The following is a 211,731-nucleotide window of genomic DNA, read 5'->3' as shown; positions in this document are numbered from 1 at the left end:
CTAGTTTTGGGGTGTCACTCAGGGCGGTTGTGTCCCTTTTGGCACGCTAAATTTACAGCAAATCATGGCTTGTTTAGTGTAAGTGTGTGAAGTGAAAGCAGATACTATTAGACACAGTGTGTGATATTAAACAGAGGTCTGTCTCTTGTCTGTCCTAGCAGCTATCAGGGGGAATGAAAAAATGTTCATGGCACGGTTTGAAAAGGGATGAGATGAATTCCAGCACATTGCACTGCTTGGCTCAGTGACATTCTGCCTCTAGCCATGGAACGAGCACACAGTGGCCACCACTTTAGTCAGCTCCTGTTTTTATACAGTCAGTCATTCATTATTGTAAAACTACAGATGTCTAAAAAGAGCAGGTTTTTTCCTCCGGCAATCTTTAGAAGTAGATGCTCTTTCAACAAGTACATACTGGTTTTAATAATTTTGAGATTTAAAGTTTTGGTAAGGCAAGAGAAATTTTTGTAATGGCAAACATGATTTCTAAACTTCATGCCCCTGCCCATAAGCAAAAGCTGTGAATAATTTCTAATAGGGAGCGAAGTATATGTGTGGGGTATTAAAGCACAGATGGGAAGTAACTAATGGCCTGCAAGCCTCCTGCTCAAGGAAATATTTTCCCCAAAAAACAATTGCACTGTAGCTATTTGAAAAGTGACAGACATTTATCAGCAAAACAAGCTGCTAAACAAGCAATGGCAATTTTCCCATTTCTTATCCCATTACTCTATGGAGCTATTGATACGCTTGGTCTGCAGCCAGGGCAGGACTACGTCATAGCAGATGTTTCACAAGGGCAGCTCTGCGTGCTAAAAATCATCTGCCTTTCTGGAATCTCCTTTCTCAGAAATTATTTTTCTTTATGGGTTCACTTTTTTTTCCCTGACTGTTAATTTTCACTGAGGAAAAAGGCACCCGCATTTAGCTTTCCAGAACTGCCAGAGAAGTTATGCAAGAGAAACTTCCTGTTGACAAGACACATATGTCTGTCTACTTAAACTCCTGCTTACTGGGTTGTTCAGTGAGCTTACTAGAAATCGAAAGAAACAAAAAGAAAACAAACCATACCTTTTATAGTATTTAGCATATTAGGTGCTTTATAGAATCCAGACCAGATTCTGGCACTGCCCTCAAAGAGTTTGCAGTTTAAGAGTAGGCAAAAGGTCAGCCAAGACAAACAAAAGGAAGATGGTAGAAAGGGGAGGGGATAAAGTCACAGGATTTTTACCAGAAGACAGTGTGTAGTAGTGGGTGGTTTACCACTTCTCATTTTAGAAAAGAAATTTGTCAAAACTTATGGAAGTCTGCAGTGTGACAGTAAAGGGTTAGTTGGGAAGGGTGAAGGCAGTGGAGAGGCAAAATGGAAGGAAGTGAGGTAGAGACAAAGGGGGGAAGAGTGGCAAGGAGTGGGACAGCATGGAGGAAGAGCAGGCTGAGCCACGGGACAGCGGGTGCACATGCAAGGAGGGTGGGACTGGGGAGGACGTGGGACAGGAAGACAGCCCTGCAAGAAGTGGGAAACAACACTTTGAAACCAAGTGACTCAGCTTTAGGAGAGACTTGGAGTTGACCAAAGGAACTGAATTTAAAATTACCACAAGGTCCCCAATGCATTGATCTAGCCTTGGGCCATAAATAAGGGAAATTTGATTTCCTGAGCAGCTGAGAACCTGCAGGTCCTGGACTGAGCAGGGTTTGCAGGCTTCCAGTCATGCTATCGCTAAGCAACAAGCTCTCAGTTCCCATATGACCCAGCTTCCCATTCACATTCCCTTCACTCCCACACTGGTAGCCACAAACCTTGATGTTTGAATTGCCATCTTCTGCAGCTGTCAGAGACATGGTTAGATACAGTTTTCAACATAAAGGAATGCTTACGGTGACCACAGTTTCCCCTTGTGTGCTGTTTACCTGTCCATTTCGCTGGCATTGCTGCTTCAAACCCCTCTCTGTTTCTTCCCTTTCTTTACTTATCCTTTCCCAGGCTGTAGTGTTCTTTTGAGCCATTGCCCATGTCCATCCCATGGTTCAGTCCTTTCCGTGTCTAGCTGGAATCCTGGGGTGAAATGTGTCCATGCAGGAAGAGGAAGGGTCGGTTTCTTAGGTAGGGTTGTCGCTTGCACCTCCAAATGTGGGAGGGTGCTGTGACTGAGGGGAGAGCTCTGGTGTTCCTGCATTCGGATAAGGCCTGGTGCGTCTGTCCCACGGCAGCCGTGGTGCCGTGTGCCAGGATGGGTGCCTGGGTGGGCATATCTCAGGTTGCTTTTGCAGGTGAGCAAACCTTGGGTATTCTGCGGTTTGCAATCATCACGAGCCAAGGAAAATTGCCTACAAACATGAAAGAAGTTTCTTCTCCAATTCTGAGGAAGGTTGTCTTTGAGGAGTATGATTTCCCACAAATTCTACCTGGTTTTACCTCCCCCATCATCCCTTTGAAAGGCCCATCTGCAGAATGTGGCAGAAGGGACTTGCTGATGACTTCTCCTGGAGCCAGCCGGTGCCTTCCTGAACGCTGGCCAAAAGTGATGTGATGGTTCCTTTCTCAGCTCCTCCCACAGGCCAGGCAGGCTGGCTCTGGTGTCCCTTCAGCCACTGGGGGGGCTGGACTCTGAGCCTCCACTGTTGGATTTTGCAGACCAGTGACATGTGGGCTCATCCTCTCTTTTTTTTCCCTCTGATGTTGTTGTTTTTGTGTCATGCAGATGTTCATTCCTCCTAAAGAAAGACTCTCTTGTGTGTGCTCTACTCCTCCACTGCCACAATAGGTCAGATGACTTCTTGAGCCCATCATAAACTGTTGCTTGGCTACAGGTGCAGTGCAGGTTTTGGGGTGCATCCAGCTTTGGGCACTTGTGCCACAGCCCTGAGCTTTCCTGCAAGTTTGCAAGTCCCTTTTAATCCAGAAAGGTCCTACTAGTTCCATTAAACTCTTCCTTAAAGTCCTCTCCTCAGATGACTCCAGCAAGAGAAGCTGAAAATACTGGTTTGGAAATTGCCCAGGTTTTGGTTAAAATGAGCCTTTTGGTGATCAGGGACAGGCCCCAGGGTGGCGAAGGATGTGCTTGAATGGTCAGTTCTGGGGTTTGGATGTCATGGGAACATTAATTCCTGGGAGTCTCCTTTTAGGAGGGAGGGGGGCTGTTTTTCTCCTTGCAGCAAGGGCAGTTGGTAGGTGTGTTTTACTTTGCACCTCGTACTGGAAATGAAGGTGTCAGGCAGCAGATGCCAGGGCTGTGAGAGAAGGTGAGTAAGATGGAGCTGTGTCAGGCCATACAGTAAATCAGCCAGGAGCCTGCAATAAGCTGTGACTGTTTAACCTCCAGCCCTGCTCCCACCAATGTGAGCCTGAGCTCCTTGTGCTCCTGAGAGCCAGCCAAGGCCAGAAGCTGCACCACCAAAATGCCACAGTCACTTGCATGTGCATGGCTGTGCCCTGCCACATGCCTGCATTTACACATGCCCAGTGAGCAGGGGATGGTGCTGGAAACACTGATGCAGAACCTCCTGCCAGCCTTCAGAGAGTCCTGATGGCTGTTATTTTGCATTTATTAGTTACTGTATTTATGATTTATATATCTTTGCTGGAGGGCACAAAGAGGAGGGCAGGGTGTGGGCAGGATGTGTGCTCACACCTGTTTCCTTTGCCTCCATCCCAAGCCTTTTTTCCTGCTTTTTCAGCATGGCCTCTGCCTGTAATGGCTCCTGGTTGATGGGCTGTTGGAGAAATGTTGCTTTCCAGGAGTGAAAAAAACAACTTTAACAGGGTCTGTGCTCATTTGAACTGATCAGGCAAAGCAGAGCAGCTATAAACCTGCAATTTATTTGAGATACATACTATAACTTCCCTGGGCCTGCCTTCTTACTAGAAGGATGATACTAGAAAGATTTGTCAGTTACTGGAGAACATATAATTTTTCTGCCACCTAGTGTCCAGACTTTGGAGTGCTCAAGCTTTTGGCTGTGAGTTACATGTTTATTCTTTTCTCTTTAAGGGCTTATAAACACAATTTGTGATGTGATGTAAATTTCATTTTTAGACTGAGGTAGGTCTCTGATAGTAATAATTTTTAATCTCTGCATACTGTACTATTTGGAAATCTGGGGAATACCAGAGAATAGAATATTTTTATTTTATATCTCATCATATGTGTATGTTTTGAAGACAGATAAATAATAAACCATGAGAAACTTTGAACAGGTGTGTTCTTGTGAATTATACAAACATTTGTATTTGAACTAGTATTTTGAAGGAGTACCAGTGCTATAAGGATTTATAGACCAGAGTCCTAAATTCCTTAATTTATGTTCTAATCATGCTACCTATACAAGAAAATGCAAGCCTTTTGCAGTCCTGGTATAAAATCAAATTCTTCTACATGTGTGAATGTGCCTGCATGCTTCCCTGCCCTGACTGTTGTCACAAAACCCCTCAGGTGGAAACACAGGAGGCTCCAAACTCACTGCAGGATAAAAGAAGAGGCTGTGCTGTGCTCCCTGAACAGAAGGGGGCTGGGGTTGGTGGTCAAGCCCTGGGACATTGCCCAGTTAATGCCAAAGGTGATTGGGTCCCTTGTGTTGTCCTGGGCCTTTGTCTCTCCCTTGCCCTGTGCAGCTCAGGGGTGTCCCAGGCCAGGAGAGACCTGGCATGCACCACAGCAGAGGGATGATGAAGCATCAGACTTTTAAAGGGGATAACACAGACAATAATCATCACTTGGATTGCCCCAGTGGAAAGGCATTGATAACAATCACTTAAAAAATTGTTTCAATAGACTTAGAAATGGTGGCACTGTCACCTTGGAGATTCTTCTTCTAAAGGTCATTCAAAGGTAATTTTAGGTCCTTCTCCCACAGGGTACCTTTCACAGGATACCCACTCTGGGACTGAAAGCCAGAGAACAGGGTAGATGTCCTGTTGTAACACCCACAGTTCCTGCCTGTCCTGTACCCAGCTCCAGGGTGGAGGCTGGCACACTGGAAAAGATCAGGTGAGGCTGGTGTGTCTGGACACATGGCTGTAGACATCTGTTGCTACCCAGGCATTCTGCAGAACAAAATTAGTCCTGCTTTATGTTATATTGTCACAGTCCTCTCTGAGCACTTTGGCTTTTGTTAGCTTAGCTGGGGGCCAGATACCTCATTAATGTAAACTGCTCTCTGGATTACAGCCACGGGAGGAAGGAGATGCTGGTTTGTTTCAGAGCAGTTCCTTTGCCTGTGGAAGATCACAGGTTTCAGAGGGATTTCCGTCTTTTTCTGACACAGCTCAACAAAGACAGATTTCGTTTGTGAACCTCTGAATGCTCGGGACCCAACATGCACATGTATAAAAGTCAGAGACAGTTTGAGTCCTCTCAGTCTTCATGATAAACTCCAGTGAGATTCCAGGTGATGTCTTCAGTAAAAAGAGTTTGAAATCCCCAGTTTCAGCAGGGAAGTTAGTGCCATCCCTAAGCTGCTGAAACTCTGCAGCTACATCCTGCAGCTTCACCTCAGGTCAGAGCTCACAGCCTGAGCCTTGAGGGAGGTCAAGGAGCTCCCTGAGCTCATCAGGAGCTCTCAGAGCTGAGCCTGATGCTCCCTCTGGGCAGCAGGAAAACTCAGAGATAGGCAGCTATGAAGGTGTCTGAAACTCAGCAGCCCTTCCCTGGCCTGCCTGTGGCCCTGCTTTTCTGATTCTGGTCTCTTTTGCTTTTGGGAGTCACATTTTACTGTAGGATGTTACCATGGATGTTTGCTGATGCATTACCTGAAAATGGGATAACTGATAGCTAAGTATGTACTTGGATTTTTGCCTCATTTCCTGTGCACTTCCCTCCTGCTGCCCTGTGCACACATACAGTGCATACACATAAAGACATGGAAAAGAAAGTGAGCTGTGAGGTGAAGAAGTTTGCTCACAGTGATATATCCACTGTAGTAAAGGCACCAGGTGACAAAAAATGTACAGAAGAGCAATACAGACCTGCAGAGTGACAGGATGGGGAAAGAGACTGAGTGCAGCTAGATGTGAACCAATAGATAGGGAAAAATAATCCCCATGTACCTCCTTCAAAATATTGGGATTTTTTTCCAAGAAAATATGAATTCAATGATTGTCAAAAAGAAAAAAAAAAAAACAACAACAACAAAGCCAAACCCAAATCAGTCTTATGTTAGGAATTTTGATAACTAGGGATAAAAGCAAGGATATGCTGTATAGATGTAACTGTCTGAATCCCTGGGCACCTGCTTTTGAGCGTGACTCTGATCCTTTATCTCAAAAAGGATATAGCAGAACTGGAAAAGGTCCAGAGAACGGCAGAAAGGATGACTGAAGGTAGGGAATGATTTCTCTATGAAAGGAAACTCTGCAAGTTCCAGTGGGCTGGATAAGGGAGGGTTTAATAGAGGCCTACAGAGTTATGTGTGCCATGAGCAACTACTCATAAAAGAATTAGACACCATCAGCTGGAGCTGGCCACAGCCTGACTCAGAGCAAGCCCAGGGGCTGTGCCTTGCACAGTGGATGGAGACCTGGAACTCCTCACTTGTGGATGCTGTGTGGGCTGAAAGCTGAAGTGGGCTGGAAGAGGGGCTGGGCAAAAGCCACTGCTCACTGTTGTTGACTCAGCAAACACCGAGCTGAGGAGCCCCCTGAGACCCCTTGGGGCCCAGGCTCCTTTCAGGTGAGTGTTTGGCTGGAGGGTGGCCCTGCTGAGAGCTTTGCCCCTCCCTTAGCCCTGGGGAAGCTCTGGGTAGCCCCTGCAGGGGCTGAGCACTGCAGCCAAGCCCTGCACAGCCCGGGGGAACAGCCTGTGCCCTGGCCAGCTGCTGCTGCTGGTGCTCTCCTCCTTGTCTCCCAGCAGAAGGGGGTAGGAGGTCTCTGGAGAGGAGACCTGGTCTCCTGCCCAGGCAGCTGCAAACACTGGGAAGGAGCGTGGTGTCCAAAAGGGCTGTGCCTGTACTTACACTCTCATATTTTTCAGCACTGGAGAATAGAGTTTAAACAAGGTTTCTTGTTTAAAGGAGCAAGCCATATTTTAAACCTTTGCCCTCAAGCTTCCCCAGGAAACTGGTTGGGTTTGTCATGCAGGGCTCAGGGCTGGAAGAGGACAGGGTGAGGGCAGCCACAGCTCCTGAGCACAGCAGGGCATGGCTCAGAGGAGCTGTGGGGATCCAGACCATGCACAGGACAGAAGAGACCACCTGGGCACCTCAGCTCAAAGCTGCTGCTGGATGTGCTTCAGGCACAGCTCTGTGCTGCAAAAAGAGCCATGGCAGCATCTCCTTGGCTTGACTGAGCTCCTGCCTCACCACAAAACTTGCACTGCCTGAGCTAATGCAGGTTTTGATGATGATGATGTCCCTAAATTGTTTGTCTCTGTTTGCAACAGGCTTGTATTGATTTAAGTTAATTTGGTTACTCAAAAAAAGGGTTGTGCTGATTGCTCTAAATGGATTAAATAGTGATTTTAGTTAAACTGATGGCAGGCTTGTGTGTAGACAAGGCCTGGAGCTTTGTAAGCTAATGACTTGGCAGTAATGCAATGGGTTTTTTAGACAGCTAAGACCAAGCTCTTGTTTGTAATACAAGGCCATAAGTGTTACTATTCTAGTAAACACTCCCCAAGCATGATAGTTTTCCACTAACTTGGGCTCCTTCTGAATCCTGGCTGATCACTTTGCTAACTCTCTTTCCTGCTAATAATTTGGCAAGTACCTTTATTCCAAATGGACTTTGCATTACATGCAAGTGCGAAACATGGAAAATTTCCAATTTTTGGCAAAAAGTGTCTAATTTCTGTTCACTTTCCCAGGCTAGTTATTTTCCACCTTCTTTTTGTCAATGGAAAAAAAAAGTTTATCCTCTTTATAAAATAAAAATTCAGGTAGAAGAAAAATGCAAAGAAGCCTAGCTCCTGCCAACAGCAGGGACCTTTCTCCACAAGAGAGCCCTTAATGGAAGACAGGTCCAGAAGCAGCCACTGTTCAATTTCTTCACTCAGAAAAATACAAAGGTGAGATCATAATGAAATCATACATAGAGGGGTTTACAAGGGACCTTAGCTCTTGAGCACAACATGTTTTATGTCCATATAATCTCAATGGGAAGAAATCACTGTATCTGCATAAAGTCTTTCCTGCCTGCCTCTGAACCCCCCAGCTGAGCTTCTGCCAAGTGAATCTGCCTTCACAGGTCTTTTCTCCACCAAACTGCATATCTCATTTTGATTCATCTGCTTCCTCTGTTGATTTTTTTTATCTTCAGGTTGGGACTGAATTTAGAAAAGAACATGACTCCAGACAAGTGAGTCACTGAGCCTTGGTTAGCTCTGATCTGTAATGAAGAACTGTAAAGAGTTCTGAGATACTGAATAAGACTTAGCTCAGAAAACAAGATTTCTGTGATCCTTTCCTGTCTTAGGAAGGTATGTGGAAGCAGAAAGTTGATGGCAAGAATGAGAGGAGACTTCATGTCTCAAAGACAGAGCAGCAGTAAGGAAAAGCTAGAGCTACCAACTGACTAGCTGGAGACCACAAATCTGAATTATCCAGAGAAATGAGTACATTGAAACCCAGTCTACACTGAAATATTTTTGCAGACCTTTCTATCCCACTAGTGCACTTTGGATCCAGGACTATTTTCTGCATTCCTGGATTCTGAAAACTGGATCCCAGTAACTTGGAGCACAATAGAGGTGAAGCTGTGGGAGAGAGACATGACATGATTGGGCAAATCAGGGACAAGAGCATTTAGGGAGGAGCTGAGTTACCCAGAAGGGATAGCAGATTTTTTTCCAAGGCATAGGCCAAAGAACTCAAGGGACTCAGCACTGTAAAAGTGAGTGTGTTGTGTGTGTCTCGACTGCAGCATCTTGCTGGGGGCAGTGGTCAGGAAGGGGCAGGGAAGGGCCAGAACACAGCCATGAGGCAGCCCAAGCCATAAACTTGCAGTGTGCTTGTAACCTGTGGTAATAAGCACTGTGGAAGCCATCTTCATCCTCAGTGACCAGCTCACCAGAGCAATCTGCCAGTGGATGGATGTCCTTTGTGTGTGGCTCTACAGCCCCACTGAGCAAGGCTCAGAGGATGATCATTGAGACATCTTATCCAAGTCTAGGGGCTTGGGGGTAGAGGTATTTGTCAAATGGAAATTACAGATCATCTTCCTGCCTTGAACTCCTGAAATGCAGGTGAACAAATCTTACTCAAACTGGTCAAAACATTTGCTCAGAGCTGATGGGGCAGCTAGACTGAGAACAAGGCTATTTATCCCCTCCTCATTTGCCATCTGGTGGTGTCTGAGAATTCCAGAAGACAGCTTCAAAGCTGTTCCACAGCAGAAAAAGCTGCCCATGAGGGATGGATATCTAGCCTTGGAACACAGCCCTCCCCAGGCTATGAGTTTTAAAATAAACTCTCAGATCAGAAAGGCTGGCTTTGCTACAGAAGACTCCAAAGCTCCCAATGAGTAAAAGAATATCCTACAAAATCCTTCTTCAGACTTCCCTGAGCCTCTTCCACGAAACAATTAGTGGATGCTCTTGTTTTGAACTCTGTGACTCACGGCTGTAATTTAGTTGTGGCCTGTGATCGCTCAGTCACTCAGTGCATCACAGGGAAACAGGCAATTGTGGGAATTTCCTCTGTGCCTCCCTCGGCATCTCGCTGCAGCTCTGGGCACATTGTACCACAGCCTGGAAGCTGGCTTCCCAGATGTGCAGGCTGCCCTCAGGAATGCTTCCTCGCAGCACCACGTGGTGATCAGGAAGGTTTCTCAAAGAGAAAATGCATCTCACTGTGTTTTACAGTACTTAATCCAGCTGCAAGGGTGGTCCTCTTATCAGTGGTCTAAATAGTTAAGTTGTGGCTTGGCTTTACCAGAGTTTTATTTGTAATTTGATGTCTTCACAGCAGGTACACATGTGTGCACAATTGTAAAAACTCCATTAAAGATAATAGACTCTATCAAAGCAAATACACTGGCTAATGTCTTCCACATTATTTTGTATTAACCATACTTAACTTTGTCATTCAGCAGTATATTTGCTGTTATGAACCAGTAAGTGACTTTTAATTACTGGATTTGTACAGCATGCAGATCTGTGTAACTTTCCAAGTACATCGTAAGTATGAAAGACATTTAACAATTAAACCAAAAGTGTTTCCAGAGATTTCCAGTACCCACTGAATATATTTGAAGGCTTTTCTGTGCTTATGTTACCTTGGTTGTGCTGAGGTAATTTGGGCAGCAGAGCAAGGAAAAAGCACTGAATAATTTGCCAACTATTTAATGTCTAAAAGAGAATTGAAAACAGAAATCTGAAAAATTCTTCCTGCTGGTACCACATGTCAGAAACCCTGCTATGTGTCTGATGAGCAGTGCTGTATGAGGAAAAGACAGTTCCATTCTCTGGCTGCTGACTACCAAGGGCTAAATTTCTGCTGTTACCAGGAATGGCAGAAGGGCCATCACTCACCAGAGTGACCCTGACAAAGCAAGCTGCAGTGTCCTTCTTGCAGGGCTCCCCCCAGGCCCTGGGAGTGGCTGAGCCAGTGACTCTGGTGGCCTTGGGCAGCTGCTGCTCCTCTGCCAAGGCACAGGGATGAGCTTCTCCACAGGATGCTCAGGCTTGTCACTCTTCTGCTTTTGACTTTCCTCTGCTTGATCTCTCAGATACTACTCTCTCAGAGCCCCATAGTCTCTCCATTATTTCCCTTTTTTGGCAGTTACTTTCTGTCTTAAAGCTCACATTCATTCCTATCTCTTTCTTACTCTTTTTCTCTTTTGCCTTCCCTATTTCTCTTGCTTTTCCCTCTTCCTTTCTGCCAAACCATATGCACCACTCTCTCCTTTTCTGGTTATTTTCCCCAAGGGCTGAATCACAGCAATTCTGTTTGCCCAGAGTCATCTCCCACAGTTTGGGGTGCTAAGCTGAGGAAGGTGACCTTCCTTGGTTCCCTCTGCAATCAGCTGAAAGAGATGGGAACCTCCAGAAGGTAACTCAGGTTTTCAGGCTGTCAAAAGACCTTGTGAAGACTGATGTCCTCCCATGAGCTGCCAATAAGACAGACAAATATCCTAACTTACAGGCTTTGAATTGGGAACCCAAATTTATTTAGTACAAATCCTGCTTTTGCAGAGTTCTGGCATATGTCAGATGGATAAGAAGCACAAATCAGTGGATCTTCCCTCTACAACATTGCCCTCCCAGGTGCCAGACTCCTGCCCAGAGCCTGGCAGTCAGAAGTGGCATCTAGCCACAGCAGCTGACAGAGCCTTGCAACAACCTTTCCCCACCCCAGAGTCCCATCTCTGCTGTAGACAAAGCATTTGGTCCAACTTCAAAAAGCCAAGCAAACACTTTTGCTCCTGTTCCTTTATTTGCTCTAAAATAAGTATCATGTAAGGAATAAGGAAACAAAAGTGAAAGGGGAAACAAAACTTCCATTATCACATAGCCATTTAAAAGCAGGCATCCTCACAGTTTCCATGACTTTCATTTCACTGAGAGAATGTTTCCCAGGGGATAACTTCAGCATTTTGAATGGAGCCATATTTAGCCTTTTCCACAGCAAATCACACAGGAGCCATGAACTGCAAATGCAGCCTTATCTCCATCCAGACATTTGCTCCCAAAGAGATTTTTCCAGTTTTCTGTGATCAAACCAAGAAAATATGGGTGACATTATAACAACCTTCCCAATTGTATTCTGAGGCTGCTGACAATCTGTTAATGGTAAGGGGCAGTTTTCTCTGTAGAAGTCTGGTCCTATGATCTGCCTATTAGATTTTGTCACTGGCTTCCCTTGGATTTCACCTCCAATGCCATTGCAACTTGCTGATCCAAGAATGAATAAAAATTGTAGAAGTGGTTTTTTCCCTCTCCTTCCCTGTGCCCTGCCTTCCCTCATAAACACCTGTGGCACAGGAGGGATGACAGCTTTCTTCATGAACATCCCTTGTCCCAGGGCAGGCTCAGCAGGACACTCTCTCCCACACTTTACCCTTCTCTGCAGATCACTGGGACGGGCAAAACTGGGTCTACATCCAGCTGTTCTTAGGCCCAGATAGCTGTTTGGAGCATTATTTGTTAATTTTATTACTGACAGAATAAAATGAGGTAATGGACAATTCCTTGGCCCTGTGTCTGACCAAGGTGGCTGCTGCAGCTTGCTCCCTGCCCCCAGTGCCACTGTGTGTGCAGCTGACCTGGTGCCTTTGATAATCAAATTTTCATTAGTCTGCTAAGCAAAATGCTGGCATTGAGCCACAGGCAAGTTGTAAAGCTGGCTGAATAATTGGAATAATAACTCACTCATATTGAATGTGGTCCACTTAAAGGTGGTGCTTATTTCCTGAATGGAAATTAATATCTTCTAAGGATTTGGTTTAGATTACTTCACTGCATGGTTTACTTCAGCCTTATAATTTTGCCACTGATATGTAAAGTGAGTTCATGAATAGAGCAGCAGAGCCTTGGCTGTGCTCAAGGATAGTGCTGTGCACTAATGTAAATTATAAATGTAGAGCTAGAAAATGTAACAAGCCCAGCTGGCAAACTTCCCTGTATTATCTCACAATAATTGCTTCCAGCCAGTAGAGATTTTTTATATAGCAGAAGACAGGTTATTTATATTATATATTTAGCCTAAAACTGTAATAACATCCTCTGGCAAAAGTATTATCTGATGGTGTCTGACATGGAATCAGCTTTCCTCTTTTCAGGCATTAATAATTGAAAAACTTGTGTCACCTCATGGCATTTCCTGAATTGGAGAATAAAATGAGGACTACTTTTTAATTCATATAGTTTACTTCTTAAGAAGTAGATCTATTTTTGACAATCAGAATTTCCTAGAATTGTTACATGTGGTTTGTATCACCAGCCAGAGAAATATTTCCTTTTGCAATTCTGATCAGGCAGGGACAACAGTACCACCAGCAGGACTGGCTCCTGGATTAGCAGTCAGGAAAATACCTGTGAACAGGCAAGGCATGTGAAGGTCATGGAAGAGAGTAGGTGTTTTCCTGTTTCCTCAGAAATGCCTGGATGCCTGCTACATTGCCCATCTGCACATTCTCAGGCAAACCCTACAGAAGTGAGGATGTGGGCTTTCAATCCCCAGATGGCAATCCTGCTTTAGTACCTCTTGGATTTCTGGCATGCAAGGAAACACGTTTTACATATTAGAACTTTCAATGCTGTGAATTTCTGTTTAATACATTATTTAAGTGATCCTTCACTCACAAGGTATGTTGGTATGAAAATGGGAGAAAATGGCCTTGCCCTCCATGGGACTCACTCTATCCACACATGAGAATGGATATATACAATGGCCATTCTAAGATGACACATTAAAGAAGCCAAATAATGACAACTTCAAATTCAAATACATGTGTGCTGTGAAAAAAAACTCCCACTATAATAATGGCAGCTCGTTAGAAAGTAATTCCATATCCAGATGTAAAAAAAAAAAAAAATGCAGGAATGTTTGTTTACTTAGTGGCTGTAATATAGTGTTTAAACCCCAGTTTATGACAAGCAGTAGATACTGAACAGTGTAAGAAATAAATTTGAGGAAATTTGGGATTTGGGGATGATTTGGGGATGAGTTCAGTAAAAAGGACAGTTGATGAGAAAAATATGTCTATTCTGCTTTTTAAATCACCAGTGTGCCTGCTTTTCTTTCTCACAGTTTTGTTCTTAGTTGGTCTACTGACATATAATTATGCTGGTTCACACTACTATGAGTAAAATCCATTTTTAAAGCCTGCAGAACAGCAGTATGAATCTTCATCTTGTTTGCTAGTGATCAGGTATCTCTAGGGAAACTTAGTTCTTCTCTTTGACTAATTTAAATTTATGGGAAGCCATTCAGTCTAAATAAACATCGAAAGGCTTAACTTTTTTGAATTGTATTCCAGTGGATTAGGACTTCAAGCATTTAGAGTTATCCACAATATGTGATTATTAATCCCATAAATATTTTGAATTGAGTGATAATGAGCTATCTTGTTTTGAAGCCTACCCTGACACCAGTTGAGTCACTGTCTTTGGAACAGGATCAGAAAATGATGCCAGTAAAGCCAAACAGCTGCTCTGTTACAGCTGTAGATGAAAAATGAAACAGATGATTCTGAAAAGTGAAATGTATTCACCTGTAACAACAATCACAATAAAGTCTCATCTTTTTCTTTCAGATTTACACGAGTTACCTTTCACATTAGGCACCCTGATTTATTTTATTTCTCTATCTATTAGGAAGATTACCTTTATGCTAATCACACCACAAAGCATATTCCAGAGGTATTGTAAATACCCACAGAATTAGCATCTCATGTTGGATAGGATATGATGGTATATCTAACCAAAGTATTGATTAAAGCCATGCAAAGAAATTTTTCTTCAGTTCTGTGGATGACCTAAAAATACATATATTTAAAAGTCCTTTTGCATATTTACCCAAAATATCCTGTCTTTTACTGGTTTTTGATAGAAAATAATCATATGGTGATGAACTTCATCCCTGAAAGTGAAATGAGTTCTGCTGGTTTTGGACAATTGGGTGCTCTGCCTCACTGCACTCTGCCAGCCCATGCTGCTGCTCTGCACTGGCCACTCCCTCCCACCCTCCCACCTCACTGCAGCTGTCCCAGTCCATGCTGCAGCCATCCTTCAAAAGGTGCCATGCAAATCGTTCTTAAAAGGAAGGAGAGAGGATGAGAAGAATAGCTGGAAAAAAAATCTATGTTAGAGCATAAGCATGATGTTTTTACTCTTGTGATCTACCATAGATACCACAGTGCCACATGTGAACCTAGCTCAAAAAGATCAAGATGTCTTGATCCTAAAGAGATAAAATTAAATAAGCCTAACATGTCTGGGACTTCCTCATTTTTATACCAGGCAAAACCTTTTTTTTTTTTTTAATTTGATTTGAATTTGTAAGTAGAGCTGACTTCCCTTCAGGGGAATGTTTTGATGAATACGTTATTTACTACTGAAACAGAAGAGGTTTCTGGTAAAGCAGTGATGGGGCAGAAAGGGAAAAACAAAGATGAATGCACGAAGAAGAAAGGCAGAGTTGGCAGCTGAGCTGTGAGATGAGCCAGAGGTCGCAAGGGACAGAGCCACAGGAAATCTGCTCTTTATGGCAGCAGGTGCAGGGGGAGCTCCCATACACTGGTGTCAATTGGAAGTGAAGGTACCACACAAAGCAGCAGCTATGTGCAGATAATGAGAAGCTGAGAGGCCAAGACAAGCAGTGGAAAACAGGTCAATTTGGAGCTTGCACGAAGGCTCAGGAAGTTGTTTGAGAAGAAAAGGGGCAGCAGCACAGTACAGAGAGGGTTTGTTAAAATTCAGTGTGATTTCTGATGCAGCATGTAATGCTGTAGCTTCACAGTTGCTTTTAAGTGGAGGTAAGTTTTTAGTGGGGAAAAAAAAAAGTTCCTAGTTCATTGTAGAGCCAATGAAACTCTCCTGCACAAAGCAGGCAGTAGCATGGGGAAAGGGAAGGCAGGCACAACTGGAGAAGTAGTGAAGGGAGCAGGCAGGAAAATTTCTTTTGGCAGCTGTGCCTGTATGTGCCATTAAAATGAAAAATGGAAATTAAGAAATAGCAAAATTCTCCAGCTCCCTCCTGACTAATCTAAACTAGAAGACAGTATTATAATATCCACTCTTAGGTATGCTCTTTTGTGTTATTTCTGACACCATCCATCTCGATCTGAACACTTAACTACTGCCCAAAAGTGCATGAGGGAAACTGGAGTGGGGTGGATTTCTCAACATCTCTGGATGTCTCACCATGTTATTTGAATCAGACTTAGGATTATGGTTATATTTAGGTTAGGGCACAATTAAAACAGCATTAAAACCCAAGGATACTATTCTCCCCTACTAGAATTGCTTCAGAAGGATGTCTGCATCTTTTTCTACTGTTATATTTAAAATCTTCGGTAAAAACTATCTGCCTTTTCCTTGCAACTCCTTTCCAGTGGCCTGGCAATGGGATGATCATGCTTGTAGAAAAGCAGTTCCCCTCTGGATAAAGGAACAGAATGTCATGTTCTGTGTACACACTCACACATATTCACTCATATTTCTGATTATCATCTGAGTTAATGAATTACTGCCTGGGGAATATTCTATAGTGGTGGGACTTTTTTGTTAAATGTACACACCTCTGTGAAGTACATATGAGGTAAGGCAAGCTCACCTGAAGCAGAAGTGATGAGGTTTGGGATAAACTTTAACTCTTCTAGTAGATTCAGAACAAACGCAAAGAACTCACTAGCTGGGTTTTTTCCCCAAGTATATCTCATGCCCTGCTTCTTTTAAATGTCTATTTCAAGACTATGTATCTTTTGGTAGCTTTGTATTGACTAGTGCCTCTTGAACCTCTCCTGTTCACCATATAAGCAGCTGAAACAAGTCTGCTGCTGGTGCAGAGTTATTTGAGCTGGCTGCAAAGAACTGCAGAAGGACCTTGTGAGGCTGAATAACTGAGAATCAAACCACAGATGAAATTCGCTGTGTGAATTGAATCAGCACCTACCAGGAAAAAAATCCTAGCTCTCAAAAAAGATGAAAAGTTCTGACATGATCACAGCACTGAGAAGGAAACCATGACATTAGTCACATATCAGAAAACATCAGTTAAGTGTGTGGCTGCACTCAATCAAATGTTACAGACCATTTGCAAAGGAACACAGAACAGAACAGGAAACATGAAGATGCCACTGCAGGAATCCATAGCAAACCTGAACACTTACTTAGTCCCCTCATCCCAGAAAGCAGAAACAGAAAAAATTAGAGAGGGTCTGTGTAAAAGGTCAGTCTGATTAGTTTAGCACAGCACAGTTTGGTAAAGGGACTATGTTATGTGTTAACACAGGAAATCATCAGAGGCAAAGACACATTGGGAAAAATATGTTTTTTAAGCACAAAACCCCAGGAGCTCTCAAAGGCAGGGAGCCATAGCCAGGCTCAGAGCAAGAGCTGGTGCCTTGTGCAGCAGGTGAGACCTGGGCAACCCACCTGTGGATGCTGTGTGGGCCAAAAGCTGAAGGAGGCTCAAGGTGGGGCTGGGCAAGCCCTTGGAGAGTGTGAGAGCCACTGCAGGCTACTGACCCAACAAACCCCACCGAGCTGAGGAGCCCCCTGAGCACACATTGGTGAGAAGCTGGGTGGGACAGTCCAAAGGGGAAGTGCTGTGGGTGCTGCCTTGTTCCTGCTCTGGCTGAGACAGCTGCCCTGGCTTTGAGCTGGAGGCAAGGCTGTGCTAGATGGGCCCTTTGTCTGCACCCATAGAGCTGCCCTTTTACAACCAATTTATTTCTGAATGATGGGAGCCAGCACTGACATCACTTGAATCAGATGCACTGCAGTAAGGCTGAAGGAAGAAGGAAAAGGATGCTTGGCTATTTTTGGCATGTGAAGCACAGCTGCTTGCTGTCTTCTCTCACAAGTCAGGAAGGTCACAGGCTGGAACAGGAGGTCAAAACTCTCTTAGCATGTCCTGTATTTCTTAGTAAATGGACTGAAACCAGAGAAATTCAGTAAGATGACAGTTCTTAGATAAACCTGGACTTTTTTTAGCAACTTTTCTGAATGTTGTGAAAACTTCCTTGTGCACAGGATGGTGTATTTAACTTGCAATTGCATTTCCTGCATCTGAGAAGGGAGAAGCATTCTTGAAGACTAGGATGTATGGAGGAAAACATTGATTTCATGTACGTGATTAATATAGTGGATATGATGATCTATGAGTGAAGCAGGTACTACTTTAGCAAAGTTAATAAAAGCTGTAGTCAGTGGGCACTCATAAGCTTATATAAAGCTCATAATGATGAATAACAATAGAAATAAAACTGTCAGTAGAGAAATACTAGGGATAGCAAAACATGATGTATGGGTTAACTAGGGAGGAGAAGATACACTGGAAATGGTGGAGGATTAAAATTACCTAAAACACAAAACAGGAAAGGAGATTTTAGCAGAAATTCATGTTGTTGCAATGATATGTAAGTTCAAGAGGACAGAATCAGGAAAGGTACAGTGACCTTAGGAAAAGGACTTGAAATTATTTGCTGTATATTAAAGGTTAACTCTGGTAGGCAGCTAATCCCCATGCAGCCACTTGCTGTATGGACCCGCCCTCCCTCAATAGGATGGGAGAGGGAATCAGAAAGGTAAAAGTGAGAAAACTCATGGACTGAGGTATAGACAATTCAGTAGGTAAAGCAAAAGCCACACGTGCAAGCAAAGCAAAGCAAAATGAGGACCTTGCTCACCACTTCCCATGGGCAGGCAGGCATTCAGTCATCCTCAGGAAAGCAGGGCTCCATCATGCATAACAGTGAATTTGGAAGAAAAATGCCATAAATTTGAACATCCTCTCTTCCTCCTTCTTCCCCCAGCTATTACTGCTGGGCATGACATCATGTGGACATATGGTTTGGAATATCCCTTGGGTTGTTTAGGTCAGGCTGTCCCAGCTGTGAACCTTCCCAGTTTCTTATATACTCCAGCCTGCTCACCCTGCTCATCCAAAACAGAGTCCTAAATAAGCTACTGTGAAGAAAATTGCCTTCTATGGAGAAGGATCTGGAGGTTCTGGTGGACAACAAGCTGTCCATGAGCCATGCTCACACCCATGTGGACAAGAAGACTGATGGTATTCTGGGATGCATTAGGAAGAACACTGCCAGGAGGTCAAGGGAGGGTATCCTGTCCCTCTAATAAGCCCTGGTGAGGCACATCTGGAGTGCTGTATCCAGTTCTGGGATCCCCAGTACAAGAGAGACATGGAGCTCCTGAAGCAGGCCAGTGGAGGGATACAGAGGTGATGAGGAGACTAGAACATCTCTCTTATGAGGAAAGGCTGAGGGAGCTGGGCCTGTTCAGCCTCGAGGGAGACAACTGAGAGGGGACATTATACATGTTTTTTAAATATCTGAAGAGAGGGTGTCAAGAGGATGGAGCCAGGCTCTTCTCGGTGGTGTCAAACAATAGGACAAGAGGCAATGGGCAGAAACTGATGCACAGGAAATTCCACCTGAAATGAGGAAGAACTTCTTTGCAGGCACGGGAACAGATTGTGCGAAGACGCTGTGGAGTCTCCCTCACTGGAGATACTCCAGAACCATCTGGACACATCCCTGTGCCAGGTGCTCTGGGATGACCCTGCTTGAGCAGGCAGCTTGGACGGCTGCGGCCCCTTCCAATCCGACCGATTCCGTGATTCCCTGACTCCTCTCTCGCCTAACTTCGCGCTGCAGACCTGCGGGAACGGAGCCGGCACAGCCTGACACCACTGCCCGGGCCGGGGGGCCCCGCTTCCCCGGGGCCGGGCCGCACTCCCTGCGGGGCCGGGGCCGGTCCCGCCCGCCGCCCGCTCCTTCCCCAGGGCGGCGGAGCTGCCTGCGGCCCGCCCCCGGCGGGGAGTGGCCGGGCCAGCGCCGCTTTCCGCCCGCTGCGGGCCGGGGTCGGGACCGGGATCGGGATCGGGACCGGGATGTGGCGGCCGCAGCCCCGGGCGGGCGGCACCGGCAGGCGGCGCGCAGGTGAGCGGGCCGGGCGGGCAGGGAGGCCGGCACCGGCGGGGGTCCGGCCTGTCCGGGAGAGATCCGCAGGAGCCCCTGAAGGTGGGGGGGCCTGGGGCACCCCGGCCGGGACCGGGAGAGGTTCCGGGGCCGGGGCCGGGAGCGCTGCTCCCCGCTGCAGGGGCCCGCCGGCTCGGCTGGGTGCTGCCCCCGGGCTGGCAGCGCCGGCGGCTCTCGGCAGTCGCGTTGACCATCGGGAGAATGTGGTTTGTTTCCTTTTTTCTTTCTTTCTTTTTTTTTTTTTTTTTGGTGAAAAAAAACCCCACCAAAACTTGCATCTTATCATTTCGCGTTCATTTCACAGTCCAAAAGTTTTAGGATTTTTTTAGTATTTTTAAATTTTTTTTATCATTACTTTTTAAGCCGCTAGTGATGTTGGCATTTATTTCGCAGTTAATGAGGTCTGAGAAAGGGTCTTGCAACTTTGTGATAACGTCGCTATCATTTTTAACGCAAAAAATAAAATACTTTGGTTACACTTCAGTCAGCCCATGTGAGTGCAGTTATGGTGGTACAAAGATAACAGTGGTTTATTTGATATGGTTTATTTGTTTATTTTTTTTTTTTAATGACCAACTGCAAAGAGGGAAGTAATGGTGCTCTTGAAAAAGTCTCCCACATTATGCCGCCAGTCCTGGCTTAAGGAAGAAAAAGAAAAGTGCCTTCTCATATATACTCTGTGTATATATGCTTTTATAAATAAAGACCATGACCTCTAATGTTGATGAACTGCTCTCCTTTTCTCTCAGACCAGTAGCAATCAGCTGGTCTGAGCTAGGGCTGCCCTCCTTATCCACAGTGGTGCTGGCAAGAGGCTGGAGCCATGGGGAAATTCTTGGAAAAAAACCACTTCACCTTTCTCAGGACAGCTGGGAAAGAAAGGTGTATTTCTCACTAGGTATATCTGCTGTTGGTTGGGATACGTGGTTCTCCCAGCTCCATGAGTCCACCAAGACTTTCTGCAAACACTTCAGTCATCCTTGCCAACAGTTTAATATAAAACAGCTCAATCCTGTTATGGTAATCCACATTAAACTTTGTGGACAAGTGCTTGAGTAACTTCTTGCTATGCTTTTGGATAGCAATTTAAGAGTTCTGCAATGAAGTGCTTTTATAATAAAGGCTTCCAGAAAATATGCTGCAGAAGGTATAGCAGCAAGTGCTGCTGCTAATTGGAAGTAATGATGATTTTCAGAGAAATGGGTGAAGTCCCCTGGGATGCATTATCTCTTGTTTTGTCCTTTCCTGTTGGTTCATTTACTTGATAATTTGCTATTGGCTTTAGAGTCACTCCTGAAAATGAGAGAACTTCTGCTTATTAAAGCTTTTCTTGGTGTTTAAATACTAAAGTCCCTTTAATTATGTTGTATAGGTATTCCCTCATCTCATTGCTGAAGCTGAAATTTTTATGTTTTGTTCTGGGAAGGCATTGACAGTGGTTTTCCAGTTGAAGCTACAATACATTTTTTACTATTCATAGCGCTTCTGGGGCCTTATGAAACTGCATAGTAGGGGTATTTAAAATAAATATTTGATTTAAAAGAAAAAAATGGTTGCGTTTAGAGATTTGTGGTTACCTAAAATATTGGGAACATTGCAAGCTGAAGAAATGTACAAGAACCACCAAATGTTTTTGTGCAGTGTTTTGTATACTTGAGATGTCTTTTTTTTCTTCTCAGTGCTTGATACTATCAGAGTTATCAGTTTTCTTTATAGCTGTCTTTGAGACTGGGCACTGAAAGTATCACGTTTTCATATGTGACTCTGATAATGGCAGTGCAGCAGCACTCAAAAAAAACAGTCAGAGGCAAGTATTGTATTGCCCCTGGCTTCCTCCCTCTTTTAATATAGATAAATCATCCTTTGTTCTCTTCAGTAAAGTGAAGCCAAAACTTTGGGCCTGAGCTGCTTCTGGTGGAATTGTAGTGGGGCCATGTAAGAAAAGAGGATTTATTAGCACCAGGATAAATTAATTGTGATGAACAAGAGGACAGCAAGCTCTGCAAACAATGTTTTGTACTGACAAAAGCGAGAACCCTAAAGGTTAATTCTGACTTTGTTCACAAATTAGGCACACTTGGTTAGGCTTTTTTTGCTCTCCATGGCTTGGGCCTTTGACAGCTAGTGAACCAGCTGACCTTTCAAGTGCAATTTACTCGAGTGTGTGACGCCTCTCGAGTGCTCCTCGGGAGTTATGATTTTTTTTTTCCCCATTTTAGCCTTATGTTTCTTTGAGCAAACCCCTCTTTCTAATGGGGTGGAGACAGGCTGTGACCTTTTCTGGTTTTGGCCATATTGCATGTTAATGATTCCTGTAGAAAAAAGGTTTTCTTGCCTCCTTTGGAGTATCGGCCTGCAAGGTGAATGAGAAGGGACCTGCAGAGTTGCCATAGTGATTTCCAAGTTCATCCTTAGCATCTTGTGTCTTCTTCCAGAAAGCAGCCCTTTCATGCCGAGTCACTTAGATTAGGATTGAACCCAGGGTGTGTTGTAATACTATTCAATATCCTTGAAGGAAAACTGCTGCAAAACCCTTATGTATTCGGAATGAATGCGCCCTTTGTAAACCAGCAGTCACACAGGGAAAAACTTGGCCCTTTGGCACTGAACAAAAGCTGCTCTTCCTATTTTAAACATGGTAGTATCCTTATTTGAAGGTGTTTCTTAATTCTGTGTAGTGTTAACTATTTAACACACCATGTAATTTTCTTTTTTCTTCTTTAGCATATAGGTGTGGATTCCATTAAGAGCTCACCTGAAAAATGCTTTCAGAGGGAAATATTTCTTTATGAAGCCTGCAAGCTACTGATGCTGTGGAAGCTGAGATCCACTATGGACATACTTTGTTTGCTAAACATGTGTTTTCTGTATGGAAATTGAATGAGCTATTGACATGGAGTTACTTCCCTATTTATTGATGCTGAGAATGTGAAGTGGCTTAATGAGTAATCTGAAGTCTGAAGGCAGAGGGGTGAGATCATGTGCTTGCCTTTCTTTGTTTGGTGTGATTCCTTTGGGACTTGCAGAATTTGGATTCTGCCTCCTCTTTGTATGTACTGTGAAATGCTGCTTGCTGTGTTTCAGACCCTCCTTCATCTCACAGCCAAGCTGCCTTCCAGAACACTTCTTATTATCTCTGTGATATATTTCTAATTGGGACCCAGCTGTCTAATGAGTATGATCAATGGCACTTTCTGATTTTCTCACCCCCTCCTCCCTTCCTCTCTTGCTGCCTTACAAATAGGTGTCTCAGTTGTGTCACCCTGGTGTCAGGGTAAATTGTCTTGTTGCTCTGCTCTTTTTGCCCTCTGTCACTCTGTTTATTCATAACACTGACAAGTGTAAAAAACCCAAACTAAATTAGATTTTACCTTGAATAGTAAATATTTACTGCACAAACAGCTGTGTACTCAGAATAAGGGATGGAAAGTGGAAAATGTTTACTTAGTACTGCTTAGCTCCTTTAAAGTTGTATGCACTACCTGTGCTTATGGATTGGATGAAAGAGCAACCAGGTCAGAGCTACAACTGAACAGAAATTTGTTAAACACACAAGTAAAATAAAATCTCCTTGGGAAAGAGCTGTGTGGGAAAAGTGGCTCCTTAAAATTAAGAGCAGACTGGATGTGGCATATGTGACCTTTCTCTGTTCTCTGCAGTGGCTGAGGAGTTGGTTGTTTGGAGGGGTTTAGTGTGTTCTTGTTGAAAGTTTTCCTTTGCTGGACTGAGAGGTCAGTGGGACAGGAAGCCATTACAGAGGAAAATCTCTTACTAGGGAGGTTTTGGGGCAACCTGTGGAGTGAAAAGTCAAGCGGTTGCTAGTGAGTATTGTAAAACTAAGTAAAATGAAAGGGTTAGTATCTGTGAGAGAGGCAGGAACTGGGAGTTGATAGCATTAGATTTTCTGAACTGTTTTGAAAGCCTCCAGATCTGTGTAAGGTGAGGCATGTGGCATTGGTGTAGCTTTTCAAGACCTTGCTTAATGGTGAAAAATAGTACTAATGGGAAATTAGAATCAGATAATAGTGATGTTTTGAATGTGTCTGTAGATAAAGAAGTTTGTCAATGGCTTCACAACTTTATTGATTAATGGGGTGAGCACTGCGGTCCCTAGCTCAGCTCATCTATCTGACAGCAATTTGAGTTTAAATCACCAGTCTGATGATGGTGAAAATTATCAGACTGGTCTGAAAAATATGCTTTAAGCAATAAAGGAAACCATTTTTAACATCTTTTTGTTTTGTTTTTGGGAAGCCATCAATTCTCCAGAGAGCATGGGGAGGGGAAGAATAGGTTTTTTTCATGGTAGAAAACTGCTTTCTTGCTGTTTTAGTGGGATACTTAAAGTATTTGGTTTCTGTTACAGTGGTAAGCCTTCTTCCCACTGACATACCAGCTTAGTCTTATGGGTTGACATTACTGCAGATGTGCAGGCACTTGGAATGGTGCTGGGGGAGAGTATTTGCAAGGCCAAATGCTTATAGCCACAGGCTGTTCCTTTATGTTATGGCTATCTAATTCTTGTGGTTGGTTGTTCGCCTTCCTCCACCCATAAATGTTCTACTTCAGGGAAGCACCATGAGGTTCAAGAGAAGGAACATCCCTGAGCCTGTTCAGGATGGTAGATTGAGGTAGGTTCAGCTCCAGGAAATATCTGACTTTTTGTTGCAAGAGCTAGCTGATCATATAAACTTAATTTCCCCCTGTTGTTAGAGAGTATGGCTTTGGGGACAAGAGCTTTCCATTCTCTGTTAGGATTTTGGACAAGGATGGTTACTGAGGCAGGAATGATATTGAATTTCATTGTGCTGGTCTGTTTCAGGTGCTTCCTGTTGCTAATGGCCCGTGGAGATCCTGGTGATGGAGGGAAATGGGCAGCACAGCTGTTTGCTGGGGCTTGGCTTTTCCCATTTAATGAGTAGTGCATTAACCCATCAGTATTTGCACTAATAGCTCAGGCTGAGCTGTGGCTGTGCTGCATTCCCAGCCCTGCTCCTCAAGAGCCATAGGCACACCAGCCTCAGGAGGGTGAGACACACAGCTGCTGAGTTTGGTGATGTTTTACATTGCTATTGCTGTAGTAAGATTTCCATGCTGTTAATATTGTTTTGGTTGCTGTGTGGTGGGAGTGATGTGGATAGGGTGCTGATATCTGTGCTTCAGCAGTGATATTGAATCTCAGGGGCATAAGGTGCTCCTGGACCTTGGATGGTCTCGGGCTGTGCTGCCACTGAAGTGGGACAGCGCTGTTTTAGCAGGACACATGCTGAAACTTTGCTCCTGTCCTGCCAGAATCCTTGTTTAGGAGAGCAGGACATTTTAATTTACTCAGAGCAGTGGAAATCTTGAGGAGACTCTCACTGAAATTGTGGAAGAAGGATCTGATTACTGTTGCCTGGGGTGCAGAACCAGAGCAGCTAATCCTCTGTGGTTTTGCTCCCGAAGTAGTTAATAATCAACAGGTATTTTGTTTCCCTTTCCCCTGGGGAGCCTGAACACTCCCCAGGTCATGGTGAGAGAGCTGCTGTAGTGTTCCCACGCTTGTGGTCTTCTGGGGACTTGTACAGACTTGGCTGTGAGAGAAGAGCTGCTGCAGTTAATGGTTTCCTCTGAGCAGTCTGTCAGATTTGGATGTCTGCTTCCTATGAGAATGAATATTGGGGGAAAATACAGTTTTACCAGGGTGTCTCAAGTTGCTCTAAGGTAAGAAAAGATCAGCCACTAGCAATAGGGTATTTGTTCTTTTGGCTGATTGAGAATTTGTCTACTATGATGCCAGCTTTTGCCAATGACAGAATTTTCCATGGGGTCATCTGTTCCAGGATCAAGTTAGGATCCATTTCATGTTAGCCAAGGAGATGCTTTCTGCCCACCTTGAGTGTAGTTACGATGTAGATTTTCAGGAGTAGATTTGTTATTGTCTTTTCCTGTCTGAGGTAGGACTGGCAGGTAAAAACCAGCATTGTTGTTTTGGGAAGAATAATCCATAAGACTTCCAACTGCACTTTGTGGCTTGCCCTGTTGTACTTCAAGGCCTTGGGTATTTTAGAGTGCAATTATTAAGATTTTCCCTCTTTGGTTTAAGTAGGCAATGTATTTTAATGCCATTCACTTTCTGAATTAATTTCACATTATTTTTAAATAATTTCTTTGTTACTAGTAGGGAGCATGGTGTGTAGCAGCTGTTTTGTTGTGTTTCTGCTGAGTTTGGTGTGGCACTGAATTTCTTGGTGAGACTCCAGACCTTTCTCCAGGATCTGCATGCACTTCTTGTGTTACTGTTTTGTGTTCTGCCACGCCCTAGTGAAACTCCCTGTGCTTTGCCTAGGCATAAAGTTGGAAACCTAGGCATTAAGTGTGACCCTGGCAAGTTTATATTGGCTGTGGTTTTAATGCTGAGAGGCCAGTATGAATCTTCAGTGCAACCCATGAGAAGTACATGGGGTTGCTGTCTTTCCTGCAGGTCTCCTAGGAGTAATTGTTCTAGATGTTGGTTGGCTAAAAGTGATCTCTGATGGCTTGGAAGTCATGATATAAAATACAAGAGGAGTTTTTAAAAGGAGGATTACAAGGAAGGGGGCAAATAGGGAATAATACCAGGAGTAATAATAATCAAAATCAAACAGACCAGGTTAAGGCAATGCAGAGGATATAAGGAGTTCTGGGTAGCTGCCTGTGTACATATTTTGAGCACCAACATTGCTAAGTAGTGGAAGAAGAAAGAGACTAGCCCCGAAAATCCCTCAAATTTCCACCAAACCAAGAAATAGAAATAGCTGTGTTTGCTACTTAATTCAGTTGCAGATAACATGTAGATCTCTGGCACAGTTTTGGCTGCCTGATACATCTGTGTGGCAGAGTATTCAGGCATGGCTTTTTACATGGTCATGTCATAATCAGACTTTATGGACTGGATAGGGTAGAGGCAGTATTCCCTGGGCAGAAGTAGTCTTCCTCCTTCCTTTGCTGGGAAATTTGTGAGAGGCAGGTTTTGCTGCAGCTGTTAAAATGTGATGTTAGGTTTTTTTGTGTAATGCCCTTGGCACCATTTAAGGGATTATGTTTTGGAAAGGCAAGTGTCTTCAGAGAGTTGTAGTCTCACAGATGGCTCCATCTTGTCTTCCAGTTGGCAAGCAGCCTAGGAATAGGTATCAAAATAATTTTTAATACAGCGAAGAGAAATGCTTGCCAATGTTTTTACAGCCAATAAAAAGCCTCAGTAATACAGATTTTGTGAAATAACTGCAATAGATCAAAGTGACATTTAAGTGATGCTCATGAGCATCATTTAATTGCCAGCTAACTACTAAAGGCCTGCTGCTGTGGAACAATTGGAGTTCCTGTTTTTATGCTCTACTGTATCTGTCTTGCTTAAGGCCCTGACCATCACTGAAGCTTGTAATTTCTCTCTGTGTCAATGATGGATGCTTAAATGCTGTTTCAGAACTTACTTATTTCTAGCATTGAACTTTATTCTGAATTTTATGTATAGAAAGTGAGCTGGATGTGATGGAACTGTTGTTTGCTAACTTCTAGTGACTCCTTTGTGGAGTTATAAATCAGAGAAGTTGCTTTCTTGTAAAGTTGGATTTCCACGGGTGAAACTCTTTAACTTCTGCTGTGGGTATAGTTAACTAGTGGAATACTGCAAATTCTGAGACATGTATTTAAGTCTTAGAGGTGTGTTAGGATGGTTTGGGTTTGAGGGAACCTCAAACTGGTCCTCTCTGGTCCAGTTCCCAGCTCAAAACAGGCCTGTCTCTGGGTTGTGTCAGGTTGCTCAGAGCTTTTATCTTGTTGGGGTTTGAAAACCTCCAAGGGTATTACAGTCTACTCTGGGTAGGCTGCTTCACTTCTTGGCTGCTCTCAGGGTGAAAAAGTTTCTCTTTGTATCCAGTTGGAAGCTTTCCTGTTTTTAGTTATGCCTGTCTCTTTCTTGTCCTGCCCCTCTGTGCTGCTGTGTATGGATTGCAGTCACTCTCACTGTTATTATGCAGGATCCTCAGAACATTGTTACTAGTAGAGGGTAATTAGAGTAATTTCTAACATCTTTACAAGTCTTTAGCACACTTTAATTCTTAGATTTGCTTTTCTTCCTATAGCATAAAATAGCACTGTACTTAATGAAATTTACTGTTGCTGCAAATATATCTTTATACCCAAAGAGGGCATTCTAACCTTAAAGATGCTCTTAGTTCTGTCTTCCTCTGGTACAGAGTCCTTGTTTATGACTCAGACTTTAAGGTAATATAAGACATTTCATATGTTTTTGTTCAGTGAAGCGCTGTGACACTTTTATTGTTCAGAAATGAAAATCTCAGTCTTCTCAGTATCACTCATGGTTTTGTTACCTCTTTTTTTTTGTTGTAAGGCCAGTCATGCAAGGTGCTCCTACTCACAGAGGGCTGGAGAGAGAGGATGCTTTCTAGGTTTAACAACTATGGCAAGTACCTCCAAAATACTGTGAGTTTTCCTTTCTGCCTAGCCAGGAGAAAATTTTAAAGGTTTCCAGTGTAAAGGTAGCACTGTTTCCCTCAGTAGTTAAAGAAGCCTGTCAATTAACTACCATATCTATAGACAAAGTGGATTTACTTGACACAGATATTTTATAAATCTATTTTACAATCTCAGGTCTCAGACTTGTTTAGATTTGGAGTACAAAAATGTAGGCAGGTGGAAGTTGTTAAAGACAAAGAGTCCTCTAAATATGATGTTTTTATTTCCTTCATGTTTCTGGTGAAAAATGTGAGCTAAACCTGAAGTTTCCAGAAAAAAATTCACCACACAGAATGGCATGATTGTAGGAGCTTCCTCAAGGGGTCCTGTGACTCTAAGGTTTCATAGCTTAGATAATATAAAGATAAAATTTTATCTGAGTGCTGCTTTTAGATCTCCAACCTTTTCCATGAAGACAGGAGTTCTAAAGGTACAAAGCTTTAGGTGTATTCTGATAGTGAAAATACTTAGCTGTCTTTCAGGAGTCCTGTGTTAGTTCTTTGTTCTGTCTTGGGCATGCTTTGTGACTGGGAGAAGTTGTGTAGTTTCTCACATGGTCTGCTTCAACCACAAAGCAAATGCATTAGATTACTGCTGTACCTCAGAACTCATGAGATCAGATGTCTCTGAAATTGCATTGCTTTCCTTGAAAGGAAACAACAGCAGTTCTGACTGCTACTTGTTAATAATAGTACTGTCAGGAGTATTGTCTAAACCTGAAAGAAGCAGAAGAAATCCCTAATTACACAGGGACCTATCCCGTACAACTGAAATACCTTGCACAGTACCCTGCAGATCCAGGATTATGAATTCAGCGTTTTTAAAGCAAATAATATGTTAGAGAACCTCAGTATTGGAAGTAATGAGTTAACAATCTATATTTTTTCTGGGAAACTCTCTGAACGACACTCAAAGTTTTCTTCTGCCAAGCTTTTTGTTACTGAAGCAGATCTGTTCAGGTGTGTGTGTTTAATGCCATATGGTAGATTCTGCACCTTCTTTATTCACTTAAAAATACTAAAATGGATCTGGAATATGTTGACCTAAAAAACTGTTCACTAGCTTATTATTTTAATACAGAGTATATTTTTTGAGAGGTCTGATTTTTGGGTTGACTTTTTTTTTTTTTTACACCACCCAAGAAACAGGCTATGTCATATAGCAGTACAGTTTCTTTGAAGAGTAATACTGGTCTTTCATTTACTTTGGTAATAAAAGCAGATGGGTAAGGTTCAATGAAAGGTGTCAGATACTGTGGGTTTGTACTTAGGTAATAGTAGTTATGTGAATCACAAACAGCATGTGACAGAAATACATTAGAAAAAACTTCTGGTGGAAGTCTGTGCTTTTGTTGAGCAGCACAGGTATGTTAGTAAGAGTAGCCTGTATTATTAGCTAATGTATGTTAGTCCAGGGAGAATGCCAGAGTAAATTTTGACAGGTAATTGTCTTGATTTCCTAGACATGAATAGCAGTGATTTACGCTCACGGGAAAGAAGCTCTCACAAGAGTGTTGTCATTGAGATGATCTCTAAGGGGATGAATGGAGTCAGTGTGCCTTTAGAGTGAGCTTTGGTTTCCATTGTCACACAAACTGTGTGCTGTGAAAGATATAAAAGAAACCCTGAGAACTGTCTGAAGTTCTTGTAGCCAAAAAACCGAGCAACTGGAGGGAAGCAATGAAATCAATGAACGCAGCTGAAGTGGGGTTGGGCTTCTTTTGGATGCACCTGGGGAAGCCTAGAAAATTCTGAGCCCTGCTGATGGGCAGTGTAAGTAGGAAGGCTCTCCACTTAGGAAGGGATGGGGCTAGCTGAGGAGCTGGAGGGCATGGAAGTTCACATGAGGAGGATTTTTGAGGGTAAGCTGAGACATGCTTGTTTGCTGTTGTGAGAGAAATGCTGTTAAGGGGGCTGAGGGAGGCTTGGAAAAGGAAACACTGGAAAGGACCAGAGAAGCAACACTGAGGAAGTTGGTATTGGGAGAGTATCTCTCAACAAACACTGTTTGGGAGCTTTGTGTATGGTTATCATTCTAGACTATGAAGTATGACATGTTCAGAGTTTTTGTCAAAGTTCCAGAGGTGCTATTTGAAAGATTCCGTATCACTTGAAGAGAAATGAGCCCTTGGTGTGGAAGGAGTAACTGGGATGATTGAAGTGCAGTGAAAGTCGGTGTGAAAGAAGGCAGGGTTTGATGGGAACAGTGGAAGGCATGTGCAGTGTTGGGATCAGCAGAGTTAGGATGGAGACAAAAATGAGTGAATGGCAGTCAAAGTACATCTGTTGGTGTTGGTGATGTCCTCCCTCAGTCTAAGGTTTGACTGGGTGCTTGCTTGACTTTGTTCCTTGTCTGCTTCTGGTGGCCGTGGCTTTTGAAGGTGTGTGAACAGGCTTTGGTCCCTCTGAATGTCCAGTCTCCAGTCCTGGTGTGAAGTGTTTGGGGCTTCTCTCAGCTCCTGCCTGAAGCTGAGCAGGCAGTTGCTCAGATCTCCACATTCCTTCTGTGTCTGGTGATGTGGGTTGGAAATAGCAAGCTTGGCCTCTAATGCCCAGGCTCCTGCTTGGGAAGGTATGGAGGGCTAGCTGTCTAGTGCTGGTGGGTGCCTCCTTTGAGTGCTCTCCAGCTGTTTACTGAGGTCTTCTCAACCTTCTTCTGTCAGCTGTTGTCCCTCTGTGCTAACACATCTGCTAAATTCTGTTGCTCAGTGCAATTACATTCTACAGAGAAACTATTCTTTCCTGGAATGTTAATTTTTAAAAGCTTTTTAAAAAAGATATCTGACTGGCTCTGGGCAGAGTGACTTCTGTGTTTAGAAGGAGCTGTGATTTCTGCTAGAAGTGTTCTTGCCTGTGGTTAGTATTCTGCTGCTGCTTCAGCAATCTCTGCTACAGTATTTCTTCCATGGCCCATTCATGGATAATCTCAGAATTTCATCTGAACAACCTCCTTTTCTCCTCTGTGCTAGAGGAAAGGGATATAGCTGACGTCTTCACTTTTGTTCTGGGGCCCAGTAAAACAAACTTCCAGCTTCTGTTTTGTCTGTCTACAGCCTTGGGTTAGGGTTGTAAAGGCCAAGCCATATTCTCAGTGAAGATCTCAAAAGGGATATTGTGTGTCTTTCCCACTTGCAAGTGAAGGTCTCTGAGGGAACCACGCTCTGCTTGCTGGAGCACAGTTTCACCTCTCTCAGGTTGTAACATCTGCAGACTGATGGTGCTGAGCAATGTGCTGGCATTTGGCAAGGGCTTGTGTTACCTGAAGCTGCTTGTGCAGGTGTTGAGGACAGGAGAGCAGTGCTGCAGGCTGTGCCCCGTGGGCTCACTGCAGGATCTTCATCCCGCCGCCCGGAGCGGTGATTTATTGTCAGCTCACAAAAGTACAGCTCACACGATTGTTCCTGCGAAGAGCAAAGAACACCTGAGTGCAGAAATTCTGCTGGAGCATAAAGAGCTGCAGGGCTTCATGTAAAGCCCTGAGACTTTGTTTTCAGGGGAGCAGGGTGGGGGAGCAGCACCACTTCTTTGCCTTTCTCCTTGCTACAAGTTGGCCTCGTGGTCTGTGCATTGCTGTAACTGCAGTTTGTGTCTGTGCCTGGCTTTTGCAGTAGCTTGTGTTTAATCTCCATCCTGAGGTGCTGTGCTTTCCTGATGTCTGTAGCTCCATTCCATCTCTGTTCTTGCCTAGCATCTGACAGTCTGACTGAGGCTACAAAGTGAACTTAACTTCAGCAGGCAAAGGAGGAGCATTTGTCCTGGGACTTCGATATTAAATTGTAAAGCTGAAAGCCTTCTAACTCCTCACCCTTGGCAATATAGGAACTGCCATGTTGTTTTATTTTCATTATGTGTGATCACTACTGAGCTGTTAAGAGAAAATTACTTTCTATTTCAGTAAACTCAATTCTGGTTTCAGACTGACTGTGCATCAGATGCTTAATTTGGAACCCACTCTCTTGGTGAAATTAAAAATTCAAATCTCCAAGCTGGAGCATTCAAACTGTGCTTGAATTAGAAATTGACTGCTGTCAATGTGCTCTCACACTTCACTTTTTAAAAAATTCCTTCCTCCCCTCCCCCCTGATGTGTTTTATATTAGAGTCTTGCTGTAGATGATCTGACTGAGCAGAAGTAGTGGGAATCCATGCTGTCATTCTGTAGACAGAGTGATGAAAGAGAAGTGTGGTGTGTTAAATAGACCATTTTTGAAAAGGACTTCTGTGTACTGGTTTCATAGTTTCATGACTGTTTGGTAAAATGATTTTATGGGATATGACTGCAAACCCATTAAGTGTTGTTTGCAAATTAATTTATGACCTAAGAAAACTTCACAGTTTCTATGCAGCATCCTTGCTCCCCTATTTCTGTGTGACATTTAAAGCTGTTGTCAGATCTTGACTGAAAGAATCAGAGTGTTCTCTGCTCTTAAGACATTTGCATGGTCTATGTCTACAGACTTTTGTATTGAAACTAGGAACAAAAGAATTTTTCCCCAGGAAGAAGGACAACAAAACTTACACACACCCACACCCCACCTCCTGAAATAAGCATTGGTTCTCTGTTGTAAATATTTTCTGTAGGCTTGCAGCTTGTGTGTCCACCTGTCTCTTTGGAAAGTGGGCAAATAATTCTCAATAACTTAACTGTAAGTTAAAAAGAAATTTGTCCATGGTTTTGGAAAAAATTGGTCTGGATATTTTTTGGGTCTTCTGTAATTCACTATGCTGAAGGTACCCTGGTCTTGTTTTTCTAGACCTGCTTGTGTTTGTCCTTGGGATGTTTTGTTGTTCATCAGGTGGGTTGACAGGATGGATCACTGAGCTGGGTGTAGGGTTAGTGATGACTGGAGAGCCTGAGAACTGTTCTTTTAAGCAGCTGGTGATATGAGTTTGGCAGTTCTAGCTGGCCAAGGCAGCAATCAGTGTGTTGGGTGAAATACATCAGTGAGTTGTGTAAGGAGATTTGGAGAGTGAATGCATTGAGGCTGATCAACCAGAGATGAATTTGGAAAGTGAGATGTAGGAACAAATATGTAATTAAGGAAAGTGTTATTTCTCCTATTCACCTGACTAAATAGGTGATTGTTAATGACATGGGAAGTGTTTGTTATTTACCAGCTTTCTTTTTGGTGGGCTAGACCAGGTTTAAATTGTTTTTGTTTTTTTTTATTTCTTGAGGTGTGGAAAATTTGATGGGCATTCTAATATCAGCTGATGTGATTCTAATTCTTGAGAGAGGTGCTGTTGTTTCACCAAATGGCTTAAAATGAATTGTTGCATTAAGGAGTTAAGTGGCTTGATTGTAACAACTCGATGTCTTGCATTATGGGAGTGTGTCAATAAAAACACAATTATATAAACCCTGGTTAAAGAAGAGTGTTCTGGCTTTTACAATGCACGACTCTTTCAAGTGCTTTTTAATGAAGAATGGAAACTGACATGCGTTTAATGACCTCAGAGAATGTTATTTGTGACATTTTGGAGATTTAGCAGTTGAGGAACTGAACCCAGTCTGTGACCTTAGAAATCACAGCAAGCCTTGGTGAGGAAATAATTTGTATCATTATATCCAGTACAATGTAACTCAGCCATACTTCCCTCCGTAGGTACACTTTGTAAAACTTTAGATAAACACAGTTGCAGTTAACACTCAGTAGGTGAGATGAAAAAGCAAAGTGAGACCTTTTCATTTTAGGAGTTAGGAAAATCTTTATTCGAAAGTGCCTTTCTTTGAAAGCTTATTTGTGCAAAGAGGTGGTACTTGTTTGTTCAGTATGGGTTGTGTTGAGATCAGTGCCATCTTTGCATATTTAGTGGTGTCTTTGAAATTCAGTAGATGGGTCAAACTATAACTATTTAGGAACTTGCAGCGTGGTACATATTTCTGTGATGTAGGAACTGAACAGTAATGGTTATTGGCATGTCACATTAATCTCCAGGAATGGTTCATTTTGTTTCTGATAGGTTAAGCGTTTGTGTGTGTTTTTGTAAATAATAAATATTTGAAACTCACTCACTTTGTTTTTGTATAGTTTGATGTAGGTGTTTAGGGCTTCCTTAAGAGAAGCAACATTACAGAAATTGCTTGGAGCAGTGCTTTGATAGTTGGCTTTGAATATGACCGAATACCTTCTCTTCCACATCACAGTTGCCACCCACAAACGCTCTGAAGATGAATTTGTTATTCTAATAAAAACAATCTGTGTATAATATAGGTGTAGATTGTTGAGCTACCTTTAAAACTGCATCTATAATTTCTCACTTTCAGGGAGAACTTAGATGAACTCAAGCATTCTGCATCAGATGCTTAAAGCAGGCGTGAGAAGGTGATTTCTTCAGTGTTTCTGTACTGATCTATAAAATTCTATTGGAATAATAAAAATGTAAGATATTTACACCTTTTCATCCACATTTGGTCAAAAAAACCTGAACTGCCATTTTTGTGGCTGAAAACTAAGACTGATGATCTAAAATAAATTAGATGACTGTTCTGCTGTCCTTTAGTGTGTGTCTGGTACAAGAGAATGTGCTCTTTCCATCAGTGGGAAATGCTCTTAGGCTTCACCTCTCCCTCTTTCATCTCACTCATGCAACTAAAATGTGAACAACACTGCTGTACAGCAGCAGACTATTGCTTTTTTCCTCTGCTCTGGATCTGAGCAGCTTTTTTTCGTGAAAAGGTGATAATCAGGAAAGATTGCTATGGTGAAAGAGCTATTAAGAATATTTCTGAGCTTTTGTAATGGAAGTAATTTGCACGTATCTGCCATTAAATATATGTTATGTCATCTTCTAAGATTGTAAAATATATATTTTAAAAAGTTTGTTTTTAATATTACAATTGAAAGGCTCTTTTATTTGTGGCTTTTCTCTCTTTCTAAATGTGTGTCTCATACAATGCACGACACGCTGTACTGTAGGGTTTTAAAACTGCCTTTGGTTGTTTTCATTCTGATAATTTTGTAGTTAATTGCCAACAGTTATTTGAAGTTCTTCAAACTAAGGTAAGATGAGGTCTTTCTATTTTAACAAGCCAGCTGAATTGGTTCAGTGTAATTTCTCTGACATGCAGACAAGGCAAGCTATGGCTGGAAGGCTCTGCAAAGAAAGTTTACGTAACTGTAGTTCAGATATGTAATAATAAACAACTGAGATTAGAATAATCTTGAGAACAGGGACATGGCACAAGGGTAAACAGTGCCCAAACAGTACACACAAGGCAATAGTAACTTCCTGGCTGAGTTTTGTGAGGGTTGAGGGCACTGAGAGTGCTCTCTAGCTGGATCTGGAGATCAGGCTTCCCCTTATCCTTAGGGCAAGGTGTGAGTGTCCATATTCACGTTGGTCCCAGCTCTGTCCACTCTGCCTTGCTTTCAGGGGCAGCCACACTGGGACAAAGGAGCTGCAGCTCTCTCCCTGTGGCATCCTCTGGATGGTTCATGGCTTGGCCTAGCTCTAATCTCAGACAGTGCTCTGTTCTGGTGTCCAGGTGAGCGGTCTGTGCTGCTGGGTGGACTCACCAGGAGAGAGACCTGGAGCCCATAAGGAACTGAACACCAAACCTGTCTAGAGGGCTGCCTGTGAGCTTTGTGAGGAGCGTGGGCTGTGTGTGATCTCATCCAGGACATTGGAATTGTACCCTTTTGGCTCCAATAATTTTTAGAATTGCATCCAGTTCACTTGGTGCAAATATCTAATGCTTTGGCCAATTTAAACCTTATTTACATTAGTTTAGTTTAAGTTTGGTGTTTAAAGAGCTGTAATTATCTGTCTACTTTAGAAATTCATAGTGATTTAGTGAGATCAATTTTAAACTGATTTTAATTAAACCAGAGAACCTTTTGTGTTTTTACAGATGAGGCCTGTGACAGGCCTTTTTAAATGGCCATGGAGTATGAGCAGCCTTAGAATGGCTCTTTTATGCATGACTGATTTCTTCTGCTGAAGTCAAATTTGGGCTATTGTTTTGTATATATGCTAAAATAATTACATTTTAAAGAACATTCTGTTCAGTTTTTGTTCCCTTGCTCTGAGAGTGATTCCTGTTTGTTAAGACTTCTATTATATTACTCCCAGTACAGCTCAGCATTTCACTGTCTTTTTATAGTAGACAGGCTCCATGACCTTTTTTACTTCTGATTTCTGTGATGATTTTTTTCCTCAGACAAAAGAGAATGTAAGAGACTGCTGGAATATTCTAATTTATGGTGATAGGAAACAGAATACAGAACCTTAGCTGCAGTCCCATGGTGAGATGTGCCACTATTCTAGTGTATGGAAAATGTATAAATTGCTTTTGTTGAAGGTTATTTGGGGAGAATGTAATGAATGTTGGGAAAATTCTCCTGGGAAGTTTCAGTTCTAATGCTTAAATTCTTTTATAGGATGTCATTACTGTGATGTGTGTATGAGGCCTGTGTTAGGGGCTGCTGAGGAATTTAGATTATGTGCATATCTATCAATGTAAAAACTGATAAAGGGTTGTGATTAGAGAGGAATGTTAAATGTAAAGATAAAAAATAAGAAACTTCTATATTTGTAAGAGCTCTGTGTGGGTGATGTGAATATTTCTAGCACCCAATTGATTCTGTTTCTGTGAGTAGAGGGCAGCTAATAGAGGGCATAATTCAGCTAGGCATCAGATCCCCTTGAAGGGTGATTCTGGCAAATAGTTCCAGTCAATATCTTTTTGTGTTACAAAATGGATGATAGTGCAAAGCTTGTATTCCCATTGATTCCCATTGTGCAGGACAGACAAATGGAATACCTTTTAACTAGCAGTAAATCATGAGAGAATGAAAGTAGCCATCATGTAATCTTCTACCAATAATACATATATAAAAATATACAGAAAACACAGACATTATATTCTGATCTCCCACTTTAATGTTTAATGTGGTATTTTTATCTTGTTTGGGTGGGGTTTTTTGTTTGTTTTCCTATTCTTTGCAAACAGCAAATTTATCTTTTCATCTGTGTAAGGAAATCAAGTTACTGAGCAGAAGCTGCTTTTTAATGATATTAATACTTCAATAATGCTACAAATTAATAGTTTTCTAGGATTGGTGGTTCTTCATGCAAAGCTTTTCCTTTGACTTTACATTTTGGACAGTAGGTAGCATCATAAATCTATATGACAGCTTGTACAATATCTCATTAGACCAACATCTGCAACCACAGGGTGTTACAGTTGTATCTGTTATGACAGTAGAGTCCAAACCACTTGCTACTCATAGTGTTAAAACATGGATATGAACACAGGAAACTGAACTCAGCAACAACAAAATTTCTTTGTCATGATGGTTCTCATATATTGGATGCAGATTCAGTCCTACCCTAGATGTGCTTTTAAGTCTGAAATAATTTTGGGTCAGAGAAACTTGAACCAGGTTTCTGCCTCAACATGGTATTAAGCAAGTTGAGAATGGAAAAGCAGAATGTTATTGTGAATAGGGAAGATGATGTGATACATTATACCCAGTTTTGTGTCCTGGTGGAGCAGCTTGTTAGTGAGTCCTTTTAAAAACAGGTGCAAACTCTTTAGAAGGTGAATGAATACACACAGTGTTCTCTATCTGCAGTTTGGTCAGTGTCTGTGTTTTGTTGAAATGGAAAACGATATGCTGCTTGAAATTTCAGAAACAACTATTTTCAGATGCCACAGTATGTTAAGGCTGGAAATCTGCAGAAGCACTTACTGACTTTTTCTCCCCTCCCAGATGACCACCAGCAGTTAATGCCGGCGGGCTCTCTTCGGAAAAAGAAGCTGGCAAAAAGACCTGGATACATGAGGCCAGAAGCTCAGCGACAGATGGAGTTTCAGTCCCTGGGTGTCTGCACAGGGTTCAGCCCAGCAGAGCTCCAGCATGGCAGGCAGCACTGTGGAGGCTCTGAGAGCTGTGCTCTGCACACACAGTGCCAAAATGACCTGGAGTTCCTGCCCTGTGGTGCAGAGGGCAGTGCTGTAGTTCCTGCTAATGGGGTAACAACCTTGGCCGCTGCTGGGAACGCTCCAGGACGCTGCGAAAATCTTTCATGGTGCAATAGTCCACAGTCAGAGAGCACAGGGATGGGGGTCTGCCCTGCTGCCACAACAGGCAGAGGAGATACTTCTGCTGTGTGCTGTACATGGCAGAACAACTGCAGCACCAAAGTGAGCAAGCCTTCAAACATGTATGCTTTGGATCAGACAGAAGTGAATAACAACTGTGAATATCAAAACAGAGATGGCATTTCTCATTCTGCTGGTGCACACAATAGCTTTAGTTCAAGTTTCAGCTTCATACAGCTCTCCCTGAACTTGGCCTCTGGCGTAAATGATGTTGAAGGCAAATCTATTGAAGAGACTGAGATTATTCTGCACCCCAAAACCACAGGCAATCTGCAGAAGCCAGAGGAGATGGCACAAACTCACGAACACTTGGGAGATTTGTGTTGCTTCTCCAGGTCCGGTGAAGATTTGCAGCATGAACACGAGAGCCCAGTAAATGATAAATTACAGGATGGTGAGACTGTCTCTCTCTCGGATATAGATGCAACATTTTCCTATTCTACAGATTCCTCGGATGCAGCATCTGCTGGCTCTTCTGTCACCTCAGGCTATGAAAGTGGCTTTACTGTCAGTGACCATAACTGGGATACTTTGATGAAAAAATATGAGCCAGTGCTACAGGATTGCTTGCTTGGCAACCGCAGTACGTTAAAGGTCAGTAATCTCACTTTGTTTGTGATACCTTTTTCTCAAAACATTTTTATTTATAGTGCCTAAATCAAAGTTTATGTAGGAGCTCAGATACTATTGGCTTTTGTGGCCTTTGTTTAGAATTTCACAGTAGGGCTCTGTATGATAAAAATGAGTTAACAGGTTTTGTTTGGTTCTTTAAAAGTAGGTGATATTGTTGTAGTACCCTATTCTATGTTCTACTGGAACTTTAATCCTTTAATTTCTAACATCACACATCTATTTCTGACTTCAATATGTACCATTTCTTTTCACATGTGGCTATTGTGTCTGCAGTTTGGGCTATATGTTCCATAAAATTAGGGGATGGTAAGAACTCTTTTATTGAAGTATCACTATTTAACAACACTAAACTTTTTAATTGCAAATGTTTAAGTTAAGCCAAAGTTTTCTGAGAATTAGGCAACTTTGTGAAAGTAGTGTGTAATATAATAGGTACTCTCCCCTTGTGAAGACAAATGGGAGTCAAGTCCCTCTCTGTCTCCAGTTGGGAACTGAACCTTTTGTTTTTTACCCCTTTCACCCCAGAGCAGTAGTGGGCTGGTGAGTCAGGAGTCTTTTTGCATATATGTGTATTTCCACATTTATACCTACAACATACACAGGTGGTGTCATTCATTGTACTCTTTATAGGAGAGGGGTGGGGAAACTTTAAGAAGGATCAGCTGTGTTGTATTTTTATGATGGTAGGGTAGGCATTCTGAGCTTACCTGATCAAAGGAGCCAAGTATTGGCTTTATTGTGCACACAGGGAACAGAAATCCAGAGATTAATATGGACACAGTAAATTCTTCAAGGTGTACTGAGTGGGTAGTGGTGTTAGGTGGTTTTTTTTGTTTTTTGTTTTTTTTTTTGTTTTTTTTTTGAAGGGGAGTTGCTTTAGTTTTATTGGGGGTTTTGTGTATTTTTTTTTAAATGTTTTATTTTATTTTAGTTGTCTCATTACTGCCTGAGTTTCTTGGTTACCTTTCAGAAACTCAGATCTGTGTAACTTCTCAGCTCAGATACATACCTGGTGAGATGTGCTGTATTGTCTTTAGGCCTAATGAAACAGCTTGCTCTGGGGAGACTTTGCACAAACCTACTGTCTGGGTAAGACAGAAGGCTGAGACACATTTATTCTTTCTTTGCTTACCACGACATCTGACCTGGGCTTACAATGCTCTGTAATACTTTCTTTTCATAAATATTGTGTGTAGAACTCAAACTAGGTTCTCTTATTTACTGACTTCACACACACTGACACGGAGCAGTTTCTTTGGTTTCATGTCTGGAATTGCAATGTGCTCATAATCTGAGGTGGTTTGGGAAATTAATTCGCTGCAAATTTGGGAACTTATAATGCAGTCAAAATAGGAAATTATTTTTCTTTCTTTTCAGTATTGCTTATTTGAAAGGCACAAAAGAAACATTGCTATCTTTAATTTCTGTATTCATTAATTCATTGAATGGAGAACTGGGGATTTGTGCCCTCAGATGTCTTTGCCCTTGGTTAGCCAGTCGTGTATGTTTAATTTCAAGCACCTTCCTATTGTAATGATAATGAGTAAGTCTCAAAGTTTTCAGAAAGGAACAAAGGCAACGGTAGTCAAGAACAGGAGACAATACCGAAGTTGTTAAAAGTATGGTTTCTCTGTACTTAAAAAGTTGTCTTCATCTGGTACACATCTAGGACGTGCCAGGCTGAAGCAGAAGCAGGTCTTTGATTAGCTGAGCTCCAAATGTCTCCCCAGCCTGCAAAGAGAAAGCACTTCACAGTGGCAGCATCAGTCAGTTTGCCGTGGGCGTGCCTGGGCTGTGGTACCCGAGCAGACTTTAAATGACCTGCCACTGTAGTGCATGATGGAATAAACACTGCCAGCAGCAGCAAAGCTGTACTCTCAGAATAGATGGTTGTTGTACATCATGTGTATGAAAAAAGTGTCACTTGAATCATTCCTATGGCAGGCTTCTTCAAAACTCTATACAAAGTCAGGCATAAAACACAGAAAATAATTTATGGTAAGGATTCAGAGCTCCTCCCTTCAGTACCATTCACATTCCTCACGAGCCTCAGAGAAAAAAGATTGGAGTTTCAGGAAGTGAAAAGCAAAATAAAGCACAGAAGAAATGGGAATGTATACAATGTTTTTTGTTTGTTTTTTCTTCTGGAGCATCCTATTGCCTATTATTAATCAAACATATTTGGATACTTTCCTGGCTTTATTTTTATAGTTCTTTTCTTACTAGTCCACTTTCACATACTATATTTAGAGAGAAATCCTGAATTTAAAGGTTTGTGTGTTGACTGTCTAGTTTGTGTGTTGATGTGTAGTCTTGATAACTGAGTGCTTCTATTAAGTTGTTAACTGGCTGTACCTATTTTTCTGTGTGCAGCTTAGAGTTTAAATATGAGGATTAAATATGAAAGTGCTTCAGGGAGAAGGGAAATCTTTTTTAAGTGCAGAATATCTAAAGTGTGGATTTTAGTGCTCTCTCAAGCTCTTTCAGGCTTTGGACCTTGAGAATATACACTGCTCCTTTGTCCAGGGTCACCTTTTTCAGGGCTGGTAGTGGCTTGTTTGGTACAGGTCATGCATAAATTTAAAGAGAAACACATTCCAGTCTTGTAACTACAGCTGTGTTAGGCTGTGGCTGTCATGGCAGTGAGGAGAAGACTAAACCTACCTTCTAACCAATTTCTTTTAACAGCAGAAAACTTGTAAAGACCTTACAGATTTTTAGTAAGTTTAGAACTTTGATCCAGGCTCTTGATGTTAACAAAGAGAAGCATTAACGTTTGAAATAAGACTTTATTATGGTAAGTTTCTTTTGGAATGTGAGAGAGTACTCTGTATGTGGTTTAGGTATTCTTGGTGTTCTGCTTTTTTTCCTTATCTAGCATTTGCATTGTAAAAATGCAAATATCAACATTATGTAGATAAGCCTAAATTGTATTTTAATGAAAATTTTTGGCTGCGTATTAACATTCTTTTTTTACCCATAACATGAGTATACCTGTTCCAAAATACTCATACTACATATCTGTTTACAGACTAAAATATGGTTTGCATATGGAAATTTTATATTTGCTCAAAACTCAGGTAAAAAATTGTCAGAATGAGCTTGGGAACGCACTGTTGAGTACAATGTGATCAGTAGATCTCATGCTGTCAGAATCTTCTAATAATCATACTTTCATTTATTTCAAGGATGAACAATATCCTACGATTGCACCATCTCCTTTGCTTTTCAAGAAATATCATTTGTTATTCTCTGTGTGTGTTTGGACTAAAGCCATGCTTGGCTCAAGTAGCTGCAGTTCAGCTGACTTCCAAATAGGTCTGTCTACTTAATAAATACTGGGCTTAACTATCAAAATTTGGCCACTATAGTGATGTAGTAATCCATTAAAATTATATTGCATAGAAGTTAATAGTCTGTATATTTTTAAATGCAGCTTCTTCATAACTAACTTTTTTTCTTTGCATAGTTAAACTCCTTGATCTTACGGCTTCAGAGGCTTCAGGAAAAAGCAGTAGAGGAAGATGACTATGATAGAGGTGAGAATTGTTCCTCCCTTCTCCCCACTGGATCATGCTGCTTTTTTTTTTTCTTTCCTTCTTCCTCTATTAGTTTTATTTTATATTTCCTACATAGCAGTGAGTAGGTGTGGAAAACTAGTTCAATGAACTGTATTGTTTATTCTGTTGTTTGGCAGGAAAAAAATTAAAGGAGGTCAGCAGCAGGTAGCAACAGCTTTTATTTTCTTGAGCCACATCACCATGTGGGAAGGTCGAAATCCAAATACCCACCATCTGGATCAGCTGTTTTGAAGCAGCATGACTGAAAAAAATGCAGCAATGAGTGGTAGCTTCAAAAGGAGAAAGGACAGGCACTGGCTGCTGACAGAGAGAGATTTGCTGCTTGCCACATTTAGTCAGGACACAACGATAATGCTCATAGAAATAAGGTCAATAGCTATTACAGAAGTGAATGATACTGTCCTGTGGGATTAAGTTGATGTCCTCCGAGTTCAATCAAAATCAGCTAGAGAATATGGTGGTGATACAGCTGCTGGCAAATATCTGTCTGTTAATAATGCTTTTTATTTCAAATGCCTTGGCACTTCTGATAAGTTTTGTAAGTCTGCACATTACTAATTAGACCATCTATGAATACACGCTGGGTTTCTTATTGTTTCATGTTGTAGACTGTGTTCAGGTACTCATATTTTGATCATCTTGAGGTTCTAAGGTAAATTCTTCCTGCTAGGTCTATCTTCAATTGGAAGAGTCTGCAAACATTTCACTAAAATATGCATGGTTACTTCAGAGAATAAGTCTGGAAAAAGACAGCTCCTTTCCCCTGACTTTTACACTCTTGGCTTTTAGGAATTGGGCAGTGGTCAGACTTGTGGTTTGCCTCTCCCAATTAATGTGTGATGCTTTGCATTTGTACCATGACTCTGTTTCCCCTGTTTATTTATGAAAATGAATGTTTCTCTGTTTATTTATGAAAATATAGTGTCTAGGGGGTAGGTGTGTAGCACTTTTGCAAGAGTGGTTCTGCCTATGTATAGGAGAAGAGTCTGCTACTGTCACAAGTCATTCTTTTAGTGTGGCATCTCCTAATGGGGATCAACTTCAGGTGTGTTAAAGTGTGAGGATATAGTAGATATTTATGGGTTTAATCTCTGTCAAGTAGACATTATTAATGTGTGTGCTTTACATGTCTAGCACTCATAACTCTTCTTTTTTAAGTGCCTGTGGGTTGAGCTCACAGTTGGAGACTTCCCAACAGCTGTGTACTCGGTGTGCATGGTTACCACAGATTCCAGCTGGGATTCTCTAGGCAGTCAGCCAGTCTGAGAACAGTATTTCAGTGTATCAGGTGTGACAGCTCCATGTGATGCCATATAGTCATTGACCACAGAGAAAAATGATGACTTGTGTTGAATCTCACACAGAAAGCTCTTTTGTCATTTTCCAGGGCACTGGTCTAGTATCCTTAAAACAGGACCAGTCATCTGTTGGCCATCACTTCCTCCTTTTACCCTTTTCAGTTCCACCCTAGTTATCAAGCAGGGTTAGCACACCTGGTTAGCACAGAGGGTGGTTTGCTGAATCTTGCATTAATTCCCCTCAGATAAGTGGTCTGGCTGAAATGTTGGTTCACCAGGTGGTGTGGGCACAGAGAGAAAAAGTGGTGAGGAGAATCCACAGGTGGGATTGCTGTTTTTTGTGCCAAGTCTGACATACACTGGCAGAAAACATTTGTCCTGTTATGGGACTGGATGCTGAGGTGCTTGAGTGACTTGAGTTCTTCCATCCTTTTCAAAACTAGAAGTGCACATTGACACTGTTGTTCTCAGAACAACTTGACACACTTCATGCATGCAATCAGGTATCCTGAATTTTATAATTTTCCGGCTTTTGAGTCCTTGACCTGTTTTCTGTCACACTGGTCTTTCTTCTGCTTCAATTATTGACTAGGGTTTTTTGTGGCTGCTTTTCATTATTTTCATGGAGGCTGAACTGGCTCCCTTAGTTTTCCTTTTGTGAAAAACACAGGTACTGTATCTTCAAGATAAGACTTGCATGGAGAAGGTGCAGTGGTGCAAGGAGAATCAGAGCTGTGACCTTTTTCCTCATCTTGCAGTGGCAAAGCTTTCCACCTTTGTCACTGCTCCTGGTGGAGAACAGAGTCTTCCCTGGCATGGAGTTGTTAAAGAGCTTCCAGATCAGCTGAGTATGAATTTCTGTTCAGGTGAAATCCGTAATTAGCTTTTTTTTAAAGGGGCCTTATTGCCAAATATTGCTATCAGGGAATGGAATTGCTGAATGTGCAGACTTGTGATGTGGGGCATAAATGGTGGTGTATTATCAGGGAGTGGGAGAAATGAACATGGTGCATGGGGAGGGCTGGGGACATTTTAACTGTAATGCTAGAGGGAAAATTGCTGATCCTGTAGTTTGGGGAATGACTCTGAGTATAGAGTGAGTCCTGTGTTAAGAGCAGAACTGTTTTGAATCAGAGATGATGGTAGTGCTGTGTCTTGCTCATTTGGAAGTGCTGCAGGGGAAGGGATAGACCTTGTGTGATGAGAATAGCTGTGAAATGCCCTGGACATGGGAGGAGGGGGAGAGCAGGTGAAGGAGGGGTATGTGCGGCTAGACTCCCAAGGAGAAAATTAAATTGCCAATAAATACATTATTGTGTGTAACTACTGCTTTGGTGGTAGAGTGTCCTCTCCAGCTTCAACCATAGTCAAGAAACTTAAGAGATTTTCTGACTCCAGCTCTTTAAGAGTCATCTAGTCTTCAGGGAAGGCCTCTTGGTGGGAGGGAGATGCTAGCACTTAAAACTCCTCTAAGTGTGCAGAGCTGTTTTCTGCTGTCTGACACTGCAAACTTCACACCTTAAGGAAAGATAAGCATCGGAAGTTTAACATGGCTGCTTTCCTGCTCTACAGAGCTTTTTGAATGCTCCTGTAGTTTAAAGTAGTCATTGACACTGAATTTTAAGTAAAGTAGTGCCCCTACAGGGAGGGACAAAGGATCCACCATGTTTCAAGTTGTGGCAACAAGACTTGGAAATGACACAGAAATAAAGGCAAGCTTATCCCCCTACAAAGCCATGGACAAATTCCTTGTTGCCAACAGCTCAGGAATAAGGATATATTTGTTTTTCCACCTTTCAGAAACACAGGACAAATGCATGCTGCTTGAGCTGTTAGAGAATGCTGTGTCTTCCAGGTTAACTTTAATGAATCAGCATTTATTTCCTGAATGAGGGAAGATTTTTGCAAAGGCAGCCACAACCCTCCATTGTTTAAGAGACAAGGGAATGCCTGTTTAAGTCTTCAGCTTGTGTCTTCCTAGTTTTTCCTTTCTTTAGGTGGATCTGTTTGCTTTATCTTCCTCCTCCCCTTGAGCATGGGAGGTGCACAGCAGAAAGTACTCTTGCTATTGCTTGCTTACCTGTGCTGTGCCTCTGAAAGACCTGCCTTGGCATGGTTAGGGTGTTGGTGTAGAGGAGCTTCAATCAGGCATTCAGATAACAACTACATTTTTTCCTACACTTCCTGGCAGTGCTGTGTGTGTGGGGTGGGGGATGTGTTTGTTCTGAGAGCGTTGGGGGCTGCTTGGGGTGGAGGCCACCCCCATGTCCCTCATTGGTGCACATTTTCTAGAGGTCACAGTGCTGTGAAACCTGCAGGGTGTTCTCTCTTCATGCTGTAGCTGTCATGGGTTGTTTCAAATGCAATATTCCTCAGCTGTGAAGTGCTTGTGTGAAATGCATATTCAGTGACACAAATATCCTCAGTCCCAGTATAATTTTAAAGATGAGCCCTTGGGATGTAATGTGTTTTATTGCTCTTGCTGTTTTTAGGTGCTGAAATATCAGGAAATAAATTTCTTTTTTTTCTGTATTTACTTGTGGTCTCCTCTTGATGGCCACATTACTGTATATTTTCAATGCAGGTACTGTACCATGGGAATATAAGCATTTTGCCTTGCATAGCATATAGGAAAAATTGGTCTGTTCTCCAAGGATCACTTGGAGTGTTGTCATGGCTCATTATTCATGATGGAGCTTGACAGCTCCAAGGTTAAACATACTGCTGAATATAGGAGGAAAATAAAAAGACTGTGTATTTTGTGTCTATGGGAGCTATGCTTGCAATAGGAGCAAATGCATTTTGGTCAGTACAAATCTATTGCCCAAACATTTGGAAACCTGTTTCCTGCTCTTTGCTGCTTGAGCTCCTCCACCTTGCCTGGTGCAAGAGGCAAGTGGATTGGTAACTGTCAGGACCAATTCCTGCTGCTGAACTCCACTACTGGCTCACATGCTGTCTTGTTACTGAGCCAAAAGTTTCTGCAGAGCTAGTGATTCTTTTAAATTATTATAATTATTTTTTAGAGAAAATTTTTCTTTGCCAGGTGTATTGCTTGCAGCTGGTCGGGAATGCTAATTCCCCCATGCAATTCAGAGTTAGGGCTCTCCAGTGAAGGTCATTGAGCAGATCAGAGCAACTCCTCATCATTTCAACATGACAGAAAGAACACAGAAACAGTTATGCCTGTGGTGGCAAAATCTATCCTATCTCAGCAATAAGTATTCAGGCTGTAGATACATTTAACATCATATAAGCCTTCTGTTGCTCTCAAAGGATGAGCTGTGTGAATTCTTGAGCAGTCATGGACTTCTGCACTGTGCGCTCTACAGAAAAATAGTGTTTGCATGCTTTTTCTTTTTTGCTCTTTGCTTGTGTTCTTTAAGGTCTCTTAATACCAATTGTCCTTTCTATACCTCAGGATCTGCAGGGCATCAAGGAGAGAACCCTACGGTGTGTGTAGGAGTCTCATTTTGCACATTTTCCCTTAGTCACAAGAATAGGAAGGGAAAGGAAAGATTTTGTAGCTGTTAGTCTCCTGTAGGCTTACACTATGAGAGATGCTGTTGCTCACTTGAGCCAGCTATTTGTTTTAAGGCAACTGCAGAGAGAGAAAATGAGGGAGAATCATATTCAGTAATGCTTGGGTTGAAAATGTTAAGTGGCTCTCAGAGGAAGGTCTTTGCCACTTCTTACTTGCAAATACTGAATTTTGCAAAAACTCTGAACACCTGGCCAGATATTTGGTTTGGTCTTTACAAGTTTCTTTTTGCAGTTTAAACTGAAGCAGTATTTTCCCCAGTTTGAAGTACTCTTTCTAGTCATAGCTTTTAAACATTTAAACTAATTTGATATTCTAGCAGGTGGGTGGTGTGTTGTTCTTTTTGTTGTCTTTTTTGTTTGTTTTTTTAATTTCTTTTTTTTTTTCTTGGAAGAGCTGTTTATAGATGAGGGTTGGATAGAATCCCTGCTTTACTGTGCTTCTATTATTTTGAACTAAACTGCTTGCTTGACAGATGGCTGCTATAACAGGACACAGAAACGAAGGCAACTTGGCTTCCTTCTGGGGAAGGACAGGGAATTTGAGAGAAGCTGTATCTGGAAATAACTCTCCAAGAACATGTTACTTTGGATTGTGCTTGTTTCAGGGTGGCATGTACCTTTGGAAGTTCAATTTTCAAACCCAGCTGTATGTTTAGTGAAGCTCTCTATCTGAGGCTGCTGACTAAATAAAAAGTGGTGAATGCTGGAGGAGACTTACTGCAAGCTTGTAACTTGCAGTTACAGGCCACTGACTTATCAATGGGTTTGGGGGGGATGGAACAAATAGAGCTTTCTGTTCTGCCAGGCTGTCAGAGCTTTGTTTCATCACAATCTTGTAGAAGCTTCCTGAAATCTGTGGGTAAGTCTTCTGGGTTTAATTTTTCATTTTTGTAACTTTCCTGTAAAACTGTAAAGAGCATGGTGGGGGAAAAAGAGCTTGTATAAATTCTCAAAATTCAAGTCTTTGTTACATGGATCATGTTTATCTTGTCTTACTCTGGTAAATTTGAATAACCTCCCCAAAAGAGTTTGGAAGCTTAAGGATAGTAAATTTAGATTTAATTTACCATGCAACAAACCAGAGGCAGTACAAGCCTTGCACCTCTACCATCTTGTCTGTGTTCCTCTAAAATAGTGGACTGAAATGAAAAGTAGAAGTCTTTTTGCACATATCCATTTTTTGTTTGGTGCTAGTTGAAACTGTGGACCAAAACGCTGTTGTTCAAATGCTTCATCTTGGCTTCTGTCCACAAGCAGCAGTAACAACACTCTGTTTATTTTTATGCACTCTGTGTTAGGCCTATCCAGTTGCTATTGTGTTTGGTTTTGTTTTATTTAACTGCAAAACTGAGCAGGAGTCACAATTTAAAGGTTTGAATTTCTTTATCTCGCTGTCAGGTAGACAACTGGGAAGACTGTGTTTTTAATACTGAAATAGTATTAAAATAGTAGTGCTTATGAGAGTGAGGTCTGGTATGCATTTCTGGGCACTTTAACTTCTTGTTTTTAGTGATTACATGAGAAACACATACATCTTCAGCAGGTTCTTGAAGTGCTTTTGGTGTGAATCCTTATTTTAGGCGAGCTGTTCTGTTTCACATCAATGAATGTCTTTGAGGTAGAACCAGCTCTTGCTGTTGGTCTAGTTATGCTCCACATTGAAAATGCAATTGTGTTTTCCATCTCTCTAATTCCTTAGTCAATATTGTGGCAGAAAATGCTGTAGTCATCCAGTATCTCGCTTAAACCATGCAGCCTAAATATTTTTAGGAGGTGGTAGTATTTTATGGGATTCTGTGTGCTCTTGTATTTTAATCTTGGCCACAGTGAAGAGGTTCAGCTAAGTCTTGTGTTTCTGGAAGCTGCTTGACAAGAGGAAAATTGCTGAAGTTTTGGCATACAGAGTGCTTGGAAGCTTTCTCTGCTCCTGGCCATCTGCTGTCTAAAACTGACACTGCCGGCCACCCTCCTCGGGTAGTCGGGCTCTGTTTCTCAGTCCATGATGCAGCCAAGCTGTTCCCAGACAGCCTGGCTAGTCTTTTACAAACAAACAGGCAATGACAAAAATACTAACAAAATAAGCAATTATGGGTAATTTAAGATCTTACTTGCTGAATTGCTGTTTGGAGCATTGGATTCTGATGGGTGTAGCTAGGGAGAAGTGTTGATGTGCTATCTGGACAGTACCCACTGAGTGAATGACATGGCTCTCCTGATACCCAGCCAGCCCATCTGCTTGCTTTGCACTTGAAAACAAATTTTATATTCAGGACAGACTTATCTTTCCCTAGCTCTTTAGAAATATTAGCTCCAGATTAGAAAACCGTGTTTCATTTGCAATATGACCACTGGAGACAGCATGGCTATTAATTCAACCAACAACTAGAAATTGATTTTGCTGCCCTTGTCTTACACTTAGAATATAAAAATTCTAAGGGAAGGGAGACACCTACTCTTTTAAATTATTATCTGCTTAATAAATGACTGGACATGGGCAGAAGCTTCTAGATGTCATGATAATGTAATTTCTGTATGAATTTGGATTAAAAAGATGCTGAATGAATGTGACTACCATTTGAAAGCAAACATAAAAACCTTTCAGTGTGAGTCTTCTGTGGGGAAACTGATGCTTTTTGCTGATTTTTTTTGAATGGTGTCTGGTTAAATTCCTTAATAGGATGTTTTTATTGAAGATCACTCCAGCCCTTCCATTGCTTTCCAAACTCCCCTGCAAAGTGGAATTGCCTCAAGTCCATTAACTTCCGCATTCTCCTCAGATTTCCCTCCTCTCCTCTGTGTCCACCTGTCCAGACCAAAGTGCCCATTCTGGGGTGTGTTCATAGTTCTGCAGATGTGTCTGCACCAGTGTCAGGGAATGTGTTATACATTGAAGTATTTGGGATAATGGTCTCAAGAGTAAGACCTGCTTAGAAATGAGTGGGGTTTTATCTGATTTTTTTCATTATGTACTCTACCTAAAATGTTTCTATGTTGTCCTAATATCCAACCCTAAACTTGGAATAGGTTGTTCTAAGATCAGGAATTGCAATATCTAAAATTCAGACATTTCAGTTTCTCTTGCCTGAAGAAACTTTCAAAGGGCATGATGAAAAGAGGTACTAGATGTGTTCTGAAAAGCTGGTGTACTGGAGTTATGCTGAGTGAGAAAACACAGAAGGCATCTTGAGTTTGACAGGAGCAACAATATCTCATCACTATTTAAGATGCACTCTTGAACAAATGTGTTTTGTAAGATTTTTATCTAACTCTAGGATTTCAGTTGTGCAAAATATGTGGGAAATTTTTGTTTTCTTCCTTTTGTTTTGTGAGGCAAATGAGATTAGTCGCTAACTATGGGTACAGGATGTTGACCTTCTGAAGTTAAATATACTCATTGTCAGTGTGGGATTTTGCAGGGCCATGAATTCCAGGCAATGTTTGTCACAGGGAAATATCTTTAGGAGTCTGACCATAATCAGATAAGCTTTTAGATACACATGTGTGGAAGAGTTTTCATGACTGAAAATTTGTATTACTGTTCTAACTTAGCTAGTTGCCCAGGCTGACTAGGTAGCCTGTTTTGTGGTGCTGTGATAAATGTTTTGTAGGCAGTAGTGTGGTGGTGTGTTGTGCTTGAGGGGAAAAGACAGTTCTAGCTTTGCTACAAAACAGTAGACTCCATGCTTGTCTTTGAAACTTGACAGTGAGAATGTATTTGCTTCTCTAAAACCGTCAATTTGGTGTTTGTAGTAGTTGGTTATTGATAATGTCAAGTACATTACTGGTTTTACCAGCTTCATTAAATCTGAACAACCAAGAGAACATATAGATAACTAAAATCACTATCTAGGAAGGATTTCTTTTTATGAGAAAGAAATACTGATCCCTTATTAAAAAATCAGAAATTCAAAAAGCAAGTAGTTGGGAATTTCCCACTGTGAATACCAATAGCAGTAAAACAAATATTGCTGGAATAGAAAGTATTTTTAGAGACTTCTGGAGAAACTTTGCTAATAAAAGGTCTTCTGAAAGCACAGGTGGAAAAACTGGTGTCATTAAATGGTGTGATTTAATTTTTTTTCCCCATCTTTAGATTGCCTTAGGTGAAGATCAGGCATGCAGTCACACCAGTGATCTGTTGTTCTAGAGTTGCACATAATTTGAAATGAATAATGGCATCTTAAAAAAAGGCATATGAATATGGTTGTGAATATCAGCCCAATTCTGGTACTTAATTCTACTTTATCTGTTTTTGAAGCAAATTATTTTTAGTCCTAAGAGTTTTATAGTTTTAAAGTGAAATGTATGTTTAAAACTCCCTCAAGCAATACAACCTGTTAGTGAATTTTTCTTGTGTTATCAAATGAGTAGGAAATGCCCTCATGTATTTTTCATTTTTTGTAAGTAAAGCATATGATGTAATGGGATGACTTTTGGCTGTACCTCTGCACTGGGCTGAAGCTAGGCTCTTTTGCTGTCACTCAGGATTCAGACTGAAGAACTTTCTCAGTGAGAGTCATTTGAAATTAAATGGCTCTCTTAATTATGAGCACATAGGAATGCAGAGAGAAAGAGTTACTGCTGTACCCCATAACACAGTGCAAAGCCTACTAGTAGGGTTATTGCTGAAAAGTCCTTATCTATCAAATACTACTCAAGTGGAACTGATTTCTCAATCCTTTACTGAGCAAGACTCAAACTAGTGAACTGGAAACAGAAAGCTCAATAGCCCATTAGTAGTTCTGCTGAGGTCTTGTGTTTACAGGTTAGAGAAGGTAGCTCTGGTGACTTAAGGAAGCTACGCTGACTCTGACCTCCCCCAAATGTGTACAAGCAGTATCTGCTGCTCTGTATTCACTGAGCAAATGCCATGCTTTGTTGCCCATGTTCATAGAGAATCTGCTGTCCTGGCCTTTCTAAGAACAAATGAAAGGAACAAAACAAAAAGCTCTTTTAAGTGCACAGCTGTAATTAAAATGAAACTCAAATTCATATTGAAGTGCAGGGGTGTTGGTTTGAAATATTTTAATTACTACCTTTATGTGGTGGAGAAAACAACATTTTGGAACAAGAGCTGAAATAGCCCCATTCACAGGTAGGCTTTAACAGCTGGTTATCCTGGTGCTGTCTAATAATAATAATAATGAAAATAGTGATTTGTTCTGAACAAAGAGGTTCTGGTCAGGCTGGTCACTTCCCTTGTGGAACCGAGGGTAGGAAGACTCAATGTGTATGTGTGAAAAACCCAGAGCAATTCATAATATTATGTAAAATGACAAGATCTTTCAGGGAAAGAAATGCTGAAGATATTGAGGGGGACAAAAACAAGAATTATTTGGGGAAAAAGAATCCAAAGTAGAATTACTTCAGAATTAAAATATAATTCTGTTTCAGAGCAATGTGCCTGCAGAAGCATTGCTATTGGATTGGTTTTCTTATATAATTATTCTGCCATCAAAAATCTGTTTATGTCTGCGTGTAGAGGAGTCTGAGTTTTGTGCAGTTTCATATTTCCTGTCTCAGGTGCTTATTTCCCTACCTGTAACTCCCACAACTTAGTATGAGGAGTACATAGGATGCTGTTATTTCATTTAAATAGTGGTGTTTTTTTTTTTTTTAAACATTTTTGAAAACAATTACAAAGTTTTAAATAAGAAGGAGAAATCAGGCAGAGAAACAAACAATCTTTACTCCCCATGTCAGGCATGCTTGCCACTTTGCTTGTTGAGTGAACTTGCCTTTACTTTATGCCAGAGGTGTTTCTCTCTGCCCTGCTCCTGTTTTCAAAATATTTAGGCTCTTCCTTCCTGTAGGTGTTGTACTGACTGACCCACTCAGCCTGAATATACAAGGGCACCATTACATGCTAAAATTATTCCATTGCTATTGCTTCTCTCAGAGGGGAAGAAAAAAAAAAAAAAAGACAAGAATCCTTTCCTTTTCAATCAAGAAAGAAGGTGAGGCTGCCTTGTCTTTGAATGGTGAATGCCTCACCAGTGCAAACAGATGGGAGTTACTTGGGAGCAGTGTGGGCAGCAAAGCAGCTGAGCTGTATTTGACTTACTTTCTTTACTTGTGACACACTTGTTTGTTGAATGTAGGGAAAAAAAGATCATTATGTCAAAAAAAGTGAAATGAAGCTTTTTTGGCTGGTTAAAGTGTTCCAAAAAGTATTGCTTTTGCTCAGATGAGGGAAAAACAATGAATTCAGTTCCTGTTCAAGCCAGTGGTCAGTTCTGTGCTGAATGCACAGGTGTAGGTCATGGAAGGGCTGGAATCCTTTAGAGGGATAATGTAGCTGGTTCTGCTGGGCAAGCATCTTCTGGGCTGTAGCTTGAAGGAAGCAAACTTCAGGTTTGACTTAAACAGGCCTGTTCTAAGAGGTTTCTTGTACCTCCATGTATACTCCTATAGGGACTGTGCCATTAATGATGTCTGCCACATTCCCTGGCCTCCCTTGGGTGCAAGCAAACAGCATCATTTCTCCTGTCTCTCTGAAGTCAGGGGGTTTGCCTTGCGTGCTGGGCCTGCTTTTAATTTGTCTAGAAGCCCTTTTTTCCCTGCTTTTATTTTATAATGTATGATTCCTTAATAGAAACCTCCTTGCCAATACCTCTTAATTGTTCAGAGTGAATGCTGGTAAGAGCAGCTAATAGCAAACATGAATGTTTGCTTACAAAATCAGTTTTGATTTCTGAAATTAGGAGAGATGGGAAATTATTTCTTCAGGGAAGCTTACCCCCCTTGATTCTAAACACTCGTGGCTCTCCCTAAGAGGCAACCTTTCCTCCATTTCCTTTAGAAAAGTGAACTTCTGTGTTCCCACTTCCCTGCTCTGGAGTCCAGGGTGCTGCCTGGCCTTCTCTACACTTCCCCAAATCCATTTTTTCTGTACCAGAAGTTGGCAGGTCACTTCAGGAGCAGGATCCTAGGAGCTGTTGTGCTCTTGGCCAAGAGCGATGAGGGTTTTTTGAATTTCTTTCATGTAAGGCAGGTAGATACTTTCAGGGTTGACATTTCTTTGTCTGTAGGAAGATCTGAAGAGTTGTTTGGATGGCTGGTTGTTTAGGTATGTGTAGTTCATGCCTATTAGACCTAGGGAGTGTCGTCTTTCTCATGCTTTTTTTTTTTTTTACACAATCTTATTTTTTTCCCCTACCCATTACAAAATTACATTTCGTATCTGCCCAGAATTACCAAAGTCCATTTTTAATATCCAAGATTTATCTGTCTTGTAATGCAACAGCACACAGTATTCCTAATATCTCTTACCTAAAAATTGCTGAACGTTACCTGGGGTGCAAAACTTTTTAAGCACTCTTGGGAAAGCAAAGAAAGCATTTTTACAGCTCTGTTAGGCGACCAGAAAAGCACCCTTTACCAAAGTAGACTGGATAACCTTTGTAAAAATCAAGAAGACAATGTGAATTTTTTTTTTTTCTCAGTTCTCATCTGCAGGCCAATTGACTCTTGACAGTTGGAGGTATTTTTTGAAGCTATGTGTAGCACACAAACCTATCATCTTGGCTTCGAAGCAAGTAGACAAATGATACTGGGGTTAAAAGTCACAAAAAATACCAGTCATCCTTTCTATGGAAAGGGGTTTAAAGTAACAACCCAAACCAACTTGCAATAGAGAGATAGACTTCCTTGATGTTAATATTCTGCTCAGCCAAGATTAACTGCTGCAGACTTCTTTTGAAGGTTTGGATGAAGCTGGTGCTATGCTTATTTCCAGTCAAAGAATGTTCTTGGGAACTCGGGGTAAGGTCAAAACCTTGCATGAATATTTCATCATTGCCAGCTTTCATGAAGTTCATGACTGGCCTGCTTTGCAACTTTTTTCCATTTTACTCAGGACTTGTGAGGTCACACCTGCAATACTGAGTTCAGTTTTGGTCCCTGCCACACAAAAAGAAGATGTGGACTGGCTGGAGACAGTCCAGAGAAGAACCATAAAGATGACCAGGGGACTGGAACCCTTCAATGTGAGGAAAGGCTGAGGGAACTGGCTTTGTTCAGCCTTTAGAAAACAGGGCTTAGAGGCACACCTTGTCACCATGTTCCCATGTTTTAAAGGTGGCTACAAAGAAGATGAACAGTTCCTTTTTGCAAGGAATCACATAGAAAGACAAGGAGTAATTGGCACTAATTACTCCTAGAGAGATACTGGTTGGACACAAGGAAAATTTTTCCCAATGAGTCCAATCAGTCATTGTAATAATCTCCTTAGGGAAATGGTGCCTTTCCCAATGCTGGATACCTTTAAGGTTCAGCTGGGAAGGGTTCTGGGCTATCTTGTCCAGACTGTGCATCTCTTGGAGAGGTTGGATCAGGTGATCCCTGAGGTACCTTCCAGGCTGGTATTTATCATTGATTCTGCTTCCTTCTATTGGTCAGGAGCCCAGTTTGGCCTCGCCTGTTTGAGAAATAACCTGTAGATTTGGGGTGTGTTTAGCAGTGTTATGATGTGTTCAGTGCTGAACTGCCTGTGCATAGTCTTTGTGCAGGTGGTGCTCTTGCCATGCTTATTTTTTTTGATCAGTATTTAAATGGCCTCTTCCTTTATTGCTCAGCTTCTTCCAAGCATAAGCAACTGCTTACTGAAATCTGTGGGGATGACCATAGCAGACAAGGAAGTGCTAATTACCAGGGTGACACCAGTGGGAAATACAGATCTGTCAGCACTGCTGTCTCTGGGTGGATTTTGTCCTCTGGTGTTTTGTACTTGTTCATTCAGAAATACTGTGCTTGAGGTCCCTTCCTGGCAAAAGGGCTGTCCAACAGCTATTTGCTTACTGCCTTAACCTTGGCCATGAGGAGTTGCTAGGGCTCCTACTGTGCAAATTCAGCCCCAGCAGATGCTGCTTTAGAAATGAAGCCAAACTAGGAAAGGAGAAGCCACAGAGCTAGAGCATATCTTAATATCTGAGTATCATAAGTATCAATTTAAAGAGTCATGTTAAATACAAGAACAAATAATGGTTTGTTTAGATTCCAATGGAAAATTTCTGAAACTGGATGGAGTAACCAGGAATGCCTGAACTGAACAAGAGATATTTTTGCTGCTTGTAACAGAATTTATTTCTCATTTTTTGAACTTTTATGATAATTATCTTGTTTAACAGCAGTGAAAGAAGAAGGTGAATGTGATGACAGTGCAAATGATGTGGCATCAGGGAGAATTTCCATAGAACTTTTTAGAAACAAAGGCTTTTGATCATTGGTGAAGCTCAGTAACTGGGATATAATGTAGGAGGGAAGGCAGTTGTACAGAGGGAAGTATTCAACAGGAGTTTTTATTTAAGAATAACATTAGAATTTTACTTTCTTTGAAACTTTATGCAAATACTTTGTTGCATTTTTTATTATGCTTTTTCATGTGTTTGACACATTGCCTATTGAACCTGATTTTACCTGCTGCCTAAATGTGTTTTAAAAAGTTTTTTCTGGAAAGTTTTTTTTAAAACTTGGCATGAAGGGATTTTGTCTGAGAGTTTATTTCTAAGTGCTCATCATAGCATAACTGCATTAAATGTAAGACATAGCAGCCTCTTAATTCCTGGATCTTGCTCAAAGAGTTCTGTAGGATTTCCCAGCACCAGAGGTAGGTGCAGTATTGCAGAGACTGGCAGGCTGCCCTGTAGCTTTTCTCTCCATTCTGTGAAGGTTGAAACATCCAGTTGTCACTGCTGCAGGCAGCATCCTGGGCTGGATGGACCCTGGTCTGATCTAGTCTGGCAATTCTTGTCACTTCAAGAGTGTTTTAAGTTTCTTCTGCTGGTGTAATATGCCCATGTTTTGTTGTATGTGCTTGTTGTGCTGGCAAAGATATAAGGCAGCATCTGTAAACTATTCTTTTTAGCCCTTTATAGAGCAAAATATTTTTTCCTGCTACTTGGGCTCATGTAACCAGCCTGTGCATCCAAGAATCCCACTGGCTTCATTGAATATCACATTCCTTCTATTTAGGTTCTGGATCCATAAGCTTTCACCTCTTCAGATAGGAGACAGCTGGCCAAGGGCAAATTTTATTTACAGAGTATGCATCTATTTGATGAAGCTTCCAAGTAAACAAATCACTTCTTCCAGAATGGGTGTGGTGGGTGGTATTCTCCAGAATATTGTTTTGTGTCAATGCAGTTTCAGATAAAGCTTCTACACATTGAGGAAGATTCATCAAACAGTGCTTCATTAGCCTAAAAAACATAAAAATTGTATTTTCTGTCTCTTAAAGAGAAGCTGTTTTCTTTTAGGTTTTCTTTTCTGCAGCTGCTTGCAGCCTAACATTCTAATGCTGCCATCATTCATTGTGCTTGTCACTGAAGAAACCATTGTGGCTTTCTAAGGTCTTGATAGTGTTGTTATTGAGTATATTTGAATAACTACTTGAATTTGACACAGTTAGGAAACCTGCCAGAGAGTAAAACAAACATCACTCCCATTCTTGCATGTGGCAGCTGAAGTGGCATTGAAGAGGTCTGAAGAATGCCACCCTGTCCCTTTGCCAGCTTCCAGCCTTCCTTCCCTGTGGAAGTGAAAGCCTATGAAAGGAGATACATATTACTGTGCTACACCAGGTTTTTTCTTTTTAATGCAGAGATAATGCTTTGAACAAGGGGTATGTGGCCTCAGATACCTGTTGCTGTATCCCTCAGAGTACTTTCTGGCCTTATTCTGTTCTTATTGATGAGTTAATTTCCTTTAGTTCATTCTGGAAACATTCAGGTAGTTAATGTTTATTCTGTCTCTGTTTAACTTTGTTTCTTTAACAAGTTGGTTTATTTTTTTTTGGTTTTTTTTCTTTTTTTTTTTTTGGTTTGGTTGGGGTTTTTTTTGTTGGTTGGTTGGTTGTTTTTTTTATCTAAAGCTTGCTTAAGATGCCAGGAATTTTTAGTTCTATTCAACTAGTATCTGGAAAGTCTAAAAAGACCTAACTTGCTTTGCAGTAAATCTGGAAACCCAGTGCTTACATACATTGCATGATTATTTTATTTTTGCTTGTTTTAGAGTTTACTCTAAAAAATTTCTACCACTCTTCCCAGTAACTGCCGAATTTCTTCCAAACTTGTCTTGATGATACAGGATCTGAATGTTAAGAAATAGTGTTGCATTTTTCATCTTTTGTTAGTAATGGAAGCTGACAATAAACTGAGTTGTGTATGAATTGAGTGGTGGGGGACATGTAGAGAGATGAGGAGAACCTGAACATCTTCCTTTCCTTATTCTTCCATCATTGCACAATGCAACTCCAGGCTTCTCTGGGTTACAAGGGCCATGTATCTGTGTAGGTTGGGTTTTTGATCACTTAGCCTTTGGAGTTCAGCTCCAGAATTCAAGTGGCTTGATGCTGATTTCTGTGTTTGTATATGTTAATTTTATATTTCACAACATATGATGTTACTCATGATTAAATGCTACCTTTTGAAGAAGAAAAAAAGGATTTTGATAAAAGAGGAACAGGGATCTAAAAGAGAAAAAACCCAAACCCACAACAGATTTCCTTTTTTGTTTTGTTGTAGTCTACATAATTGTATTTGCTTTTTGCTATTTTGACTTTAGGCAAGCTATTTCAATCTGCTTCAGCTGAGCCATCCATAAAATGAGTGTATCATCACTTGCCATACTGCAGCCCTTTGAGTTCTAATTAAATACTCCAAAGCCCACTGAACTCCAGGCATGAAGTGACAGTAATGTTAGTTTGTCATGTCTTGGGAAAAAGCGATGTACTTGAACTCTTCTTTTTTTTTTTCCACTCTATGATGTAGATTACAACAAAGCTATTTTCTGTAGTAGCAGTTATTGGATGGAGTGACCTTTACCAATCTAGACAATGATGTAGTGGAAGGGACATTTTTCCACTTGACCTTTATGCAATGTGTCAGCTTGTCCTGTAGTGCCAAATGAGTTGCAATTGACAGATTTGATGGAACACTAACTTGACGGGAGCTTATTGTTTGGAAGCAGTTATGTGTGGAAATGTGGAGCTTTTAGTAAATAAATAATAAAAAGTTCGTTGCTTGTCTTTTATCACTAGGGAACAACTTGCTTGGAAATGACCACTGCCTAAATTGCAGTTTGAATGCTGGTTAACTGAGATTCCAGTAAACCTTATCAAACAGTGATATTTCAGAGTCAAATCTGTTGGCTTATCTTTTTATTTCTGAATTGCTTTGTAACCAATTAACAATGTTTTTCTGTATTTTTAACCTTGCTAGTTGTTTTATAGAAAGAAAAGAGGAATAAAAGATGAACTGTTTTCAGCATATTTCAAGGAAGCCATGTCTTTCAAGAGGATGGCCACACGTGTGTGGATGTGTGTATAATAGTTTCCTTGGGTATTTACTAATGTATTAGAGAAAAAATGGCCAGATGTAATTTGGGAAGAGAGAAGTTTGGTTGTGGGGAATAGTGGGGAGCTGTAAGCACACTCTAGAGTGAGAGTGGTGGATAGCATAAAGAGAACCAGACTCTCCTGCCCCACTGCTCCAGCTAGGAAGTGAAGATATCAGCTGCTCCTCACATCTGTTAAAATAAAGTAGGGAGAGGATTGTGCTTGTTGAGGAGAAATTTAAAAGCAAATACTGAAATACTCAGTTATTTCAGGTGTCTTGTTCTAGTCCAGTATCTCTTTCTGTTCTGGTGGAAGGCTCTGATACTTCCTGTAAATAAAATAATTCTACCTCCAAAATGGATAAGAGAGAGTTTTAGTGGAGCTCAGGATCTACCTGAGACTACCTATGTAATTATTGTGGCTTTTTAAAACCACTGAGCAGCAGGACTGAGAAAAGAGCAGCAAATGCCATCTGTCTGTTCTACATATTTTACCACAGTTCTTCTTAAGCTGTCCGTTGAGGTAAAGTAAAAGGGAGCTGAATGGGTGTGGGAGGGGAAAGCAGCTCAGCTCTCTTCTGTTGGATTTGTAGGAGATATTTGGAAGGAGAAAATAATGAGGTGTTTATGGAGGTTGGTGTTAACAACAGACACATTTATTTGTTACTTCAAAGACAATCTGTTCAAACAATTTCAATAGCAGAGGATGCTGCTGGACAGAGTCAAAGTGGAAGACTGGAGAGAAATGTTTATTTTGCTGTGGCAAAACAGGTTGTGTGGGTGTACTGGCATAGAGTGAAATTCACACCAAGATTCACTAGTGTAGCAATGTTAATTTATTGTAACTCACAAAGAAAGTAGAGATTAGTTATTGTGAAACTATGTGATTACAAAAACTGTTTTCTTGCGGAGTTTTCTTTTGTAGCTAACACATGCCACAAAAAGTAGCAGGCTCTAATGCTCTAATGTGTTTACTTTACGTGGCTTGCAGGAGATGTGCTGCAGGGGCTGGAAGCAGAACCTGCATCTGAACTGCAGGGAGCTGCAGTTCTGGGGTCTACAACAGGAACACATGTGAAATATGTTCTCTTTTGTATGTGAGTTCCTATAAAAATGACAGATCTCTCAACCTTTCTGGAGCACCTGCTTTTCTGAACCCCTTCTGGAGAACATGGTGATATCCAAATCACTTTCCCCAAGCTCTGTTTCTAGCTGTGCATCCATCAGAGTCCCACTTTGCTCCTCTCTCCCTTCCCCACCTGGCTCTATCAGCACAGACACTGGTCTGGCAGCTTTCATTTCCAGCCTCTGGAGGCTCTGCTGAGCAGGGGGAGATGCTGCTGGAGCAGTGACACTCCATGGGCTCAGGCTGTGTAAGGCAATGAGCCTGTATGTAAAATTTTCAAGTCTTGTAGCTCGAAGTGTGAGGACCAGTGAAGGTGCCTTGGCACTGCTGCATTCACTCATGTTGGACATTTAAGAGGCTCTTCTGTGGACCTGCATGCTGGAGGGGGTTGGACTTCTTGCAGTGGCTGTCACTGGGTGGTCACTGCTGTTCCTCTGTGAACACAATCCAGCCAGGCCTCTGATTGCATTTGGTGGTTGATGGCGTGTTGACTCATTCATAACTGCTTTGCTGAAGGGCACCAAAGTAGAGTTAGAGAGGTGTGGAACTTCCTTAGAGAGCCTGAGTTCTTCCCCTTACTGACCTCTGCTGACCTCCTCCTGCACAGCTCTACCCACTGTCCAGTGTGCTTGAGGAGTAGTTTTTACACCCAAAACACTCCAGGAGATCAGAGCCAGGCTAAAAGGAGTATTGTAAATGGAAAAAGTTAAAATGTATATGAGAAAGGAAGGTGGATGGGGAATAATGATTAAAAAAAAAAAAAAAAGAAGATTTCAGGATCCTGTTTATTAAAACAGGAAAGATGATGGGCTTCATCTGCTTTTGAAATGAGATGATTAAGAGGTGACTCCAGTGGGTGAGAGTCTTTTATATGGAACAGTCTGCAAAGCTCAAATTATGAAAGGGTTAATACAAGGTCTCTTATGCAAACACCAGTTCAGATTGTGTAATTACACCTATCCTTTTATCTGAAGATCTCACACAGGTGTTAATTAAGCCTAATGAGATCCCTATGGAGCAATTGTTGCTATCTGTGTTTTTACAGAGAGGACCTAGAAGCTGAAAGAAATAAGATTATTGGTAATGCAGCACCTAGAATTGGTGTTCATGGGAGAATACCCAATGTGACTTGAAACCACCTGGTACAGTCATGTCAGAATCAACCCATTCCATTAAACTGTGCCAATGGCATATCCCAATGTTTTCTCTTTGCCTTAAAATGTAGGTATGTGCAGATGCATAAAAAGAAAGTGTGGACTAAGGAAAAATTATTGTTTCTAGATGGGTAATCTCCATTATGCCTATAACTACTCCTGGGTGTTTTTTTTTTTTTTTGTTATTTTTTTTTTGTATTCTGTGCTTGTGATTTGCATGTTCCTGTGATATTTGGCTTATGGGAACCAGCAATAAGGAAAATATACCTATGTTGCTGAGGTTTTGTATGCTAATTCCATTCATGTGTTCATGTAAATCTTTTCAATGCAGAGCAGACATTGTGTTTTGTCAGCTTCCCGTAGGGAAATCAAACAACTTTTAATTGTTGTTTTGCTTCCTGTAATGCTCCTGAACTGTTGATAATTCTACAAAAGAATTCTGAAAAAGTACTGGTGGATTGATGAGAATGTGTAAACAGAGAATTTTGAGGTATTCTTACACTGCTTTGTTTGTACAACATTGGATTTCTCAAGCCTTTCCGTCATCTTCTGACCCTACCTCACATAGTGTGGGGTGGTTGCCTGCCTTGTATTTAGTTGTTCTTTTTCCCTGGTGGTGCAATTTGGGCAGCTCCAAGACTAAGCTTGTTAAAATTGCTCCCTTTGTTGTTGTTTCTGGAAGCCTCTGTAACAGGTTGAATGTGGTGGTGGCATTGACTGTCCCAATGCCATGAAGTGTTGGTAGAGATCTCTGTCAGGGAGGTCATGTCTCTGAGTCATCAGCTCAACAAAACACAAGTAATTTTTACAATAAGAACCTGCTTAAGCTAATGAGAAGCTGCCAACATGAAGTACAGCTTGATAGCAGAGGAAATGCCCCCTCTGAGATTCTTGTGGTGAGATGTGTATTTGATCCAGCTCAGCCTGAGACTCTTCACTTCACTTCACTGCTCTGAGACCCACAGACTTTCTGTTTTTTTTAACAGAATTTGGTGATACTTTGGGAATGTCAGGAATGCAGGATGTTTTGAAATTCAGGATCAATAGGACAAAGTGTGCTTGAGATTAATTTCCAGATGGAAAAAAAAAAAATAGAAGAAAATAGAAAAGAGTATGCAACTACAGTTCCACCAGCCAAAATTATTAAAATAGTTTTATGTTTATGCTTTAGTACCAAAACCAGACTTGGAAAAGCAATGTTGAAGATGGTATGTAGGAAATGGACAAGAGCTTAGTACTTGTATAAATAAGCTAAATAAACTGTAGGTGCAAGTCAGCTAAAAAATTGTATTTTTTCCCTTTTTGGAAGAGAAAGTAGACTAGAGAAGCAGATTCTAATGGGAAGAGGATCAAGGGGCAGAAACAATGAGGAGAGAAACTGGGGTGTAAACGTACTCATGAATTGCTGAAAGGAATTGATTAATAAGGGCAGGAAACCAGTCACCAAATATTAACAGTCAGCACCTATTCTGTGCTTAAATGGTTTTCTTTGCCATTGCATTTTGATTCCTGGAGCAATAATTTCCTGGTGGAAATTACTGGATCTGACTGGATATGAGGCAGAAATTTTTTACAATGACTGATCAACCTGATCCAGTTGAAGGGATCCTTGATTATTGCAGTTGAGTTGATGACCTTAAGGGTCCGTTCCAACTCAAACTGTTGTATGATTCTATGGCATTCTAACATTCGTGAATCCATTTTTTGTTTTGACAGTCAGAATAGTCTGAGAATGAATGACAAATGTTGTAAACCATTCTCTCTTATTACTTGATTTCTTAGGATATGCCCTTTACTTTGTGAAGCAGAACAGTGTAACTTCTGCATGCTAGAACAGTGATGGATGGTTGAAATTGGAGAAGTGGCTAGGCTGAACTAAGTTATCATCTTTTATTTGCTATTTTTTAATTTGCCTTTATTTTTAAAAATAGTTTTAAAACTATTTTGATTTTGCATCTACTGGTGCAGAGTGCTTGGGGAAGGCTATCAGCTTAATTTGATGGTAAAGTTTTAGTTCTTGAAGAGCACTGGGAATAAGGAAGAAACAAAGAAATTAGTTTTATATACTTGGGATTACATAGACGATTAAATGCAAGAGCGGGAACGTGTAATATGAGCAAACATCGAGCAGTATTGTGGGAGCTTGAGGAGGAGAATGCAGGGAGCAAAAGAGACAGAAAAGAGATTGCTTTGACCAGAAGTAAAATTCTGGCACCCAGGTACTCATCCATAATAAATGGATGTACTGTTTTCAGCTCTGTTACCACTAAGACTTACTTTATGTTCTCTCTCCCTTTTTGTTTCTAGAAACTTCAAGTTTCCTTGTAGAGTTCCCCACTGCAGTTTTCAAAGCAATTGCTTTGGGGCTGCATGCTCGCATTTATATTCTCTTTATAGTTCTCTGTGTGTAATATTCAATCAATAAGAAATAGTATTTTATACATTTTCATCAGCATGCCTTGCCACAGAAGGGAGATAATGTTGCCTAATTGCATTTTGTTTTGATGGTGTTGATCTGTAGCTTGTGGCTTAAGCAAAACAGCAAGCTGATTTCTTCCCGTTGTAGTCCTTGGGAAACATTAATATACACTACACTTCAGAATCTGTGCTGTTTTCTTTCAAACTTCAACTTAAAGTAACTCTACATCTACTTGTTGCTGTTCCTTAGCTTTTGTGCTGCTTTGTTCTGCATTTTTTGTAACATGGCTTTTAAAAGTATGAAGATAAACCTTTGTGGAATAGTGCTTACATTATCTATATTACTTTGTGGCTTTTCTGAAAAAAAATAAAATCTTTCAAACAGTATGTTTAGGAGGGGTGTTCTCAATATATTCAGGTTAGGCAATAATAAAGGATCCTTTTCTTTGTTTGACAGCTGGAACAAAGCACTTCAGATTCACAATATGTTCTTAAATGGAGCCTGGTACGAAAAAGTCCCATAACATAATCTGACTGTCTCTAGTTACAAAATCCTTGATATAAAAGCCCAGATACAGACCATGCAATTTAAAAATTTCTTTCTGGAGTATTTAACTTTGTAAGATACCTGTCATTTTTATAATGTAATGCAATTAGTTGTAGGACACTGTATGGTTTACTGTTAATTGGCTCACCTGTTTTCTAATCAATCCATGGCATTTATTTAGAGGCAGTGAAATAGATGGATGTTGGCTTACAGATTCTTGGAGCAAGGAAAGGGACATGGTGAACTGGGATTGAGTCGCCTGCATTTGACATTAATATACAGCTGACAGTTCTTGTATACAAACTGCACTGATTGGAAGCATCCACCAAACCTTTTCTCCTACCATCTCCAATAAAAGAAGGAGCTGTATTGCAAGCCGAGGGGCTTTGCACTGATTTCTGTGAGCTTCCTTGTCTTGTGAGATCTTTCAGAGAAGAATTTTATTCACAATAGTTGTCTGGGCCATTGTGCTGCATAGCCTGCCATTTTTAAGGACACAGATTTGACCTGGAATCAGCGGTACGTGTTTTTCTTAATTTCTCTAAAATCTCCTATGTAGTGACAGTACTGTCAGCACTGCTTGCAGAATAATTTGCTATCAAATAAAGTGCACAAGCAATCAGCTCTTTCTTCCCTTTCAATGTATCTTTTGATGTTACTGTAAATTATTTTTATTGTGAAGTCATATTGCAAATGTAAAGGTCTTGGTTTCATTGGAACCTTTGTGTAAGACTATGAAAAGAAAACAATCAGTGGGGCACTTAAATTTATTTTGAGAACTGGCTAAAGGAGAAATCATGTCTCCAATGTTCTCATGCCTATCTGTGAACTCTTGTGGCGTTTGAAGGAATTCACAAATGCAGCAAATCTGAAGAGAAGGAATGTAGGGGATAGAAACTGTATGGAATTGTATTTTCGTGCAGTTAGAAAGATGAATTGCAAAGGTTGTCACATGCAGGAAACTGTCCACTATTTCACTAACTATTATGCTCGTCAGGCACATTAAAAAATGTGATTACTCCTGCATTTAGAAAATTATAGAAGTAGTTATTTTATACTCTAATGTGAAATATTTATGAGGGTCCTAATATTAAAAATGTTGCTATTAAACATACTATAAAACCTCAATGTTTTTCAGAAATGTCAGATTAAGGGCAATGGAGACTAAGCTACTTCTAGTATGCTGAAATTATTGCATCTAATTTTCACCCAGAGTGTGGGTCTGATGCACTGTTCTCTCCATTTGCCCCTTTGGCTGTCATTTATTTTGTGGATTGTAAATTTATTGGGGTAGGGTTTCTTTCTTCACCATTGTCTGAACCTATTACATTTGGAACCTCCATTGGAGACTCCTTTGTGAGATGCTAGTGGTAAATAATAACTACTTTTTTTTCAGGGCAGTCATGTTACAGGAAATTGTAGGTTTATCCAAATAGTCCTGATGTCCTTAAACTCAGCCCAGAAATAACAGCTGTGAGGGTAGTTTACTCTACATCATTGCCAGGTGAGGAGAAAGTAAGATGAGAAAGCAAAATTTTTCTAATGTTGGCCAAGTAACTAGAGAGATTAATTATCCAAGTCAGGACTCGGATATTTTCCTACTAGGCTCTCAACCCCCATATTTCCCAAAGGTGTGCTGGACAAAGCCCTGCTGGCTTTGTGGCTTCTTGCTTATGTTCCTGCTGATGTTGAAAGCAACTGTACCTACACTCTCAAACCCCATGGAGTTCTATGGCTTGTGCCCATAAATCCTGTTAACTGTTGTCATTGAGAGCCAAAGAACACATTACAGCTCTGAGTGACAGTCTGTCAGTCATGCTGCTGCTCTGAATGTTCTATGAATAGGAGCACTGGCCAAAATTTATGATAAAAGTCTGCCCCAAGCTTTGCAGTAGTGACTTTCTGGGGACATAGATTTTTCCAATGTTAACTGGAGATGTAAACTGTAGGTGGAAATCTTGGTGGTGTGCTTTGGAGGAAGCATCTGTTAAAATGTCTAAGAATGTAGCTTTTTGTTCAATGCTAAATAAATGCTCTTAAATTCAATATAAATTAGAGGAGGGAAATTAAATTTCTGCCAATGTGTCAAGCTTCCTTTTGTAATAACAGTTAAAAAGTGTCTGTTCTTGTATATTTTAAAGCTTTCAGACTTCCCGACTCTGCTGCAACACAGATGTTCAGTGCACTGAATTCTGAAATGTTATATACTTTAAGGAGGCAGCAATTTCCTGGGTTGTAATTAGTATGAACTGATGGGTGGAAAATGCAGAGCTTGCAGGGAGGCAGAGAGCATGCTTGAGCTGTCCTTCATCTTAAGAAATCTTTAACAGTGTATTTCCATTGCTTCTCTTGAAGGAACTGGTCTGAGTACCAGGTTTCCTTCCCTTTCCTCCCCCACCTGATTTATGTGTAGTGGTGTCTCATTGCTAGGAAAGGAGGAGGAATCTGAGGATAGGCAGCTGATGCTGACTGCAGCAGGAGGAGCTCGTGTCATCAAATGCTGCATCAGGTCATTGTTGGGTTCTTTGGTTACTTTGGTACCTTGAATCTATTGGGGAATGCAGGAGACTTTTTCTCTTGTACTCTTCTGCTTGCTAGGTTTTTAACTTTAAACAGCACCAGAATTGGAGGCAACCATCATTTGAGCATCTCGGCAGGAATTAGAAGGATTTCTCATCTGTACTGAGTGAGAAATAACTGAGGAATCCACACAAACCAAGGATTTACAGAGTTGTAGCTCCTTCAGATTTTAGCCCTCCTGCTTTAGGGTGAATTTTGTGACATTAGCTTCTGACTCCAAAAGATGTTGAGCAACCAGGAGTTTTTGTTCTGCTGTTCCTCAAAGTAGTCTTGATCGTTTGGGAGCAGAGCTGGAGTGTGAAATTGCACTAAGTTGCCTTCTTGACTGGAATGGAAAAACTTAAGTGGTGGGTGGGTGGGATAATTACACTTGTGTTCTGCTCTACCTTTTTATGAGCTGAACATGAATGTTTGGCTGTGGTACCCAGGGGGTTATAGCCTTGTCTGGAAAGCTTTAGGCTCTGCTCACTGGCCTTCCCAGGAACTGCTTTTTCCACTGACATATATTTAATGGACCCTGGCCCAAATATAATTTTAGTTCAGATTAGGTGCATGAGCCTTTGGAAGGAATCTCCCAACTGTCCCATTTACTATGCTTTGCTTTGCACTGTAGAGCAGTCTTATAGTACAATGGGTTGGTTTTCTTTCAGATGAGACAAAGTCTGAAGATGTGCTGTAGAGCTACCAGAGGGGTTCAACTATCAGTCCACTAAACCTAGTTTAAAGTAGGAGTGCAGATTCTGAAATGCAGGTGTTGGGGGCCTCAATGCTGAACTGTTTTGCTCTGCAGATGTTCTGCAGATGTTTCTGCATGTGGTTTTTGGATACAGGCTGCTAGAGGGATCTTTGATTCTGAACCTGGGACTTCTTTGGTTGTTCCAAAATACGTCTGTCTTTGGTGCTGAGCATACAAGACACTTCACTCATCTTGGACCCTTAAAGTTTTAAAGAAAGTGAATGGTGGGGAGATTGTCTTTCTCAAAGTATCTAGCAGGCAAGAAAAAATATTTTAGAGCTGCAGTGTGTGAGTTATGGTTATAAATCCTACACAAATCTTGTTTTAGAGCCTGCAGATATAGGGGGAATGCAAAGGCAAAAGGGAAGAGGTTGTTTGCTGAATTGTGGAGCAAGATCAAATGACGTTCCCTAGTTGAACTAGCTGAAGAGACACGTTTTTAATGTCCAGCAATTTGTGGAATAGCATGATTGATTATCTTCCCACTTATTAGCACAGACATAAACATGAATATAGGCAGTACATAGCAAATTAAGTTCTGCCCTTACTGAGATGGTTTTCTTCAATGTATTTTAGATTATGATAAATAGTTCTGTTAAGGTGAACCTTTTCTTTGGAGAAATAAAACCAATGTTAGAGTATGCTAGAAGTAGAGAGGTAGCCAGATGTTCTCACATGGTCAATTAGAAGTTATGAAAATTGCTTCCTTTACTCAAAGCTATTACAAAGCATGATCTTTGGAGACACTACTGTTTTCTGACTGCTGGTTGTTTAATTGAGAACAGCAGTTAGTCAGCATCTTCCAGGCCTGTACTGTGGGCTGGCTTTAAAGTGAGTGGTACACAGGCAGCAGTGGATTGCACAGTAATGGGTAGTAGTGCAGGGTAATTGAAGAGTTAACTTTTACTCTTTGGTCTGAAGTAGGAGCTTTGTCTAGGGTATCTGTAGGACCCTTCAAGGCAGCAAGCTGGCACCAGAATGTAGTGAAATAAAAGGCTGATAAAGATAATTAAACCTCATTTTAAATGCTTCTGTAAAACAGTATGTATTGAGTACCTGAAAGTTTGTTCATTTAAGGACTTCATCAAGGGGAGGGATTGCTTTTGGCATGTAATCTGTGGATTAAGTAACTTATTTTGAAGTGAAGAATGGGATAGAGAAAGTATTAAGCCTTTCTTTGCGATGGAGATACCTGAGTGCTTGTGGGTTTTTTTTTGGTGTGAGCGAGTTCTTGGATTCTGTGGAGGGCTTTTCTCTGTTGGAATAACTTGTTAAAACACTAAAATGAAAGTAAAAGTTATGTCTGTGAATCTGATGAGTTAGCAATAGCAAAGGCCTTCTGTATCTGCTTCTTGGCTGAAAAATCCTAGAAAATATGGTGGAAGAGATCACACAGAATCACACAGAATATTTTGAGCTGGAATAAGGATCATCAAAGTCCAACTCCTGGCCCTGCACAGGACAACCCAGCATGTGCCTGAAAGCATTGCCCAAACACTTCTTGAATTCTGTCAGACTTGGTGCCATGACAGCTTCCCTGGGGAGCCTGTTCCAGTGCCCAAACACCCTCTGGGTGAAAACCTTTTCCTGTTATCCAGCCTAAACCTCCCCTGACACAGCTTCAAGTCATTCCCTTGGGTCCTGTCACTGTCACCACAGAGCAGAGATCAGTGCCTGCCCTTCCACTTCCCCTCAGGAGGAAGTTGTAACTGCAGTGAGGGCTCCCCTCCAGGCTGAACAGACCAAGTGACCTCAGCTGCTCCTCAAGGCCCTTCACCATCTTCCTTGCCCTCCTTTGGACACTCTCTAACAGTTCAATGTCTTTGTTATGTTGTGGTGCCCAAAACTGCCCCCAGCACTTGAGGCCAGGCTGCCCCAGCTCAGAGCAGAGCAGGACAATCCCCTCCCTTGCCTGGCTGTGATGCTGTGCCTGATGTCCCCCAGGACAGGGCTGTCCCTCCTGGCTGCCAGAGCACTGCTGGCTCATGTTCAACTTGCCACTGACCAGGACTCCAGGTCCCTTTCCATGGCACTGCTCTCCAGCACCTCATTCCCCAGTCTGTCTGTTCATCCAGGGTTGCCCCATCCCAGGTGCAGAATTTGGCACTCTCCTTTGTTCAAACAGGAGAGTGCATTTCATTTTTCTGGTCTCAGCCTTAAAATTCTGCCAGAGCTATTCCTGAGGGATGTTTGTCTGAGCTGAAAACCAATACTGTCTAACCCTGGCAGTTAGATTTAGTGCTTCACTATATCTAACTTTTTTTAATGTATCATTTGCTGCAACTCACGTTTGTTACTGAGGACTCAAATTCGAAGGGAACATTGCATTACTGCTTTCTTTGCTGCTTGCTGGCTTGTAGTATGCTGGAAGTTACCTCAGTCTTTATCTCTGATAGTCTGAGGAACCCTGCTGATTTTCCTCTTTCACATCCTGTTGGCTAGACTTCTGATCATTTCCATTATTTGTGCTTGGTCCAGGTTTCTCTTGAGCTGCAGCACTAAAAGCTGGATTGAGATGAGCCTTATTTGCATGATTCCCTGCTCTGCAGCTGGCACTGAGGCACTTGGGTCTCTCTGTGCACTGAAGATACCAGCCAGGTCAAATGGCAGGGATCTCCTTTCCAGGAGAGGATTCTAAAAGCTGAGTGCTGCAGTGTTCAGCTCAGTGGTGCTGGAGTCTCTTAAGTGTGATGCTGAAAAGCTATAAGGATAAAAAATCATTTAGTGCAGAGTGATAAGTGGATATGAGCAGCCATATTACTTACAGGATGCCAGTGGAACAAATTATTTAGAAACGTCTGTTAGTAAAAACTAATTGAATACTGTGTAGATTGGAATATATGAAGCAGGATGCAGCCAAGACTTAATGAGAGAGAGAGGAGGAATTGGCATGTGGATTCCCTCATCTGTTTTCCTTCCCAAAATAGCATTTTTCTTGGGCCAAGAGGGGTAGGAGCAGAATGATGAAACAACTGGACACACAAACACAGTTAAGTGTGATTATGTAGAAGAACAATGACGATGTTGTTTAATAGCTATAGAGGGTTGCCACAACTCCCAGGAAGCCCAGTGGTGAATGGTGTGAGTAAAAGGAAGTGTTTCCATGTGGTTTGGCATTCAGTGGTCACTGGTCACTAGCCAACCCTTTCAGCCCTTACTATTCTGTTTGTAACAGTGGTATTTTCGATGGCTGAGTTGGAAATGCCAAGTGGCATATTAGCATGCAAGTGCTGATATGTTTTTCTGGTCAAAATATGGGGTTGGGAGTCTCAGCTCAAATTTCAGTTGCAGTGTGGTGATAGGGATAGGTTGAATCTACTTAGCTGTGGTCCCTGAGAACCACAAGTGTGGTTCACCTCCCTGCTTTGCAGGAATAGTATGCACATGGATACATGTGGGGTAGGGAGATCATTTCAGCAAGGGCCTTCTGACATTTTGCATGCCAATGACAACATGAAAGTGAGCTCACCTTGGAACAGAGTGCTGGGACAGGGAAAAGATATAATCTTATCAGTAAGGTCTCTGTCTTTATTCTACCCTGTTGGTGCAGAAGCAGGAGATCATTACAAGTGATAGATTATTGTAAAAATGCATGATTTTGCTAAACCAGCAAATGTAAGCAACTTCTTATGTTAAATCCTCTCAGAGGATAAGGAAAGAAAATAAGCAATAAAAAGCATGCACAGATGGATGCTATTCTAAAAGTAACATATTGTATTGAAAATGTTAAAAAGATTGCTAATCACACTAAATTGCATGCAGTGTGGTCATGAGGAGAGTACTGAACTGTGAAGGTTTTCCATTTGTGGGTTAGCTCAAAACTCTCTAATTTGATTAATGTACCATCAAAGGTGTTCTTTCTTGGATGGCAGGCTTGTTAACTGTCATGTATGTGATTTTGTTGGTACAGTGGCACAATAGCAGATACATGTACTGCATTAATAATTAGTAGTTAGAATGATGTTCCCTTGTTTTCTACACAGGGACTTAAAACAAGTAACTTGCATAGAGAAGTGGTTACTCTAAGAAACGTGTAGGGATATGGTAGAATCAAAACAGTCTCTTGGGGACTATTGTTATTTTTATTTAAAGTTGACGGTAAATATTTTTTTGTTTTGGATGATAAACAGCATAATTCAGGGGAGCCTGAGATGTGATAATTGTTTAATTGTTATATTTGCATTTTCTGCTGAAGTGTACTGCTATGTTGCATGTGATTCTTCAGTTCTTGACCTAGTAACAATATAATTTTTTTATAAGGTCAAAATTTAAATGTGTAACTGCTATCTAACTTTTAAGACAAATAGAAGCAGTGAAGAGTAACACTTTTCCTAGAATTTAATTCTCAGTTGTTACTCTAGAAAGAACATGGATGATAACTTTGAGCCAGTTTTTTGAAGCCCTGTGAAATTAAAAAAGTGCTGGGAGGCTTGCAGTTTTGTCCTTGTCATAGAAAAAAGTAGCTTGGCATCTTGGTTATTTGATATTTTACATTGTAGTCTTGTTAACTTGTTCTTGAGCAGAACAGACTGACATATGTTATGAGGAGGAAGAAGAAGAACTATCAGAGAGGTGGATTTTACTTTTTGTTGAGAGACTATTTTTCCCCCCCCAGGTAAAACAGGACCCTTTTGGTAAACAACCCTTTTGTCACTGTTTAATTTTTTATTTTTTATTATTTTTTTTTTTTTTTAATTTCTAGCTGATAAATTTAAACGGAAACTGGAAGAACTGGAGAAGGAGAAAACTTCTTTAAAATTTCAGCTTCCATCAAGGCATCCCTCAGTTAGGAGTTTTTTGGATAGGTTCATGACCCAAGTTCAGGCAACATTGCACTGGGCTGCTGATCAGTGGTAAGTTTGTTGATTCATTATTGTGTAAAATGATGCTTCTCTTTTTCTCAAAATGCAGAATACAACTTATGAATAATTATAATAGAGTTTTAATGACTCTCTAATATATTTGTATGTAGCTTGTTTATGAAAATCCCACCCTGCACCCCCTTTTTTTTTTTTCTTTCTATAAATTCTTTCAGAATTCCCCTGAAAAACATTACTCATGATGAACTGGGAAATTAAGTGGAAGGTTTCTCACTGATGTTGAGTGGGAATGGGGTTGAATCCTTGACACGGCAGCTTGAGCAGACAGCAGCAGCACAGCTTGAGCAAAGCTTCCCTGTGGAGTTAATTCTGATGCTCCCTTTCAGGCAATGAAAGGATATTTAAATATAAAGTAAAAACCAGATTATTTTTTGATATGAATAGATCTTCGGGAGCTTCCTTTTGTGTGCCACTTCTTAGATAGCAATATTGAGCTCAGCACTGTACAAAGTCACAGAAATAAATTCTAAACCTTGTCTTGAAGGGATAGCTTTAAAGATGGAAGGAATGCAAGATGTTTTGGATGTCCCAAGAAGGATAGCTTAGGAAAAAAAAAAAAAAGTCTCTCTTTCTTGGTCTGTCTTCATCCTTACTCCTGGTTACTGTTGTTATAAGAGGATACTTTCTTAGTATTGAAAGCTATTCTCAAATGCAACAGCACAAATGAAAAAAGAGAACCCTTTTGTTTTCTGGCAGCTTGTTAATATAAAGGCTGCAGTGTGCTAGTCAATACCTTCATGTGTAATTTTTGATAGGCATGAAAATTAGATAAAATCAGTACAGATGATGATTTTTTTTTTGTGAAATTGGAGAATTTGAAGGTATTTTTGGCCTCTACTTATAGCATCTAGCACTGAGGGAGGTTTAAAAGAAGCTGCACTCCTTCAGAGCTGTTTTCTTCTACCTTCTGAGGCTCTAAGAGGCTGTTTTACCATTCCTTAAAGATTAGGATACACCATTCTCTATTTTGTCATTAAGATGTGTTTGGTCTATGTATTAATTTGCAATAATGATTTTGCCATTAGAGGTAGTGTTGTCTTGTTTGTCATAGAAATTGAGTCACTAAAGCATCCCTCAGACAAAGTTTATCTTTATCCTGTATAATGTATATATAATGCTTTTATATATAAAATAGATGTTATAATGTATTTATGAAAGTGCTCCTGTTCTTCGGATGGTTAGATCTGTAACTCTTCTTTTTGCACAGGTTTGAGCAGTGCCATTCTTCAGGGTCAGATGAATATCCTCTTCCCTTTTCTGCCCTGTGCACATTCCTTTCTTTGAGCTTAAGTTCAGCTTCGTTGTGACACCCTTTTATTTTCTTGCTTGATTCTTGTAGCCTTTTACACTGCTTTGTCTGTGGTCTGACTCATTGATACAGCAAGAGTACCCTTTGTCTTCTGTACAAGGATTTAAGTTCTTTCTGTTCCAGCAGTTTTTTTAGGTAGTACAGTGGAAAACATAACTGCTTCCTTAAGGAAAATTTATAGGCTTCAGTTTTTGTTTTCATTTTGAATTGGAAGACTTTTTTTTTTTTTTTTTTTTTTTTTACCTGGAAAATTAAAAAGATGACCAGACTAGCCTCAGAGGACCAGATCATTGTAATTTTACTGTAGCTGAGTCAATCTCATCTTTTTGCAAGAAAAGTGTGTATGGCAGCAGATATGAAGTTGAAATGCATGCCCCAGTTTTGTTTTACTTGGTTAAATTATGAGATGAGTTTTTAAATGAATGCATTTGATGTTGACACAGAATACTGGGGCATGTGGTGGGAGCCAGTTGGTTATGTTTAGCTTAGGAACAAAACAGCAAATACTATGATTGTGCAATCAGATTTGGTGAGATCAAAGAGATCTTGTTTATCTTTCAGCAGTACCAAGCAGATAGATACACATGGAATTTCCAAGAAGGTTCTGAAAATAATCTAAATAAACATTATAAATGTTTATAATGGATTTTTTTCTAAGTTTTGATCAGTCACTTGGGAATTTATTACGTACCTCTCTAGGAATGATGTAGCTCCAGCTTGAAGAAGATGGCTTCAGAAGTGCTGGGAAGTGTGGTTGGTTGGAGCCATAGGAACCTGTAATGATTGTAAGGCACAGTGATGGCCTAGCACCTTTTAACAGGGATGTCTCTTTGGTGCATGCTGTTAATACAGAAATGTCACACTGTTACACTGTCATTGTGTCTGTCTTGTTTAATGATACCTATGTTAGTGCTGAAACTTTTTTTGTTTTTTCAGTACATTCTACAATCCACAGAGATGGAGTAAAGCACGTGTGTCTTTTGCTGGTCCTGCAGAATAGATGAAAACCTCTTCTTTTACACACTTGTTAAACACCTGTGCATGGAGATCATAATTGTGTGATTAATCATGCTTAAACCAGACTTACGATGCATGTTTTATATGTGGCATGGATGTATTTGCTTTGCAAGGTTACAGTGGGACATCATGCCTCAAAGCACTTTGAGACACAGTATTTTTTAAAGAAGATACTGAAATGAATCTGTACTATTTATAAGGAGATGCATGAACTCATCTCTAGAGGTGGACACAGAAATGCATTTGCCCTTTGCAAGTGCATATGCCCTTGCAAGGGAATGTGAAAGGCAAAATGGATTTGCATTGCTTGCAGGTGCATTTTGAGAGGCTGGTTGTGAAATTGATGCTTAACATAATGTGCTGATTACCTTGGAGTCCAGTCATGCAAAGATTTACAATTGAAGGTTGTACAGATGACTGGGAGAAAGCCCACTGATTATGATTTTGAAAGAACTCACTGTGCAAGAGAGAACTAAAATCTGGCATTGTGGAACAAACACTCCAGATGATCTCTAATGTAGTCTCCAAAAGCTGACAGAAGCTGCAAAAATGGCTTTGGCAAGTTTCTAAACTTCTGTCTAAGAGATTTTTCTCTGTATTGATAGAAACTACATGCCTTAGTTTTGTCTCTTTCAAGGCAGTGATGGATAAATTTCTGAAATACGATAAAGCTGGGGGAAGCCTGAAGCTATACAAGCTTTCCATTTTCTTTCTTCATCCTGTTGTAGAAACAGTGTAAATGTTTGAGATAATAAAGGAAGATATGCCAAGGAAGAAACATCTCTTGTTCTCTAACTGTATCTGTTCGAAATGTAATCATTCTGGTGGTGGAGTGTTATCACTCGAAAGGTACATTCAGCATTCTGATCTGCTTAATTTAGTATTCTGATCTGCTTGAGACACTGAAACTCGTGAAAACCACTAATGTTTACCTTTGGTCATGTCATTTTCAAAGGGTTAGACATGAAGAAAATGGTCTTTGTCATGAAAAAGAGCACAGACTTCTGAGATCAACTTCCCAGGAGAGGACGCAGGTTTCAACCACCAAACGAAACCAGCTTTTTCAAGAAAAGAAACGGTTACAGGTAACAGGACTGCAAAGTTGTGTATAAGAAACAGTGCTGTGTGGGGAAAGCCTTGTAAGCTGTCACACAGAATTAAATAAATTTATTGTAATAGCGACTTTGCTTCTGTGTAGTAATTAGAGCCTTGGCTGGAGTCCAGTCGATAATCTAAGTGATGATTGGAGATGGCAGCCACAGGAGTTCTGTTAATCTCATTACAGAAACGCAGAGCTGGAAGGTTTGGTGGCTTGTGTGCATGCTTAAACTTTCCTCATTATCTTTGTAAGCGTGCTCTTTGTTATAATTTGACATTTTAATGTTACACTGATCTTCAGAAGTTTTTATTTGAAGACAAGAAGTTTTCATCCGTTTCTGGTTAGAATTTACTATAAATACATGATTTACCAGCTTTTATTCCTGAAAGATGATTGATGCTTTTCATAAGGATGAAGGAATCATCACGGAGCAGTCAGCATTTGCTAACAATAGCTTTACAATGACATGTGATGTCACAACGTGATAGTTTGGCAAATGGAATGTTTCAAGATGGCATGAGTCCAATTTTAAGTCTGCAAATCTTTTAAGCAAATTTTAGCTTTTTTTCACCATCCTTCAAAAATCTCAATGTACTGTCTAGTTATGTGGTTTTTAAAACTTGGTGATCATGCTCAGTGATGTGGTGCCTTAGAGAGCCAGTAGACCTAATTTTCCTTTTTTTCTCTGTGGTCTTGTCTTGTAATCTTTTTTTGTGGTATTTTCATTCCTTTGGTGGATCCAATAGCATAGTAATCCCTGTGTGTGCACACATATAAATATATATGTACAAAAACCCGCAAAGAAATAGAGAAAAACATTTTATGTGCAAAATTGTACTTAGGTGAAAAGTCTTTTTTATCCTACTCATGGCCTTTGCATTTTTTAGGTTTATTTCATCAACCAGTATGAGGAGACATAATGTCATTTTCAGTATTGAAATATCATTATCAGTATGCAGAAATTTTTTTTAGTATAGATATTCAAGAGCCATCTCAAGATACTGAATTGAAAACTGCTATACTTAAGATGCCACAACAGCTAATTTTTATACTTGCTCAAGCTGAATCTTTATTCTTCTGTATCTATTCTAGGGGAAAATTAACTACACCATTATATAGGCATATTATTTATTAGAATTTTATCAAAATTACCAGGAATTCAAAGTTCTGGGGAAGGCTGATCTATGGTGATTGTTTGCACCCAGGAACCCCTAAAGATTACTCCTGCCCAAAATCTTGCGTGATCAAAAATAATTTTAAAATTTTTTTAAATTTTCCTTAGCCCCACTTTGCTTTACTTTTTCTTCCACCCTCTGTACTATTGGTTCCGTATTTGTCTTCAGGGATTTGAAAACTTGTGGCAGGATCTATAGTTTATGTATGAATGTTTCTACTGCAATCTCTACTTCATCAGTCCATAAATAAAGCTGGAGATATTCAGTCAGTACTGATTAGCTGTTGTGTTGGAAATCCCAGTTTAAACTCAAATCTGCAAAACTCCAGTTTATGTTTAGTGAGATGAATATGATCTACTACTCCATGCTGAGACTTTAGGCCCTTTTTGTGTCTCTGGAGGCTGACCAAGAGCACACTAAAGGCTTCTTTGCATTTCTGGAAAAGAATGCGAGAGAATTCCAGTTTACTGATTAAAATTTTTGTGCTCCCACGAATGCCTGTGAACTATTCCTGAGCAGAGCAGCTTTCTTTCTGTGAATGCAGATTGTGTACCTCTGGTATCTATTTGTGTTGTACATTTCAGTACTAAAAGTGTGATTGTAAAACCAGATCCTGTTCATCTTCCTTTCTGTTCCCATGTAGGTTGCTTATTGCAGTGATTGCAATTACTACATTTTCACAGAATATGGGGGTTTCTGTATTAAGTAGGGCCTATTAAGATTTTGGCAGTATTCCCAAGCCAGTAACACAGAGACAGAATTGTCCTTTGTGCACATTAAAAGCCTAATTTGAGACTGAAAGAAACAAAACTGATGTTTTTGGTCTGCTGACCTTTCTGTCCTTGACAAATGCCTGTGGGTTGAAACATGGGCCACACCATTCTCTTCTTGCTGTATCTAAAACTTAGCATGCAGGACTATTGTAAGTTGAAATTTTGGAGCTAGTGAACCTTTGAATATGCCAGTACCATTTCTTCTTGTTCCAAGTAATACTTGAAAATGTGGATACAGTGCAGCAAACCTGAAAATATGTTTGTTAACAAAATTAGTGAACTAAACTTCATATAAAATGCATTGAAAGCATTAAAATTATGTTAAGGTTATGAAGTAAAGCTCTAAAAAAGCAAAGAAATGCTGGTCTATTATCTGTGCATAGTAAATATGTTTTATAAGAGTCTGTAATATTGAAGTATGGCCTTTCCCCTCCCCCCCCCCCAAGATTTCTACCTCATACATAGCTGAAGTGTCTGTTCAGATATTCAGAACACCATTTTATCTTCATTACTCAGTATTTGACCCCAGAACCCTTTTACTGTATGCCACTCAAACTTTCTTTTGAATATGAATTTATTAATTTGTGGACTCTTTATAGTATTAATCAACATGGCATCTTAGTGATTCAAAACCACTTAATTTTATCTCTGTAACACCATTTTGGGTGTTACTGTCATTTGCTCAGATGCAGAATGGAGAAGTGAATTGCCATAAAAAGCCATATGGTTGTTTCTAAAGTCAGTTTTGTAATGCCTAGTTATTTACTTATTAAAGATTTGGTTTTGGGTTTCTGGCTTTTTGATTTTCATTTTTATTTTTAGTTGGACTGAATGTGATCAGAGTTTGATATTGAGCTTTGATTTCTGTTGAGAGCCTTTAAGATACCATGTCAGAGATCTCTTGCAGGTTGTATAGAAAATGATGAACATATGGTCTGTGGCCATGGGTGGAGATAATAGTTTAAATGGCTTTCAGGGTTTCACAGAGACAGTAAGAAATGTGGGAATAGAATCAAGTACTCCAGTATGACATTCAGCTAGTTTGATGACAGCTTAACCTCAGCAACCCAGATTCCTTCAACAAGTGCTGCTTCCTTGGATGCAGGCTGTCTGTTGGGTTTTCAAGGAAAAACCTGTGCAAGGATGATGCATAAATTCATAAATATTTTATTTTTTTATTTGGGCCTGCTCACTTCAGGAAGGGCATAGAGGTGCTTGAGCATGTCCAGAGAAGGGCAGTGAAGTTGGTGAAGGGTCTGGAGCACAAGTCTGATAAGGAGCAGCTGAGGGAGCTGGGAGTGTTTAGCCTGGAGAAAAGGAGACTCAGGAGGGACCTTATCACTCTGTACCTGAAAGGATGTTGTAGCCAGGTTGATCTCTTCTCCCAGGTAACAAGTGACAGGACAAGAGGAAGCAGCCTCAAGCTGTATCAGGGTTTGGATATGGATTGGATGATATGAGAAGTTTATTCACTGAAAGGGTGGTAAGGCTTTGGAGCAGGCTACCCACAGAGATGGTGAAGTCACCATCCCTGGAAATGGTGAAGAAAAAAAAATTACTTAACATAGCACTTAGTGCTGTAGTTTTGTAGACAAGGTGCTGTTTGGTCAAAGGTCGGACACAATGATCTTGGAACTCTTTTCCAGTGTTAATGATTCTGCAATTCTATGTAGAACTCTAAAAATTGTATTTTGCTCTTGCAAGGAACATCCGTATCATAACACACACAATTTGAACTTTTGTAAAAGGGAGTGCAACTGAGGTTGAAGTTCTTTGCATTTTAAGTCAAGGGAAGGACTTTGTACTTTTAGTTAAAATGAAATGTTAATTATCAGAAGGGCTGGTTAGATGGTCAGTGATGCTCTCCTTGCATCCTGTGCTTCATGTCAGGTTGGAACTATTAGACAAACCATTATAGAGATATTCTGCAGGATAGATGTTTGTTCAGTTTAGCTGCCAGTCTGTAGAACAAGATTCTGTTGCCATGGGTGATCCGACAGTTGCTTTTTGGTGGAAGTTTTTAGCTTGTGAACTTGGGAAATACCTGTGTATTTTAAAAGTGAAGGAGGGCTGACAGTAGGTGTTGGAAGAGGAGTGTGAAATGTGGTGTTGAAATGGAGGTGGTGAGTTTCAGACTGCTAGAAGCACTAGAATTGCTGAATACAACTCACATAAGAATTCTGTGTGTCAGCAAGAGGATGTCTCATTTAATGTTTGCTAAACTGGACAAATTTAGTTCATGCTACTTCTGACACTTGTACTGTTTTTTCTTAGGGGCAAGTGGGTTTCTTTTATAGGATTCACAGTAAACTTTGGTTTCTGTTCTATGCAGAAAGAAATTGAAGATCTCCGAACAAGACTGGCCGTATTAGAAGGAAAAGATCAACAGCTGAGAAGAGAAATTGAAGAACAAGATAGGCTTATTCAGTCACAGGACTGTGAACTGGCTGCTTTACTTGGCTGCATTTCTTTAAGAGAGCTGCAGGAAATAAGCAAGGCTGTGGATGACACTTTGGCATCCTCCTATCGAATTCCATTCAGTTTAGATCTTCCAGGAGCAATAAAGAGGTATTTAAATTTAAATTTAGATGTAGCATCTTGTATCTTCCTGCATGTTCTGCTGAATTGGCTGTCAGTTGTTTTTTTCATCATTGTGCCAGCTAATTATTGGGATTTAGACACTTTAAAACTTTCTAAGTTGTAGTATTGATGTACTTCCTCAGAAGCATTTGTAGTTATTTGAAGGTCTTGCACTTAATGTTCTTTTATGGTAAAAACCCACCTACAGAAAGCATGTGTCCATCAACTATTAATTCCTATCATCAGCTTACACTATTTCCTGTTAACAGGTGAAATTTTTTTCCCCAGTTTGATAATGCAGTAATTAAAACATATTTCTCACAGCCTGAATGTGTGTACTAGGCACCATTCAAAAAAATATTAGAGATGCTTCTTGCTTTCATGAACTTGTAATTATAATAAAGTCCAGTGTGATGAGCAGTGCTAGACTCAGCCAGTGGACTCGAGGCAGTGGGGAAGAGGATGCAGCATGAATAATTTTGGGATACTCACAGTTAAATGAACAGTAGATGGATCCTTTAAATGGAAATGTAGCTACTCTTGGCAGTATTTTGGAAATAACCTCATCTTTATTTAAAAAAGCAATTGAAGTACTGAAACTGTACTGGGCATTGGTGATGGGACTTTGAAAGTGGTACTGCTGCTGTGTCACCAAGAGAAAATAAAATTCCTGTTTATCCTAACATACTTTTCTTTCAGATAAGCAATAACTATGTGCTTGCAATTTTTTTCTCCCATCATATTTATTGGATTTAGTTTGGTTGTATTATCATTCATGAGAAATTGCTGCTCATATGTGCTAATTTATACAGATTTTTTTTTTTAAGTCAGCAGAACATTTTATAGAGGACATATTCTTCTCTTCTGACATGTGTTTAAAATTTGAAATTAGGTATGGGAAATAGTTTTTTGCATTAAGTTAGCTTGTTTTAATAATATCTTATACCTGTGTTTCTGAGATTGAGGAGTAAAAGATCTTAAGCAGTCTGTCCGAGAAACTGATTTGAGTTGTCTTAGTTTTGGATTTGCTTATGAAAGAATATTCAGATTATTTTTTTTTCTCTCATTGCTGCTGTAACATTTGGGTTGCACTCACCTCATTGAGAAATTATTTAAAAGTGAGTTAAATAGTATGGGTTCAGGCGAAATTTTCTGAGTTGTTTGCTTACTAGCACCATGAATGGCACAATCACTTGAGGGGAAAACAGGCATTCATTATTCAAAGTCAGTTCATAACTGAAATGAAGATTTTAAAATAATTTCTTTCCTTTCTGTTCATTTTTAAAAGATGCAATGAATAAAACTTCTATGGGATTTTTTTTTTTGTTGGTTGACTTTGTTGTGCTTCTGCTGTCATTCCCATAGCTGGAGTTCTGCTGTTGGGACTCTGGTGGATTGACCTTGGCTGCACACCAGGTGCTCACCAAACCACTCTATCACTCCCTCTTCTCAGCTGGCCTGGGGAGACAAAATAAGATGGAAAACAATCCATAGGTTGAGATAAGGCAGTTTACTAAAGCAAAAGTGAAATGTTGCCTTCATGCAAAGGTTTTATGCTCTTCTTTCCTTCATCAGGTGATGTTCAGACACTTCCCAGGAAGCAGAGCTTCAGCACATGTAGTAGTTGCTCTGGAAGACAAATCCTGGAAAATAATCAATGTCCTTGCCTTCCTCCTCCTTTTGTAAGCTTTTATATCATCAGACATCCCAAACATCCTAGAGTATGGAATGTCCCTTTAGTCAGTGGGAGTCAGGTGTCCTGGATATGACCCTTCCCAAGATTTTGCCTATCCCCAGCCTACTGCTGGTGTGGGAGGGTGAACTGTTGGAGAGAGGGTGCTGATGCTTTGCCAGCACAGACAGGTGTGTTATCAACACCTTTCCAGCCACCAATGCAAAGCACAGCACTGGGAGGGCTGCTGTGGGGAAGGTAACTCCATCTCAGCTAACCAAAATACAGGGCACATAAATGCAGTTATTTAGCAGTGAGAGTTTATTTAGATTAACAGTAAGTTTAACTGATGGGTGGCTTCCTTTTCAAGCTGTGCAGTCTATCATACCTCAGGTACAGAGATTTTGTCTGAATCCAGGCCTCTTCTCCTTCTGTAAGGTGAAAAATCATCATGCACATAGTAAGACATTTGGTGTGGGTAAAATTCCCATGTGCCTATGGACAACCCCTATGTTTTCATAGATTTAAGCAATAATTTAGGAGATTACCTTGTTTTAACTTCTGCTCAAAGCGAGGCTGCAATTTCCAATTGAGATCAGGTCGCTCAGGGCCCCTTCTCTCTGAATTTTGTATATCTTCAACGATGCAGATTTTGCAGCCTTGCTAGCTATCCTGCATTTCACCACCCTTGCTGTAAACTCATTCTCCTTTGTGTTGCCAGGATTTCCATGGTTGCAACTTGCATTGGCTTATTCTAAATGTGTACTTCTTGTGGAAGAAGTATTGTTTATTAGGTAACAGGTTTAAATACTTGGTTGATGCTAGCTCACCATGTTTTAAGTTCCAAAGTCTTGGCATAGTTAAGCTGAAAGAGATTTTTCTGGAAATATGCATTTTATTTTATAAACAGTTGTAGAGGGGGAAAAAAGATTTTCCAAAATTAGAGCTATCTGTGTGAGAAATAAAGCTATTACTCATGCCCTGGAGATCAGTGATTATGTAGAAAGTTCAATATGGATGGGCAGTGAATTGCAAGCTCCTCACTGTTGGGCTGCAAGATACTCTATATTTATTCTAGCAACATTGTGCTTGTCAGTAAAGTACTGCTGTAACATGCTTTTGCATAATTATTTGTTGACTATATGAATTGCATTCAGCACTGGAGGAACACAGGCAGGGCTAGTGTGAAGCATCTCTTAAGACAATCTGTGCTGCAATTAGTTGTGTTTGGTGGTTTGCAGCTCACTTAAAGATAAAAAAGTATTCAATATATTGAAGCAAATTTCCAGGAACATGAGAGGACATATTAGTAAAAGAATTCTTGCCCAAGTTCTTACCCTTCTATGTGGAGGAAAAGAGTAAGTCAAATATAACACTGGAATGAGCATTGGTTCTAAGCTTATTTTTCTTGTTGAGTTCTTGTCGAGTGTTTTTTCAGGAGTGTTCTTTGTTTTGTCTTACCTTTGGTATGTGGTGAACTTTTTAAATACAGAGAGCATTTGTCAATACCTAAAGTATGCTTTGAGTTTGAACAATTAAGAAATGTTAGGCACATTACCCTGGGACCTTACTTGAGGGCTGTTGGATGATGTGGTTAAACCTGCTAGGCAATGGGCAAAGAAATATGTTTTGACAGGGAATTCTCACTGAGGTTGAGGCTGCAGAATGTTGTCGTTTTGCTCATCCAGACAGGCTTAATTGTTCTTGGTTAGCTAAAGGGTATAATCATTTTTCTAAAATGGGGAAATTGCAGGGCAAAAGCTCAGCTCACTTGGGGCTGCATGGAAATGTGTTTAAAAGGTGGGAGCAGCTGGTGTTGTGTGCACTGTGACACGTGCCAGTGTTTTAACTGAAGACACTCTGAAATCAGAGCAAAATGGGTCTGGGTGTTTTAGTGTGAAGCACTTTCTTGTGGTTATTGCTAAAGGGATCTTGTTATGGAATTTTCATATTCGCCCCTCCACACCATTTCAGAAATACATGTTTTTAACTAGTGTGACTTGAGTTTTCTAATTATAAAATACAACCATATTAATTATTTGACCTATTCACTTCAGTATCTGTTAGTTCCTTTATTTTTTTCTTTCTATTTCACAATATAAACTGGGGAAATCTGTTATACTTCAGTTCATATTTAGTTTCATTTAGCAGTTTCTTTGTTTTATCCATATCTGCAGATGCATGTGTCCTTACAGCTTGTCGTTCTTAAAAGAAATTGCACAGTTCCATCTGGACTATTGTCTGGGCACTGATGGCTGGTTGAAAGAAATTCTATTATATACCTTTCAAACTATTTGAATGCTCCACCTCTTCTTCACATGAAACAATTTTTGATTAGTAGGGGTTTGTTCTATGGTGGATTTGTGAGATCATCTGAAGATAAGGAACTTCTGTTGTGGCCAGTGGTGCAAGGAACTGGGCTTGAAGATTTATGCAGCCAGTTCACTATGCTTTTGTGATGCCTGGAGTTCATTTGAGAAAGATCAATTCAAAATGAAATCCAGGTACTCAGAGGGGTGTAAATCTTATTTGTTGGAATATGCTCAAAGTATTCAGCAACTTCACTTGAGGGCAAAGCCTGATAAAAGGCAAAAGAGGTGGGTTTTTTTTAGAGAACTTGGTTTACTTGAGAAGTTGGAAAAAAGACTTCAACATAGTTTCATGTACTAACTTAGGAAAATAGGATTTAGAATGGGCTGTCATATTTTGTCATTAGGAGAGACTGCTTGCTGCTGCTCAGGGCCCCAGTGGAAATCGTTCTTCTTGCGGGTGACCAGGTAGAGAGGGTCACAATCTGGCTGTACTCAGGGATGTGCATTCTCCAAAAGCCTATGGCACCTAGGAAAGCTTGGGTCTCTTTCTTGCTTTTTGGTGGAGACATTGCAGTGATCTTGTTGATGACCTCAGTGGGGATCTGGCGCCGTCCATCTTGCCACTTCACTCCCAGGAACTGGATCTCTCGTGCAGGTCCTTTGACTTTGCTCTTTTTAATGACAAAACCGGCTCCCAGCAAAATCTGGATGATCTTCTCTCCCTTCTCAAATACCTCCACTGCCGTGTTCCCCCACACAATGATGTCATCGATGTACTGCAAATGTTCTGGAGCCTCACCCTTTTCCAGTGCAGCCTGGATCAGTCCGTGGCAGATGGTGGGGCTGTGTTTCCACCCCTGGGGCAGTCGATTCCAGGTGTACTGCACACCCCTCCAGGTGAAAGCAAACTGAGGCCTGCACTCTGCGGCCAGAGGAATGGAGAAAAACGCATTGGCAATGTCAATGGTGGCATACCACCTTGCTGCCTTGGACTCCAACTCATACTGCAGCTCTAGCATGTCTGGCACGGCAGCGCTCAGCGGTGGAGTCACTTCATTCAAGGCACGATAGTCCACAGTCAGTCTCCATTCTCCGTCAGATTTGCACACAGGCCAGATGGGGCTGTTGAAGGGTGAGTGGGCTTTGCTGACCACCCCTTGGATCTCCAGCTCATGGATCATCTTGTGGATGGGGATCACAGCATCTCGATTAGTCCGGTACTGCCGGCGGTGCACTGTCATGGTGGCAATTGGTACCTGTTGCTCTGTCACTTTCAGGAGCCCCACTGCAGATGGGTTTTCTGATGAACACTTTGCCTGGACTAACTGCTCAATGCTCTCTGTTGCTACAGCAGCTATTCCAAGCTATTGAGTCTCTTTGGGTCTTTGTAATACCCACTTTGGAGGAAGTCTATCCCCAAAATGCATGGGAATTCTGGGCCAGTCACAATAGGGTGTTTCTTCCACTCATTTCCAGTCAGGGTCACCTCAGCTTCCACCAAGGTAAAATCCTGTCACACCAGCAATTGAAACAGATTCTGCCCCCACGTGTCTTAATGGGATTAATGTGCACCAGAGTTGACCAAGGCCTCATATTTTTGTGATTCTCATGTGCCAGGCCACAGTGTGTAGGCACTGATCTTCCTTGGGAATAACAGTGGGGGGATTAAAAACAGAAAAGGGAAAGGAAAGAGCCAGTCCTCCAGCTTGGAGGACAGAGCTGTTGCTGGCAACCTGAATTATTTTGGAGCAATCTTAAAGGCAGTTTTTTGTCCTTCCAAGCAACGTTATAGAAGCAAAAAGTTGCAGCAGAAGGCTAAGTGACGCTTGCTTGAGTATCCACGTGTATGGGGTAATGAGGAATCTGGTTTTCCCTGCTGAGCATCTGGTTCCCCCTGCTTGCTTGAACAGCATCCAGTGGGATGTAGCAGCCCATAAAGCCCAGGCCACGTATGTGCTGATTCCTTTGGGTATGTGCACAATGAGATTTACTTCTCTTCAGGGAAAAATGACCAGCTGTCTCAATCAATGTGTGATACTGAATTAGTTTGTATATAATGAAGAGGAACAGCTAGCAGCAGTATCCAGTGAAGTAAAAAGGGTGTTATTCTTAGGAGAATAATTGCAGCTGCTGTGGGCAAGCTCTAGTTTTTGTGCACTCCAGACAGATGTAGCAGAAGAATGGGGGTCTATTGATACGTCAGAAAATCTGGGAAAGTATTAGTTAGGATGTGATGAACTGCTCCTGCAGATAGCTGTTTGATTGTCCCTTTGTTCTCAGTCTGATGCTACTGTTCCTGGTAGCAGCTGAAGCAACAACAGCTTCAACTGCCCTGCAGCATCAGCTGGTGGAAGACTGGTGGGAAATCCAGCACCATATGAATGGCTTGGTTGGTTGAAACAGCCAGCTGGTTTGGCTGTCTGTATGGTGATTTATAGCACCAGAAGATTTCTTAATACATGGCAATGAAAATTGAGCTTGTTGCTATAGTTAAAGATGCCAGCACCATGTTCAGGTGTCTGTAAACTGATTGTGTCTGTTGGAGTGATTTTATGTAAAAACCTCAAAACCATACTGAGATTCTGCCTCTATCCTTGTATTGCTGGCATTTAAAAAACCATTTTATTAATAATTCTTATAAAAAAATTGTGAAGTGTCTTCCAATGCCCTGATTTTTCTTCAGGTTTCCTAACTGAAGCTACTGTCTGGCAGCACTCAGCAGATAAGAGTTGACTCAGTTTTGAGTTTTTGTGTATGTAAGAGCTGGGCAGAATGATGAGTTTTGAAAGTATACTTCCATTAGGTGTAAGTCTTTGAGAGTTGACAAAGGCAAGAACAGTCAGAGCAGCCAGTGAGTCAGTGAGAAACCCTATCGGTAAGCTGAAGTTATACAAACATTGGGAAAGTGTATCTCCAGTTCTTTAAAAATTCTGAATGGGGAAGCACATCTACTGAAGCAATCCTTGATGTATAACAATAGTGAAGAAACAGTGCTCTGCAAATGATAGCTTGAAGAAGGCAAATTGCTGGAGATAAAACAGCTCTCTGATTGCTCAGAGGTAAGTGCATAATTTTGGGTTGTCTTTCATATTCCTTCGAGAACTTTGTAGATTGAAATGTGCAGAAGGTGTGATGCTGCTGTGCCTTAAAGTACATCTCTTGATAGTTGTCTCAGATCAGATTAATTTTTGGGGTTGGAAGTTTTCCAAGGCGAGACTGCATTTTACTTCTAATTCAGGTGACTAGTCCTTGCAGCTGCCAGAAATTTCATCTTCATTATGAGTTAAGCACTACTTTTCTTTCCTTGTATTTAATGTCCGAGTCCTTTACTCAAGAGCACTCTCAGGTTTAGATAGAGTAATTGGATTTTCACCATATCAGCTGAGCAGAAATTTTGTATATTTATAATTTTTAACTAGCTCTCTCATCATATAGAAGTTTCCCATGAGCTGCATTATTGAAGAAAAAAATCAGTTTATTTTGGAAATCCTGACTTAGGTTTAAAGGGTGATTTTACTTCCTATTACAAAGATATGCTGCTCTGAAAATAAGTCCCATGGATCATTGGACAAAGGTGTAAAGGAACTTACATGTTTGGCTGAAAAATTGCTTTCTTGGTGTGGCAATACTCAGATGTGTAGCCCAGACAGGCTTATGAAACCATCACAGAGAATGAAAATCTTGTTATCCTATATCTTTCTTGGTGAGATAGAATCAAACTGTGTGGTAAAGAGTTGCAAAAGCAAACCAAAACTGGTGGTTTACCGTTGTGCATTTAATGCATTCTCGCCCTGAATGTCCTTAATTGAGAAGAAATGTAGGAGTACACAGTACAGCAATGCCCTATAGGTCTTGTCCTGATAAAAATCTGTCCATAGTATATGTAAATAATGATTTCTTGGTTTTCCTCAAAAAATCTTTAGTAAGAAGTATTTTTTCCTCTTTTTTTTTTTTTTTAATCCTAGTTGTGTATGTCTAGCTTAAGGATGCCTCTTGTTAGATCTATAATGATTTTTTAGGTGACAGTAATGTAAAGGAGAATATTTGCAGGAGTTTTTACTTGTCTTTCAGTGTCTTCAGGCAGGGATCAGAGATGGCAGCTTAGTTTCTCTATGAAAAATATGAATTTTTAGTACAGGATTTATTTGTTTTATACTGGTTCCCTGTGTGTGTTGTGTTCTGTTGTGTGGATACAGAAGCTAAATTCTCACTACACTTTTGTAGCTGTAAAAAAATTTTATTATTAATACAGAAGCTGTTTCTGTTTAAGCAGTGTATATATTTATATATATTGAACGTGGAGAATAGCATGAATTTCCTTTTGCCCATTTGCATTCTTTGAATTTTTTCTTAGGAAGCAAAACATAAATACATAATTGCTTGTATGCAAAGGGAAGTATACTAGCATAGTGGAAGGAAAGACATTCAGAAACATGCCTTCCTTTAGGAGAAAGCCATTCTTCCCAGTATTGTAATAGTTAGCCTTTCTTTGAACAAAGCCACTTCCACAGTATCTGTAATTCCTGCATGCAAATTAAAACTTGTCAGAAGATTCTTTAAAAGTAATTTTAAAGAATAGATATTATCCTTTATATTGTGACACTTAATGTCCTCTGTGGTTATATGGGAAGTTGTGATAGAGTGAGGGATATGTGAACCAGACCACTTGATTCTTATTCTTCCCTCTGTCCCCTGTTAAATTGACATGTCTTCCTTTATTTTGCCTTCACACCATTCCCAATTATGAACATCATCATCTCAGCAGGTTCCAACTGTGCTATTGCAATTAAATATACTTAGTAACTATTCTTTAATATCAGTAAAATGAAGTAGTTAAAGGGTACTGCCTGAAGTGTTTGGATCTTAAAATTTTTCCCATAGTCTGTTGTTACATGGCAGATCAACTCCAGTTCCTGAACGTGCAGCATTCCCACACTCTCCTGCAGCTCTCCAGCCAAAGTCAGTGTTTTGCCAAAGTATTGCTTCATGTGCCATCCAGAAATTGCATCATTCCTCAGCTCCTGCTTTCCTGGTCTAATCTAGCCTGTATACAATGACACACTCCAGGATGTAGCACATGTACATCCCTTTTCTTCTTTCCTCCTAATGAGTCCCAATGTCTGTAAGTCCATGGTATGTCATTTAAATATAAATATTTAAATAAAAGGCCTGTGTGGCCACCTGCATGAATGAAAGATATACTGTACATGATGTGTAGATTGCAGTGGGTTCTGCAAGTGTTAAAAACCTTTCTTTTCCTTCATATTTAGTCAGCTAAATTTGTGTTAATTAATTTCTATATCACTCTAGTCGTTTCATCAACTGGGTCAAGAACTTTGCTTTCTCTGTGATGGAGTTAGCTTACATTGAATTTGAGAAGTAAGTTCTAAATGGTCCTCATAATGGATTACTAAGACTGTGAGGAGAAGCTGTCAAATTCTTGATTAGCTGTTCTGTCAGAGAAGAATAGCAACAAGTCAAAACTATGGACGCCTTCCCAGGCAAGAATTTAGTGTTATTCCAAAGAGCTCTTTCTAAAGCCATTTACCCTTGTAGTAATACCTAAAGCAGCTTTTAAGCAGACAGAATACTCCTCTTAAAATGAAATCTGATGCTCCAGGGTGGTTATAAAGGAAAATGCTGTTTCTGGTTGAAGTCACATGTAACAGATCATGGCGGTTAAAGCTCTTTGTTGGTAGAGTGAATCAGTATTGACTGCCTGGTTACTCTTGTGGGTCATTACCTTGTCAGTTAATTGGAAAGCTTGTGAAGGGCTTCTCTGTGACAGTGTTTTGTGGTAGAAGAAAACAACCTGGGAATAAATGTAGTTAAAAGCAGTTTGTAGTTGGTAACAATGACTGGTTTGTACATGGTTTTGATTGCTGTGTGTGCATTGTATGATGGGCTAATCTCTGCAAGGGGTAAGGGATTCCTCTGGTATCACTATGAAGGATAACAAGGATTTGAAGCAGAATACTACTGTGAAATTCATACCATAAATAAAACAAATAGACTTACAAGAGTCTGTGTGAATGCTGTATCTGTAACAAAAGGATCTTTAGATTTGAGTCTCTGGTTAATCCAGCTATCACTAGCTTGGGTCAAATTAATTGCTTACTAATGGTATCCTCTATTGATATAGGTCAGATTAATATAAAATTCCATTAAAACTATAGTTCCACAAAATTATCTTAAAACTGTAGTTCTGTTGTCATTGAAATGGCAGCGTTTGATTCCTTATTTATTTTTCAGTGACTTGTTAGAGACTCATAAAAAAGAAATCTGGGTATAGAGAGTATGTTTGTTTTTTCCCACTCAGCATCTGGTCCTGAAAGTCTGCATGGATTGTGCATCCTTGTTAGCAATGCAGATTGACAACTCAGGCCTAGTTTGCAGTACTGTTTTGGATGCATTGTCTCAAAAGAGGTGAAAAATTATCTCTTCTTATTAGCTATGTGGGTGCTGCAGAGCAGTGAAATGTATGAACCTGTTGGGGGGAGCTTTCTGTGAGGAAAATAAACAGATAAGATGAAGAACACTTGGAAGATATTGTTAGAGTTGCCATCTGTATACTTCTGGCTATAACTGCACTTTACATTTTATTATGGCCTGGATCTTTAGAGTTGAATTTTATGAGGCACTTTCAGTACAATTGGGTCAGTCACCCAGTATTCATTCAATTACACACTGCAGCCTTGCTGCTGCCCCTTGACATCTGTACACAAAGCCTGTCTTTTTTTTACATAACCTGACCAGCTCAGATGCCCGCTGTGAGAGATGCTGAAAGTCACTGGGAGCTCCAAAGCATAAGAAAAGAAGTGGCTAAATAGTTCATTCCCTCTGGCATGCCCAGAGGCAAGCAGGGAGCTGATAATGGCATCATTACAGCAGCAATACTTTGTGTTTTGCACATGTATTGCTGTAGCAAAGGGAGAAATTTGAGACTGTGAGAAATGTCATTAAACACTTTTACATAGGTAGGCAGCTGCATTTCTGTTTGTTTCATTGCCCAGGCACTGGGGTGGTAATGAGGTGACAGGCCTTGCTGGGCTGTAGATAGGAAAGGTCTGTGCTCCTTGAAGCAGGGTGTTAGGGACAGCAATGCAAATGAATGCCTCATTAATGCGATTAAATGATATTCTGAATTCTGCTCTGAGGCTATTTCACTCGTTGGGCAGGATGGTCCAGCCAGCCATTCTGTAGGTGATCAGTAGCTGAGTGCAACTCCAGCTTCACTTCACGTGCTTTGGGATTCATGCTCATGAAAATGCTGGGTCTTGAAATAGGGCTCAGTATGTGCTGTGCTTGGAAAATAAGGGCAGGTTCTCAAAAGAAAACCAAAATGCATAGAAAAGAGAAATGCATAGGCAGCAGGAGCTGTGTGCATGTCAGAACAGGCACTTGGTCATAGTGTGCTTTCTGCATAAGTGGCTTTTGTTTCTTCCACCTGTAAAATGAATACAACGCTGCCTTGTCATGCAAGGGAATCGCTGAAATAAATTCAGTGAGAAAAGCTCAGAAATATATTGTTGGTTCTTATTTGGGGAAAAATAGTAACAGGAGGTCATGAAAGAAGTAGCGTTGTTATAACACAGGCGTGAGGAAAAATTGAGATGCTGCTAATGGGGAGTGCTGACTGTCACGTACACAGAACTGAGGTGTTTGACAGAAAAGAAAATAGTGTGTGATAAAGTAATTGAACACTGTATAAAAAGTGTTTACCTCCTAAGAGAGATGGGAGTATTAAAGTTGCAAAAATAACCTCTCTCCTAACTCCCAATGTTTGATTTGACTTGGATTTTTTAACTTCATGTTAAAAATGTAAATGTTGGATTTATTTACGAGAACCAAAGGCACAACTTTACTTTAGATTTGGTAATATAAAAGTAGGAAGCCTACATGCTTGTAATATGTAGAAGAAAACCTTGCATTTTATTTGTATAATCAAGGGTGATGCCTCAATTTCAGCCCAATGTTCCATCAATTTGGTACAAATATTTGGTAGGTTTTATGGATCGAAAGAAACTGAGTACTGGTATTTCACATAAAATTATTGTGAGAACAAGTGACTGTAGTTGGACTTTTTCTGGTAGAGTTGAAAACTGGGTTGTAAGAGGATAGTAAGCTTCCTGCTCTTTGTGTCAGAAATGCCTTTGTGTTAGGTTATTGGATGATAGTCTAGCAAAGGACCAGTCCTGGACATTGCTGGGAACTTCTAAGTTTGCTTTAGGTATTGTGATTACACAAATAATCATAATTGTGTTTCAAATGGTAAATAAAATCTGCATACTCATTAATAAAGAACTGTAAAGGTGATGTTGGTTAGTCACTAGCAATGCTGAAACTGTTTGTCTTGATATTGTCTGTTGTGTTTGTATGGGTCAGCTTAACACTTTATTTCCATATGAAAATGTGTCTTGTGTAGCAGGCCGTGCTGAGCAGAGGTTAACTTATTTCATGTATTGATTTATTTTATTTTAATTCCTTCTAGCCTTCAGGAGAAAGAACAATTGTTCAGCACATCCATTAAAGAAACTACTGCCAAAGTAAGTACATATTTTCAATTCATCAGAATATTTACAGAAGTGGATCATAGCATGTGTCTTAATATATTGCCTTTTGTTTTAGGAAGTTGGTTTTGTGGTGTTCCTTCTAAGAAGATTTTGCACACAAATATTTTTAAGCATAGACTGAAAAGCCCTCCCCAACTTTGTTTGAACCAGCCACAGGAATTAAAATACTTCTGGAAGCAGATGGAGTAACCTCTTCTTTCTCAGCTTTTTCATAATCCTTTTGCTCAGGTCTCTATTCAGGAACAGATCCTCAAGTTCATGAAGTCACAGTCATAGCTGAATGTTTTAGCTCTTAATACAGAATCTCTTACTTTGCTCTCTAACTGATTTTGTTGGTGTGAAGGGAAGAACATAAATGAAGTACTTTTCCCCCCCCCCACCATTTCACTAAATAATCCAGCCATCAATCTCATTTTCATACCCTTTAAAAATACTAAGAAAAGTGAAATAGCATATTTAGCATAATTTTTGTTTCTAACTAGAAATGTTATACTTTATCTTTCTTACTTCTTGGGCTCCTTTCAAGAAGTAGAACACTAAAGTTTTATTTCAGAATGGCCCAGGTGCTCCATGAATGCTCTAGAAAAAAAAAATCCATTTATTCTAGCCAATTCACATAGTTCTGTGGAAAAAGGAAGTGGAAAATATTTCTGGGTTTTGAATTTATACTCTGAAATAAACTTATTTTTCATGTTTTCTCTAATAGCAGTCACCTAAATCAGTAAAAATTTTATCCTTCATAATCTGTTCTTCTGAATCCTCTTAACCAACACTTTCACTATGCTGTTAAAAAGATAGTTTGAAGAATGCATCACATTACCTCTTCTTCCTTCTCTTTCACTTTATTTTGAGCTCATTTTCTCTATTACTCCACATCTTGGGAAAATTAATATAGACATTAACAGTGATTCCCCCGGTATTTTTTAAATGACTGTGAATAAAGTATCAAGGAAATTATTGTAGCTGACCTACAGCTCATCTACTAAAATGAATGAGATAGCTCAAAGTGATGTTTCAAGTGTGGTTTCAAGTTATTTGCAAGCTAAAACATAAGGTACAGAATTTGCCTTTTCCCCAGAAAATGTCTCATGAGGTTTTATTTTTATCACCATAGTATCTAGAGACTTTTTCAATAACAGCTGAAGCATTGGTAACAGTAGAGAAGTCTGAAGTAGAATTTCACAGCTTTTTTTTTTTTTTTTTCCAATTTTCAATAGATAAAATACTATTTTAATTTTATTCCATTCCTATGTGATGGAATTGTTAGAGAAGATAAATAGAAAGCACGTAGCAAGACTCCTCCAAATAATTTCCTATTTAGTTTATTCATATCATCTCATCCTATTATTTTCAACTCAAAATAAATAGAGCTGGTCTTTTAAACCTTTTTATTGTATAGGGAAAGCATTCCTTTGTCAAAGGTCTTTCCTTTTCCCCTGTGCCACTGGCATTTCTATGGCCTATTCTGCTTTATCTCTTTGTTTTCAGCTGTGGCTGCAAAAACTGACTTGTGCCTGCTAATGAAGGGAGTGCTGTCCCTTATTCACCACCTTCCTTCAGAAATTAGTATCTGCTTTCAGTAATGGCAAGACTGTGCTGTGTGAGAGACCAGGTAGACTGTTCCTTCCTTTAGGCAGTGTTAGCAGAATTTCTTTATCTTGTCTTTGCTGTTTTAAAGAAACGTGAAGGTTACTCAAAACTTCTTTTCTCTTGAGATGATTGGAGAGTGAATTTCAGTGCTTTACTTGCTGTCCTTGTCCCTATTTTTCCTGCTTTAGATTAACATCATATGCTGGGAAGATGGAAGAGGATGACAATGGGCAAACTCGCCTTTGATATTTTGCTGTTTTTCATCTTGATTCCGCATATCTTTGCTAACCAGCTTCCTACTGGGTTCAGATAGACTGCTTTTTTGAGTAATATTTCAGTCTGAATGCAGATTTGTAAGGTACATTCCTAAACAAGAGCCTTCCCAAAAAAAAAAGAACAAAGTCTGCTTTAAAAAATCCTCAAAAACCACTGAAGAGGATTTTAAATAAATACAGTAATACTTGGCTGCAAAAATGCTTTCCTGAAACTGAAAGTTTTTTTAGATTTTGAGCTGGTCTGTGGGTCACAGCAGATTGGTCACTGAGAGCAGGGAAAGGGCATTGCTAGGGCCACAGGCCCCTGCAGTCAGGCTGGTTACAGAGGGATTCCAGTGTTCAGTGGAAGCCCAGGATGCTGGCTCTGTGGATGTTCATCATCTTTGTTTGCTAAGAAATTACCTTTCCTTTGTGGCTGAGTAAGCTACTGTAATGAATAATGGTATCTGTTATGAAGATACAATAATTATAAAAAATGAAAAGAATTGGAGCTTGTAGAGGAGACCTGATGTAATGTGGAAGCAGTGCCATTATTTTAGGGGATATTACTTTGTCTTTCCCATTTGCTCATTTAGTTTTGTTGAACTATGCCATATGATAGGTCTGAAGATTAATGTTGTTCATTTATCTACAGAATACATGTGACATAGATACAAGCAATGGCCCAGCAACCTACTTATCTCATGTTCCAGAAGAATCATCCCTGAGTTGGAGGGACTGCCTTTCTGCCTCTGGTCCCTGCATTTGGTCCATTAATAAAGAGTGCCAGTGAGCTTTGTTCTGACAGGGGGGCTTACAAAGTGGACAGTGCTCACTAGAAACTGATTAAACATCCCAGCCTATTTTGCATAATTGCCAAACAGCTGTCTAGTGATAATGACTTTAACTTACTACCAGCATGGGATATATTCATGCAGTTTTCCTGGAGCTGAAAGATTCCCCATCTAATTGCAATTCACTGAGCCATTCAATGCCCCTAAAGAGAGAGTGCTGCTAAGAAAGAAGTCATTAAAAACTTTCAGATTTATTTTGGAGATGGGAGACAGAAATGGCCTTTGGGTTTTTTAGGCACATTTATTCACCTCTGACAGGTTTGGGGTTTTAAAAACATTTTAACTGAATTGGCTGGTGAGTCACCTAGAAGGGGGTACTGAAACAAATTGAAATATCTGGGAATTTAAATTTATAGTAGGGGCAGAAGCCATGTGTGTTTTTTAAATTAATAGGATGACTCTTTACAAGTAACAGTTACTGCTTGGAGGATAGTTCTGTTGACTCAAAAAAAAAAAAAAAAAAGACCCATTTAACAGATAATCTCAGTAAAGGAGGAGGGTGTTACTAATTTAAAAGGATTTATAGTTAGTGTTATTTATGAATTATTATTATCATTTAATTGTACAAACAGATAAAACATTAGAACCATAAAGTTTTGCTCTTTAAAAAGTGATGTGAAAACTGTGCCTCTGTTAATAAACATAGCACTTGTTTTTGAGGAAGGAAAAATAAAAGTGAAGGAAGGCAGGGAAATTTCTCCCTGGAGATTTTCTTTCACATGACATTTCTGAGCTGACCTGTGCCTATCTTGACTATTGCTTTAGTTTTTTTGGTTGGAATGAATGCAGTGTTTTCTTAAGTGTCCACTACTATTTTAAGAAAGAGTTTGGCATCTGCCTCCAGAGCAAGGGATTTGCTTTAGTTCAGTGAAGGGTTTTTGTTTGTTCATTGTGCTTTTCTTTCCAAATGATGCAATGTGGACTGTATCCCAACGTTTTTGAATATGTAGGATTTGTATAAATTTTGCATGCTGTATAAGCTCCTTCTGAGGTAGCAGTGTACACTGAAATGTAAAGTACAGAAACAGTTGGGTTTCCTTTATAGTTTTTTTTGTCTAATTTCTCTCTCCATGTTTTCAATACCAAACCATATTGATTGCTGAAGGACCTCTAGTTTAAAAGGTAATTAAGAGAGCAAGGGAAAGTCAGAAACCTGAACCCTCATAATCTGTGTGTCCTGACTGTGTCCTGACATTATCAAGCTGATACAGCCTTATTTGTTGCCTGTGCAAAAAATAAGGCTGCTTTGCCTTTTTTCAGTTAAAATGCAGAGCACGGTAGATTTTGTATAAAAATCAGTGCATATTGTATGTTATAGAATTTTAGTCTCCAAATACTGGGCTACTTATGCTCCACTTCAAGCATGATTACTAATACTGAAATTGTGCAGAATTTGTGAGATGGCCTTTCTTCTGTGTGCAGCCTCAGTATGTAGTAGTGAACATGTCCTCTCTCATGCAGGTAGCTAATGCTAATACCATTTCCTGTTTTAATAATGGAATGTGCAGCACAGCCTGGAAATTTTGATTCAATGTTGGGTGTTTCTGTAAAGACATCACTTTTTATTAAGCTTTTTTACCTTGCTGCAGGATGTTATGTCATGTCTGTTAACCAAGAACATTTGAAGCCCCATTTCAACTGCCTTATACTTTTACTTGAATGAATTCTATATCATGGCTGTCTGCCTCAATTTAGGTTTGCACGAGTCAGAAACTTTGCAGTACTTTGAGGAGGAAAGTGAGTGATATTGAGACTCAGCTACCAGCTCTACTGGAAGCCAAAATGCTGGCTGTTTCAGGTAAGTTTTAAGAAGGATTAACAGTGTTAAGGAGTGTCTCAGAGCAGTTACTGACCTCTTTATGACAGACTTGTTAGGAAAAGTTGTTCATGTGCTTGTGTAGATCCCTTGAAGTTGTGGCCAGCCTGGCAGAACAGGGCTATGCCATGCCTTGTGTAAGGTAATTCAGGTCCCTCTCCACAGTTTGGAGCTCCTGGCAAAGCTGATGCTGTGTGATAGACCATTAACATGCAAAACACATGGTATTTTTCCATAGGTGAAATTGATGTATAATCATGAGTAGCTGTTCCAGAGCTGCTCAAGTTACATTCTTAGAGCTCTCTAGCTAAGTTAAAAATGTATAGCTAAGATATCATAATTACAAGTCTAGCTTTAAATGACACTTTAAAATGGAATACAATAATTGGCAGCTTCTGCTGTTCAGATCATTAAACAACTAATGTTGGCAGCAAAAGAGCACTTTCATCCTTGGAGCACTCGTGCATGTTATTTACAACCAATAAAACACTGAAATGTGATTACAGAGTGTGATACATGCCACTTGCTTGGGGTTACTGCACTGTTCAAAAAGGCAAATCACAGTCCTTGCTTTTAGGTTGGAAGAGGTGGGTTTCCTAATTCAGCAAAGGGTTTGCAAATGCTTCAGTAGGTGTCTTGGAGAGGAAGCTGAGTAGAAGGAAATGTGGAATAGAGTGCAAGGAATTTTCCAATGTTACACCAAGTAAAGAAAGGCTAAAGGGTTTTTGATACCTTATATCGAAATGAGATGTAGCTCTCCATATATGATTTATCTTTTCAATTATATACAAGCATCTCTGTTGCAAACACAAATTATTTTAAAATGAAAACTTGTGCAGTGTCACATGTTTTGTTTGCCAGAAGTGGATGACGTTAGGCTCAAGCAAAGTCCCAAAGGAAATTAAAGCCCAGATCTTGTATTGGTGCTGAGCATGCTCAATTTCCTTACTTCTCATAACACCTTTTAAAAATGGAAATCCTCTTTATTTCTCCCTCCATGTCCAGAGGCAAACCAGGCAATCGTCCTTCCCTACCCTTAGACTGTTGAAATGTAGGTAATTTTCTCACTTTCAGAAAAGGGGTTCTATGGCTTGGGAACAAAACATCCCATAAACTGGACGTGCAACTACATGTAGGAAGCAGTTGGCCAGAAAAGCTGTATGGCAGTCTGACACTTGGAGAGAGTGAATGACAGCTTGAGGATCATTTCCAAAACATTCATAACAGCATTTTATACTTGCTAGCTCTTAAAAGAGGTTGCTTGTTTCAGGAATGAATTCCAAAGGCAATTTTAGTCTGCTCTTTCTATCAACTGTTTTTACAATTGTTTGCCTGCCTTTCTATGCTTTTTAAGAGCTATCAGTTCAATTTCTTTGTACTGATATAAGCACTGTTTCTTTTTTTACTCTTGCTTCAGGGAATTTTAATGACTGTGAATGGTACAATTCTAATTTGTTACTAAGGCAAAATTCTGCATGGCGTGGTTAAAAACCGAGGACAAAATGGATACTGTAATTTCTTTACCTTATTGTAAGGTAGAGATGCATTTAGTCAGTGTGGTGGCACTTGTTTATGTAAAATGGAGTTATATACAGAGGACACAGGAGATACAAGAGTAAAAAGAAAATTATTTCTCTGAAGACCTGGAAGCAAAAAAAAGAAAAACACCTGAAAACACCAGAAATAGCTTTAGAGCATGAGGTGAATAAAATCAGAAAAGCCAATATATAGAGTGAGTTGCAGCTAGCTAGCAGAGAAGCAAACCAGGAAAGAAAAGATTTGATAAATGCAGAAGAAAGAGGAAGGAAGAGATAAAAATAGTGAAGGTTATGTTGTTGTTTTTTAACTTAATAAGGCAAAACCAGTGATTAGTGGATAAGTGAGAAGGCTAAATTACTTGAGTTTCTATGTATTCCTGTATTAGGAGTAAATGAATGACACCTCTTAAGGAAGGCATGGTTAAGAACCAGGCCTTAACTTCTAAATACTGGCTAAAATTTAAGCTAGATACTTTATCTACATATTCCCTGATCTCTCAGCCAACAATGTTAATGAACAGCCTGGCTATACTCAATTGTTAGAAGTTAGAAGAATGTTCAGGTGGGTAACATGCAGTTATTTAAGGACAGTCTTGGAACAGCGTGATGTTCAGAAGGAATTACAATGTGCATTTGTAAATATGCAGTAAAAATCAAGTTTAGTGGTTGTAGTTAGAGGTTTTCATTTAGTTTGGAAACCTCAGTCAGGGTTAAATGTCTGTTACTCCTATTTCTTATGTAGCAGTTTGATAATTCATTCGGACAGTTTCTTCAAGAACACTTCTAATAAATACTGAGAACAACTTTTTTCTCTATACAAATGTCACATAATTTTTGATTAAAGTAGCATTTTTCTTGAGGAAGCAGTAAGAGTTAAGTGACTTTGGAACAGTGTCAAAGCAAAAAGGTGTCTGTATCCCAAAAGTTAGATTAGATGAGCTAAAGAATAGAGTTATTAAGTGAAAATTAGCTTTCAGAGCTTATATGTGGTGACTTAATGATGTGATGACTTGGAAAGCATGATATATACCTCAGCCTTTAATGGCTTTCTTGACAGCTTCAGACAACATTCGTTTGCTGCATGGACTCTACTTTCTAATACAAATACATTGATTTAAAATACTGATGTATTTGCACCAAAAAATGTATGAATATAGTTGATATTACTTTTGGAGGAAAATACCATGATAAATGCAATGTAAGCATAAGTTCTGTTAGTCTTATCAGTGCAATACCATGGAATTTAAGGCTATATGATAAATGATATGTAAAGATGTAAGAGACAATACTATGTATATAAATGCCTCTCCTTCCTATTTTTTCACCCTGGGAAGAAGTATAAATTTAAATTTGGAAGAAAAAAAGAAAGTTTGTGAATATTTGGATTATTGAAGGCTATAAAATAAATGCAATTTAATTCCAGTGAGCTTTCTTATGGGAAAAAGAAAAGAAGCCCACACTTACATGTTCAAGATATTTCTATCAACAGATACAATTCAGAACCTTTATATCAACACCTCACTCACATCTGATTAGCCTGTTGGGACAAATAACTAATAGTTAATACTCTGGAGATGCTAGTCCAGAATTTCCCTCCAGAGATAATTAGAAGGATCCTATATTGTTCCAGTTATTAAGTCAGGAGCTTTAGGTAATTATAGATAACAAGTACTCCTGATGTCATGAGTTGTTACTGTTGATGTACACATTTGTAAATTCTCATTGAGGAACTATTATAATTTAGCATCTAATAGGTATTTTTTTTCATTATAAAAAAACCCCTTAATGTCAGTGCTTAGAAACCTGCATGTGATTTTTGTAACAGCTGCTTCTTACTGTGGCTCTTAGCATGCTTGTAAAATTTTGTAGTCAGTTATAGGAAGACCATGACAATACATGATACTCTGTTCTTTCTTTCAGTATTGTGTTACTATTTAGCATGAAATTTTTCTAGGGAATAAATTTCAGATTAAATAATTTGAAGCTGGTAAGAAAATTAAAATAGCATGATGTTTCAAGCAAGTGTGAACATAACTGTAGAAATAGTATTGAAACTTATTTTCATACTTTGAGCTGTTTTAGAAGAAATAATAAGAAATGGTGTGTTTCTGGTGTTTCCTTAGTGAGAAAATAATTTGGGAATAGGAGGGAAGATGTAAACTAAAATGAATTTTTAGTCCTGTTTTATCTCTTTCCTATATTTGAATCAAAGGTTTATGGTGATACATTTTACAGTGTATTCATAGACTCCTTGAGAACTTTTTTCTTCTTGAGAATGCATATTAGCATGGGACTAAATAGCCAGAAAGTGGCTTAATGGGAAGCTAAGCAGGCATGAATGAAATACTGTGTTTATTATCAATGTGTGCATTATATTGTGTAGTTATCCATGAGATGCATGTCATTAATTTTCCTTCTGTTTTTGAAAACACAAATTAGATCCAAACACAGAAGTTGGAGTGAGGTGACTTGTAGTTTGAAAAGTTTAAAATTATCTATACCAATAAGAGATCATGTGTCATGGTCCTATAAATATAATTACCTCTATTTCATTAAGTACTGGCAAGTGGGAGCTGCTTGGAAATTATGTTGTGGGATGATTTCCAGCAGTACAATAAGATTTTTTCCTTATGTCAATGTAAAAGCATGGTTTTATAAGTAACATGACATAAATACTAGAGAGCATATTTCACAAAGCTTAATGTTAGGGCTGTTGCTTCTTTGGCTGCTCTTTGATGCTCATTTAGGGCAAGTTCTGCATGGATCCAGCTGTAACAAAAAGAGACCCCAGCTTTCCAGATTTTGTGCTAAGTATTCCTATTGGGAATGAGTATGTCAGAGAGGGGACAGAGCCATCAGGATGGAAGATGCCAGTGCAGATGGAAGGACGTTTTCAGCCATCCATCTGTGGTTTATGTTAATGTGGATGCCTTGTTTTCATGCTCCTGCTCTAGTCTGTAATTTCATTCAGAAATGTGAATGGACACACAGTTCTTGGCACAGTGTTGAGTTCTTCCCCAGATGTGCCACAGACAGCTCTTAATTTGTCTTTCACTGGAAGGTAGTGGTGTTCCTGATTTCTTTTTCTGTTTCTGAGAACTGTTGTTTGGTAATGGTTGCAGAACTTCCCTGGTCTCTGAGGCAAAAATAACAATGCTGCTTTGTGCCTTCTCTTGAAGGCTCAGTTTTTTCATTAATCGGAGTCCAATAGGTGGCTGCATCTTGTAAGATGTCATAGCTGGTTCCACACTTACTATTCCTGATTCCAGCAGCAGCCTGGGTTGATGGATCAGAGTGTATTGAGATTAATTCAACTTCATGACTGCAGTGTCTGGTTCCAGCATTCAGTGCTGTGTGTGGTTTTGTCTTCCCACAACACTTACTTTATACTCCACAAAGTAAAATTTGCCACCATGTATTGGTGCAAGCAGTGTACTTCCTGGCACACCTCTTAACTCATTTGAAAAATAATGCTGGTGAGTCCCCCAAACCTATTCTGAAATGGTCCCTCAGACTTCAGACAGCTCTGTGTTGTGGTTTGTCCCCAGCCAGCAGTAAAAAACTGTGTGGACGTTCTCTCTGCTCACAGTGGGGGGGAGAATTGGAAAAAAGAAAGTAAAACTTGTGGGTTGAGATAAGAACAGTTTAATAACTGAAGCAAAATAAAAGATAATAATACTAATGATAAAAATAACAGCAATAATAACGGTAGTGGAAAGGAGAGTGAGAGAGGCATAAAGCCCCCAAGACAGGCAAGTGATGCACAATACCTATAAAGTGGTGCTTACCACCCACAGACCAGTGCCCAGCCCATTTCCAGGCAGATATTGGTCCCTCCCAGCCAACTCCCCCTAGTTTATTTGCTGAGTATGATGTTCTCTGTTATGGAATAGCCCTTTGTCCAGTTTGAATCAGCTGTCCTGCCCATGCTCCCTCCCAGCTTCTGGCATACTTGTTGTAGAGCATGGGAAACTGAGATATTCTTAATTTTAGGCTAAGAACTGCTCAGCAACAATTATAAACATCAATGTGTTATCAACATTATTCTCTGCCTAAGTCCAAAACACAGCCACTAAGAAGGAAATTAACTCTATCCAGTTGAAACCAGCACATTATGCTGTTAGTCTTTTTTAATCTCATTTTCCAGTCAGACTGCTGAATGTTACTGGCTTTCAGTGAACTTCAAGGGTAATTCATTGTAGCTGAAGTTCCAGCATGATATGTGACCAGACAGCAGAAAATCTTCTCTTCTGTTGGAGAAGTCAGTCATGAAGCAAGTTACTCTCTTCCACTCCTCTTACCTAAGCAGCTATCCCTGGAGCAGCAGAGAAGGTCAAGTTCTCTCTTTGGCAGCTCCTTTTCTGTGGTTTTGTGCTCAAAGGAGACCTGTTAGATGGGAGAGCTGCCAAGGGAAGGTGCTATCACCCTGTAGAAAGGCTGTGCTGTGTTCTGGAGGGCATGAGAGAAAACACTTGTGGAAGGGAACAGTGATGTCTCTCTTCCCATTGTTACTACTGATTTGAAATGTTGTTGCTTTGGGGTTTGTTTGTGCTCCCCACTGCCCCTGTGTTGTTCTGTGGTGACTGATTCAGTCCAGGTACAAGAGGCTCTCTGTGACTGAGAATTGCTCCTCCAAATGTATGTCTGTGGGGTCTCTCACCTTCTTCTAGCTGGCAATTGCCTTTCAGGATCACATCAATCATGTAGTTGTGTTAGGCTTCATGAAAGCATTGACATGTGTTATTGCTTAAAAACAATAATTGCAATTCAAATGTGCTGGATTTCTGTAAAATGTTTCAGGAGATGGTAGACTGTCCCTCATTTGCAGTTAATTTTTTCAGAGGTGCAAACACACTGGCAGTCCTTCCAGAATCTTACATTTCTGTCATGTCTTCAGCTTTTTCCCTTTTCTTTGTGAGTAGGTGAATGATATTTATTGTCTTCAATTTCTTTTGTTGTTGAAATCACTTTGTATCCTCATTAATCACAGGGTGGAAGATTTCCAGCCTTGAATTCCAGTACCATTGATAAATACTATGGTGGAAAATGCCCTAAGCTATAATGTAAATTTTCACTTTCTTATGAATTATTAAAGGTAGTGCTGTAAGTATATGAAGAATTAATTTATAGATAATGATGAAGAATGACCAGTCTCTTCTTTGTTACATTTAAGCTAGTGTCCAATAGATATGCTTTATTATTAATGAAGAAATTACTCCTTTGTTTGTACTACAATGAACATGTTTTCAGTAGGACTGAGACTTCTCTCTCTGCTTCAAATATAAACAATGGTTACTATGAATGTATGTAACTACTGCCATAAATTTTAGAAAAAGTGTGAGTAAAAAATTTGTGGACCCTTAACTTTGTCTTGTATTTTGAAGGGGGAAATATTTAATAAAGTTTACTTAATAATGTACTACTTGTTTTTTGGTAAAATTTGACAGATTTCAAACAGTATTTTTAATCAATTTGTTACTGGCAAAAGGTATCAAAATAATATTTTACATCAAGACTACTAAATGAGCAACAATCTGCCCAATAGAGTAAAATCTGACCAGGAGGTGCTATAATGGGCATGTTTGTGGCATGTGACTATATCTATAGAAAATATATTTGATGTGCAGAGTACTATTTAGCTGTAGCCATACAAGTAAAATTTTAAGAATAGAGGAAATAAGGGAAATATACTAATTTTTACTACATTAAGTAAATAAATTATATATCTACTTTCTGCCTGGAATTTTTTTTTTTTATTTTTACTGTTTTTCCTGTGTGGGTTGTTGTGCTTGATTTGGCTGGTATTTTTGTTATTCACATCAAGCTGCTGGAGCTTACCTGATGTCACTTTCTGTAGAGGATGAAGGATGCATGGGAGGAGAGAGCCCCAGAGGGCAAGACTGAGGAAGATTTAACTTTTTTTGTTGCTGTCTTTCGAGATAATGGTAATGTTCAGTCCCTTGAAGTGAAGTGTGTATACTCAGTTCCTTATGATAGTGCACTTGCAAGCACATTACCTGCTCAGAGCACTGGGTACTGCAAGTTTGCTGCCCCAAATTGCACCCAGTGTGTTTATAGGAACATGGATGCAGTGGCTAAAATTGCACATCTCCAACAAGCATCACTGTGAGACAGGGGAAAAGGCAGGAAAAGTGGCATCTTGCTCTTCAGTCTCCTTCACAGGATCTCTGTCCCATGCCCTGGTTTAGACCAGAATCTCAGTTTTGGTCTTAGACTATTAATTCCTTAGCTTTGTTTCTCTGTACAGATTTTCTAAGCAAACAGTCATACTGTCTGCATGGTATTTGAGTTTCCTGGGAAGAGTTAGACTGACTTAACTAATATCAGCCAGCTAGAACCCTCTCACTGGTATGGCTGTGTAAAACAACCACATGAGTGGTTGACAAAGTAACAGTTATTGTGTTTGCTTGGCCTAGCTAATTATAAAATTACCAAAAATAAGAATTTTAACATTTTGAGAATATTAGCAGAGTAAAATATGACATACATCTTCAGAATGTTTGTATGGCATCCAATGTGACATTGTCTCAACAACAACAAAAAACTCCAACAAAACAACAACAAAAAAACAACCCAGGAGGGCATGTTTTTTCAATGTTGGCAGCTATAGATTATATATTAATGTTTTTAATCAACCTTCTTATGGCATGTAGAAAGCAGCTGTGTTGGTTGTTGGGATTGAGGTGAGAGCTCACTGATAATGGTACTTGTGATGCCTGAGTTTTTATATGCTCTTCTGAATTTTCACTGCAGACTTTCAGATATTTTTGTTGCCATGGGAAGCTGCATCATGTAGAATGTCTTTTGCTTTTGGGTTTGTATCTGGTGCCATTTCCTTATAGCCTCAATTTTGATATAAACTTCTCCTCTGGGAATTCAGATCCATTCAGTATATATAAAACATTCATATGCAATATCGTATCTCTTTCCTTGCTGTCCTCTGAAATGTAGCAGGTGGCTCCAGAGTCTAATGAAGATTTTCTCACCTTCATGTTTTATTAAGCCTCCTGTGCTTTGATGCTTGGGATGAGTTCAGGTGAATAAAGGTGAACTCACGTCTCGTTGCCTTAGAAGCATCTATATATTTGCCATTTTTCCAGAGTATTTTTTATTTTGCTGCTCTGTTTTGCCCATTTGGAAACATGACAAATTAAGATAATAAAATTTGTGCTGTTGTTTCCCGGTAAAGCACTGGTAAGCCATAAGATCCTATTATTTTTAAGATTCTACATGTGCTATTTTTAAAGCATGTTTATAGTTATTTAATTGTAGTTGTAAGACAGAAGTGGCAAATGGGGTTTTAACTGGGAATTAGAAATGAAGGACTTTTTACCTGTTAAAAAGAAACAAGAAAATGTCAACTTTAAATGAGAAAGAGGTTGGAAGAAGCTATCATAGCCTTGGGACTAAAAAAAACTTCAAAAAACCAAATGCAAAGCAGGACTACCATGTTTAGTTCAGTCTTTAAACTTATTTTATATGGTATTTTCCAAAATTTTGTGAAGTGCAACCTCCCTTTAGCACACCTGCCCTCATATATCCACTTGAGTTTGCAGCAGCATCTTTGCTCCAGGAGAATGGCTGTAGGTGTTGGGTGGAAGTGCTCCTGTTCCTCTGGCATTCTGGAGGAATGGAGCCTCTCCTGGCAGCTGCTGGTGGTGGTTTGCCATCTTCTGACCAGTGCAAACACTTGCATCCTGTTCCTGCTTCCTTGTCTTGAAGAAACTGAGCAGCAGCCAAAGCGTTCTCTTTAAAGACTTTGTGACCAACACTTCGAAGACTCCAGGTCAAAAAGATGTAATGCCATAATTTAGGATGTTCTGATGTGGATTTCATTGTTTGGATTATGTGTTAATATTTGAAAATAAACTTTTCAATTGATCTGTTGTGTCTAAGCAACAGTGTAAGGTGCCCTTACATCTATATAATGCTGGTGGTATTATAAAGTGATTTCAGAAGTCTAAAGTCATTACACATACTTTAGAAACTGATGAGACATTTGTGTTATGTTAATATTTACTAAATCTTCTAAGTGCCTTTACTTACTAAATACCTTTACTTAATGGATCATGTCACCAAAGTTTTGCTAATTTAGGATGATATCCTAAATGGATGAGCTTAAGTCTTATGCTAAAGATAATCTTTCTTTTATTGGGCAGTTCTATATGAAAATTATTTTGATCAATAATTCTTTAGAGTAAAGTTTTGTGGTGGGGTTTGGTTTGTTTTTTTGGTTTGATTTTTTTTCCCCCCCAGCCGAGTATCTCAATCATTAATATTATTCTGGTACAGTTACATAAATGTAACATTGTTATTCTACTGCTATTTAAAAGTAATTTAATGGCTGAGTATGTCACTGTAATTTTCTATTTATTGCAGAAGACTTCTTTGCAAAGTAAAGAAACATTCCTTCCCAGCTGCTTATAAAAATGGTTTTCAGAATGGTTAAGTGGATAAATGTTACTAGGCTACACTCTCAAACTACTTGGGAGTTGGACTTTTTATTTTGGATCCCTGTCCAAAGGAACCAGGCATTTAAAAACGCTCCAGAATAGTGTGAGCTGGTGCTGCCAAGGCCTTCTGCCTGGCTGATGTTTCATGCTTCAGGGAGAGCCAGAAGCAGAGGGTTGTGATTTCTGGATATGTTTTCTGAGAAGAACATCTCCCCCATGGTCTTTGCTTGAGGTGCAACCCGTTCAAGAAATGCAGTGTGTCATTCAGGAACAACCTTCTGGTGCTTGGTATGAAAACCAGCACAGGGCTGCTTTGTTCAGGGAGGGAATACTTTAGGGTGCAGCAGGTTCATAGCCTCCATTTCAAATGTGCTGTGCCTTGGGGGGGTCCTCCAAAAGAAGAAAATAGTCTGAGATCACACTGCAACAATCAGTGAACTACAGTATGACATGATTTGAAGTGCGAACCCTTAGGAACGGGTTTTTTGAAAAAATGTAAATCGTATCAATAATTTAAAAAATACCATTTCTGTGTGTAAGGTTAAATCAGCTACTGTTATTATTCTTGTAATATTAATGAAATGGATACTTGCAAAGCAGTTTTTCTTTTTTTCCCCCCCCTTTCAGTTGCTCTTGGGAAGTATAATTGCCTAATTTTCCAGGATTGCTATGTAAGCTGATGTTGCAAGTGTCTGCCTCATTGTCTTTTTCCTCTTTCTTCCCCTGCCCCCGCAAAACATGCAGGAAGTAATTTTGACACTGCAAAGGATCTTGCAGAAGAAATAAGATCATTAACATCTGAGAAAGAGGGACTGGAAGGACTTCTCAATGAACTGTCGGTGCTGAGCACCAGAAATACACAAAAACTAGAGAGAATTAAAGATGATTACACCAGACTGAAACAAGAACTCGAGCAAGGAGAGGCTGCCTTTGGTGAGTAGTTTACAGATTGTTACAGCTTTTTGCTCACACCTGAGCTCCTGAAGGTGTGCTGGGTTTGATGAATCATTCTGCATTTCACAGAACATACTGGTTGTTCTGAGGGAGGTCTGGCAATGACCTACTGAAGCAGTATGTTCAATATCCTCTCAGCTGTTTCCCCTGGAGCTGGGAGAGGGATGGGGAACAAGGGATAACCCCAGAAATATACCACTTCTTGAAATCTGTCTTAGCCCAGTTCTCAAAGCCCATTTCTATCACAGTGATGATGGCACTGTGCTTGTGCTCACATAAAGAGGAACATGTAGTATTTATGCAGAAGCAGTAGATGTGTCTGGCTGTGACAACAGGAGCATGTTTAGTGTATAAAACTAAATGTTTAGTGCACACATATATAACACGTTTGGTGGTGGGTTTTAATGTATGAGATGCAAGAGATTTCTGATTCTGAAAGCAGGAGTTCTCACAGTAAATTTGTGTTTGAGGGTGAATTTTAACAAATTGCCAAATGCTGCTCTCACACAACTATGAGCAGTGTGCTTGGGTTGTATGGTGGAATTGGGGAGGTTGTCTGTGATCACTGGGAAAGCTACTGACAGATTATCAAACAGCAGAGTCATTTCAAGACTTGACCTACTCTCTTGCCTGCTGTACCCACTCCTGAAGTTGAAGCAGATAAAATGGCCTTGCTACTTGCTTAATGAAAAGGCTCAGTAATTGATTTGCTACAAATGTACATTTACTATAATTATCTCTAAACTAAATGCAATCCTGAGAGATACTTTAAAGCTTTAGGATTTTGAAACGCCTTTCCTTTTTTAGGATCTTATGAGCAGTAGGTTGGGTGAAGAGAGGAAGGTGCCTCTGTTTTAGAAGCATATGAAGTTTCTTCATAGGCAAGTGGATAAGCAGAGCTATCTTAGACACAAAAAGATTTCTAGGCAGCTGACTACATCTAATACATTGTTTTAAAAATGCATGGAATAATGTACATACACACCCCCTTCTAGATAAGAACTTGCTATTTTAGAATCTAGATTAATTTTTTAAAAATGGTTCTTCAAATTTAGTGTATTGTGATACAAACCCAGAAATGCACATCTGGCAATGCTTCTTCTTCCCTTGGATTTTCAAGAGAGTTGAAAAGGATTCTGACCTTCTAATTAGCCCATTTTGTTTCTTTTTTATTTTAGGACAATTAAACATCCTATGATATACATGTACGTTCTCATTTGTGTTTTAATTTAGCAGGGTTTTAAATCAAGCCTGTTCAAGATGCTTGCTGAAGCAACAGAAATGGTATCAGTTCATGGACACTTTTTTTCCCCTTTTGCGTTTTTACAGCTGGAAGGAGATAACTTATTTACCTGACCTCTAGTGTTCCCACAATTTGTGACAATAAATTTCGAAATACTGGGTGTTTACTCAGTAGATTTTCTTTTAATTTACTGTGCTTCTGTAGGCATAAGAGAAATTTATCCTTATGTTCAAATAAAATGCTGTAAAGCAGAGACTAGTCAGAGATACGTAAATTGAAATCTGACATCTTCCATTTTCATCATCCCTGCCCCTTTTACATGTGATCTACCCTGTTTTCTCCTTTAAAAAATGGAAATATTTGAAAATGCTGGCATGGGTTTGATACGAACACATTTAGCTGAATGTAAGCCTTCAGATACGTTCTGGAAAACAGTATGCAGATGGTGTCTTGAGGAAAAGAAGCCACCTTTATGGAGCAGTGTTATTTTACACACCACTTCTATGTTTAGAGAATAAAGCATAAAGAATTGGAACACAATTTTGTTGCCATTTGTTCTTGCTGTTGTTTGAAAGAACTGGAGATAATTGTGTTTGTCTGCACTGTGAAAGGTGTGATTTGAATTGGGGTAGCTGACCTGACTTACTTCACAGCCTTAGGCTTGGTGTTTCATTTATGCCAATAAAATCTGTGTTGCTACAGAGAAAGGCAGTTCTGCCTTTTTTTTCTGTGTTCCTGGCCCAGCCCATACTAGGGTTAGGGTTAGGTCCTGTACATGTCTATTTCTATGTCATCTGGCACTTGAATTGTTGTTTTGTGCCTGTGAGCTGCTTGAAAAGTTCAATTTTTCTTTTTTTTACTGAACATAATACTGTTTTGTATGGAAAATATTAGACAAAAAAATGTACATGTTAAAATGTGTGTATGTTTGTCTTGTGTATAAATTGGTCACCTATTTTTTACTTCATTAATAATTGTTTTCTCACAGTAATGCAGATATAAGGAAGCAGACGTCAAGGGAAGAGACTTAATCACACAATAATCAGAGCTGGAATTTTAAATAGGACACATCATTAGCATGTTAATGAATTTTCTCACTCTGTGCCAGCTGCCCAAGTATAAAAGATATTGCAGATGTAGTGCAAAAATCAGGCTTGGCTTACTGCACTGAGAGCTGTCAGTGCTCTCTATGAAGGAAATTTGACAAAAAATCCTCTTGTATTTTTAGAGATGCTAAAAAATATGCTTTTCATGTTGGATAATAGAAGCATTGACAAGTAACACCATGTATTAGCATTTTAGGATGAATAGCACTAACTTGCCCTTTAGGCATTGACTTTCTTCTGAGGCTGTCAAAACACTGCTATAAAAGTGATCAACTTTTATTGCTATTTTACAGATAGGAAGGCCAGGGACTTACAGATCATGTAATTTTACCTGAAATGGTGGTGAAACAGTTTCCTAGCTGGTGGTTGGTCTAGCATCAATCCTGATTGATTCAATCTCTTGCAATAAACATGTCAAACCAGGGGGTGCTGTGATTCTGTGTGAGCTTTATGTTCTTCTGAACGTCAGCTGAAGATGTGATGGTTCTGGGAAAATCACTGGAGGTCTTGTGCTTGGGCAGACCTGTCTTATAAAGTCAGGAGGTTCTCTTATGGCAAAGAAGAGAGCTGCTTTATAGCCCAAAACAACCAAACTTGTGTTCCAGACAAGTGAAGCTTAATTACTTGCCTGTCTGCCAAACTGTTGGATTGTGCTTATAAATCCTGGCTTGGGTTGATTGGCATTTGTAACCCAGGGCTGGAAATGGAACCTACCCTGGTTTCCTCATCACTACTACTGTTGGGCAAGTTTTCCTGCCTCGTCTGCTGAGTTATTTTCCTGGCTGCTCTCAGCCTTTTTCTGTCCCTATTACACTTTTGGGAAAGCACCTCCTGTAAGTAATGTATGTACACACACAACTAGGGGACACCGTGCTTCCCAATCTAATTGCTAGGTTGTGCTTGCCAAGTCTTGTTAAGTAGAATTCCTACACTGCATTAATTTCTAGAGGAAATATAAAATAAAGGCTTTCATGCACATGAGAATAGCTTTTTAACCCTTTTTAAAAACACCCAAACTACTGTTTGAAGGCTGATATTTCAGTCTCTCTGCTCAACTCTTGTTGCCATCCTTGACTTTTATTGTCTTAGAAATTGCTTCTTTAGTCAGAAAGCTCTTACCAGCCCACTTGTACAGTAAAGCTTTCTGGAATTGAACAGATACATTTATTAAACAACAAACTAGATGTAGCAGAGGGGTTTCTTAGGGAAGCTGGAAATTTCTATCACACTCAGTTTTACTTTCTTTTGTTCAATACACACACTCTGCATGCTTGCACAGAATATCTCACAGTGTTTTGTCCTTTTAACAGAAGAAAAACCTATCAGAGTTCATTTTTTATCTGCTTTTTTTAAATTAAAAAAAACCCCAATGTTTTGGCTTTAGAATACTACTTAGGAATAAAACATGTTCAGAATGTGCTTCAAAGAACAACAAATATTCTGCTATTCTTTTTATAGCCATTGTTCCAAAAGCTGCAAATTTGACTGTTGTGAAGGATGCAATTAATTAGTCTAAAACTTAATACTGGACAGAGAAACCACTAGTGGTGCTGCTTAATGTAATACTCGTTATTGCATACTGAAATATTTATGAAAAGAAGGTTGTGTGCTTCATATGCAATTGTATAGGATGTGATTTATCAAAGTGTTAATGACCACTTGCTACAAAGCAGTTTTGTACTATTTCAGAGACATTTTTATTCTGATAGGTGCAACACAAAGTGTTACAATAGAAACGTGCAGTGTACTTTGCACTAAGAAACTTACCTTTTTTGTTTGTTTAAATATTTGTTTTTAATGATAGCTGTAATATAAAAGCTTCTCTATTTTTCTTCATTACTGGTTCTTAGACTACTGTTTGAAGATGTCTAAAGATTATTAACAATTTTGCACTATTTTTAATTGTTGCAAAAAATACCAACTAAGTATGGCATAAACCCATGTGCCTATGATGTAACTAGAATGATTCCATATTTTGTTTACTGATTTTTCAGGTGGTGGCTTTAATGTTCTTCCTCACTGCTAGTTTTTCTTCACCAAATAGGCTTTCCATATTGTTTCTATAGTTTATCCTCTGTCTGAGTGGTTATCTGATTCTAAACTGAAGAGCTGAACTTTTGATTGCTCCTGTTTAAATGAATCATTAAAGGAGAACCCACACAGTGTGTAACAGATGGGCTTCCATGAGGAAGAAGAAGCTGCTCTGAGTCTTGTGTCTCCACTTCTAATTTGGGTGAAGTCATTAAGTTCTACATGTCACACATTTATGAAATGCTTATTGTCATTAAAGTGAGTGGTGAAATTGAATGGCTTATTGCTTATGTCTGTGGCCATCTCTACTTAAGCAGTGATCCTGCAGGATTTAGGCAGTGGTCCCATTGTTGAGCTTTTACAGAAGGTGTAAAACCCTCAGTGGTGATGCAGGGACAGGACTGGCAGTGCAGCTGGTAGCATCCTTTACTTGAGCTGATGTTCAGCTGACGCTCCAAAGCAGCTCTTGGCAGCGTTCTGTTGGACAGCCTGGAAAAGTCATGTCCACATAAAAACCCAAAAGGATTATAAACAGCAGCAACAAAAAAACCCCCAAGAAGCTCAGTCTTGCAGATCTCCTTTTGTGTTGTCTTGGGCAAGTACAGCATGAGTAATTACCCTCTGCTCATTAGTATTCTTTCTGCTGTTTCATTTGAAAAATTGGTGTTCCGGCATTTGCATGGACTTCTGCTCTTATGCTTATTCTGTGCTTATTTGTGTTTCACTGAATGTGAGCTCTTTTTAAAGCACTGGGATCCTACAAGTTAAGCATAAACATGTGCATCTTTTGGTCTTATAATTCTGTAATGATAGTAACTGCATATCAAATTGTTACCAAGCTTTGAGGATCAAATGCGGACTAATGATTTTCAATCCATATCATGCTTCCACAAAACTGTCCACATCACCTTTGTTAAGTAATATTTAACTATAAGTAGTTAAAGGATTTTTTTGTGTTATGGAATTGCCTTTTTTGATAAATACTATCAATAGAATTTAGTAACATAAAAAGAGTAAATTCTACTAGACATTTCTTGTAACTGAAATCTCAAATGCATTTTAATTTTAGACATGAATTTTTGTCATGATTTAAAAGATTGGAAACCAGTATGTTTAAGCATAATTAAGTTTGCCATATGTCTTGAGTCACTTGTAATTGTGTTTCTTATAATGGTGATTTTAAAGGTCATCTTGTCTGGTGTTGTTCATTTAAATATGTAAAATACTTTGGTTTTCACTTGGAGCATAGAGGTTTAGTCCGTTTAAATGCAATAGAGGTATTAAATTTAATCTGGTCTTTCTGTATAATTAGATGCAAATATGTGTAATGCAGAAAATATGAAATATTCAGGCAGCTTGAACTGAGAAAGCAGCTTGGTTCAAAGCCTGCCAATATCTGTAGAGATCTTTTGATCAGGGCATTTTTCTGTTGATCCTCAAAGGTGAGCTTCTCTTATATTTCTTTCAAAATCTGATGGCAATAACTTTATTGAAATGTTTTATGTACCTGTGTAATACTTTTTGGACAGCAGTACACACAGAATAATAACTCCTGAAATGACCCAATACTGATGCTCCAGCCATAGAGGTGGTTATCTACCAGGTGCAAGGAATAAAACTTGGCCTAAAGTTATAGGCTGGGTCTCTTCAGGGAATATGATGTCATCTTTAACTAGGATAAGCATGAAGACATCAAGGTTTTGTAAGTTTAAGGCCACAGAAACACAGAATGGTTCTGTTGTAATCATGGAAATGCAGTCTGAACAGCTTCCTACTGCAATGGGAGATGGGCAACCTTCCCCCATAATGTAGTGTGGACACTGGTGTGCAGGCAAACAAGCAGACAGAAAGTTCTGATAGCAATCCAGGCAACTTATTCTTTTACATCTGAACTGCTGTTGCCAGCTCTGTACACGGTGCATTAAACTTTTGGAGTGGGCGTCATATCAAATTATTCTGGTTTGCCGTCCCTGCTCCAGGTTTCTGCACTGCTCTGCTTTTTAGTTCAGCTTCTTCAGCTGACAGCAATGCAACAGAATGAGTAGCAACACAGATGAGTGAAATTTGGAATAAATGTGGAAGTGCATACCACCAATTTTAATCATTTTTCTTTTGATTCTGGTTCTGCAGCTGCATCTTCTGAGGTATTGGGCTCAGATTGAAAATCCACGTGCACTTTTTTTTTTTTTTGCTTAATGACTATAGCTGGTTTGAAAAAGAATGAGATGCTAAGATGCTAGAAATTTAGGATTAAAAAAGAGAGAAAAAAATAGTTTCTTCTGTTCATTGGCCAGATAGAGCAGGTTCCCATATGTAATTCAAACTCCTTTAGCATGATACTAACCTTGGTGACAACCAACAAACATTCTTTAGTTTGCCAGTTCTGGAGTTTGAATGTATCATGCTTGGAAATTTGTAACTCTCTTCTTGACAGTACACAGCTGCTGTTCCTACATTTTATATTAAAAGAACTCTGTTTTGTCAGGAAGATGTGTCTGATGAGCTGCTCAGAGGCAGGCAGAAAGGTCTGTGGGCCTGGTGGTGGGGTGCTCAGAAGAGGACCTAGAAAAGTGGTGACATAGAGTGGCACTTAGCAGAGAGGATCAAATAAATTTTCAAAGAAAGATAAATATTGCTTTCCTTGTCTCACAGATGAGGCAATGGAGGCACTCGAGGAATTGATTTTGTACTTCTGTTCATTTTGCCATTACGTATACTATTGTCTGTATGCATTTGGCCTTTTGGATGGGATTGCAGCATGTATTTGAAAACTTGATCCCAATACATTAATGGCTTGGAAGAATAAAAACTTTGGTCTCTTAAAAGCCTCAAGTTTTATTGAAAAAGTCAATGAACAGTTGGTCTACCATTCACATAAATTTCATAAATGTTCATTTTGGTTTTTATACTTTGTGTCATACAGTATGGTTTAGCTTTTTTTTGTTTTTTGTTTTTGTTGTTTTTGTGGGTGTTTTTGGTGTGTTTTTTTGTTGCTGCAGGTTTTTTGATTTTTTTTTTTTTTAATGTTGTTTAACTTATATTAACGTGGCATGATATTTTCAGGTCCCAGAAATGTACAAAGGGCTCTTTAGGATACTTTGCCTCATTTAGTATCTCCTGAGGATGAGTACAGAGATGGATAGATTATTTAAGAAATAGTGTTAATTTTTTTCAAGTAGTACTTCAATGAAACCAGTCTCAGGCAGTTACCCTTTCAAATATTCAGACTTTCTGCAAATTGAAGATAAAAATAGTACAACATTTTATATTCAGTTAGTGTTTTGGATTTTATTTAATGTTTTTATTTTTAATTTTTTTAGTAAGTAAGAAAGTTGATTTGGGTCATCTGGGATCACTGACATAAAATTGATGTGCTAGAAGAAGAGTATACCACAGCAGAAGCAGAGAGTGAAGATACTGCTTAACCTTTTAATTGCAGATATTTTTCAGCTGTATGTATTTGATTCAAAATTTTAGCACTTTAGGACATTTCCACACAAAAGTTTTCATTCAAGAGTTTTGACAGTGTTCTTGAGTTACAGTGTACAAATCTATTTCTGTGCTTGCATAAATACATGCAATCTGTAAAGAATTACACCTCCTTACATTGGTGGTAAATTCACCTCACTGACTGAAGTCAGATACTTCTTTTTCTCAGATGATGCCTTTCATCTTTGTTTTGATATTGACTGGCAATATTAGATACAGCATCTGAAAGAATGTACATCTAAGCAAAAGAAACCCCTGAGACACCATTCCATTTGGAATACAAAGTGTCCCTCATGAAATACAGGTTTTTTTCCTCCAGTTTTTATTTCTTCTGATTTTCACATGTTGAGTAATTTCTGCTTCATTCTTTCTTGCCTTTTTTTTTTTTTTAAATTGTGTGTGTGTGTTTAAGGTTTTCTTTGAGGCATTTGCAAATACAGTAGTAAAGATACAAGCTAAATTAAGGTTTCTATAAAAGGTTTTGGAAAATAGAGACATTACCAGCCTTGACTGAGTTTTCACTTAATTAAATATTTTAAAGTGAATGAAATTACTGTCTGCTGTATAGTTGGTTCCTTCAATCACTACAGGGTTCCATGCATGCTGCAGGCTTTATACTCACAGATATGCAGAAGTATAACCACATCTGGGGTAATGGATAATATTTATTGAAAGGTGGAGGAGGTTTAATACCTGATGATAAATCCAGAATAAACCTACTGAAATTCTAATTCTTTATAGAAGAGATGGCTTTTGTCTCTAAAATGATTTTAATGCTACATGTATTATGGTAAACGAGGCTTTACAATAGAAAACCTCTTCCAATTTACACCTTTTACCAAGATAGACAAGTAAAAATACAGAGAATTTAAATGGAAGAGAGATTATTTGTTCTGACTTTGATTCCCCAAAGAAAATGTATTTACATCTTCTCTAAGCTTTTAGTCTTTTCCTGTACTTCCATTAAATCCTAACTGATTACTCTGAGGCAATGGAAATTTTACTATTTAGAGCAGAGCTAAGTACCTTCCATCTCTGGTTCAGGAACTGAAAGTTTTCATCCAAGTATTTTCTTTCTCTGTCCTCTGGAGACATAAACTGGAGAGAAAGGCAGAAAACCAAGGGATTGCTAATGCCTGGAGTTAGGAGCTGGAACTCCATGTCCTTCAGTTTGATTTCTATTCTTGCTTCAGCAGTTTGCTGATGTTTCAGCTGATTTGGGCCACAGGTTCCTTGTAGAGGGAATGGAGGTAACCACTGCTTCTGATACAATCCTCTTGTGAGGTGTGTGCTGCACAGACTCAATATTTAGGCACAGGAGACTGTAGTAGCAGGTGGTAGTACAAGGCCCAGGGATTTTGTCATCTATAATTGCAAAGAATCTGTGCAACAGGTGCTTGTGATCAGTATTTCTGATGGCCTGCCAGATTGCAACTGATAGGCTGAGATCATGGAAGAAATACAAGAAATTCATGGAACTGGGTATTTGAAACACTGCTTTTTTGTTGTTGTTGCCTTTGAATACAGTTTCTTTCTGCAAAAATATTGTAGGAGAATATAATTAAAACTAACTGAAAAGAAGATTCACTCATCGTATTTGTGGATCATATCTTTGGTTTGATATGCATGTTGAAGGCTGGGTAAAGATAAACAGACATGTTTGCCAAGCTGCTTAAGATTAAACAGTTCATTACCTGTTGGAATTATCAGCTGCAAGACACCTTGCATAATTTGGACTACAACTTTTATATGCTTTTGGCTGGATTATATCTCTTATCTAGTGAGGTGCATTGAAATATAATTAACAATGTAAGCTGGAAATGACAGGCTGAAACTATGTGTATTTTTGTGCAGATAAACAATCCTATATCTGGATCAGAAGTCATAGAAACATTTTATCTACTAATTTTTTCCCAGTTCCTGTGTTCTAAAACATTGTACAGAGAAAAATAATCTGTGCTCTGTGCCAGAGAAGAGCAAATAGGCACCAGCCATGTCTTCTTGTAGGCATGACTTGAAGAACCTTTGGAAAATGTTAAATCCTGCAGAAAACAGCAGTTATTTTTTTTATATTTTATATTTTTTTATATTTTGAATATTTTATTGGAGAGAGAATTTTAAAAATACCTGGAGGCAGAGATTCTGATCCATTAATACCCATAAGAGTTCTGCCTCCAGTTTCAGCAGGGCTCAGGCTTTCACCTCTGGCATTCTCTACACTGAAGCTGCAGCATCTGTTTCTGAGCTGAGCTGCTTTGATGCAGGTCATCTTACTTGTATGAGAGTGAAGTTCACATAAGAGAGTACAGGACTTAGTCAGAAATTCTTTTAACTAGGAAATCCTTCAGCTTTGTGACAAAAAGATAAATTTTGAAGTTGGTAGTCCTTTTCTACTAAAGAAGAATCAGGTGTTTTATTTTGAATGTTTAAGCTAAAAGCTAATAGTTGTTGATTTTAGTTGAATGAACTTAACAGCCCTTTGGCTTTTACAGTTAAATTATTATTTTAGGATGCTGTTTTTCTATAGTTAGGATAACAATATATTTTTAAAAGTCAGAGCATATGCAATGTGGAATTTCCAACAGAATCTCCTGTAGCGTTTGTTCTTGTTACTGCAGTAAAAAGTGATCTGAATGGAATTGCTCTTGTATTTTCAGGTTTCCAGTGTGCAGTCTTTTGAGTATATGTATGTTCTTGATCTAGTTCTTAATCTGTTTAAATGTTCCTTGATCTAATGATCAAAATAAAAATTTCTCTGTGCCAGCAGAAAAATGTTTGAAGTGTAAAGTTTATTCACTTTGTTTCAGTACTTATAAAAAAAACTGTGTGAGTACTGGTATAACATATCATTGGTCAACAGCTCCTGAAGTGGTCAGCCACATCCTTAGGTGGAAGAATACAATTCCAATGGGAGAGATTGCCCTCTAAATAAGCTGTAGGCACACTGGCTGAAGCATCAAAAATGGTGTTGGTCCTTTTCACCACCTTAGATTGCAATGCAAAAACATGGATCTGGATATTTATTAGATTATCTCCTTTTTTTCCATATCCTTTCTGCTTATGTGGTAAGTAATGACAATCTGGGGAAAACTTGGAAGCTACAGAATTCTAGACAGGGACACAACAATTCCTGCAGCTTTGTAGTGCTGAACTGAGCTTTTGACAGTTTTTGGCAAGTACTTGGCTTAGTCTTTTGCCAGCCCAAAAAAGCATGGATGGTGTGTCAGTATTGTAGTCCAAGGATGCTTCAAGAACAAATTGGCCAATACTCAAAAAGATGTTGCCTGCAACCTGTCTGCAGTATGGATTATAGACCAGAGGAAAATGATAGATAAAGCCCATGTGTCCTAACAGTTTTTGCCAATGAGGCTGGTTAAAACCAGTTGTAGACATGAGCCATCTTTGTTCAGAAGAACAGAAGTCTGAGATCCTTTGGTTATAGCCTGCAAGTATCTGCCCAGAGATCAGAACTTGATAGTGGAAACATAGCTGTAGTGATGGGCAAAAAAAAAAAAAAAAAAGAGCCTTTTAATTGACAGGACAATTGTCCTTTTCCGGAACTCAACAGAGATTTTATTGTAAATGCCCAGTAACTATTTGAGGCTTTTTTTTTATATTTAGTTGCAGCTGAAATCAGTTCAGAGAGATCTTACTGTGTTTTGCAGATGAACAGGATCATCAAAAGCAGTAAATTTTGTTAGACTTGTGTTCTGGAGCTGCTGTTTTATAAATAGAATGATAACTAGAGAAGCTATTCCTGTTTTAGTATTTTTTAGATGAAAAAAGCCCAGTGCAGAATGGCAACATTTTCTGTAAGTGTTAAAATTGATTGGGTTGTGCAGTAATGCCTGATTCTCTTCCTTCCCCCTTTTTTTCTATGATTTTTAAATTACTAGCTCACAATTCTTTTCAATCTCTGCGTGGTTTACTTTCATCTCCGTCTTATGCTATATGAAATTATTTTCTTATGATTCAATAATTCATTGAAGTCCTGCCTGTCTGAGCTGCTAATCATATGGAGCACAATTTCACACCTTTTCCAGGACAGTGTGCAGTTCACCAAGACCACACTCTCTACCTGATTTATTTATTCTTGAAAGAAGATCCCATACAGAAGCCTTCTCTGACTCAATTCCTCAAAGGCCCACTGTGTAGGTGTTTCCTCATTCTTATGCTGCTTGCATTTTACCTCTTGTGGTGACCCCTGCTGAAGTTACTTATGTGGTGTAAGAGTGGATTGATTGGGGAAATGGAGACCACAGGAAAACACAGAACTCTGAAAGCATAGAGCATTTTACAAGCTCTCTGTCTGACCTTGAAAACCAATATTCACTGGTCCAAGTGGAAGACACATTCACAGTTTTGCAGGGTAAAGTACCAGAATACTTTGTCACAGTGCTACAATGCTGAACTGCAGCTGAGAATCATCAAGGTATACATTTATTAGTTTAGTTCTGCTGTTGTAGCATCCCCTGTAGTGTACCAGGCATTCTCTTAGGCCTTTCAAAGAAATATAAAGAAGTAAGCAAATCTCTATCTTCTAAAATTCTCAGGGGTTTTGGGAGTTGTTTTAAAAGTTCTGAACACCCAGAGTCCATCATCTTTGTCATTCTCTGAGTTTATCTCTGTTGATTTTGTACCCTCTTTCTCCCATTAGGCATTCTGCAAAGCTTGTGTTTCAATACTTCTCCATCTCTGATAAATGCCAAGCATCTCTGCAGTAAAAAAAACAAAAACAAAAAAGAAGTTTTAACCTTTAAATTCTGAGCATTCATTTGTTTATAACATTTCATTTTCTTTCCCCTCTTTTCACTCTTGCTATATGTTCACTTTCATTCTAAGCCTTCAACATTCTTAAGTGCCTTTGACAGTTTTTTCTTTATTTCTCTTGTCTTTCTTCTCTGTTCAAAACTTTTGAATATTTTTGTATTTTTATTTGTATCTGTGTATGTGTAAAATAATTTCATTTAGTTTATTATGCTGTTCTGTTATTTCTGGCAGTTTTTCTAATGCAAAAGTAACTTGCATGGGCCCACTTCACTGTTAATTCAATTTTTTGTTCTCTAAGTTATTTTTATTACCTTTGTTTTTTCCCAGTTTCACTGAGCTTTCCAAATTTGATGCTTAATGTTACTTCTTTTTTAAAAATATGGGCCCCCTTACTTGTTTCAACCCATGTATAGCAAACTTGAGTTATGGATTTTTTTTTTTCTACTTGCATGGTTTGTGACTTGGTACTTTGGTGGTTGCTCTAAAAAATGCCAATACTTGCTGACAGGTACTTTTTTTCCAGCCTACATGTTTAGTGCAAGAGAATAACCCAAATAGGTTGTTGTAAAAAGCCATTTATGCTTCTTTCTTCTGTGTATATACCTTCTCACTGGTGGACCTGCATGGTGGGACAGTTTCCTTATCACAAACCAAATATTTTTCTTACCCTGCCTATTGTGCCTGTTCAATGTGGTGCTTAAAGGGTTTTTGGTGGGGTAATCCTGGCTTTGTTGTGCCATAACACATTGCAAATGTGTGTTTCCTTCAGCAGTGTTTTCCAGGTTCCCATCTGTTCTTTCATTTCCCTGTTAGGAAAAAAGTCCATGTTGAGCTGTGATGAAGCACTAAGCTCTCAAAGCAGAGTATGATGATCCCACAGAGGAGTATTTTTCCTGTATTAAGCAGCAGAGAGCCCAAGATGACTTGGCATTGGAATTATTTTCTCTGTCTTTGTTTCTTCCATGGTGTTTTGCTGCTGAACAGTAGGACTGGTGATAAACCTATATGCCTAAGATGTGTCTGGAAGTTACATGAGCTTTGAAGTCTAAAAAGGCAAAAAAGATGGATTTCTGGAAATAGTCTAGCTGAAATGATTGTTTAATGAACAATTCTCCTTCAGTGCAAAGGATATATTTCAGTGAATAGTTTGAGACTGAGTACTGTGAGCCTTCAAAGTTATAAAATAGGTAAAAGGCATAGTAATAGAAGAGTTGCTGTCCAAGAATAGCTCTGTAATAACAGGTTAGGCAGGAAAAGTTACCTGACTGTCTTGCAGTCAAAGGTCACTGGCACAGGAAAAACTCATTTAGCTTTTGTTCCCCATTCCTGCTGCAGGTGATTGCTTTCTTCACAAGTTATTTTTGTTTTTTTGGCACACTACGTGTGAGTGACAGCAGGATCTTTAACTCTTCCCAGCTTTGGCAGCCATCCCCTTGCCTCTGTGAAATGACAGTCTCTCTGTAGGTTTTGATAAGACATTCTTTAAAAGAGAACTTAATCTGCCATCATTTATTTTTATTAGACTGAAATATGTTCCTGCTGCCCTCTTTGTTGAGAGTTATTGCTTCAACAATCACAGGCAAATCTGATTTATTGTAAACAGTTATAACAGCAGAGTAGGAATGTGGGCTGTAAATTGGTTGGAAAATGGGAGCAATTTGCTAGGAGTGAGAAAGTGAGATTAAGTTAAACTGTTGAAACATTCACTGAAGTCTTGTACCATCAGCTCCAACAGCTTAACTAAGTACTATGAGAAGCCTTATGCCAGGTAATTCTTTCCCACTTACTTTGTGCTGGCATTATTGGAGAGCGGGCTGCCTGGCAGGGTATGGCACTGGCTCAGCCCACTTGTGACTGGTAGTAAATCAGTTGCAATCAAGAGAAAAGGAAAAGAGCTGTTCCTCCCTTGTCCTGAGGGAGCAGCTGTGATTTGGATACTGCAAATAATTTATTTTTATTTCATCTAATGAACTGGAGAACTGGGAGAGAGGGTGAAAAAAAACCAAAAAAACTTCAATGGAAGAATTTAAGTGGTGGCAGGAAGAAGGCACAAAACTCAAGGACATATTTGAAGAAAAGATGTTGAAGATTGAAAGAAGCTTTTGATTTGGTAATGTAAGAAATATTTCCTTCAGCCAAAAGCAAATCCTAAGTCTCTTCCCCTTGCAAACCTATGGAATCAGGTGAATTAAATTTCCTCTTCCCCTTCCTCTCCCCTTTAAAATAAATGGGAGATCAGTGGTACAGCTCTATGTCAGTGTGCAATATCAGGATTCACTTCCTTCTGTCTCTGGGATTTGAAACCACCTCTTCAGCACTTTTGACCCACTGAAGGGGGGTGATGGGTCCCCAGTAGTCAAATGTGCTCTTGAGGAGACACTGTGCTATTGCCTCTGTGTCCTGACTACTATACTGGAGCATTCTCCTTTTAGGGTTTATAAAACTCATCCTGTTTTATCATGCATTGCCTTTTCTAGTGCAAACTGTCTCTGGAGTCATGGAAGTTATAATTATGCAATTTGTATGATTTATTGCTTGCACTCAACTGCCACTTTGCACTGCTGTTTCCATTATTTCCAGATTGGATCAATTTAAAAGTTTGATGTTTTTACAAATATCACATCAATATAATTACAGGTATTGTAACATTATTGGCCAGTCTTGTTTGGGAAAGAATTAATTTAAAGACAAAGTATATTCTAGAATGATTTAATTTGGAGAAAAGGCTCATGTTTGCTAAATTTTATTTGGTGTGTGACTGTTTTCATACAGAAGGGAGGTGCCTTACTGCAGGGTTTGCACTGTGAGAGGCAAGCTCTGTACACATCAGGGCAGCAAGTATCAGATTTTGCTTTTAAAAAAAAAAAATAAAAAAGAAAAAACCTTTTTTAACGTGATGTATTTTCCACATGATACCATTTATGCAGCCTCGGAATGTCCCTTTTGACCTTGGTGAAAGGCTGTAATTAATCAGCAATTAAAGCGGCGGTGGCCGTGGGGAGCCGGGGCTGCCTCTGGCGGGCGGGCAGCGCGAGGGGGCGGCATTGCCGCGGGGATGCGGGACGGAGGGATGAGGGATGGAGGGATGAGGGATGCGGGATGCGGCCCCTCTTCCCGGGCACCCCGCAGCTGCCTTCGCATCACGGCCGCGCGTCCTGCGGCACAGTGCGCGCTCGGAGTGAGATAAACCGGCACGGCTGCAATATTTCTTGGTAGCCAGGTGTCCTCTTAAAACTTGATTTAAGGCTGTTATTGAGGGGTTTGAATTGCACTTTGTTCTGTCTGGGTTCTTCTTGAATGTGCACCTTGCTGTAATGTTCCAGATGGCTGTCGTCTTAACAATAGATAAGAATTAAGGATGGTAATAGGGGATATTTTATTTAAATCCACATCTTTATCTTTCATTACTTATTCACATTCTATTATACCCTGGTGCTGTATTCAAAACACTTGAGAATTTAACAAGGGGAAAAAATAACCATTTAAATTAGGATATTATGTTGACACCTTTACTGATGGTAATTTTTTCAAGCATTAGTGCAGTATGGAAGAGCTGGAGCTGTTTTGCATGGAGGAGGAGGAGGACAAAGCTTCACAAACGCAAAATTTTGTTTGAGTTGCATTTACAGGCTATGAGTTCATTCTGAAAGAAGACCAACTTATATAATGGGGTGGGGAAGTGTTGCAAACAGGCTGACTGTTCAGTAAGTAGAACTGGTGAGAAGACTTTTAAGATCTTTTGCTAAGTCTTTAAATTCGTTAGAGCATCAGAGAATGTTTTGCTGGGACTTCTGACTAAAACTTCCTCAAGCAAAGCATGCAAAACAGGTAGTAAATACAGTGGTCTGGGGAACTGGGTATCCATGTGCAAGTCCATGCATGACTTGATTCAGAGTGATATTGGATATTGGTTTCTTCAGAATGAAGTGGTAAGAAGTGGAAAGGTCACACTGGGCTCTTTGCACTACCACCAGATTTCCTGGGATGGGTGAATCCACTTGTCACTTGTAAATGGACACTTTGAGAGGACTGATGTTTCTTGAGATGGTGAAGTCTGGGTATTGCCTGACTTAAGTTCAAAATATCAGAATGCTGCTTTGACACGGAATTATTATCCTTGATCACTGCTGGTGGTGCTGCAATGTGTAATGAAGCCAAATCTTGAAATGCCTGCAGAGTAATGAGTGATTGAACTGCATAAAATGCTTTTTAATAGAGAACACATTGCCTCAAATGTCAATATAGTGGGAATAAAAGTGGGTGCATTGATACTGCTGTGGAGTTGTTTTGGTGTAGCCACTCTGTGCTTAGAATTAGTCTTCTGTCGTGATAATTTTTACTGGCAGAGGTGGAAATACTATTTTCCTTTGCTGCTTGTGGGATTTGAGCTAAGAGCCTTTATTTGGTTTGTGAAGGCTGTGCTTAGTTTCAGAATAACAGTCAAATGCTTCAAGTAATCACTAATGAAAGGCAGGCCCTTCTATGTCTTGATTTCCACATTCAGGATGGATTTGCTTGTGTCAGATTTCTGAGTTATTTGTAGTCTAGATAAAATGAATGTTTGTTACTCTCCTTTCCTACAGCTCAACCAGCAGAGGTATTTTATACATTGATGGGAATGAGAATTAGCACTGCATTATAAGCATGGCACTTTTTCTTTTAGGCTTGTTCCATGAAAGTCAAGGTTTAGGTTCATTGGAATAGTGAAATGGAATTGGGGGAATGCTGTAATGTGTATGTACACTGATTTTAGAGAGTCTTGTATAACATTTTTATAATCCATTAAGGTGATGCATGGTTTTAATGATTTTAATAGCCCCTCAAGTGTCTGTCTTCTGACTACTTACCTTGATAGAATTTTTTGATTTTAGCATCTGTATTTTAAATACAGTTTCAGTTTTCATGAATGTTATTGCTCACCTGTATCTGATACTATATCAACATACCATGCTGACAGAGTGTCAGACTTACTGTGTTAGTAAGAGTTAATGTATTATTCACCAGTTTGAGCTAGAGCTCAGTGGCAGTGTGCTAGGATGAAAAAAAATCTGGATCTGTATCAACAGGGAACCTAAGAATATCAGTTATTTGCCAAACACATAAAATGTCTTGGATGAAACCTTCTTTTCAATGCAGTTACTTTCTGGTAGAAAATATAAACAGCTGATGGTTGCTGGTAAATCCAGTGTAGTGTGATCTTAGCAAGGAAGAGCATATATAGAAGGAAACAGCCCTTAACAAAAATCGAGATTCTTTTTACCTAGTGTGCACTACCTGCATGTTTTGGAGCTCAGCAAAGTTGCAGGATATGCCTGTGTAGATGAAAGTGTTATCAGATTGATCAAAACATTTATAAACATTTATATGATCAATGGAGTGAAGACAATGTGAAATATGTTTTAGGGGCAGATATTATCTGTAGAAATCAATACAAATGTTACAGGTGAATTATTGTTTCAGAATATGATTTGTTATATTGAGGAATGTAGCCATTTTCCTTTCAGTGCTAGTGTTGAGCAATTTTTTATCATGATGAGCCATACTGAAATGTTCTTTTTACTTATTTTGTATTTTTATGTGTTCACTTTACTAGTTCTATTGTATGGAAGATGGGAAAACCTGCTGTTGGACTTGCAGTTGGATTACATTGCTCTCTGAACTTCTCTCGTTTTTCTTTGGAGAACACGTCTTATAAGATTAAAAGTGGGCAATTTTAATCAACACGGGCTTCTGAAACCTTTTTATGCACAATTAAAGTGACAGCTAAGGAAATAATGAGAATAATTCACAAAAGCCAGGTCATCATAGCCCAACTTATTGTGTGAGACAATTTTGAAACGAAGGACAGTACTAGACCTGTGTGCTCTAGATCCAAAGCTGTGCAGTCAGCAGTTTCTCTTCCTGTGGGTTTGTGCGACATGCCATGAGTTAAGTCCTTAATGAAAGAACTTCTTATAAAGCATTTTTCCTGTTGAGTTTTGAGTACAGCTCTGTTTTACTCCATACAGTTTATCTTTATGTATGCTCAGACACATTTTTGTCTTCCATCTAGAAAAGCTCCATAGGTGTGAAGAAATTAATTTAAGCGCTTTTCCTTAAAAAGCCACTCTGTGCTCATTTAGCATGCAGGCACACAGCTAATCTACCATGTCCAAAAGGCCTACCCTGCTTTGCCTCAATGTCTCCAGCTTACAGCAAGACTGGACAAGGGTAGGAGTGGAGGGGTGTTTGTGTTATTTGTGTTATCATCTGCGGCTACTTAATCTTACATTACCGTGGAATAATAATATAATACATCCACACACCTGCCTATGTACATGTAAGCAGTTTTGTGTGTTCAGAGTGCAATTATCAGTGCAGCAATACCATGCAAAACTGTTTGGGGTCAGGTTTTTTTTTCAGAACCTAATTTTACAGTTTTGACTGTTTCCACTTTGTCTTTCCCAAGGAAACAGGTGCTTCAGCAGGAGCTTCTGTAGGTCTGTATGGACCTCGTCTGTATGGACCTCTGACATTCAGCAAAGTTTCTACCAGTGTCATAGAAACCATGATTTCTGCTTTTATTATCTCACTTTTGAGGGTTGTGCTGTGGGCGCAATTGAAACAATTTGTGAAAATCAGTTCAGGAAAAAAAAATCAGCCCTCACTTGTATGACTCCCTAAAACACTTAGCCATAGATTTGTATGGAGGTTATGGGAGCTTCTAGAATCAGGGTGAAATGAGGGGTGGGAATAGGATGGAAATGTCAGGAACTGAAAGCAGCAGAATAAGCCCTTCTTAGGAATGATTTTTCAGTTATATACTGACTCTGGTACGTAAGACCTTGCACAGTTGCTGTGACTTCTCTTTTCCTTCAGCCATCTTCCCTCTGCATGTTTCTTGTCCTTTCTTTCTCTTGATAATGACCTTATTCAGACACAGATGCTTCTCTTTGGATATTTAACTGATTTCTAAAGAAAGAAACACAAGGATTACGGGACTTTAAAAGGATAGGCTTTCCAGTGTAATCCAAACTTTGGATTTGTTTAAGATTTGTTGAGCTACACCCTTGTCGCTGTAGTAGCAGTATGCTGGAAGTGGTGTGGACAAATACAAAATCACTTGAAATGATAAAAAAATCTCCATCTTTATTTAGAGCTTGTTTCTCACCACTCTTACAAAAATCTGTCATTGTGTTTGGTTTTGCCCCCAAGTTTTAGGAGTTGCAAAAATTGTATCTGCCTGCAAGTGCTACTTGACAACCTAAGGGGTGAAGGTGGAAGCAACTAACTTGGGGTACAGCCGTGTGTCTTGAGAGTCTCTCTTCACTTAGCTTTTCCAGTGGAGTGAGTTATCCTAAGTGCTCAAGTCCTATTGACTTTGACTGGAATTCAAGCAGTTTAATGACATAATAACTATATCTTTCTGGCCAGTTTTTAAAAAATATTGGATCATTCGGGTTTTTTTAATGAAAAATGAGTAAAATAATATTTTTGTGTCTCAGTAAAGATTTGCAGTAATTTAAAAAAAACCTACTTCTTATAGTACATGAGGATTTGTCAGGAAAAATAAAGTTCTATAAACAGAAAAGGTTATTTATCCTAAGTTATTTATCTAAACCTGGGAGTAATTTGATTTGATTATGAAAGATTGGAAAACTGAGCCAAAGAAATTAGTTTCCTGAATATGTATCTTAAATTCTTCTAGCTAATTTATCCTTGGAAAAAGAAGCTACATTGCAACTGTTTCTGAAACTAGCAGCTCTGTAAATGCACACACCATTTGATGGCTGTGGCAAATGAGGTGGGAGTGTTCATCTCCCTCACTGTACTACTTAATGTAAATTACTTTCCTGAATATCCATTTTGTGAACAGGGAGCAGTACACAACAGATGCTTCATACGCTTAACTGAGAGCATTTGTAAAACAAAGCATCTCTGTAAAACCTGTCTCATCCTTGGATATCAGTATTTCATTCAGTGCTGGCATTACTTCTTAGAAGAAAGTTCATCTAAGAGCAACACAGGCAGCATCTCTGCATAAAAGCAAACATTCAAGATGGTGGGGGTAAAGTTGTTAGGGGTATGTGATTCCAAGCCAGAGTTTATAACCACGAGCCTGTAGTATCTTATATGTGTATGAAATATCAGATATTAAAAGGAGGAGTTTGTCAGAGGAGTGTCCAGGTGTGCCATGCAGGCTGCCAGCAATAACTTGCTCCCACTGATCTTATAAATAGTCTGTGGCTTGTTAAGTTTTAATTCAGAACACCTTAAAGGGCAGCATGTCATTATATAACCATGTATGTCCCTGTATGCTCTTTCAAAATTTAACTTTGGCAGATACTAAAATGGTGAGCAGACTTGTTGGCTCCTCACATGGGCTTCTACAAGAGTTTTGTATGAGCCAAAATAGTGTCAATAAATAGTATGAGCTGTGGATGAAACATTTGCATGGAAACAGAGAAGCAGCCTGATATAGGTTCTTTTGAATATACCCCTAGCGATGAATTGTTATTTGAGAAGTGATGCCTATCCTTTTAAAGATGGTATCACACATACATTGTGTATGTCTTTAAAATGCTCCTCATTTTAGTCTAAACTTTAGATTAAATTTTAGTCTCAGTATTTATTTTCTTCTATTTCTCAATAATTTGTGTTCTCTTTATAATTTCTTCCTGCCGTTTTTTGTACTTGTTCAAATGATCTATTTTTCCCTTTTTTTAGTGTTCTGAGGCATTTTCTGTGTTTATAAAGTTATTTTTCCTGAGAGAAGTAGGAGTTATTCTGCTGGAATGTACATGACAATTCCTGTTAGTAATGTAAGGGTTCATCCCTTGAAAATAATACTGCACACTGTGTGCTAGCTCTGACTTCTTCCCTCCCTTGGAAGTGGCTATTATTTGTTGAGCGCTGTCAACACACTCGACGCTGTGTGATAAAAGGAAAGAGGAGGATGGGATTTCTGCCCCAAAGGGTTTGCAGTCTGTTAGATGCACAAAACAGATTAGATAATGCTAAATATGGCACCGGTCAGATGCACAGATTAGTCTGAAAATGCCACGGATCTTTTTAATATAACTTCCTCCTTTGATGGATGTAGTCTGTGTTTTAATGAAAGTATAAAAATACTCTTGTCTTCCCTGAAGACTTTACAAAAAGCTACATCTGAATAACTGACAGGTAGGATCTATCATGCCAAGCTTAAGCTTATTGCTAAGCCAACATATCTGATAAAGATGGTTTGCCTACTGGCAAAGAATTAATTGGATTTCATACTTTGAGTCCTTTCTTTTGCTCCATCATTATTATCATGGAGTTACAGGAGGTAGAGATATAAAAGACCTATTAAGTCATCTAAGCAATAGGCTTCTCAAAGCCTGCCTTCTATTACCCTTCTTTTTTTCTTGAGAGTCAGATGTTTCTTAATTTCATCTTTTTATTCATAATTGTATCTGTTTTTTCCATCCTAAGTAACTCATTTTCCTTATTGCCGTACATATCCTTCATACCCTTGCTTCAAATATTTACAGGTTTTAACTGTGTCCCCCAGAAATCTGTTCCCTAGTCAACCTTTATGCAGTTAACTTCTAATGTCTTCATGTAATAACGCTCTTCAGTCTTCACTTATCATTTTTGTTGCTCCTCTAATAACTCTGTCTAATGTGTTATCTTTCTGCTAATGAGGTGTCCAGAGCTGAATGTAATATTCTGTACGTGCTTCTGCAAGAGTTCTGCTGTGGGGTGCTTGCAGCTCTCTGCTGCAGGAAGTGACAGAACTGTTCAGGTTAGAAAAGACTTTAAGATTCAGCTACTAGCTTAGCACTGCTAAGTCCTCCACTAAACCATGAGCATCTGCAAATGTGAACAAAACCCCTTGGGCTTTATTGTGCTGTGTCACGTAGCAAACAGGAGACAGGTTGATTCAGATGACAATGGCTTTGTATCATTCCAGGTGATAAAGCAATATAATGTGTGTGTCTTTCCGTGCAAGTGTGAATGGGAATGTCTAGATTTTTATCTCTGCAGGACTGAACTATATTAATCAAAAAGATTTGTTTCTTTTATCCCCTCTTTATAACATAGGCAATTAAAAGCAGAACAGACAAGTGAGGTTAAAATAACACGGAGGCAATTGGCAGTGCCCTGCTGCTGATCTCTCCTTTGAACATCTGCTGGCACCCTCAGGGGAATATGGTTATAATAGGAGTGATTTCTGCTGAGTCATTATGGTTTATTAACACCAAATTGAATATATTGGCAGTGTAGGCGTCCCTGGGGAGCAGCTAGAAGAACTGGCACTCTGTAGATGTGCTGTGCTTTATTTGCCTGTGATTCAAAAATAAATCCTCACACTGGGAAGGGTAGAGGGCTGGAATCAGGATGTGAATGATAAAGGAAAAGTGCTCCTGCAGTAAACCCTCATTATTTCAAGGTGCATTGAGGGAATTTCAGCTGTGATTCATATCCTCTGTGTAACATAAGATACAAGATTGAAGAGTGATGGGGGCAGGGAGAAGGGGCCAGGGAAGTGCAGCCTGGCCTGGTGGTTTGCACAGGGCCAGTGGTCCATGCAGCACAGCCCCATATCCATCTGCAGATCCCAGTATCTGGATACAGACCCCCAGCAAATAAGTCGGAATGGGTTTGGAACCAAAGGTGAAAACAAAAGTTCTGAAACTGGGTTCAATACTATTATGAAACAGCAAAGAACTAAGCTTGCTGTTCTGTGCTAAATACATTTTTCCTCTTTATCTGCTTGTGTACAAAATGGAGCTATGTGCAGTTAAAATTTTAACAGGAAATTGCAGCCACTGATCCAGTTGCTTGGATCCAAGCAGCTGGAATCCCAGTTTGAAACTGAGGTTTTGACATCATGGTGTCATTCTTGTCTCTGCTGCAGGAGCTGTGAGGTCATTTTCTGTTTCAGTTTCTGATTCAGTTTAGTTGCTGGTTTATTGAGCACTGAATAACTGAGTTAAAATACTGAGAGAAACCTGTTTATCCTCTTCCAATCTGCAAATAAAAGCTGTGTTTCAACAGATACATCTGTCCCAGTTATAATCTCAGTGTAATTTGGGACCTAGAACTGATTGTGTCCACTTCCTTATTTGAGGCAATGTTTCCTTTTGATCCATTTAAAATACAAATTTGGGTAAACTTAATTTCCTTCATATATACACAATTCATGAGAAAATAATTTAGTTAGTGAATTTGATACCATTTTTTAGTGTTCTTTGTGTGCCTTTTAAGAAAATCCCACTGTCATTTGAGCTGAGCTTGGTGTAAATATATTAACATCACAATTGAAATACAGCTTATTATTTTTTAATAAAACAAACATGAGGATAGTACAAAGATACAACTCTGGTAGGTTATAACTGTTTAAATAGCATTCCTGTGTTGTACACTTTGAACTTATAGTATATATTCTGACATACAGCACGATTTGGTTGTGCATGAACCTGTTTTGATGATTGCTGTGCAAAGAGAACCACATCTTTTGAGGATTAGCTAAAAAGTAGAAATGTGGATTAAAACTGATATAAGCTCAGGTTGTGTTTAAAATACAGTGCTGTTCCAGAGCAGAAAATGGCAACTTTCCTTGCTCCCCACTTTTGTGTCTTTGGCTCCTGCATTCCTGTGCAAGGCTTGTGGTTCTTTCAGGATAAATTTTTCTTATACAGTTCACTTCAGCATATCAGCATTGGTGGAGAGTATCTGCACATTCCCTGAGCTGGCAAGCTATGGTTCTTGTTAGCACTGCTTTGGGAAATTTGTTCTCAGTGTCTGGGTTAGTATCCCAGTGTCTGGGATGGTTTTCTTTGTCAAGTGCCTAGTTGGAGGCAGACCCTGGTTTTGTGCAGGAGGCATGATGTGATGCTCCCATTGTTTTGTCTCATCCTAATTTACAGCAAGCCTGATATCCTGATAATATGAAAGGGAATTAAGCCTCCCAGATGTACCTAGTTCTCTTTTTCCTTGTAGGTGATAACCAGCAAGAAGGCATGTATTGTTCCCAACCTTCTGGCATGCTGAGGACAGCAGAGATGAACAAAGGGCAAACTTGCTTGCCTCATTACAGTCTGATTTTTTAATTTATTCCTTAATTTTTCAGTCAGCCCTTCACATACAGAATACAAAAGCAATGTGTTGAAGCAACAGATGCAAACATCAGCCTTGAACTGCAAAGCACCTTGTGGACTTTATTCAGTGTATCTTACTGGGGAATGCACTGATACATGCCAAGGGAAACGAAACCTGAATTAAATTAACTGAAGAAGAACGAATACTTTGCAAGCAGACTAGCATTTGTCTTCCAAGTTTCTGAAGGGCTTTTAAAAGCACAAGTTAATTAGTCTCCCAGCCCCTCTGAGATAAAGCTCCTTTTACAGAGGCTTGAGGCCAGGAGAGACTGTTACATTATTTAGTCTGACTTTGCCCTTTGTGTGTGCCAGGCAAATGCTTTCTTAATGTCTCTGACAGACAACCTAATGTGACTTTTCCTACTGGTATTTAGCAAGTTATTGAGGTCTTGAACTGAAAGAACTGGGTGCTGCAAGGCAGATATCTGGCTTCCAGGTGCTAAACCTTGCTGTGCATGGTACAACACAATGTCGTGGGTATGGGTGTCCTGTAAAGTGATTTGTGGGAATTAGTGCCTTGGTAGGATCTGCAGCCACTGCTTAGAGCTAGCCATCAGAAAGGCTAAGGAGAGAGAGGAGTCCTCAGCCTTGAGTTTCTACAGAGCTTAGGTATGTTGCTCAGACTTTCAGGGAAGTGCTTCTTTCCATTTGAGTTCATAGACTATTGCCCTCTCCTGAAGACAGGGCAAATTATAAGCAGTATTTAATTTCTTTTCTCGCCTGGAGGGTTAGAGACTGACAAATTTCACTTTGTTGGAGAATATCCAGACTGCCAGGGAAAGAGAGAGAGGCTAGGTTTACTGCTAATCCTCTTTGTCTCTAACCAAAAGGATACATAATAGCATTTCCTGGTGATCTCATCTTCCTCCCTAATGAGCAATGGAATATTTCAACTACACTGATACCTGAGACAGATGTTGAGCATTGTGTTCTTGCCAAAGCAGGGATACTAAACTCATGAGGCTTTTACTAGTGGTGGAACTTGAAGATTAGTGAACTCAGAGGCATATTGAGTGGTTGAGACAACCAACAAATTACCAGAATAATTACAGCATCACTTTCTGGATAATGGGAACTGATACTTCAGAAGCTTTCCAAGTTAGAAAGTTTGTTAGCACTGTGTTAGAAATCAGCATCTATTTGGGTTTTTTTTTACCCTTTTTCTTTATTATTGTGCCATTCTAATTGTCACATAATGATTCTGTAGTGTCCCAGAAGAGGCAAAGTGTTCAATTCTTTAAAAAATGATTTTGAGAACTTAAATGAGATTTCTTTCAAACTTATGATCTTATGATTCTGTTGAAGTTTATAGATCCCTTCTGCTTGGTGAATTCCAGTCTGTAATAGTAAAGAGTGGTGTGGTGTAAATACCAGTACCATTATAAGTGAAGAATGATGACTTTGGAAAGCAGTGACCAGTTGCAGTCAGTTAATTCTGTAAGAAATTAAGTCAGGACTTTTAATTAATCTTACATGAAATCGCATCTTATAAAGTTGTTGATGTGATCTGCAGGAGTCTGTTTCTAAACAGATCAAACTTCCTTTTGACATCTAACATTAGACTTCAGTGTTTATGGAAGAGGAATTCACACTTGGTTTTTTTTTTCCCACCATGGTTTTATCCCTTAACTGTAACTTGAAGGCTTGTGCCACTAGTTTCAGTTACTTAGTATATGGCTTAGGGAACTCTGTTCAGATCAATCATTTCTGAAGACAATGTCAGGGAAAGCTCAATGAAATGTTTGTTCCACGTATGGGTCTTTATAGGTCTTTGTTCTTTAACTCTTACAGTAGGCAGGCAATCAAGTGGCTTCTAATATGCTGGTGACTGCTTTGCTATCACTTCAAAATGGATGTGTAAATTATCTTCTTATGCTGTACATTTAATGGTCAGATCAGCCTCTTCACTGCAATTTTAGTTTGTTTTTTACTGTACTCTTTTTAGTCATTGTTCTGGATGGCATATTTCCAATGAAGTCACTTTATTGAATCTCTTAGGCGAAATTAGAGGAGGAGAAGATTAGAATGGAATTGTTAATACAAAAACATGTTTCACTAAGTTGCTGAGGGAGCTGTTGAGATGCTTCTTGCTGCAGCATGGATCTGAGTGTATTGATTATGTATCAAGGAATTTCTTGCAGACCACCCACATTTTTTTCTGCTAAAGGAAAGAGTACTGTCTATTTGTGTGTATCTATAAATCATCTTTCTTCTTGAATACTTTATTTTCAGCCTTAATTCTGTCAGTCTTGAAGAGGTAGAGGATTTTTTTGCATTCACTCCCCTCATTGCACAGCTTATTGTGGATGTGTTTTGAGTTATCCTCCAGTGAGCAAGTACAGACCACGATCTCCCAAAAAGCACTGAATGAATTATTCTCCTTTCCACCCTCTTTCTTTTCCCCCAGACTTCAGCATATTTGCATTACCTGAAAACCAGCCTTGCTTGGTGAAATTTTGCAGGAGTTCATTATATAAACCCCAAGCTTGGGTTGCTGTCAGTGTTCTGCAGTGAACATGCATTGGTTCTTGATTCTTTTCTTCTTCTTCATCTTCCCTTCTTCTTCTTGATTCTTCCTCAGTTTCTTGTGATAATGGTTTTTGGTACTTTTTGTGACATCATCTTCATATATATCTGGAACAACAAAAGGGCAATAACAGATGAAGATGTTGTGAAGATTTCAACTGTGTAGTAGGTGAAGTCCATCATTGTGTTTCTCTGTTTGGGTAACAGTGAAGAATACTAACATGCTTTGTTTTTTGGGGTTTTTTTTAAGTCTTTTTAATGTTTCCTTTACTTTTAAGGGGTAAATTCCCTGCTCCTGTTCTGGGAATCTGGGAAATGTCTGTGTGCAGCTACAATGTGAAGACTTTATATACATTTGATTATATTGATTAATTCAGCAGAATTCATGTCCACAGCAGTAACCTATTGTTCATATTTTTTGTCATCACTACAAATTCTGCCTAGTTAAAGTCTTCTCCATTTTTAAAGCCTCTCTCAAGTCACCAATTTTACCATGAACATTTGCTTGTATCACCCACTCCTTATTTACCTTTAACTATTGTTGTGTGCAGTAATCAGTCAATAATAACCTAAAAAATAATGAAACCTGGAACTTCTCCAGGTATAAATAGCATCCAGACACCCAAATTATAAGTTTTTATACCTTTTAGACATTTTTGCTGTTTACTTTTGTGCTTAAATATGTCAGAGATACTTCTTTTTTGTTCAGACTGGTTCATATTTCTTGCCCCTTTAAATCAAGGCATGATATTCTAGTATTGCATTTCATCCTGTCAGTCCTGCATCCTGGTTGCTTCCCTCCCTTCAACATCTGTGGCCCTGAGAGAAAAACTACTACAGCTGCTTCTCTTCCAAGTTCCCTGCCCTCTGTCCTTACCCTCAGTTGCCTTGCTCTCTTCTGAACTTTTCCATGTCCCACTAAAAAATAGTCTGACACTCCAGTCTCTGTGAAGAATAGTTAACTTCATTTCTCTCTTAACATTTTAGATAAAATCTGTCAGGAGAGTGGGAATTAGTTTGAAGATCATGCAGGCTGTTTTTTTCAAATAAGGATTTTTTTATTTTTTTTTTGTAATTTAAAAAACTGCCCACAACAGTGACTATAATCTAAAGTATGATTAATAACAAATTAAGCATGAAAGAATCATATACACCAGTACAAATGCTTTGTGATGAATATAATGTTCATATTGGAGCATTATCCCCCAGTTCATGGTAATGATTAAATTTCAAGTATCTAAAGAGAAGATGGAGCAACTGTGCTTCTAATGAATCTGTAATGAGTTCTAGGGCTGGGTAACCATGCAGAGTTGAGGGATTTGCATAATAATTGTTATAGCTGCACTAAAACTATAGAGGTTTTTTTCCAGAAGAAATTAGAATTGTTGCACAATTTAGTGAAAAATTCAGCTTTTGTAGCTTCTCTAGCAATACTGCAACTGTGACTAAGGAAAAAAAAACTGTAAGGAAGATGCAGTGATGGAACTTCACTTGTGCATGTGTAAAAAGTGGGTGTGAAAGCAATGGATTTTATAACCTGTGTAATTACCAAGAAATATATTTGAATTTTATACTAATTGGGTCTTCTTCAGCCAATATTAGGATTCAGAAGTGAATATCTGAGAAATATAGAGTGTAGGTAAAATAGGTAAAAGCTTCCTCAGCATCCTTACTCACTAATAAACTGACACAATTATTTTTTAAGAGGACTACTAATAACGGAAAAAGATTATTTAATTTCCTTTGCAGGAAGAAGATCTTTGCTTAGCCCAGAGTTGTTGCAGGCTATCATTGGTGTGGTAAATAAGTAATTGTTTGGCTTTTTTTCTGTTTAGTTTTACTTTCTACTTTAGATTCTTACAGTATACAGTAAAGGGTTCAGAGCTGCATTCATTGATTTCCTGTAACACAGCAAGAAAGAGCTTGCACTTTCTGTGTTGACTAAAAACAGAGGATTCTGGGGGCTCTGGAACAGTGAACTGGAAATTCTGATTCTTATTATTTTCTATACTGACATTGAGTTTATAATTAAAAATTCCAATTGCACAGTTTTCCAGGCAGGCAGTGTTCTACAATAAAATTACTTCATCTATATGCTGCCTGTCTTGGTTTATTCAATCGTTTATTCTGTCAGGAACCATTTTTCACTTTGTAGAAGTGTCAGATTTTCTTACTGGTATCAGAGGGCAGCATTAAAATGAACCCCATCTCATGTCCATGTGGTGTGGTAGGAGGAGAGTGGTACACAATGCTGTGCTTGTGATTTGAGGCACTGTGCTGGCCTCAGTCACCACCGTGACTGCAAAAATAAAGCTCTTGTTATTCCTCTCTTTGGGTTTCTTTCTGCTCCATCAGGTGGTCAGTTCATGCTGCTTGGCCTCTTCTCAGAGCCAGGCTGGCTCTCTTTCTGCCAGGATCCTTTCTGCTTTTGTTTTCTATGGTTTCACTGATCAGATTGTGTTTCTCCAGAAAGTGCTCCCTAGAGCAATTTCAGCTGTTCTCTGCCTCCTGATGTTGCACCACTTGTCTGCATTTTTATGGTCTGACCCTGTCTGATGTTGTTGGATGTGAGGTGCTCTGACAGTACAGTCAACTTCTGGAAAAAGACAGTGGAGGAAAGAAAAAATCCAGAGAGATTCAGTTCTTTGGATGGTGGATATGGTCCAAGAGTGCAGGGGTAGAACATGTTATAAAAGCTTGTGTGAAGTCAGGTGGCTCCTTACCAGGTGTAGCAGGTATCATCACAATTCATTCACATTCTTTGCCTTCCAGAGAGGTTCACAAGTCAGGCCTCTCCTTTTCTTTTTCCTGTGCCCTGGATGTGAATGTGCCATGGTGGCCCCCACTGATGAAGGACTGAGCACAGCAGCTGATGGTGCTCAGAGCAGTTTGTATGCCTGAGGTCAGCAAAAGCAACCAGCTCACCTCAGTCTCCAGCTGCTGATGGACTGGTTTGTTTCAATGAGACATGGATGGGTGCTGGGCTTCATGCTGTCTTGTTATCATGGGCAGTCTGTTACAAAGAATTCTCATTTCCTGCCCTCCATCTCCAGCCAGAAGCCTTGAGCTTGCAGGAGGTCAACATTACATGTGGTGTCAGAAAGTACATGGTTAGCATCCCACTTGTGCCAGTCTTATGGCTCTTGGTCTGTAACAGTGGGAGCTGTCATTTCCTTAAAATCTGAAACCCTTGACATGCTTTCCTGACATCAATGAAGCTTCTTTTTCTTAAGCTCTTTGCCATATTCCAAGTCTGGAGTAGAAAAAGCATTCAAGGTGATTTCAACTCACAAAAATATTTAATTCAGATTTATTTAGCTCTGCTGCAAAACTAAATTGATCTGTTAATGGCATCGAGAACAGTGAATGACTTGATTAGGAAGAGAAAATCTGATTGATAAACTTGTTATTTTCTTGAAGAAAAATTTGGCTTCTCTGAAGTAGCCTTGCTTTAGCGTCATTACCGTGACATTATTTGTGCGTGCGACTGTACTCCAAAACAATCTTTTCTTCAAAATGTGGTCCCTAGCAAGCTTTATCAAATATTCCTTGCTTCAATGGAACTTTAGGAACATTTTGAGATCTGAAATTGATATGTTTTCTACAAGGAAATGGTAGTGTTTGAAAATGCCCGTCACAGTTTTTAGTTTTTCTCAGTTGAAAACAATCAAGAGATTAGCAAGCAATGATTTTTGTCCTTAATTCTCATATCAAAGCTGTTTGTGTTAACAAGATAAAATGCATTCTGAGGCAATATGTGCAAAGGCTTGTTTATCACCCAGAAGTATAAAGTTATCCTCACTTGACCTGAAATTTTTTCTTTGCTTTGTGCATTTTCTGGATACTTCTAAAACATTTAAATTAAAAAATAATTTATATTTGAACCACACTAGCACAATTTTATCTTCCTGTTTTGTGTTTTATTGTTCAATTTAAAACAAACCTGTAAGAAGTAAAGGGACTATTAATAAAATAGTACTGTTTTTTCAAAAAAAGTTTGATGTACTGAGACTCATTCTTCTTTAAGTATCATCAGAAATTAGTTATTCAGTAAATAAAATTATGACTTGCTACTTTCTAAAGTTATTATAAAGATAAATCCATCTGTGACTACCTGTGTTAAAGTAGCATGAAGGATATTATACAAAAAACTTCTTGCCATAGCATTGCTATCTCATTTGAGCCAATTCTGTGTATCCCAGGTGAGCCCCAGAACACCACATTTTGTGTTTGACTTTCCTTCCACACAGGCTGTCATTAGTGGAGCTCAGTCCTATGACCCCTACTCTATCCTTGTTACATCTTCTTGTGCCAGTTACCTACTGTGAACCATGAATGCTCATCAGGACTTGCAGCAGTAGCTCTGTCTGGGAGTTTTATACAGGTGGACAAAGGAGCTGTGATTGAGGCAAAGAGATTTTCACTTCCTTTTTTCCAGTGGCAGTGCTGTGAGCACTGTCTATTTGAACTCTCTGATTCAATCTGCAATGCCTCATCCCATCAATAATTTGTTCTGTCGTTCTCTGTCAAATCTGATACAGTCTTCATGGAAGAGATAAAAGAGTCTATCAATCTTGGAATGAAAATTTTTTTGTTTCTTTATATATTCAGAGTTTTGCTCCTTGTTCCTGACCATAGTTTAAAATGATGTATTCAATTATTGTTATTTTTTATGCAGTAAGCTGATGATTTGGGGCTGTTTTGTAGCAGAGCTTTAGTAACATCACTGAATGCTATGGGAGGTTGAACTCAAATATATTTTTATTATTAGATAAAGATTTAAGTTGTTCAGGAAGAGCAATTAAAGGAAGGTCTCAGAGTTGCAGTCTTATTCCCCAAGAGCTTGGAACTACTGAGAGGTTCTGATCTCAGGAGATGACCAGAAAAAAGGAAACAAGGCTGTCAATGAGAGAATTAGTAACTGAACTTACTAAAAATTAACATCAGGGTGAGCAATGGGATAAGTGTTTTTGTTTTTTTTTTAAATTTCTCCAACAGTTCACGTATTTTCTCTGGCAGGAGGGCACTGTCTGTCTCTTATGAGGAGTATCCCACATAGCTTGGTTTGTGAGCTTTTTGAGAGATTTTTGTAGTTTGAAGATGTTTCTGCTAATGTGGGTCTTTTCTGCTCCTTGTTTTTTGTGTTGTATTGATTCTTGAGGGTGTTCCGGGTTTCTTTTCATTCTTTGTTTCAGTTATAAGTATTCCAATATCTGAAGCCACTCAGAACAGAGGTAAATTTTTCAAGGGGATTTTTGAGGGATCTCTTAATAGTTTTAGTATTTTTACTAGAAATTCTGAAAGTATTGGACTCATAGGCAGAAGAATTTTTATCAGAATTATAAAGAGAAATGTGAAAACATGATAACAATAGGAAGAAAGCTAATCAAAGGTATTGAATTGAAATACCATTTGACTTGTGCTTGGATTGGGTGTTGCCTGTTATGCCCTGTGGCAAGTAACTTGTCTTTGTTGGGTTGGGCTGATGCAGCACTGGAGACAGCTGTTCACAGTGAGGTTGATCTTTGTGTGTGTTGGCCATTTCAGTCTGCAGTGCTGAGCTGGAAGCATAGTAAGTAGTGCAGCAAAAACGGGATTTTGCTGACATCCCTTTTATCCTTTCAAAGATGCAGAGACCTAAATGTCCATGTGGAACAGTGGGGGTTTTGTAACATGGGATCTTTCCATTTCTGTTTTACTGTCTTCCCCTCCTTTGAATCTATTGGATTCAGAATGAAGTGCTGTGGTACCTCTAACCCCTCTCCCTGTAGCAGTTCCTGTGCTTATGATGTGCTACATCATGTCCACTTTCCCAAAGGATGCCTTCCCCACCAGCCCACCTGAGCTGCAAATGTTCTGTGTGTGGTTCCAGGGTTAAGCTGCATGCTGACACCGACTCTATAGCAACAGAGACAGTTGGTGCAGGTACTGAAGCTGTGCCTGCAGATAGATGAAATGCCTTTGTTGATAGTCTTTTTGAAGAAGGGTAAATGGAAGTAGAAAAAAAAAAAAAAGAGGAAGAAAGCAAGTCAAAAAGCAGAGCCTTGATGAGAGGATGAAAGGAGTTAGAATTTGTTTCTGTAGTATGTACCAGCTGTTTAACTTTTTGCTTTGACTTTTGCAAGTTACAATCTCCCTTTGAGGGGAGTTCGAGGGCCCCCTTGATGGGCATTGTCAAGAACAATGTCATAAAATCTGTCACCAGGGGTGCCTTGCCCTCCATGAGCCGTTGGCATGTCCCAGCTCTCCTTTGATGTTAGGGGTGGGGCATCCCTGTGCTGGAAGCTGGAAAAAAGTCTCCCTGAACACTGGCTATTTCTGATAGCTGGGATATCCCCAGTGAACTTGTGAATCATTCAGGTGACACAATGATCCAGCCCATCACCTGGGCTGAAACATGCATTGCACTGTGCAGTGTATCCTCTTTCACAGATGAGGATGGGACTTGCTTTCCCCTCCTTTTAGAAATAGCCCTAACTTTGATTGTGTTTAATAGTCTTAGGCAGTGGGTCTGCTGAAGCAGTGTGCAGCTTGGAGCAACAAACTGAGCAGTTGGACACTTGAATTCAGCTCCTGTCTCTGATCCCTGTACTCTCAGCTGATGTTGACACAGTACCCATGTCTTTCTGAGTCTCTCTTCATGAAACAGAAATGATGAAACAGTTCCTCTCTCTGTGAAGAGCATCACTTAGTTTTTGGGATCCAGCAGCAAATGGTATTCGTTTAAAGGCAGGGTGATGGGTGGTTTATAGAACTGTAGAATGTTAATATCTAATCTAAACCTACTCTCTTTTAGTTTGTACCCTTTCCCCCTTGTTCTATCACTGCATTCCTGACAGAGTTCCTCTCTGGCTTCCCTGTACACCCCTTTGGATACTGGAAGGTTGCAAAGAGGTCCCTGTACAACCTTCTCTTCTCCAGGCTGGAGATACAACTTGGTAGGGGAGGTGCTCCTGTCCTCGTATCGATGCTGTGGCCTCCTCTGGACTTGCTCCAACGCTTCCATGTCCGTGTGTTGGGGACACCAGTGCTGGATGCAGGACTCCAGGTGGGGGTCTCACAAGTGCAGTGGTGGGGTCACCTCCCTTGCTTGCTGGCCATGTTCCTTTGGATGCAGCTCAGGATTTCCTTGGTTTTCTGGGCTGTGAGCTCATATTGCCAGCTCATGTTGAGTTGTTCATCAACCATCACCCCAAAATCTTTGCTGGAAGGGTTCCTCTCAGTCCTTTCTCTGCCCAGCCTGTAGGTGTGCCTGGGATTGCCCCAGCCCACGTGGGACTGGCACTATTCTTGGTTGAACTTCATAGGTTTGCATGGGCCCACCTCCCCAGCTCATCCAGGTCCCTCTGGATGCCATCCCTCCCCTCCAGGGTGTTGGCTGCACCACAAGGCTTGGTGTCTTCAGTGAACTGAGGGAGCATTCCATGCCACCATCAGCACCACTGACAAAAATGCTGAGCAGTGTCAGCCCCAGTAGTGACCCCTGAGGGACCCACACTGCTTCCTCATGGAGGAGGTTCCATGTCATCTGCAGCCTGCTGGGTACAGAATGTCCAGCCTTGGACAGAAGCCCAAGTAGCCTGAGAGCTGCTCTCTTTTTGCCAAAAGATAATTCCCAAAGGGGTCTTCTATTAACTATCTTGGCAAGTCTAAAGGACATTTAATCTGCTCAGTGTTTTAGGAAAAAATGAGAATCCTCATTTCGTTTCAGCCATTGCAGTGAACAAAGTACAATTACTAGAGGCTGATATTTTGATATTTGCCCTTAAATACAGTCCTGCCATACAAGCTGTCACTTTGGTCTGAAACTGCTTGATCTGAAATAGTTGTGGTTCTCATCAGCTAGAGTTCCCATCAGGATACCTCAAGTACATTGCTGCCTCTGTGCTTTTTGTAAGAAGTGTTTTCCTGAAATAGACTTCTTTGGACAGTGAAGGATTTTATTTTCTCTGCTGTCCATCTGGTTCCTTCATTCACATCTGGAATGCTATGATTAGCCAATCCACAGCAACAAAGATAATTTAAGTCTTAAGGAGACAGCAGAAGCTTGTGGAAAGGATTTATAGCTTATTAGGATGCCTGTATATTTTTTCTTTGTCTAAAAAACGTTTGCATTACTGTGTCATTTCTAAGAATGAAATTGCCCTCAGGGAAAATTAAAATCCATCACAAAAATGTACTGGAGAGTAGCATTGTTTTCCTAGAAATCACTGTAAATACAAGAAGCACTATAGGTAAACAGTGAAGATGCAGTCTGTTTCTGGGCACTTTAGGGCAAAAGAAGAAATATTCTTCAAATAATTGGCAAAGCAGGATAATTATTTTTAATTTTTGTTACAAGTGGGATGTGATATATCTGTGTGGCCTTGCCCATGCCCAGTAGAAAGCAGATTATACTAACACTTTTCAGAGGTCTTAAGACAGTGCAAATTCAAATAGAGGAAATCCAGTGTCATTTAATGCTTTTATTGCTAATTCTTTAACTGAGGGGGGCAGAAGATAAAAGATTAATCAAAGGTGATTCTTACTAGACTAGATTGTGATTTTTATGGCAGAGTGACAGAAGCTGTGACACAAGGGTCCATTCCCCTTCACTTTGTGTCCCCCCCAACTCCTCCTTGAACAGTGCAAGCTCTGCAGGTCTGCTGTGCCATCTGAGCCTGGGAAGTCATTACATGCCTGGCTGGCTGCACAGGAGGGCTGGCATGGCCCATGAGCTCAGGGCAGTGGGGCAGGAGGTGGCACTGTTCCCTCTCTGCTGACCTCGAGTGTGCTGCTGGTCCAGAACCTCCGTGAACCAGATTCCTGTTTTTCAGGGAAGGCATGACAGAAAAAGTTGAGGAGAGCTTCTTAAAGCACAGAGAATGGATTTTAGTAAATTTGTGAAGACACCCAGCAGGAAGAGATGACAACCTCATGTTGTGTGTCAGAGTTCTGTGAAATGACCATATCTGGCCCCCAGTTGTCAATTTGACCAGTTTAGCTGGCCAATACTTCTTACAGATCCTCTGATTTGATGGCAGAACAGGTGCTCAAAACTCTGTGAAAAAATAATTATGAAAATCGAAATATGTTAATGCTTTTCACAGAACTGTGGCTAGCCAAATATCATGGAACTTCCCACAAAAAATATATTTTGATCAAAGATGCAATGCCAGAAATCAAAGTAGGCAGTTGTATTTTCCTATGCTGACATGCTCCATTTTGCTTTAGTGAAGCAATGCTCACCTCCTGCTGCTGATTGCAGTTGTGTGCCCTGTTTAAATATCTTCTGGGGAAGACCAAGGAGAATGAAGTTATTAAAAATCTGAGTTTCTCTGGGTTCATTTGAAATGAATCACTATTAAGGAATTGTGCCTCACAACTTTTTAGAAAGTGGGTATTTAATTGCTACTACTCAAATGCATTTTCTTAGGGTATGAGTCCCCTTTGAACATCTTTTCTCTTTAGATAATTTAGTTTTTAAAAAGCTGAAAATGGGAATAATGCACAATTAAGAATAAGAGTTGCAGTGCTCATTAGGGAGATGATAGACTGACAGAGTAATGTTAAACACAGAGGAAGCAGAGTTAGGCTTTATTTCCCCACTCTTGTTTGCCCTTACCCTGTGTGGATGCATCTAGAAGTCTGACCCAAATTCAGGTGCATTTTATACATCTGTGTTTGTTAAAAGGAAACTTGTAATTGATATTTCAGTGTGGATATAAAAAGGCAGAATGACAGAAAAATCTTGGGGGTTTTGTTTTTTTTTTTCTTTTACAGGGCAAAAATATTTGAGAGTTTCTCTGCCCCTTTAATGGTTATAAAAAGCGATGGAAAAAACTTTAGCTGTGAAGAGCCCAATGGAAAAGAACTGCAAATTGAAAAGAACAGTTGTCATTGAAATAAGGAAAGAAAACAACTCATAAGCTGATTTGAAAAAATTTGGAGAATTCATATTCAGCTAAATAGTCCTTTAAAGAGAGATTTTTTTTTTTTTTTTTTTTGGTAGTAAATCCTATTGAATCTTGCAGCAACATATTGCTTCACTGCCTCTGCAGATTCATTTGTGCTTGTAATCTAAGACTCCTAAGGCTAATCTAAGCTTTCCTGTGCTACTGAGTAGGTATACAATAAGCAGTCAATTGATTTGTGTTACTCTACCTAGTTTCAGAAGCACTTATTATACCAAATATCTTTTACTTTTCTGGGCACTTTACCTCATCTCTCTTTGTTGCTGAGTTGTCATGCAATAGTAAGCATCTTATAGTGCTTACTTTCCAAAATACGACTTTGTTTGTATTCTGACAACATATTCATTTTATTTCAATTTAGGTATGCTTTCTGATCTTTCATGTGTTACTATATTCCATATAAAGCATTTTTCACCCAGCTGAGTATTCAGTCCTTGCCAGCTATTTATAATTCACTAAAAGCCCATTTTCTGTTTCACACATCAGTTTGCATTGCAGCTAGGGTGGAATCTGTTATGTATTTGTGTGCTGTTTTCTCACAAAGGCAAATCCTTTCATTCTCACCACTTCCACCAGGAGGTTACAGCTCTTTAGCTGGTCATGCACATGGAGCCAAAGGTATTTTGTAGAGGTACTTGACTCAAAACATCTGAATTTGTTTCCCAATGTCTCTTTTTTTTTTTTTTTTTTTTCCTTTTACCTTTCTACCTGGTCCTGTATATATCACAGTAATTTCTTTCAGACCTTGTGAGGAGTTTTGCTTGGTTCAGCCCATACAGATCCATTAGGCTGTAGCCTAATTAATTAAATAATTATAAATATTAATGATGAAGTACTCCTCTGTGTCCCAGCTCTAGCCATCTTCTTGTGTGAGGAATTTTTATACAGTTGACTGCAAAGCCTGTCCATTGACAGGGTAATCTGAAATACCATAATTTTTTTTAAGGTAAAATAATTTTGAAGTGTCTTTCTGCAGGGAATAGTGATTTATTAGTGTTAGCATTTACAAAATAAGCAGCCTTTCAAGGCAGCTACACTAAAATTTCAGAAGCTTAACCACAAAATGTTCCAAGGAATGAATCTTAAGATCATCTTTGGCCAGGCAGAGGTACAACCCATGTATTGTGCTGACTTGATGGCTTGATAAGACTGACCTGAACTGACTGTGGGTTCTAGACCAATTAACAGACTTGACCAGAATAATATCCATTGGCCCTTCCTTTTAGTTTTTAGGTGACACCTTCTGGCTTCATCAGGCTTGTAGTTCTGAGGTGGAACTTCATTTTGATACCTCTTTTCCTGTTGTGTCTGCATGTTTCTGTTCCAGCAGTTTGTCCAAAGGTGCTATCTGGGCTCTGAAGTTCCTTAAATTCATAAAATACTTCCATATTTGTCTGTGTGTGTGTGTTCATGTATGCTTGTCTGCCCTAGAAGTAAATAGTCCTACAGTATTTGTTACTGGGAACTCCTTGCCTTAATTTGTTGTGGGCCACTTTTCAGCATTAATAAACTGTGACTTTTTAGTCTCTGGCTGTGGTTGATGTGTGCTGGGTTTGTCTCTGTGGAGGAAACCGAGTATCTTTTGTGCGTTAGTTGCATTTTTATGTAAGCAATATATTTTATGGTAAATCCACACATCCTCCAGGTCTTCCTCATACTCACCTGCTCTTTTGATTTGGATGGGAAGGGAAGTGTCTCTGTGGGGTTCTGAGGATTTCCACACCTCCTGGGAATTAATTTTGCCCCCTCTTTAGAGCAGGTCAATAGTGCTTATCAGGTATCAGGGTCACTGGCATCAGGCCACACTGCTGTGGGCTGAGGCATTCTGGTTTCTCCCAGAAGTGAAACCAGACATCTTTTCAGAGGCACCTAGCCAAAAAGAGGATTTCCTAGAATTTTAATCTTACCCCTTATGTTTTCACCCAAAATACTGTACTTTGGAGCTGTGCTAATTGACCTGATGTTCTGGTTTTAGATTCATAGTAGTAACCCTCAAAGCTAATTTACACAACGTGCTTTGAACTGAACTTGGTAATGCAAATATAATGTCCTATTAGCAAACTGTGAATGGTTCCTACTGGGATTTGTACAATGATTCTGAGTTCATTATTACTGTCATTCAATACTGTAGATGAGTAGAGGAAAAATAATTAAACAAAGTAGTACTTTAAATCCCAGAAGGAATGTAAAATCAACAAAGTTGAAAACCCAGAGGTCTTAACTTGTGTTTAATATGTGGAAAGGGAGGGGGAAGCAAGGGTGTGTGTTAAATACTCAGTGTAGCTCCCCAACCTAATTGGATGGAAAAATTGATACCCAGTGAATCATGTATTTCCCCCAAATGATTCCGTATTTCTCCAAATTTAAGGCTGATAATGTTACATGGAAAATGGCTTAAGAAGTATTTTCTTCTAATCCTCCTTTAAATATAAGTCATCTTCCAAAAGTATTGCTTGGGGATTTAGCTGTGTGACTCCTACTGATATCCCTGGAAGTTTCACGGCTAAAATGCACAAACAGCGCTTTGAAAAAGCCTCTTGCAGTCCAACACTGTGGAAGCATTTGCTGTGTGAGCATTTCTCATTTCTACTACTTGACCTGGTGGTAGCAGCAAAATCTATGGGGGACCTTAAAGTTGGGAAATGTTGAATGTTCCTCAGCTTTGCATAAACATGCAGGCTGGTACAAGTCTGCTTCTATTAGATGGTGGGCAATTTGTCCCGACATTTAAAATTGAATTGCAAGGAAAGATGACAGAAAAACCACTCTGTTCAGTCAGTCAGTCAATCATATTAATCAGTCAACCAGGCAAAGAGGCAGCAGCTCAATTGAAAAATTATTCTCCAGTGTGGTGAACTCTACCACTTGGCTCTATTCACACTTGAGCTGAGTGCCCTAGAAAGTCAGGCACTGTAATCTGCTTGTCTGCTGCAGACCAGGAGAGTTTCCCTTGGCCTCAGTTCTTCAGCAGTACCTTTCAACCTGCTCTTCATCATTACTTTTTTTTTTCCTATTTGATTCCCTCCACTTTTCTCCAGTGGTTTCTGGGCTGACTGTCTCTCTTAAGCTGTTAACTGTGCAATCATTAGACTGGATACCATAGGAGAAAACCTGAGTCATCTTCTCTATTTTCAGGCTGTGAGACTCGTAGAAAATTTCATTCCTTAGATGTCACAGCCCAGGTTTGTTGTGGTCCAGTGGTACACAATTCCATCTGCCTATCCACCTTTTCCATGAAGGTGCAATGAAGAATGGATGGATGTTGTTTGTAGAGTTGATTAGTTTGTCCTGAGAGTGTCCAGAAGAAGTTACTGCTCTTGCAGCTTGGTGAGAAGGTTATGAGAGGAGACACAATTCTAATCCGAACATTGGACATTTTGGAATAGCCTTATAATGCTATTCTTGCTGCAGGTGTCAGGATGTTCTGAAGATTTGGGCCTTGATTTTTGCCAGAGCTGGATTTCTGTCTCATGTCTTCAAAACTCAAGAAATGAAAACTTTTCTTTTCAAGGTGACACTTGAAAAATAACTTAGGTCCTGAAGATTACATCAACTAAGCATGTGAAATCATACCTACAGAACATTTGGTATTAGAAAATGTTCAATTAAGCTATTGTAGAAGAGTCTACATCAGCCATTGGGAAGTTGTTTCAACATCACAGCTTAAGTGAAAGAGCAAAGCTGACAAAATCTGAAAAAGAGGAATTTGAAAGGCAGAGTAGAAACTGAAAAGAAGAATGGAGGAGAAAGTGACACAAACAGCATAGACTTAGGGAGGGAGACAGCTTGGGTCATTTGGCAAATAAAATGTATAAAAAAGAAAATCATAGTCAAAAGTCAAGAAGGAGTGTAAGTTTCAACAGAATTTGCTATTTTTCAGGATTTTTTTTTTTAAACCACTGCATTAAAGCATTCTGCTGCTTTGAAGAATGAGTTCACTGATCCTACTTACAATATAGCAATACAGAGACTCGATATGAAGGGCAAGGCCTTTAATTTCTTCCCTTTATGCACATTACATAAACATAGGTCTTAGGGTTTAATTCAAACAAAAGATTTTCTATTGATGCTGAAACTGTCTACTTCAGTCTAGAAAGAGATTTGAATAGGAATAAGGCTGCTTTTTCATCATCTTTCTAAACTAAATATGAATTCTCTCTTAAAAACCAAAAACAAAAGGCTACAGGGAGCTCAAGATTTTATAGTTTATCCAGATAAGAGGAAGATGTAGATTTATGCCTGGCTCTGGAGACCAAAGAGGGTATCAAGGGAAAAAAAAAAAAAAAGATATGAAGGAGAGAGTAGCATCAGTGAAGATTACATGGTAATCTGTAGTATACTGGAATTTGTTTTCCATTGGAATGTCATTGGAATCCCTTTTATTATTATGCAGTGTAAAGTGATGTGTACAACTAATTTATAAATTAGTGAATGTGAAGTCTTATGCCTTCATTGTGACCACTCTGACACAATAGCTGCTGTTTCCATGAGCTTTACTGGAGTAGAGTTTGGCACTAGGAAGTTAATCAGAAAACTAACAAAGAATTTATAGTGTAAACAACATTTTTAAGTCAGGCAATTAAATTAATGATCCTGTCTTGAAAGCAGTTCAAAAACATCTGTCTGCTCAACAGTGTGCCCTTGTGTCTGTGACTTTGCCCTTTTGGGTGTTCAGGATTATTAGAAGCACTTAGTGCACATACATTCTTGTAGGTACATCTGTTTTGCTCAGCTGCAGTAATTCTCCCACTTACATTGTGTAAATCTCTGCCCCAGCTTTGTGTGTAAGGAGCAGAGAGGCTTTTAAGGCATCACTGCATGTTCATGGTCAAAAGCATCATGTTTACATTGCTATGTCAGGCACAGCCAAATATTGCTTGTGGGTTTGATGAAACACATATGCCATTTGTGCAGGTTGCATAATGCCAGGAATAAGCAGCTAGGGCAAAGATTATTAGGGATTAAGGAAAGTGATATATTAAAGCTCCCTTTTCCCTGAAATGGCTGCAGAACAGGTTCTGCTCAACCTCTCTGCTGAGCAGCTTCACATTTTCTCTTGCCTGGGAGCCCTGTAATTGCATGGCAGGAAGGATGACTGGTATAGCCAACAGTGGTCAAGTAATTTGCAAAGGGTTTCTGAAACTTTGGTGTATGTGGGACACTGCTTCTCTGTATCACAGTCTCATTGTCAGCTATTTTTCAGAACAGAAATTGCTGCTTCTCTGAAGTTTCAAGACCTGTTCTAGATCCTTGGAGAGAACAGCAGTACAAAAATGTAAGCTAGTGCTATTTGCAGGTATCGTTTGTAAGCCTTGGTACAGGAAGTCCCTGCTTTATTTGATGTCATTTCAAGGTTGTTAAAAAATAGCTTGCAATGCTGAATATTCTTTCTTATCACTATTGAAATTTGTAGTACTTCTAACCTTCAGTATATACCTTTAAGGTCTACTTTCTTTAAAATTATCTAAAGGACTGATATCTTAGTAGCAATTTGTTCTACTATGAAGGTAAGTGTTTGTGATTTTCCTGTGTCAGTGATAGCATTGGTTTTTTAAACACTTTCCCCTCCTTTTTTGTTGCTTTTCAAAGCTCTTATACTTGTATGCTGCTCTCCTTTTAATCTCTTTTAGTAACCAGATTCTACAGCAGCACTGGGGGGCAAATTCCACTTTTCAATTTTTTTTTTTTTCTGTGTTGCAGGGATGTGGTTTTGTTCTATAAAAAAGTTTTGAACACAATTTCTGCAATAATTAATTGCATTTGTTAAAGCAAAAATATATTTTATCCTCTGATTTAGGGCGCTGTCCCTCAGTAGGTGCCTGGGTTCTTGCTAATTTGTATGGCCTGTCTAGCAAGCGTGTTGAGATAGGAAAAGAATAATCAACAGTGTTAAAACTAGCATGAAGTTTTGAAGAGTCCTTTTTTGACAAAAATTTCTAGAAGGGTTAGAGTGATTGAGATGATCTTTGGTCATCTTTCCTTTGTGACCTTTAATTAAAAAGCTGAAACGCGTTAGTTATTTAAAATAATTTTTAGATGCAATTTGGTGCTAAAACATTAAGTGTAAGACTGCATACATGGAAGTTCAGCAGAACAGCCACCTGAAAACAGCTATTGTGTCTTTTAGAAGCTTTGATGTTGAATGGCTGTGACATGTCCTGTAGTCTGTGGATCACCCATATTAGCTGTAAAGTATCCTCTTAAGCTAAAAATTGAATTGTGATTTCACTTGTTTTATAGTTTGTCTCGTCAGACAAAAATGTTTGACCTGTTCCTGCCTTTCATAACATAAGCATTAGGTGTTGTCAGTAATTGTCATAAAGCTTAGCCCATGCATAAAGCCTTAATTGTTCTCTGTTGTTTGTCTTGGATAGCTATATAAAGGGCTCATTCTGGGTCTTTTTTATCTTATCTAACAGTGTTAAAATAAATCTTACTTCCAGGAAAAACTTGTGGCAATTCAAGTAACAAGTCTGAACTCTTCTGGTGCCTTTGCACATGTTGAGTCTGGTTGCCTTCTTTGGGTGTGTAATCATTTCCAGATGATGTTTTGTGACTGCTGACAATCTACAGAGGGCAAGCTGGACACATGGCTCTCCTTGATGTTCAGGCTTTGCTTTGTGAGGAGGAAGGAAAAAAGGAATTTTTTTGTTGTTGTTGTTGGAGTGGGGAGGCTGAACAGATGGTCAGCAGAGGACTGAAGTAATAGGTGGCAAACAGGCAGAGAGGAGAACCAGGTAGGAGAAAATGTAAGCAGATTACTCTTTGATGCCTTTGCATTCCCCTTCATTTCTCCCCAGTTGCTTAGTAGGGAATGCAAGAGAAATAATAATAGAAAGTGAAAGGAAACTTTTCTCATGGGTTTTGGAAAAGAGATGATACTTTCAATACTGAAGTAGGTTAAAAAGTTGTTGTGTAATAAAGTGTAAACAATGATTCTGGTGGCTGCAGAGAGCAAGGAGAACAGGATGGTCCTATGCATGTGGTGGAATGGGAGAGGAAAACCCAACCTTCACTTTCCCATAGGAGAATTCAAGAGCCTCCATCCCCTGAGGATGTTATCAGAGAAGATCTCCAGCATTTTTCCAGATGTGGTGCTATACAGTCACTCTGGAGCATTGTGCACGAATCCATGTCCTATCTAATTTTAAGTGAAGTTAAACCTGTCTGCAATGAAGAAAACCTTTCTGGGGCAAGTTGGTTTATTTATGTCAGCAGTGTAAAGCAGAGAGACAGTTTGGTTTGAGCTCAGATTTCCCTGAAGTGAGAATATTGTCATCTGGTAGCAAACACATGAAGTAGGAATGGTTTTCTCCCTGGTTTCCTGTATCAAATTTAAAATTCCATTTAGTGCACTCCAATCATTTGTTGATTTTGAATCAATTGTGGAAAAGTAACCAAACCTGTGATAGGGGATCTGCACCTAGACTGTGGTTACTGCAGAGGTGGTACGTGCATGGGAGAAGTTGGAAGGGCAGGAAGCTGCTTCCAGACCTGGGGCTGCACAGTTGGGTGGTCTGGTGCTATTTGCTTTGTGATGCTCCCCATACTTTATATAGTCTCTTACAGTATGTAGGCAGATCTTTGTTCACGTTTCTACATGTGCTGGTGACTGCTGGGCCCACTGCCCTTTCAGTTTAGAATCAGTATGCTTGCTTTGATACTGTGTAATAAAGCAATGCATAAAATTTCAGCTAATTTTTTTTAAGGTTAATTATTTACTGAAAGTAATTTGCCTCCTCCTGCCTGCTGTCTCCCACAATTAGCATGGAAGGAATCCCTGTGTCAGGTTTGACAGATTTTGCAGAAATTTGAAAGAAATTCAGAAACCATGTGAAAGTATGGTAATTCTCTTGAATTTAGGCAATTTAATCATCACAGAACTTGAAGGGTCACCTGTCTCTTTGGATGAAAAGTACTGCATACAACAAAGAAGGTTCAGGAGGCAGATTCTGGGAATGTCTGTTTCTCAAATGTGCCTTTTTATGCAGGGTGGTTTTCCCCTGCTCCTTGTCACCTCTGCAAACCTTTTGTGCCTTGCTCAAAGACAGAATTGTCAGTTGTTATAGGCAGAGCTGCTGGCACCTCCTGTCATTTCTTTTTGTAAGATCTATTTTCTGGTTTTTATTTCTTTGTCAAACTTCTGTTCATTCTTAGATTTTCCATAACTTATATCTGCCCTGACATCTAACTTGAGAGCAGAATGTGGCTTCTCTCTTAAAAGGAGTATCTTCTGTATGCTATATTTAGCTGTAATTTTTTACATCAAAGGCAAGGTGCCACTTGTCTTATTGCATGCTCAAAATTATTGTTGCACCAAGGTCTATGAATTAAGCCATCTGTAAATATGCTGAGAACTTTGACACAAGCAGAAGGAGCATTTTCTTTGCCTACTTCTGCTATGTGTAAAATACTGCCATTTTTTCAAATGAGCTGGAAAAACTTGTCCAAACTTGGCCTTTATGTGATTTCCTGAAGAGAGGAAGCTGCTTCTCCTGGGCTTGCAGTGCCCACCCATTCCCAGCATGTCTGGAGGTTAGACTGTGCTTCCCCCTGTTCAGGATGTACCAATGTGTTAGGGAGAAATTGAACAGTAGACACTCTGTATCCACAGCTCCAAAGGGAACTTCCTGAGGAAGGCAAGTTGTTCTCACTGCTTCAGTCTTTTCCTGTTTCAGCATTAGGGGCAAAATGCTATGCTGTCCTGTGTTCTGCCAATTTTGTATTTCTCTATTACTCTTCATAGATTTTTTTTATTGTTTCCCATATTTTTCCAGAGTTAGAGAGTATAAAATAGAAATATAGTATAAGGTTTTAAATATGAGAGTGAGCATAGTATTTTAACACAGTGATGCTCCAGATGGAACCTTTGGTTGTTTCCTTCTATATATCATAAGTGTTGCCCTCTGATATCAGAGCAGTTGACTGTCTAGTGCTGCAGAGGAAAGTGATGCTGATGGAAATCTTCACATGGACAAGATACTACATACTCCATCCCTGTGAGAGTTCTGAAAGCAGTGGAGTGTCATTTGACAGTGGATCCCTGAAAGGCCCTTCTCCTTTGGGGTGGGACTGTGATAAGATCAGCATTACTGAATCACCCAGCTGTTGTTGCAGACTCTTTTGCATCCAGAGGGACTGAGACTGTCTAGCAGCCTTGCTTAGTGCAGCCCTGCTGCATTCCTGGATCTCAGTCCCAGCAGAAGTGCTGCTCCTGAGCTGCCTGCCAGTGGTATGCCACTGCAAAGCACAGTTTTCCATTTCTGTGGCAGCACAGTATCCTGTTCTTCAGCCAGCTGCTTACAGAGGGAGGGAAAAACCTTGTGACTGAGTTATGGAATCATCTCCAATTAGGCAGAGAATATTTCCAACTTCATCAAGTAAGATTGGGTTGTGTCTTTAAATGTCTGGCTTTAATTTCTTAGATGTTCAGTACAGATGTTTGTGTTTCCAGTTCACCTTTATGTAGTGTTTCTAATTGCAGAATAGCCAGTCCATTTGGACTCGTAAATTTTGGCCACCTGATCTCTGGTAGCAGTAATTTCCTCAGTTATTTTATGCTGTTCTGCAATGTTACTTAGAAAATTAGCAGATTTCTTAGAACAAACCACAATTACTGGAAGAGACAGATAGTAACTATGTACCTTGGTATTTACTTCATTACTGAATGACAGGGAACCAGCATAGAAATTCATTTGCCTTTTAAAAGTATTTGCACTTTTTAAATAAGGTACTTATTTTTGTGCCTTTAATCCTGACCTTTTCTGTTCTTTCTACTTGAGTTCCTTGGGAACAATGCATTGGAGAGTGGCCATTGTTCTTGTTTTTTGGGGTTTTCCCCATCTGTCTGCAGGATGCAAAATTTCTTACCATTCTGTAATCCAAAATCATCTTACTGGGGCTTGATAAATCATCTTGACATGTAGTTAGGCAGCTGAGGTGACATCTCTGAAGTTTGACTGTCTTTTCAAGTGAAGCTTTACATATATCAAAGCCATTCTTCAGTTTTTCAGACCCCAACTTCACACATTAGTGTAGTACATCTTTCATGACAGAAAAGATCAGAATCATTTTCATAGAATCATTTTCTGCTTTCATTTTCTCTTGGTATTAATAGCAATTTTTAAATTTAAAAACAGGATAGTGACAGGAGAAGCAACATGTCAGCCTTGTTCACACCTAATTCTGTCCTCAGAGTAGATCAATGCATGTCTGTGCAATTATTTTTATTTTTATTCCTAAATACTTAAGTCGGGCAAAAATTGTCATTGAAGCCAGTGGGAGTTGTGCTTTGCCTAATAAAATATTTGAGAAGGAGCATAATGCTTGTGGATCAGAAATGCTAATTTTGTAGGTTTCAGGTTTGTCCTGCAGACAGGTAAATTCTGGTTGCTCTTTTTATGCTGGGTGTTGATGTAGGCACTATTGCATCTCTTCCAACCTTTAATTTTGTGTAAAACTTATGTCATTATTCATCCACACTGTCTATCCATTAAAAAAACAACAACAACAAAAAAAAAAAATCCCAAAAGACGAATAACACCTTCTAGGTTAGAACCCAAAAAATTTACTTTGGACTTTTTATCTCTTGAACTCAGTGGATGACTTGTGTGGTAGAGAACTACTGACCTGTGAAAACTACTGTGATATTGACTACCATTTTTTAAGCCTCTTATTCAATTCTAAAGATTTGTTCTTCTGAGTTGCCAAGTATCTACATCTGGAGCATCCATATGAATGCTGGGTTTGAGGTGTCTTCAGTCAGATTCTCAGTTTTTATAAAGTTTTAGAAAATATTGATCATAAAATCCAAAGCATATCTCATAGTCTGTAGCTCTTTTTAAGTTCAGTTTTTGAGGACCAAAGTATAAGAGACTGAAGAATAAAAGTAATGAAACACTTTCATGTGCAGGCTTGAATAATCTTTGTAAGTGATAGAAATAGCATTACCCCACTGGGGCTGCTTTCAGATGAGAAATGACATGTGATGATATTTTAAAGGAATGCTACGTAGGTTTATTTTTGAATGGTATTTATACAGCTTCTAAAACAGCAGATTTATGTTCTGTAGCAATTAAAAGGCCACCACAGGAGCTCACTGCTGCTCCTCAGTTCTGTCTGACCAGAGCTGATTCCATGCTGTAAGGAGGAAGAAAAATTTAAGATAAAATAAGGTAAAGGAATGCTGACTCACTTTTCTTCAATTAAGACTTCACAAGAGAAGTTTATTTTTAGTCTTACCAAATAACCTAGTGTTCTGATCTTCTGTGAGTATTTATACTTCTTTATTATAATAGAGAATTTATACTTCTTTATTTTAATAACTCCCCTCAAGGCCAATATAAGCTAAACATGTAACTCCCCAGAGAACTGATGGAAAAAGGCAACCCCATTCACTTAAATGTAAAAATAAACCATTTGGCATGCAGAGAAGAATCTCATAAATTATTATTTCTTTTCTTTCTCTGTCATCTAGTATTTTCTTGGCCAGATTGAAGGCACACACGGCTTCCTGTTTGTATTTTTTTTTTTTCTTTGAAGTGATGGTGAATAGATTAATTAAATTAAAACAGAAAAATCAGCTAATCTGTTGCTTGTCTTCTGTTTCAATGGATGTTCTAAAAGGCTGAAACTATTCCTGTATTTGTTGCAGTGCTGTCTACACTTTGTTGCAAGAGAAGTAACCTTAATCTGATTTTTAAGATGTGTTTTCCTTCCAGCAAAATCTCCAGGTCACAGCTTTTCCAATTACACAGAGAAGAAGGCAAGGAGACAAAGCTAGTCTGGGGAGCTTTCTCTTTCAGCAGCAAAGTTTGCATTTCTTTTAATGTAGTTAAAACGTTTGACAGGAGAGAGTAGGGTTTAGTGATGTGAGGTGATTTCCAAATGAGTGTTAGCTTTTTGCTGACCTACTTTTGACTAGTGGTGTATTCTTGTCCATTACTTTTTGTCATTGAATAATGCTGGTGTATTAAGCTGTGTGCTTCAAGGGCATTGTAAAATTGCATGTAGGGGCAGGACTGAGCTGTGAAAGTGCGAATTACTTTATCAGATCAAACCCAATTAAAAAGTGACGAGCACAGCAGGAGAAATTGAAAGCAAGGTTTATCTTTCATGTAATGTAAGAAGTCACTATATGGGCTAGAAACAAAGTGAGTGTGAAACAGATTCTCCACCTCTTCTCATCCCTCTCCAGAAATTAATAATATCTGCTGCCTTTATTATCCAAAAGAATAAGCCCCTGAGTTGTAACAGCTCATGTTGAAGGACACTGTGACAATGGCAAGAGAAGGGGAAGTACAGCACCCGAACACCTTGAAGCTGTTTGCTATCAAAGCCTGCACTGGCCTCAGGTCAGCACATTTGGGGATTGATGGATAGGGAGTTTGCAAGAAGTGGTGGCAGTTCTTATAAAGCTGTAGTGTGTCATTAAAGAAAGACTTGCAGTCTTGCAGGCTCTCTGCAGTTTCACAGGAAGTTTAGGAATAAAAGCATGGTAAGGGAACTGTGAGCTTTTACTAAGCCCTGTAGTTGTTACAGAACTGCTACAAGCTAGGGAAAGTTACACAGTCTCCAGTGCCACTGCAGAAAACCTTATATAACCTTTTGCATAACATCCATCAGCACTCTTCTAATGAGTAATTGGGCCTGTGAATGTATAAACTAATGCAGTTGTCTATGTGCAATATAATATTGCAGACTCCTGCTTCCAGACTACTGGGGCTATGGTGGGTTTGGGTTTTTTGTTTGTTTCAGGCTTTGTTGTTTGGTTTGTTTGTTAATCTAATAAACTCATATAACAAGCAAAACAAAACAAACAACCAAATGGTAAATCAACTTTGCAAAATGTGTTGTACACTTGCCATTGCATTGCAGACAGCTCCAGTGCTGTGTGACCTGGTGAACACCACCCTCTGCAGACAGTCAGTGTTACACTGACCCTGATGCTTGCTGCTGATGGTATTACCTCTGTGAACTCCTGTGTGTGTAAACTTCAGCACAGCTGATTTGGTTAATGCCAGGTTTTCAGGTTAGGCTTTAGTGGATGATATTCTACTTTGTGAAGGAGAAAAAAGCCCCAAGAAACACAGAACACGATGTGTGTAAGCTGTGCTTGGAACCATTGTAATTGTGAGGAAGGTGGGGGAGATGAGTGGGTAGATTCCCAGGGTACCTGATCCATGTAGCATGTTTTGCCCATAAAAACAGTGATGATCTGTAGGATGCCTCTCCATATAAAATCTATATTTGATGTACAATGAATTTAGACTTTAAAAGAGACCAAGTGCTTTACAGTCTTGGGGGGAAGAAAAGTCATATTGTGAAAATGGTTATTATATAAAAACTCCATTTTCCTCAAAGAGGTTTACTTTCTACCATTGGTGGAGTACCAATGATCAGTCAAAATAACAGCTTTGTTGTTGTGTGTTATGGTAAGTAGTCTTTTGGAGTGTCTTCTGGGTGAAGAAGTTGTAGGGACTCAGAGAATGTTTAGGTCTCAACTTTAAAAACAAACACACACACACACTTAGTGTGTGTGTGTGTGTGTATCCCCCCCAGACACCAAACCACAAAAATCTGCAACCTAAATTTCATAACAGTCTTGAGTGGTATTTCTTTAGTATTTTGGTTTCATCAGAAAAGGTTTGATACAAGATTGATGACAATTTAAAGGACTGTTGTGCATGCACTGATGCATTTATTAGGCTGGCTTACTTCTCCTAAAGGTGAAGAGGAGGACCTAGCTGTGTGGGTAATATTTCCTGTTTTGTGGGGATGATTTTTTTTTTTTGGCTGCTGTTCTTGTCTTTGTTTTTCATTTTGTCAAGAGGAAACTTCTACAAACTGTACCTTTGTTTGTCTCACCATTTTTCTGGCCCAACTGAGAAGTTAATGCATTCATTATTGATCTATTATTATAATATAGATACAATAGACTTTCAAGAAAAAAGGGAGAAAACACCCACACTGTAATTTGAATGTGAAAAAGATTAATGAAATTCTTATTCCTAACTGATGTGTCTAAAATATGTGGGTAAGAGATGAGTTGGTTTAAAAAAAGAAAACCCCCATAGAACTGTGCTGTTATATCATTACCTAACTTTGGCCTTTATTTTACAGTGACCAGTGTAAAAGAAAATGCTGAGAAGTACATGGAGATTCTGGAGGATAAACTACATAGGTAAGGATGGTATCATGAAAACCTTTGAAATCTTAAAAATGCAGCATTGATATGCATGAAAGTGTTAAGGAACTTGCATTAGAATAGTACCAAAAATAGTTCAGAGTAGGAAATACCATATGTGTTAAGAGCTCTGGTCATGGCTGCATTCAGCAGCCTGCCAATGGGTGCAGGTGAAAGAAGGATTCACTTTCTTCTCCAGTTCACAGGGCTGCTCTGGAGCAGCAGTGCTCCAGCTAGAATCCCTGAAGTGTTGGGGATAGGACAGCTGGGTGAAAAATCACCCTTCTGCTTCTATGCAAAACCCAACAGTGAGCAGGGCCAAAGAATCCTTTACCAGAATTCTGGGTATCATCAGCAGGTAATGATAGTCTGTATAACAGTTTTGAAAAAATGCCAGTTTGGGGTATTGCAGGGAGCAAATACAAACCCAGACAACAATAGATATTTTAAGAACTGAATCCTAATGGAGAATTTACAGATTTTTATGCCTTTTTTTTTTTTTAAACAAATGTTATCATTTTTATTTCCTTCTCTTACTGTGTGAAGTGGGTTCTAGGTGACCCCTCTGACTTCAGGCTTCTCCTTGAAATATGGGTAGCAAATATTACAGTGCTGTTGTAATGGAGTCTTCTAGTAAGTGAACTTTGCCCTGAATGAGTATACTTGTATTGAAAAAGGCTTTCATGGCTTGTAATTGGACTTTGTGTTTTAATAAAATGTAATCCACCAAATAAGCACCACTTCCATTACTGAGCAGGTATAATTAATAAATTGTTGCCCTTGCTATTTTTTGTTGTATTGGTAAAGAAAGGGTTCTATTTAGTTAGTTTTGCTCACTCATACTTTTAAATGTAGAAATATTTATTTTAATAATCTCTTCAATTTAAAAGATGTTCAGATCTGAATGAGAAATGTTGGAACCAGACCTGAAGATCAAGCTTTGTTTCTGTGTGCTGCTTAACCCTCTCTTAATAACATTTTTACTCCATGTACTTCAGTCCATAAATTTAAGACAGATCTTAAGGACTTTGTTTGCTGTCTTTTTGAAAACTGTACTCTTTATTGAAAGATAAAGTATAGCAACATGTTTTGATGTTTCTAAAGTGTATGGATTTAATTGACATATCAGGCTCCCAGAACAATGTAAGTTTCTATTTAAGTGTAAAATACTTGGAGTAGCTGGTTGTTTGTTTCTCCTTCCAGAGGTTTATCAGAGACAATTTGCAGGTCCCAGATGGTGAAGATTCAGTCCTGAGCTTGTTTTCCAAGATGTGCAAATGGTATAAGTCTAAAAATAGTTCAAGTAATTAAGAGCTAAGAATTTGTTTGAATGGAAAGAGAAGATCTTTAATGTTTTTATCAGAAAGAAGTTTCCAAAATACAATGTCTTGAAAAATATTTTATTTTTATGCTACTAAGTTGGTTATGGATATTTGTTTTTTATAGGTTGTTTGGCCTTTAAGTAGTTACCTACACCTGCTTTACAGCTTGAGCAATTAAAAAAAACCAAAAAGCAAGTAAGAGCCCAAGAGGCTTCCCTGAACCTTGCCCCTGCTTAGAGCAGTAATTTGAGAGAGTTTCTCTTTTTTGCTCTTCATATAAATGCTCAGATTACTCATTTATGTATATCATAAGCTAAAAAAAGTCTCTAAGGAAAGTTTAAAGAGTGAGTTTTAAGATTGCATTTTAGACAGAGATATAATTTGCATCTGGCTCATGGATGCACTTTTGGGGATGCTCTTGAAACCAAAGGAGGATCAAGTCTGGGTAGCACGAATTCAAATAAGCCTCTAAATCTTTTCTCCAGATGAAACCTATAATTTTGCCAGGTAATGTTTCAAATAGAAACAGCCTAGATTCAGAATGCTTCAATTTAAGATACAGCTTCAAAGTAAAGCAGAACTCTTGGAAATGTCATTTTTGACTGCTTTGTAACAGAAGGAAAAGGAAATTAATGAAGAAATCTCATAACAAAACAGCTTTAATGAAGATTCAAGTTTCAAAAAATCAATGTTGTCAGATAATTTCCCTCCCCCTCTTCCCTTTTCTCTTTTATTTTCTTGAGAAAAGTTTGTAATATATTCCTCTTGTCCTTTTTTTAATTTTTTTTAATGGTTGGAGGGAGGGGAGGGGAACCTAGCTTATTTGCTGGAATATCTTGTGGGGAGATGGGGTGTTGTGGTATTTTTTGTTTTTTGGTTAGTTGGTTTTTAAAACAAATGCAGTACTTTTCACTGCAGCTAAAAAATGCATCCAGTATCAGGTAGCTTAATAGAATATATTTCATTAGAAATGCTACTCTTTTGATAACCTTGTATCTAAAGAAAAAATGGGCAAATATGCATTGGCAAAAAATGGGAATACATTCAGTACCTGATGGTTTCACCCCAAGGAAGGCAAAGCACCCACTAAGCATAGAGATTACATGATATTGTTTTTTCTGGGTTGAAAATATAGGTTATATTCTGACAGTGGACTGACAGTTGTTGAGGATAGTATCCTTCAATAAAAGAATCAACAAATAGCATGTTTAACAATGCTGCTGGCTGGCTCTTTCCTAGTCACCAGCATACATCAAGCCATTCTTCAGGTTTATGCATGAAATCATTGGCTGCTCTCCTGAGAGTAAATACCATTGCTTACCTTCTGTTAGTAAACAGGAGATGTGCAAAAGTGGTCAGAGTTAGGATAATAAAAGTGAGTTCAGATATTCACACAGACAGAGGTCTCTGCTGAAGTACAAGAAGCTTTGTGTGGGTAACTTCAACTCATCACTTGAGCCATTTAGGAGGGATTGTTTACAGGAGAAGTTTACAGTAATTGTTCTAGCTCATTGAAATTCAGATGAGCATCTTCGCAAAAGGCCCTTGTTCTTCCACAGAAAGTGTGGGGTTTTTTTTTTGTTTTTGTTTTTTTTTTTTTTTTTGTTTGTTTTTTTGTTTTTTTGTTTTTTTTTTTTTAATTTCTCTTGTTTCTACTCCAAGGGAAGGCTCTGCTAGCATTTTATATCATTACCATGAATAAAGTGGACCTCATCCAACTCTTTCAAAAACCACCAAGTTCTGCCATAAGTGAGCTTTAGTCATGTAAATGGGTGAGGCTCACAAACTGATCTTAGGAGGGAGTGCTGTAAAGCCATAAAAGATTTCATCTTGAGCTGTTAGTGCCTGTGTGTCATGTTACAGAAACTCAGATGTCTCCTATAGGGAAACTGCTGTGCTAAGGCTGCTGAGTAAGTCTTTCCAAAAGGTTTTCCCTCTTGTCTATGGAGCAGCACAGGCATGATTGGGAGGGCCAGATGGTCTGTGGTAATTTTGTGTAACCCATGACCCTCCTCAGTTGTCCTGAGGGCTGTTCCAGCTGCTGGTAGTATCTTAGCAGTGCACAGATAGAACTGAAATGTCATCTTTGCCTGCCTGACCCCAGGACTGTGTGTTTTCTACTGTGCTTCCAAGAGACTTTACAGCCTCATCCCCTGCTGGATAATGATCTGATCTTACTTTGCTTACCAACAGTTCTGCTGCTGGAGTGCTAAAATGCAGGTTAGACAAAATATTAGATCCTTCTAGTGACTCATTTAGTCCCTTTCTTCTTCCCAGCTGGTCTGTCATACACAGCTGTGAGAACATTAGCTCCAAAATTCTGAGAAGCAGACACTTTATATGTGGTGATGCATTCCTTTACATCTCTTGGCCCACATGGTGATGACTTCTAAGTTCCTTATCATAGCTGCCTCAGGCTGGAAACAATTTTTTTGTACCAGCTGATGTAAAGATGACATTTCTTGAGCTGAGGGAGTTTAATGTGATTGTACTGTTCTCCAAACCTCAAAAGATTATGTTGTGACTTCCATTCATCACAAAAACAGAGCTTTTAAGTGGCTTTTCCTAATTCCCAGATAGGAATCGTGAAATTATTTTTGGGGAATAATATTGTTCAAGAATAACTGGTGACAATTACACAAAGGTGTTTTATTGAGCTATTTTCTGTGCTATCCTGTAAGAAAGAAGAAATGCATAAAAATAACAAGATACAATACTGCAGTGACCATACTTTGCCATTGTTGAATGATACAGAGCCACATAACTTTACAGATGTGTGCAAAACCTTTCTTCTTTAATTGCCTTTTTTTTTTTTTGCTGTTTGTCTTGGGTTCATTTTCTGTTCAACAATGTTTGTTTTTGTATTAATGATGCCTTTATTTTTACTCATGGATACACAGTATGAAAAATGTCTTACTGTGTGGAGTCTTACTCTGATGTAAGTTGTGCTCATCTGCATGGCTCCATGTTCTCTGAGGTGTTAAGATAGTTGGTGTGATAAAGGCAGCTTGGGTTTATTGAAGCAGCAGAAATCGAGCCCAAGGTCTGTTTTACCTGATCTCATGTGTGTGTGCTTTGGTTTTTTTAAGAGTTTCAATCAAATGTCACTAGCCTAGTTCAGAACAAATGTGGCTGCAGCCTGGTTGCTCAGACTGCTAGGGCATGCATGTATTCTGTATCAGAAACAAGGCTTTCTCATGCAGGCAGTGTTTTTAATGCATTTGAGTATGCCATCTTCACTGAGATCCTGTCCCTTCTGGCAAGAAATAACATGTTCTGAGGGTCCCATACCATTAGAGGACAGGTCAGGATTAAATGCCACCACATCACATTCCAGTTTGAATGAAAATAAACAGTCTTATAAGTTACTACCTTTCCTTATTATTCTCTGTTAGCTTACATACCACATGCCTCAAGTTTCAGAAATTATTTTGGGAGCAGAGCTGGGTATGAATGCTCTGAATAGCACAGCACACTGAAAGGACAGTGTTTAATACTGCTGATGGTCTTAAAGGTGGTCTCAGAGCACCTCAAAAGGACTGTGTATCCTTGCAGATTTGTAGCTCTCTTTCTCTGTTGTTCCTGTTTGTATGGAATATTTTGTGTTTTAATTTAATGTTGATTATATAGGAGTAATTTTCCCAGCTGTGTTATTTGCTTATGGCTTCAGGCTGTTGTTTATGAGAGGTCCTTTTCTTCATGGAAAAAATGCCCTTGGATGGCAGTGGAATCACTTGTGTTGCCTTTTCTTGCAACAAAGGACTGCAGGACTAGGCTTGGTGTGATTAACCTAAGTACTGAAAATTTGGAATGTGTTTAGAAATTGATGCTGTATGAAGTGTATATGGTACATAACTTGCCAGATTCAGTAATTTGGAAGAAATCCTTGCAATCTCCAGTGACATTTAAGGGCATTCTGCCTAATCATGGTTTGCTATTCTCTTGACCATACTGTGTAGTTTTATCATACTGGTACCCAAAAAGCCTTCAACCACCACCAAATAATTTCTCAAGTTTCAGTAATGTGAAGAACACGTTGCAGTTTCACCAAACCCTCATGGGAACAATCACTTTGGACAATCCCTTCTCTTTGTTGTGCACAAAGCAGCTGCTTTGTTTCAGTTACCTTATTTTTCTGTCTAGATGAGAGAGGCTGTCATGAAAACAGGACTATTGTTTCTTAAAGGCTCACGTTTTCCTGATATTCTTTTCCAGCCTGAAAACAGCAGCTCTTGTCATACTACTTACTATGCTGTGGAAATGTTATGATACCACAAATTGAGGGATTATGACTTTCAGCCACGTAGGAACTTCTGAATAAAAGTAACATTTTAAAGGTGTTTCTATAAGGGAGGGGAAATTTGGCAAGCTCCCACTGATTTCTTGGTACTGTTGTCATGAGGGAAGTTTATTTGCCCAAAATATTCAAAAATAAAAAGAGCTGTGAATAATGAAAAGCAGATTGCTAAGTGTGTTAGTTATTAATTTACAGGTGATTTTTTGGTTGCTGTATTGGCCCAGTTTTATTTGGGAGATACATCCTCTTTTTAAAATAGTTTAGTAAAGTTTCACAGTGGTGCATCCAGTTAACAAAGAAGAAAAATTTAAGTATTCTTTCCTGTTCTATTTCCCCTCTGCTTTAAATGTTGTGTGCTTTCTTTGCTGTTCTTTAATTGCTCTGACTTGATGTTAGCAGTCTTAGAAAGTGGATTTTTCTGATTCTCCTCCTGCTCTTTCCTTTATTGTGTCTCCTCTGTCTTCCTTCCTTGGACTTGTCTCATTTCCACTTTGTGCATTTTATTCTTACCTTTGTTTTATTTCCCTTCAACTTCATCCCTTAGGACACCTATTTTTGCCTGTCTCTTTTGTGTATCATGGAGCAGGGGGAAGTTGGATAGTAGAAATATAATAAAGCATTTTCTTTACAGAAACCCTGTTCTCACCTTTAAAACACATTAGATTACTTTTCAAGCTGTCTTATTCTGCATGACCGCAGTACAGGTTCTCCCCAAATATCCTTATTGTCTTCACAATCACTTGCAATATGTTTGAAAATGTTTGCAGTTTCCTGACAAAGTATAGTATCTTGGAACCTCTTAGTAAATTTAAATAATGCCAGAAGAAATTTGATGGCATTGCTTCACAGAAGTGGATTAGCCTAGATTAACTGGGTCTGGAGGAAAGGGGAGAATCTTCACTATGCCTTTCATTTCTGGTTGTGGAAAGTGTAGCTAATGCCCACAGGGTGTGGAAAAGGAAATTGTCACTGTAGAAGTGCAGCAGATTAGAGTTTCTAATCATGTTTCAGCAGCATAATGTGCATTTTATTGTCAGTGTTATCTGGTGTCATGTGCTAGTGGAGATCATTTGATAAACTCATGTCTGTGCCCGGATGGAACTCTCAGTTCCCAGCCCTGAACTTGTATTTCAGCCCAGGCAGAACTAATACCTATCTACAGATGAAATGCACATTGAACAAGCAGTAAAAAGGAGGGCAAAGAAGGGAATCTGCTTCCTGCACCAATTGAGAAAAAGTATTTAAAAAAACCAAACAAAGAAAGCAAAAACCAAAACCACCCCCACTACCACTTCTGTCTGTGGCATCCACAAGATGGGAGATAATTGCATTGATGGAACCCACCCATGCCTCTTGTGGCAGTAGCAGGAATCTTCTAAATTTGCAGTGATAAAAGTAATTTTTTTGCTATAAGGAGAAGAGGATGTTGTTTTATATCCTAAGGAACCATCTGCTGACTTAAGGTGTGGAGGGACATTTTTGCAGAAAGGAAGGGATGGAATAGGTGGCCTTTGGGCCCCACAGTACTCTGGAGGAAGGGGACATAACACAAAATTTACTTTTTCACTCTAAGTCCTAATAGACAATTAGTATTGCACCAATGTATATGTGTTACATATAACACTTTTTAATGACTGGCTCCTATATGAGGTGATAAGAAGTGAAGAAGGGCACAAAACTTAAAAATTCAGAAATTGTTACTGTCTTTTTTTTTTTTTTTTTTTTTTTTTTTTTAATTTTGCCTGTTCAGAGATGCTGGATCACAAATGCTGATTTTTAATTGGGAAGTGGGGGAACTGTGGCACATGACCATACTGTTTGATAAGAAGCAGCAGAAAGCTCTGTTCTTTTTAGCTGTTCTCAGCACTGAAACTGGATCTTTTTAGAGGAAAAAAAAAACCTAAAAAGAAAATAAAAGATCAGATTTAAGGCCAGTTTCCAGTGCCTCAGAGCTTTAGAAAAAGCAAAGCACATGGTTGAGCAGCCTTTACTAACTCCCTGTCCATATTAATTCAGGTTTCATCCAGGGCTCTTTCCAAGTAACTGAATTAACATCAGTAGTTAGAGTGCAGCATTGTCAAAGACAAGGTGACAGGGGATTTTACTGCTTATTCATGGAAAATCTTGCCCTTCTTTCCTCTAGGCTGTCTTCCATTCATTTTATTCTAAGCATAGTAAAAACTGTCAGAGGGCAAGGCATCTCCCCTTCTGAAAACAGAAAGTATTGCCCTTGCTTGAAAAGGAAATGTGGTGAAAGTTCACAGCCTCTCTAGCTGGTTAGTAATTGTGTATTTTGTTAGGATTTTACTTTATTCTGTATGCCCTTTTCTTATGCTGCATTGTTCTGGTGCTGGTCAGTGATGCCTGCAAGGCTTAGTTCAAGCTTAGCTGAAATTCATTAGTGTCACACTCTCATAGTGAAACCCCAGCCAGCAGCCAAGCCCCACACTCACTGCCCCAGCAGCAGGATCAGGGAGAGAACAGGAAAGGTAAAAGTGAGAAAACTCATGGGTTGAGATAAAGACAGTTTAATGGGGAAAGCAAAAGCCACACCCACAAGCAAAGCAAAAAGAGGAATTAATTCACCATTTCCCATGGGCAGGGAGGTGTTCAGCCATTCCCAGGACAGCAGGGCCCCATCACACAGAGCAGTTACTTGGGAAGAGAAACACCATCAATCCAAACATGGCCCACTTCCTCCTTCTTCCCCCACTTCTATATACAGCATGATATTATATGGTCTGGAATATCCCTTTTGTCAGCCTGGGTCCCTTGTCCCAGCTGTGTCTTCTCCCACCTTCCCTGCACCCCTAACTTCCCTGCCAGTGTGGCAGTACCAAAAGCAGAAGAAGCCTTGGCTCTGTGCAAGGCCTGCTCAGCAATAACAAAAAAATCTCAATATTCAACCCTATGTTCAGCACAAATCCAAAACACAGCTCCATACTGGCCGCTGTGAAGAAAATCAGCTAAAACCAGCAGAACACAGTAGTTATCTCTGCTGAAAACTCTTACCTTGTTAAAAGTAAGGAATTCTCACTTTACTGCTTTGCTGTGCTGAGATTTCCCTGTTTTGGAATAAAAGTAAATTTTTCCCTAATCTCTTGTGCTCTTCTTGGTTGAATTATATTGAATTTTATTAAGAGTTTAAAATTAATATTAATACTTTTTTGTTTGTTAGTTAGTGACACTTGTCAGTGTGGAGGGATCTCTTTTTATGAGTGGTGAGTGTCTACCAGGACTGACAGCAGTCATACATCCTTCCTCTGCCTCAACAGTAGGTTCTTGGCTTTTTGACCTGGAAGCCTATACAATTTCTCTTGAAGATATTGCTCCTAATGTATGTTTGCATTAATGAAGGGAAGATGGATACAATGAGCTTTAGTGGTTTGTTTTTAATAGTTTTCAATTTCCTATGCAAAAATGCTTTGGCTATGACATAATATTTTTTATAACAGCTCCACTGTGCTTCACAAAGATTTTTCAGCCACTGACCTCATCCTAGAATTTTCAGAGGGAAAATAAGATCAACTATATGAGGATGTATTTGCAGTGTGCTGTGGCTGCTGAGGGGTTAAATTTGGACACTCTGTCAACCTAAAGGACAGTGGTTTCATCATTCCCTTCAAATAACAAGGAAAGGAAAACACGCAGTAGAATATAATAGTGTTGGGTGAGAGGCAGTCTGACAACTAGGGACTGAGTTTGAGAAATTGATGAAAAATATCTGTTTGCACAGAGGACTGTTTCCAGTAATTTTATGGGACTTTTCTGAGTCTTACTGAGAAAAATAACTGTAAACTCTTCAAAGTGATTCTCCTTGCCCTTCAGCATCACCTGTGCCTTGCCCAGCTCTGCCCTGCTGTTGATTTCATGCAAACCTCAACCCATCTTAGCTGTGAAGATATGCCAGGAGGGACAGCAGAGCTGTTTGTCACCTCTGGGTCCATGGCATTAAGCTTCTGCTCTCTTTTTGCTCTTGGTGCCTGCATGTAGTGAAAAACAGCTGCTCCCTACTGAACTTGGCAAGAAAAGTGTTGGGAGGTGGACGTGTATTTTCCTACTGCTACTATTTTCCAATGGATCCCTGAAGACAAGATTTGAAACTGGTTTGTGCAGTTGCAGAGGCTTTGTCATCTGTCTTGAGTGGGATTGTCATCAACAGTAGTAATGGGTGTAGAGCAGTCAAGGAAGATGAGGATGGATGCCTGACATCATCTGCCTGCTGTCCAGCAGTGCTGCTAAATCCTCTTGTTCTGTCTCTGGATGATTCTTTGCACAAAGCCCTGGCTGGCCAGTTACATAGAAACAATGATAATTTAAAAAGTAGAAAATGAAGTATTGCTATCTGCATAGCATGAGTATGAAGAGGATAACTCTATTTTGCATGCAGCTGGTCTTTCCTACTGGCATTTGGAAGTTTCCATTAATTAATGTACTTGCTGCTGGGAGTGTACTGTGCCAGTCTGGGGAGACAGTGCATAGCCCAGCAATTTTAAGTGTTCTGTCAGCAGCAGTGCAGGTTTTTGTAGTTAGCAGGGTCCAGCCAGGGAGGATCTGTAGACCTTGCCCTTTCTCTCTTGCTCTTTTTGATCCAGAACAGGATTTGACTCCTGAACCTGTGTGACTGCAACTGCAGCAGGTCATCGGGTGCCCTTGGGTGTTTCAGAGGAACTCCCTAAGCACGTGGCTATTGACATCAGAATTTGGCCAACACTCTCGTTTTTCCAGGTGTGTCTTCCTGGTTACAAAAGCTGAATTTCAAGGTACATTCCTGCATGTTGACAATATATCATCTCTCCCAATTTTACCTCTTCTAAAAGGTTATTTCTTTGCCCTGTTTTTTGGTCATTATGTATGCTTAATTCCTGTTTGGTCAGTGGTATACATTTCCCAAATTCCCTTGATGCTGAAAGTCTAAATCTCTCATGCTTTCAGAGAGATAAGTATATTTTAAACTGTTTTATATCAGAGAACAGAGATGGATGAAACTGATTGGAGAACTGTGAATTCCTTCTATGTGCTTCTTAGTGCTGTGGTCAGAGAATGTAATAAGCAATAAGAGATCAGGCTCATTATTTTAATTGCTTTGAAATAAGAACACGTTCTTCTCTTGGTATAAATAGCCATTGCTGCTATTGCAGCAGTGTGGATTTGTGGCAGCTGAGAATGTGGCCTCAATGCAAATGCTGTGCTTTCTTCCTGTGGCATACTTTTAGAAACAAATGTATTCTCTTGGATTAGAACTGGCTGTGACTTTAAAAGCCCACTGAATGACTTCTGTTTTAGAGGAGGTCACTAGAAGTTGGATGTTTTGTGGGGTTCAAGCTCAAGAAAGTATTGAGGCCTGTGTAGCAGCTGAGCTGAACAGAGCTCAGATGGGTATGTAGGTACTGAGATGCATGTTTTTCAAAATTGGGGCTTAATTTATGCCTCTCCTTTAAATCTAATTTGGGATCAAATATTAAATAGTGCAGAAAAAAAATCTCATTCCAGCAATTCCTATCCAGCCAAAATTAATGATATTGTGGGGCTTTGCTGTTATTGCAGGAGCCAAAGGCAGGCAGGATACAGACTGAATTATCAGTTAGTACCAAACTCCAAGGTGTTTTATCAGATTATGAACAAGGTGAATGATAGACTAGGGTTGAGAAGCTGGCTTTATGTGAGCTGCTGAATAAGAAGAATCCCCTGGTAGCTTTCTCCTCATCTATCAAAGTTAAGTTTTTTAGTCTTAGAATAGATTATTTGTAATAGATATTTCAGTGGAGGTAAGGGCAGAGGATCATTTCTTTTTCTTCAAGAGAAATAAATAGCCCTGAAAGCACGTAGTAAATTTTTAAATTATAGGTTGGGTAATATGGTAAAAATAAACTGCAAAGTAAATATTAGGACAAAATTGAATTACAAATGCTCTCAACTAGATGCCTTCCTTCTTCCCTTGTAAATTACTGGATTTCCTGCACTCAGTGTGTTGATCCCATTCCTGCATCCACCCTGTGTTTCAAATCAAAGTGAAAACCATCAGCTACAGCAGTCTATAATTTTGTGTTTTCAGTGAAGATAATTTAAGTATAACACCGTAACACTGAATATTGGTAAAAAAATGACAGCCCATGATTAAAGTTCTGCAACAGGTAAAATAAATGGCTGGAGGATTGAAAATGACAAAAGTATTGTTTGATATTGGGTGGTATCTTGTTTTTTAACAACACTAATCAAATGTCTATTATTGGTTTTACGCACTAGATATATTGTTTTTAACAGGCCTTTCAGGAAAGAAAAAACTGACACATAATATGACACAATTTAAGACTGGGTGTTCCATAGCAGTATTGTAGAGGTTAGATCATTCAGCAAGGACAGAGGATATCTGGCTCCAGGCACTCTGTCTACTGCACCTCCAGATTTACTCTGCCCTGAGGAGACATGGGTGCCATAGGCACCACATTAAAGGCTGGTTTGGAGGCTCTGCTCACCTTTTCCCCCAAATCTGCCCCTTCCTGCATATTTGCCTATCTTCTGGGATGCTGTAGAAAACAGAGCCACTGCCAACACCCATTCTTCCAGCTGCATGAAAGTGATGTCCACACCTCTGTGCTGCACAGTCATGTCTGGTCTGTGTGCACTGGGTGACTTTTGAATAGGACTGATGTGCAGAGAACTTGACCATGACATAAAGTGTAGATATTAGGAAAGTCAGCCCAGAGCAAATTTTTCAGGGCTTGAAGATATAAAAGTCTAAAAGTTAGAAAAAAAGTTAGGGGATTGTGAGAGTTGCTTTCTTGGGCTTCTATGGTTCTGGTCCAGAATATTCTCTAGTGGGTGAAACACCACATTTAAAGAGGGAGAGCTAATTGCTGTTGTGTAGGTATTATTGTATTTTTCATGAAGGAGAAGGCAAGGTCAGAGAAGCAAGTTGCAGTTGCTTGTGTCAGGGTAAAGTGCTACCAGCTTCAGACTTTGCCTTGGAGTTTTAGTCTAGTTTGCTAGTCTCCAAGGCAGAGAAGGCTGTTATCTGACAAGGGAATGTGTGGAGTCTCCTTCTGGGAGTGAGTCTTGTTTTCACATGGAGAAATGTGACCATAGTGCTGAGCAGCAAACAAGTGTTATCAGTGAACTTTAAAATAGGGGAGTAGAAAGGATGTCTCCCACACTGGGAGACATCCACATGATTGGAACCATATGAAGTCAATTCATGAGATTTTTGGCTCCTGAGGAGAATGGAGAAGAGAGACACAATGCAAGGAATTGAATTGTGAAATTGAGGTTATATTGAAGGCATTTACAGGATTAGGAAGACTTGCAAGATGCAGGGGAAAAAATGGTTTTGATTTCAGATGTTATGGGAAGGTGACTTTCTAGTGTGCAGGCCAAGGGGAAACGAAAGTTTTGATGTTTGGGCAGATATTCCACATTTTCTTTGTACTTTCTCCCTTATCAGTCTGCTGTTGCACACCAATCAGGTGGGGAAAACTGGATTATGTGCCTCCTTCCCCCTGGAGCCTCATGTGATTGGCACATTGTAGTCCTTGGTTTGTTCCACAGGTTGGCTGTTGGCATCTTAAAATATAACAGCCAAGGTCAAAGAACAAAAGCTGATCAGGCTGGTAACTTTTTTTTTTTTTTTTTTTAAATGAAAAAGAGAAGCAAAGCATATTTCTGAAGTAGTAAATACATGTTAAATATAAGAAGAGTTCTTAATGCATGACTGTGAATTAATATGATGAATCAAATAAAAAGGTAAGGCTCTGCTAAGAGTGAAGCAATACCATTGCCTTTTATCCTCTAAATATCATTAGAAGATACTTTATTTTGCCTGCCTCCTTTGTTCACTGCAGGGCTATTGCCTACGGAAAAGGAAACAAAGTCATAGTTAAATGTTGAGTGAGAAGAGCTCATTCCTCCCCTGTGGTGCAAAATATAAATAGAAGCAAGTGACCAAAATATAGAAAAACTTTCCCTAGTTTGTACAATAGTTCAATAAAGAATGGGGATATTGAACAAAGGCTTTTGATTCACATTGTCATTTTCTGCAAGCCTCAAATCTTTCCAATCGTTTTAATTGTCATGATGAAAACCCCTGTTGTTTCTGCCAGACTATTTTTGTTGCATTTTAGTTGCCTTTTTTTTAAAATTTTTTTCAGAGAAAGCTGCTTTTGGAGTCAGTGAATGCAGAGTTAAAATATGTGCCAGGTACTGGGAGAGCATAAGTACATGGTTTCCTGAATCTGTACCTTAATGTGCCTCACCTGTTAAAAGGAAGTCATCTAGAATATCTCTTCTTAGTGATGGTTGATCTCTCCTCCTAAGTTACTTTTTTATTATGCTGTTTCTGAATAGTTGTCTTACTGTGTAACCTTTTTAGCTTCAGTCTCACTCTCTTGCCTTTCAGTGGGAGGGTTCTTACAGGGATTTCCCTTGAAATAAGCAACATCATCTTATCAACAAATAGTGTTGACCTCAGGGTGTTATAAACCACTTGTAACAATTCACTCACCTGAAAACTATAGATGATAAGATTTAGAAGCAGTGACATCTTCCTGTGTTGATTCCAATATCCTTTTGAGGAGGTTTTGCAGAACTTTGGTTTGGTTTGCTTTTGTTTGTTTGTTGGTTTTTTTTTTGTTTGTTTGGTTTTTTTTTTTTTTTTTTGGTTTTTTTTGGTTTGTTTGTTTTTTTAAAATAGAGTTTAATATAAAATCTTTTGACTATTTTTACACAGGCATGTTTTCATTTAGACTACAGTGTTCAGGAACTGAATGTGCCTTTTGTATGTATGCAGAGCCCTCAATAAAGAAAAGTCATGTTCTCGCAGTTCCAGTTAGCACTATAAATAGCTTTAGAATAAATGTTGTGCTGAGAGCCATAGGGAGCCCCCATAGATGCCTCCCAGAATCTTGTCAAAAGGCAGAGCAGCAATGTTCCTTGGAGCTCAAAAGAGAGACAGCCCTTACTGGTTATGTCTCTTGACATGAATTGCATCCAACATCACAAGTAGAGAGGAGATGTCCTCTAGTTTCCTTTTACCCTTTTATCCTGGTCATGTTTCCTGTAAAACTACTTGAGCCTTAGTAAAGACAACTGCAATTACAGTGTCAATTGCCACTTTATGAAGAGAACTCAAGGATAAGCCTCTCTGTTCCACATCCATTTCCCCCTGTCCATAAACAGCCCTGTTTCCCTGACAGCTCTTTCATCATCATCAACTTGACTTAATGCAGAATTCTGTCTGCTGGGTCCTTTTGTGCTGCTATGATGTCTCAGCCATTCTTCAAGTCAGCTTAGGACTGCTCTTGTAGATTCTTTCTGCAGGATATCCTTGAGGTAAAACCTGTCCCAGCTGTCCATGCAGGTAAAAAATTACTCACACAGAGTCTTGCATCTCACTTACTTTGCCATCAATTTCCCTGGCCGTGACTTGACAAAAGTAGTCTTGCCTTACTCTCGTTCATTCAAAATGAGCACTTCTGTCTTTCCAATTCACTTTTTTTTCCTCCATTGACTCCTTCTGTTCTATCTTCAAGACTAACTACTAGCTTCCAGTATCAGGGCTGCTCACAGTCTTTAACTCTCTACTCAATTTGTTTTATTTTTTTTTAATATGAAAAGACTGACTTTCCTCTGTAGATGTTAAACCACACTGGTGTAAATCACTTGCCCATTGTATTCTTATACTAGCATCTCTTACTTTTCTTATGTGATTCCTTTGGGAAGGGGTGGAGTTCTTGGATATCTAATGACATGTTTCATTGCCCTCCCACAAATCCTTAAAATGCTCATTCACTGTGATGCCTCAGTGTTCTTGGCACTTGGATTTATCAGTTACTTGTGTAACTAATTAAACTGTTGTACTGGAACTAACACTGTGTTTCTTTGAGCATCCTCATCTGTATCCTAGCTCTTGCTGATTGTTTGAAAGAGAAAAGTTCTTTGAGAAAAGGGCCATCATTGTAATGTGTTTGGTGTTTGTACAAAGCCTGGCCCTGTGACTCTTGGCAGTTCAGAATCAGTAGCTGATTAAGGTATGCTTTGTGTCCCTGGGTCTACGTAAGTGGTTGATGGATTGTGATTTGTTGTGGATTCCAGCAGATTGTTCCAACACCTTCATTGAACTTGCCACATATGCCACTTTGATAGTAATAATAGGCAGGCATATAACACCTAGAGGTGTTGATACATCATGAAATATTTATAAGTATAGGAATAATGTAAAATCTCATCCAGACTCGATCCATCATTTTGAAGCGTCTCATACCTGAAAAATCTCACTGCGTTTGGTACAGCCACCCATGGATGCTTCATGGAGACTGCAAATGTACTTTTAGTATGAGTTGAAAATGAATAAACCAAACTCTGAAATTCAGTTTAGTTTAGTTTTAACACCTGATGTAAAAGCTACAGTTTTTTTGCATGATGGGGACAATATAACTTTTAATAATAGTTTGAAATGTGTCTCTGTGTTAGCTCTTTGCAGCTTTAAAGTAATTTTCATTCCAAAAGTGTGTTTGAAAAATGCTTCAAGGCACTGAATTCCAAATTGCAGACTAAAAGGTGGAGCCTTGATATGTTTGGCTTAGATCTGTTCAGAGTATCCAAGTGTACATGCATTTACTGACTTTGGTTGAGAAGTTCAGCATAACATCTTAGCATTTTAGTTCAAGATGTATCAGAGCTTTACTGATACCATGATAAAACAATGCTGGCCTTCAAATAAAAGCCATCTGTTAGTAGTAGATTCAGTAATTGCTGATTACTAAAATGATTTAAAACTGAGACAAAACCACATTGACCAATGTGCTGAGTCATGGCCAAATATCAGCAGCCCAGGCACCATTATGCTGTACTCTTATACATGCTGTTCATCTTCCCCACTGTGAAAATCTGCATACATCACCATCTCTGCCCTAATTTTGTCAATAAAGCTCTTCCTTAAATCAAATAACCAAAACAAGTTATCCTTTGGAAATTCTGATTTAGCTCTCTAGAGTGGTTTTTTCAGTCTTTAACAATAAGCCATATATATGCAAACAAACATTTTCAAAAACCAAGTAAATGGGCTTATGTATGTCTGCAGGAAAATGTTTTGGCTGTGTAACTATGATAATGTGATTGACAAGTAGAGAAACAGCAGGAGTTATTTTATTTTTCTGGCTTGGTAAGTGAAATGCTACCTGGATGGAAGACAGATGTGTAATCCAGTGAAGCATTTTTCCCTTTCTAATTAGTGATACTTTGAACTCCTTGGGGGAGACCAATTTGTGGACCCCATGCTGCATTATGCCTTCAATAAACATATATACCGACTCTTAAGCACAGATCAAATAGCTCAGCTTCTGAAGCCTGATTTTTCTCTCAGTCTCAGTATATTGCTGTGTGATTTTTACAGCTTGGCATCTTTTAGAATTTGTGGAGTTAAAAACATACTTGTTAGATTAATGAACTCATGCGAGAAGTGCAGCTCCTTTTTCCTTTGTTTGGGATAAAAGAAAAGCTGGTATTTAACTTAGCCAGAAAAGTGAAAATCAAATGGATATTTTTCTTCTTTAAAGTCACTTATAATTTCTCACAATTACATAGTAAGTGACATAATTTGAAAAAGAACAGTGAAAAAAAATATTGCTGTTATCAGCATTGAAATCTGTCTGTAAGTATGTACTGCCATGGGAATAGTTGCTTCTCAGACCCATCCCAGCCACTGCCACTGATCTACTATATTTTAGCAAGTAATCTACTCATTTGGCTCCTTAGAGATAAAACATGTATTAAGTGGAGATGTGACCACGTCACTTACAAACAGTGTGATGTTAGTATTCAGTTTTCAAAATCTATCTACACTTTGAATTCCCATTTATTTTGGGTAAAAAAAACTTTTGGATGGATCTCAGGAGCATTATTTGTAATGTACATGTTTGAGAGATGGTTAGTGGATTAAAAGTTTGTAGAAATTTTGTATTTTGAATTCTGTTTTTGTTTTGGTGCCATAACAATGAAGAAGGAAACCAAAGCCCGTTAATAAGAGATAATGACAACACTCAAAAGTATAAGACTGAGAAAAGGGAGACTGTTGTGGTTTAGTCTAATCTGATTCACCAGTGCTGAAGTAATCACATTTTAGTCTAATAAGAGATTTAGTGTACCTATTTTCCAAAACTTGGACCTGAATTAATGCAGTAAGTAGTGTGACTGTTCACACATGATCTTCTGCATCAAATTCAGGAAGGCCACATGGCTGCAGGATGACAGGCCTGTGTATCTGATATTGTGAAGGAATATCTATGTTATGATAGCAAGACCCCTGAACCTGTCTGAACTGAAGGAATCTCATGTAGCCAGTGTTTGCTGTACAGTTGGAAGCAATGTCTTAACCCAGGGAGGTTTTTCTATCATCCACTTTGTAATAGGGCAATAATTTCACTGCTTTTCAGTTTGATACAGCAATGTTATCTCTGTGGGAGTCTTTGAGGTACTGTTGAGTTTTTTGGTTGCTTTTATTTTTCTGTCTATAATAAGCAGTTACTCCAAGTGTTACTTGAAATAGCAACTATTCTCCCTGAACTGCAGTTTTATTTTCTTTTGGCTTTTATTTCAGCTGCGGGAGCCAGCTGCTCCAAAGAGTGTGGGAAGCTGACTTGGAGGCCTGTCAGCTGTTGATCCGAGGGTTTCAGCTGAAAGAAACCAGTTGCTGTGTTTCTGAGGAAGAAGAGAGCCAAATGGATGAGATGGATGAGACTGCTGATGCCCCACCTGATTCTGAAAAAAGGAAAGAAGGTCACTTTCTAAAGGGCACAGACTGGGGTGCTGTTTCCTGCCCCAAACACAGGGAGCTGAAAGAGGTATCTGAAATAGTCTGCAGCTGCATTTCAAGGGATGCTGCTGGTTTTCCTTCTGAGAGGAGGAGTTGCATCTTTGTGATGGGTCAGCAGGGCAGGTTAAATATGAACTTAACATCTGGCTTCCAATCTGGGACATGAGTAAAATAGCTCATTAGCTTCTCAGAAGGCCCTCAACCCTTTCTCCTTTTACCATCAGTCTTTTTAAAATGCAGAAATCATTCAGGCAATAAATATAGAATGTACATCAGGATTTAAAGGAAAAACTATTAAGTATTTAACCAAAATTATCAGTTGTTCCTCATCTCACTGTTGAGTTCATTCTGGGTTGGTTCTGCTGACTCGTTAGCCTGGATCATTGTTAGCTGACATGAAGAGAGAGTTAGTTTTCCTCCCTTAGTGAAATGGTCAAGGGCTTCAGAGCTATTAGATGCTAATAGGCTTGCAGCATCCAACAATTATTGAAAGGAGGAAAAAATAATGAAGCTTAGAAGGCTTGACAAATTTCTTTAAAGTTTTCATGTTTTGATCTGGAATGGTATCCCTGCTTGAAAAATCAACCTCTCTCTAATAGTCTTTTGACTGTACTACCTAAGTAAACGAGCTGTTTAAAAATCTTCATCACCCAACAACACCAAAACACCCTCCATCAGCAGTTGTTGATTTTATTACCATGGAATTAAATTGAAAAAAACCTCAAATTATAGTTAATTGTATCGGGTGTTAAGAGCCATTGAACTGTGCATTGCTCTGAAATCTGATGCCTAATTTTGCATTTAAACTGGCTGAGTCTTAGTGGAAAGCAGACCCATACCTGGCTGTAAAATCTCCTCTTATTAGTAAAATTGTGGTTTTATATTGGGCTTCAGTAGTTCTTGCAGTCCTTTCCCAGGACAAATGGCTTCACATAGAGAACATTTTTATTGGAAATGGTCAGTTTAGCTTTGCTTCCACCCCCATCACTGCCTTACCGTATTTTTATGAGTCTGCTGAAATAATATGAGTCCTGTTGGTTATGGAAAGCTGTGCTCCTCTTTCAAAAGTGCTTAGAGGCTCTGGAGTGTTTGGGATTTTGTGACTGTTTCTGTAGCACTCCTGATATTTGTGCTATAGATTATCACCTATTTCACCCCTGCAATCCCAGATTGTTTCCCTGGAAATCAACCTTGCTATCCAAGAATGACAGCTGGTCAGCTGAAGTGAGGTGACTTCTGCTTGTGGAGAGATGTGTGGGACTCAAGGGATGATTCCCCATATCTTGAATGGAAGAGGAAACTGTATTTGCAGTGACAGGCAGTATCTAAACTTTTGGAGAAGAGCCATAACAGATTATTCCCTAACATCTCTTAGTCGTTCATCACAAGGCAGAATATAAAAACAAAGGAAAAAGCCTGACACAAATCATGCTAATGTCTGGTTTTGAACATGTTGAAGTGCAAGAAAAAATCCATCTTGATTTGTAAATGGACTTGGAAAACAAACCACTTCTGAAGCATTTAAATGCTCTGTTACATGGTAGTGTATTTTTAATTTAAAAATAATTCAATATTTGTGGGAAAAAGAATAGTGAGGTGGTGCTTAGTCTCTCAGTTTAGCTGTTTATATGACCTTTTCATAGCCATTTATCAGCAAGTGAGGATACCTAATAGAAAAACATGTATTTGTCAAAATATGTTGTTTCATAGTATTTAACAAGGCTGTGGTGCCCCTGTGAGAGGGGTAGCTTGCTGTGGTTGCCATGTTTCTGGAATGACTATTCTGTTCAGCTGTGTCACAGCCTCTGTTCCCCATCAGGGAAATTCTAGAGAGCACCATTGGCCACTGAAGCAGAAGGAAAGAGTTGTGCTCTTTGTACTTAAAAGTTACTGCATTAATTACTTCAAGACAATATACAAAAGGCTGGTAATAGCATATGTGCATACATGCCTTGGAAAGTACATTTCATCCCCAGATGATTTATTTACTTTACAGTGGAATTCTATAAATGAAGCTCTCCAGTTATTTATTGTGTCATATAGAGCTAAGCACTAGTTCCAGGTGAATATTGGTTTTGTTGATATGTACTATAAATAGTTTTCTTGCATATAACAGTGTCTTACTCTATAGGTTTACTTATAAAGAAAAAAAAACCCAAAAAAACAAATAAGAAGCATAACAATAATAAGAAAAGCAAAATAGATGAAAGAGCCCTTCTCATAGATCCTCAGATCCTGCTTTGCAGAGGGGCCATTTATCATTTTTAATTAAATATCCTCACTAAATCATAAAATATGACATGTTCTGGTATAAAAATATATAAGGTATAAATTCTTTGAAAGTTTGTTATTTTACCATTATGTGAGCACAGGTTTATTAACTGTCAACAGTTATTTTATAGTTTTCATAACTGTGTTTTTTAAGATGCTGCTGATTTTTTTTTTTTTCCCCCAGTTTTTATGTGGTAGACTGGCATCTCAAAACAATTCAGTAAATCAGGATTCCTTTATAACACTGACTGTTAGCTAGGGATGAAAATCAGATGCATTGACAGCTCAGCTTGTTGAAACATCATTAATGATGTGTTGGTGAAAATAAATAAAGTGGGGCCAGCAAAAATCATCCTGTGAACCACTCTGAGTTACTTAAATAAAATGTGCTTCTCTCAATTGGAAAGAACTCATTAGGCTATAGCATTAAAAAACACTGAAGCAAAGTTGCAGACAATATTGCTACCCTCAGTCATGTGGAAGTCAGCTTGTCTAATGTATTTGATATAGATTCTTGAATTCTCATAGAAGTGTGTACTTTCCAGGTGGTAGCTGTGCTGATGAAATTAGGGTGTCCCATCATTTCAGTTGAAGTTTGACTTTTTTTGACAATTTGGGCTTGATTTTCTTCTAAAACTCTGAAGAATTAAAGGCAGGTTTTAGTTTTCATCCCACAAATACTTCATGCTTTTAAATTGAGTGAGGTGGAAATTGCAATGATCATTACTACATGGTTAGATGCATATCTGGGTGATTTCTAAAATGTACAGTACCATTTCATTTCTCTTCAGACATTAATGCCTGCTTCTTCCACTCCTTATAATATCTTGCTTTATTTTTTTGCTTCTTGATAGTGTATGTGTAAGCAAGTGCTTTTATAAAAAGCTTTTAAAAACAGCAAAACCACCAGTGATAACTAATAAACTGATAGATTTGTGTGTGCTGGGACCTCCCTAACAGCAAGTAACCTGACGAACATGGGTATGTGTGCACCTGCAGGCTTGAGTTCCTGACCTATCCTTTTTTCTTCTTCTGCTCTCTGGCATGCTGTGCAGTGCTCCCTCTTAATCACTATGAAGGAAAGAAACACCTACTAGATTTCAAGAAAATTGAGGTGATTAAAGTTACAAGGTAAAATCCAAAATTCAGTAGTTATACCTTCTGTAAGTCAGCATTTTTGGTAGTTGTCCCATCAGAATTGTTTGTAGTTTCCATCACAAAGGAAGTAGAGAACAGGGTAAGGATAAGACCTGCTGTCTTTTCCTGTTCTCTACATACTTCAGTTTGGCCATCTGGGATGATGTTTTTGGGTTGGCTGAAGATCACGCTGGTGTTTAGAAAATCTTCTGTAATTGTACAGCCTTCATGTGATTAAATTTTTAAAAGGTGCTGAGGTCTAAGTGATACCAAATGAACCATCACCAAAAAAAAAAAAAAATTGATCGTGGTGTCTGCCATTAAAAGGAAGTTATCATAGAACATGATACAATGTTTTTCAGAATTTAGTGATAGCAAGCACCAAGAAAGCCTTTGTGAGCAGACTGTAACTGATTGCTGTGCATTGGGATAGCCTGTGGTCCAGGAGGCAAACATCTAATGTGTAAATGACAATGCCTTTGAAAGCTAAACTGTGCATTCATTTGAGCTTTAATTAAACACTGTATTTGTGGAGCTTAGGAAATAATTTGAAAATTTAAAATTTAATCTTAGTTTTAAATGTCAGCATTAAACATTAGTGAAAGTCAGCATTTGTGTGTTCCTTGTATTGATCCAAGCTAAAAAAGGATGTCAGTGCAAGAGGCAGCTCTGGTACACAGTGGTCAGATCCTCCCTGTGCAGCCACGTGTGGAGCTGTGCAGCACAGAGCCCCTCAGCTCATCTGAGGCTGGGGTGGAGTTCTCCTGGTAAAAATGCCAGCTCAGGTAGGGATTGTAGCACCTCAGTAAGCTTAATGCTTACGTGTAATTTAGCAGTAAAAATACCATCAGAAAATTATTATTACAAGCAAGACAAGTTTAAACTTTTTTTTCAGATTGATTGCTGAAAATAGTATCCAGTAACAATTGTGATTTTATGGCAGATTAATGATTTTGCACTTTTGTTATGTGTATCTATATATGTGAGTGGACATACCAAAGCAGTATCCCTATCTCAGTTTATTATCAACAACACTGTTATGTGTGATTAGTATTAATGATTTCCCAATAATGCTAACATCAAATTTCTTTGCTCCTCAGCCAGTCAATGAAACATTGACTAATTTCTTATAGACTTCACAGATGAAGGAAATTTTGAAGGAAGAACTGATTCTAGTTAGCATTTGTTATCAATAGGAAACATTGATTGGGTCTCTCATTTCTCCTGCCCAAAATAATTTACAGGGTTTGTGCAAAAAAAAAAGAGAAAGTCTGTAGACTCTTGAATGGTGTACAGATCTGCAAGAGCTTGATAGAAAAGTTTGTTTCAATCTATAGTCCTTCAGTTTTAAAGGCAGTATTCCTTGTGGGTTTAAAGTGAGAAGCCAAAGCAGGCTTTAATAAAATGTATTCAAATATGGTTTTAAATATTGGGTGGCTGCCACTGCCCCATTACAAATGCAATTTAAGTCTTTCATGCATGTGAAGAAAATTGATGCAATTGTTCAGCTTACGTAACTTTTTATTGTGCTATATGGTTTTTATAAGTCCCATTAAAATAATACTGTTTATATGGCATGTATCTACTATATACTTAATAATTTATCTCTAACAGGTTATGGAAGACATTTCATTTGGAACAGAGGGTCATTTATCTGAGGTAAGTGTTTCCTAGGCAGTATAAAGTGGTGATATTGTACAGACTTTTCTTTGTCTCAATTAGAATAAATGACACTTGTTTTTATAGTGTTACCTTTGCTTAAAAATTGCTAGAAAGTGTGTGAGCACTTGGAAAAGCAGCACAATCACAACTAGAGTGGGGCCCATTCCTTTTTTTTTTTTTTTTTTTTTTTTTCATTGAAAATAATGGCATAATTTCTGAGTATTTCTGGGAGTTTATAGTTAAAACCTGTGTTAATATTTTAAACACATACCAACAACAGGATGAACACACTGGGAAAGAGAAGAACCAGTAATATTTAGCCAGCCCCACTATAGCACTGTCGTGATGCTTAGGAATAGAACTAAATCATGATGCTTAGCCTGTTTTCATGTGTGCCACTAAAAATACCTTTGAATTTATTTTTGGAGTATAAAAGCATACAAGCATATTGCAGCACAGTAATAGGAATTTCAACTAAATGAAAATACTGGATGTTTGAAATTTTTCACCATTTTCATAAATGAAAATGTATAATCTATGTATTTAAGAAAGCTAGGGTATTGAGTAACATGAGATGCATGGGCTATGAGAAAAACCTGCTTCCATACAAAAATCTGTCTACCTACAAGCGAAGAGTTGAGGTAATATATGTGTAAAGAGAGTTGCCTTGGTCCTAAGAGCTGTACTGTTTCAGTCTGGTCCATTTTTATATCAGGATGCCTTGGGTTGAGACTTGCATTGTAAGGAAATTTGGTATCCAAGCATTGTGTCCAGACAGCAAATAAATTACATGGACAAGTAACCCCCAGCTCACCTTCCATACATGCCTCCTGTCAAATACAACTGACAAGTGCTCCAAACCAGGCAAATATTAAACAAATACATATTAAAATTTAGGATGACTATTCAGATGAGGCATTTCTTTAGATTCCCACTGGGTAATCCAAAGAATGTGGAGCAGCTGGAATGCTTCAGGAAAGATAATCTAACTGCAGCACCCAGCTCATATTGTTGACTTGGTGTTCAAGGAGACTGTGATGTGAGGGCACACCTAGGATAGTCTGCTTGGCTGTGTGTGAGTTCAGCATAAATAAAAACAGGAAGCCTTGAGCATGAAGGTGAACTTTGCAGGAAATGCAAATGGCCTTTCTGATCAGTGAACTTTGCTGTGAATTACAGATAAATTGTGTGGCTGCTTGTGTCCATGCATGACATGAAATATAGGCAGTAAGCCTGTGGGATAAAGGCAGCAAAAAGTCCTACTGCCATCAGGGCAAAATACTGAGGGCAGCAGGGTTCACAGGTATAGAGGGCTGCCACTGTAGAAGAGCTTAATATCTTAGAGTCCTCAGAAGCAGAGAGATTTTTGTCCCAGGTTCTACCACACTGCCACAGTTGGATTGATGGTGGCTTGTAGAGAGCTTTCCATAAGGCTCTGTGAAAGTGTCAGCAGCCTGTACCATGTCAAGGTTTTGCCTAAATGTACCTTTGGTGCTCTGGTCCCCTAATGTGCACAGGTCAGTCTCCCTGCTGCTGCAGAAGAGCACCCAGTCATTCCAGACTGTTGCATCTTAGTGACTTGGAAGTAGAGATGGGAATGAACAATACTAGGAACCACCTATAAATGAAACCCAGCTATACTGACTCCTTGCACAGCAGGGTGTGGACACAGGAACACAGTTTGGTACTTCTGTTTCTTTTTCCAAGTCCTGACCCACTGTGAGTTTTTATTGGTAAGTCGGTAAATAGCCTCATCCTACCACAGCAGGAGCTGGAATTGTCCCAGTATAATTAAATGAGCCAGTGCAGTAGTGTGCTCTCATTTTAGAAAGTCTGCAATTAGGGAAGATCTTCAGTCTAGTAGGAATGAGAACAGGAAGACTGCTGTCAGGCCACAGCAGGGTGCTGGAAAGCAGTGAAAACTCTATTCCTGCAGAGATGCTTTTCCAGGGACACTCCTCTGTAGCTGTAATGGAAGATACATGAAGGAAGGATTGCCAATGTCAGACTGTAATTCTGATGAGTCATTTAATACTCCCATGTGGAGAAGGAAAGGGGATCAGTGCAAGCAAAGGGAGTGTGGGAAAAGTGTGTGATGGTGGGAAAGAGGTAGGTCACAGCTGGCTGGAAGGTTTTATGCCTAAATTGTTGCATATGAGAAAGTGGGGAAATGTCATAGTGCTGAAGTCTCCTAAATATATGTAACCATGCTGATGGAACGAGCAAGAAGTCTGGAAGTGGAAGGTGATAAGAGCAAAGGTAATTGGGAAACAACCTTGATCCCTCTTCTGGGAAAAGTTAGATAGCTACCTCCATGAAGGAAAAGCTCATCTTAACAAAATCAGGGAAGCAACAGGGGCATTTCTGTGGGACAAAGTCTGTAGGAGGAGGAATCAGCAGATATTCTTTGATACTGTCCAGAAGACATCAGGTTTATAGTACAGCACTATCTTCTTTTGGTGCAGAAAAGTGCAAACACAGACACATACCTACATACATACATGCATATCTATGTCAGCAGTTTTTCAGTGGTTCAAAAGTTTTGATAAGGAAAGGACAAAAGTGTTTGAAGAATGAGCCTAGAAGGGTACTTACTGCATGGTGTAAGGGTGAAGCAGCAAGACCCTGAGCACACTAAGCTATATTACACAGAAGACATGTGAAATGGCAAGGGAGTTCAGGGATATGTTGGATGCAAGGGAAAGGTGAAAGAAAGCATGTGTGTCTTCTAATAGGAAAGGTGAATGAGAAAATAAATGAGATCAGAATTTTTTTTTCTTCCTCATTCTCTGTGCTTTTGGTCTTTCTAAAGATTATAAACTACCTCCAATTATGTAGTGGTCCTAGTATTCACTACAAGGTAGCAAGAGACAAATGCAGTAAAAGATCCAAAGGCAAATGAGATGTACTCAAGTCAGGCTAGACTCGTGAAATTTCTCCTGAGCACATAGGAGCCAAGAAAAACAATCTCCAAACCATTAACAAGCTCCTTTGAAAACTCCTAGAGGAAGCTTGAAGTCCCAAGGGATCAGTAAAGGCAGACTTTGTGTTTGCCTTTAAAAAGGAGGTAGGCCAGGAGTTTATGTGCCAGTCAACATAATTTCAATTAGGATTAGAGTTCCAAATGGTCTTGATAGATTGAAAGAATAGTCTGAAATCAATAAGAAGGGATATGTTGAAAGACAGGTGCAAATTACATTTGAGGGAGAAAAAGAGTCGGACTTATGTATACAGATGGTAAATAGCAGCTGAGTTGACAATACTGCAGAAGAAGAATCTAGGTTTATAGTGGACTACAAATATAGTGGGATTCATTACCTTCATTGTGTTGGAAGAAAGGGCAAATGTCATTTGCAGCCTCATTACTGGGAATGTCAGTTGTAAGACAGAAATAATTACTGTGCTTAGCTGAGAATGCCAAAGCCTCCAGAGGACTATGGCTTTAGTCTGGACACCTCCAGCTATGGAAGACAGGAACATGGTGAAGAAAAGAAGGAAAGGAATACAAATAAAAGGTATAGAAATCCTAATCTGGTTGATAGTCAAAGTCTTCAACCACATAAAACATGATATATAGGAGAACTGTTAGTTATCATTATGTGCTGTGTAAGGGTAAAACTGAATGTAACCATCTTGGTTTGTAGCCAGAAGAAAACCTGCTCACTGCAAGGGCACTTTAGCCCTGGGGCAGTCTGTGCCCTGCAGCCAGAGCCACCAGATCCTGTGCCAGCTGGTGAGAGCCATGCATGCAGACACCAGCTCAGGACAGTCACAGCAGGACACGCTGCAAGTGACAGAGCAGGCTCTGGGGGTCCCTGGCCGCTTCCTGGGCAGCCTTGCCATGATGGTGCTGGTCATGAGCAACATGCATTGTTCTCAGTGGCCTTCCTCATCTGCAGCAGCTGCCCAGGACAGTGCACATGAGGCAGGAAATCTGGGATGCAAAGGAGGAACAAATTCCTTTGTTTGTGCCTCCCCTGCACTGTGGTCACCTCATGGCCGTGCAGCTCATTTATCTCAGGGCATGTGCACCTAGCCTGCATATGACTGAAGCATCTGCTCAAGCAGGACAAGTATGGATAGTTGCATTTTGTTTCTAGTAATTATTTAAGATATATTGTGGCCCAACATTCTGGAGTTTCAAGTGCTGACAATTGCCATTAACTTCTGCAAGGGTTGAGAGTAAACATGCAGCACTTCTGTAGATAACTGTTCTAAACCTTGTGCCATAATGTGAAGTACCTGCCTGCAAGGGCAACATTTTTTAGTTGTTATTGACATTACTTTGAGTTATTTTAACTGTTATAAGGGAGGGAATGTTTAGAGCAGGTAAAAGAAATCTGGCTTTGACTCTGCAGAAGGTGTTCTAAAGCTTCTATTTTATTTGATTATGATATTGCTGCTTGGAAGATAGTCAATGCCCTTTTACAAAAGTTCCTCTATAGGAAGAACGAATTTTAAGGATATATCTGGGAATACTCCTTCTCAGCACAACCACCAAAGACTCTAATATAGACTCTAATCCCAAATAGAATTACATTAATGTAGCTGCTACCATACCAATTCTTCTATATAAAATTACTAAACTAGGTGGAAGAGCATAGGAGGTGTTTGCACTGGAAAAGCTGATCAAACATTTTCCTCAAGTAATGCTGTCAAGGAGCTGTTGCTCATAGGTGGCTATAATTACTTGTAAAAGGGTAAAACAAAATGCAGAAGATGAAAGTGAAAACCATTGCCTCTGCTCTTGATGCAATATGCTGATGTTATAGCAGTGCATTAGCTGGAATGTTGTCTATTTTTACTATTTCTTGCATCAGACTTTCACATCTTTGGGAAAGAATGAGAATTTCTACTTTGAGAAGCTGGAAAAATTGCACCTTAAAAAGTAAATCGCACCCATATTTGTGCTGCTTTCACCTGCTTAAGGATTTAGACGGGAAAAAAAAAATCCCAGCCAGCTGCATTTCCTGTTCACAGAAAAATCCATAAAGCAATATTGCATTTCAGCTCTCTCCTGACTCCTGCAATCTCTCACAGCTGCTTCCTAAAAATGCCATTAGAGCAAAAATAACCAAAGTCTTCAGACTTACAGCATCTTGTAGCATTGACATAACCTACAAGCTTGGATGAGTTGTATTTTATGAATAAGTTGAGCTTGAGGCAGAGTCCACTTTCCTCTCAGAGATATTGTTGATCAGTGTAAAGTGCCACTTTCCAACCAGCAGCTGTTCTGAATAGTTTGTCTATCACTGACAGGGCTTTTCCTGCCTACACAGACAAATGTCATATAAAAATGCTACCAGTGATGTTACCAGGCATGAAAGTCACTAAGAGAAATCTTTTCTATCTGCTTCTCTGGACTATCAAACCTTTCTTAAATGAGGGCCTGGAGGCAGAAGCTATGGAATTGGTTGAATAGTTAGAACTATTTTTATGTATTTTTGAGAGCGCTGTATGTTTCTTCCATTTTCATATTTATTTATTTATTCATATAAATTCTGGAAAAATCATTATTTATATGATGGTTCTCCTACATCTTTCACATTACACCTGCAAGTAAATTCCTGCGAGTTGATGCTTGTCTAAGGTGTTGGAGGACCTTCTCATTTCAACTAAAAAGGCAGCTGGATTGTGTAGGTGCAGAAATAATTCATTCATACACTATTATGGCTGTAATAAAGAGAAATTAAGCTGCATTATTGGGATTTAATTACTAATTAAATATAACTTCAATCTTATAGAGCTATTTTGGTTACTCTGAAGTCAACCAAAGCTACTTAGTTATAATTAAATTGCTTTCAAGTGTTTAAAGACCTAAACAAGTTTGATTTGAATTTTACACTCTCAGATTTCCCTGCCTTCCCATATTGTTGTTATAGTTGGTTACATTTGCCTAATATTTATTGTTTCTTTACCTTAATTTCCAAAGTAAACAAGATTTTTGTTATATTTTTAGGTAGTGCACTATGTACCCAAAATGTGATCATTCAGGAAGAATATCCTGCATTTTTTCATGTGCAGAGCTTTCTCTACATGCTCATAATTTTAGTTGTGCTTTCAGAGTACTTGTTTGGTTTCTTTTCAATTTACTGATTTGTTTAGCCTGAGCCCTACATTTTCTTGGACAACTGTCACCTGTTCTTGCATGCATGTCACAGAATGACTCCCTAAGAGCTTTCCTCTGGTGCAAATGGCCTGGGTTGTCCCACTCTATAACAGCACATGGAGTCCTGCTGGTATGCTGAATAATAATGGAAAAATCTTTCCTCATCTTCTGTCACTGGTCTTCAGAAAAAGACATTCCTAGTTGCTGCAAGAAGAATGTTTATTTTCTTCTCCCATATTCTCACTTTAAAAACAGTGGGTTTTTTCGCATCCATACATTCTGTAGAGTGCTGCTGTAGGTTCTCAGGTTTGGTGATGCCTGGAAGTGGCAGCTCTGGTCCTGTGCACAGAGCCAGGGACTCTGCCCTTGTGCTCCTCTGTGTCTGAGCTGCAGGGGTTTGCAACACAACCTCTTAACCAACCTACCCATCCAGGGGTGGAACTGTAGCTGGTCCCAGTGGGATCTGCTAGATAGCCATGTCTGGGAAAGACCCAGGAGAAGCAGCAAGGTAAAGCTCTGTGCCATAGCAGAGAATGTGCCAGCAAGCAGAGCTCTTCTGGCATTTGGCTCTGTGTATGCCATGTACTGTGTGATACAAAGTGAAGGGAAAGCACACAAATGAGATCTGGTAAATGTGTTCACCAAAACTCAAATTGTTTCACAATGGGCAGCATTCCAAAAAGTATTAGCATGATTTCTTTGGAAGGCCTTTGACTGAAGGTTTGATTTCTCTTAAACAACCACTCATGTCTTATAGCCACAGATAAGTGCAAAGGACCCCAAGTACTTTTTTCTTTGGGGAGAAAGATTTTCTGTAGATAGGTATGGCCACATTAGAAGCTGGCTTTATTAACGAGTGCACAGACTAGGTCTAGTGACAATCCAGTTTTCTGGATTCCAGCTGATGAATTACTTTTTTTTTTTTAACATGAAGTTCATCTTGGCACCATAATATTTTTTTACAAATAACCCCTGTCATCACTGCAGACAGCACTATGGTGCCATGGGAGGGAGAGGAAAAGCTTGTCTCAGAGCTGTGCAAATTGATTGATTTTTTTTTCCTCTCTTCTCATATTTACTGCTTATTTGGGTCATTTCTCAAAGAACTACTCAATGCAAAATATAAAAAATAGCAATTACCCTTGTGCAATGTATCTGAAAAAACTTATGAGAAGGACTTTGAAGCTGGTTTAAAATACTCAGTTTAAAATAGGCAAAGTATTTGCCTGTGTAAGTTCTAAGTAGAGAAGCATTCTTTTCAAAAATTTGTTCTTGTTTCACGATAACTCAGTAAAAATGTACAGTTTCATCTTGTGATCTCAAAGACGTTGATGCATTTTCTTTGATTGCTTGAGCAAAGTCCCCAAGTACTCTAACGAGATTTTTCTTCAAAAATATAAGTACATTTTATGTGTATAAGAGTTACAAAAATGTTGCTGCTGGAAATATCTAGATGACCTGAAAGTGTAAATCATATTTACATGAACAACTTGAAATGTGGGTGCCTTAATGGGTAACCACCAAGCAGGAGACTTCCCTCCCCTGCTGTGATGAGACAACAGGGGGGAAGGACAGCCGTTCAGAGTACTTGTGTTCACACCCCTTGAATCATCTGCTGAAAGTGAGATTGTGACTTTTTTTCTGCTGGGAAGAAGATTGAGACCACAGGCTCATTCCAATTCATATTAACCACCAATTTATTATATAGGAACAGCTTTTTGCCTCTCTAATGGGAATTTGCTTTTAGGCAATGTCTTTGCACTGCAAAGTATCATATCCCCTTACTAATATTTTATTTTCCCTTTAATTTGATGCAAATTTGATGTAGAAAAGTGCAGTCAGCAGCAAATATGCTTTCCTTTATTTTTCAACTTTCTGCAGGAGTTCTTCATATTTTCTGCAGAGTTGGGAGAAAAATGTGAAGCAATAAGTGAGAAACTGGTGCATCTGGAAGATCAATTGCAAAGTTCCGCCTGCAGAGTTGATGAAGGAGTTCTTCATATCCTTTTGACTATAGCTATAGATACAAATCAATCTCTGTAAGTATGCACATGAGATACTTGCCTTTCAGATTCACATGGAATGCTAGTTCTTAGTGTAGGTTAGATACATTAAGAATTGGAGAAATTATTGTCTCGCTGAAATGGGCATTTTTGTGTAGTAAGTTTTCCTATAGTGCATTTTCATTGTGGTCTGATCCAGCTTTAATGGATTTAAACAGAAAATAGTTCTTTGTAAATTAAGATTGGGCACTGGAAAGCCTTTCTTTTACTGTTAAAATCCTTCTTGTTTGTAATGCTCATATAAATACCTAGTGCTGCAAAGGCTGCGTAGATAGGAGTGTTCATGCACCTGCATTTCCCAACATGATTTAGCTGAATTAGGTGCTACATTATTGACTCAGATTGTGCATATTGTCACCTGTATTTTGGTTTTTTTTTTTCTTTTTTTTTTAAAAATGGGCAACAGGTGCATCGTGTGGCATCCCACACATTTTAATCTGCCTCTAACACTCCAATGCAAGTAACCAGATGAGATATTATCCTATGCACACTTATCTTTTTCTGTACTTTATCTGTCAGTTTCTCTGAAGATTGCTTATCTTTTATGAGGAATTGTTTGGCCATTTTTCAAAATTTAAGAGCACTTTTTTTTTTTTTTCATTTGTGGCTTTCATAGGAAAAGCTTTCATAAAAGAGATTTTGTTCTTCTAAGAAAGGGTAAAGAAAGTAAGAACCAGTGGAGCTGAAGAAGATGAGAGTACTGAACTGGTTAGGTTTTAGTAGAGAAGAGGTGGCAGTCAAGAGGATCATGAAGAAAAATAGATATGTTCAAGGTGCAGAGATTAGCAGAGGAGCCCTTGGAGACATCTGAAGGTGAGTAGGGGTAATGATTGTGCAGAAAGGATTCAGTTCTTGCTAAGAGAAGGTGGACAGTTCTGCAGAGGATAATTTAGAGAAAGGGGAATAAAGAGGGTGTGGATATACCACCGTGTTTTAAGTAATTTGGCATCTATTGCAAGTCGTTGCAAAATTCCTATTCTGGAAACTTGGTTTCTTTAAAGGTAACAGAAGGATACAGTGCAATGGGCAGAGGGAAGGAAGAAGGGTGCTGGGAGAAGGGGATTTGTATTGGAGGAGAGAAATCCAGTCACTAGTTTGTCACTACTTCAAATGTTTCTTTTCTAAGCATTTCCATATGCACACAATATACAGAAAGATTATTCAGCATTCTTTTTTATTATATTTGCAGTGTTCATGCTTGGTTGCAGTTGTGTTTCCCCACTGCATTCTTTTCAGAGCTGTGTGGACATGTCTTGTGTGTGTGTTTGTGCAGAGCATCCAATTGGAAGTGAAATAAGCTAGAAAAGTGCATTTTTGGTTCCAGAAGATAATACACTACATATATGTGAAATAATAGTGTTTCTTATGTTCTATGGAGTGTGCCTATTTCTTCACAGCTGTTGGCACTGCAAGAGTAAGTTCAAAAAATAAAATTACTAATTGGAAATTTCAGAAGAGTTGTAGATTAATCTCATTTTAAGCCACAGTTTTCTGATAGAGATCTGACTTCCTCTATCAGTGAAATTCAGCTCATGTTATCTAAATACAGAAATGCACAGTGTGTGATATCCTGGTCCTAGAAAGACCATTAGTCACAAAATATGAAACCATGTTTAAAACATAGGGACATACAAAGAAGCAGTTCAGCAATTCAGCTACCCTTCATTAACATTCAGCTGCTATTTCAGAGGTAGGCCAGGTCAATGTGCATAAAATGTTACCATCTGGTACGTGTAATCACTGTGCTGTACTTCAAAAAGGAATGAGAAAAATAGCTACCACAGTGCTACAGACCTGTAGATTTTTTTTAATATATACATAAAGACTGCTCAGTGCCTATAAAATTACCTTTCACTCATTGGTAGCTTGCCTGTATTGCAGGAACTAGCACTAAGATAAGAGACAACAATTAGGCTCAGTAGTAAAATTTATTTAATAGATGTATCTGTTGTTTTCATGGTAATATCTTTGATTGTAGATAAAACAATTTCCTATCACAGATACTGGACAATCATGTAGTCTTCATTAAAAATCTGTAGAACTCTGAGAGCAGGAGCTTAAAGACCTGAAATAGTAAAGAAAGCAGGATAGATTTTTCCAAGTCCATTCACTGGTTATTTTCACCCTTCCCATGCCCCTCCCAAAAAAGTGCCTTACACATAAATGTTACAAAATGTATTAGATCAAAAATGTAACTGAGGGATGCACAGATGCAAATTAGTCCTGTGGTCCGGTTATTAAAAGACTTCCAAAGACTCCACTGAGAAAAATAAATTCCTGATGCTCTCAAGCCATTGCCAATGTTTAATGTGTGTCATAGCTTTGATTAATAATTAAGTTTGTATTAGAAGAAAAAAAAAAACAGATGTCATTGTTTTTCATTCTATGTTTTGATGGCATAGCACACTTAAATCAACCATGCTGTTCATCATAAGTGCCAGCACGACCTGAAAAAAGGAGAAATCCTGTGATGTTTCTTGGCCCTGAGTATGAGATTTCTTGGCCCCTGTGAGATTTCTTGGCACAGACTCACTTGCAATTCTAATTTATTGTTGAACTGCCCTTCTATATAAAAAGCATCAAACAACAGGGACATGGGACTGGATGTTGGAATTCTCTGTAGCACTATGACATATTTGCTAAATTCCATGCAGTATAACCAAATAAACCTACCAAATATTCAATTATGGCTAATCATTAATAAGTGTATGAAAACAGTCCACATCATTAACTGGAAAAACCAAAGGATGAGAGGTGACTCATTATGGTGTCTGCAGAGCTGATGAGAGGTGCCACTTTCCTGACAGTAAAGGCCTAGAATTTCCACTAAAATTAAATGGAGCCTATATTGCAATTTCACAGTCATTTTTTTGTTCTTAATTAGTACTTACATTTTGATAGACAATTTGAATGCATGTAATAGTTCCTCTTGGTGGAAATGCTTTGTTGGAAGAAAGCCTGGCTGTAGTATTATTACAAAAACAATCTTTCCTTACCCTAAAATGGGCATTTCAATCGGTTATTTTGAAAGCAGAATTTTGTGCCTGAACGTTCATTAAATGTCACAGGTCACTTTGCTCACCTTCCACCTTTACCCTGCAGCAGGCTCCCATACAAGTCTTGTTCTACACCAGAGCAGGTTTTCAAACAGATCAAGTAAAATTTAGCTCTTTCTGTAGTTTAGTGAGGAATCTCACTCTGGGTGAACCTGTAAGAGATTTTAGGATCCTCCGAGTCAGAAGTGGCAATGGCACCTTTTTGATTTTATTTTAGATGACATGATGGTGAGCCCTTCCACTGTGTGTCACACAGACACCAGGTTCCACTTGTACAGTTTATGCTATACAGAGGTAGGTCAGTTTTTTTTTCACCCAGGTGCTGCAACTTCTTTGCCTTCCATTTTCTGCTGAAACAAGCTGTTTAAAAGTAGCTGATATTCAAACCACTGAAGGGTTCCTTTTTTCAGTGTGTATCAGTCGTTCTGTTGCAGTTTTTTGTCTAGTAGTTTTTGGGGGAGTATTTTGGGTTTTGCATGGAAGGGGTATAATCTTAGTTTATAGAAATAACATTCATGGATGTGAAGGAGGGTGATGGTAATCAAGGAGGTAATTGAGAAAATTCCAGCTGGTTGCACTACTACAAATATCCCTGTATTTTTAAGGAGAAGTGGTGGATTTCCAAAGGCCATTTTGCTCTCTTGCTGTGACACCACACAGGCCTCATAGACAAACATAGACTTGCTTAGTGTCTTTCCTTTACCCCAAGAGTGCTCTTGAAAAAGGCCCAAAACCAAGTCATTCAAGAAACTTACTGAATTGTCTTGGCTCTTCACTGGTCCTTTGGCATGTAGCCAAACAATCAAAGAACTGTTTCATTAGAAATGACCTTTTGAGATCATCTGGTCCAACTCCCTGCTCAAGCAGGTTCACTAGGGGAGGTTGTCCAGGATATTGTCCAGTCAGATTTTGAATATTCAAAGGATGGACAATTCACTACCTGATTGTGCAGCATTGTCCAGTGTTTGACCACCTTCAAACAAACAAAAAAACCCCCAACATTTCCATGTATTCAGATCCAATTTCATATTTTGGAATTTCTCCCTGCTGCTTCTTGTTCTGTCAGTGGACAAAAAAAAATCTGAAGAGTCTGGCTCCCTCTTCTTCATTTCTGTTTTTCAGTATTTATACACAGCAGTAGTATCCCATGAGCCTTCTTTTCTTCAGGCTGAAGAGTCCCAGCTTTCTGGTTATTTCTGTTCTTCAAGAACTAATTTCTTCTTCAGATGTCAAAAAAATGCAGTTATTTTCCAAAATCCCATTGGTCCTTATCTCAGAGCAGTAGTAGTCCTTCATTGTCCTTCCAATGTCTTTTATCTTATAATATATACTCTTAGTTTCTAACCTTTCCTACAGGAAGGCAACTGATTGATAGTGTCTTCTTTTTGTCTCTTTTCCCTAAACATCTGGGCTGAGAGATCAGAAGCTGCATTTGAGCAAAATGATCCCATTTTTTCCAAAACTTAAGTAAGTCTCTACTGTAATTTGATCTGCTTTTTATCTGCTTGCAAATAATGGGCTCTGAGATGATGCTCAAGTTTTTCAAAGAGACAAAGTCAAATAGGTGAAAAGCTTCAAGCAAGACAATGTTTGACCTGCAGCTCTGTTGAATATGGGTTGCATTTGTGTGAATGTGGGTCGTACTTGTTCCCAAGTACTTTAATTTACTACTTATTTGACATTGTGGAGATTTTTTCTGTTTTCAGAAAACAGCAGAACCAGAAAACATTGCTAGTTGGAACTTGTTTTCACTTTTGCCTTGGATACTGGCTCAATAGTTGCAGCACTAGATAGAGAATTTAAGCATGAAGGACACATTTGTATGTGGACTCATGCAAAACTGTTTCTTTGCATTTTTAAAATGGGCAAAGCTGCTTATCCAGATATAACCTGGGTGTGGATAGAGATACCATGTTCAGCCATATACTGTATATTTGTCTTAGCCATAAAGACTCATTTGACAGTTACCTGTCTACATATGATTGTGGTGTTATTTATGAGGTTATTGGAACTTGCTGTACTTAGACTATGCAGTCATCTTTTTTTGTTGCTCCATCTTTCTGTTGGTTAACAGGTTTTTTCCTGTCTTCCTCGTTTTCTTCCATCCTTTAAGATTCCTCATCCACTGTCACTGAAACATTTCAATTTTGTTTTTTCTCTCTACCTGAAAAGAATTTTGTAACTGTCTGGGATATTACAAGTAAGAGCATTTAGTCAGAGACTACACATCAGAATTAATTAAACTTCAGAAGGTTTATGGTATTCATGGACTGAAGAATTTATGTTTACCCATTAGGTTTTCAGCAGAGCCTCATGATTAAGTTGCAGAGGGGTGGAGAATCCAGGACTTAGAAGAGGATAATATTTCTTACTTCAGAGAAGATGCAAAGCATAATTAATTTGTCCTTGTACAGTGCTTTGTGATCCTGGGATAGGAGAAGCTTTGTATGTACTGCTACTACTCATAATCAGCGACAGAAGCCCTTTAGATTAACAGAGCTGTCCAGAAATTAGAAATATGCATGAACATATTAAGAGCAAAACATCATAGCAAATGCATGTAAATACACAGAGATTAAATTTTGAGGAATTGGTAACAGAATCAAAAGCAGCCAAGACTTTGCAAAGACATAATATGGCTGCCTGAAAGAGCCTTGGTTGGAATACCTTTGCCATGGTCCAGTCACAATTTTTCAAAAGCAGCAGTTTAGATTTTGCAGTCACATAACCCAAGGCCATCTTTTTTTCTTGACTTTGCATTTACGTTGAGGTCAAGTAAAAAAACATTTCCTAATGTATGAGCTCTGCAAAGGATGAAGACTGTGCTTGTGTGTTACCCTTTCTGTGTTTTGTACTTTGGAAACTGTTGTTTCAGTGTCATCCTGTTTCACTTCCCTTGAAGTGAGGTTCTGGTATAATTTGTTGATATACTGTGAGAAATGAACCATTTTCTGTCTTTTGGGGTCTTTGCCCTTCAGCCATACCTGTCCAGGAGGTCTCAGTGGGGATGGGATGGGCCCTAGGGTTTGTTCATAGACTTGGTCACTGATTTACCATTTCATCAGGATCTGACTTGCTTCTGCTTGCTTTCTTTTCCACATGGAGTAAGCTATAGAATAGAGGATAAAATCGGTTGTCTCACTGACTTCTTCCAGCAATGGATAGTGTTGCTGATTTAAGATCATCAGCAGAAAGGCCAGTATATTGGTAGTACAAACTTATTCCTAGTCATAGCACATCAAGCCATACTGCCAAGGAAGCCTAGCCAGTTAAAGGCTTGGGCATGTGTCAATAGTTGCTACTCTCTCTATGAATGTCCTACCTTCATCTGCCAGGCTGTCCCCTCCTGCACCCCTTGGTGCCACCACCTGACACCCTCCCTCTTGTCATTGTGGATGGAGCTGGGGAAGGAGGGAGGTGGAAGGTCTCTTTCAGAGCCATTAACCATCAGTTTCTTGCTGAATTCATTGCAGGAACCCTGAACTAGACAGAGGAAAATAAAATGTGGAAAACTCTTTCTTAACCAAATGAAGCATTTTGTAGTAATTATTGGAACACTTTTCAGGTAGCCTTCTTCCTTTCAGTGCACAACAGTACAATGCTGTTACTGCCCTCTTTGCTTTTCAACTTGTTCAAAGCATTCCCTGTGGAGTCTTGTATAGCTTTATATTTGTGTGTTCTGCACTATAATTATGATGATAATTTAGCTAACATGTGAGATCTCTGGAGGTAAGAGTAGCAGAAACACTTTTTCTTCTATGAGCTAATTTTGCTCCTTACCTAGATTGCCCCCCCACCTTGCATAGCACATGTTGAGCTCACACAAGCTGTGGTCACTTGGCATTTGTTTCAGACTGCTCCTGCTGCTTTCACCTGGGATCTGATCCACCCAGGTCTGTGTCTCTGGCATAAAAGCCCACCCTCCATCCATCAGGGAACTCACACCTAGAGCTGCTGCCTTCATGGTACTCAATATTTTTTGTCTCTCTCCTTCCTTCCTTGAACAGTATCCCACATCCCCCTTTTTTAAACTGCTAAATAATGCTACTTGAGAACTTGAGTTTGCCTGCATTTTTCTTTTGCTAGCAAGTGTGAGAAATTTATTAATATTTAATCCAAACAATTTGGAAGAAGTTGAAGCTACAATTAGATAGCCATGGCCATCTGTTGTGAACAGCAGAACAAGAATGTACTTAATAACTTGGAAAGAGAAAAGGGACTGCCAATCACCTATAGATTATTCCTTAATAAAGCTTTCACAGTCTCTGCAGAGGGAGATCCAGGTGGTGAAAGAGACACTCCAGACCGTGCTGGTGCAACTTCAGTCAGCCAAGGAGGCAGGAGAAGAAAAGGCTGGAGACTTCCTCTGTGACAGCTGGTGTCCAGGAAAACAAGACTTGAAGGAATAATGAGCAGAAAGAGCTGGTAGGATGACATTAATTCACAAAGGGCTGCTTTTAGTAACTGAATACTGTTTTACTAAGCCTCAGGGATCTCTTCTCTCCCCTGCATAACTAATAACTAAATCAATTATGGAGAAACAGAGCCTGGAGGTCTATCATCAGAAGTATGCTACACAGCCTCACATGTTTTGGCACAGATTGGGAAACAGCTTTCAGAGCAGAGCAGCTCCCGTAAATGTGTAGATTACAAATTGATACATTTCAAATGAGTCTGCAATGTTGCCTTTAATATTAGTGAAGTGTTCTCCTTGAAGGCTCATAAACACTGTCTTCCTCTACTCATTTTTTCCCCCTGATTTAAAAATGCAGCATTAAAGCTGGAACATCTAGTATTTCTTGGAAAATAGCTCTAAGAATAATAACTTTCTTTCTCCCCTCTTTGGCTTTAACAGCTTTCTTACACTGAATGTATTTTCACATTCCTGCCAATAATTAAATCAATAGGGTGAAATTCAAGCTAACCATGTTCTTTCAACTGAAATTTGGACCTCATTTTCTCTGTGGTATTAAGCACAGTGGAGTTAACTAACAGCAGCCCCTATAGGAGTAGTTTAACTCAATTTATTTAGGTATTATTGTAAACTTTCTTTAGTATTTCAGGGGTTGTAAAGCAAAAAAAAAATCCTACGTTGGTGATTGGTGTTTATATTTTAAAAGAATTATTGTATAAACAATAAGTCATTAAAGACTCATTGTAAATATTACTACCATTACTTTGATTTTCCTTGTAAGCTTCAGAAGGAATGCAGATTTTTCTGCAAGACACATATGTCGATATGTACACATGCATAGTTAACATATATTTTGATAGGAAATAAAAGCAGTACTTAACTGAAGCCAACTGGATAATTGTTCAAAAGAATTAATGTCTTCAAAAATTCATGTGTAATTCTACTTTGATACCAGTATATCTCTGATACCATAAAAAATTCTGTTGCAGAGGGAGAATTTTTAAAAAAAAAAATCTTAATTTTTAAAAAATGCAATAGAACATGTCTTGCAACTCAGTACTGTACTTTTTTGATAGTGTTTTTCTGACCTTTTTAGAATTACTCTTCTACATCAATTACTCATTTTATAGCCATGTTGTGTTTTTGCAAATTCTGAAGGTCCTTGGACCACTTTTCCACTAAGATCCTGTTCGTTTTTGTGTGTTTTAATGCTAGTTGAAACTTCTACCTCAGTGTTAAGTACAGAAGGAGGGAGGAAAAAAGGTGCCAAGCAGCTCAGACATACAACAGAATTATAATTGCCTCCAGGAGCATATGGTTGTCAAACCAGGGCAGCAGAGCTCAGGTGGTTTCTGTACTCATCAGATCCTCAGGGTTGAATTACAACCCTGTAATTCAGAACATGGTTGACTTTTCTCATTGAGCAATATACAGGCCAGCATCCACATTGTGGTAAAGACTCTTGGAGCTCCAGCTTGCATGAACTCTGCTACTCAGTTCCCTAATGGAGATCTCTTGCTGTCCTGCTTGGCAAGTTTATCTCTCCACGTCCCTGTTCAACACCTACCTCCCCACCATAGCTGTGGCACTTTCTGAAGCTCCCCTGAGCAGATGGACAAGGTGTTTGCCTCCAGCTCAAAGCAGGAGACAAGTGCAGGAGGCACCTTGACATTCAGCCCACAGCAGAAATCACTCATGGAAACCCACATGAGTTCAGGCAAACAAGAAAGAGAGCACACTGACAAGATACAGCTCTTAAAGCTGTTTTTTTAACACCCATAAAAGCTCCCTGGGGTTCAATACCACAGAGGGCCAAGGTACTGCATTTCCAGCAAGAAGCATTTATACAGGACCATGAGGACAGTCCAGAGATGAGGCCAGTACACTGAACTAACACTGCATGACACCCTACTCTCCCATCCTGCAGAGTTTTGTCCTCTGAATACTTAGTGCCTGCAGTGTAAAGAGCTGTTGGGCCCTAGAAGTGCCTTAGAGCCAGGATCAGCTGTAGCTGAACCACCACGTCTGCCCCTTGCAGCAGCAAGGGCTCAACAACAGGAATAGCACCCAACCATCACAGGGGCAGGAGAACAGCACCCTCATTCCCACTAGAAAGGTTTCTTGAAGACATTCCCATTCAATTAAAAATTGTGTGGCTTTTGTGTTTCAAAGCTTCAGAGCATCACTGCATTTTTAATAAAAACTCAACTTAGGCAACCACTCTAATAAGACACTGAATTTCTAAGAAGAAGGGAAACTGAATCAGTCATCATTCATGTTATGTTTGTATCTGTTAACATCTATTTTATATGTAACTACTACTACTTCTTTAATTTATTGTTCCATTAACTTCACTGCTTGTTGTTGGAAGTTAGAGCCAGTAACTATCCCTTTTCTCAGACACATTTGATAATAAGCATTCTTTAAAAAAAGGTATACTATGCAATGTATCAACTGCCTTTTATCTGTGAATAGAAAACTTTCAAATAAAGAGAAGTATGTTTTTAACTAACACAATGTCTGTTTGCATTCTGTGCAGTGTACAACATTTCAGAAATTTCATCGTGGGGAGTGGAGGAGAGGAAAGGAGAAAGAAACCATGTGTGTGACTATTATTGTGCTGCTGACAGCAGTAATTCGTTCCTGGGCTAGTCTGTTGTGCCTTTTGAAAACAGCCTAAAGACACATTCAAGACTAAAATCTGATAGCAACATGTAGCTCTTTTCAGTAAGAGAGGGAGAAATAACTATCACACAGTGAACTGTACAGACAGATAAAACCTGCACTTGGGTCCCAGCTTGACTCAGTCTTGCTGTGCAGCTGAATCCTGCCTGCCCTCTCTCAGTTCCTCACCCATGGATCAGAGCTGAAGGACAAGCAGTGAGACTGTGCCCACAGCAATATCTGAGGTCAAACTTTTGCTTCTACACACATTTATTGCCGTGATGAGAGGTAGGAGAGTATGTGTGGTGTCCCAAAGACCAGCTTCATACATCCTTGCTACAATTCCCAGTTCTGGGCAGACTGCTCTCCCACCACTTGCAAACAATGAACATCTCCAGAAAGAAGTTCCTTTCCTGCCCAGGTCATGTGCTGTCCCTAGACCCAAGAGGTTTAAAGCCCAGACCTAGAAGGTTCAAATACTATGTAAGACAAATAAGGTTTTTTGTGTTTATCTTCTGCCACAGCAATAGAATAATAAAGTCATTTAGATTAAGACCTTAAGACTGAACGCAGCCAGTGGCCCAACACTGCCAAGCAAGTCCATCACTAAACCACATCCCTAAGTGCCACATTTAGACATCTTTTAAATACCTCCAGCACTGGTGACACCACCACCTCCCTGAACAGCTGCTCCAATGCTTGACAGCCTTTTCAGTCAAGAATCTTTTCCTGATATCCAACATTAACCTCCCCTGGCACTTATTGGATGCAGTCATCTTGAAGGCATTTCCTCTTGATCCTGTCACTTGTTACCTGGGAGAAGAGACCAATCCCCACCTGGACACAGCCTCCTTTCAGGCAATTGTAGAGAATTATAAGATCCACCCTGAACCTCCTTTTCTCCAGGCTGAGCACCCCCAGCTCCCCCAACTGCTCCTCATCACATTTGTGCTCCAGAGCCTTCACCAACTCCCTTGCCCTTCCAGAGCACAATGGACTGCTCCAGGAGAGCTGCAAGATGAGGAAGAGTAGCTCACCTCCAGCAGTCCCTTGCATGTGCTTTGTAGGAGGAGTAGTTGATTTTGTTGAATATACCCCCTCTCCATATACCAACATGCTCTCAAGGGACTAAAGACTGAAGCAAGGAGAGGAGAGCACTCCAAAGGGTGTTCAGCTCAGCCTAATATTTCTTTTCACAATCAATTAGCTAATCCATTATTTCTGAAGCATGACAGCTCAGGCTTTTGCTATCATTACTTGTTAAATCAAGATAAGTGCCTGCTTTCTAGAGCACTGGAGAAGGCAGTTCAATAATGGGCCCCAGATAGGCAGTAGTGCTGGAAAGAGCTCCAGGGTGAGATTAGAATAATCCTCATGTATCCTCTTAGTTCACTATCCTATTAAAAATGAGGCTGGGACCAAGAGATTTTTATTTTTTTCCAGTCTCAGAGATTAACATGCTACAAAGAAGCTCTAAAATAAAATATTGGATATTTTTCTGCACTGCTAAAGATGACAATACAAGTTTCTGGAGAAGCATTAAAAAAATAAGAAGAAAAAAGAGGCTGTGAATAAAGGAAATTCTGCCTGAACCTGAAAAGCAGCCAAGCCAGCAGCCACACGAAAGCATTTCTCTCAAATTTCTAATGAAGACTTGGATATGAGGCCTGGGAAAAGAACATCTGGGGTTGAGTGAGTAAGGAAATGTTTGAGTTCTGCACATGCATGATATTCAGTCACACTTTCCCTGTTTCCTTATCTGGAAGAGCAGTGTCTTTGGGAAGGGGTTGTTGGGACAGTGTCAAACACACATAATGTCAATACAACACTACACTATTTGTTCTTGTAATCACCTGAAAATTTGAATAAATAGTTTACAATAAAAACCAGCCATACAGGAATACTAAGTGGCAAGAGAGAGGGAATATTAAACTAGTCAGGCCCAGGTAGGAGATATGTGATAGATCTCACTGGAGAAATGGAAAATTAAGAGACCTTTCCTCAGTGATGATCCAATTTACAAGAAGAAAATTACCTTGAATTTATTGCTTCTCTGACAATGAGACTTTGAAACACCAAAGGAAAGACCCCTCTGCTTTCTTGTCAGAGTAGGCTCAAGCTTTGGTCTATCAGCTCAATCCCAAAACTCAGAGTTTTGTGCCCACTCTCATGGTTCCCTGTAGCAGCAGCTCCAGGGCAAGGCTCAGGAGCAGCAGCAGGGAGCCAGGCACAGCTCTACAGGCAGAACTTCAGAGCTGCATCACAGTTTACTCCTTTAATTTCAATAACGTGAGCTCCTGGAGCAGCAGCTGACAGGTTGACCTGGCTATTTTCCTCACTTAGATGGGCAACACTGAAGATCAAGAGCATGGCATTGCATCTGTACACAGTGCAGACAAGACTTTATGAGCTGACAACTCTGCTGTGCCCCCACAAAGTAAAAGCAAGTGAGATTTCAATAAAAGAGATACAACAACCTCGTTGGAGATTAAGGCTAACTAACTCAAATTGCAAGAAAGACCAGCAAAATTTAGGACAGATAGCTTGCCAACTAAAGCCCAAAGTGTGAGCCACTCATGTCCTTTAGTATTTACATGGAGAAAGATTTGCAATGCCTACAGGTTGTTTCATCTAGCAGAAATCACAAAAAAAAAAAAAAAAAAAAGAAAAAGTGATATTTTTTTAGCAGGGAGAGTAATTATCCACTGATAATTACTGATTTTTTTCCCCAGACATTGTGGATAAAGCCCTTCTGCATCTCAGATATAATGCACTTGACTCAGAAAACACCTCAATTCAATTTTATACAGCCTGCATGATACCTGTAGAACTGAGGAATAGTCACAATGCTCTACCTTAAATGTATGCATTTTCCTTACTAGCTTGAAGAAAAAATAAAAAAAAAGACACAGAAAGAAGAAATGCTTTGATAAAATATTTTTAGCTCAGAGGCAGAGCTGGAGGACAGGACAGCTGGATGTCAGCAAGTCAGGATAGCCTATTTACCCACTCTCTGATCTTGACCTTAGCTCAAAAGGCCAAGTGAAACCAAATGCTAGGGAAGGCCTTCTTGTAAATCTTTCTCAGGAAGCAAGGACTGAAGCTATTACAAAATGCTCCACAGCCTGACTAAGGAGAAGCCCAGGGTTCTGAAGCCCAGAGCCAAGTTTCTTCCCTCCCAGGTGCAGGCAGGTTAAATGGGCTCAGGAGCTGGGGACACAGGTGCAGGCAGGTTAAATGGGCTCAGGAGCTGGGGACACATGCCAGTAGCAGGGAGGATAGGCCACCAAGGCTGAGGAGCAGAGGCAGTGCCACAGCACTTGGACAGCCACCTGCAGCATTGCTCATCAGAGAGGAAAACCCAAAGAAACCCAACCAGCACCAGGCCATCAGGCACTGCTTGTCTAGGCTGGCAGTGCTGATCTAGGTGGTGCTGCTTGCTTTTGTTAAATGAGAAAGAAAAGGTGAAAAGAACACCCTGCCTCTCACAGCCATGAGTGATTTGTCATTGCTAATTTTCTATAATGAACTGCAGCAAGTGAAACCAGTCTCTCCCCATTAATCCTGATGGGAAATGTTTCTTTGTCTTCTCATCAAGCACCCCAAACTCCTTTAATGATTATATGCTACAGCTGTGCCAAACACCCAGCTATCCTTGGAACTTCTCTCTAGTCTTGTGAACTGAAGGCAGCAACACAGAGCAGCTCTTCCAGCACAGTAATACTCCCTGGTTATGACATGGGAGCAATAAGGCATCACCAGCTTTATTTCCTTCTAAGTGTGGGGTTTTTATTATCCTGAATTAGAAATGTAATATAGATTGGGTTTACTATAGTGGGGAATAAAGGAAAAAAACAACCCAAACAAAAACCCCATGAGCAATGCTGTGTTCTGAAAGAGAAATAAATCACCTATTTAATGTCTCCTCTTCTGCAGCCTTAGTTCTTGGGCTTTAGGAATTTCTTCCCATAAGATATATTCAGGTCAGCAGAACAATCATTTAGGGATTTCTTTATTCATTTCCCCCATAAATTGGTAACAGAACCTTCTTATCATTTGCAAGAGATATCAGTAAGCTTCAAGTTTTACCTCAAACTGTTAATGGTAACTGCATTATGGGAGGTGTTATTTAGCTCTAGGGCTTGAACCAGCAGAAGAAAAAATTCCTAATTCCTGTGCACAGAGAGTCTAAACTGACCAAACTTAGCCAAGTGTCTGATGTCTTATGCTCAGGAGCTCCCAGAGTGCTTATGCTTTTCTCCAGTCAGTCCACCCCGAGGTAAAGGCTCAGCAAACACATGTGCTCCACATTCATCCCTCAAACACCTTTAACATATGGTTTGTGCATGTCCTAAGTAATGCACTGATTTGAAAGAAAGGAGCAAACTTCATGCTGGAATTCAAGGCTTTTCCCCCACTGCTGGTAGTCATCTTTTCATTTCAGCTTTCCTCTTTGATCTCCCTGCACAGCATCCTGCCTCTGCCACGGGCTGGCACAGCTCAGGACAGGGGTGGTGGTGGCAGAGCTCAGCCCTGCACATGTGCTCGGGCACTCCCCTCCCCTGGCACACATCCTCCATCCCAGAGAGCAAACACAGCCCAGATGCTTCACCCTCACTCCTTTGGGTCAAAGCCTGCCAAAAGCCTGATGCTCAGGGGAGGCAGGCACGCTTGCCAGGGACTGAGGATCCAGCTGTTTCCATCCAAGCCTCACACACATCTGCTTCTTGAGAGGTTGAGGCCAGCCAGGCAGAGAGCTGAGCTGTCTCTAACCCCACACCTAAACTATCTACTAATCTCCCTATCACTGCAAAAAAAGCACTGGCAGAACACCACCAGACAGGCAAGAAAGTTTAGTTCCACTGGAACTAAAAATAGGGCATTTTGGGCAGGCAGGGAGGGGCTTGCCCCAGCAGCTCCCCCAGAGGAGTTAATCTCATCACAGAATCACAGGAAATGCTGCAGGACCCTGTCAGCACCACACACCCTGAACTAGGAAGCCCAGGATCTCACAGGGGATTATCAGCTACAGTGGTACATTCACACATCTTCCTTCCCATCTAAGCAGGGGCAAAGCAAACTCATCTGCCTGGAGATACAACAAAAGCAAATTCAGAAGTCAAAGACAGCCTGGTCTCCATCTGACCCTGCCAAAGCTGGGCTGTGTGAGCACTGTACCAGCCTCAGCTGGAGTTAACACACCAGTGCAGAGTGGTGACTGTGCAGCTCAGTTAGTGATTGTTAAAGGCTTTAGAGAAAGAGGAAAGATGAACCTCTCACCCCTGATAGGTGACTCCAAACTGTCCCCAAATTAGCAATTAGGAGTGCTGCCCAATGCTGAAGGTAGATGGAAGGACAGAGGTCCTGGTCCCTCAGGGCTTTTAAGCACATCATTGATTTTGAGAGTGTAAACCTGAGGCTCCAGTAAACTTTACAAATGCTCTTAAAATCAAAAATTGCATGCTGTCAAGACTGTCCAAGATGAGCTTTCTGGTGATTCTTGCTTCACTAGTGCTAGGACAGAACCCACATATCTTTCTTGGTTGTGTGAACCTACTGCTCACCAGTCAAGAGTCAGGTCTCCTGGCCAGTCTGTGGGGACCCTCCAGGCAAGGATGCACCATGCATCAGGCACAGGATGTTCAGACCCTTTCTTTCATGTATGTCTCTATCTTTGGACACCAGGCTGGTTTTGGAAACCCCTACAGTGCTTCAGTGAGGCTGGTGGTAATTAAAAAGGCATCATGGTCCTCTGCAGTTAGGCAGGGCCTTGTATAGTCCTGGATTGATGTAGAGGAAATAAAACTTGTGAGACATCCACATGAAGCATTTGGCATAGGAAAAGGGAGAATTGTGTGGCTACATAGGCTGCAAAAGACAGCACCCACTAGAATATAAGCCTTCCCTTGTGACTTGGTGACAGGATTTCAACCATATCCTCTTGCAAATATCAGTGAGCCACTGAGTGCTGCTTAGTTCTCACCCAGATCAAACAAGAAACAAGTTACAAGTTGCATCAAGAGTCACCAAGGGGTGGAACAACTTCTCTCATGCAATTTGGGGGTAAAAGCAGGACTTGACAGCTTTTACTATGCCCCACATGGAAGGAGAGGGTTGCTCTGCATCTGGGAGGGAATGAGTTTCAACAGGAGCCCCTAACATGAATGCAGCTTCCCCTAACCTCAACTATTCCCCCAAGGGCTTGATACTGATTTTCAGCAGCTTTTTCCACCTTTTGATGTATTCTGAAATCCTTCTTCAGGTTTCCCCTTGCAGAGGTAGACCTTCTCTAGCAAAGGACAAAGTATGAGAACATACACAGTTGTCGAAAGGAGAGCTTCTCCTGCACTTAAAAATCAGCATTCCCTCTGTCTCCTCAGCTAAACAGTGGGTCTTAAAGCAAACCCTATCTGCCCTTCCAGGCATCATTTGCAATCTGACAACTTTGAAACATAAGCAATAGCTGAATCTGAGGAGGTGGGGGAAGAGAGATGACCAGAAGATCTCCAGAGGTCCCTTTCAACCACAACCATTCTGTGGTAAGAGGGGAGGAAAAAAAATTCCCAGAAAGCAAGCTGCACTACTTTATTGTGTTTCAGATCTGCCAAGTGTTCCCTGCCACTTCTAATCACAAGTCAAAGTAATCCTTTAAGAGGTTTTGCTGGAGGGAGCATTAAAGTGTGCAGGATCATGTGGAGTTCTCCAAGGAGAGTCACAAAGTGATATCAGGAAAAAATGCAGGCAAGAGGCACAACACTGACACAGCTCCAGTGTTCTGTTATTAAAATGCTAGAGAAACCCAAGATTAGACAGACACTGACACAGGTTTCTTGTAATAGCAATCAGTAAGTGCATTTCACTCCTGAATTGCATCTTTATGAGTGGCACTGACCCAAACATAAGGTTTAAGCCCAAGTAAAAATTTACAATTTACTTTTGGAGTAACAGCTGATCTGCTTAAGGGAAGCTTGACCTAAGGCAACAAGGAGAGTTGCAGTGTCTGCAGCCACATCCCTACAGCATCTGAACTCTGCTTAGGATCCTCATGTGCCTTTATCCTTTGAAACCTCTCTAAGTTAATCTCTTTTGCCCTCATAAAATAACAGGAATGATGACATTTGACACACAAACTCTGCACCAGAAGGCAGGCATTGCAGCAGTAAAAGCCTGGATCCCTCTGCTCAAAGACTTCAGCATTTCAAGGTAGCAGCCACGACATAATTGGATTCACTAAAAAAAAAAAAATTCTACCTCAGTTTTTTAAAAAAATTATTATTTAATATTTCATCCAAAACAAGGTTGTGAACATTTTCCCCCCAGCTGAGACCTTCTCACAGGTTCATTGACCAAGATGAAAACCTGTGTCCAAGAGTGGAGAGAATCCAAGAAACAATGGCTGCCCACCATTTGCCTGCTCTGCACAGGGATCTCCTGCTCAGAGTTTCCTCCACCAACCTCTCATTTCTATTCTGCACTCTGCATTGGAGGCACCTTTGTCATGCCTTCTGATCGTCTTTCCTGGTTGATAAAATGAGCAGCATACACTTGCCAAGAAGCAGCCCAGTCCAAGGCAGTAGAGAAACCCTCCATGCCACCCACTCAGGGGCAGGAGTAAGGAGTCTGCCATTCCCATCACTGTGTCTCATCAGCTTCACACTGCAAGGTGGAGGGAGGGACTGTCTCACCAATGACCCACCAAAACCAAGAGAAGTGAATGAAGTATTAGTAAACCTCAGTTCATTGGCACATATGCCACATTTCATGCAGCAGTCAGGGACAGATTGTCTAGATAAGGGCAAGATAATCAGGACTGGTTGGCAGAACTGCAATTCCCTCTTTGTAGGGCACAATATCCAATCCACAGGGCCATTTCCCTTTGATATTTCTAATTCCTATCTGCATATAAAAGACCCTGTTTTCATCATGACATGGGCTAATTAACTGATTCTGACAGTAATTAGCTGGTAAAAGTAGGTCTACATTTTCTTACTTAACATAAGTGCTGTAGTTCTTGTGCCAGGGAAGCTTCTGAGTGTGGCTGGGCATTGCATTGCACTTCTCCATGATGCCAAAGAGCAGCTGTGCACAAAGTGACAGGATGCTCTGCATCAGCAGATGTAAAGGGACTCAACAGAACTAGGGAAAAGTCCACATCTGCCTCAGAACTCAATCCACCAGTGAATTGCTAATATCCTGTTGAGCCAAGTCCTACTTCAACACATCAGACATGTTTTGTATGAAAGCTCTGGCACATCCATATCTGTGTCAGATGATGCTTAGCCAGTTTTGAAGTAGCTCTGTGATTCTAGAAGCTGATTTGACCATAGCCATGTCACAGCAAGTGATGCCAAATAGTCTGCAAAGAAGGAATAACAGCTCTACTGAGCCCCACTGAACCAGGGAAAGGATGCACATCCCCAGGAGTGCTGCCAAAGCAGCATTGCACATGCCAATTTGAACCACAGATATCAGCTTACTCTGCAAATGTGACTGAGTTTTAAATCTCAAATGCTCTCAAATAGCATGATATTTCTCCTCACCTTTCCCCCCCATTCCCCACTCTCACAACCGTATTTCCCTCCTCTCATTTCCATCTTGGAGGGTTCTAATGAAGTCTCTCTTGACTCCTTGGTGAGCAACAAGCAAATAACATTGAGGAAGAAACAGTACCTTCTGCCCAGAGCAGATGCACTATGTGACTGAGACAAGGAGAATGTTCTATTTGTTTTTATTTTATTTTTATTTCTAAGCTTTGTCAGAATAAGGAATACTGACTTTCTTGGAGCAAGCCAAAGACAGCTATCCCTCTCTTACACCCATCAGTCCACACACTCTGAACTAGGTCTGGTTATGGTTGTGTTAAGTCAAGGAGGGCAGGGCTGTCTGTCTGCACCCCTCTGCTGGGTTTCTGACAGGTGGACCAGTCTGGGTACATCTAGATCTAGGATCTAGTCTAGGTACCTCTGTCTCTTCCCTTGTCCTATACCTCTTGCTAGAGGTTCTGAATCCCAGTGCCACCAAAATCAGTGCCAATTTACAGCCACAAAGGCTGGCCATGCTCTGGATCAGCTCCTGGGTTTTGGTCTGAAATAAGAGGCTGGCCAGGGTATTGAGAGGGGTATTGAAATCATCCATGTTTTACAGAGGAGCACATGAAGTCTGCTGAGAGAAACCCTGTTGTTATAGGCTACTATGAAGATGCCACCATCTCTTAGCAGATGGCAGCATCACATGCTGAAGCATTTTTTAAAGTGCTTTATGTGCCAGGAAGCAGTCACATCAGGTTAGCAGTTCTCAAGTACACTGGAGTTCAGAAATTCATTTACTGCTGTTTTAACACTTCCCAAATGGCACTTGTGAGCCCTGCTGCCCCTCCATTACTATATTGCTATTTCCCTGTCCCCAGTAAGTGGAAGATGCATTTTATGTGGTTTTTCTCCCAGTGTGAATTCCTAGAAATACATGATTGTTCAGAAGCA

General features: G+C 39.6%; 1 protein-coding gene across 1 annotated transcript; it reads left to right on the top strand.

Annotated features, from left to right (window-relative positions):
• The first annotated feature begins 19,483 nt into the window (after nt 1–19,483).
• DISC1 (DISC1 scaffold protein) lies at nt 19,484–202,076 on the top strand. Its single transcript, XM_056487127.1, is given in 15 exon segments — nt 19,484–19,561; nt 37,814–38,799; nt 42,308–42,377; nt 72,857–73,007; nt 76,316–76,445; nt 80,740–80,975; nt 93,463–93,517; nt 97,938–98,040; nt 108,815–109,003; nt 160,389–160,449; nt 178,661–178,904; nt 183,899–183,943; nt 191,937–192,047; nt 199,428–199,532; nt 199,534–202,076. Coding segments are annotated over 15 exon segments (2,577 nt in total). The 5' UTR covers nt 19,484–19,512; the 3' UTR covers nt 199,576–202,076.
• The last annotated feature ends 9,655 nt before the right edge of the window (nt 202,077–211,731 follow it).

Source organism: Oenanthe melanoleuca, chromosome 3, assembly GCF_029582105.1.
Source record: "Oenanthe melanoleuca isolate GR-GAL-2019-014 chromosome 3, OMel1.0, whole genome shotgun sequence".
Classification (NCBI taxonomy): Eukaryota; Metazoa; Chordata; class Aves; order Passeriformes; family Muscicapidae; genus Oenanthe; species Oenanthe melanoleuca.
The sequence above is the reverse complement of the archived record's forward strand: the minus strand, read 5'-3'. Positions and strand labels throughout refer to the sequence as shown.